The sequence below is a fragment of the Chiloscyllium plagiosum genome, unplaced genomic scaffold (genome assembly GCF_037043375.1).
Source record: "Chiloscyllium plagiosum isolate Xiang-an unplaced genomic scaffold, Cpla_swu_hap1 HiC_scaffold_11, whole genome shotgun sequence".
Taxonomy (NCBI): domain Eukaryota; kingdom Metazoa; phylum Chordata; class Chondrichthyes; order Orectolobiformes; family Hemiscylliidae; genus Chiloscyllium; species Chiloscyllium plagiosum.
Window position 1 is genome coordinate 48,845,112 of NW_028270149.1, and position 288,358 is coordinate 49,133,469.

Sequence of the window (288,358 nt, forward strand, 5' to 3'; positions counted from 1 at the left end):
TAAATTGGTCCATGCATAAAGCATTAATGGATGAGTTATATAATCTGTCAATGTTGCTGCAAAAGCTAAATGAAAAAGAGGAGTCTCATAGTCGGGTCAATAAATGCTTAATTTGCCAATATATCCAACTAAAGGTAGAGTAGCAATTAAAAAGAAAATTTGAAATAATTACATAAAATAGAAGCATTAAAAGCAGAAGCAGCTGTTAACTTTAAAATATTCTCAGCCCATGTCAAGTACAGCGCCTGTTTTTGTTTGCCAAGATACAATGTTGACATTTAAGGTCCAGAGACAATGGAGAGAAATCAAAATCATGATTTATCTGTAACACAACCTATCTTTGCCTCTAATCCCTTAATAATTTTGGGTAACAAAAATCTATCAAACACAGATTTAAATTTAACAAGTGTCCCAGCTCCAATTACTGTTTATGGGAGAGAGTTCTGAACCTCAATCACCCTTGGGATGTTTGTATATTTTCATTATTGAAAGGCCAGACTATTTTTTTTGAAACTGTGACCTAGAGTCTTGAAATACAGAAATAATTCCTCTCTCTCTACTCAATCTGCTCCTTAATATCTTGTAAAGGTGATCAATCTAGTTAGAAAAATGTAAACACAGTATAATACCCAAAATTATATTTCAGTTAAGACAAGCAAATTTAAGCTTATTAAAAGCAAACAATACCTACATCAGTTATGTTTATAAAAATATTAATATGTCCAGAATGTTTTGAAAATATAAAAATGAACATTTTGCAGAAGGGATGACCATTTATTCCTTTGAGCCTTCTGTACCAATCACTGAGATCATGACTTAACTTCTATCTCAATTCTACTTTCCAATAATATTCAGAGACCTTTAAAACCCTCAGTACACAAATACTCAACTGAGCCTTGAATGTACACAACAACTGAGGATTTCCCTTCGGTTGACAATTCCAGATATTCACAACTGTTTGAATGAGAATGTTTTATCACTTCAGTCATAAGTTGTTGTTGCCCTTTGGTCTGAGACGATGTCTCCTAGATCCAAGCACTCCAGCCAGGCAAAACATTCTCCTAGCATCTATCCAGTCAAACTTTCTAAGCAGTTTCCACATTTCAATTAAGAAGAGCACTTATTCATCTAAAATTTAGAGAAAATAGGCTTTGACGTATGGGGAAAAATTAAGTAGACTATCAGTTCATCTTTGCAGTCAGTCTAGTGAATGTTTGTTACAACCTCTTCTAAGGCAAATACATTCTTCTTTAGGTAAGGAGACCAAAACTGCACAAAGTACGCCAAGTGTGGCCTCAAGGCTCTATGTAACTGCAGTAAGAATTTTTTAAAATGTTTAATTCTAACACCTTTATTATAAAGGCCAACATGCTGTCCTAATTCTTGCTGAATCGCAAGTTAACTTTGTGACTTGTGTACAAAATCACTGACTTTCATCTGATTACCAATACTAAAAATATATTCTGCTTTTCTGTTTTCCCACCAAAGTGAATAATTTCTCACTTCTCTGCATTATATTCCATTTGCTTTGTTGTTCTCCATCTCACTTAATATATTTATACCCCCTTGCAAATTTTTAATCCTCTTCCAACCTTTATATTATGCTCAATTCCCTGATTATTTCTATATAATCTGTCCAACACTGCAAATTTAATTACCACTTACACTCGTTTTTTGACCTTTATTGTTTTAATTTTACACCTAAATTGATTTTAGGTTTTGATTTTTCAAGATCCTTTCTCTCCACTGCAGTTTACCCCCTCTGTTTATTATTAGGGGTAACCCTCCACCTTTCCATTTTGCCTAACTCTTGCAAAAGTCATGACTCCTGAACTATACAGTTGCCAACTTTGGTAACTTTATAGTCAGATCTTACTATGTCAAAACAATTTATTCATATCTAATTGAAAGTACATGGTTAGGAAGTACATGGTTAGGGTGTACATTTATCAGATGCACTAATGGTATCCAGTCCACAAACCTTCTTTATTATTACATTGAGGAATTGGGAAAAACAGAACATTTTCAATACTTTCTAATTGAAATTATAACTGTTAGTGCATGAATGAAAAGCTATATCAAAGGTCCTAACCATATGAAAGCAAAGTAGTATGGTTGCTGCAGATCCGAAATAAAAACAGAAAATGTTGGAGAAAATTAGCAGGGCTGGCAAGACCTTTGGAGAGAGAGAGAGAAAGATTCAACCTCCCAACTTCCTACCAAGATGTTTGCATGATAGATTGTTGCAATCTTGGAAAACATTTTGAAATTCCTTTGAATTTCAAACTTGGTTATGCACTTTCCAAAGTCTTTATTCTTTGATTCTTCATTTCGATTTCTATTCATGTTGTCTTGTATGCCTATGAAATTATTGTTTGTTATTACATTGTTATTTTGCCTGAATCACTTCTTTTGGAATCACAACATTGAGTATTACTGGTGCAACCATCTGATACACTGTAAATCAGCATAACACTCTAAATTCAAAGCACTTTTTAGTTAATTATATCCAGGTAGAGGTAGATTCTGACCATCTTTTGCCTCAAAGAATGTGTAAGAGAGTGTGATTGTGTCTACTCGTGCCATTCCTGGATCTTCTGCAAATTCAGGGTCAATATAAAAAAAAACTGGCATATCCACTTCTTCATGAGGATTCAGTCGTTGCTCTTCAAAACAGAAACACTGAAAGAAAGAGGCATTGTAAATGAAAGTTAGTAGATCTTTTACCAACACATATTAGATCAAGCATATAGAAGGGATAAAGGATTCTACTACCATTATATCTCCACCTCTTAAGTTCACAACGTCATTCTCAATCAATTTTAGCTCCTGCTTTGGTAAGAATACTGAAGCAGGGAATGAAGAGCGGCAAGTATTGTGAAATAGTATCACAAATTGTCATAATGGATGCTACTTGATGAATCACCTGAAAGACAGCATTGGTTTCTCTCTGTACATTTCCCTGATCAAACTACAACTTGATCATTGAGCCCAGTTCAGAATCACAGAGATGGAGAGACTTTCGAACTCTGGGGAATATGCAAAGATACAACATCAATTTTTAGTGCCAAAGGACTGACCTACAAGTTAGGTTTTTCAACCTCAATGGGAATTAACTGACAGGAACCTAAACATGCTAAAACAAAAGGTTAATCTATATATTTATGTCAAATTAAATCGTACAGTGTAATAATAATGGCAAGTTTAAATAAGAAAAGAAAACTGTAGACTAATTTCAGGAAGCTTGTCTTCAAATTAAGTGTGATCAATTTGTGGAAAATACTTCAAGGTCTGGTGGTCACAGTAATAAAATGAAAATTATTCACAAACATGAGATACTGCACTTTGGAAATATAAGGGATGATGGGAAAGGGCACTTTTTCTACATTGAAAGGGTGAGAGGCCTTCCTCATCCACGACTACCACATAAATTACAACAACGTAATCACATTTTAAAACTGAGTGGAGCTAATTGTAATGAAACCTTATCATTTCATTTGATTACACTTCAACAGTAATGTTCTGATGCTACAAAAACTAGAAGATCAGATTACAGGCTGTAATACATACAAATTATTGTTCAAAGAATAGTGAATTTTCTTTAATATTTTATTACTATTGTGTATCAGAAGAACGCAACATGTGATTTTTTTGTGCTCGAGATATTGCATGCATCACTCGATGTAATACATGAGCTGCAAAGCTTTTTTTTAAAAGTTGGAGTGTGATTTAAGGAAATAGAAAAGCATTACTTAAAACAAGACTGAAAAAAAATGCTGAATTACCATGCTGGGTGTCCTCACTTTTTGCTTACTCCAATGATGGCAGAGACTGGGAGGAGTCCTTGTGCTTAGGATGACTCAATTGATTGCAATGGATACAGTAATTGTAAACTTAATGAGAGCTGACCCAGCACCGCTTGGCCCTGGGAGAATGACATCTCAACTAAATTTGCAAAATGGCTAATGATTTGCAAACTGATGTACAGGGCCAGATGGTTGCAGACTTGCTCCCAGGCTAAACCATAGCTGTAAGATACTGTTGAAATTAATTAATACAAAGATACCCAGTAAGATGGGCAGTTTGTTTTGAATATTTGTTCCATAGACTTTACAATACCATATCTTGTTGAAACAAACTGACCAAACTGCAATTCTAGGTCTGAGGAGATGAGATGTGTAAGGCAAGAGCTTTAATAAAATATATAAACCACAAGAATTACTTGCATTTCTACAGTGTCTTTAATATTAAACACCGTTCTAAGACAAACAAGCGGTCCCTGGAAATGTGTCAGTATTTGCACAGGGTCTTTGAGTGTGCAGAAACCAAACCCACACAATGACATAAAAAGTACTGCCTTAGGAAAGTAAAATTGCATTTGTAGTCACAGTAGTTAAAATCAGAAGATTGCATGAAAGTTGGCAGGGCTTCCCACAACTGAGAAACACAGAATGGGCAACGGCTGCCCTTGGCTAGTGTGGCAGAACAAGGCTAACAGTAACATTTCTAGGTTGCTGAGTGTGCATAAAACATAGATAATAACATTTAACTCTTGATTCAGCTTACGCATAAGACATAGATAACAACATTAACAATAGCAACTCAAGGTTGCAGCTGATGCATCACAAGGATTCAAACGGTATTCATACAGTAAATACCACTTATCACTGCCTAGAGAAAATGAATACAGAGATTAGCAGACTTTGAAATGTGGACTGAATGAACACATTAAGACAACTTGTTAGCTAAAGAATTCTAACATTAGAATTCTAACAATCACCTAATCATGTAACTTTGTTGGAACTGATCAAAAATCAATATTCTTTTCTATTTCCTGTAATGAGAAATAATAGGCAAATACTGAATTAATTGGCAGTTAACATGGTATGGCTGGCAAATGTTCCTTGAATATAGTATCCATTGTGGAAAACCTCAGGAAAGAAGATAAGAATCTGGAAGACATCCTGAAAGACAAGCCTGTCCATTTCTTTGTTGTTTTGCTGAAGCAAGCTTAAATTGCTGTATTGGAGAGCCAATTATAGATGGATAACTCAACGCTGCTGACCAATAATAATCAAAGCGGGGGAGATGCACTCTCAGTGTATATTGTATAATTTAAGACATTCTGAAGCTTTTGGTTTGCCTTTTTTGCTGTATGTTGTAATTGAGCTATAAATCACAATAAGGGTCACCTGAATCTGCCCCACATCTGGAACTCTCACTGAAAATATGAAATTTAACAAAAGCATTTAAAAAATCTTTTACTTCTAGCATGTGACTAATTTTATTCATACCTGTATTTTATTGAAATACTGTCCTGCATCGAACGGTACAACATTGTAAGTAGAAATACCAATGACTGGTATGTCAGTAGGATTTTTCGCTTTATAGAATGCCAAAGCTGTTTCTCCAGGAACAACCTGGGATGAAATTAAAACAAAGATAACATTCTCACATAACATAACTCTCTTACTCATTAGTACTGCTGCACGAGTATTAATAATTAGAAGGCATGGAATTCAAGAAATCTATCAGCTATTCAAAAAAATTATGGTCCATATTATACAACAGTGCTACCTTGACAACATAACAGGAATTTCACAAACAGTGGCAAATGACAGTGTGTGTACAACATTTGCAGAAGATCCGTTTTTGCCCATGGATCTACAAATGGATTTATTAGTCTTACAATTTTGTTGATCTCATGTCTAGGGAATCAAGACATCCAGGCCTGGTCTGTTTCCTAGGTATAATTTATCTTGTTAATTTAAACACCGGAATATACATATAAACATGCATTCATGATTCCAGTATTAGTTCTTATGAATAGCGATTTGCTCATAATTAAATCCCATCTTTGCAGATAAATAGGCGCAAAAAAAAAGGGAAAACATGAAGTTGTTCACTTTGAAAGAATGAATACAAACTTACAGTATTACTAAATGGACAATTACTCTAGAATTTTGATGTGCACAGAGATCTAGATGTTCCAGCTCTTGAATCCCAAAAGGCTACCATATCGGTATGCAGGTAATTGAGAACGCTAATGGAATACTAGCCTTCATTATGACTTGAATTGAACTAAAGAAAGGATGTTATACAGAGCATTGATGAGACCAGATTTCGAATGATATATGAAGTTTTGGTCTTATTCTTTAAGGAAGCATGTAAATTGGACTGTTGGAGGCAGTTTAGAGGAGGTTTAATAGATTGATAAAAGTAAATGGTTTTACATATTTAAAAAAAGGTTGAACAAACTGGACTTGCTCCCAGTGACGTTTAGATGACTAGGGGTTTGGCAGGATTTGATTCACGTTAGAAAAATCTTGAACAGTCTTGGTAAGGTGAAAGGATGTTTCGTTTGCGGGTTAGTCCAGAATTAAGGTTCACTGTTTAAAAATCAGGGGCTGTTCTTTTAGGATAAAGATGAGAAACATTCTTTTTCTCTAAAATGGTTGTGAAATTTGATCTTTCTACCTCAGAATTCTTTCTGGGACAAAGGTAATGTAAGGAACTACATACATTTCCTTTTTGAACTATAAACTGGAATGAAAGTTGGAGACTGCTACATAACTGAAATGCTAGAAAAGTTTTGTGACTTGAAAAATCAAATGATGCACATTGTTAGCTATAAAAGACTTTGTTGCTCCAAGAGCAACAAGATGGTTAGAATCATTAACACAGAACATCACCAGGAATTTCTGAGTTAAGGAGAAGCTGCTTGACAACATTTGTCAAACTGCAGTTTGCTAAAGGCTTAAGAGAGCTGTACAACCAGAAAAATCCAGAACTTGCAAATGCAAAATATTTCTCTCCTTTCTCTGAGAGTGAAAAGACAAAAAAACATTAGAAGAAACAATTCTAGTGTAAAACAAGACCTCAGCCCATCTGATCATTCATATATTTGATAAATGACCACTGTTCTTTGGACAATAGCATGTCATCATTGCTAAAATCCAAAGAATTGAGAAACAATTTCCCCACCCTTGTCATCTGGACTTGGAGCTCTAGAAAATGATTTCCTGTCCATATTCTGCCACCCACAATATTTGTCTTAAATCCTTTCGATTTTGCCATTTGTCTATTTTATTTATGAATGTGTGTGTTTTGGAGCTTAAGAAAATACATTTTAAATTGCATTATTGTGACGTAGTAATCCTTTCCTTTTCTCTGTCATATATGCTATTCTGGCGGCATGGTGGCTCAGTGGTTAGCACTGTTGCCTCAGCATCAGGGACACAGGTTTGATTCCCGCCTTGGGCGACTGTCTGTGCACATTCTCCGTGTCTGCATGAGTTTTCTCTGGGTGCTTCGGTTTCCTCCCACAATCCAAAGATGTGCAGGGTAGGTGAATTAGCCATGCTAAATTGCCCATAGTGGTCAGGGATGTGCAGGTTAGGTGCATTCGTCAAGGGTAAATGTAGAGTAGTAGGGGAATGGGTCTGGGTGGGTTACTGTTCAGAGGGTCGTTGTGGACTTGTTGGGCCGAAGGGCCTGTTTCCACACTGTAGGGATTCTATGATTCTATATTAACGTTAATGTTTATTTACAATAAATAGATATTTCTTCTGTTAATGATAAAGTCTGCTGTGAATCATTTTTGTCCTGAGTAGTCAGGAAAATATATCATCATTGAACTTATTTGGTATCACTGCTCGTACTATAAGTTCACATCTATCAGAGCTCTACTTGTTTTAACTCACGTAGATTTCAGTTTGCTGGGGTCTAAAATTCCATTGCAGACTGGCATGGACATCTGCATTGAAAGTGACTTTAATGATTCGATCCTTCACAGGTTCCATGGTTTCTACTTGATCCACATTGTGACCAGCTACTGCAGTCCCTCCTAGTCCTGTAGCCTGAAAATAGACAATCAATGCTAAAATGTTTGACAGAAGAATACTTCTTAAAGTTTGGAAATTCTGATATTTAACATTTTATGCAGCACTGTTGACCAAACACTGATAGTTGATCTGTCGTGATAGTTTTTGAATTAGCATTTTTTGTTTTGGCACATAAAATGAAAATACATCACAGATAAATGTGTCTAAGCATTGCAACCTGTAAAACCACCTTGCCTCACTATTGCATTGTAACTGTTCCAATTATTTAACTTTTACTACACCAGTTTCACAAAGATTACTTTTAACAAAAATAAAACTTAACATCTACCTGCGATTTTCTATGACAAAAATTCCATGCTAACTTTTATTTTAAACACCGAGATGAGTTCACTTAACAATAGGTCAGCCAATTAACTTGTTTTGTTAACATTACTGGCAAAAGTTTTATGGGTTTGATTTGAGCAAGACCGAAAGATGTAATGTCCTACAAAAGGATTATCTCACAACAATCACTGCCATCACCATCTCTTTGTAAATATTCATTTCAAAAACATTATTGTCTTTAATGTAGTTTTTAACACATGAATGGCATCACCTTACAGAATTAAACCCAACTCTAAGAAGAAAGAAGCATTAATGGGAACAAATAACCTTGGCTATTTAGCTCCTTGAGTCTGTTTTCACAATTTAATTAGATTATGGTCAAACTTTGACCTAATTCCATACACTTACAACTGCCAAAATTCTTTGATACTTTTTCTTAATCAAAGATCTTCATCTCATAATTAAAAATAACAATTGACCCAGCAGTTATGCTATTAGCATGAACTGTAATGGGACTCCTTTATAATGTCAAATTAATATCACTGCTCCTTTCAGTTCTTCCATTTTTGTATTGTCATATTTATTAGTATAATTTAGGACCAAGAAGTACTGAGCATTGCATTCTAACATTATTTTTCTGATTTACTATTTTAGACTGCAATTCCTATTAGAAACTTACTTTAATTAGAATTATGGATTCTGCTGAACTCTTAAGGTCAACATATTAAATCATTTACATTTCATTATCCTTCACAAGTAATGATACTAAACTCCCATGAAGCAGACCATTTTGTTTCTCGTTCTAACAAAAGACAAACATCAATGCAGCATCTTGCATCACCACAACATCAGAAGGCTCTGCACGCAATAAATAACTTCAGGAATAATATTCTTTTTGGAGGTAAACACAACAACCACTCCATCTCATCATTACTGATGAAAAATGAGTAATTGGTGTTGGCTGCAGAAAGATGATGGCCACGTTTCCAGGAGAAAAGCTGCCGTGGAACCTGATTAGGGAGAAGTGATTTTTGTTTGTCATAAGTCTGTAAGAATTTACTCTCCCAGGAATTTTTCACCTTCTAGTTTTTACTTTCTCTATTTAGGAATGAAGTATAGCTAATTATATTTAAAGAAACAAAATAGATGCATCTATGTGCTGCAGTGGTTAGCACTGCTGCCTCACAGTGCCAGGGACCCGGGCTCGATTCCAGCCATGGCTGTGCCTGCTTGGGTTTCCTCCCACAGTCCAAAGATGTGCTTGTTAGGTGTATTGGCCATGCTAAATTGCCCATAGTGTCCAGTGATGTGCAAGCTAGATGGAGTAGTCATGGTAAATGCAGAATAACAGGGTTAGGATTGGGGGGTTAGATTTGGGCGGGATGCTCTTTGGAGGGTCAGTGTGGACTCAACGGCCTATTTCCACACTGTGGGGATTCTATGATTTCTATATTCTTTCTGTCTGAACTCTGTCCATGATCAACTCTGATGCACCTTATATCGTTTCTGCTAGCTCTCATGAGTCTCACATTTGAGACCTAGCATATGTGACCCCTCAATTATTTCCAGCGTTTGATTTATTTGGGGTGGGACAGGGAATTTCTCTGGTTGTTGTATTTGTATTAAAAAATATTTTACATGAGAATACAAGAACTAGGAGCAGGAGGAGGCAATTCAGGCTCTTGAATCCAGTACAATCATGTCTAATTTCATTTTAGCTTAAACTCCACTTCCCTGCCCACTCTCCACAACCATTTAACAAATTATTAATTAAAAATCTTTCAAACTCCTCCTTAAATTTATTCAATAACTCAGCATCCACCACACTCTGAGGTTGGAAATTCCACAGAATCACCCGAGGAGAGAAGTAATTCTTCCTCATGTCCATGTTAAATCTGCCAACCCTCAGCCAAAAACTATGGTCTCTTGTCCTAGTTTGCCTTACAAGAGGGAAAAAGTGAGGACTGCAGATACTGGAGATCAGAGCTGAAAATGTGTTGCTGGAAAAGCGCAGCAGGTCAGGCAGCATCCAAGGAGCAGGAGAATCGACATTTTGGGCATGAGCCCTTCTTCAGGACCTTTCCAAACCCCTTTATTGCTTTACGTACCTCAATTAGATTGCATCTTTCTGAACTCCAGTGAGCACAGGTCTTAGCTGCTCAATGTTCTAGACTTCATCTCGTGAGTCATTTAATACTAACAAGACTGTCTCACCATGAAGGAGTTTTGTAACAGTCAGTCAAGAGCAGTATTTAATATCAGTCCACGAGCTTCGACATGCCCAGTTAGCTGTTTGACGATTTTACTTTAAAAATAAGACAAGGGAGGCAATGGCTTTAGTGGTACGACGGTTTGACTATTTTCTAGAAATTCAGCTAAACTTCTGGAGAGATCTTCCTTGGCTTGAATCTCACCTTGGCAGATAGCGAAATTTTTCAATTGAGAACATCTGTAATTAAGGATCTACTGAAGATCATTAACAATTGTCAACTGTCAAAAAAAAATCCATCTGGCTCACAAAGGTCCTTCAGGAAGGAAATCTGTCATCCTCACTTGGACTGGCCTACATGTAACGCCAGACCCACGGAGATATGGTAGACTCTCAAATGCCCTCGGAAATAATCTAGCAAGCCACTATCAATTGCTACAAAATCTCAACAAAGAAATTAAATCGGAAGGACCACCTGGAATCGACGTAGACATCAGAAAAGAAACTGCAGAAATAGCCCAGTCAATTCTGTAAAGTCCTCCTAATGACTAAGGCTACTACCAAAATTGGGAAAACTGTCTCACAGATTAGTCAAGCAACAAGTCATAGAATTGTGCAGCATGGAAACAGACTCTTCGGTTCAACTCTTCAATGCCTACCAGACATCTTAATTTAATCTAGTCCCATTTGCCAGCATTTGGCTCATATGCCTCTAAAGCCTTCCTATTCATGCACCCATCCAGATGCCTTTTAAATGTTGCATTTGTACTTTCCTCCACTACTTTATTTGGCAGCTCATTCCATACATGAACCAACCTCTCTGTAAACAAATTCCCCCTCGGTCCCTTTTAAATCTTTCCCCTCTCACCTTAAACCTATGCTCTCTAGTTTTGAACTTCCCCCACCTGGGAAGAAAACCTTGGCTATTCAAGCTATCCATGCCCCTCATGATTTTATAAATCTCTAAGGTCACCCCTCAGCCTCCGACACTCCAGGGAAAACAGTCCCACTCTATTCAGCCTCTCCCTATTGCTCAAACCCTCAACTGTGGCAACATCCTTGTAAATCTTTACTGCATCTTTTAAAGTTTAACAACATCCTTCATGTAGCAGGGAAACAGAATTGAACACAGTATTCCAAAAGTGGCCTAATAAATGTCCTGTACAACTGCAACATGACATTCCATTATCCTACACTCAATGCATTGACCAGTAAAGGAAGTATACCAAATGTCTCTACATTACCCTACTATCTGTGATGTCACTTCCATGGAATTACGAAGCTGCAACCCAAGATCTCAGTTCGGCAACACTCCCCAGGACCCTATCATTAAGTGTATAAGTCTTGCCCCGATTTGCGTTAACAAATTGCAACACCTCACGTTTTTCAAAATTATACTCCATGTGCCACTCTTCAGCTTCATGGCCCATCTGATCAAGGTTACATTATACTCTGAGGTAACTTTCTTCACTGTCCACTACACCACCAATTTTGGTGTCATCTGCGAACTTATTAACTATTCCTCTGATATTCACATTAAATCATTTATATAAATGACAAAAAGCAGTGGACCCAGCATTGTTCCTTGCGGTACATTGCTGGTCACAAGTCTCCAGTCCAAAATACAACCCTGCATCACCATCCTGTCTCCTACCCTCAAACCAATTTTATATCCAAATGGCTAGTTCACCCTGGATTCCATGTGATCTAACCTTGCTAACAAGTCTACCACAAGGAACCTTATCAAATGCCTAGCTGAAGTCCATATAGACAATGTCCACTGCTCTGCTTTCGTTAATCTTCTCTGTCACTTCCTCAAAAAACTCAAATCAAGTTACTCATGGAATCATACCTTACAGACAATTTTCCAAACACCTTTCCTCGATATTTCCTGTCCTACCAGCAGTACAGATCCTGATATGGAGGGGTCAAGTGTTGGGCTGCGGTGGACAAAGTCAGAAATCACACACCAGGTTATAGTCCAACAGGTTTATTTGAAATCACAAGCTTTCGGAGAGTAGTCCCTTCATCTGGTGAAGTAAGAGAGAAGCACACAGAACACAATGTATGGGCAGAGAGATCAAAAGATCACATAAATGATGTGAGTGGAATGTAAAATAATAAGCCTCTGCAGGTGACCAAGAGTGGTAGATGGCATGAGTAAAGTGCAAACAGCTGAATAACAAGTGAAGAGATGACCTATAATCAGACTGGTCATTTAGTTTATCTCCAGCACCACCTCATTTTTAATTTTTTGTAATTATCTCTCTACCTCATTTAGTCAGATTATTGGTCATCCATTCGCTTGTTATTCAGCTGTTGACAGTTTACTCACACTGTCTAACACTCTTGGTCACCTGTAGATACTTTCTATTTGAAACTCCACTCTCAAAATTTGTATGATCTTTTGATCTCTCTCTGCCCATAAATTCTGTGTTCTGTGTGCTTCACTCTCACTTCACCAGATGAAAGGGCTATGCTCTGAAAGCTTATGATTTCAAATAAACCTGTTGGACTATAACCTGATTTCTGACTCAGTACAGATCCAGCAGAGGTGGAAGTACAGTGGTATACAATCGGGAGAGAGTTGCCCTGCAGTTCTCAACAATGACTCTGGACCCCTTGAAATCTCATGGGCAAGGAAACTCTTGCTGATTACCACGTACTGTCCTACCTCAGCTGATAAATCAGTACTCATTCATATTGAACAGCACTTGGAGGAAGCAATAAGGGTGGCAAGGGTACAAAATGCACTCTGGGTGGGAGATTACAATGCTCAGCATCAAGATTGACTCAGCAACAGCCTACTAATTGAGCTGGTCAGATCCTAAAGATACAGCTACTACATTGAGTCTGTGGCAGGTGGTGACGGAACCAACAAGTGGGAAAAACATACTTGACCTCATCCTTACCAATCTATCAGCTGCAGATGCACCTTTTCATGACAGTATCAATAAGAGTGACCACCGCATAGTCCTTGTGAAACCAAAGTCCTACCTTCACATTGAGAATAACTTCCATCCTGTTTTGTGGCACAATTACTGTGTTAAATGGGACACATTTTGAAACTTCAAATGCATCTAACAACTCACAACTAGGCATCCACGAGGTGCTGTTGGCTATCAATAGCAGCAGAATCCATCAATTGCAGCCACAATTTGCAACTTCATGGCCTGGCATATCCCCCACTAAACCATTGCTATCAAGCCAGGGATCAACCTTGTTTCAATGGAGAGTACAGTAGTACATGCCAGGAGCAGTACCAGGCAGGCTGAAAAATGAGCTACCAAAAGTACCACTTACATGCCAAACAGCATAAACAACAAATAATAAACAGAGCTAAGTGATCCCATAACTAACAGATCATATCTAAGCTCTGCAGTCCTGCCACATCCAGTTGGGAATGGTGGTGGAGAATGAAACAACTACTCTAGGAGACGGTTCCACATGTATCCTCAGCCACAATGATGGAAGAGCTTAATTCAATGCAAAAGATCGGGCTAAAGCATTTGCAGCAATCTTCAGCCAGAGGCATTAAGTGGATGATCCAATTCGGCCACCTCCAGTGGTCCCCAGCATTACTGATTTTAATCATCTGCCAAACTGATTCACTTCACATGACATCAAATAACAGTTGGAAGTACTGGACACTTGAACGGCTATGGGCCCTGACTATATTCCAGCAATAGCACTGAAAAGTTGTGCACCAGAACTTGCCACTCCACTAGCCAAGCTGGTATCTATCGGAGAAAATGGATAATTGCCCTGACATGTCCTGCACACAAAAAATAAAGGACAAATCCAACCCAGCCAATTATTGTCCCATCAGTCAACTCTCAATCTTCGTAAAGTGATGGAAGATGTCACCAACAATGCTATCAATCAGCACCTGCTCAGCAATAATTTGCTCAGTGATACCCAGTTTCGGTTCTGCCATGGCCACTCAGATCCTGACTCAATACAACCTTGATTCAAACATGGCCAAAAGAGCTGAATTCCAGAGGTGAGGTGACAGTGGCAGCCTTTGACATCGATGCCACATTTGACCAGTGTGGCACCAAGAAGTCTGAGCAAAATTGGAATCAATGGGTGTCAGAGGGCAAACTCTCTGCTGGTTGGAGTCATACTTGGCACAAAAGATGATGATCGTAGTTGTTGGAGGTCAGTCATTTCAGCTCCAGGACCTTTCTGCAGGATTTTCCCATGGTAATGTCCCCGAAGCCCAATTGTCTTCAACTGCTTTATCAATGACCTTTTGTCCATCATAAGGTCAGGAGTGGGGATGTTCGTTGATGACTGCATAATGTTCAGCATCATTTGGGATTCCTCAGATACTGAAATAGTTCATGTTCAAATGTAATAAGGACAAAATCCTAGCTTGGGTTGATGGCAAACAACATTCTTATCAAAGAAGTGACAACAAGAGCCAATCTAACCACCACTCGTTGACAGTTAATGGTGTTACCATCACTGAATCCCCCACAATCAAATTCCTTGGGGGTTATCATTGACTAGAAACTCAACTGGACCTGCCACATATACACAGTGGCTATAAGAGAAGGTCAGAATCTAGGAATACTGCAGTGAGTAACTCAGCTCCTGTCTCCCCAAAGCCTGTCCACCATTTACAAGGCATAAGTCAGGATGGAATATTCCCCACTTGTCTGGATGAGTGCAGCTCCAACAATGCTTAAGAAGTTTGACACCATTTAGGACAAAGGAGACTTCTTGATTGGCACCACATCCACAAGTACCCACACCTTCTGCTACTAATGCTCAGTCATAGAACATACTGTCTACAAGATGTACTGCAGAAATTCATCAAAATTCCTTAGATAGCACCTTGCAAACTCATAACCACCACCATCGAGAAGGACAAGAGCAGCAGATACATGGGAACACTATCACCTGTAAATTCCCTTCAAAGTCACTCACCATCCTGACTTGGAAATATATTGCCATTCCTTCACTGTTGCTGAGTCAAAATCCTGGAATTCCTTTCTTAAGGGTACTGGAGGTCAACATATAGCAGTAGCTCAAGAAGGTAGCTCATCACCACCTTTGTAACAACAATTACAGAAAGGCAATAATTTCTGGTCAGCCAGCAAAACATGCCCCACAAGTGAATTAATAAAACTAACTTAACAGCGTGAAAAACAAGTAATTTGCATTTGTTAATGTCTGAATATCCTATCAACTTAGTTATTAGGGACAAACACAAGATTTTACTGACCTGACAATAAAGTCTGTAGAGAGGTACAGCTGCATACGACATGCCAATCATTCCAATTGCTGTTGCCGCTATATATGTGAGCACAGTTTTATTCTTCTTCCTCCATGCTTCCTCCTGGCTCCGAGTAAAGGGATTTTGGTTCTTGATGCCTTGCATTGGCTGTTGCAAAGTCAGATAACTTGGTTTCCGAGAAGTATATCGATTAAATACTGAATACAGTCTTTGTGAGCCAGACTGTTGTAGTCTTCGTGCACAGGTATGACAAGAAGACATGACATACAGTCTTGAGATGCTTGTCCAACAGGACCACGTCATGCTGATTGTTAGTCAGACTGTTGTGTTAATATGTAATCTTTACTTCTTGGATGTTAATGGCAAACAGTAGTCTTCCTGCAATATCTGGAAATCAATATCAAAATGTTATCACATTTCCCTTTTTCGGTAAGTGCATTACACACGAATCATGGACTACAGTAATGCTATAATGCTTGCAAATTGAAATGCAGTCCACTTTTAATAAGACAGTCCCACAATACTAACAAGGCCAGAGTTCTCATCAATGTTATGTGTTAGTAGTAAACAAGGATGCAAAGCACACTAAAAAGGTATTTCATTTCATTAGTGAAGCCAAAAAATATTAAATTACACCTTAAACAATAATTCAAAGTCAAAGGATGAAGTTCTTTTTGGGCTCAAAACACTTGTTCAACATTGCATGGGTTAAGTTGGATAAAGTGTTTCCCCCCAAACAATTACCTTATAAAATGGCACTGGAAGGGTACAATATTGGGTATGGCATGGGTCACCATGGGTTAAACCCACATCAATTTATTTGCATAAGATTAATAAAATCTTAAAATGGGTTAAGCAATTATACAGAAAGAAGTAGGGAATTTAGATTAATGTTTAAATGAATAAGTTAGATTAATGAGTAAGATTCAGATATATAATTCAGTTATTCCTTTTCAAGTAAGTTCATTGAAGAGTGATATGAAACAAATTTAAAACATGCAGGCAAATTCAAAATGTTGATGCAGCAAGTACACACAATCCTGCAGATTAATGTTTCGGGTCATAGAATCATAGAGATGTACAGCATGGAAACAGACCTTTCGGTACAACCCGTCCATGCCAACCAGATATCCCAACCCAATCTAGTCCCACTTGCCAGCACCCGCCCACAAAAACCTTTCCGATTCATATAACCACCCAGATGAGTTTTAAATGTTGCAATTGTACTAGTCTCTACCACATTCTTTGGCAGCTCATTCCATACACGTATCACCCTCTGTTGCCCCCTTAGGTCTCTTTTATAATCTTTCCCCTCTCACCCTAAACCTTTGCCCTCTAGTTCTGGACTCCTTAACCGGAGGGAAAATACTTTATCTATTCATCCTAATCATACCCCTCATGATTTTAGAAACCTCTAAAAGGTCACCCCTCAGCCTCTGACACTCCAGGGAATACAGCCCCAATTTATTCAATCTCTCCCTATAGCTCAAATCCTCCAACCCTGGCAACATCCTTGTTAATGTTTTCTGAACCCTTTCAAGTTTCACAACATCCTTCTGATAGGAAGGAGACCAGAATTGTACAGAATATTCCAACAGTGGCCTAACTAATATCCTGTACAGCCACACCATGACCTCCTAACTCCTATACTTAATACTCTGACCAATAAAGGAGAGCATACCAAATGCCTTCTTTACCATCCTATCTACCTGTGACCCTATTTTCAAGGAGCTGTTAACCAAGGTCTCTTTGTTCAGCAACATTCCCTCAGACCTAACCATTAAGTGTATAAGTCTTACTAAGATTTGCTTTCCCAAAATACTGCACCTCGATTTTATCTGAATTAAACTCCATCTGCCATTCCTCAGCCCATTGGCCCATCTGATCAAGATCCCATTGTAATCTGAGGTAATCCTCTTTGCTGTCCACTACACCTCCAATTTTGGTGTCATCTGCAAACTTACGAACTATACCTCTTAAGCTCACATCCTAATCATTTATGTAAATGACAAAAAGTAGAAGACCCAGCACCGATCCTTGTGGCACTACACTGCTTACAAGCCTCCAGTCTGAAAAATAACCCTCCACCACCACCCTTTGAGCTAGTTCTGTATCCAAATGGCTAGTTCTCCCTGTATTCCATGAGATCTAAGCTGAAACTTTATTGCTGGAACAGCACAGCAGGTCAGGCAGCATCCAGGGAACAGGAGATTCGACGTTTCGGGCACAGGCCCTTCTTCAGGAATGATTCCTGAAGAAGGGCCTGTGCCCGAAACGTCGAATCTCCTGTTCCCTGGATGCTGCCTGACCTGCTGTGCTGTTCCAGCAATAAAGTTTCAGCTTTGATCTCCAGCGTCTGCAGACCTCACTTTCTCTTCCATGAGATCTAACCTTGCTAATCAGTGTCCCATGGGGAACCTTGTCGAACACCTTACTGAAGTCCATATAGATCACGTCCACCGCTCTGCCCTCATCAATCCTCTTTGTTACTTCTTCAAAAAGCTCAATCAAGTTTGAGAGACATGATTTCCCATGCACAAAACCATTTTGACTATCCCCAATCAGTCCTTGCCTTTCCAAATACATGTACATCCTGTCCCTCAGGATTCCCTCCAACAACTTGCCCACCACCACGTCAGGCTCACCAGTCTGTAGTTCCCTGGCTTGTCCTTACCACCTTTCTAAAACAGTGGCACCACGTTAGCCAACCTCCATTCTTTCGGCACCTCACCTGTGACTATTGATGATACAAATATCTCAGCAAGAGGCCCAGCAATCACTTCCCTACCTTCCCATAGAGTTCTAGGGTACACCTGATCAGGTCCTGGGAAGTTATCTACTTTTATGCTTTTCATGATATCCAGCATTTCCTCCTCCGTAATACGGGCATTTTTCAAGATGTTACCATCTAGTTCCCTAAATTCTATATTTCCATGTCCTTTTCCACAGTAAACACTGGTGCAAAACACTTGTTTAATATCTCCCCATCTGCTGCGGCTCCTTTGCTGATCTTTGAGGGGCCCTATTCTCTCCCTTTTCTCCTTTAATGTATTTGTAAAAACCTTTTGGATTCTCCCTAACCCTAGTTGCCCCTCCTTCCTTACCTCCCTTTCTGTCCTTCCAGTAGCATTTGTATACTGGAACATTAAGCTGCCAATCCTGTCCATCCCTGAGCCACATTTCTGTAATTGCTATGATATCCCATTCCCATGTTCCTAACCATGGCCTAAATTCATCTGCCTTCCTTGTTAAGCCTCTTGCATTGAAATAAATGTAAATTCTGAAGAATATTAACTCTGCTTTCTTCCAACAGATGCTGCTGGCCTACTGAGTTTCTCCATAGCAATTTATGTCATTGTACTTGCTTATAAAACTCTACTGTAAATGCTAGGATACCTCAAAGTGCTTTACTGCTAACAAAGTCATAGTGAAGAAGAGGCATTTTTGTTGAGTAGAAAACCCCACAACCAATCTGCACGAAGCAAGCTCCATAAAGTAATAATAAAGTGCTGGAGAAACTTACTAGATCTGGTAGTTGTGAGAGAAATAAAGTTCATATTTCGAGATCAACATGACTCTTCTACAGAAAAGCTGCTTTAGTAATGCAAAACTGGAGAATCTGTTTTTCTGGTCTTAACGGAGGGAGTAAGTATTAATTGATCAGGTTAGGAAGTAGAACTCCTTTTAAGTTTTCCAAAAAATAACTGCTTTAGGATTGTCTATATTCACTGAGAAGACCACAAGTCAGGCTCATTCCTCCCATTGACCAACCAGGTTATACCCTCTACCTGTGTTCACCTATTCCCCACCTCACCACCCTACTCCCCCACCCCCTTTATCTGCAGTTCCCCTTACACCCACTCCCAGTCCTGAGGAAGGGTTATGCCTGAAATGTTGACTTTTTCACCTCTTGATGCTGCCTGGCTTGCTGTGTTCTTCCAGCCACTTGCTTGTTTAATTGGATTCCAGAATCTGCAGTTTTTGCGTTTCTAATTTCACTGAGAAAGCTGTTTAATATCTCACCCAAAAATCATGAGGACATTGCAGTTGTATACCCAATTTGGAGATGGGCCTGATTAACTCGCTATTGGAACAAGGAAGAAATGCTCTCAGTGCCACTTGTGAAGTTCAAGATTTAATAAATTTTAACTTACTAGCAGCAGACAAGTAAGAATGACTGTACTTAATAAGGCCAATCTCCACGTTATGAATATTCCAAGCCGCTGCCCCACAACATTAAAATTCCCAGTGAGAACAGGTAGTCTGTACTAACCCACAAAACCCCGGCTACAAACTCCATCCATTCAATCTCACAGCTCTTCCTCATCACTCAGGTTGAGGAGCTTGATCTAAGGCCCAGGCCCAGAGACACACAAAAACGTTACACGCCCACTACCTCTGCCTAACTATTAAAAGGCCACAGCTTTGCAGACTGAACGTATGACTCAATGAGAAGTACATACAGAATAAAAACAAATACCCTGTTCTGACAGTCGAAGTTCACACAAAGCAAAATCTTTATAACTGTACATCAGCTTCCGGAACAGCCGCTGGTGATACTACATTACCCAGAATGCCAATCGGTCGCCGCGCATGTGCAGATCACGTGCACTCAGGCGGCTAATGGGACTACAATTCTCATGGGGGCTTGCGATAACCGGCGCATGCGTGGATCTGTGTGCCATTGTGTAAGTGAGAAAGATTCCAGAGAAGATGCGCAGGTAAGTGAGGGACAATAAGCAATCACAGTATCACTGGGTCTTATACATTACAGGCTTATTGGTAATGGGATGCGATCGGAATTTTTGGGCGATCAAAACTTGGTTATTAATTCCGTTCCCGCCTGATAAAGGTTGCTTTAATTGTTGGAAGTGGTCGAGGAACAGAGGGAGATGGCTGCCTTGAAAGTAGCCATAATGGAAAACAGAGAGTAACGCCATCATTAACAGTGGCATCTCACGCTTTTCAAAATATAAAATGAAACTTTTCGTTTAATGTTAACCTATGTATGTATCGAACGTAGAAAAATACCTTACCCTAGGGCGTTGCTTTCTTTTGTTTTTCTCGGGCGAATTCTGATGTCGTGTATCGCCATTTGCAATCTGTTATATTTTATTTAAACTTCAAGGTTTGTCGATTCACGGTCACGCTGAGTTAAGTTTTTATAACGCTGTTGTGCAGTTTTATTATCAAAACTGCTTTGTTTTCAACCGACCTCGATAATTCTGTTCCAAAAATTTTCCAGATTAGTCGTCTTAAGATAGTTAATCCCCCTTGTTTCTAGCACCTGGAAAATAAGATAAGGGAATGTGGTTGGGTATCTATTGTGCTAATGTTTGTCAAGTGTAAAGGAAGATGGGATTGTGAGTTAAATGTGGTTGTATTTTTAAGCCTCACGAAATGAAAAGAAGGGGGCTGGTTAGTTGATGTTATTCTGAGCCAGTTTTCTTTTAAAGTGAATTTGGGCCCTGCCTTCCTTGGTCGTGCTCCTTGAAGGAAGACCATGGTTAAACCATTACTGAGAAAAATCGCTCAGAAAATTTACGCAAAATGAAGCATCAACACATCATGAACCTTCTGTCTTTGGGCAGAGCACTCATCTTTGAAAGTGTAAAGAGTATTAATGTCTTTGTTTTAAAAGTGAAGGTAAAGTGTAACTACTGTAGACCCTATTCATTTAGTGAGTAACGTTTATAATAGCTCAAGTTGGAGTCAAACCTGGGACTATTAACTACGCATATTACTTGGTGATGGGAGTGCTAAAATGAACTTCAGTGAGGGGAGGCAATAGACTATTAATCCAGAAACTCGGCTAATGTGGTGGGGACACTGATTTGAATCCCACCAGAGCAGACAGTGGAGTTTGAATTTCAAGGGTGGATAAGGACAGGCGATAAATACCTGTCAATGCCAGCAATGCCCAAATTCAATGAGTAAATTAAAGAAAGATCCATTTCTGATCTCTAGAGTGATTCCTGCTGAGTGTAGTGTGTGGTTATTTGCTGAAGATGGAATTCACTTAGCAAAATGTTCTGTTTCTAATAGCTTGCATTTTTGATTAAGAATGAAATAACATGCATTGCTGTCTTTGAAAGGAGCGAATGATAAATAATTGATTATTTGTGACCAGAGCTAGATTAATACATCACTACAAAAAGACACAAATTACTAATGCAGTTAGGAAAATAATTCTGCTAGATTTATTAAAAGGATCAATCTTGTAAAATAGCTTTTCCTAATTCCTTTAGTGGTGTCAAAACCAGGGGAAATGTCTGTCTTGTATCTATCCTGTCTTACTATTCAAATATTTTGAGAGTTTTAATGAAATTGCCTCTTTTTCTTCAGAACTGTAGAGAATGTATGTCCCGTTTTTCCAGTCTCACTCTATTGGATAGTCTGCCTATCTCAGGAATGAGTCTGCTGAACCTTTGTTGCAGTCTTATCTCTGCAGTAATATCTTTTTAAATTGTAATAAAAGTAATCCTGTGTTGTAGCTTCACCAGGTTGAGACACTTTTTAGTTCTTCCTGATTCTTCCCGATGAAGGGCTTTTGCCCGATATGTCGATTTTACTGCTCCTCTGATGCTGCCTAAACTGCTGTGTTTTTCCAGCACCATTCTAATCTAGACTCTGGTTTCCAGCATCTGCAGTCATTGTTTTTACCTAGTTGATTTTAACCCTACTGCGAATCCTCTTGCAAGGATGCCTGCCTTGAAGTTTTCCTCCTCTCTCTACAAGAATCTCGGAGTCCCTCTCCCACTGCAACTCCCAAGTCATTTCCTCTGCCCTGAAGCTCTTCAACCATGTCCTGAAACAAACTTGCTACCACAGCCACATTTGCTTCCTCAGTGCCTGCCTCCGTAACCAACTCATCCCACACGGACTCTGGACCATCTTTAAACCAGCGGAGTTCGGAACCGAACAGGACAAACAGAACAGACTACAGATTCAAAAACACCAGCAACAGTTCTCCTTCAAGGTCCTACGCTCCACGCTTGCACCATTGTGCCAGCACCAAACCTCCTATATTCCTGATGAAGGGCTTTTGCCCGAAACGTCGATTTTACTGCTTCTCGGATGCTGCCTGAACCGCTATGCTTTTCCAGCACTACTATAATCTAGACTCTGGTTTTCAGCATCTGCAGTCGTTGTTTTTACCTATGAGAAGTCTGTTGTACAAAGAGAGATTGAACAGTTTAGGTCTATACTTACTGGAATTTAGAAGAATGAAGGGAGATCAAAGTGAGGTATTCAATGTGATAAAAGCTTTGGATAATATAGATGTGGAGTGGATGCTTCCTGTTATGGGGCATTCGAGGATGAGAGGTCATAGTCTTAGGACAAGGGGTAGCAAATTTAAAACAGAATTGAGGAGAAACTACTTTTTTTTGTAGATTATTTATAGTATGGAAGCAGGCCCTTCAGCTTAACAAGTCCACACTGACCCTCCGAAGAGCAACCCACCTAGACCCATTCCCCTATGTTTACCCCTTCACTGAACACCTACGGGCAATTTAGCATAGCCAATTCACCTAACCTGCAAATTTTTGGACTGTGGGAGGAAACCGGCGTACCTGGAGGAAACCCACACGCACACTGGGAGAATATGCAAACTCCACACACAGTTGGGAATTGAACCTGGGTCTCTGGCGCTGTGAGGCAGTGCTAACCACTGTGCCACCGTGCTGCCCACTCCTTCTCCCAAAGGATTGTGAATCTGTGGAATTTGCTACCCCAAAATGCAGTGGATGCTGGGACAGAGTAGATTTAAGAGTTAGATTTTTAATTGGCAATGGGTTGAAGGGATATGGCGAGAAGGCAGGAAAATGGGGGTGAGGAGCACATCAGCTACGATTGAATGGCAGAGCAGACTCGATGGGCTAAAATACCTAATTCTGCACCTATACCAATGAACTTATGAAAATAATATGCCAATGGCTGAAGGCAAGAGCGAGAGAGGTTTTAGTCAGCCATGTGATGGAAAGAAATTGGAGCCTGTACCACAATTATCCATAGCATCGGGTTCCAATGTAGATGTGGACTTCTCGGAAAGGCAGGGAGGGGATGGTGCTGGCTAAGTCTGGATTAGATTTCTACCAATAGCGTGGCAATCGATCTCTGTTCTACTTGTGGATTTGGGACCTGTCACCTTGCTGCCCCTGTTGTGATGCCATTAGTCACTTATCTTTGGCAAAGAACTCTGACAAGTAATAGTATTAAAACTTAATTCAGAACTCCTGACAGAATGTAATCTTTGGATATTAGCTCAAAAATACAATTGATCTTATTCACTTGATTCAAAATATCAACGTGAGAACTGCTAAGCAGAAAAATCAGATTGATTAATGCCTGTGTTACAGATTAAAGTGTGAATGTTTAGCATCTCTTAACTGTTAGTGAAATACATGCATATTGTACCCTGAAAATATTGATAGAAATGAAGGAAATTTAAGCCATTTGCTTTTTTTATTGTTAGAAGTATAGATGTGGCTTTTAACTGAGGTCCTGATAACAGCTGAAATAAGGACCTCACTATTTTGGTGAGCCAATGAGCATCGCAATGTCAAATTACAAAATATTCGTGACCTTTTTTGCATTTTAATCCTCATGTAATGTGAGCAGTTATATCTCTTTTTTCCTTTTTAAAATTTAGGGTTAGTAGTCGTATTTGTGGTGATGAGGATGTTGAGCCAGAGGAGCTGGAAACAGAAGGAGAAAGGCAGTTGCAAAATCTCTTGAAGCACCAGTTAGACACAACAGTAACACTTGAAGAGTGAGTATACTAACATTTCCTCAATGATGCTTTCGAATGAATAGAACCAAGGAAGAAATTAATGTTTGTGTACATCTTAATGCATTGTAGTACTTTCAAAATTATAACATAGAGAAAGCTGGAAAACTCAGGTCTATCAGCATTTGGAGAGAACATAGAATGTTTCTTTTGGAATCCCTTTATGCTGATTTATGTTCTGTGCATTTCTAGCATTTTCTGTTTTTACTTAGTACTCCCAGTTCTGAATTTTTTTTATTTCCACAGGTTTTTAAAGTCTTACCTTGTTTGTTTTTCAGTTTTTTCCAGGTTGCATAAGTATATCCCAATTTAAAATGAGATTTCAAATAAAGACCCAGTCAGATTATTTTAAATTTGTGTTGTTGAAGTCTTTTTTTCAAAGGTTTAAATGATGGAATCTTCATTAACATGGTAATTATGCATTTGGAAACAGAGCATTATGGCAGCTTTCTCAACCTGTACTGTCAAACAAATGATTTTTTTTTATCTGGAGGGTTAGTTGATTACCAAATTAAGCCTACAGGAAAATCCTCTATTCTAGATGACACTACAAAAATGTATGCCATTTCCTGTAGCATGGGCAAAAGCAGCTGACAATGTTACTTTTTAAGATTGTGAAATAATTGATCATTTAAACTTGCATACAAGTGCAACAAGATGGTTACAAATGGAAAGTTTGTTTTGTTAGTGTATCTTTGCTTTAGGGTAAAATGGGAGAATGAAGGGATTGTATGATTTATGAATCCTGCCTGACAAGAAACATGGGTCACTTTGTTGCCAAAGATTTAAGGAGAGGCTTAGGTTATTATTTGGAAGAAAGTGTAAAATGTGGTAAGGTCATTTGTACTAGCTGTGGGTATTTTGTTGGCTCCTAGTTTCACAAGGAGGTTTTCAGAATGCTAAGTTTTATAAACTGGTGTAGTAATTTCAAGTTGAAATGAGTTCAGTGATCTAAACAATAGCTAATCAAACCAGTCATTTTGCAGCAAACAGCTGAATAAGTGTTTACACTTGAACAAGATGCCCATATGATTCATGTTGCCATGGAGATGGGCTGTAGGAAGATAAGAACCATTGGAAGCTGTTGTAGGATCCGATGCAGGTTTTCCTAAGATGGTCCTGAACCCCTCCGACGCAATCAGTCTACAAAAATCTAGGAAAGAGCAGAGGGTTTGTTGCAGCCAATTTCTATTGTCTAACATGCAAAACGCTTGTATTGAAGAGATCAGATTTGAAAGGATTTAAATGAGACCGGAAAGTTCTAATGTAATATAAGCAGTACCTAGCTTTAGTTAGAAGGAGGAATGTCCAGGGTAAGACTCGTGATGAAAGTTGGTTTGGGGATTGGAGCTTAGCTAGAAAACAAGCATACCGTTGTGAGCTAAGAAAATGTTTCAACTGTGCTACTTAAGGAACAAATCAAAGTATAACAGTGACAGGGATTTTAGTCATTTTTAAAAGGTGAATAGTAAAAATTTAAAGTTTGCAGCTGAATACTATTAGAACAATTTTGCTGTTAGCTTGTTTGTTACAATAAAAATCTTAACCTGAAATCCTATGATCCTTCCATGGAGTTAATGGAACACCCACCACCAATAAAGGTTTTGTGATCAGAACCTTTCAACAACAGCTTTCAATTTTATTGACATTGGTTTTGATTTAGTTGAATCAACTTTTAGCTCAGGAACAAGAATGAACTCTTGTCAATCTTCATGAGGATTATTTCACAAGTACCAACATTGCTCTCACGAGAAATCCGAGCCTTGGATAAGTAAAAATGTGTTTTTTAAAATAAATTTTTGACTTATAACTGTAATCATTAATTAGTTCTTTGTTGCTTTACCATTTGTTGACCTCTTGCTGCTTTTCCTAATTTTAAGGTTTTTTTTTGTTTTGATAGATGCATTGCTAAGAAAAAATGCTTTGCCCCAAGTTCTTTATACAAGCCATTTGGGGAGCAGGCAGCAGGAGTGCTGAGTCTGTCGCAGTTTCAGACTCTGCAAGATGGAGAAGGGGAGGTTGCTGCCCTGAGAGAACTTGGACTAACTGACCGGGAAATCCAACTCTGGCAAGACAGGGAATCTCTCGTTAAGGTATGGTATAATTGGAAAGCTTTTGTAAACTTGCATCAGGATAAGTAACAATGTGCAAGGTTTGTATCCACGAAGGTATCATGTTCATGTGAGGTATTAGACTATTTAAAAGGGTTCATTCTGATTTTGTACCAACAACCTGAGAAATTCAATATCACTGTGTGAAACATTTGTACTTGTAATGTTGTACAGATTTCTCTATTTAAATTTAGTTATATGAATGCATCTCTGAAGCAAAGAAAAAATTTGAGAATTATTCATTATTACTTCAAATCTGGAAAGAATGAGCAAGCTTTTGAAATGTCACTTGTTCTATTCTAGTGTGGGTCTTGAGACAGTCCCTAAGATTTTTTTTTAACTTTTTAGAATGGTTACAGCACAAGAGACCACTCCGCCCATTTTGTCTGTGCTAATCCTCTGCGAGCAATTTATTCAGTCTCCTCCACTATCCCCTTTTTAAAAAAAAAAGTGAGAGAACAGATCTGGGATTCTCCAGTCTTTTAATTAAATCCCTAATCTGTGGAATCATTCTTTTTAAACTTCTTTCTGGTTATCGGTTTTATTAAGACTGACAAGTATTAGGTTGATGTTCAGTTTCATCCAAACTTTGGTGCTTAACAAAAAGTCAGTTCTTTCAGTGTTTAGAACAGTTCACAAGATAGGCGAAAGTCCGCACTGCAGATTCTGGAGATTAGAGTGGTGCTGGAAAAGCACAGCATGTCAGGCAGCATCCGAGGAGCAGTGAAATTGACATTTCGGGCAAAAGCCCATTCCTTATGTAGGGTTTTTGTCCGAAACACCAATGTCCCTGCTCCTCGGATGCTGCCTGACCTGCTGTGCTTTTCCAGCACCACTCTAATTCCGAGTTCACAAGATAGTTCAAGTTCACTTATGAGCTGATCTCAGTCAAGGACTAGTGACCAATAGACATGTTGTGTATTTGATCAATCTCTTCCATTGCTGGACTAGATGTTGTACTTGCAACATAAAGAGTACCACCAGCACTAGGAAAGCCTTTTGATGGTCCACCAACCCTCAAGTAAAGCTTTGTGATAATGGGATTGCAGATTTTTTCCAGCTTCTTCTATTGGTGCTCATGCTCAAATCTTTTCTGCACCCTTGCTAATGCTGACATATCCTTCCAAATGTTTGGTGCCCAAAATTCATCCTCCAATTGTGGCTGGACTGGTGTTTTGTAAAGGTTACCACATTTTATCTCATCATGAGATGTGAGCAGTGGCCGGCATTTAGTTGTTCATCCTTAATTGCCCTTGAAGTGAGCTACCTTTTTGAATCACTGCAGTCCACTTGAAGGTACCCACCCACAATGCTGTTGGCTTGCTCGAGGATTTTGACCCAGAAACACCGAAGAGACGGTGAGAGAATTCCAAATTAGGATGGTACATGATGAAAGGGGAATTGGCAGGTGGTGATTTTCCCATATGTGTGATGTCCTTGTCTTCCCAGTAAGTAGAGTTTGCAGGTGCTGTAGAAGGAACCTTGGTGAGTTACTGCAGTTCATCTTGCACTTGAGACTCTGACCAACTTCCACTGAAAAATACAGGTGAAGCAATGTATTCTGTGTCTGTTTATAAAGTCCAGGATTTTATGTGACTGATTAACAATTTCTCAATCTGTCCTGCACACTCAGTGATTTGTGCACATGCACCTTCAGATATAGTTCTAAAGAAGTGCAAAAGTATCCTTTTTTTAAAAAAAAACACAGCCTTTGTTTTTCCTGGTAATATGAAACATTCCACATTGTTAGATTTTGTCTGCCACATGTTTGTCCATTCCACCAATGACTGTTCGAAATTTCTTGTTATCCTTATCACAGTTCTTTCACAAAACTAAGTTTGTTTATTTATTTGCATATCTTGAAATTGTACCCAATATATCTAAGTTTAGGTAATTAGTGTAGAGCAAGATAAGCAGTTGTCCAAGTACCAACCTTTGAACCCCAGTTCATAGTTGGGAGCTGGGTACATATGGAAAGGAGATAACCAGTTGAGCACTAGATTTGCAATTTGTAGATTTATTGGACGGGAGAAGTTGGAATCTGACATGTAGTTGATTTAAGGAGAAGGTCTGGGCCTTGTATTGCTCTAAATGCAATTGGAAAATGGGGAGACAACAGCCTAGTGATATTATCACTGGGACCTAGGTTTGATTCTTGTCACAGTAGATAGGAAATTTTAAATTCATATAAAATCTAAAATTAAGAGTCGAATGATGACCATGAATCCATTGTCGACTGTTGGAAAAATCCATCTGGCTCACTATTATTTTTTAAGGAAACTGGTCTGACCTACAGGTGATCCAGACGGGCAATAAATGCTTACCTAGCCAGGGGTGCCTTGTCCTGTGAGTGAATGAGAAAAGATTAAGCAAATACTGGAATAGGCATAGACTTAACATGACTGTGTCATAGAAATTAAATCGACTTGACTCAATAATTAGCAAGAGCAAAGCAGGGGTCTTCTTTAAAAATCTTGCAAGATTTATTCATTACACTAAGTCAGATGCCTCAATGCAATGAGTACCTAAACATTTACAGAGTCGCCTGTTTTATAGCGTTCCTTATCACACTCTCAAGGGCAGAGACTGGGGAAACTCAAGTTGTTATCCTCTCATCCCCAGTCCTAGACATAACAGTTATTCAGCTTTCGCTGAGTTCATCTATCGCAAGGTCGAGTTGAATGCTGTAAGCATTCAAACAGAGATAAGCTAACTGCAAACCTTCATCAAAGTATTGTTTACAAAGCTCAGCACTGCATTGATTTAAACAAGCATTGTCTTTAAATTTCATAGTAAATGGATAATTTTCCATTACATTTTCCCCCTTTTTGTCCTTTTACGATAACAAGGACAACTACAGCAACAACAAAAAAAAGAGCCAGAATAGCTATACATCAGAAAATGTTTAGGAAACACCAGGCCTTTCCTCAGATATCACCTACCCAAAACACAGCTTTGTGGTGGTACCGTCACTTGCTCTGGTGTGCCCTGTACACAACCCATGTTCACATGTCACACTCGTCAAAGCCATGGTAGCGTGGGGTCTCCGCAGTGCCCCTGCCCTTACAAATAGTCCTACCAGGGTGCTTGCTAAAAGTGTGAGCTGGGGCAGCCCCATATTCGTATGAAGCTTCTAATCAGTACTTGCACTTAACTGGCTCCGGTGCTGTCCGATGTCTCCTCAGGCTCAGCTACATGCTTCCAATGGCTGGCGTGTATGCACGTGGCTCTTCCTGCTGTCTGTGTTGCAAGGAGCACTTGAAACGGTCCAAGTCGCCTCTTCGCCTTCTAGTTTTGCCTCCTGAAGTCTTTCACCACTATCCAGTCTCCCGGTTCTAGATCGTGCAGCTTCCCTCCTGCTGGTTGGGGTAGTGCTGCTTTCACTTGATTCTGTATTTGAGATAAAAGTGTAGAGAGTTTTATACAGTAACACAACATCTCATCATCACAGTGGCTTGTTATCTGTCTTACCTTAGGTCTTGGGCCAATTCCTGTATTGGGCGGCCTACCAAACAAAATCTCAAACGGGCTAAGATTAGTTCTTCCTCTCCTCCAAGATCTCATATACGTTAGCACAATCGGAAGTGCCTTTGTCCAAGTAACCCCTAGTTCCTCAACATTTTCTCAATTTATTTTTTAGGGTAGCATTTTCTCTTTCCACTGCCCCACCACTCGCTGGGTGATAGACACAGTGTTGTCTCATGTTTATTCCCAAGTAATCACTGATCTGCTGTAAGGCATTATTGACAAATGCTGTCCCATTGTCACTACTAAGCCTTTCAGGGATGCCCACATCTCTGAATTATCTCAGTTCGCAAAGCTTTGGCTACTGCACTGGCATCCTGTTTAGACGTGGGGAATGCTTCCACCCATTTAGAAAACATATCAACTATTACCAGATAATACCTTTTCCCTTCACTGGGCGTTAGTTCAATGAAATCCATCTGTAAATGTTCAAAAGGTTTTTGGGGTTGGGGGTGTGCTGCTTGACTCATCTGTATTCCCTATCCCACATGGGGATGGCACGGTGGCACAGTGGTTAGCACCGCTGCCTCACAGCACCAGAGACCCGGGTTCAATTCCCGCCTCAGGCGACTGACTGTGTGGATTTTGCACGTTCTCCCCGTGTCTGCGTGGGTTTCCTCCGGGTGCTCCGGTTTCCTCCCACAGTCCAAAGATGTGCAGGTCAGGTGAATTGGCCATGCTAAATTGTCCGTAGTGTTAGGTAAGGGGTAAATGTATGGGTGGGTTGCGCTTCGGCGGGGCGGTGTGGACTTGTTGGGCCGAAGGGCCTGTTTCCACACTGTAAGTAATCTAATCTAATTATTAGGGGCACAGATAACACACCGCTCACTATTTCTGGGAGTAATGAGTAAATCCCTTAGTGTACCAGTGTGCCGAAATACTGTCGTGTGGTCCTTACCATGTGTCAGTTTGGCATAGAATGGAAATAATGATTGTGGGTAGACAGGGTTTACCATTGGGACCACACCATACTCGTCCCCTCGCACACTGCATTCTGCGTTCGTCCACTCACGCTTTTCTTCTGGTGTGGCCTGTGACTGTAACTCCTGTATGTCTGCTGTTGGGGTACAAATTTTTGTCATACACATGTCAATCTGCTCACTATTGGCTGCTGTTTTTGCTGCTGAGTCTGCCTTTGCATTGCCTTGAGAAATAAAATCATTTTTTTTTTGTGTGGGCTTCACACTTACAGCGATTGACTTAGGCAACAGGACCGCTTCCAGGAGGTCAGAAATCAGGCCACGGTGTGTGATGGGCTTTCCGGTGGGGGTCAAGAAGCCCCTGTGTTTCCATAGGGTTCCAAAACCATGTACGACCCAGAATGCATATCTGCTTTCGTTGTCAATATTCACTGTCTTTCCCTCAGCCAATCAGCTCTGCTGCTTGCACTGCTAGATGAGAAGGGAGTGATCCCGCTTTGGTTATCTCATAGATAGTCACGACAGCATACCCAACACAACTCTGGCCTCTCCTTGCTCCTGAATGCTGACCCGTCCACAAAAAACTCCATATCTGGATTCTGAAGTGGTGAATCTTGCAAATCTGGTCTGGGGCTACAAATTTCATTAGTTACAGCGACACAATCATGTGGGTCTCCGTCTCCTTCTGTGGGGAGAAGGCTGGCAGGGTTAAGGACGTTGCATCGCTTTATTGTAATGTTAGGCATCTCCAATAACACAGTATTATATCTGACCCAACATGCTGCTGACATGTGTGCGGTCCTTTGCTTGGACAGCAGTAAGGACCGCACACGTGGGACCAGTAGGGTTAATTCACCGTAGCCAACTATATCCCTGGACGCTACAACAGCCTTTTCAGCTGCAGCCATGGCGCACAGGCATTTAGGCAATCCTGTCGCTACAGGGTCTAGTTTAGCTGAAAAATACTGGCCTCCATCTTTCCCCATGATCCTGCAATAGCACAGATGTCATGCAGCCACGCTTCTCATCTACCTTTTGTACAAAAGGCTTGTTTGCATTCGGAATCCCCAGCATAGGTGTAGGTTGGAGCGCCTTTTTTAATTCAACAAAGGCACTCTGTCTCTGCGGTCCACTGCAACGGACTCTGGTTCTGTAAACCTTTGCCATGGGCTATGTCACTTAGGGGCGCCTCAAGTGTTGTATAAAGTGGAATAAACATTCTACAGTAGGAGCATATGCCCAAAAAGGATAATAATTGTTTATTCATGTGAGGCTTTGGAATTTGCTGGATTGCTTGAACTCTGTCTTGACCAATAGCTTTCCCTTGTTTGGATATAGTATAGGAGTTAGGAACATTTGGGGCGCACGGGACAACAGCGCTATTGACTGCCTGCGGGTCTTTGGATAAATCTCCATTCCTCCGGTTCACCGCGAATGTTTGCCTTTTGACAGGAAATATGGGGGTTCTCACTATTGAGTTTTCACAGGGGATTATCACTCCAGCCTTTAGGAGGGATTCAAAGACTGGAGTAATTCCTTTTATAGCCACTGGTTTTAACGGGTATTGTGCTCTACAAGGTCGATACTCAGACTTCGGGGTTATCCTTATGGGCTCGAGCCCCGTATGAGCCCCACATCATGTTTGCCCTTTGCCCACAATTCAGTAGGGACCATTTCTAATCTTGGGTCTGAGACTTCTATCTTTGGGAAACGCCAGGCTATCCCCCTAGGCTTTTCAGGGCTCGCGGGGATCACCTGGACTGTCCTATTTGCCTGAGTTAGCCAATTTAGTTTCTTTTTATATGTTCGCATATCTGCATTGAACCAGACACCCACATCGTCCCTGAAGACCCAACCTTTCGTTCTTTGTGCCTTTGGTCCTAAATCCTGCCACCTGTCACCAGTCGCCTTTGCCACTTACACGTGAGGAGCGGAGCCTTCCACATCAAAAATATAGAATGTTTGCTGTTACAGATACCTTTAGATAAGTTCACACTGACTGCACATCTGTGATCACTTCAATAAAATTCGCACAATAACAACTGATCTGGTTTAACCAATCCTTCTCACACCGTGACGGCCCTGACAAACCATATATGTGCACTGTGCAGTGCAACATATCTCCAGCAAGAAAATCGATGTTAATAGGATTAACATGGTTGCTTGCTTCCAGGGTGAGTGAATCGTTAACTGCACTTATCGCTCTCTGGCCTAATCGCCACTCATAGACATGCATCGGGGGTCATGGGTCATATTTTACAGTCTGCACTGGTAAATCTTCCCTTTGAATTAACTGCAAGCCCGTTGGAATACTGAGCAAGTCCAGCCCCAGTCTCACTGAGATCCCTAGCCATCAGATTTAAAGGACAAAATTCCGCTAACAAGAAGGAGAATTGGAATGTTTCCCCGTTTAGTAGTTTTGCACAATAGGGGTATGGAAAATCTCTGCCCCACCACGACTCCTGATGCACCCATTGTGTTCAGGAACCTTTCACTTATCTTTGTGTCGATTGTCTAAACTGGCTTAATTTAAGGACTGAATATGTTGTCCCTGTATCTACCAAAAAGGTAACTGATGTACCTTCCACATATAACATAGAGGTGGGGCATTGACTTATACACCTCATTGTGATATTGGACATACTGTCCACACTTCACAATCTCAGCGCTCAGTGTAGCGGTGTGACATGTCTCCGTGTCCATACGGTTAGTAGAAGAGATTAGCATAAGCGAGTCTTCGTTGCCAAGCATAAAGGAAAAAGGCTTACCTGTAGCTTGTGGGCTGCCCACCTCCACCTCAGCCTTCCCCAGTCAATCACCCTGCTGTCCAGCCTCTAGGGCCGATTGAGGTTTTCTATGCAGGCACTGTCTCGCTCAGTGGTCTATTGCTCCGCAAACAAAGCACTTGCCGGATCTACCTCTGCCCGCGCCTCTTCCGCGACCTGCACCTCCCTCCAACTGCTGGGTGACCATTTGCATCATAGTAAGCTGAGCTTTGTGCATGCTGTTCTATCTTTAGTTTCCGCTTATACTTCTCTTGGGTAAGTAAGTTTTCAGCAAGGATCGCATGTTGTTCTATCAAATTCAGCTTTCCTGTGTCCCAGGTAATAAATGTATCTTTTACCTTTTTCGCCATTTCATCCTTCATTCCATTGATGAAGCTGTTCCTCAAGTGTGCCTCATACAGCATTATGGACTTCAGTGAGGCACGTAAGGTACTGGGACACGGTCTCATCATCTTGTTGTCTACACATTGCTATTTTGGTCATGTCCATTTGCACTGGGAATCCTCCCTACAGGCAGTTGCCAGCGCTGCAACAAAAGCATTAACATCTCCGTTCTCTTCTGCTTGCGGGTTGGCTACTCTGGCATGGACATTTACGGCTGGCCAGTTATACTTCTCTTGGCCACCTTGCTTTGATCTGTTGTGGGTAAGAAGTGCTATTGGTGATCCAGCAGGCCCTGAGCCAGTGGCTGCTGTCGGGGAACTTTCACCAGGTGGATCTTGTAGGGGGGGCTGCAGGTCTCAGAGGGCAGTCATCAAGGTCAGGATCTGAAACAGACTTAGGACACTGAACAGCTTCATTAGGTTGTTTTCCGCGTGTGTGCTGGTGTTTGCACGTGTATTTGATCTATCTTTTACTTTAGATTTTCTTTCTCGGATCTCAGCCTCAGCCTTCCACATGTTATAAGCACTCCAATTCACAGGTTCTATTTTGTCCTTCCTTTTCTTCTCTCTCTCTCTCTCTCTCTCTCTTTGTCCTTCCTTTTCCTCTCTCTGTCTCTCTCTCGCGCGCGCGCTCCTCCAACCTCAATTTCCAGCTGCCTTTTACTAAAACTTCCTCCCTCCGGAAAACCACATTCCTTAATCCACAATTCTAACTGCTTCACAGACTCTGGGTTGTAATTATTTAGCATATATATTGTATTTTTGGTTGGCCATTCCAAGTAGTGTGTGGACTCTCCCTTTGTTTGCTCTTGCTGGAGCCCATTTTTAGTGTAACTGGAAAAGTGTTCAGCGCTCTCTCTCTCGCTACCATTATCTTTTCCCTTTGACTTGCTTTTACCTCCGGAGGTCCCATCTCTCATTGGGCGCAACCGCCTCAATACCTTGGTTTTCGTAAACCAAGAAACCACGTACCCCGTATGTCTTAGGCGAGTCCAACTCAGCCAGTGGTGGTTCCAAGTCTAAAACCACTCTTAACCTAGTTGTCTCCTAAACACTCTTGAGACAGCAAGCCCCTTCCCTTGGGGTTTTACTCTAATGCCACGCAAGAGTTCACTGAACTCGTTTCCTGTTGTATTTATTCTCTTAGAATGAGTCTCTATGCTGGATCACTTAACCCACGACTCTTACCCTGACCTTATTTGATTCGAAACCCTGGCGCTAGGGTGATCCACAGATTCCCAGTCCTCTCTCGCAAAAGGGACAATTCAGTGCTCGAGATGAAGTGAAAGACCTTCAAGGCGCTGGCGCCTGCCCCTCCTGGGAGTCTTCAGAATCTCACCCAGTCGCGGGCTCCCGGATCGAGCCCCCATGTTTACTGTCGTAGAAATTAAATCGACTTGACTCAATAATTAGCAAGAGCAAAGCAAGGGTCTTCTTTAAAAATCTTGCAAGATTGACTCATTACACTAAGTCAGATGCCTCAATGCAATGAGTACCTAAACATTTATAGAGACGCCTGTCTTATAGCGTTCCTTATTACACTCTCAAGGGCAGAGACTGGGGAAACTCAAGTTGTTATCCTCTCATCCCCAGTCCTAGACATGACAATTATTCAGCTTTCGCTGAGTTTGTCTATCGCAAGGTCGAGTTGAATGCTGTAAGCATTCAAACAGAGATAAGCTAACTGCAAAGCATCGTTTACAGAACTCAGCACAGCATTGATTTAAACAAGCATTGTCTTTAAATTTCACAGTAAATGGATAATTTTCCATTACACTATGCAAGATAAATAATTTATGACCAGTTATGATGTCAATTTAAAGAAGGGTGGACACAGGGCATCACGCTCAAATATGAAGGATCTACAAATTCAAGTCAAACAGCACACAAATGGGTCCTCCTCCAACTCCTCCATTCCAACCAGGTTTTCTAAGCTGAACTAGCCCCATTTGGTCCATTTCCCTCTAAACCTTTCTTACCACATACCTGTCCAAATACCTGCATTTACCACTTCTTGCAACTTGTTCCATGTATGTGCTGCCCTCTGTGGCCCTCCAGTTCCTTTTAAACCTTAGCCCTCTCTCCAAGTTTTGGATTCCCCTAGTTAACTGCATTTGAATATGATCTTTGTTTTGGGGTATATGTCTCTCTCTCGTATGGTGCCCTTAAAGTTGTGCTTATAATATTGGGGCACAATTAATATGACATTTCTTGGTGAAATAAAGAGCAGCTTATAAAACTTAAATTACTGAATAATTTCAGAAAGTTGGAAGCAATATCAGAATGAAGTATTTTTTGACAAGGAAGATGAAAAATTCTTCTGTTTTGAATCATTAGGGACAAGCGGGGTTGGAAGTTCTTTGTAATCATAGTGGTGCTGTCACAGTTAAGTTAAATACAGTTTGCACTACAACCATCTAAAAGCACTATGTTAACCAGTTTTTAATTATTTGATTGGTTTCTCCTTTCTCCTAAGTTTCAGTGCATTACTCTTGAATGATGTCAGATATCTAATGAATTACTAGAAAGTGCGTACATACAACTCCATTCTGTTTGTCCTTGTATCTTAACTTCTTTTACACGTCCCCTTGTTTCATTAAAGCTGAAATCTGGCATTTAGTAGAGAATTAGTGACAGAATCCCATATTCTGAAAGTCAATTCTGTTTGTGTTTAAAGTTCTCAGGGCTTGGAGCAGATCCAGCAGCTGTACAACAAAGACTCCGAGCCATTGAAGAGAAAATTGAGGAGCGACAACGGCTTATGTCATTGCCACAGAGATTTTCAGGAAGCAAGCAGCTAAACAGGAGGGAGATGGAGATTGAAAATGCAATGTTCCAGGGAACTGACCGCTACACCTTTTTGAAAGCTCTTTATTACCAAGGTGTAGATTTTTGTTGTTAAGTGTTTATTTTTTTTCTTTTCACTTAATCATTCCCTAGGCAAAAGTGAAAGGAAGCAACCTGTTCCCAAGCTTCTGTTCAGGGAGAATAGCCTGGTATAAGTTGCCATAATTTTTCATTGAAAAGAAATAGCCAACTTCCAATTGATATGGGTGTGATGTGGAATTTGCCATATTGGAGTTTATTTATGTAATTCTAGTCTTGCTACACTGGTACAGCATATTGGAGTAATAGAAACTTTATGATCTGGCATTGTCATCTTTAGTTAAAGACATCAAAGCCTTTGCTTCAGTTTGGAGGACAGAAAACTGTCGTTTGTTCTCATTCTTTGACTTTAGCCACTTTTCTGGTCAAATGAATGATTCCTAGCCTGTGCTTTATGAAAATAAAATATTAACAAAGATATGTTCTATTAATTCATATGTTGCTGTAATTCGACTTTGTAATACTTATTGTTCTGTATCCTTGCAGACTATTTGTGACAAGTAACTGACAAATTCCAGAGTAGTGAACAGAGAACATGGTACTGTATGACCTTGTGCCAGTCATTGTCTGAATGCTGTTGGTTAATTGTACTTTTTGTTTGTAAATTTTCTTGTTTTCTCCAGTTTTTGTTCCCTGAAATTTCCTCAACATCACGCTACTGCCCCAGCTACAAGCACGGCCTGGAGACCTGCTTCAAGTGCTCTGCCAAAGTCACTCCATAACTTGTCACTGGAGGTGGGCAGACTGATTTCTGTTTTTTTTTCACTTCCCTGGTTACACCTTTTATGACAGCAGCATTGAGATTTGATATCCACCATCTGGGAAATTTGAAGGTATAAATTTATGCCCCACTACTTATAGTGTAGTACATTGTTGCTTCAAGCATTTGATTGCTTGTTTTTAATAACTGAGATTGGAAGGCTGTGAAGTTAAGACATCCTGTAGAAGATGTCAACAGAGGTGAGGCTGTTCCTCAGCAGGAGAGAAAACAAATTTGAGTTTGTCATGGTTGTGATTTTAAACATTGGTTTTAAAATGGCTTTGAGGAGACCTTGGAACAGGTTACTGGCTGAACTCCTGATTAGGGAATGATGTGTGGTGTGAAGGACATAAAATAGTTAGGCATAGAAAGCTCTGTCATGGTATAGTAGGAACTTCGGAGTTGGCTGTTTCTAAATAAGGCAGCTAGTGTTTTTCTTCAATTTCCTCACCTCAAATGTTTCTCTGCTTGCCACTAACATCTGGCTTAATATTGTTATGCTTTATCTCTGAATACTACTAGATTCCCTACCCGTTCAATGGGCTCTGATGTGGTTGATTCTCAACTATTTAAATAAAACTTCTTATTGTGGTCCAACTCTAGCTAGCATCCAGATGGATTTTGACCTCTTTATATTTTGGATTGTTTCTAACATTTATCACACTTTGGAACATCTCTTTTTACTCTGCTTTGCATTTATTATTATTCTAAATTCATTCAATCCTCAATTTTGGTTATTTTTAAACTGGATAAGTATTTGAATTATGTATGTTAGTATATATGTACAAATTAAATATACTTCCACTGTCTTTCTAATCTTTCACAGCTGTCAATTTCATCTGGATGTAGCAGAGTAATTAGAAATGTAGTCAATCAACAATGCAGTAATGGGCTGTGGTACGAAACAAATCTAAAATTGCTGTGATTCTAATGGTGTATTATTGCATTCTAATTCTGTTTGCAAGCCCAGAGTAGTTGAATTCTGAGATCCTTTTTGACTTCAGCTGCATTGAGGGTTGGAGTATCCTCCTTGGGCTAGTACATCTGTTGCATGTCATCTTGGTCACAGGATAGTCTTGCCTGAAGGAAATGAGGCATGCTACTGCCTGGGGTGGGGAATTGGGGTTTTGGAGTGAGGAAATGCTCTCATGAAAGTGTTCTCTTTGATAACATTTTATTTTACTTTTGTTGTCATTACTTCTTATTGAACATAATTTGCTTTTTTTGCACTTCAGATGAAAAGTCCGTAAAAGACCAGAATGACCCTATAAATCAATTAGAAATGATGTTACTAAAGTTTAAAAATGATCCAGTCGGAATGAGGGACACTCCGAAAACCAGACCAGAGTCATCTATGGAGATGCTTGCTACAGCAACAAGTAACGAAGGTACCTTTAAAGAAATGACTGGTGTATATATTCAACCACAGAGTCAGTTCAGTGCTACTGACCGTTATGAAAATCAAAGTACCAAAGGGCTTTCAATGAATGTTCCTATCAGAACCCTACCCAGCACTGGTACTCATGGTCCTCAGAAAATCACTCAGCAAGTGGAAGCTGTCCCCAAAGAAGAGATCTGGAAGAACAAACTTTCTGTGGAGGAAATCAGAATGATTCCAAGATTTTCAAATTATAATCCTGGACAACCAAGCAGGGTATGGTAAAATGTTTACTGTTGGAAAAGTATTATGAGCATAATAGCTGTGGAATAAAAATGCCCACCTCTCACTAAATGTCTGGGATGGAAGTGAAATGTAAGGCAGGTTACATTGATGTTCTGTAATATTGTTCAAAACCTATCATAACCAATTCCAATATCCAGTGATTCAACTGAAATAATCTGTGGCTGTATTCATCCTTCTTAAATATTTTCATGAAGGTATGTTGTTGCTTGCAATAATCTTTTTGCATCAGGGACCTAATCTAAGTTTTAAGATTTTCCATGTCAAGCATGGCTTGGGAAGATACAGGATAAATGTTCTTTCAAATAACAAGATTCTTTTAATTCTGATTGCAAAAACATTTACCATTGTATGATTGTGATATTTTCTACTTTTTCTATCAACCATTCTCTTCACCTGAATGGCATTCAAACTTCAAGTATATTATAGTCTTGCATTTTGTTGTTAGGTTGAAAAGGTTAGGACTGTCAATTATCATACTTGGAATACTCTCCATCTTCCCCATCATACAAACCAGCTTCGAGAGCCAATTATTAAATTTATCTTTTACACTTTTTTTTAGAAGTCCATTTTAAACATGTGCATTTGTGTCCCACACACTCAAGGTGCAGTGTGTCCAAAATATTTCATCAGTCACATCAACTTTTTCTCTTGATTATTCATTTCCATGGCTGAGGTGGGGCATGGGAGAAGAATTTCCAACCTATTTAATCAAGCTATTAAGGTACATTTTGGACAAGGAGCAGAACAAATATACCACTTACAAGTACATTTTATAGGTTGTAGGTCTGAATAAAATCATCTTTAATCAAATGTGGTGATATTAAAAGACCTGCAGCGTTTCAGATAAGATCATACGTCCTCAGTTCTTACAGATAAGTATTCATATCCATCTAGTAGCTGAATGATTCACATGAGCAGAAATGCATTGTGCTTTAGCTTGTCTTTAGGCTCCTTTTGGATTTTAAATTGAGATGACAAATTGCAAAGTAGATGAAAGGGATTATTTGACTTTCTATAACTACTTCCATATATTCCATTGGTTCCTTCTGTAAGACATAACCTGATTCTTGAATGATTCCAAGACTTTAAGGGATTACTTTCTTTTATTGCACTTAGTGTCCTTATGCCATTGTCTTGTGATTCTGGGGATCAGCCTTGGAGTCTTTCTGTGTACTGCTTCTATGGCTTGCCCATATTTATTATGCCTTAGCCACTGACTGAACACAACATTTCAAAGTGCATATTGACCAGAACATTTTTAGCCTTAGCCTTGAAATCCCTTGATTGGGGAGTAAGTGTAAATATCTAATATCTGAAAAGACACAGGGCTAATTGAAGGAAATCCAAATTATATATTAGGCTCTTGAGATTCTTAAATGAAATAAATTATCACTAAGTTTAATTCTAACGAGTGAAGATCCACAAATTTAACTTCCAACAAGATCATTCAATATCTTCCAGAATTGGGATCTTCCCTTCTGTTGCCTTCATTGGCCATGAATGCTTTGTCCAGTTAGTTAAATAGCCCATACTGTAGCCTTTGCTAGTAGTACATGTTTAAGATCAATCTCCAGTTCAAATGGAGGAAGTTGTTGGAGTGGCAATAAAATTCAGTCTGATCACTTGTAGATTTGACACTGCATTGTTGCAGGCTTTAAGTTTGCAGTTACCCATTTGTTTCACTTTCTCCACCTCTTCTTCCCACCCCCCCCCCCCTTTCTCCACCTCTTCTTTCCCCCCCCCCCCCCCTTTCTCCCCGCCCTCCTTCTCTTAGGTCTTGTACTTGAAGAACCTTAATCCAAAAGCTACACTGGAGGATCTATTTTCCTTATTTGTTTCTTTCCAACAAAAGGATGGTCCTCAGCTGATTTTCCGGTTATTGACAGGCCGAATGAAGGGACAAGCATTCATCACCTTCCCAAGTGTGTATTACTGTATGCTCAACACAGATGTTTTAGAAAAAATGTTTTAGCAGTATCAATGGGGGATGACACTAGATTAGTTGGAACTTTGTAACTTAATCAAGGTGAAAAACAGGTGATTGATTTATAACAGGTGACCAGAGTTTGAAACTAAGATCAAATTGTTTATATTTAAAAGTATAGCTAATAGCAAAAGTGCATGCTTGTCAGTTGCATTTACAATTATAAATCCATCTTTTATAATTTGAGATGCTGTTGGCAGTTTAGCAGGTGTTTGTAACAATACAAAAAGCTATGTTCTAAATAGTATAATGTTTTATATGTTAGCCAAAATGGCTGCTGCTCTGAGGCCTTTAAATACAAAGGAATGGCATCTGAGGTCAGGGGTCAGTGAGCCTCAGTGCATAAAGGCATTTCTTCAAACATATGTAATGGAAGGTACATTAATCAACACTTTGTGTAAAGCTCCCTCATGGATCAAATGCATAAAGACATTTACCTTTGTAGTGCCAAGCCATAATTTTTTGGTTTGTGATTAGACCAGTACCTGGATACCACCTAGACTGGGAGTGGAAAATTTAAGATCCAAATTCTTATTGCTCAGTGACCCTTACCCTTACCATTCATATGTATGAACATGGAGATCTGGATAAGGCTTGGTTGTGATTTACTCCATGATCAAGTAGCCTGCTGGCATTCACTAGCTGAGCTTTATACATATGTATGTGTGGAACTATATTCTGAATGAGAATACAATGGTTCAAGAAAAGGAAAGAAAATTGATTTGTGGGGAGGGAGCTGCAGATAACCATAAGTGAATTTCTTACATCTCACTTGAACAATGTTAGCATCTGCTTCTGAGTGTTTAGCTTCCTGAAAATTATGTTAATATTAGAAAACAGCTCTACATATTAAATATGCACTATGCTTTTAGGAGACAGAATTTGCATGCAGAACAAACTGAACATGTAAAACTCACTGTTTTTATTCAAAGAATTGTAAAATTTAAAAACTTGAGTAAAGTGATTTTTTAAATTCTGTGTAGTACTTAAAATGTTAAAATATCCTTAAGAGTTTTGTTTACTTTTTTTCTTGCTTATTACATTGTTTTTAGGTGTGGAGATGTCAACAGAAGCATTGAACACAGTGAATGGCTACAATCTGTTGGGCAAGCCAATAATCATAGAGTACGGACAGAACAGATTGGACCACTGACTTGTATTTGCAGAAGGAGGCTGATGAAAAGGAGTTTCAGCATAATGGGGCTGGTAAACCCTGGGATGATAGGCACAGTGAAATATTGGAAAGTCTGAATTTAATCTGTCCAGCCACTTACAGTGGATACATTTTCAACTCTGAACCAAAATTCATTACATTGGTATATGGATAAAACCCTCATCTGTATATAATGCATACAGGTCTCTTATTTCTTTAGAAAATCATTGTCGTGCTTTCCAGTGTTAAATGCACCAAGTAATGTAAAACTGAATGAGGAAAAACACAAGTTTATTCCCTAATACTGTGTGGAGGTTACATCTAGAGTACTGCAACCTATTACATTGTCTTTTTCTAACAATGAGGAAACAAGTTAGCCGATGTTGCTATAACACTTGTTTCTCCAATGTGAATTGGCTTGAAGACTATTAAGTAATTATTTATTTAGACCATTCTTTACAGAATGCAAACTTTCCTTACCTATATTGGCTATAATGCTATTCTGCCCCCATTAGTTTAAATGGTGCCTATTGTGCGATTTCCTTATGTACGATTGCACGAGAATGTAACTATCCTGTTATACAAGAACCAATTGTATTTTGTTTCAGGCTCATTATCCATTACTCAGTGTCTCCTGCAATGAAGCATTTCTGTTAAGGCTCCCCACTATTGAACAATCTAGTAACAATAACTTTCTAGATTCATAAATTACAAATGGCTTCAATCCAAGGTGCAAGTAGCTGTTGATAGTCAAAACTCAATAGCCACTGCTTCAAGAAAGGAGGAGAATAAAACAGGAGCAGTTTAAGAATATAAAGCTATTTTAACACATCTTAGTTCACATAATAAATTGTGGTTTATTTACCCTGCATTATAATCTCATGCTCGTGCAAGACTAGCAGTATTAACAATTTATATTTTCAGTTTCTCTAAATTAACTTGTGCCCAAATGTACATATCTGACATGGCATTCTTGTGAATTGTTTGTGTTCATAAATGAGATCAGGAAAGTAGAATTGCAACCAAATGATGTGAGCTTTCTTACTGAATTAGAATACAGTATTTGGAATTGCTTGATTTTAAATGGTTGAGGTTTGTCAGGCATTGAGACAGTTATTTGAAAGGCACCATTCTGCCATGAGAACAAAAATTGAACTGCTTAAAAATGGTTCTGTCAGTTATGTGCTTTCTCTTTTGTCAGTCTAGCCAGTGATCCAAACAGATAAGCTGATTTCCCACATGATTCATGGATTTTGATTTTAAATAGCTAAGGGATGTGAAAATAAATGTTTCAAAAGAAACCAATTTTAAAATTCCTACTTCCTTGGAGTTTTGTGTTGTCCACAGACTAACTAGAATTTATCTTTAAAACTAAGTAGACATTGTAGATAAGGAAAATTCATGTCAATGTTATTTGGGATTAAAATGTTTTTCCAAGTTTCAAAGAAATTGTTTGCTGTGGTTATTTCATGATTAAACATTTTGACTGTCTTGTTATGAGGGTGTGTTCCACCTTTTTTTGAGAGACTAGAAGCTGGCACAATGCTGAAAGAATTTAAAATGTAACTTTTGACTGTGAAACCATTCATGCAGCTGGGTTGCCATGGTAACAAATTTGAATTTGGCCAATCAGTTTAAATTATGGCCCAAGAACCAAAATCCAATTGAATTTGATTAGTGTTTTGATGACATCATCAAACCAATGAAATGATCTGATGTTTTGGAGTATAAATCCAGACCTTTTGAACATTTAGGGGGAGAACTGCCAAGAAAACCCCAAGTGTAGACTACTAGCCAAATTGCTCTCTGAAAGGTACCTGTCCAAAGGAAAGTTGTGCAGCAAATGACAGACGACCCAGGAAAACCCAGAGAACAATCTACAAAGGAGAATCGACATCTGGCTGGTTTTGAAACTTTTCTTTTTAAATAGTGATTGGGTTTTATTTTCAATCAGACCAGTATTGTAGAGTAGGAGGTAAAAGGTAAAGAAGTTGTAAATAGCTGTTGTTCTAACGTTTCTGGACTTGAAAATTAAAGAAAAAAAAATTGTTATTAGTGACCTCTGGGATAGTTCTTTGCCTCTTGAAATTTAACACAGTATGGCGCGACGTGAGCTTCTCTGTGCCTCTGTTTTAAATTTAGAGGGGTTCACCCCATTGCAACAGTTTGGGGGGCTTTCACATGTGATTTTGAACATGTTTAGACAGATTTGAATAGACTTTGGGTACGAAAAAGCTCAGTAAATTTAAACAATTGCCAGTTATGTCCTAGATTTTTAAATAAAACGTAGGTGAGACAACATAATTTGTGACTTGTTGCTTAAATTTAAGTGAGAAGTTTCTTAAAATTGTTAGAGGTTTGAGTTTGAAGATGATTTCCAAGTTTGCCAAGAAAGTTTAGAAAAAAAAGACCATATGCTCCAAATTAGCAAAGAGGTTAGAATTGGATTTAACCAAGAACAAAAGTAAAGCTGAATTTGTAAAGGAATTACTCAAACACTTGGGTGTGTCAGAAACCGATAAATGCAGTACAGTTAGAAACACTTAATTACAATTGAGGAAAACTGAGTTAGAAGATAGAGGGAGAGAGGAAAATAGAGCATGTTCTTAGCTGAGCAATAAAGAATTTGAACTTAGCAAAGTCAAGTTAAGTCACAACTTCAGCAGGATGGAGATTAAAAGAGAAAATATACATGAATATGTCAGAACTCAGCCACATTTTAAGATGTCAAAACCTTTTTCATTTGAGAAATTGGCTAGGCATAGGGAGTGGTCTGAGGATTTATGGGTATTGCTAGTTCATACTAAACTGGTAGGCAGAGCTAGTTAGGTATTTGCAGTGGTCAGATGAGGGGCCAAGAGATTGTGAAGAGGTCAAACAGGCTATTTTATGTGCTAATGAATTGGTACTAGAAACGTACAGACAGTGGCTCAGAAACAAAGAACCAGGTCAGACTTGAATAGAGTTTAAAAGGATTAAACAAATCATTTTGATTGGTCTTAGCATGCATCTGAGGTTCTGAGAGATTATTCTGCTAGAGGAGTTTACAAACTCACTTCCAGAGATAAGAATTCATGTGGAGCAACAAAGTTCCGGAAGTGAGAAGGACAGTAGAATTAGCAGATGAGTACATCTCGGTGCAAAAGACAAGCTTCCGGCCAGAATTTTGTCCTGTGAGGGATAGAAGTTGGGAGAAGGTGAGATCCTACTCTAAGTGTTTACAACATTTTTACCAAAAAAAAAGCCCAAGACAGTGAAAGGGCTCTGGTGTTTCCACTGTGGTAAAGTGGGACACAAAGTCACAGTGCTGGTTGCTAAAGAAAGGCACTGTGGAAAAATGTGGTAAAAGAAGCTAAGCCAGTGACATTAGTGAAAGTAGTAAAGGAAACTCCCCCCAAAAAAGCCAAGGAGAGTGCACAGCCTAGGCAGGGGCTGGGTATGGATTTAGAGATTAGGCACTAAAGAATTCACCTCTGGGTAAAGTTTAGTCAGAATAGTGGGAGAAGGACAAGTTTAATTTTGAGAGATACAGGATATAACCAGTCTTTAATAGTAAGAGATGAGCAAATTTGCACTCTTTCTGATCTATTACCTGAGAGTATGATAATTTGTGGATAGATGGACAGAAATTTAGCATTTCCCTATGTGAGATCAGATTGGAGTACCAACTCAAGACTGGGGATGTAACAGTGGGAGTGATTGACAGAGTCAGTTCTAGGAATTCAGTTTGTTCTTGGGTACGATTTAGCAGGGTCCAGGGTGGGACTGACACCCCTTGTTGGGGAGAAGCCCATGGAAGACCAAGAAACTGAGTTAAGAGAAAATTACCCTGGTATTTTCCCAGAATGTGTAGTAATAAGATCCTACTATCATAGGTCACAGCACGAAGCAAAAACTAAAGACCAATATGAAGGAGTTTAGGTTAGTTAGCAGACATCCTGTTTGACATTTATTGTCTAGGGAAAACCTGAACAGGCACAGGGTCAGACAGAAGTGTTTGGTCCTGGAAAGGCTAAGGGTCTTGCAATAGCAAGACAAGATGATAAAAGATATTTAACATATATATATGGAGGTAGAGAATATTCCTTAGGGTTATTATCTGGAAGTTAGAATCCTAAGACAGGAAATGGAGACCACAGCAGGTTAGTGCAAAGGAGAAATGGGCTGGAGCACCAGATTATGTTGCTGGTAGCATATAGACAGGAAGTGTCACAGGTAGCACATTAACTTCCTGTAGGCAGTCACCGAGGGGTATGAAAAACTCAGACTAGGGTACAAAAATGTTTTTACGAGCCTGGAATACACGAGGATGTGGTTAACTTTTGCTGTATGTGTTGTACATGCCAAATGGTAGGTAAGCCACAGGCGGTAATTGATGAGTCTACCAGATTTATGGAGGCAATTTCATTACGGAATATTAAAACAAAAAGAGTGGTAGAGGAGTTAGTAGCTTTCTTTTACATGGTATTGGCTACCCACAGATTCAGTTGGACCAAGGGTCTAAACTTATGGCTAGGCTGTTTAAGGAGATCATGGATAGTTTACATATACAGCACTTTAAATCAAGTGCGTATCATCTGGAATCCCAGCTTTAGGAAGGTGGCATCAGATAATGAAGACCATGTTGAAAGCATACTGTCAGGATAACCCAAATGATTGGGATAAAAGGTATCCCATTTGTGTTATTTGTTGTTGGAGATGCCCCAAACAAATCTACTCAGTTTACTCCCTTTGGTCATGAAATGAGGGGCCCTTTAATTAACTTCAAAGAGAAATTGACAGGACCAAATCTGGAGATTTCACACTTAGATTATGTATCTGAGGTGAGGGAGAGATTAAATCAGTAGGTGAGTTAACTAAACAGCACCTAAAGAGGGCACAACATAGAATGAAGCAGGTGGGGTGGCATGGTGGCTCAGTGGTTAGTACTGCTGCCTTATAGCCCCAGGGACCTGGTTTCGATTCCAGCCTCGGGTGATTGTCTGGGTGGAGTTTGCACATTCTGTGTCTGTGTGGCATTTCCTCTGGGTGCTCCAGTTGCCTCCCACAATCAGAGGTTATAGGTTAGGTGAATTGGCTAGAATGAAGCAGGTGGCAGATAAAAGCTCTTAGACTGATGTTTTCCCAGGGGGAATGACGTGTTCGTATTGTTACCAATGATAGGAGATCCCTTCAAAGCCAGATTTAGTGTCCCTATCAAATTGAGAAAAAGTTGAGTCAGGTGAACTATCTGAAAGATGCCATTTAGGAATAAAAAAGGTATCTGGTGTGTTATATGCACATGTTGAAACTATTATAGGAGAGAAAGAACTGGAGAAACAGGTGTTAGTTATTGCCCTGCAGAATGAGGAGTCAAATCCAGATGTGGATTTTGATGTGCCTCAAAATAGGTTTTAAAAAATGAAGTCATTGACAGGTGGGATAGGTCAGTAAACTATGTCTCAGGAGCAAAGAACACAGCTGAAAGGTTTGTTACTGTAGGATGAGGACATATGTAGCAATGAGATGAGGAGGACTAATGCTATTGTACATGATGTAGATGTAGGGAATACTGTTCTGATAAAACACCTACATTGGCTTAATCCTTTCAAAGCCAGACAGGTCCAGAAGGAGTTGGAGGCCATGCTCAATGAGGATATCATCAAACCAAGCCAGAGCAAATGGAGTTTGCTGGTCGTCTTAGTCCCCAAACCAGACAGGACTAAACTATTTTGCATGGATTATCGGAAGGTCATTACAAAATCAGACTCCCATCCAATTTCAAGGACTGTATCGAGAAAGTTGGACTTACGAAACAGTTATTGGCAGGTCCCTTTATCAGAGATGACAAAACAAATTTTTGTTTTTGTAACCCCAAATAAATCACTCATCTATATCAATTCAAAGTGATGCCCCTTGGAATGAAGAATGCACTCGCCACATTCCAAAGACTCTTGAACAGTTGTGGCAGGGTTAAGAAACCATGTAGTCTATTTGAATGATGTCGTGATCTTTAGAAAGTTCTGGAAAGATCACATGATACAGTTGGCAGAGCTCTTTGTACGAATGCAAGGGGCCTAAACAGGGAAGGCAGACATACTCAGGACAGTGTTAGGAATATGGGACTGAGATATCATAGCAATTACAGAAATATGGCTCAGGGATGTACCGGACTGGCAGCTTAATGTTCCAGGATACAAATGCTGTAGAAAGGGAAGCAAGAGGAGGGGAAGTAGAGTTTTTGATAAGGGATAGCATTACAATTGTACTGAGGGCGGATATTCATGGAAATACATTCATGGCAGTTATTTGGTTTACATGGAGAGGAATTTGTTAAGTATGTACAAGAACATTTTCTGATTCAGTATGTGGATGTACCTACTAGAGAAGGTACAAAACGTGCCTACTCTTGGGAAATAAGGCAGGGCAGATAACTGAGGTGTCAGTGGGGGAGCACTTTGGGGCCAGCAACCATAATTCTATTAGATTTAAAAGTAATGGAAAACGATAGACCAGATCTAAAAGATGAAGTTCTAAATTGGAGAGAGGAGAAAGTGAGGTCTGCAGATGCTAGAGATCAGAGCTGAAAATGTGTTGCTGGAGAAGCACAGCAGGTCAGGCAGCATCCAGGGAACAGGAGAATCGACATTTCGGGCATAAGCCCTTCTTCAGGAATGAGGAAAGTTTGTCCAGCAGGCTAAAAGGTAGGGAGGAGGGACTTGGGGGAGGGGCGTCAGAAATGTGATAGGTGGAAAGAGGTCAAGGTGGTGCTGAAAATGTGTTGCTGGAGAAGCGCAGCAGATCAGAGCTGAAAATGTGTTGCTGGAGAAGCGCAGCAGGTCAGAGCTGAAAATGTGTTGCCCCACCCCACCAATCTCCATGTACAGCGCATCATCCGCCGTCATTTCCGCCACCTCCAAACAGACCCCACCACCAAGGATATATTTCCCTCCCCTCCCCTATCAGCATTCCGTAAAGACCACTCCCTCCATGACTCCCTCGTCAGATCCACACCCCCCACCAACCCAACCTCCATTCCCGGCACCTTCCCCTGCAACCGCAGGAGGTGCAAGACTTGCACCCACACCTCCCCCCTCACCTCCCTCCAAGGCCCCAAAGGAAACTTCCATATCCGCCACAGATTCACCTGCACCTCCACACACATCATCTATTGCATCCTCTGCACCCGATGTGGCCTCCTCTATATTGGGGAGACAGGCCGGCTACTTGCAGAGCGTTTCAGAGAACACCTCTGGGACACCCGGACCAACCAACCCAACCACCCTGTGGCTCAACAGTTCAACTCCCCCTCACACTCCACCAAGGATATGCAGGTCTTTGGACTCCTCCATCGCCAGACCACAACAATACGACGGTTGGAGGAAGAGCGCCTCATCTTCCGCCTAGGAACCCTCCAACCACAAGGGATGAACTCGGATTTCACCAGTTTCCTCATTTCCCCTCCCCCCACCTTGTCTCAGTCAAATCCATCGAATTCAGCACCGCCTTCCTAACCTGCAATCTTCTTCCTGACTTCTCCACCCCCACCCCAGTCTGACCTATCACCCTCACCTTGACCTCTTTCCACCTATCACATTTCCGACACGCCTCCCCCAAGTCCCTCCTCCCTACCTTTTATCTTAGCCTGCTGGACAAACTTTCCTCATTCCTGAAGAAGGGCTTATGCCCGAAACGTCGATTCTCCTGTTCCCTGGATGCTGCCTGACCTGCTGCGTTTCTCCAGCAACACATTTTCAACTCTAAATTGGAGAGAGGCCAATTTTGACGGTATTAGGCAAGAACTTTCAAAAGCTGATTGGGGACAGATGTTCGCAGGTAACGGACAGCTGGAAAATGGGAAGCTTTCAGAAATGAGATAATTAGAGTATAGAGAAAGTATATTCCTGTTAGGGGGAAAGGAAAGGCTGGTAGGTATAGGGAATGCTGAATGATAAAGAAATTGAGGGTTTGGTTAAGAAAAAGAAGGAAGCATATGTCAGGTCTCGACAGGATAGATTGAGCGAATTCTTAGAAGAGTATAAAAGAAGTAGGAGTATACTTAAAAGAGAAGTCAGGAGGGCAAAAAGGGGACATGAGTCAGCTTTGACAAATAGAATTAAGGAGAATCCAAAGGGTTTTTACAAATACTGTAAGGACAAAAGGGTAACTGGGGAGAGAATAGGGCCCCTCAAAGATCAACAAGGCAGCCTTTGTGTGGAGCCGCAAAAAAATGGAGATACAAAACAAGTATTTTGCATCAGTATTTACTGTGGAAAGGTCATGAAAGATAGAGATTGTAGGGAAATAGATGGTGACATCTTGAAAAATGAGTATATTGTAGAGGAGGAAGTGCTGAATGTCTTGAAACGCATAAAAATGGATAAATCCCCAGGACCTGATCAGGTGTACCCTAGAACTCTGTGGGAAGCTAGGGAGGTGATTGCTGGGCCTCTCGCTGAGATATTTGTATCATCAATAGTAATAGGTGAGGTGCCGGAAGACTGGAGGTTGGCCACTGTTTAAGAAAGGTGGTAAGGATAAGCCAGAGAACTATAGACCAGTGAGGCTGACATTGGTGGTGGGCAAATTGTTAGAGGGAATACGGAGGGATATTACGTATATGTATTTGGAAAGGCATGGACTGATTAGGGATAGTCAACATGGCTTTGTGCATGGGAAATCATGACTCATAAACTTAATTGAAATTTTTGAAAAAGTAACAAAGAGGATTGATGAGGGCAGAGTGGTAGATGTGATGTCATGGAATACAGGTTAGATCTCATGGAATACAGGGAGAACTAACCATTTGGATACAGAACTGGCTCAAAAGCAGAAGACAGAGGGTGGTGGTGGAGGGTTGTTTTTCAGACTGGAGGCCTATGACCTGTGGAGTGCCACAAGGATCGGTGCTGGGTCCACTATTTTTCATAATTTATGTAAATGATTAGGATGTGAGCAAAAGAGGTGTAGTTAGTAAGTTTGCAGATGACATCAACATTGGAGGTGTAGTGGACATCGAAGAAGATTACAACAGGATCTTGACAAGATGGGCCAATGGGCTGAGAAGTGGCAGATGGGCTTTAATTCAGATAAATGCGAGGTGCTGCATTTTGGGAAAGCAAATCTTAGTAGGACTTATACACTTAATGGTTAGGTCCTAAGAAATGTTGCAGAACAAAGAGATGTTGGAGTGAGGTTCACAACTCCTTGAAAGTAAAGTCGCAGGTAGATAGGATAGTGAAGGCGGCGTTTGGTATGCTTTCTTTTATTGGTCAGAGTATGGAGTACAGGGCTGGGAGGTCATGTTGCGGCTGTACAGGACATCGGTTAGACGACTGTTGGAACATTGCATGCAATTCTGGTCTTCCTATCGGAAAAGATGTTGTGAAACTTGAAAGGGTTCAGAAAGGATTTACAACGATGTTGCCAGGATTGGAGGATTTGAGCTATGGGGAGAGTCTGAATAGGCTGGGGCTGTTTTCCCTGGAGCATCGGAGGTTGAGGGGTGACCTTATAGGGGTTTACAAAATTATGAGGGGCATGGATAGGATAAATAGACTAAGTCTTTTCCCTGGGGTGGGGGAGTCCAGAACTAGAGGACCTAGGTCTCTTTTATATCTTTCCCCTCTCACCCTAAATGGGCAACTTTTTCACACAGAGGGTGGCACATGTGTGGAATGAGCTGCCACAGAAGGTGGTGGAGGCTAGTACAATTGCAACATTTAAGAGGCATTTGGATGGGTATATGAATAGGAAGGGTTTGGAGGGATATGGGCAGGGTGCTGGTGGGTGGGACTAGATTGGGTTGGGATATCTGGTTGGCATCGATGGGTTGGACCAAAGGTCTGTTTCCGTGCTATATATTTCTATGACTACGAGAAGCAAAACTAGAAATAAACTTAAAACTGAATTTGCAAAAGCAGCAGTGATGTTCTTGGGACATAACATCGATCTTGGAAGGTTGACTCTATGGAACGCAAATACGAAGGCCATCGAGGAATTTCCACGACAAACTCAAAGAAAGAGGTGCTTTGATTCTTAGGACTTGGTGGATTCTATCGGATGTTTGTTCTGAACTTCAGCAGTGTAGTGGCACTGTTAACTGATTTGCTGACGAAGAACACAAAGTTTCGGTGGACAGAACAATGCCAGGAGGTAATAACAATGCCATTTGAAAGCAATATTAACCACTCCACCAATTTTAACTATATCAAACTTTTTGAAACCTTTTAAAGTTGCTATCCATGCTAGTGACATAGGAGTTGGAGCTGTACATGTTGTGGATCGTAAGATTAATTGCAGCTGTGTTATCATGGATTTAATTGAAAGTATAGATGAGATTGGTATCTATTCAATGTTATATGTGTGGGGGGATAAGTTAATATGAACTTAAAGTAATATGTATATCATGATAATGTGGTTAAGGAGTAGAAAAAAATCCATCTTTTCATTATGGTGGCTCATTTTTTCTTGGGGGGGGGGGGGGGGGGAGAGGTGTTATGAAGGTGTTACTGCGTACTGTACCTTTAAGAGAGACCAGAACCTGGCATGGACTTCTAGGCACAGAGTGTGCTGAAAGAATTTAATATATAACATTTGACTGTGAAACCAATAGTGCAGCTGAGCTTCCACGGTACACAAGTAATTTGAATTTGGTCAGTTTAAATTTGCCCCAAGATACCAAAGTCCAATCAAATTTGAATTTAGTGTTTTGATGATATCAAACCAATGAAATGATCTGATGTTTTAGGGTGTATAGCAGGAAATTTGAACGTTTAGGGGGAGAACTGCCAAGAAAACCAACAAGTATAGACTGACATTCAAATAGCTCTTTGAAAGGTACTTGTCCATAAGAAATGTTGTGCAGCAAAAGACGGAAGATGAGACAACCCAGGAAAACCCAGAGAAAAATCTACAGAATAAAATCTACAAAGGAGAATCGACAAATCTGGTGAGAAATTTTTTTTTGTATATCTTACATTGGGTTTTTTAAAACATTGGACCAGCATTGTAGAGTGGGACGTAAAAGATAGGTTTAGGAGAAAGGAATTGTAAATAGCTATTGTTTTAACATTCTCTGTTGGACATAAAGAATAAAATTGTTAATTTTCAAATAGTAACCTCTGGGATAATTCTTTGCCTCTCAAAATTTAACAGATTACAGCACGAGGTGAACTGGTGTGTGTCGGGTTTAAATTAACAAGAGGGATTTACCCCATGTCGCATCATTAGAAGTACATGGATGAAGCTTGTCCACTGGGTGCTTTGCTCAAACCACATCAAATTGGAATTCTTGAAGTTTGATGATTTAACCCTGTGGAGGTTTCCAGGAATACTGTCTTTTTGCAGAAATAGGTGCAGGAGTTGGCCATTTGGTTCTTCGTGCCTGCACCACCATTCAATATGATCATTGCTGATCATGCAATTTCTGTATTCCACTCCCATTTTTGTCCATCCCTCTTTTTCACTTGGGTACCTGTTGATTACTTTGTTTAGATGAATTATTGTTGTCTTCTTTAGATACCATAGAACTCCTACAGTGAGGAAAGAGGCCATTTGGCCCTTTGGGTTCACACTGACCCTCTCAACAGACAATAGGTGCAGGAGTAGGCCATTCTGCCCTTCGAGCCTGCACCACTATTCAATATGATCATGGCTGATCATCCTTAATCAGTATCCTGTTCCTGCCTTATCTCCATAACCCTTGATTATGGAGAGCTCTATCCTTGAGAGCTCTATCCAACTCTTTCTTAAATGAATCCAGAGACTGGGCCTCCACTGCCCTCTGGGGCAAAGCATTCCACACACCCACCACTCTCTAGGTGAAGAAATTTCTCCTCATCTCTGTCCAAAATGGTCTACCCCGTATTTTTAAGCTGTGTCCTACGGTTCAGCACTCACCCATCAGCGGAAACCTGTTTCCTGCCTTCAGATTGTCCAATCCTTTAATAATCTTATATGTCTCAATCAGATCCTCTCTCAGTCTTCCCATCCTGTCCCCATAATCCTGCATTTATCAGAGCTAAACCACCTGATTTTTTTAGTACTATATAACCTAGATCTTTATCTAGTATTATTGGAAGCTAACATAAGTATTATCTCAAGCATGATCTGGGTGTTCTTGTCCATGAAAAACAGTTAGCATTCAGGTGCAATGAATGAGTAAGATGACAAATGGTATTAAATTGGCGTTTTAAAACAGGGAAGCCAGGTTACAATTGTACAGGATCTTGGTAAGGTCTAACACGGAATACTATGTAAGATTTTGGTTTCTACATTATACAAGGAAATTCTAGAATTAGAGGCAGTTTAAAAGATATTCCCAAGTGAGAGTCCTGAGATGAAAGACTTGACTATTAAGAATTGTGAAACAGATTTGGCCTTCACTCATTAATTTAGAAGAACTTATTAAAACATTAAAGATTCTGAAGGGTCTTAACATGGTAGGTGTCAAGATGTTTTTACTAGAACTAGAATTCATTTCGTCACATGCTCAAATGAGTACAGTGAAAAGTTGATAGGTTGCCACTTACAGTGCCATGTTAGATACAAAGCTACCTAGATACAGCTTCTTCAGTTACAAGATTAGTTTGTATAACAATGTCACCAGCACACAGTGCCATCTTAGGTGTACAGTTGAGGTATAATCCTTAGTTACAGGATAGAGAAATGACAGAAAAAGTTTTACGTTATACACAATATAATCAATCCTAGGTCAGAAAAGAAACCAAGAAGCAAGTTTAAGAATGACAAACATCAAAGCCTTTCTCCAGATCAACGCAGGGGGCCTCCATGTGGTCTGACTGCTGGAGGCCGTCACGCTCCGCACTGGGCCGCTGGCATCCCTGCTCCAAGCAACTGGGGGTCGTTGGCAGAATCTCAAACTTGAGATAGTGTTACAGAATATGTATTGTCACTTTGTCCCTGAGTTCAGATTCCTGCATAGAATGTCAGGAATTCTCTGCCCTGGAGGTGTGAAGTCTGGAGCAGTATGTAGAAGAGGTAGATAATTGAAATAGAATTGAAAGCTAAACTCACCTGGCATAAAAAGAGGTGAAGCTTGGGCATATCAGCCATGACCTTTTTCAATGACAAGGCAGGCTCGAGAGGTCTCACATCGTGCTCCTATTTCTTATGATTAACCCGCTGAAGGTAAAGAAAGCTCACCACTACACCTATGGTGTTCATCAGGTCAGAACATATCTGGATTAACAAAGGTGTCTATTGATAAACAATTCCAATATTGTCATGGACAGATACATCTGTAATAGGTAGACTGATTTGGGTGAGGTCAAGTAGAATTTTTCCCTCTTACTAGTTCCTTCACCTTCTGCCCATTCTGGCAGCTATTTTAGGGATTTTGCTAGCTTAGTTGATAGTGATGCTACCAAGCATCTTGCTGATTCAGGATTCAGTGTGAGTATTTCCTGTGCCTTTTCTAAGTTTCGCACTTCCTCCTAGTACATGACTCCTAAGCACACTAAAAGAAACAACAGTCTTTGTACATCTAGTTTTGCAAAAGGCAATTTAGGATCATATACTTAAATAAAGACATCCCCCACTCTGAACTCCAGTAGAAATATTGAACCTTATATAAGATATACTTTACCCCAGGTATCAACTTAATAAATCTCTGAACTGCCTCCAATGCATTTATATCTTGACTAAATAAAGAAACCCATCTGTGCATATAAATGAAGCAGAATATTTCTACTTTTATGTTCAATTCCTTTCAAAAGATTGCATTCCATTAACTTTCTTGACTTAACACTTCTTGCATTTTTTTTGTCATAAATCACAAAATACCTGGATCCCTGTAAACCTCAAAATTCTGAAGTTATCCTCAGTTTAATACTTCCTGAGTAAGTAACATTTTCTTACATTATTCTATACCAGCCAGATTTTTGACAAATTATAACTATGTCCATCAGCATCCACTCAACATACTTTCCTCCCTATTTTTGCACCACTTGCGTTAATGCACAGTGCCTTTACTTCCCTCATTTAAGTCATTGACATAAATTAGAGGTCCCAGGGTCCCAGGTTTGATTCCACCCTCGGGCGACTGTGTGTGGAGTTTGCACGTTCTCACCGTTTCTGCGTGGGTTTCCTCCCACAGTCCAAAGATGTGCAGGTCAGGTGAATTGGCCATGCTAAATTGCCCATAGTGTTAGGTGCATTAGTCAGAGGGAAATGGGTCTGGGTGGGTTTCTCGTTGGAGGGTTGGTGTGGACTGTAGAGAATCTAATATTCATTACACATTGCCAAACAGAAGACTACCAATTTACATGCACGGTTTTCTGCTAACCAGCCAAATTAAAATGTTAACCCTTTTAATGGGCTCTGGCATTGCACAATAACCCTTTATGTAGGCACTTTATCAAATGCTTTCTAGAAATTTAAACAGTATATCAACAGTTTCACCCTCACACACATCACATTACTTAAACAAACCAGGGGTGGCCATTTGGGGTCCCTCAAGTCTGTTCTACTATTAAATGAGTATTGTCATATTCACAGTTCCTCCTCATACCTTTTGATGCATTTAACATTAAAAAAAATTTATTCTGAATATATTGTGATTTGCCCTGCAGCAAAATGCATAGCTCCTGAAATATGGCATAATGCTGCTGTTTCAGTCACTGTTTGCAGCAGCTCTCCAAATGAGCATCTCCGTGTTATTCTCCTGCCTTCTCCTTAAAATCATCCACATTGTTCCTTTTCAAATAAGCTTTCTTTTTTGAATACCCAGATTGAATCTGACACCAAAATTTCAGGCTGTTCATTCCATACACTCACCTTTCCTTCTGGTGGAAAAAAATCCTTAATGTCTCTTTTGCTTCTTTACCAATAACTTTAAGACCATAAGACATAGGATCAGAAATTAAGCCATCCAGCCTGCTCCGCCATTCAATCATGTCTGATAAGTTTCTTAACCCCATTCTCCCCATAACATTTTACAATCAAGAACCGATCTGCCTTCGTCTTAAATATACTCAATGACCTGGCCTGCACAGCCTTCTCTGGCAATGTCATAGATTCACCACTCTCTGGCTAAATATGTTTCTCTCTATCTCCATTCTAAAAGGTCTTCCCTTTACTCTAAGGCAAACACAGTACAGGAGACAGAATCGCCATTATAATAGAAACAAAGAACTGAGAATGGGGCCGTACAGTATACTTACGTCGCATTAATTAAGAAAAACTACCCTCAAAAGTATTTAAAACATACGAAATGTCAACATTAAGAAAACATGGGATCCAATATTCGACATTTATTTTTGTTACCATATATCGGAATTATGCCGTACAAATATCAGTATTTGTATATAATCGCTGAATTCAGAGATGGGAGGTGCCATGTACGGAAGTACCATGGCGTACGGCAATACTATTATCGGGAGGCGCCATCTTGTACGGCATCGCAAACGCCGTTGACAACGTTGCGCCCTCACCTGGGAAACGGAGAACTCTTGATCAAATATGGCGAAGCTGAGCGAGCATGGAATTCGCCTCAGTGCGGTAAGCTGACAAATAACAAAGCAACCGATCGGAATCAGACGGAGCTGGTTTGCACATCTACCAAATAACCGTGATGATGTTTTATTTTTGCTCTTCAGATGAGCCCTACCTACTTACACACGAACTCGACCAGTCATACCTGGCCTTTTAGCGCAATCGCCGAACTCATAGGTAAGGCACCGCGCTGGCTTGTCATTCTCATCTTACAATTGCATGTCCCTGTCAACGCAGCTTCTCCGCTGGTCGCGACCGGAATTTAACAGCCCTTACATTGTATATTTGATTATGTCCCAACTAGTCTAAAGTGCAGGGACAACCGAACTTGTATGGGGGGGGGGGGGAGAGAGGGGGGAAAGGGAGTGGATAAAGGGGAGGGGGAGGGCTGACTGGCTGATGGGGCCCTATGGAGGGCGGGCTCTGCCATAAGGGCATGTGACTGATGTTTGAATTCGGCCCATCAGAGGGCGGGGGGCGGCACCTAAGGACTCGATTGGCCAATTGCTTTGATTAGCGGCAGTGCGAACCAATTGACTATGGATTATCGATAACGCCCGCAAGGTCCCGCCCGGCGCAGAGCAAACCCTGGTGTGTGATTTTTAACTTTATATACATCCCAGTCCAACACAGGCGAATCCAAATCTTGTGCTCCCGTGTGAGTGAGAAATGGCAGGGAGAAGGTGGAAAGGATAAGCCGCGAGAGTCCGTGAATTCAGCAGTTGGAGGGGGGTATATGTTCCTAGTCACCTGAGCCTCCTGCCCGGAGATCAGATTGGCTCGCTGCTGCAACCAATCACAGAGCGCAACGGAATCATAACAAACAGCGCGTGATAGCGGGAGTGAACCTGAGACTTCCGGGTTGGGGGACGCGGGTCATCGGGATTGGCTAGTGGTGGTGGCAGGCTGTCATTGGTCGGTGCAGGGGTGTTTGCTTGCCACAGCGGAGATTGAGAAAGTGTAAATAGATAGGAAAGTGCTCCAAGCAGAAACGTCCCAAAATGCATGAGTTTGAGTAACCAGTTTATGGCTTGGAAGGATGGAAATTGACTTGCTGTTCCAACCTTTGATGAAGAGTTACCTAGACTCGAAACATTAGCTTGCTGCCTCTCTATGAATGCTGCCTGACGCGCTGTGATCCACAGCATTTTGTTTTCAAACCAACATGCAATTATTACGAAGTATTTATGACACAGAAATGGATATTTGGACCCAATGATAGATTGATCAACAACAAAAACAGAAACTGCTGGAAAATCTCAGCAGGTCTGGTAGCATCTGTGGAGAGAAATCAGTCAAAGTTTGGGTGAAGATTTGTAGCTCGGGTGCTCGTTGTTGTGGTTCTGTTCGCCGAGCTGGAAATTCTTGTTGCAAACGTTTCATCCCCTGTCGAGGTGACATCCTCAGTGCCGGAGGAAACACCACAGAGGCGCTTCACAGGAGGCTCCCAAGCACTGAGGATGTCACCGAGACAGGGGACGAAACGTTTGCAATAAAAATTTCCAGCTCGGCGAACAGAATCACAACAGAAATCAGTCAAGTTCTGAAGAAGTGTCACTGGACTAATTCTGATTTTTCTCCACTGATGTTGCGAGATCTGCTGAGATTTTCCAGCAATTTCTGTGTTTGTTTCTGATTTCCATCATCCGCAGTTCTTTTGGGTATTTTTTGTTTCGTGCTAGATTGATCAAATGTCCATTGCACAGAAACTAGCCACTTCTGTTCCTGTGGAGGTTGGTTAGTTCAGTTCACCTGGTTAGCTGGTTTACGGTACAGAATGATACCAACAATATGGGTTCAATTAATCAATAAAGTCCCACCTTCTCAATGTCTCCTCAGGTTTAATTCACTACCATCTCTCTCTAATGAGAGAGCAGCCCTTTGATTCCCTAGAACTATAGCAATTTTACCATACCTATCAAATAAATATCAGTGAGGTGGGTGCAATGCTTGCACTTGACTATCTTTATTTGGCAGAACACTGTCTTGTAGGTATATGTGGACTCAAATAAGCTTTCACTTTAAAAGCACAAGATGATAGGAGTGGGTAATTTTCATTGTTTACAAATCTTCAAAATTTTGTTATCCCTTGATCTGACTTTCAGCTCAATATCATTTTGCATTGTAATTATCTTCAATTCAATTTTGCAAATTTGTGGATCAAATGCCTGATGAAATCAACCCAGCAATGTCTACATGAAGGAATGGACTTGAGACAAATGTTGCAATTTGTTCCATCACATCTAGTTTATAAAATTGACTGTTGAATTCCTCTGCCAACATCCCCAGGTGTACATGGAAGCTTTCTGGGTTGAACCATTTTCCTTTGTCTTTGATTTTGTTTCGAGTATTTTCTCTCGACTGTGGAGGTGTTGCAGCATTTCATTATTTGATCGTGAAGATCGTAGACCCCAGTTTCAATTTAAATGCATTCACAGCACTGATCAAATGTGCTAAGTGTGCTATGCTTACCCTGCATTTCTCAGTTTAGCTCTTTCACTGTTGATGTTGATGTTTATAAGGAACCTTGCAATTTGCCTACCAATGAAACAGCTTCACAGCAGACAACATTTCCCCAGCCCTACGCTCATCCCTGAAATATTTGGATAATAACTATGTGAGGCTCCGAATTATCAACTACAGCTTCACTTTCAAAAATATAATCCCAACCAAGCTACTGTCAAAACTCTGAGATGTTGGCCTTTCCAACCCTCAGCTTCCTGACCCACAGACCTCAATCAGTAAAGATAGATAACAGCACCTCCTCGACGATAATCCTGAACACCAGCACCCTGCAAAGATGTGTACTCAGACCCCGACTATACTCCTTGTACACTCTCGACTATGTGGCCAAATTTCGTAGAAACGCTATCTACCAGTTTGCTGATGACAAGACTGTTGTAAGCCAGATATGAAACAATGAAGAGACAATACAGAAAGGAGATAGAATGCTTGGTGTCATGGTACAATGATAACAATCTGTCCCTCAATGTCAGCAATACTAAGGAACTGATCGTTGACTTCAGGAAGAAAGGAGAAGGATATGCCCCAAATCTACATCAATGGAGCTGAGGTTGAGAGGATTGAGAGCATCAAATTCCTAGGCATGATGATAATCAATAGTTTGTTCTGGACCTCCTACGTAGATGTGATGGTCAAGAAGGCACAACAATGCCTCTTCTTCCTCAGGAGGCTTAGGAAATTCGGCATATCCATAAGGACCCTCACCAACTTTTACAGATGTATCATAGAAAGCATTCTATCTGGGTGCATAACAGTTTAATATGACAACTGCTCTGCCCAGCACTGTAAGAAATACAAAAAGTTATGAACATAGCCTAGACCATCACGAAAGTCAGCCTCCCATCCATGTACTCCAACTGCACTTTTCTTGCAGCGGAAAGGTTGCCAAAGACCCCTCCCATCCCAGTAATATTCTCTTTGAACCTCTTCCATCAGGCAGATGATATAGAAACTTAAAAACAGGTTCAAGAACTGCTTCTTCTCTGCTGTTAGTAAACTGCTGAATGGACCTTTCTAATTTGAGATCTAATGTTGATCTTGCTTTTGTGCACCTGTAGCCATGTGTGCCTGGCTGTGTCTAAATACCCCATGATCTGTATGTCCTTGTATGCTATGATCTGCCTGTACTGTTCGCAAAACAAAACTTATCACAGTACTTAGATTCATGTGACAACACGTCAAATAAAGATTCCAAAATTGTGCAACCATGCAATGTCTGACAGCTTACTGAATAGCAAGTTTTGAGAAGATTTGTAGCTCAAGTTGCGGTTCTGAATATAGGTTTGCTTGCTGAGCTGGAAGGTTCATTTTCAAATGTTTCATCACCATATTAGCTAACATCTTCAGTGACCCTCTGGGTGAAGCACCGCTAGTGTTTCCTGCTTTCTGTTTATTTGTTTGGATTTCCTTGGGTTGGTGATGTCATTTCCTGTGGTGATGTCATTTCCTATGGTGATGTAATTTCCTGTTATTTTTCTCAGGGGGTGTTGAATGGGGTCCAAGTCAATGTGTTTGTTGATAGAGTTCTGATTGGAATGCCATGCTTCTAGGAATTCTCGTGCATGTCTCTGTTTGGCTTGTCCTAGGATGAATGTGTTGTCCCAATTAAAGTGGTGTTCTTTCTTATCTGTAGTAAGGATACTAGTGAGAGAGGGCCATGTCATTTTCTTGTTAGTTCATGTTCATGTATTACTAGAAGCATTGCATTCCAACCAGAACTCTATCAACAAACACATTGACTTGGAACCCATTCAACACCCTCTGAAAAAAAGAGCACGAAATGGCATCACAATAGGAAATGACATCACCACAGGAAATGACATCACCAACCCAAGGAAATCCAAACATATAAATAGAAAGCAGGAAACACCAGCAGTGCTTCATCTGGAGGCTCACTGAAGATGTTATCTAGTATGGTGACGAAACGTCTGAAAATGAACCTTCCAGTGCAGCGAGCAAACCTGCACCCAGAGCCTACTGAGTACTTAAGACCTTGATTTCAAAATATAGACAATTTAAGGTATCAGATCGAAAAATCTTTGCAGGACCTTCCCTTGTCTTAATCACCTCATATCAGTTTAGGATTAGTTCACTTTAGGTGACAATGAGTTTGTCAAGTAAGGATTTAAGTAAGGTCGTTGAAAGGTTCTTTCTGGAATTGAGTTTACAATCTTAACAAGTTTCATTTGATGAGAAAAATTGATATCTTTACTTGCTAATACGTTTTGGTGGGTTATGCAGTGGTAATTGCTGAAGGAGAAGAAATCAGAATGATTTCTGCAAAATACAACAATACCTGCATTTGAGCCAACCGTAGCTGTTGTGTTATCATCGTTGATGGAAACCAGTTTCTCGGGTAGAATGCTTTTCTCAAGTATTCAGCCTTTGCATTTATTGTAGATTTCCTCACTTCTTGTTCACTATTTTAAAGCAAGAAACGGGTGCCCTTCAGTTATGATCTTAAAAACTATGAGCACAAATACAATTAGTTTGGCTGTGTCAAATGTTGATAGATTCAATGAACTGCAGTAAGAAGGCCATTTAGGTCCTGCTTTAGTTTCTGAAAGATTCTGAAAGATTGGAGGGAGGTTGTACTTATCTTGCTACTGTGGAAGCACCAAGTAACGTGCCGTGGACTGCAATTGTTATTTCTTCTTCACTCTTAAAGTGTTTTGAGTGAAAAGTAAGCAGCTGAAGTTGTTGTTTCTGAAATTGCTTCACCTTTTGTGAATGATTTGTGGTGTTTTTCCAGAAGATGGCAAATGTAAAATCATACTTCAGTGTTGCTTGTTTCGAGAAAATGATTCGACTTTTCAAAACTGCCTTCAATATTCCATTCAAAAGCATGCTGTTGAAGAGAAGACTGTCTTGATTTTGCATTGTTGTGCGATTGCATTCCAAATTTCCCTTTTGCTTATCAATATACATTGGTGATATAAGAGACTTGTCTTTTGCAAACTTGAATGGAAATTGATTTTAATATTCCATGTGGAAGTTGTATATTTTTCATTTCTTTTTAGATGGATCAGATTCCTCACTTATCATTATTGTTTCACCCTGTAGTTTGTGACAATATCCTGTTACTGGCTATGCTGCAGGTTGGTCTTTGAATCTGCACCCCTGGAAAATCCAGATGTTGCTAGTTGCTTCCAAGTGTGGAGATTTGGGAGCTCACGTCTGTCGTCATGATTTGTTTTCAGGGCTACTGGTTATCCTGCATTGCTTGAATATTTAATGTGGGATGGGGTATCGTTCCCCATAATGTTCCTTCATTGCGCGCAGGCATTTTAGATAAGCAGCAGAAGAAAAATATCTGCAAGTCTACAGAGAATGGACATGTGTGTGCGACTATGTGAGCTTTTGAGAGAGTACACGTGATGGATTGAATAACCTCCTATGTTTCTAGTACTGTGATATGCTGGTTTCACACAACAAAATCAAAGTTTTCTCTTGCAACATGTTTAGAATCCTGAAGCTTTCATATTAACAACAAATTCAATACATTTACCATTGATTCAAACTCATCTTTATCCATTATTTTGGAATAAACTAGATGATTCGAAATGCTGGCATCCAGGTGAACCCTATTGGAGCTTTCAATTCCATCTACTCCATTGTTGTTGCCTCTGCAATAGCATATGACTCAGCCACTTCAGCTCATTAATGAATTCTCATTCATGTCTTTTGGTCAAGTCAACTTCAAACTTGACTATGCAATTACTTATTCTGACTACTTACATTTGTAATTGCTGGTTGGTCCAATACTCTTCTGCCCAAATCCCATTCAGTCACTTCTGGTTTATCTTTCAGCTCTGATCTTACTGGCCATATTGGTACTTCACCTATAAATTTAAAATTCTTATCAATGAGTTTAAATGTCTTCATAGCCTTTCCCTTCTCTCTATAAACGCCTACAGAATTAAAATTGCTCAGTCCGAGGCTTCTCATTGCCGCTGACTTTGGCTTATTATGCATTTCACCCATTAATGTTGACTGCACCATCAATCACTAAGCTGCAGACTCTAGTATTTCCTGCCTAAATCACTCATCCTCACTGTCACTCTTTTTCTCCTTTTGAGGCACTTCATAAAATCCATCTCTTTGAATAAGCTTATGTCAGCTATTCTTAAATCTCTTTCCTTAGCTAATCATCATTTTTTTGTTTCTGGAGCATTTTCCTTCATTAAATGTCTTCTTTAAATATAGCTTCCGTTTTAATGTCTGTCTCAAAGCTTATCTTCTCTACCAAATTTCAAGGCATCCTTTCAGTCTTCCTCCACAAATTGCCCTCTGTTTCCATAATTGTTTTCTGTCCACTTTGGGTGTGAAGTCTCTTGCACCCTTCTGAAGGCTGAAAAATAATCCAAGTCGCAATTATTGAGTGCTCCTATCTGGAACAATTTAGTGACTGGGGCTTATGCCTGAACAAAAAAAATGCTTTAAAAATAGTAAAATATTCTGAGATGTTTCAAATTACATTGTCAAGTAGGACTTGACACAAAGTCTCATAAGGAAATACAGTCAGTCCGCCTTATCCACGAGGGTTCTGTGCCTGAGAACTCCTGTGAATGATGAAATTTGCAAGTGTTACTGGCTATGCTGCAGGTTGGTCTTTGAATCTGCACCTCTGGAAAATCCAGGTGTTGCTGGCTGCTTCCAAGTGTGGAGATGTGGGAGGTTTAAGATCACGATTAAATGATTTTTGCACATGGATGTTGATTTTTCTTGTTAGTTATTTTTTTGGCACGGATATGTGAAATAGCAAGTTGTATTAGGGTTGTTGAGAAAAAAAAAAGTAGGTTTTAATAAATGCCTGCAAGAGTCTGGGTAGATTAAGGCATTTACCACAAATAATGTTATAAAGTGAAGGTTGACCCCGCTCTGAGAACTAAAACCAAAACACCCAAAAAGGATCGCCTTACCATGTAATCGATAACAAGAGTGTGTAAAGTAGTGTAACCTGCTCATCAGCAACTACTAGTTGTTAAGTAAAAATAAATCCCTGACACTCACTTTAAAATCAGAAGTAACAATTAATTTATTTAACTTTAACAGTGAACAAATTAACTAAACTATTAATAAACCGAATAAATCCCTTCTAACTGATAACTATTCCCAAATAAAGCAAGTTTCTAATGGTGTGCAATTCAAATAAATGCAAGTTCCACTCATTTACAAAAACACACAATTTAATCTCTCGAAATTGCAGCCAGGTTGTCTTCTGGAATGTTCTTTGCCTTCTCCTGTTGTTCTTCTGCCAGAAGCGCTTCTTCCGATTCTTCTGTCAGAAATGCCCTTTCCTGCAATTCTTTGTCATTGGTACTGTTATTATTTAGGTGGTACGTTCTTTAATACAGAGATGACTGTGAGAGACCATTTCTGTCTGAGAGTTGAGGACTCTCAACTCTGGCGAATGGCAGTTAACTCTAGGGTCTTTGTTCAACTGCCCTCTCCTTTTATACTCTTGATGACACATTAGTTTCTTACAACAAGATTGGTTCTATGTTACGAGGAGAAAGTGAGTCTGCAGATGCTGGCCGCCTACTTGCGGAGCGATTCAGGGAGCACCTCTGGGCCACCCGGACGAACCAACCCAACCAACCTGTGGCACAGCATTTCAACTCCCCCTCCCACTCCACCGAGGATATGCAGGTCATTGGACTCATCCACCGCCAAACCACAACAACCCGACGGTCGGAGGAGGAGCGTCTTATCTTCCGACTGGGAACCCTCCAACCGCAGGGGATGAACTTGGACTTCACCAGTTTCTTCATCCCCCCTCCCCCCACCTTGTCTCAGCCGGATCCTTCCAGCCCGGCACCGCCTTCCTGACCTGCAGTCTTCTTCTTGACCTCTCCGCCTCCACCCTACTCCGACCTATCACCCTCACCTTGACCTCTTTCCACCTATCACATTTCCAACTCCCCTCCTCCAAGTCCCTCCTCCCTACCTTTTATCTTCTCCTGCTGAACACTCTCTGCTCATTCCTGAAGAAGGGCCTGTGCCCGAAACGTCGAATCTCCTGTTCCCTGGATGCTGCCTGACCTGCTGTGCTGTTCCAGCAATAAAGTTTCAACCTGGTTCTATGTTACCAAAACCATCAGATTTAAATGTAATAGGTTTTTGATATCTAAATGCCTAGTTCAAATTGATTGGCTCAATTAAAAACCTGTTGTCTTCATAAAAACTGCTGCTTGGCCTGCTAACTGTACAGCCTTTCAATGCAAATGTTTCAGTTCAGGTGCTCTCTATTCCTGCAAACTTTAAAGCTGTTCACAGACATCCATTTTAACTCTGAACACTGAAAAAACACCATCTTTTACAGGGACCACGCAATGCTTTCCTAGCTTTTACAATTTTACTCACACCAAATTCTAACTTCCTGTCTCCCAATCTATAATTACTCTGCTGAGCTTCAGTAGTGAAACAAAAAAAATGGAATGCCCAAAATGCCAGAGTTGGATAGGTACAGAGATTGCTAAGTCTTACAGGGCTGGAGGGAGTTTTAGAGACAGGGAGAAGTGAGGCCATGTAGAAATTGAAAACATAAGAACATAATAACTAGGTGTAGGAGTAGGCCATCTGGCCCTTTGAGCCTGATCTGCTATTCAGTAAGATCATGGCTGATATTTTCGTGGCCTCAGCTCCACTCACCCACCGTCTCACCATAACCCTTAATTCCTTTACTGTTCAAAAAAATTCTTAGCTTTAAAAATATTTACTGAGGAAGCCTCAACCACTTCACTTGGCATGGAATTCCATACGTTCATAACCCTCTGGGTGAAGAAGTTCCTTCTCAATTCAGTCCTAAATTTGCTGTCCCTAAGTTTGAGGCTATGCCCTCTTGTCCTAGTTTCACCTGTTAGTGGAAACATCCTCTCTACTTCTATCTCATCTATTCCCTTTGTAATTGTATATGTTTCTGTAAGACTCCCCCTCATTCTTCTAAATTCCAATGAATATAATCCCAATCTACTCAGTCTGTCCTCATAAGCTAACCCCCTAAATTCTGGAATCAACCGAGCGAACCTCCTGTGTGACTCTTCTAGTGCCAGTACATCCTTTTTCAAGTAAGGAGACCAAATCTGCACGCAGTATCTTCAGTTGTGGCCTCAGCAGCACCTGAGACAGCTGCAACATAACATCTCCAATTTTAAACTCAATCCCTTTGGCAATGAAGGACAAAATTCTACTTGCCTTCTTAATTACCTGCTGCACCTGCAGAGCAACCTTCTGTGATTCATGGACAAGGACACCCAGGTCCCTCTGCACAGCAGAGTGCTGCAATTTCTTACCATTCTAGTAATAGTCCTTTTTACTGATATTCTTACCGAAATGGATGACTTCACATTTATTAATATTGTACTCCATTAGCCAAACTTTTGCCCACTCATTTGAACTATCAATGTCCCTTAGCAAAGTTTCACACTTTACTGTACCACTCATCTTAGTGTCATCCACAAACTTTGACAGACTACACATGGTCCCCAACTTCAAATCATCTGTGTAAATTTTGAATAATTGTGGTCCCGACACTGATCCCTGAGGCACTATTAGTCACTGATTGCCAACCAGAATAGCACTCATTTATTCCCGCTCTTTGCTTCCTGTTTATTAACTAATCCTCTATCCATGCTAATACATTGCCCGTAATGCCTTGCATCTCTATCTTATGCAGCAGCCTTTTGTGTGGAACCTTGTCGATTGCCTTTTGAAAATTTAGATACACCACATCTACTGGGTCCCTGTTGTCCACCGTGTTTGTAATATCTTCGTAGAATTCCAAAAAATTAGTTAAGCATGACCTGCCCTTCATGAACCCATGCTGCATCTGCTCAAAGGGGCAATTTCTATCTAGATGCCATGCTATTCTTCCATTGGTAATAGATTCAAGCATTTTCCTCACTACAGAAGTTAAGTTAACTAGTCTATAATTCCCCATTTTTTGTCTATCTCCCTTTTTGAACAGTGGCATCACACTTGCTGTTTTCCAATCTGCTAGAACTGCTCCAGAGCCCAATGAATTTGGAAACTTACCACAAATGCATTTGTTATTTCTCCAGCTAACTCTTTCAGCACCCTGGGGTGCGTTCCATCACGGCCCGGGGACTTGTCCACCCTTAGCTCCATTAACTTACCCAGCACTGCCTCTTTAATAATGATTGTTTCCAGGTCCTCACCCACCTTCGTCTCTTTGTCAGTTACTGGCATGTTATTAGGGTCCTCCACTGTGAAGACTAACACAAAATACCTGTTCAATGCCTCAGCCATTTTCTCATATTCCCATGACTAAATCCCCCTTCTCATCCTCTAAAGGACCAATGTTTACCTTAGCCACTCTTTTTGCTTTATATATTTATAGAAACTTTTGCTATCTGTGTTTATATTCTGAACTAGTTTTCTTTCTCACAATCTATCCTACTTTTCTTTATAACTTTCTGTTGACCTTGAAAGTTTTCCCAATCTTCTAGTTTCCTGCTGACCTTGGCCACTTTAATGCTGTCTCCTTTCATTTAGACATATTGGAGGCTGGAAGTACACAGCAAGCGAGACAGCATCAGGAGGTGGAGAAGTTGACGTTTCAGGTTTAACCCTTCTTCAGGACTGGGGGTGGGTGTAAGGGGAGCTGCAGATAAAGGGGGTGGTTGGGGTCAAGGTGGTGAGGTGGGGATAGGTGAACACAGGTAGAGGATACAAACTGGTTGGAATGAATCTGGTTGGTAGCTAGAAGGAACGGTCAATGAGAGGAGGGGAGGGAAGGGAGGGGAAGCAGCTGGAAATGGAGTTATTTGAAATTGGAAAACTCAATGTTGAGTCCTCCGGGCTGTAGGCTGCCCAGGCAGAAGGTGAGTTGTTGTTCCTCCAATTTGCGGTCTGATTCACTGTGGCAATGGAGGAGATCAAAGATGCTCGTGTCAGAAAGGGAGTGGGAAGGGAAATTAAAATGGGCAGTGATTGGGAGATCAGGTCAGCCCTTGCAGGCCCAGATGAAATGCTCGACAATACGTGCCCTTAGTTTACGTTTGGTCTCCTTGATGTAGAGAAGACCATATCGGGAGCACCAGATACAGTAAACTAGGTTGGAAGAGAGGCAGGTGAACCTCTGTCTCACCTGGAAGGATTGTTTGAAGCCCTAGATGGAGGTGAAGGGAGTGATGTGCTGGCAGGTTTTGCATCTTCTATGGTTGCAGGGGAAGGTACTGGGAGATCCGGGGGTGTTGGTGGGGGAGGAGTGGCGCGAGCCAAAGATTGGCGAAGGGAACAGTCCTTGCAGAAGGTGGAAAGGGGTGGGGAATGTAAGATGTTCTTGGTGGTGGGGTCTAGTTTGAATAGATAGCCTCCTTTATTTCCTTAGACACCCATGACAGATTACCCCCTTTCCTACAGTCCTTCCTTTTCGCTGGTATATACTTCTGCTGAGCGCTTTGAAATTCCTCCACCAACTGTCCCACCATAAAGTATTTGCTTCCAATCTACTTTAGCCAACACTTCCCTCATCCTATTCTAGTCTCCCTTGTTTAAGCACAGGATCCTGGTATTGGATTTTGACTTCTCACTTCCCACCTATATTCAACCACACTGTGATCGTTCCTTCCAAGAGGATCCCTAACTATGAGATCATTAATTATTCCTACCTCATTACACAGGACTAGATCTAGGATAGCTTGCTCCCTGTTCAGTTCCATTACATACTGTTCAAGAAATCTATCATGGATACATACAATGAACCACTCCTCAAGGCTACCCGGACCAAACTGGTTCGACTAATCGACATATAGATTAACATTCCCCATGATAATTGCCATACCATTTTTACAGGCATTAGCTCTTTCTTTGTTTATTGCCGACCCCAATGTGTTGTTATTATTTGGTGGCCTATAGACTATACCTATCAATTACTTTTTTCTTCATACAATTTCTAATTTCCACTCAAATGGATTCAATCTTATTCTCCATAGAACCTATATCATCTCTCATCACCGCTCTGATGCCATCCTTAAAAATGAGAGCTACACCACCTCCTTTACCTTCCTGTCTGTCCTTCCGAATAGTCTGAAACCCCTGGGTATTTAACTCCCAGTCGTGACTATCTTGCAACCATGTCTCTGCAATGACTACTAAATCATATTCATTCATGATGATTTGGACCGTTAACTGATCTACCTTGTTATGAATGCTACGAGCATTCAGGTAAAATATCCTTATGCTAATTTTCGTTGTGAATTCCAACGTCTCCAATAATATCTCCTGAATTATCCTTCCTTTTTACTTCTTTCATAGTCTTACATGTTATTAAACCTTCCAGCACACATGCTAACTTCTGCTTTCCTTCTTATTTACCACCATACTTCCTGTTGTTTTCCCCTTTCCTTCCACCCAACTCATTAGTTTAAACTCCTAGTGACCACCCTATTTATTCTTTTCGCTAGAACACTCTTTCCAGATTGGGACAGTCTCCACTTGAACCATCGGTACAGATCCCTCCTGTTCCCAAACTGATGCTAGTGTCCCATGAAATGGAATCCTCTTTCACACGACACTCCCTTAGCCTGTGTTTACTTCTATAATTTTTTTATCCACAAACCAATTTACATGTGACTCGGGTAGTAACCTGGAGATTAGCCTTGTTCCAACGTGGACCACAGCAACTGGATCCTCACTCTTCCACTCCAATATCTTTTCAAGCTGGTCAGAGCTGTCCTGAACCCTGGCAACAGGCAGGCACCACACCATGCAGGACTCACAATCCTGCTTACAAAGGATACTATCTATTCCCCTAATTATAGAGTCCACTACAACTACCACTTGTGTTTGCTTCCCCCTCTTGAATGGCCTCCTGCACCATGATGCCATGGTCAGCTGGCTCATCCTTCCGGCAACCCTTTTCCTCATCTAAACGGGAGCAAGTCCTTCATACCCGTTGTACAAGGTCAAGAGCTAAGCTCCTCCATTCCTGAGCTCAGGATCTCCCTACCTGTCTCACTTGCAGTCACACCCTGCTGTCCATAAAACAGAATGAGAATTCTAAATGTGGGTTATTGAAAATAATTCTTCAAGTACAGGGCAAATTGGCTCTGAACTTGGTGTGAGTTAGAGCAACATGTGTTGTGCAAATGCTGAAGTTTACACTGGATTTAAAGTGGGAGGCAAGCCAGAGGAAATTTGAATAATTGCTCGAGAAATTGGAGAGCATTGGAATATTTATTCATTTGAGAGATGCTGCAAAGCTGCAGGCCCACAAGTAGCCACAATGTAAGGTTGGAAATTCTCTTCCACCATTTTGTCTTGATACCAAAGATAATTTGACTGTAAAATGTATCACAGTGCAGCCCTTTTGGAATTACTCAAGTCCTTTGTGGTTTGTGATTGAGCCATTTTGGGATCAACCTCTTACTTAATATTAACAGAGTGCCGTCACAGAGGACGATGACTCTGGTAATAAAGTTAACAACTTTTTAAAAATAAGTTTTAAACAAAATATGAATCTGCTGCAGAAAACAAATATAACAACATTAATGGCTGTGGCTGGCTCCAAATGCAAAACTTGCAGGTTGCAAATTTAAAAGCACAATGTACAACCAACTTTAAAAGGAAACTTGTCATCTGTTTGCAGACAGTTTGTGATATTAGAAGCTAATGTGCAATGAACTCTGGCATCAGGCTGATCTTAGCCCACTGTAAATGTTGTAACTGCACTGCAAAACATTTTACAATTCTATCAGAATTTCACAGGGAATAAGAATACAATAGACTCTCAACTTTAACCCAAATATTGCTGCTCTTGGAGCTAAGTTTTGTTGTCTATGAATTCTCCAGTTTTTCATAAGGAATATTATCCAGTGGATGAAAGCAATTATAAGAAAATAATGTGAAGAGGCTGGGTTAGGATGGAGTGTTTGTGAACTGTGACACTGAAGCGTTTCTTATACTGAGCTGAAATAACTTCATCTAATCAGCCCCAGTCTTCAATCAAAAATGCTCCAATTAACAAACACTTAAATTGGCTCTGATGTGTACTGTATTTTTCCGTAGCTCTGAATATCAATTGATCTGCATTGATGTTATCACTACAGCATTATTGTAATACAGCACTGAATAGAAAATGGTATTTCTTTGCATATCAATGAGTGCACTGCATCCTTGCACAACTTTCATACAGATGAATTTACATAAAGTGTTCTTTGAGAAGGATCAGTTTAAAAAGAGACAAAAAAAAAATCCATGTTATGGCTTAGGAGATGGTGAAGTAGCCTGTTAAGAGTAGCAAACAAAGGGCTGCAATAAAAGACTGTTTTCCCATCTGAAGTGGACACCTTCACTCTGATCTGTGTTATGCTGCATCTGCCAGGCATTTGCCCACTCATTCAAATTATCTAAATTATGTTGAAACCTTTTTTGCATCTTCTTCAGCACTTTCACTCCTACCCAGTTTATGTTGTTAGCTGACATATGTTGTGAATAGCTAGAGCCAAGCACTGTTCCCTGTGAAAGCAAACTTGTCACAGCCTTGCTCATTTATATTCCCCCTTTCGGTTTCTTGTCTTCTCACCATTCACAGACCATGCTAGTATATTACCACCAATCCCATGTTATTAGACTTTACACAATAATCCTTTAAGTGGCACTTAATCAGAATTCAAATATACCACTTCCATTAGTTCTTCCTCATCTGTTTTGCTAGTTACACTCTTTTCAAAAACTCCCAACAGGTTTAGCAAACAGTTTCTTGTTTATAAATTTGTGTTGATTTTGTATAATTTCGTTGGTACTTTTTAGTTTAAAAGGCACCTGGGTGGGTATATGTATAGGAAGGATTTAGAGGGATATAGGCCAAGTGCTGGAAAATGGAACTAGATTAGGTTAGGATATCTGGTCAGCACGGATGAGTTGGATCAAAGGGCCTGTTTCCATGCTGTACATCTCTATGACTCTAAGTGTCTTGCTGTCACATTTTCTGGTGAATCTACTAAGAATGAACTTAATAGATGTCACCACCAGCTTCTCAGGAGGAATTGGGGTAGGCCCGTGCTGGAAGAATAAAAAACAAAGCTGAATACTTCGATATTTAGACAACTTTTGAAAAATGCTATCCTATAGGTTATTCTGCAAAATAGAATCCCATTAAAAGTGAGATCAAAGTTTTAGATTGGTATAAGAAGCAGCTACATTCATATCAATAGGAAAGAGATAATAAATGATTGTTGATCTACTTGAAGACCACAGATGTTCCATAATGTTCATTATTAGGATTGTTAAAACAAACAGTTTTCATCAATCACCTGAATGTAGACATTCAATGAATGATAGTTAATGAACACTGATTATTACTTTACTTACTTACAGTGTGGAAACAGGCCCTTCGGCCCAACAAGTCCACACCGCCCCGCCGAAGCGCAACCCACCCATACCCCTACATTTACCCCTTACCTAACACTACGGGCAATTTAGCATAGCCAATTTACCTGACCTGCACATCTTTGGACTGTGGGAGGAAACCGGAGCACCCGGAGGAAACCCATGCAGACACGGGGAGAACGTGCAAACTCCACACAGTCAGTCGCCTGAGGCGGGAATTGAACCCGGGTCTCTGGCGCTGTGAGGCAGCAGTGCTAACCACTGTGCCACCGTGCCGCCCCATGATGTAACATGGGGCAGAGCCAATGGATTATATTGCTACTAATGAGAGGGGAGTGTTGGCAGTCACAATGTGAAAGGCACTATGATTATATGGGGCCTGTTCAATTGCTGAGTTGGAATTCGAAGCACTTTGGACTGGACCTTTGTTCCCGGCAGAGAGGCTCAAAGACAGGACATTTGTCAATCTTGCAAATCTGACCTGGGAGAAAGTGCCCCGGATTTTCATTCTGTGTTGAGATCAGAGGCTGCTGGCTGTGGTGTAGTTTGGACACAAGGCCTGCCTCAATGCATTAGCATTGTACTGCACTTTAATTTTAAAAATCCAGAAATGTTCCTCATGCCCTCACACCCCTTTCCTTCTGCACATATTGTATGACTGATCCGTGCCACCATTTACCCTTCATAGCACCCTTCACCCTTCTATCAATCTCCATGACTCTCATATTTCCATGTCTGCCTATGATCTTGCACTCACACTGTGGCCCATTATAGCTCCTATGCCACCCTATGTTCCAGTTCCCAGCAACAAGACCCTGTAGTCCTATGTTAACTAAGTGACAACCAATGTCATGCCCCCTCCATCAAACACTGTCCATCTTCTCCATGCCAATATAGCCAATATTCACTCGGACCAAATTTCCCTATCCATGCTGACATAAAACAATCTTATATCTGTTCAATAATGTCATAATTCTGAAAAAATCCATTAATTAACAAAAATCAACAAATTAAATTTGTGACTAACCTATTCTTAAAACAAACATTTCTATTCAGATGCAAATATAGGTAGAAAAGTGAGTTGTGAAGAAGATATAAAAATCTACAAAGGGATATAGATAATTGAGTGGGTTAATATCTACAAATAGAGTACAATATGGGAAAGTGTGAAATTGTCTATTTTGACAAAAAGAAGCATATTATCTAAATGGTAAGAGGTTGCAGAGCTCTAAGATAGAGAGACATTGGTGTCCTAGTGCATGAATCAGAGAGTTAGAATGCAAGTACCGCAAGTAACCAGGAAAACTAAAATAATGTTATGGTTTATTGTGAGGGGAATTGAATGCAACAGTAGGGATATTATCTTTAGTTATACAGGGCATTGTGAAACCACATCTGGAGAATTAGTCACCATATTAGAAGAATGTCATGTATTGGAAGTAGTTCAGAGAAGATTTACTTGACTAATACATGGAATAAGTGGATTGCCTTGTGAGGAAATCCTCATTCCTGATGAAAGACATATGCCCGAAACGTTGATTCTCCTACTGCTTGGATTCTGCCAGACCTGCTGTGATTTTCCAGCACCACACTTTTTGACTCTGATCTCCAGCATCTGCAGTCCTTACGTTCTCCTTGTGAGGAAACGCTTGATAGGCTCAGCCTGTATTCACTGGAGTTTAGGAGATTCAGAGGTGACTTAATTGAAACATGTAAGATCCTGAGTGGACGTGACCATGTGGATGTTGAAAGAATTTTTTTTTATAGAAGAATCTAGAATTAAGGGTCATGGTTTAAAAAATAATGGGACACCTTACAAAACAGAGATGAGGAAACATTTTTCTCTCAGTAGGTTGTGAATCTTTGGAATTCATTTGCTCAAAAAGCAGTGAATGATGAATCTTTAAATTGCTTTGAGGTAGAGATAGACATCTTTTTGATTACCAAAGGGATGAAAGATAATCGGGGATATGTAGGAATATAGAGTTAATGTTAACATCAGATCAGCCATGAACTTATCGAATGGCAGAGCAGCATCACAAGAGGAAATTGTTTCTCTCTCTCTGCTCTGTTGAATCCTGTTAATACCTTAAATGGTGCTATTGCTCCCTGAAGTCTAAAATAATCACACTTTTATACACAAATAATAAAATGTACTCTAGGATTCATTGTTTTTGTACACTGCCTTTATGGCTGTGGTGAGTGATATGGAATTCTGCATACAGTATACATGTGCATGACAATATAGTTGTTTTGGAATAATATAAAGGATACAATTATGTCACACTTCAATATTTAATAGTTAAAAGGGGGGTTTGAGGTGGCAATCGTGTAGTTGGCTAGCTTGCTAATAGATACTGTCTTGTACATGATAAGTATGCATCTAGATGAGGTAACTATTGTATATTCTTGGTTTCTCAGGCTGAGACCTGTTAAAATAACACATACCTGTGACCAAACTCAAATTTTCCACAGTATTGCTCAGTAGTACATTGTGTCGTTCTTTTATCCATCAAGGCATTTGGGAAACTCCAAATGAGAGTTATAACTTTTGAAATCTTGCCATTTGCTCATTGGATGATACTGCTGCTTGATAATCATTAATTAGTGCCTATTTACATTGTGTTACAGTTCTATTTTTGATTCAGTTTTGACTTTGCAGCAACAACAGCTGCCTCTGTGATTAATCAGTTCTGCAATCTGAATGAATGTTGACACACACCAGTTAGGAGTCATAATTACAAAAAATGCATTGGTTTACTTGATTGTTGGAAAGCAATACGTTGGGAAGATCCTCTGAACAATTTTAGTAATAGCTTTAATCAGATAATCTATTTTTGATACAATTTGAATGTCAGATGACAAATATCTATAAGGAAACATTGAAACATAGCGATTAGGAACAAGATTAGGCCATTTATCCCAATCCTGCTTTCCCATTTCGCGATGCTTATGATTGATCGTCTATCTCAATGCCATACGTCTGCACTCTCCCCGTATCTTCTCATTCGTATCCAGATAGTCACCTCTTTTTTTTTGTTAAGTACTGTATATTCAGTGACTTTGCCTCCACAGCTTTCTTTGGTGGAGAATTCCATATGCTCAGCACCCTCTCAGTCCTAAATCACCAACCTGTATCCTGAGATCTTGACACCTTGTTCTAAATGCAAGTAAGGTTGGGCAATAAATTCTGGCACACTCTATGATGCCCGCATTCCATGAATGAATAAAACAAAAATCATGTCTGCATTATTGACAGGTTTTGTGACTGTATTCTTCACTGCAAAGATTTTCACCTGCATATAACGTATCTTCTTCCCCTCAGCCCAGTTTTAACATCCATACTTGATCACCTCAGTTTTTCCTGTCTTGCCTGCCATCCTTACAAGGATGTTGCCAGGATTGGAGGGTTTGAATTATAGGGAGAGGCTGAGTAGACTGTGGCTGTTTTCCCTGGAGCCTCCGAGGTTGAGGGGTGACCTTGTAGAGGTTTATAAAATCACGAGGGGCATTGGTAGGGTGAATAGTCAAGCTATTTTCCTTGGGGTAGGGGAGTCCAAAACTAGAGGGCATAGGTTTAAAGTGAGAGGGGAAAGATTTAAAAAAGGCCTAAGGGGCAATTTTTTCATGCAGAGGGTGGTGCGTGTATGGAATGAGCTACCAGAAGAAGTGGTGGAGGCCGGTACACATAGCATTTAAACGGTATCTGAATGGGTATATGACGAGGATGGGTTTGAGGGATATGGACCAAATGCGAGCAAATGGGACTAAATTACTTTCGGATATCTGGTTGGCATGGATGAGTTGGACTAAAGGGTCTGTTTCCATGCTGTATATCTCTATGACTGTACTATAAACTGAAGCTCATTGAAATTACTGTCTGGATTCTGTACCATTGCAGACACAATTCATTAATGTGAAATTCTCAGTCCCGTTATATTTTAACCTTCCCTGTTAAAAATCTCCTCCAGCATTATTCCCCCACTTGAAACAAAACTTATTATGACATTGGCCTTTCAGGAGTGAACCTTTGTTCATTGCTGAGGAATTCTCTGCCTAAATCTCCTTTACCTGTTTATCTTCCCTATTTTTAAGACTCTCCCTAAACGCATTTTTTTGATCCAGCCTTTGTCCTTAAAATCCCAAGCAGATCTATGCAGAGAGAAATTATAGCAGAGGATGACTTTCACTGAGACAATTTCACAAGTTTTTGAATCAGACATGTTTGCTGGTTCTGTTTGTTGAGCACAAGATGTTCCTACAATTAGAAAGAATTTGCTCAATACCAAAATCACCTCTGCTCAGAAACGTTTGATGTTTACAGTTTACTGAAATGTTTTGGCTGTATATTTCCCCTTCTGTAAAATACCAGCAGACTACCCTTTCCATCTGTCTGTAAACTTGACCCCAGTTTGTTTTCTGAGATCAGGTTATTTTCTATGCTTTCGTTCAGCTCACCTGAGAGTAGACAGGAAATTGTTGCAGTTGTCTATAGAACAGTCTTCTATCTAGCAGGGTTGGTTGAAAATATATATAACTTTACATTATCATCATCAGATTTTTAATAAGCACAGTTGTGATGTGTATAAAATATCCTTGCAAATGCATTGCAGGTCAAATGGTTTTTCTCAAATCTTTAAAATTATGGGAATATCTAAAATGTCATTGGTATCAAATGATAAATAAACCCCATCACAACATTTCTGTTTTGAGCATTAGAATTTGTTTAATATTTTATTTACATTAAAGATGTCTCTTATGTTGGTTTAAGATTATCAGATTTGGTCAGTTCCAGCAGCAGCAAGTCAGGGAAATTGATGTCTGTCTTAATAAAAGGGAGCATTTTTATATTGGATACAGTTACAGAACTGTGCCATTGTTAAACTGCTAAGTTCAGCAATATCGCAATTTTCCTACTGGTTTGTGATATTGACTCACTGTTGTTTCAACATTCATCTTGCATAACTTGTATTCTTTTCCTGTTACATCATATGCTTTGACCATCCCATGAAAGGATCAAAACCACAATAGTAAAAGTAGTATTAGTTTAAAAAAATTCTTCTGTCAATAAGAACTTGTTGAACTGTTGAGTGAAATACATGAAAACCCTATGCAATGTGTGGAAAACATTCCTATGGAATATGCAATACTAAATCTTGAAAACCGACATTGCATTTAAAAGTTGAGTTTTTTTAAAAGACGTTCGTAAAACATTTAGATCTTTAAAAATTGCCTACTGGATTTTAGTTTTAATTGGGATTATATAAAATTTTGGGATCTGCAACAGTTATTAGCTAAGCCTTTAGTGCAGGGCTGAATGTTTTTTTGGCTAAATGTGAGTTGTCCCAACGTTTTTAGAGGGATTCTTGCTACAAGGCCCAGTGAGAATTTTTACCATATCTTACCAAATGTTCTTCACTAATTATTCACCCAGTCTGAGAGTGTTCCTTAGCTTAATTCTGTTCCCCATCTTTTCACAATGTTCCCAGAACAATTCACCATTCAATAGATATTTGTTAAAAACTGGCATCCCTGTGTTTTACTACCTTTGAAAGGCTACTATGCTCCAAGGTGAGTGTTGATAAACTGGTGTTGCCTCTCACAGGCAGTGTAGAGGCAATCTCTGGGTTGTGAACAGGTTCCATTCTGGAGTCCATTTGCAAGTTGATTGTGTTGCGACTTGCATACAAATGTAGGACAATGTCAAAGCAGTCATTCGTATGTACGGTAAATGCTCACCTGTAGGGTCTTTAAAATTTCACCCCTTTATGGAATCGCTTTCAAAAATTCAAGTATACCTAAGTTAGATGTTCATAATTGAACCTCCTCCCCCACTCTACCACATTGTAGCTACATTGTAGCCACAAAGTCATGCTGCTCACTAATTGGCATGGCTGACGGTCCCTTGCACATAGACCTGCATGTTATCACCCTAATTACTTTGTAACTACAATGCTATACAGTATATCGTTCTGTGTAACATCTCATCTAAACATCATTTCTTAGTAAGAGCTGCTAAGTCCCAGTGGCTATTGGACACCTGCAGCTTCTCATTGTTCAGTAGGCGACTATCACAAACTGGCAAGGAATCAGACAATTCCAAACATCTTTTATTTATAACCATCAAAAGGGAACACAAAAACAAATCAAACACAGGCTGAAGTTCACCCCACAAGGCAAACCAAATGCTTTATGACAATTGTGACCAACGACTATTTAAAATTCCATGATAGTCTGCTGCACTCAGCTCTCATATAATGAAAGTGGTTGTCAACCAGTCCCTGTCTGTCTTGATGGGAAATCAAAAGCTTCTCTTGTTTCTGAGCCCCTTATCTCCCCACACCCTTAACCCTTCACAGCTTCTGTCAATCAGCTTTGCTTTAAGTTTTGGGTCCTATAGATTAGAATAGTGCACATAGAAGGTGGTACAGCACATCAAGTCTGCACTATTTTTATTCGTGAGAAATCCAGCCAGCCCTTTGATCTACCTCCTCCATTCACCCTGCCATTCTTATGCTTCCAAATTTTATCCAGTTAATTTTGGAACACTATTTGAGCCTGTATTCATCACAATATCTGAGAAGATGTAACCTGTGGTTCTTTTGTCACCTGATTTGTGCAATTCAGTCTAGGCCAGTTATTTATCAATCCTTCAACCAGTCAGTGGGCTTGAGCTGTTTTTTATAGATTCAAGGAAACATTTGCCTTTACACTCTCTGCAGTGATTAACCTGGCATTGTAGAGTAAACCCCTGATCATCAAGGTCCATGCGGAGGTCTTAGAGAACATTAACCACTTCCAATACCTCAGAAGTGCCCTGTAGGCCAAAGCAGTTATTGATGAAGAGATTCGGCATAGCTTCCAGTGTACCAACGCAGCCTTCAGCCATCTGAGGAAAAGACTGTTCAAGTACAATAACTTCACATCCAACACGAAGATCATGGTATACAGAGCTGTGGTAGTTCCTGCCCTCCTATATGGCTATGAGATGTGGACTGTCTATGGCTGGAGCAGTACCGCTAATGCTGCCTGCACAAGATCATGTGAATTCACTGGGAAGAAAGACACACTAACGCCAGAGTCTTTGACCAAGCAGTTACTACACTTTTAACTGTATCTAAGATCTCAATCTCAAATTTAAATTTAGCAATTGACACATTGTTTATTATAATAACATTCACTTCACTTTCTCATATACAGAGGAACCTCGATTATCTGGCATTCAATTATCGGAATATCAAATTATCTGGCAAGATCGCAATGTCCTGATGCTTGACTAAACTATGTTATCTGGCGTTCGATTATCTGGAATTTGATTTAACTGAACGAAATACTCCCCGCCCGTGTCCTTTGGATAATCAAGGTTCCTCTGTAGTTGCTATTATATGTAGAAGGCTTAAACTGGAGATTCCTTATTCATTTGTAAGGAATTTCTTACCTCATTAATTTCAAGTTTTCCTGGCTCCCAGTTATTGGAGTTTTTGTTTTAGCTGGCCATTTTGGTTTCTCTGCCTGATGAACCTGATAGCGTCTTCCCTTGCAGGCTCTTTCTTCCTACTACATGCCCAAACTTGCAGCCTCCTTCCTCCTGCTGTTCAAAATGCATTTCCATGCCCTTACTGGTCTCTTTCCTCCTCCCATTGCATTTCCACTTGCCCCTTGCAGCCTTCTGTCTTACCTCATACCCCCTTAACCACTTCCTTTTCCACTTCACTTGCAGCCTCTTCCTTTCTGGATCTCCCAGTTTGAGCCTTCTCTCTCCCGTCTCCCTTACATCCATTTTCAACTTGCTTCTCCGTTTGCCCTCATCCCAACCGAAGACGCCATCCCCAAGACCCACTGACAGTAAATCTGGATCCAGCTCCCAGGAACTTAGGCCTAGGTGCAGAAATTGCTCTTAGGTCTGTGTACCGGTGGCAATCCCCAGAGCTAAGGCCTGATCAAAGTAACCTCAACAACTGCTGCCTTCCCCTCCCAAAGCCCAGCTCCCAACAGCAATCCCTGAAACCTGGGCTGGGCACTCCTCTCAGGCTTCTGGCACCTGTTCCTGAGACCTGGTCAAAATACCTGGTGGCAATCCTGAATGCCTGGGCCTGACCAGCAGTAGCACTGCAGTGATTTCCCCAAGGCTCACCTCCCGGCTGCAATCCTTGAAGCCTGGGGCCAGCACTCGGTGACTATTCCCCTAAGTACTGGCTCCAATTGCCAAAGCTTGGGCCTAGCCAACAGTAACTCCAGTGAGTGCTACACCACAGAAAATTACCTTCCTAGCTGCTTCTTCAGTCACAAGTTGCTTTGCTGCTATGTTTGATCCTCATAGACTCACTATATGCTTGTGATGACGCCCTGTTATTCAAGCAGCAGCTGCAATTCTGTCTGTGTGAGGTTTGTGGATGACTTTGCTCTGCTGCTCAAACCTAGAGCCTCCAGAGAGCTTGACCCAATAGTACAGCATGCATCCTCTCCTGGGCCCTGGCCAAAACTGTGCAGTGCAACTTGGAGGAAGTCATTGCTTTCTGGTTATCTTACATCTTGATCAGTGTGTCCAGTTTGGTTTCTGAGATAAAAGGGGCATTCAAATGATGAAAGTAATACAAAGGGCTATAATGTTGATCATCAATTTTAGAGGTTTAAATTATGAGGAAAGAATGGAGAATATTCATCTTTTTATCTTTGAAAATTTATTTCTAAGAGAGATGTTGCTTAGAGATAATAACGTTTGTAAATGCAAGCTGAATTTGGCTAGGAGATCCGAGCAACAGAGTAAGAAGTTTGAATTGCTTTAAAAGATAATTAGGTAAATGACATCAGGAAATATTTCATTATTCAGAGATTCTTCACACAAAAAACAATGTAGCGGAGATGAGAACCCAGAATAATTTTTAAAAATGCATTGGATATTGTAGTGTTAGGATAACCTTCAGTGATATTCTGATGGATACACTAAGTTTGGCCAAGTTGTCAGTCTCACCTGTAGTTACCTCCGAATCATGATTTTCTTTTAAAATAAAGAATATAATACAGAAATCGAAGTTCCTTCATGGGATAGAGAAAATTAGCTCCCATAATACTTCATCTTCACCAGGGTTACAGAATAAGAATATTCTCTGTGGGAGAATGGAATAATAAAAGACAGAAAATATTTTTAGTAAAAGGTTGAAGAACATTTAGGACAGTTTTTTGGAACGAGTGGATAAGACCAGGATATGGAACTCATCTAAGAGACGGCTAGCCACTGCATTAGTTTAATATGGTAGAAATGTATTCTGGAGGAAAGATAAATGGGCAAATAACTTACTTTCTAGCAAGTGTGCTTTGTGAGGTGTCCTGACTCTTGTCATTGAGATGGAATTAGTGGCTTTTTTGGGAAATTGCAAAGAGGTGATAAACTGGTGAACAGCATTCTAAGATTGCCTCAGTAAGGCAATGAAAATACTTTAAAGAACAAAGTAGTATGAAAAAATTCTAATGAAAAATCAAAGGATTAAAAAAAATACATTTAATAGAAGACAAAGGGAAGAAAGTGCAGGATATGGCTAAGGCACCAAATTGTTGCAGTCAGCGTTCAGACCAGGGAACTATGAAACACTAACATTGTGTTCCTGAAGTTTGTATTGAACTTTATTGGAATAATATAGAAGGTTAATATCAAAATGCCCAAAATAATAATGGAGATGAAATTGAATTGACCAGGCTAATAGGTCAGGATAGTGGTTATAGTTGGACAGATGTTTCGTCTGCCATTGTATCCACAATGTAGATGCAATCACCCAGTGAGCAGCAAATACCTTTCCGTATTGGAGGAAGTACATGTAGATTGATGCTTCGCATGGATTATTTTAAACCTTGGCAAAAAATAAATGAGATATGCAACAGAATTGGCCCAGCCCTGAACACTGTATAATTGAGTCAGTTGGGACAATAGGAAGAAATTAGTAGAAATTAAATTCTTGACATCAAGACAAAGAAGTCCGATTCTGCAATCAGGTTTCAAATATTAAGATGGGAATATCACTAGTGTGTAGAAAAAGGCCTAGTTTCTTGCATAAGTATGCCATTAGTACCTTATCTCACCTCATTGATATGCAGCTTCCCATTCTCCCATCTATTGTCTTATATACATCAATTACATCTCCTCTCATTCTTCTAGACTCTAGAGAGTATAGGAGAAAGTGAGGGCTGCAGATGCTGGAGATCAGGGCCGGAAACGTCGATTCTCCTGTTCCTTGGATGCTGCCTGACCTGCTGCGCTTTTCCAGCAACACATTTTCAACTCTAGAGAGTATAGGCCTAAATTACTCAATCTCTCTTCATTAACCATCGACCTCATTAAATAACCAAGAAACTTGTCTTGATCAAAAACACGTTGCTGGAAAAGCTCAGGATGTGTGGCAGCATCTGTGAGGAGAAATCAAAGTTAACTTTGCAGGACCGGTGACCCTTCCTCAGAATTGATAGTAGCTAGGAAAATGTCAGTTTATATGCAGAAGATAGGATGGGGGGGAGTGGGTAAGGAGTAAAAGATAGGTAGGGATGGAGCCCAAAGAGAGAGAAGTACAATTGGACAGAGGAAGGAGTTGATAATGATCTGGCTGGTAGGAAGAACAGCTTTTAATGGAGACTATTAGTGGCTAACAATTGGTAGTGTTTGATAACAGCCTATGTAATAATAAGGCCTGGGGTGTGTAGTAGGGGGCTAAGACATGAGGGAATTGAGGTCCTAAAATTATTGATTTCAGTATTGTGTCCGGAGCGTTAAAGGGTCCCCATGCGGAACATGAGGTGCTGTCCTTCCAGCATGCACTGAGCTTTGCTGTAGCACTACAGCAAGCCTGAGACAGAGATGTTGGCCAGGGAATAGAGTGGTGTGTTAAAGTGGCAGGCAACTGGAAGCTTAGGATCTTTTTTGCCGGCAAAACATAGATGTTCTGCAAAGCAGTCACCCAGTCTACGCTTTGTTTCCTTTACTTGACATCTCTGTTTCCATTTCAGGCAATAGACTGGCCACTAATAACTACTATAAACCCACCGACTCCCACAGCTACCTGGACTATACATCCTTGCACCCTGTTTCCTGTAAAGACTCCATTCCATTCTCCCAGTTCCCTCTTCTCCATCGCATGTGTTCTCATGAGGCTAACTTTGACAAGGGAGTCTCTAAAATGTCCACCTTCTTCCTCAACTGAGGATTCCCCAGCACTGATGTCGACAGGGCCCTCAACTGAGTCTGACCCATCTTCTGCATTTCTGCTCTCACCCCCTGTCTTTCCTCCCACAACAGTGATAGGATTGCCCTTGTCCTTACCTAGCGTACTACCAGCATCCACATCCAGAAGATCATCAGCGCCATTTCCGTCATCTCCAGCAAGAAGCCACCACCAGACATGTACTTCTCTCCCATCCCTTGTCTGCCTTCCACAGGGACCGTTCCCTCCAGGACACCCTGATCCACTCTTCCTTCACTCCCAACACCCCCCTAAAACTCCACGGCACCTTCCCCTGCAACTGCTGAAGGTGTAAAACCTGCCCATGTACCTCCTCCGTCCTCAGTATCCAAGGGCCCAAACATACCTTCCAGGTGAAGCGGCACTTTACCTGCACTTCTCACAATCTAGTCTATTGTACTTTCTGCTCACAATGTGGTCTCCTCTACATTGGGGAAAAGAAGCACAGGTCAAGCATGGATCCAAATACTCCACACAATCATCACAAGAATTCCTGGACAACATCAAGAACATAAACTTAGACAAGGACGAAGCAATGGTCTCAATCATTGTAATGGCACTGTTCACTTCAATTAACAAAAAGCCAATCTCGACAAGCAGAACAGACAACACAGTGGGGAACCTGTCAACAAGCACTGCATGCTCAAACTACTAGACCTGTGTTTGATGACACACTTCAGGTTCAACAACCAAATATATGAATAGATCAATGGAACATCCATCTCCGGACTCCTAGCAGAAGCAGTGATGCAAAGACTGGAACAATCAGCCCTCCCACAAATCCAACCTAAACACTGGATCAGGTACATAGATGACACTTTTGTTATCATTAAGAGAATAGAAATTGAGAACACACACCGGATTATCAACACCATACTCGCAGTGGTCAGATTTACAGAAGAGGAGGAAACCAACAATCAACTCCCATTCCTGGATGTGATGATACAAAGAACACAGAGTGATGAATGCACCACAAAAGTGTACAGGAAAGCTACACATACCAACCAGGTCCTGAATCATAACAGTAACCACCCAAACAGCCACAAGAGAAGCTGCATTTGGACCCTGTCCAAAAGAGCTACAACACACTGCAGCACTCCCAATCTATGAAGGGAAGAAGACTCTGCGGAGTCTTCGCCAAGAACAGATACATCCACAACTTCATCCTCAGATGCCTAACAGACAAACAATGCGACGAGGACATGCCATGACTTAACTCACTGGGCACGCTACCTTACATAAAAAAAGTCTCAGAACTGACAGCCAGACTTCTCCGACCACTCTGGTTTATGACAGCCATAAACTGACAGCTACATTCTGACAACAACTCAACTGGACAAAAGACCCTATACCCATCATATGCAAGACTAAGGTAATTTACAGGATTCCATGCAAAGTCTGCATAAAACATTATAAAGGGCAAACAGGCAGACTACTAGCAATCCACATCCACGAACACCAACCAGCCACTAAATGCCACGGCCATCTGTCCCTTGTAGCCATATGCACAGATGGCAAGGACCACAAATTCGACTGGGACAACACAATAATAGGATAAACTAAACAGAGGACAGACAGAGAATTTCTAGAAGCATGGCACTCAGCTACGGACTCCATCAACAAGCACATTGACCTGGATCAATATACTGGCCACTACACTGAACAACCAGAATGGGCAACCAGAAGCAGCAGAAACGGAACCAAATAAATTCCAGAAAACACAGTACAGCAGCGCTTCACAGGAGGCTCCGACGCATTGAAGATGTCACCTTGACAGGGAACAAAACATCTGCAAATCAACTTCCCAGCTCGGTGAACATACCCACAACCACAACTGGCACCCAAGCTACAAATCTTGACACAAACCCTCTTCAGTAATGTCCAGTTTATGTTCCACCAGGACCACTCAATTCCTGACCTCATTACAAGCTTGTTCCAAACATGATCAAACAAGTTGAATTCCAGAGGTGAGGCAAGAGTGACTGCCCTTAGCATCAACCCTACGTTTGACTGAATGTGGCATCAAAAATTCCAAACAAAACCAGGGTCAATGTGCATCGCCGGTCAGAGTCATACCTGGAACATTGGAGAGCGGTTGTGGTTGTTGGAGGTCGATCATCTCAGCTTCAGGACATCTCTGCAATGGTTCCTCATGGTGGTGTCCTCGGCTCAACCATCTTCAGCTGCTTCATCCATCATAAGGTCAGAAGTGGGGGTGTCCAGTGTGGGGATTGCACAATGTTCAGTATCATTTGCAACTCTGCAGACACTGAAGCAGTCCTTATCTAAATGCAGCTAGATCTGGAGAATATTCTGCTGCTTTAGTCAGTAACGTTACAGCTTTATAACTTGGAGTCAAGTAACTCCAGTTCTGCAAGATGACTTGGAAAACATGTAGCAAAAAGCAAGAGTGAGTTAAACAATATTTTCTTTGTGCCAGCTACCATAGAACTGTGGGATTAACCAAGCTCTTGCTGTAGCACACGAACATATCTAAAGACATTAGTATCAAACAGGTGCCTACTCAAGCTATTGCCGAGTTTCCCTATATCATCAAGGCCACCAAATTTGAACTTAACTTTGGGTCTTGAGATGTCTGTTTTGGGCAGATAGAAAAGCACACCTGCAGGAAAATGTCTTTGTTCTTTCAGTGACAGATCTTTGCTGTGAAATCCTCTTGGGATTGAATTATCTGTTCACACTTGCTGTCCCAGAAAAGGCTACTTGTTTGACATCACCATGAAGCACAGGTCTCTGTAGAACTGCATCCAGCAAAATCCAGAGCCTTTGAGAGTTTGAGCAAAATTTATAGGACACAGGATGGAAGAACTGTTCATATAAGATGTAAGGCAATTTTGGTATCATTTAAGTTATAAGAAAGATCCTTTAAATATGAATCATACACATTTGTATAAATAAATTCCCTCCAAAATATCTGAAAGATATTAATTTAATATGAAGTTATGAAGTCTCTTGGTTTCCATTTCATGACGACTTATGAGAAATTGATAATGGGTTACAAATGTGAATGAGATGTTGGGTATTGTTTCAGTTTACTGCTGAATAACATTTTGTTTTTAGAAGCCAGTAACTGCTTTATTGATAAGTCCATTTCTGTTCCAGATAATGCCTGTGATCCAGGAGTCTGTGCCAAACAAATGTGGATTGACGTGACTAAGATTAAAAATGAGCTGTGTCTGACCTTCACTGATAATGGGAATGGAATGACTCCAATTAAACTACACAAAATGCTAAGGTAGTGTGCTCAATGATGAATAAAATGAATTGCAATTTTAAAAAAATGTTGTCAAAGGAAAAAAAGAGAAAGTAGACAAAATACACTTCAGAATTTATTCAGTAGGGTAAATACTGCTTAGAACAGTATATACAACAGGTAAATTATAGTTTTGAGCAGAACCATAATGTAACAAAATGATTTATGAACTTAGGTGCTGATTTAATCATTCAAATATCATCTTCTGAAAACTGTCATGCAGTATGAATAGGATAAATAAGGTAAGAGGACAGGCCACGGTAAAATCGGACGGAGTCAGCATGGATTTACGAAAGGGAAATCATGCTTGACAATCCAATTGTTTTGAGGATGTAATTTAGTCGAGTTGATAAAGAAAGCCAATGGATATGGTTTACTTGGTCCTTTTTAGAAGGCTTTCAGAAAGGTCCTACGTGAGAGATTAGTAAGTAAAGTTAAAAGTAAAGTTAAATAGATAAAGATCTGTATGGCCAACAGAAACAGTTGGAATAAACCAGTCTTTTTCTGAGTGACAGTGGTGACTAATGGGGTACTGTAGAGAGCAGTGTTCGGACCCCACCTATTTACAATATATATATAAATGATTTAGATGAAGGAGCTAAATATAATTTTTCCAAGTCTGCAGGCGACACAAATCTGAGTGGATGATGAGTTATGCGGAGTATGCAGAGATGTTTCACTGTGATTTGGACAAGTTACGTGAGAGGACAAATGTATGACAGATGAAGTATAATGTGGACAAATTTGTGGTTGTCCTCTTTGGTAGCAAAAACAGCAAGGCAGATTATTATATGAAAGACGGTACTCTGGGAAATGGGGAGTTGCAACCTGAGTGTTCACTAAAGGTAAGCATGCAGCTGCTGTAGGTGGTGAAGAAGGCAGATGGTATGTCAGCTATCATAGCAAAAGAATTTGAGTACAGAGGCAGGGATGTTTTGCTATAATTGTTCAGGGCCTTGATGAGACCACACCTGGAGTATTGTATGCAGTTTTGGTCTCCTTCATCCATCTAAGGAAGGAAAAGGTTTACCAGACTGTTTCCTGGAATGGCATAACATGTATGAAGAGAGACTGGATTGGTTACGACTATGTTTGGTGGAGTTACAAGGATACAGGGTGGGCACTTTAGAATGAGATGAGGGGAAATATTTCATCCAGAGAGTGGTGAGCTTGCCACAAAGTAGTTGGGGCCAAAATATTGAATGTTTTCAGAAGGAGTTAGATGTAGTTCTTAGAATTAAAGGGTTCAAAAGTCATGGGGGTAAAGCAGAAACAAGGTACTGTCTTGGATGATCAGTAACGATCATACTGAATGGTGGTGCAGACTTGAAGAGCCAAATGGCCTATCACTCCTCCTGTTTTATGTGTTTCTAATAACCAGTAACATACAAAAAAGGTTGTGAAAATACCAGTAGGTCGATACAGCCCAATGCATCTGCATGACGTTCTGACGTACACTTTCTGACTCCTGAAGCTTCACCATCACCATTAAGACATAAGCGGTGTGTGATCAGATGTGTGTATTCTCATTATCATAGTGTAGGCACAAGCTGTCGTCTTCATCTCATCATATCTGAACCAAGAAAGCATTAATCGCTTTTGCATTTTAAAAATATTGTAAAACATTTGCAAGTCCCATGAAACTGTTATACTCAGTGTTTCAGTGAAATAAGTTCAACATCATTTAATTAATCTAGTTGTTATAATCTGTATATAGTATGCCTATTGGAATGATTGTATGTTTCTGTGGTCTTTGATTGTGTTTGTTTATTTTGTGTTATTCTTGAGTCTGTTTGTAAGTGAATTTGCACACAAGCCAGAATACGATATAGAACAATATAAAATAGCTTTTCATAAGTACAGGAAATGTTTATATGTTGGATCTTTAAAATGATACATCTGGTTTGGATCACGGTCATAAGTACGAGCATCTGTAAATCTCATATTCATAAATTGGGGCCGCCCTGGATTGTCTTACATAACATCAAGTTTAGTCTGTTAGTCGTAATACAGTACATATTAGAGTGGTGCTGGAAAAGCACAGCAGGTCAGGTAGCATCCGAGCAGCAGGAAAATCGATGTTTTGGATGAAGGGCTTTTGCCCGAAACGTCAATTTTCCTGCTGCTCAGATGCTACCTGACCTGCTGTGCTTTTCCAGCACCAGTCTAATCTAGACTCTGGTTTCCAGCATCTGCAGTCCTTGTTTTTACGTAATGCAGTATATATGTTGTATTGTGAACCACATTGTTTGACTGTGCATTTTATTGTTCATACTTTCTGACAATTTATTTGTCCATGTCAAGCAGTGATTCAGATTCTTCATATCAAAATCTATTTACTAATAACTTTAGATTCTAGTGCACTACAAATATATCTAAAAATGTTACTATGAAATGATACGAATATATTACCAGATTGGGGCAGATCTCTAGTTCTAAAATTATGTTGGCATTGCTTTGAAATATTTATTTGATTTGTAGGGTATTTATAATTAATTTGAATGTGCAGATTATATCCAGAAAATATACATGGTAGATTTTGTAAAGAGTGAAGAATGTTTTCTTTTGTAATCAGAAAAAATTAATAAATAAATATCTTTCCTTCTAATATACTTCCATCAATAAAGTATTGCACCCATTTCAAGGTGGTAGCATGAAGCAGCTTCTCTCTGTTCCCAGCATCCTTCTCTCTTGTTTAAATACTTTGGATATATTTGCAGAAAATGTGTTGCATTTTGGGGCATGCAGTTTTCAGTTGAAGCATTAAACTGACATCCTGTACAGAAGTGAGATCCAAAGAAGGACCAGCAGCATTCCCTTGTAATCTAAACTGGACAGATATTTCATGTGTATATTTCTTCAATCTCTCCAAGACAGACCAAGTTAACAGTAAAACAAAGAAAGTTTGGTTCAAATCGTATGCACCTTTATTCCATATTAGCATAAAAATTGTGGGTCAATAGTTATAATATGAATCATTTAGTTCAGTTAGTACTGTGTTTGTGTAATGACGCACAAGGTGTACCCAACGCCATGGAGTACACTAACTTACATTTATATAGCATGTTTGACATAAGTAAAGAAGCTTTATATAAAAAAAAATCTGATATAGGCTGTTGTTTGGGTAACAGATGGTCCAGTAGCTAGGCAAAGGAGTTTGGAGTGGAGACCAAATGTTTTCAGTTTAATATTTAATTGCTGGAAATTTCTACTGAGCCAATACTGGATTTTGAATAAGTAACATGGTAATTTAGTAACAATGAAGGAGTCAAGAGAAATATTGGTGAGTTAGAACTGGGTCATATGTGTGAAAACTATAGCTGATGATTTCACCAAGGCACAGTATGTAGATGAGAAATAAGTGGGCCAGTGATAGCAGTGAGGGAGCATCAAAAGAACCATTACCAGTGATTCTCTTCCTATGATTAGACAATGAAGAATGGAACGTGATGAGAGAAGTCCCACCCTGCTGATAACAATAGTGAGGGATTAGAGGAAAACGGTGTGGTCGGCTATGTCACAAACTGTAGAAAAATGGGGAAGAAGAAGGAGGAATCATTTGTCTTTGTTATAATTGTTTAGGATATCTTTTGTGACTTTGAGATTGTTTCATTAATTTGGTAGGGTGAAAACTGTAGGAAGCATTAAAATATGGAATTTCAGGAAAGAAGGGAATGGATTTGGGAGGGGACAAAGTATTCATGGACTTTGGAGAATAGGAACGTTGAAGATGGCACCATTAATTTGCAAGGATGTTGGGATTAGGATTCAGTATTTGAGAAAAAGGTGATACTGACTTTTAAAGGCAAGGAACAGAGAACCATTTCCATATCAGCTAATATGGGAGCCAAGAGGAGAACTTTGATCATCAGTTTTGTGAGAATAAGGTCACAAGAAAAGGAGGGTTTTTAGAACATAGAACATAGAAGAATACAGCGCAGTACAGGCCCTTTGGCCCTCGATGTTGCGCCGATCCAAGCCCACCTAAACTATACTAACCCACTATCCTCCATATACCTATCCAATGCCCGCTTAAATGCCCATAAAGAGGGAGAGTCCACCACTGCTACTGGCAGGGCATTCCATGAACTTACGACTCGCTGAGTGAAGAACCTACCCCTAACTTCAGTCCTATATCTACCCCCCCTTAATTTAAAGCTATGCCCCCTTGTAATACCCGACTCCATACGTGGGAAAAGGTTCACACTGTCAACCCTATCTAACCCCCTAATCATCTTGTACACCTCAATCAAGTCACCCCTAAACCTTCTTTTCTCTAATGAAAACAGCCCCAAGTGTCTCAGTCTTTCCTCATACGATCTTCCTTCCATACCAGGCAACATCCTGGTAAACCTCCTCTGCACCCGTTCCAGTGCCTCCACATCCTTCCTATAGTATGGCGACCAAAACTGCACACAATATTCCAGATGCGGCCGCACCAGAGTCTTATACAACTGCATCATGACCTCAGGACTCCGGAACTCAATTCCTCTACCAATAAAAGCCAGTACGCCATATGCCTTCCTCACCGCACTATTTACCTGGGTGGCAACTTTCAGAGATCTGTGTACATGGACACCAAGATCCCTCTGCTCATCCACACTACCAAGTATCCGACCATTAGCCCAGTACCCCATCTTTTTGTTATTCTTCCCAAAGTGAATCACCTCACCCTTAGCTACATTGAATTCCATTTGCCACCTTTCTGCCCAGCTCTGCAGCTTCTCTATATCCTGCTGTAACCTGCCACATCCTTCCTCACTGTCAACAACTCCTCCGACTTTCGTATCATCCGCAAACTTGCTCACCCAACCTTCTAACCCCTCTTCCAGGTCATTTATAAAAATGACAAACAGCAATGGTCCCAAAACAGATCCTTGCAGAACACCGCTAGTGACGGCACTCCATGAAGAAACTTTGCCATCAACTACTACCCTCTGTCTTCTTCCATCCAGCCAATTCCTAATCCAAACCTCCAACTCACCCTCAATGCCATATCTCCGTATTTTCTGCAGTAGCCTACCATGGAGAACCTTATCAAATGCCTTACTAAAATCCATATATACCACATCTACCGCTTTCACCTCATCAACCTCCTTCGTCACCTTTTCAAAGAATTCAATAAGGTTTGTGAGGCACGACCTGCCCTTCACAAAACCATGCTGAATCATTTTGTTTCTGCACCCACCCCCACTGCTCTTTCCCAAGAGTTCTGAATTCCATGTTAGATCTGTTTTGTTGTATCTAGGATGCTCTTTGATATGCTCTGAGTGAAACTCTGTGCATACCAGGAAGCCCCACGAAAACTCAACCTGATAAACCAGGTTTTTTTTGTACGATTTGCATCTCTACAATGTGATATGTGGGATGTGTGTAGTAAATGTCACAAGCAAGGAGTGCCACTCTCCAAGACATGCAAAACAATCTTGAATAAAAGCCATTCCTTGATCTATTGTACAGGCAATCTCTTTGTAGCTGTCATGTATTTAATTTGCCTTTTGGACCAGTGGCCTAAAAGCTACAGGTCAGGTTGCTAACGTCATAACTGTTGCCAGCCTGTGTCTGCCCATAATGGAGGCAGACATCCTCTAGAATCTTAATGTGCAAAATGTTAATTTACACAAAATCCGTACAAAGGAAGTTAAAAATCACACAACACCAGGTTATAGTCCAACAGATCTAATTGGAAGCACACTAGCTTTCGGAGTGACGCTCCTTCATCAGGTGGTTGAGACAACCAGCTGATGAAGGAGTGGCACTCCAAAAGCTAGTGTACTTCCAATTAAACCTGTTGGACTATAACCTGGTGTTGTGAGATTTTTAACTTTGTGCACCCCAGTCCAACACCGGCATCTCCAAATCATGACTACTATCGTACAAAAGAAGGTTGTGACTGAGAATCATCTCTGGCAATTACATAACAAGAAAAAGAATGGCAAGACTTGCTATTCAATGCCAATTTGCCAGTGTTGATGCTTTTTTAAAGGTGTGGACAATTTAAATCAATATTTCTTAAATTAAGTCTATTGTGAGTGCATTCTGATTTTGTAAGAAATTTCATTTTGCGATGAAGAGTTTAATTTAGAGATCAAAAGAGCTTCTGAGATTCCATGTTTGGTGGTATGATGCTTGTTGATTTCAGTCAGGGTAGAGTGTGTGTGCTGCAATTGAACTGATTAGTTACGTTTTCTGTTTCTTACCACAGGGACAGTTTCCAATCATGATTCTTTGATTCTTGCTGAAAAAGCCTTGTTACATAGCAGGCGTGAATAGATTAGGTCATTGGCTTGCAATCAGCTACACTGTTCATACAGAGAGAATGATCATTGAGCAAGGATGCCCCATGTTTATGAAATTTGGAAGTTAATACATTCAAGAAGTGGAGAGGGGAGCAAAATTGACAAGAGTACATACTTGAATTTTGATTAGCTGCATTTCACATAGGTGAATTAACTTGTTGCTTAATGAGGATATCAACATATAATGTTTCTTTAAAACTACCTATTTATTTCCTTCATTCCCTATTTTTCTATTTTGTATATGGAGGTAAGAGGACAAATTGACCATCCACATGCAGGGCTGTGAATGTTTTTGCTGATAGTAAAAGGGGTGGCACGGTATCTCAATGGATAGCACTGCTGCCTCACAGTGCCAGGGTCCCAGGTTCGATTCCAGTCTCAGGCGACTGTCTGTGTGGAGTTTGCACATTCTCCCTGTGTCTGTCTGGGTTTCCTCTGGGTGCTCTGGTTTCCTCCCACAATCCAAAAGTGTGTAGGTCAGGTGAATTGGCTGTGCTAAATTGCCCATAATATTAGGTGCATTAGTCAGGGGTAAATATAGGGTTGGGGAATGGGTCTGAGTGGGTTACTCTTCGGAGGCCTGTTTCCATACTGTAGGGAATCTAATCTATCTAAAAAATGCAAATTGAGGAGATGAATTGCATTTTGCCTTTATAATGATAAATGAGCCTAAATTCTTTAGGAGTTTCTGTTCCCTGTAATAGGGAATAAAAACAATAACTGATCAGGTCACTTGCAGCTCACCCACTCTATCCTGACTATATCACTTGTTGTGTGTCACCCTTTCTTTTCCAAAAGTTGTTTAATGCTGCATTGCTAGAATTGGAAGAAACTTATGTTAATTTTGCAGCAATGGTCATTGATGTAAAGTGAACTTTATGTTTGCATGTCTTGTTTTGTAATTTTATCACTAAAAATTTAATTTTATTTTGCAGCTTTGGGTTCACGAATAAAACAGGGAATAAAAGCCACTTGCCAATTGGAGTGTATGGAAATGGATTTAAATCCGGCTCTATGAGATTGGGAAAAGATGCTCTTGTCTTCACCAAGAATGGCGGAGCTTTAAGCGTGGGCTTCCTATCGCAAACCTACCTGGAACAGATTAATGCCCAAGCGGTCATTATTCCTATTGTGCCTTTCAACCAGCAGAATAATATCCTTTAATGATATGGACTTTTCATATTTAATTACATTTTATCTCAATTTATTAGGCTTATACCCGTACTGGACTGTCTTTTCCACATGGTTTCCACTGCCTCCCCTTTGTTATGTGTTAAATTGCTTGTGCATGGTGCAATGTTATACAACTTCTGTGTAATGGGCGACTAATTCTAAATTTTTTAGTGCCTCTGTATCTTCTGTGTGATACAGGCTTTAGTTCTTAGTGATCCTTGAGATAATCTACACATTATTTTGAGCAAACGGGTTAATTTAGATGAATGGGCCACAATTTTAAAGTAATTGAAAAATCTTGCAAATTGAGTTAATTGGTTAGTGACTTCATTATTGTATAACTGTATCTGTTTGCTCCCAATAGTTTTTTTTCCAGCCGCCGATTTGCATATGTGAGGCATCAGGGAGATGAGTTCAATATGTATGGTGAGCCTTCATTTATATGACAGGAATTGTCATGGCTCACAGTTTAATTTTTTCTTATTGATCATATGCTGCATCTACAGAAGTGTTTGATTTCCAAACCAGTACTAAGGACAACATGAAAACTCTCAATGACCTAAGAAGTAAATGAACGTTGTGGGAAGTAAGGGAAGAAATTCGAGACCCCTTGCAGAAATATTTGCATCATCTATAACTATGGGGGAGGTGCATTATGACTGGAGGGTGGCTAATGTTGTACCTTTGTTCAAGAAATCTGGGAATTGAAGATATTGAGTCTGGCTTCGATTCCTGGTAAATTGTTGGAGATTATTATAAAAGATAGGATTTATGGACATTTGGAGAGAGAAAAATTGATTAGCGATAGTCAGCATGGTTTTGTGTGAGGAAAATCATGTCCCATAAACTTGATTGAGATTTTTGAGGAAGTTGGCAAAAAGGCAGAGCAGTAGATGTTGTTTTCTTGTACTTTAGAAAAGATTTTGACAATGTTCCGCAAGGTAGACGAATTAGTAAAGTTAGACCATGTGGAATTCAGGGAGAGCTTGCCAGTTGGATACTTGATTGGCCAAATAGCAGGAGACAGAGAATGATAGAGGAGGGTTGATAATGTGGTGCTGGAAAAGCACAGCAGGTCAGGCAGCATTCGAGGAGCAGGAGAATCGACGTTTCAGGCATAAGCCCTTCATCAGGAATGAGGCCAATCAGGAAGAAGTGATAGAGGAGGGTTGTTTTTTGGACTGGAGGCCTGTCACCACAGGGATTGGGTCTGGGTCCTCTTTTGTTTGTCTTTTGTATACATGATTTGGATGAGATTATAAAAGACTTAAAGGTTAGTAATTTTGCAGATGACACCAAAATTGGTTTTCTAAGAAGGTTTTCTAAGATCACAAAGGGATCTTGATCCAGTGGGTCAATGGGCTGAAAAATGGCAGATGGAGTTCATTCAGGGTAAATGCAAATTATTACATTTTGATACAACAAACAAGGGTAGAGCTTATACAATTAACAGTAGGTCCTTGGGTAGTGTTGTAGAACAGAGGGACCTAGGGGTGCAGGTACATATGTCTTTGAAGTTTGCATCACATATCAACAGGACGGTTAAAAAGGCATTTGGCATGCTTCTCTTCATTGCTCAGTCCTTTGAGTGTAAGAGTTGGCAAGACATGTTGAGGTTGTACAGGACATTGTTGAGGGCACTTCTAGAATACTGTATCCAGTACTGGTTGCCCAGTTATAGGAAGAATATTATCAAGCTGGAGAGAGTTCAGAAGAGATTTACCAGGATGTTGCTAGATATGGAAGGTTTGAGTTATAAAGAAAGGCTTGGATTTTTTTCACTGGAGCATAGGAGGTTGAGAGGCAACCTTATAGAAGTTTATAAAACAATGAGGGGTATACATAGAGTTAATGGTAGTTGTCTTTTTCCTAAGATGGGGGATTTCAAGACAAGGGGGCACACTTGAGAGGAGAAAAATTTTAAAAAGACAACAGGGGCAAATGTTTTACACAGAGGGCGGTTCACATGTGGAATGAACTTCCTGAGGAAGTGGTGTATGTGGATACAATTACAACATTTGAGGATATTTGATAAGTATATGAATAGCAAAGGTTTGGAGGGATATGGGCCAGGAGCAGGCAGGTGGGACTAATTTAGTTTGGGATTATGTTCGGCATGGACTGTTCGGACTGAAGGATCTGTTTCCATGCTATATGATTATGACTCTATGAATGTGACAGAGAAAAAGAAAAAAGAATTAACAAGAAGTACATAAACTTCCACTGCTCTGTCTTTGGCCTTTGCACTGTTCCAATACAGAAGAATAGAACCTTCAGGAACAGTATGAGATTGTTCTCTCAGACACCATGCGTCCCATTAGTCTAAACATTGACTCAATTAACTTTAGCTTAATCCACATTTTACTGATTAAACTAGATAGACTCTTAGACTGCTGGAGCTCGGCTCCTTTTAAAATGACACCAGATGTACTGCTGGTGTTAACAAAGCTATTAGCTACACAGCCCTGTTATGAGACTGTTGCTGCCTCAGTTATTCCAAGGTGTAAACATTTAAAATTTACTTTAGGGAAGGAAGTTGCACATATAGTTGTTTAGGCTAAGTAGGTTAGAGTTTAAAGTAAGGCAGGTGTTCGGTGACGTGAGAGAAGTTGTTGACCAAAGTAGGACAGGATGGAGGAGAGCGAGCAATGGGAACAATAAGGTTTCACTCAATGATGGAGTTTCCTGTTAAAAATGAAGTTCAGTAAACAACTCTTCACTTTTAGATGACCATTTTTGTTTATTTGTTCATGGGTTTTGAGATTTGCTGACAAGGCCAGCAGTTAATGCCCAAGTTGAATTACCTTTGAGAAGTGGAGGAATGAAGGTAGGCCAGAGTAGGTAAGTGCGTGACACAGAACAGAAGGATGATACATGGGTTGGATCAGGACATAATAGTTTCTTTAAGGAAATCTCATGGATAGGCACTACAAAGAGCTGGGGTTTATGATCTTATCCAAGTTATTACTGAAGGTAGCGGAGACCATTTAGTAATTATCTAGCACTTGAGAGTACGAATCAGTCATGATTTTTATGCAAAGAAAACTTTGGCACCTATGCTTGCCATGTGCATCAGTTCTGATTTCCCAAGCGTTGTTCACTTTGATGAAATCATAGCAAAGGAAGTATTCTATTATATATTTTTTTAAAATGCAAAGACATTTGTCAGAATAATTCGTTCTACAGTTGGGTTAACAATTTTTTTTCAGATACCACAGTCTCACATGTATGATCTAACACATATTCAGCTGTCTTGAATAGTTAATTTGAAGTATAAGAAAGTAAATTGTAAATTCTAGCTTTGTTGCATCAACTTCCACTTGATCTATATAGTTCCTTTGCTCTGTTGTCGAATACACTAGAGTATCATAGTTCACATATTATAATCTGCTTACTCTATGGAACTCTTTGATGATTTATTTACCATTGTTTGGCCTTCAGAGTTTCCATGTCTTGAATGACATGTTAACTTGATACATTCTTGAATATGAGAGTTCATTTAAGGCATCACTGATGTGATAATTAGGCATTAAAATTATTTGGTAAAAACAATGACTGCAGATGCTGGAAACCAGATTCTGGATTAGTGGTGCTGGAAAAGCACAGCAGTTCAGGCAGCATCCGAGGAGCAGTAAAATCGATGTTTCAGGCAAAAGCCCTTCACCAGGAATACAGCTGTATTCCTGATGAAGGGCTTTTGCCCGAAATGTCGATTTTACTGCTCCATTAAAATTATTTGGACTTTTCCATATTTAATATTTAAGTATCAAATTACCAATAGCCCTTGTTGCGTAAAATAGTGGTTTTAAAAGTGCCAATATTTATGTTACAGTGTCTTGATCCATTTTACTCAAGTTATACACAGTCTGGGGATGGAAGTGAAGGTTTCTGCTTCAACTTTTGGAGGGAGTAGATTTATCTGTACCAGTTTTGTAAGGTCCTAATAATAATGACTGACCAAATGTAGTTGTACTTACCGCTGACATATAATTAATCCTATGTTATCTACGAACAGTTTCTCTCTGTACATACCATTCAGTATCTCCCTGAAAAATGGGAAGTGAATCTCCTAGGTAGCGTTTCTTGACCAATCCTAATTGCCATTGAATGGCCTACCAGTCCATTTCAGAGGGCAGTTAAGATTCAAACGTATCACTTGGGATCTGAATGACATAAAAGTATTAATTGTATTAATTGAATTTAAATTCCATGTTCTAGCATGAAGAGATTTGAACCCATATGCTCAAGAGCATTGCTAATCCACTGACATTTCACTGTGATACCTTCTCTCCACATTCCTTTTCCATAGTGAGATGGTGAATCTTGAGATTCAGATAATTATTCTGCCATTTTCTTTAAAAGAGAGCATTTAATCCAAGGCTGTACTTTGCCATTCTCTTATTTACATTAAGAAATATTATGTTTGCAAAGAATTGAAAATGTTCATTTCAGACAAATTGATCACTATAGTAAAAGGTTCAAATACCAAAGAAACCTTATTTTGTAAGGTAGGTCGATAGTTTTACAGAGGGGGTTATTGAATTATGAAATAACTTTCCATGGAAAGTAATTCAAGTGGACAATATGAATAAGACCTTATAAATACTACTTAACTGATTGAAGTACAGAACCTCATAGTTACTGAAGACTCAGTGCCAAGTCTGGAGGCCATCTTGAAATATTCCATCTTCAATACAGAGAAGGAACTGCTGACAGAATTTGATACAATCATCAGCAAAAAAGGAACCCGGATTATTATTTGGAATATCAGAAGGTAGGTAGACAGTCTAGTATTGTAAGCAGTAATCATTTAGTAAATTATTTAAAGAACTGACTGTTTTGCTGCTTAACCAATTCTCTGCTTATTTGCTGTTTCTGCTCATTCGTTCTTCTTGCTCCTGCTTCCTATTACAGCCATTCCAACCTGAACATCGTACCAATTCTAAATGTTTGTGACTCTACACTTCCTGTGATACAAAGTCTACTTTGTAGAACAGCTCCCTGAAATATTGTATGTATTATATAAAATAAATGATTAACTCCTGTGACCAAATGCCACACTTTGAAAAAAGTGTCTTGATTGGTTGTTGCAAACTGGTTTGCATAATCATTGATTTTATCACTGTGTAACTCAGCTCAGTTGCTCTTAAAAAGATATTTTTCCAGCCACCTGTTTTCACATCAATGTGTCAAAGAGATGATGAACCTTCAGTAAAGTTACAGGAATGTATTCCACTTCTCAAGGACATCTTCTTCCATAAGTGTCTCTCTCTGTCTTCTTTCACATTCTCTGTCTTTCTTCACCCTACACCTGAGTTCGCCAACCAGCTGCCAGACCCTTAGTAGACTCTGTGAATACCACGAAATGCATACCAACCTTGTAATGTAGAGTATTTGGCAGTATCACTGAGCTAGATTCTTATGTCTGGCAGCAGACTGGGAAGTAATTTAGAGGGCCAAGTTCCCCAAGCTGTGTTCTGTAGTGATTTGGAAGTTCCTGCTCCATTCTTGGAGAATCATAGACATTTGAAAGTGTTAGCACCCAAGCAATGATACTTCTATGATAAAGCAGACTGCCATTCTACAGTTTTCAGAATCAGATGAAAATATCAACAACATTGTGTGAGATATTGAAAGGTGTTCTGTATCCATGAAACTACATTTGTGTAAGAAGCCACCATTTTGGGGGTGCAGTGATAGCTGCACGCAGGAAACAAATTGGCAGAGTTTCTAAGTCTCATAAACATCTAAGGGAAAAGGATTCTCCTCAACTCTGTCCTAAAAAGGCCATCCCTAATTTTAAAGTTTACCTTAGTTCTGACTGACAGAAGCAGAAAACTGGGACAGGTTTGATGAAATGTTTCTTTTTGTGCCTATTTTATATGTGCAAGGCAGAAATCATGAAACAGAAGTTCTAAGGGGTGGCTACATTTGACTGTTCTAAAATATTAGTTATGTTTAATGTTGCTGAGGAACAAAGGCGGTTTTCTTGTGAGATTTTCAAAAGATCGCTCAGAACAGCTCAATGCTTATTGGTCAGTTTTAGAGTTGTACAGAAACAGTCAGAAAAGAAGGTTTCCAGCTTCAGACTGTTGGTCAGTCAGGCACTTAAGGGTAGGGAGAAGAGACTTAATCACAAAAAGGTGCTGTTACAGCGGCTCCATGGAGTTACAAAAGACTTGGAACTTAGGAGGTTCGGCTAAGTGTTGGGATTACCCGACACGATAATTCCTGGGATCTGTGGGAGTTTGGAAGCTGCTGGTTGCCATTAAGGAAACCAAAACCTTTGTGCAACTGAGAAACACTGGACTGAATCCTGACCCTCATTAACTACATACTCCATCCTGTGGAATCCCTCCTGTTCAATTCTAGCCCCACTTGCATTGCCAGAACAACTTGCCATTGTTGGGATATCCCAGAATGGACCAAAATCCCTGGTACCAAGGCCATTATGCACCCACAGAAGCATTGTTAGTGTAGAGTTGCGCTACACGATTCCTGACATTTGCTCTCAAACGTAGTGTAGAAGGAAAATTGGTGCCTTTTTTTCAGACAGATGCCTAGAGGTCCTGGTGGATGAGGTGGCACAGAGGTGCCAAGTCCTTGTTCCTCAGGACCAACTGAGGAAGCCATGACACAAGATCATGCAAGTCTGGTCCAAGATTGCCACTTGGGTAAGTGTAGTTTCAACCATCTGAAGGAATGCACAGCAATGTAGGAAATGCACCAAAGATCAAAACATAATGTGTCACCCACTTTCATCTCCCTTAATACCTGCCTCTCTTTCACTTCCAGAAAGAAACCAGCCCACAATAAGGCAGAAAGAGTCCAGATGGGTGGTGAGCTGCCTGAAATTCAGCTCTTCACCTCCTAATGTGGAGACACTCCTGACTCTGAATGCCTTAAGCGGCTGACTGACCATGTCCAGTGCTGTGGACTGGTCTCTAAGGCTGCCATTGAGTTACTTTGCCAGGACCCCTGAGTGAAGGTTATCTCCCTTGACTTGACTGAAGACTGCTGACAACTATGACAAGCTTCCTGGCTTTGTGACTACACTTAACGGCAAGGCAATGCAATAGTATGTGGGCCTAATATCTTTGGCCGAGAGGCAATGTGCAAGAAAGCAAGGCAGCTATGTTGTGAGCATCCAGCTAGGCTCAAGTCGCTGAATGAAAATTGACCTTGCTGACTTTTTACAATAATAGGTGTCTTGCATCCCAAATTGAAACATGAGATGCAGACAAATACTGAAAATGGAACAGAAATTTGCCATGAGGGCTTTTAGAGGCAGGCACATTCAGATAGCACTGTTTGTGTATCTGAAGTGGATGTAGCCGGTGCTTATGGAGTGTCCGCTGGGATGTTGGTGCCTGGTGTCCCACATAAAGGTCCTTTGGAACAAGTGGCAAACTGAAGATGCCTGGTACCTAATCAGACTTCCATGTTGAAATTCTCAGCATTCAGTTTGCTCACAGCGGGTGGTATGATTGAAGACTTTTAATTTATTAATGGATGAGATGTGCAGTTAATAAGGTCATTGACCAGCAAAAATCCCTCTTAACAGACAGTTTACCTCTGCCCTGTGAGAATCTCACCTTGATGCTGGGATGTTAGTTGGAAGAAGCAGCAAGAGATAGGCTTCGAATCATGTCATTGTAGGATCCATGCAGTGCAGGAAGTGGCCATTCGGTCCATCAAGTCTGCATCAATCCTCTGAAGAGAATTCCACCCAGACCCACCACTCCCATTGGATGTTTATCATAGCTAACCCAAGCTATGGGACAATTTTTTCTTAAACATGGCAAATCCACCGAATCTGCATATATTTGGACTGTGGACGGAAACCCACACAGACTCGGGGAGAATGTGTAAACTCTACAAAGACAGTCGCCCAAGGCTGGAATCAAACCCAGATCCCTGGCACTTTGAGGTAGCCGTGCTAACCACTGAGTCACCATGCCGGCTTCGCTGGACTTCTTGTGTGATTCTGTCACATTTTTCACCATAGCCCATGTCATTCAGGCCCCTGTTAGATTTAAACATTGGAGAAGAGGAATGTCGGTAGCAGCTTGAAGCTAGCTTTCTGAAAAGTAGCTGGAATTTTGCTTGTGTGATGATGCAGGAGTGTGTTTAAAGAATCCAGGAGAATGTAGTCCTAGGAAAGGAATGTGAAGTGCCAGAATATGGGCATTTGTTAAGGTAGTCTGTGACTGAGTGGTTTCTGAGGGAGTTCCAAAGCTAAGTCTTTCAAAGAGAAGATTTGTAATCACTTGTAAGATTTAAAGATGTTTGGTGACCCGCAGTGTCACAAACGCCAGGGTAGGGTTGGGAGATGCTGAAGAATCTGTGGAATCTGACTTGATCTCTTTTGTTATTTAATGTGATCTTTGGGGTATTTGACCACATTGTGTTGGTTACCTATATTTGCTTCACATTAATTTGGCGTGACAGAATATAAATGATATCGATCTTAGCTTACTGTTCTAGCTTTGTATAATAAAGCTAGTTGTTGTTTGTTCAAAACAGTAAAATCTTGTGACTTTTTTTTGGTGAGTACCTGAAATCTCACACCTTACCTACTTTTCAAAAAAAGTTACTGATCCTAGCAGATCATAAAATAGATTTAGTAGTTTGGTCTGGAATCATGATAATTGTGCGATTGTGATTTTTGGAATCTTCAAATCACATTATCCTCTCTCGCAGTCATCTGCTGGTGTTAGAAACAATTTTGTATCTTTGCTTTAGAAGTGGTGTCAAGCAAGTTTCCTTTCAGCACCTTTGCTCCCACTGTTCCATCAGTAGAGACAGATGACACTGCCAGTCCGCGAGGCGGCCAGGTCTGTCAATCAAAAGTTGGCGTGGAGACAGAGTAGAAGAGTCGGACATCGCACAGAGCCGTGGTAATAGGGGACTCCATAGTGAGAGGAACTGACTGGGGTTTTTGTGGCAGCAGGCGGGACTTAAGGATGGTGTATTGCCTTCCTGGTGGCAGGGTTAAAGACATCACAGACAGAGTGCAGGAAATTCTCAAGGACGAAGGTGAAGAGCCAGAGGTGGTGGTACATGTCGGCACAAATGATGTCGGGAAGAAGAGGAGGAACATACTACAGCGGGACTTCGGAGAACGAGGAAGAAGGCTGAAAAGCAGGACGTCCAGGGTGGTTATCTCCGGTTTGCTTCCAGTTCGTCGGGCTGGTGAGGCCAGGAACAGGGAGATAATGGACTTGAATGTGTGGCTGGGGAACTGGTGCAGGAAGCAAGGATTTAAATTCTTGGATCACTGGGGTATGTTTTGTGGTAAGCATAAATTATACAAGAGAGACGGTTTGCACCTTAATAGGTTGGGGACCAGCATTCTGGCAGGCAGGTTTGCTGCTGCAACGCAGCTACGTTTAAACTAAGTAGCGGGAGGGAGGGGACAAACTGGATGTATAAGAAGGAAATTGAAGGGAAAGTTAGAAAAAGGGAAGTCAAGAAAGACAACTGTATCAATGAAGCAGAAAACTCAAAAAGGGATCATGCTGTAAGGTTGAGTGAAATAGAAGTTGATGGGAAGGGTGAGGGCAGTAACAAATTAAAAATACTATACATGAATGCACGAAGCATTAGAAATAAGATGGATGAGCTTGAGGCTCTTTTGGAAATTGGCAGATACGATATTGTGGGGATAACTGAGACGTGGCTTCAAGTGGACAGGGCCTGGGAAATGAATATTCAAGGCTACACGTGCTATCGTAAGGACAGACTGACGGGCAGAGGGGGTGGGGTGGCCATGTTGGTAAGGGATGATATTCAGTCCCTTGCCTGGGGAGACCTAGAATCAGGGGATGTAGAGTCAGTATGGATAGAGCTGACAAATTCTAAGGGTAAAAAGACCCTCTTGGGAGTTATCTACAGGCCCCCAAACAGTAGTCTGGATGTAAGTTGAATCAGGAGCTGAAATTGGCCTGTCGCAAAGATGTTACAACAATTCTTATGGGGATTTCAACGTGCAGGTAGACTGGGAGAATCAGGATGGTATTGGACCTCAAGAAAGAGACTTTGTGGAGTGCTTCTGAGATGGATTCTTAGAACAGCTGGTGCTGGAGCCTACCAGGGAGAAGGCAATTCTGGATCTGGTATTGTGCAACGAACCAGAATTGATCAGGGACCTCGAAGTGAAGGAGCCATTGGGAAGTAGTGACCATAATACAATAAGCTTCGATCTGCAATTTGAGAGGGAGAGGGTACAATTGGAAGTGACAATATTTCAGTTGAATAAAGGGAACTATGGAGCTATGAGGGAGGAGCTGGCCAAAGTTCAATGGTGCAATACCTTAGCAGGGATGACAGTGGAGGAACAATGGCAGATATTTCTGTGTATAATGCAGAAGATGCAGGATCAGTTCATTCCAAAAAGGAAGAAGGATCCTACGAGGAGGCATGGGTGGCTGTGGCTGACGAGGGAAGTTAAGAAACATATAAAGTTAAAAGAGAAAAAGTATAACATAGCAACGATAAGTGGGAAAACGGAGGACTGGGAAGCTTTTAAAGAACAACAGAGGATTACTGAGAAGGAAATACGCAGAGAAGAAATGAGGTATGAAGGTAAACTGGCCAAAAATATAAAGGAGGATAGTGAAAGCTTTTTTAGGTATGTGAAAGGCAAAAAAATGGTGAAGACTAAAATTGGGCCCTTGAAGACAGAAACACGGGAATATATTATGGGGAACAAAGAAATGGCAAAAGAATTGAATTGGTACTTCAGATCTGTGTTCACTGGGGAAGACACAAGCAATCTCCCAGAGGTAACAGTGGCTGAAGGACCTGAACTTAAGGGAATTTATATTTGCCAGGAATTGGTGTTGGAGAGACTGTTAGGTCTGAAGGTTGATAAGTCCCCGGGGCCTGATGGTCTACATCCCAGGGTACTGAAGGAGGTGGCTCGAGAAATCGTGGATGCGTTGGTGATTATTTTCCAGAGTTCGATAGATTCTGGATCAGTTCCTGCGGATTGGAGGGTGGCTAATGTTGTACCACTTTTTAAGAAAGGTGGGAGAGAGAAAGCAGGAAATTATAGACCAGTTAGTCTGACCTCAGTGGTGGGAAAGATGCTGGAGTCTATTATAAAGGATGAAATTACGACACATCTGAATAGTAACAGGATAGGTCAGAGTCAGCATGGATTTATGAAGGGGAAATCATGCTTGACTAATCTTCTGGAATTTTTTGAGGATGTCACTCTGAAGATGGACGAGGGAGATCAGTAGATGTAGTGTACCTGGACTTTCAGAAAGCTTTTGATAAAGTCCCACATAGGAGGTTAGTGAGCAAAATTAGGGTGCATAGTATTGGTGGCAAAGTACTAACTTGGATTGAAAGTTGGTTGGCTGACAGGAAACAAAGAGTAGTGATAAACGGCTCCATTTCGGAATGGCAGGCAGTGACCAGTGGGGTACCGCTGGGACTGCAGCTTTTTACAATATATATTAATGGTATAGAAGATGGTATTAGTAATAACATTAGCAAATTTGCTGGTGATACTAAGCTGGGTGGAAGGTGAAATGTGAGGAGGATGTTAGGAGATTACAGGGTGACCTGGACAGGTTAGGTGAGTGGTCAGATGCATGGCAGATGCAGTTTAATGTGGATAAATGTATGGTTATCCACTTTTGGTGGCAAGAACAGGAAGGCGGATTACTACCTAAATGGAATCAATTTAAGTAAAGGGGCAGTACAAAGAGATCTGGGTGTTCTTGTACACCAGTCACTGAAGGTAAGCATGCAGGTACAGCAGGTAGTGAAGGCGGCTAATAGCATGCTGGCCTTCATAATAAGAGGGATTGAGTATAGAAGCAAAGAGGTTCTTCTGCAGCTGTACAGGGCCCTGGTGAGACCACACCTGGAGTACTGTGTGCAGTTCTGGTCTCCAAATTTGAGGAAAGACATTCTGGCTATTGAGGGAGTGCAGCGTAGGTTCAGGAGGTCAATTCCTGGAATGGCGGGACTACCTTATGCTGAAAGAGTGGAGCGACTGGGCTTGTATACCCTTGAGTTTAGAAGACTGAGAGGGGATCTGATTGAGACATATAAGATTATTAAAGGATTGGACACTCTGGAGGCAGGAAACATGTTTCCGCTTATGGGTGAATGCTGAACCAGAGGACACAGCTTAAAAATACGGGATAGACCATTTAGGACAGAGATGAGGAGAAACTTCTTCACCCAGAGAGTGGTGGGTGTGTGAAATGCTCTGCCCCAGAGGGCAGTGGAGGCCCAGTCTCTGGATTCATTTAAGAAAGAGTTGGATAGAGCTCTCAATGATAGTGGAATCAAGGGTTATAGAGATAAGGCAGGAACAGGATACTGATTAAGGATGATCAGCCATGATCATATTGAATGGTGGTGCAGGCTCGAAGGGCAGAATGGCCTACTCCTGCACCTATTGTCTATTGTCCATGTGCGTTAAGTATCTCGGCATTAGGGAAAGTTAGTGATGTAAGCTCTCTTCAATAAAGCATCTTTGAAGAACACAGAACAAGTGTAGATCATTTAGCTCTTTATACCTGTTTTGCCATTCAGCGAGATTGTGTCTGATTTGTCACCTGGCTGCAAATACCAGTTCCCAAGCTCCTGTGGGGCTTCGCCTGACAAAAATCTATCACACTCCATTTTAAAATTAATAATTGTTCAAATATCAGTTGCTGTGAATGGGAAAAAAAGTTCCAAAGTTGTCTGAAACAGGAGTGCCTAACATCATTCTGAAAAATACGTTAATGGATGTTTTATACACAGATAATGAGCTTAGAAAAGACAAATAAAATTTTAGAATGTCTAATAAAATAATAAAATACTACACCTGTTTAAAATCTGAAATAATAACACAAACATTGCAACTAATCTGCTGTTCATGGCTACATTTGTGAGAGGAGTGAGAGAGAAAGCGAGACAAGCAACAAACAGGCTGGTTGACTGTCTGTTAGGGCACTATGACATTGGTGGTGGCATCTGATCCTGCCACGATTTTAAGAGTGTCAGGTTAGATGGGCCATCTGATATTGACCTAATTAAGGTCCTTAAATGGGCAATTATTTAAGGGTTAATCAATTAACAGTTTAAACCCATTCTTAGCCAGAAGGCTTGGGTTCAAGTCCCACCTGCTCCAGAGGCGTGTAATAACAATTCTGAGCAAGTTGATAAGAAAATATAGAATCCCATTGTGGCTTTGATTTTACAGATGGTTGGGGATGAGTAGCCTGGAACTGTAGCTTGATTTTAGCCCTATTGACTGATAGTCAGCAAAACAGGGAGGTACTATTTCCTTGATTCCTTATGCTAGTCAGATGCCCCATAGTTTTTCACCCTCACAACCATCTCTCTTCCCCCAGTTCATATGCCCACCAACTCCATCGATGATACCAGCCAGTCTGGCCCTTGCAATATCATGGATTTACCAGAGTTTGAGTCATCCATTGTTTCTTTTCCTTTAAGGTCGCTAGCAGTGACTGCCAATCCTGGTATGGCAGAGAGCTGCTGGTCTCCAGTTGGCTGGCAACTCAAAAAATTGAAACAAAAACAGAATGCTGGAGATTCACAGCAGGTCTAACAGCATCTGTTTTGAGAAAAACTGATACACGATCCTCGGACATGATATGTTAATTCTGTTTTTCTTTAAACAGAAGCTACCAGACATGATGCATTTCTTCAGCATGCTGTATTTGGTTTAGATTTTCAGCATCTGCAGTTCTTCCAATAAAATGGGAGTTCTTCCTGGTGATGAATAGAGTCCCATCTCATGCTTGTTAAAGGGTAGTTCAAAATATTAAAATTTGTGTGTGCTAGCATAGCTGAGACAGATTTGTCCTTAAATGTATGTTGGGAGGAAGGAATGTGTCCTTAAGAATCAGTGTATCCCTAGGTTTGAAGTTACTGACTTTTCATCAGCTTATTTATTTGCTGCTCATGCAAAACTATTTACCCTTCAAATGATGTTTCTGTGGTCCAGGGTGGCCTAGGAATAATTGAATAATTCATACATTATTACCTGTCTCAATCCTCATAATTCTTATTTATGTTATAAGCCAGATATCCATAATCAATTCTTTGAATTTTACTTTCAAATGATGGTAGCCATCATCTAATGTAGTCAGCTAATTTTATTAATTAATTTTCAAAGAACATGTTATTGTTGATGAATTACCTTACTGTTGACCTGGAGAGATATTTATGAAAGATGCATTTAGTAGAATTAGTTCCAACCTTTCCATGCTTCTTGGTTAATGGGTTTTGTATCATTCAGAAACAAAGATGAGAAACCTGAACTGGATTTTGAAACAGACCCATTAGACATCCGGATCCCAGATATCAACTCTGAAGATGGTGCAGGAAAAAAGAAGACTTACAGACGACCAGAGAGGGAGGATCAGCACATTCCTGAAAGTGACTACTCACTAAGGGTCAGTATCTATTTGTTTGTGTTTTGTTTGGCAACATTAAAGAAAAGGCTGACTTGAGTTAGTAGACAAATCATTGCGTTAGGGTATTTATCATTATGTTTAAGATATTCTTGAAGATTTGATACTCATAATGCATTCACATGACATGATAATGTGGTATTTGATCTCTGTTTGCGAAAATTATTGTATTTATCTGAGTGGAGTAACTTAATGTATCACCAATCCTGAAGTAAAATATTATTGTTTTTGGTGACATCTATAAAAATTTATAAAGCAAAGAAAGAACACAGTAATTTAAAATTAAGTAATGTTTAAGCAAATATGATTTCCCATATGTTTCTACAGCATTGGACACAATGAGAGTCATCAATTATGTTCCATTAACTCTATGGGAGAATTATTAATGTAAATAACTTTTAATATAAATATTGTCGATTTACAGTAAAAAAAATCAAATTCCATAAATAAAAATAAAATCCAAACAATTCTAACCTAATTTAACTTCCTGACCTCCACAATCCCCCTTGGAAATGCAGCTTCAAGGAGATGAATCATGTCAGACTCATAACGTTAACTTTGTTTCTCTTCACACATGCTGTAAGACCTGCTGAGTTTTTCCAGCACTTTGTGTTTTTATGTCAGAGAGGTGAGAATCAGTCCTCACAGAGAAGTTCCAAAGCTGCCAGGCTAATCTTAAAAGCACATTATAAACAGAGCACATCACGGGGTGACATAAACTCTTTCATGTTCGAATTGTTCAGAACACTTGCCGTTATGAGACTTGAGAACTTGCAGGTGATTTTTATTTCCCCTCCATGAAATTGTCCTTGCAACTGGCAGTGATGCTGAATCTTCATATAATGAGGAGGCCGACCGTTCTCAATCAACACAGACCAACTGCAAATCAACACAATCCGAGTAACTGTGCTTATGTGAACTGTCCATAAGAGGAACATTTTTCCCTAGTCACTGGCAGCAGTGTTTGAGACCAATCACTAAAGTGGGCTCCTATCCAAAGTGGAGTGGTGTTGTAAATTTGATTTTCCATCTAATAACCCCTTGAATATGATACAACTTTGCAGAATTCTGGTCATTTACTACAGTTGACAGTATATAATGTTGATCAGCTACAGCCTACAGGGTAGGAAAGAACGTAACGTTTTGTTTAGTACCCAAGTTTCATTACAAGTGGGCATCCATCCATGAACTCCAACTCATGTGGTGGCTACATTAATAATGTGAACATACAAAGATAGCAGGTAGGAATGATCAATCGGTCCAACAAACTTGCCCCATACTCTCAACATTTGAAAATCATACTCAAAATTTCCTTCTTACCATAGTCACGAAATCTCTTGAGAGTCAAGAATTCAAAAACAGTATCATAGGGACAACAAAGAGCAACAAAATCTACACATTTCTTCTCTGATTTTGTCAGATGATTAAAATCGTTCAGGGATCATTTGACCATAATGTTTGATAACTGTTAATCCATTACCTTTTATATCTTTTTCTAGTCAAAAACTTATTTAACTCCCCTGGGAATTGACTTGATTGGTTCAGTCATCTTTGTGCAAAGAACCACTCAACATCTGGCTTATTCCTATTCTTGCATGATTTAAATGTGAGAATCCTGGTCTTCTCCAATATGCTCAACTGAAATAATTATCCAACATTTCATCACTTCAGTTTCCATCACTGACTGGATTCTTATCAAGTTCCTGTTGCTTTAAAATATCACTAGTTTCTGTTACTTGGCGGGACATGAGACAACAGGTACACTTGCACTTCTCAGAGAAGTTTCCACTTTAAATTAAACCCTTTCTTATCTGCACGAACGATATCACCGTGCTGACTATCTCCCATAATTGAAGTTCCATTGTGTAAACTTGACTGTACTGAAATTTGACTTTGGAGTCTGCAGTTTGATAAAACAGTTCATTCAGAGATGCTTTCTAAGTTAATAGGAACCAGTGCTTTATTTCAAGAAGTCATGAGAATATTTAACAAAGGTAAGGACTGCAACTTTAAAACGAGCTACTAATGTTCTTTATGTTGTGATAGGCATATTGTAGCATTTTGTACCTGAAACCTCGCATGCAGATCATCCTGCGTAAGAAGAAAGTCAAAGCACAACTTATCACAAAGAGCCTGGCTCACATTGAATATGATGTTTACAGACCTAATTTTAATGTATCCTTTTTGAATGAGCTGTTGGTAGTGTACTCATTTTGACATTATGATTACTATATGCTGTTGATATTTTCTTAATTTCCAGCTCCTCACAGTTAAGGGAGACAAAAGAATTATCTTTTCTTTGCGTAGAGCTAAACTTAACAATAGTGATCATTACAGTTATGAATACTTAGATGAGATAGGAGACGCTTATGGGTTTTATGGAGAACCATTTATTAGGTTTTATCAAGGTTGAATCCAGCAAAGATCTTCATGACCCATGAAATTTTGGCACCTTGTAACAACTGGCATAAATCTCTCACAACACAATTTTCACAACTTTCTGTACAGGACCAATGCTGCCAAAACCTGCTGACTTTCTCCAGCACTTTCTGTTTGATTTCAGATTTTCAGGATCCAAACTATTTAGCTTTTATCCAATGGTATGGTGGGTGAGTGGGTGCAGACATTGGCAGTATGCCTACCATCGGGAAATAACTAATTAAAGATTTATTGAGCTTGGGAGAAGGTTGGAAGACCCCAATGTTTTCCTCTCATGTCATTGTATGGGTGGAAGTGGGCAGTCTTTAAAGGTGCAGGAAGGAAGGGTTATCACTATCTTTGGATGATACACACACACACGCGCTTTAGTGCTCCTTTCCTTCTTCTCCACATGGGCAGCAAAACCATCCTCTCAGTAGTGTTGCCAGACCCTGCCCGCCAAATGGCCTTTATATACCTTAGTCTGGGGATCCATACAACTGGTTGCAGTCCAGGTAATGACCATTAGACAGCTTTGGTGCTATTGGGTTGCTGTTTTACCAGTCAGTCAGATTGGCTGACAGGTCAAGAGGAAGCAACTTCATCCCACTAAGGGTTTGATATTCCATTACCAGTCTTCACTGTATCATGGCTGCAGGGCTGATTTATTTTCAGTTTGTAGGCTGGCCACCAACATCCTCTCCATTATATTTTACCAAGTACTGATCATACTACCCTCCTTGTTTCTATTTTATCATTGTTAATTGCACCTCTGTTTTGACAAGTCTTCTTCCTAAAATCAATTGTGCTGTTTGCCTCTCCCCTGAAAAGCATTATTTGAATGGTGATACTATCCATTTTCTCTTGCTCTCAATCATTCCTTCAAAGGACTCGAATATTTCTGAACTTCTTAACTCCCTTATGTACCATGTGTATTATGCACTGACTAATCAAGACATCTTCTACCACTTAGCAGTTCTGTCGGAGGACTTACACCAGAGGAGAAGTGGTATTGTAGTGGTAATGTCATTTGACAAATAATCCATAATCCCAGAATAATTTTCTAGGAACATGTGTTTGAGTCAGTGGCAGATGGTGAAATTTGAATTCAATTTAAAAAAAACTGGAATAAAGAGCTGGTCTAATGCTGACCACTGTCAATTGTCACAAAAGACCATCTGATCTAATGTGTGTTAGGGAAGAAAATCTACTGTATTTGCCTGGTCTGACATACATGTCAGTCCAGACCTACAGCAATGTGGTTGACTTATGGGTGGACTTAGAATCCAATTAGGGATGGGCTTTCAATGCTGGCCCAGCCAGGTCTAACCATATACTGTGAATGAATTTTTAAAAACCTAGAAAAAAAGGGCAGCAGACTGTAGGAATACTAATGCCTAGAAGTTTTCCTCCAGGCAACAAATCATCCAGACTTGGAAATATATCGCCAGAACTTCACTGTCGATCAAAATCTTGAATCTCCCTTCCTATTAGTTCTGTAGGTGAACCTACAGTAAATGAACAGGTGTAGTCTAAGAAAATTACTCACTACCATTTTTTTAAATACAATTTCCAAAAGACCAATTCCACATAAGAATTTTTTTTTAAATGCTTCATTTTAAAGAGTACATTTTTTAACATAAAACTGAAAGAATTGTGGATGCTGTAAATCAGAAGCAAAAACAGAAGTTGCTAAAAAAGCTCAACAGATCAGGCAGCATCTCTGAAGAGAAATCAGAATTAATGTTTCGAGTCCAGTAACCCTTCTTCAGAACTGAGACCCAAAACGTTAACTCTGATTTCTTTTCACAGATGTTGCCAAACCTTCTGACTTTTTCGAGCAACTTCTGTTTTTGATACAATTTTTTTACATGTCAGGTTTATCATCTAAACTTGTCTACTTATGTTTTCTCTTACTCACTGCTTTCAGCCTTGGTGATGTCTTGCTCTGTAGCCTTGGTACTTAATTTGAAGTTTCTTAATTTTAAATAAAATTTTTCCCATCTGAATACTTGCTTGATCCAATTAAATAAGTGAAGATAAAAGAAACAAAATGCTTATTTTGTTATTTTTACCAGTTTATTAAATACTGGGATACAAATATTGCTTCCAATTTTACTTCCATCTGAGGATATGTCAAGTATGTCACACTGAAGGCTGCAAGCCTTCAAATCCATAATGCAAATGTACTTTTCCTGATTATTTTCCCTTTGATTGCAAATACCCAATTATGATTATTATACTTGTGAATTACAGAACTCAAAGTAGGTGAGAGGTAGATAATCATGGAATTAAATTTGTTTAAGAAATTATGCTTTCTCTTCTCTTGAATTTTCTCTTCAGCTGCTAACCCCTTTGATGTGTCTTCCTTTGAGTTATCTCCAACATTTCAGTCTCCAGGTTGCTTAACTCTTCATTCTGTGTACCTGTGTAGCCTATTCAATAATTAATTTGCTTCTGCGACATTATTCTTAGATTCCTCACTCTGCAACAGCCATTTAATCCCACACCACTGAAGTGGACAAATGTGTAGCTGTAATACTGGCATTGACCAGGTGATAGCCTAAGGAACAGAAACACAGATGGATTGAGAGAACTGGGCAGAATGAAAGCCAGAAGTTGATGGAATAATTATCACTCCAGTTAACTGAGGCTTTAAGAGTGTATAACCAAGGCTTTAAGATTGTACAACGAGGGCTTAAAGATTCTACAATATTATCTAGATGCTGGCCTATTTGTTCACGTACACCTCTGCAAGGTGCATTTTATCCATGCCATTGCATTCTACTATTAAGTTCTAGCAAACATGCTGTCATTGTCAATAGACTTTTGTGTTCTGTATATTTCAGCTGAGGATGTTAATTTCAATATTATAACTACAGCAGAACAAAGTACACCCTACCATAAAATAGTAATCTGTACTAACCTTGTGCTTGTGAACTTTGGATGTATGTTTAAAATACTGTTCTTTCAGCATTAATAAACAACCATTTACATGTCCCTTTTCTTCACCACCAAACATGGAAAAATAGTTCTCCCTTATATTTAACAGATCTACCAATTTCGGTCAAACAAGAGACCTTTGTAGCTCTCTTATACCTGCTAACAGATCAGGATCTGTCGACCAAAACCTATGTGCATCATAGTTACTGTTTAACAATTTTCCATGGCTGTCATTGATGCCTTGTTTGAGAAATGCTACATAATGTCCCAATGGAATGCTGAGACAATGGTCAACAGATGTTAAAACAATCAAATTTATATGGTGACTTTATGCTCTCTAACATTGAATCCCTCCATTCAAATTTCCTCCCTGCCACAGAACAAAAACAGTACTTGTTAAAACCAAATGGTATCTTACATGTCTGTGACAAAAGTAGACTTCTGCTTTTTTCTCAAGTCTTTCTCAACTTGTTTACAGTCTTTGATATGATTGATCACACTGTCTTCCTCCAATGCCTTTCCACTATTGTCCAGCTGGGTGGACTCCTCTCATGTGCTTCCATTATGATCTACGTAATTGTAATCAGAGCTTCCCTATTGGCTTCTCATCCTACTCCTGCACGATTCCCATTATCCCCATGGAGCTCTTCATGGCTCTTTCCTGTTTCTCATCTACACATTGCTATTTAGTTACATTATCTGAAAGCCTTGCTTTCACATTGCTTCTAGTCCCTGCTCCAAACTCTGTTCTCGTTACGAACTATATCTCTCTTGTTGATAACAGTCTCATCAAAATTATCCATTCACAGCCTTAATTTCACATTTGATCCAGAGATAAACTTTTGATCTCATTTTTGTGCCATCATTAAGACCAACTATTTCACCTCCATAACTTATGTACTGTCTCAACTCATCTACTGCTAAACCCTTCATTCATGTCATAGATACCCCTTAGACTAACTATTCTATTGCACTCCTCTTTGGTCTCGTGCATTATATCCTTCATAAACTTGAGGTTATCCAAAACTGTTCTGCCCGAGCCTGAACTTCACCTCTTGTCTGTTCAATCATTCCAGTGTTCACAGACTTAGCTCCCAATCAAACAGCACATTGAATTTCAAGTTCTCAACCTTGTTTTCAAATCCCTCCATGGCCTCCCTCCTCCATGGCTTTTGTAATCTTTCATCCAACCCTCCAAAATATTTATGTTCCTCTAATTCTGGGCACCTTCGCTTCCTCAATTTTAATTGCTTCACTGTTGGTGATTGTGGCTTCAGTTGCTTAAGGCAGTAAATTATGGAGTGTTCTCCCCATACCTGTACCTGTTTGGCTGTCTATCTTGTTTTTCTTGTTTAAGATGCATTAAGCTTTTGATCATTTGACTTAATAATGAATATGGCTACGTGTCATATTGAGTTTTACAATGTTTCCGTAAAATGCCTTGGGATGTTTTATTAAGTTAAAGGCACTATAAAAAGTTGTTAGTATAATAAAACAATCCATTCCTAGTTTAAGTAAATAAAACAGTTAATTTCAGCAAGGGAAATAACCAACTGCCAGTTCTGTTCCATTGAATTGCACCAATTGACAATAATAATATGATTGCTGATGATTAGCAAAAAAGGCAGAAAATACCTATTAAGTTTTTTATCTTTATAAGTTTATTTTTACATTTCTCACTTAAAACGTACTGCAAACTTGAAACAATATTACAATAAAATTCTGAAAATAACTTATCGATATAATTTACTTTGCAAATGCAGCAGATATATGGCACTGACAGTTAGATGTTCAAGCTCCTGTTTTATACCATGCCTGATATGTTATTTACCTTAATCATTTGATTAGAATAAGCGTGTTAAAATAACCTTTGGTTTTAACTGTAAAAACAAAGAGCAGTATGGAATAATGATGTACAACAAAAATCGGCTTATTAAATCTTATGAGAAGGTTGGATGCCAGATAAAGGTAAGGATTTTGAATTCATGTAGTTTGGTATTAAAATCAATTAAATATGTTTCTTGCCTGATAAAACTGTTAATTTTTTAACTAGCTTTCTCTCATGAGTGTTTGCGCTGGGCAGAAGAACTTTTCAATTGATGCAGTTAATATTTTAATAACTAGGCATTATACTATTTGGGGCTACAAATTTAATGTTAGCAGACCATTCAAAATTTGGGACCTTGTCTTGTTCTTGACCAACACTACACTATACATTTGGATTTTATTCTTTCTATACCTGAATCTCTTAAGATCAATTATTGCATCATACTTGCTGCATAGTTGAAGATAGCTAATTCAAGCCGAGAATCAAACTTGCAACTTTGCAGTCAGTGTAGATTTATACTTTTTCCAACATCAATCGCGACCAAATCTCTGCACCTCGTAGACCATCTGCACACCTTCATATCCTTACATTAGAGAAGTATGGTTTTCAAATTGACATAAAGCTATCAATATGTTCTAATCAAAGTGTGTGGACCTGGGGAACCACGAAGCTTGTGAGATTTATGAGAAGAGCTGTCAGGAAAGGGATTTGGATGTTTGGGTGCTCATCAAGAAGTACACGTTCTGGCTGGAAGCCACTGGTTACTGAAGGCTCACTGTCACCTTCCATTGTTTTGGAAATCTCAAATGTGCAATGAAAAAGAAAATGATAGTGACCACACTCAGAATAGGTAGTGTAATTGTCTCAACCAGTGAAGAGGGGGGGGGGGGCACAAGATCCAATGATATAAGGGTGTTTAAAGGAAAACAACATTGTATGTAGACCCATGTACTGTGCAGGACACAGACCAATGGAGTTCCCAATCACAGACCACAATGATGTATCCGCCCCATGTTTGTACCTCCCTGCCCGAGACATCACTGACCCAACTCATTCATACCAGCACATTGCGTGCTGTCACAGTGAAGTCATCAGCAGATTATGTTCCCACACTTTCTAAGCTTGGTGCTTTCATTGATGCAAGTGATAGCCTTGCTAGTGCTTTCTCTGAGGCCTCCATATTCTCGTCCTCAGAGCTTGAGGAGTTGGGTTTGGGGGGAGTGGCTTTTACATATAGGTGGTGAAGATTCTGGCTGTACCTGTAAGACAAAAGTAGCAGAAGCCATCAGAAGGCATTAGAATTGGTATGCAGTCAGTGAGACTGACATTATGATTACCATGAGTTGTAGTGGAAAGAAGAGTGGTATTCACTTGGACATTTCAGCATCCTCACAGCAGCACTCCCAGTTTTCTCATTCAACACCAGGGATTCTGTTCTTGTAGGCGTGAGGAGTTTAATGTTGGGAATTCCTCCACCTATGCTAACTCTCCCTGATCTTTTTGGGCTACTTTCTCTTCTAATGAAAGAGTGGGTGGAGTTGAGTGAGATGGAAGTGGATAAAGCCATAAGAAATAGGAAAGCCTACTCCACCATTCAATAGGATTGTGACTTATTCACCTTTCTCCCCATAACCCATGATTCCCGTACTGATCAGGACTGTATGTATCTCAGCTTTAGATATGCACATAGATTCTGTCCCCACAACTGTCTGGAAAGGAGTTTCAAAGACTCAGAACTTCCTGAGAAAATTCATTCTTATCTCAGTCTTAAATTGATGCCCCTTTATTCTGAGACTGTGCCTTCTGACTCTTTCATGCAAATCCTATTGGTTTCATGAGATCACGTCTCATTCTTCTAAATTCTAATAAGTAGAGTCACACTCTGTTTAGCCTTTTCTCATAAATCCCTCTGAACCTGGGAGTGAACCTAGTGAACCTTCTTTACCATCCTCCAATGAATCAATATCTTTCCTTAAGTAAGGGGAACAACATTGCTCACAGTATTCCAGATGTAGTCTTACCAACACATTGTACAGTAGCAGTAAGACTTTCCTACTCCTACTCAACCTCTTCAAATAACGGCCAACATTCCACAAGCTTTATCTTCTGCACCTGTATGCTAGCCTTTTGTATTTCATGCACAAATACCGTTAAGTTCCTGTGTATTGTAGATTTCTGCAGCTTTTCTTCATTTAAAGAACACCTTGTTCTTTTGTGTGTTTTTCCAGAAAGAACATTTTCCCACGTTATAGTTGTTTAGTCCTGGTGCAAGTGGGAGAAGGGTGAAAAGGTAGTCCTGAGGAAAATGAGTAGACTGTGCCAAGGGCTTGCTGGGTTCTGGGCTGGGAGGATGGGGGTAGACAGAGGGGATGAGGCAAATTGTTGCAAGCAATAGTGAGAGTGGCTGAGCATAAGCCTTGGTGGGGGCTAAGTGCAGTAGCAGAGGTAGGAATTGCAAGGTGGCAGAGAGCAGTGTGTAGTACTTACTCTGCACTGCTGGCCATTGTTCTGCACAGACCTGGTGACAACCTCAGACTGGGCTGCAGTGTCTAGTGTCAGGACCTCCTCTGCAGTTCCTTCAGGAAGAGGATTCCTTTCCTTTCCTTTGCACCACCCCATCCAACTTCAGCTCCCTATTGGAGAATCATGGTGCTATCTTCCACGTCTGCAACATCTGGAAACATCCTTGACCAAGCAGTGCAACTTTGGAATGCCAGTCCTTGTCCAAGTCCACAGTTGTCTTTTATGTAAGGCTCAGATGCAAGGGATGCTGGTCTTTTAACAAATATCTGGTGAGAGGCGAGTTCCAGGAGTGCTGCTTGGTAAGCTGGGGCTGGAATCGGACTGAGGGATGCTGTAGGGCAGGATAGGTAGATCCCAAAGGGCTTTAGTGAGAAATCTGGTAGGCCTTGTGGTGGAAATCACTCCAAAAATATCAAGTCATACCTCACCAAAAAAATCATAACATTTGGCTCAAAGTAATTAATGAGGATGAAATGAAAAAAAATGTCTATTTTCATTTATCGTAACTCTGAATTGTAATTTTTTCAGGTATCATGTTCTGCAGAATAGCAGACTAAGTCCTCATAATTTACTTACCAATTAACATTTTTGGTGGTTACAATTCACCTGAAAAACAATAACTGCATAAAACAATGAAGCAATTATTTTGCTTGCATTTTTTTCTCCAGTCAACCAGCAGAGGATGTGGAGTTGGTGTAATTGGAATTATTGAATGCAATTTTCTCAAGCCAGCACATAATAAACAAGATTTTGAATATACTAAAGAATACAGGTAAGAACGGACAAGCACTAACAAAGGCAATATTTAAGATTTAGAACCTAATGGAAAGACAGATTCACAACAGACAGGACATAATCACCATCTGGTAGTCAAAAGCTTGCCTGAGGCACACATTTCAACTTGAAACTTTTACGTAGCTTTAAACTCTGAAACCAAAATGGAAAACATGATAAATACACAGCAAAGATATCAATGTCTGAAAAGAAAGGTTGGATGTTGATTCAATTCTTTCATTTCAGTTGGAAATGAAAACTGTAGAATTAATCAGCTCTTTCATTGAGCTGAATAAAATCAAGATATTGGGAATTAACTGATTTAATGGTTTGAAAATATTGCCGTTGCAAAACAGGAATGTAGTAAGTCAATGGATAATAAGTATACAAAGATCAACTCAGGTAGTGTTGGAGTGTTAAAAGAACAGAATTTGAAAAGACTAAATCAGCCATTGAAAAGGATTGGCTTTAACCATATGTTACATAAAATAAAACACTGGCATTTGATGCGAGAAAATGCGTCAGCAAGGTTGCATTGAGTTTAAATTAACACATTGTAGAAATGGAAGTGATAAGCTACAGAGAGAATAATTTCAAATAGTGTGGATGACACAAATTCTGGCAATGCAGTAAATAGTACAATAGTAGCAGACTTCAGGGTTGGAAGCTCAGCTGGAGTCAGAGAGGATGTGCAAGTTGCAGCACAGCCTGTCTGGAATTCAGTGTGCTAAAATTCCCCCTAGGAAGAGAAATCAGATATGTTTTTTGGGTTTTGAACCCGTTGTCTCTGATTTTCCTGGGTAACCAGTTAATGGCCAACTAATTAACGAAACTGTAGTACTGACGGTGCGAGAACTGGCAGTAATGTCATGGGTTGAATGGCCTTTTACTGTGATATAATTTTTCTGTCCTGGCTTTGTGTCCTGAGCTCTCAAAGTTGTCATGCCAATCAGAGGGCCTCCACCTTGATAAGTGCAACTGACTGTAACTTAAGATTCGTAGGAGAGGGGCCACTTCAATATAGATGTGTTCTCTTCAGAGTTCTAATGAAAAAATAACTCTTGCAGCCAGGACATTACTGTGAGCAGCTCACAGGAGGGTAACTTGTGGCTGTGTTATACTGAGCCACGCAGTGTGGATCTTTAGGCTGATCTGAGCACTGCCCAAATCCCCCTTGCCAGCTGCTATGTCTTCCTCCAGTCATTTAAACCAGCCACCTCTGTGTGCCAGAACCTGAAGGCCAATTGACAAAGTTGTAATTGAACTCAATTAACTTTATATTGAACCTGATTGGGTAGCAATCAGAGATGTATGCATTAGTTCTACCACCTCGATCGTAGTCTGTTCAAACAGCATGGAGGTGGAATGGAGACAGAACTGTCACATGGGCTAGCTATATTATTGAACTAGGGGCTATAAATACTGCCCTGTAAAAGCCAAAAGACCATTCAACATGGGAACAGGAGTAAGCTGTTTGGCCCCTGAAGCATACACCTCAATAGGACCGTTGCTGATCTGACCTTCCTCATATCCACCTTTTGTATTTTCCCATAACTCTGTGTCCTGAGCTCTCAAAGTTGTCATGCCAATCAGAGGGCCTCCACCTTGATAAGTGCAACTGACTGTAACTTAAGATTAGTGGGTGGCACGGTGGCACAGTGGTTAGCACTGCTGCCTCACAGCGCCAGAGACCCGGGTTCAATTCCCGCCTCAGGCGACTGACTGTGTGGAGTTTGCACGTTCTCTCCGTGTCTGCGTGGGTTTCCTCCGGGTGCTCCGGTTTCCTCCCACATCACAAAGATGTGCAGGGTCAGGTGAATTGGCCATACTAAATTGCCCGTAGTGTTAGGTAAGGGGTAAATGTAGGGGTATGGGTGGGTTTCGCTTCGGCGGGTCGGTGTGGACTTGTTGGGCCGAAGGGCCTGTTTCTACACTGTAATCTAATCTAATCTTGATTCTCCATCCTCCATCTGATCAAGAACCCATCTATCTCAGCTTCAAAGATGCAGAAGCCTCAGCTGTCTGTGATAAGGAGTTCCAAAGACTGTCATCAATCTGAGAGAAGAAATTCCTCCCTATCTCGGTGTTAAATTGAGACTGTGCCCTCTGGTCCTAGATTCTTCCATGAGGGGAAACATCCTGTTAGCATTCACCCTGTCAAGCTGCTTTCCTGATGAAGGGCTTATGCCTGAAACATCGATTCTCCTTCTCCTCGGATGCTGCCTGACCTGCTGTGCTTTTCCAGCACCACACTCTCAATTGTGATCTCCAGCATCTGCAGTCCTCACTTTCTTCACCTCTCAATCTTTCAAACTCCAGTGAGTAGAATCCCAACTTGTTTAACCTTTGCTTATAAGACAGTCCCTCCATACCAAGGATCATCATCATGAATCTTCTCTGAGCAGCCTCCAATGAATTAATAAATTTCGTTATATAAGGGGACCAAATTGCTTACAGTATTCCAGATGTTCTCACCAGCACCTTGTCTAGTTGCAGTGAGATTTCTTTACTTTTACACTCTCAACGCCTTGAATTAAGGGTTAACATTCCATTAGCATTCATGATTACCTGCTCTATCTGTGCACTTGTTTTCTGCGTTTCATGCACAAGTAATCCAAAGTCCCTTTGTGTTGCAGCTTTCTGCAGTTTTTCTCCATTTGAATAAATTTCTGTTCTTTTGTCTTCCCTTCCAAAATGAACAACTTCACATTTCTCCACATTAAGCTACATTTGCCAATTTTTTTCCCATTTAGATAACCTACTAGGGAGAGAATAGGGCCCCTCAAAGATCAGGAAGGCGGCCTTTGTGTGGAGCTACAGAAAATGGGGGAGATACTAAATGAATATTTTGTGTCAGTATTTATTGTGGAAAAGGGTATGGAAGATATAGACTGTAGGGAAATAGATGGTGATATCTTGCAAAATGTCCACATTACAGAAGAGGAAGTGCTGGATGTCTTGAAACGGTTAAAGGTGGATACATCCCCAGGATCTGATCAGGTGTACCCGAGAACTCTGTGGGAAACTAGAGAAGTGATTGCTGGGCCTCTTGCTGAGATATTTGTATCATCGATAGTCACAGGTGAGGTGTCGGAAGACTGGAGGTTGGCAAACGTGCCACTGTTTAAGAAGGGAAGTAAAGACAAGCAAGGGAACTATAGACCGGTGGGCCTGACCTCAGTGGTGGGCAAGTTGTTGGAGGGAATCCTGAGGAACAGGATGTACATGTATTTGGAAAGGCAAGGACTGATTAGGGATAGTCAACTTGGCTTTGTGCATGGGAAATCATGTCTCACAAACTTAATTGAGTTTTTTGAAGAAGTAACAAAGAAGATTGATGAGGGCAGAGCAGTAGATGTGATCTATATGAACTTCAGTAAGGCATTCGACAAGGTTCCCCATGGGAGACTGATTAGCAAGGTTAGATCTCACAGAATACAGGGAGAACTAGCCATTTGGATACAGAACTGGCTCAAAGGTAGAAGACAGAGGGTGGTGGTGGAGGGTTGTTTTTCAGACTGAAGGTCTGTGACCAGTGGAGTGCCATAAGGATCGGTGCTAGGTCCTCTACTTTTTGTCATTTACATAAATGATTTGGATGCGAGCATAAGAGGTACAGTAAGTAAGTTTGCAGATGACACCAAAATTGGAGGTGCAGTGGACAGCGAAGAGGGTTACCTCAGATTACAACAGGATCTTGACCAGATGGGCCAATGGGCTGAGAAGTGGCAGATGGAGTTTAATTCAGATAAATGGGAGGTGCTGCATTTTGGGAAAGCAAATCTTAGCAGGACTTATACACTTAATGGTAAGGACCTAGGGAGTATTGCTGAACAGAGAGACCTTGGAGTGCAGGTTCATAGCTCCTTGAAAGTAGAGTCGCAGGTAGAAAGGATTGTGAAGAAGGCGTTTGGTATGCTTTCCTTTATTGGTCAGAGTACTGAGTACAGGAGTTGGGAGGTCATGTTGCGGCTGTACAGGACATTGGTTAGGCCACTGTTAGAATATTGCATGCAATTCTGATCTCCTTCCTATCGGAAAAATGTTGTGAAACTTGAAAGGGTTCAGAAAAGATTTACAAGGATGTTGCCGGGGCTGGAGGATTTGAGCTATAGGGAGAGGCTGAACAGGCTGGAGCTGTTTTCCCTGTAACGTCGTAGGCTGAGGCGTGACCTTATAGAGGTTTACAAATTATGAGGGGCATGGATAGGGTAAATAGACAAAGTCTTTTCCCTGGGGTCGGGGAACTAGAGGGCATAGGTTTAGGGTGAGAGGGGAAAGATATAAAAGATACCTGCGGGGCAACTTTTTCACGCAGAGGGTGGTACGTGTATGGAATGAGCTGTCAGAGGATGTGGTGGAGGCTGATACAATTGCAACATTTCAGAGGCATTTGGATGGGTATATGAATAGGAAGGTTTCGGAGGGATATGGGCCGGGTGCTGGCAGATGGGACTAGATTGGGTTGGGATATCTGGTTGGCATGGACAGGTTGGACCGAAGGGTCTGTTTCCATGCTGTACATCTCTATGACTCTACCAATATGTCTCTGTAAGCTGTTTGTAAGCCTCTCACAACCTGTCTTTCCATCTACTTTTCTGTTGTCTGCAAATTTGGCTTCCTTCCAAGTCATTAACACGCATTGTAAACAGTTGCTGTCCTAGCATTGATCCTGTGGCACCCCACTGATTACAGGTCACCAATCTGAAAAAGAACCCCTTATCCCTATTTGCTGTGTCCTGCCCATTAGCCAAGTCTCTATCCATGCAAATTTACTACCTCCAACACAGTGGACTCTTATGACTTAACTATTGTGAGGTACTTTGTCAAAGGCCTTCTGGACGTCCAAATACAATACATCTACTGGTTCCTACTCTATCCTCTCTGGTTGAGACTTCCTCAAGAAACTCTCATAGGTTCATCAGACATGACTTTCCTTTCATGAAGTCATGTTGACTCTGCTTGATTAGATTATAATTTTCTGAATGTTCTGCTATTACTTCATTCGTAATCGGTTCCGATACTTTTTCCAACAATGGATGTTTGGCTTGTAGTTACATGCTGTTTGCCTCTCTCCCATTTTGAATAAGAGTGTCACATTGGCAGTTTTCCAATCCTCTGATACTTTTCCAGATTCCAAGGAATTTTGGAAAATTAAAGCCAAAGCATCCACTACCCATCTAACTAACTCTTTTGGGATCCTAGGATGCAAGTCATTTGGACCAGGGGGCTTATCTGCCTTTGCCCCATTAGTTTGTAGGATACTACTTCTCTAGCAATGGTGATGGTACTGAATTCTTTCCCGTATTCTTTTGTATTAATGGGATGTTCAAAGTATCTTCCATTATAAAGACTGATACAAAATATCTGTTTAAACCTACTGCTTTTTCTTTGTTCCCCATAACCATCTTCCCAGATTCACTTTCTAAGTGGCCAATTTCACATTATATCTCTTTTCCTTTCTATACATTTAAAGAAGTACCTATTGTTCTTTTTATACCCATTGTTGTTTATTTCTCTGTCATTATAATCATTTTAGTCCTTCCTTGCTGGACCCTGAATTCATTCCAGTCTTCTCCACTGGTGTTGGTTTCCCTATATGCGTTTCCTTACAACTTAGTCCTCTTCTTAAGTGCTTTGGTGAGCCCTGATTGGTTTATCCCTCTCTTAGAATTTTCGCTCCTTACTGGGATATATTTTGCCGAGAGACATGGATTGTGTCCTAAAATGTCTACCACTGCTTACTTACTTTCACTCCTGCTAATCTATCTGCTCCATTTACTCTCGCCAATTCCATCCTCTGAGAAAGGTTCGGAATCACTGACAGAGTCAGGAGTCATGGCAACTGAAGTTAACCAAGAATGTATGTTCCAATAACGGGCATCACAACATAGACAATGAAGGCATGAACTGAGATATTAGCAGGATACAATGGGGATCATTACCATCATACATGTGGAAGCTGATTCATGTCTGCAAATTATGCGTAAGAGGTATATTTCTTTAAAATTAAATCACCATCAAATCACTCATGTTTCCAATTAATCAGTGAATATTTAACAAACACTAACCACCGAGTCGGTGCAGTATTAACAAAAATAGATGAGGGTAAGAAGAGACGGAGGGGATATGAGATACTGTGCTTATTGCTAACAGTTATTAGAACTCAGGTGAGGGCAGTCAGACTGAACAGGACTGTGGAGGAGAAACGTTCAGGAGAATAGTAAACTTAACTATTAATTAAAAGGGGTTCTACGCCATGCTGAAGTCATACAGAGAATGTCAACTTCTCATGGGCTAATTTTCTTATGTGCTGCTCTGATTTGCAGAACTAAAGCAATGGAAGAGGTAGTCAGCTCGAGTGGAATTGATTTCTATTGGATACTTACTAATTTAGAATCCTATTTTATTTTCTGGTTGAACTTGTGAATGGTGTTTCAAGCCCTTCTCTGGACAGGTTTAAATCATTACAGGTGATGAAGTTGTGAATGACTTAAATGTTTTTCTTGTTTAATCGCAGTCACACTTCTGATTTGTTATTGACTGTAAATTAGCTGAAGTATGCCCTACGTAACAGAAGTCCCATCACTGCATTTTAATCATAGCATCTTACAGCATGGAACAAGAAAATTAATCTCTTTGTGTCTTTAAAAAAGCTGTCTAATTGGTCTAATTTCTCATTCACCCCATAGGTCTGTAAATGTTTCCATTTCAGGTGTTTAGTTTGCTTTTCAAAGTTGTCATTGAATTTACTTCAACCAGTGCAGTCCAAAGCACACCATATAGCCACATGCTCTTAGTTTACGTGCATGCAGTCTTGAATTCTCCATTTGACCAGTCATCTCAACAGATTTGTAACCTGCTTTGAATATACTTGTTTTTGATTGGAATGTTTTTGTGATTATTGGTATTAATGCTAAAGTAAAAATCACACAACACCAGGTTATAGTCCAACAGGTTTAATTGGAAGCACACTAGCTTTCGGAGCGACGCTCTTTCATCAGGTGATAGTGGAGGGCTCGATCGTAACACAGAATTTATAGCAAAAATTTGCAGTGTGATGTAACTGAAATTATACATTGAAAAATTGATTGTCTGTTAAGCCTTTCATCTGTTAGAATACAGTGATAGTTTCACTTCTTTCATGTGTAAATCACAAAACCTTTTTTTTAAGTTGCATTCTCAGGTTAGCTGTTAACAATGGTGATAGCTAGACAATATGTTGAAGGTGTTAGCCCCCTGTGTTCTCTGTCTATGACCTGATGTTTAGATTGATTCTAATCTAAAAAGTGAGATAACAGAGTTTTACGTAAATTCATGCAGTTTTTGAGCTCAGAGTTCTACATGAATGTATGCAGTTTTTGAGCAAAGTGCAATGTAACTCTGCAAGTACAAATTCACCTCACAAAATATATGTGTGCATGTGGGTCTTTTTCTGTCTGTGTGTGTGTGTCTGTCTGGGGTGGGGGTTGTGAGTGTGTGCGTGTGGTGAGTGCAGAGTGTCTTAAGTCTGTGAGGGGGTGCATGTGTGAGTGTGGGAGTGTGTGTGTCTATAAGGGTGTGTGTGGTGTCTGTGTGCACGTCTGTGTGTACCTGTGTCCGTGTGTATGTGAGAGTGTGTGTGTGTAGGAATATCTGTGTGTGTGTGTGTCGTGCAATGGTGATCACCTGTAATGTGACATGAACCCAAGGTCCCGGTTGAGGCCCTCCCTATGGGTACCGAACTTAGCTATTAGCCTCTGCTCGGCCACTTTCCTCTGCTGCCTGTCCCGAAGTCCACCTTGGACAGGCTTAACAGACAATCAATTTTTCAATGTATAATTTCAGTTACATCACACTGCAAATTTTTGCTATAAATTCTGTGTTACGATCGAGTCCTCCACTATCACCTGATGAAGGAGTCCCGCTCCGAAAGCTAGTGTGCTTCCAATTAAACCTGTTGAACTATAACCTGGTGTTGTGTGATTTTTAACTTTGTGCACTCCAGTCCAACCCCGGCATCTCCAAATCAATGCTAAAGTAGACTTCTTCCAAAGGCAATAAAAGTAGCTAAGCCACATAAGCCAGAGAGTTCCCTGATTCAATTCCTCATCCAGAGAATTAGCTGTTTTTATTTTGTAATAGAAATTAATATCAGCAGCAATCAATCAGGCTTTTCATTTAAGATTTCCAAGTTGTGATGCCTGTTTGAATCTGGATGTTGCTTAAGGCTATTTTAATCTATCCCTTCTGTTAATGACATTCACTATTTAAATGCAAACATAGAAAGGCACTGGGACACTGAAACCATGAAACCGTAGTTAAGTCAGTTTCGTCTGACGATTAATGGAGAAAACTGAAAGAAATAAGCATAAGTATATATGCAAAATTATACTGGTATGTATGGTGTAAGAAACTCTGTTTCTGCATTGTATCACTTCTTGAAGTTTTTGCATTTAAGTGGATTGACTGCTTGAAGTGTAACTTCCTTGTTGCAATCAAATTGAACGCCCTGTGAGCAAAAGAGGATGTGTTAACATTGTGCAGCACATCTGGCCCAACTATGTATGGGCATAGTGGGGGAGGGGAAGGATTCATTGTGGTGAAGCTTGCAGTTTGCTTTTCTGAACTGATTATGGAAAGATGGCATTATGGCTCCTATACTATCTGTGAAACTATCAGGGACCTAATAACAAAAGAGCATCTACAACACCTGTAGCAACAGACTGATTTCTTTTTGCCAAAGAAATTTATCAAAATATCTTTTAAGTTGATGAACATGATCCACAAGTTATTTTGCTAATAGTTGATCATTAACGGGTTTCTCTTAAATCTGTAATGACTAATTTTCTATTTTGCTGGTGCAGCTCTTTAAGGAAGCATTTACTTCCTGTTATATGTCACTTAAACTTTTAGTGAGAAATACATCACTCATCACAAGTGTCTCTGAAAATAGTATTCATTCCTGATGATGGTGTCTTGACACAATAACCGCTCAGTTTTCTTTTTGCTTGCATTGATGTTTAAAAATGTTCAATTTTAGATGCAAAGCGGGATTTTCATTCACTGGTATTTAAGGTACAAAGAGGCATATTTAGTCTTGTCTGAAAAATGTGTTGCTGGAAAAGCGCAGCAGGTCAGGCAGCATCCAAGAAGCAGGAGAATTGACGTTTTGGGCATAAGCCCTTCTTCAGGAATCCTGAAGAATCCTGATTCCTGAAGAAGGGCTTATGCCTGAAACGTCGATTCTCCTGCTCCTTGGATGCTGCCTGACCTGCTGCGCTTTTCCTGCAACACATTTTTCAGCTCTGATCTCCAGCATCTGCAGTCCTCGCTTTCTCCATGTTTAGTCTTGTGCAAGCTTTCACTTAAGAAAAGGAAAATTATTATTATTTGTTAAGAATCTATGGTCTGGAATTCCTTGTCTGAAACTTTGCATCTCTATATTCATGTTTAGAGCACCTAAGCTTTTGGTCAAGCTGTAATATCTACTTATGATGCTTATGTGGGGAGCAAATTGAGGCAGAAAATCAGCCAAGATCACATTGAATGGTAAAGCAGTTTAAGGGCTCATTGGTTTATTTCTGTTTCTCTTTCTTACATTTATGTCAAATATTGTGTGATATCATTTCTGTTAGGTGCCTTTATGACGCTCTGCTGTGTTGAAGGTAATATTACAAATATAATTTGTTGTTTGAAAGTGTTGCGTTTTTACATTAAAGCAGAAATCCCCATGTTTTGTTTTAATTTTCTTCTTGAAATATCGGTAAAATCAAGGCAATCGACAAGTGACGGATCCAGGTTACATAGTGTAAGTTGGGCTGACATGAATGTTAGACCAGCCAAGGATAAAATTGGTGGTATTTTTATGATTGTTTAAACCTTTCACTGTTATTTTATCTGGTGTCAGCCAGGATGATTTCAAGTGTATTCAGTTTTCTAATTTTTAGGTTGTACCTCATTTTCATGTAGCAATTCAGTGAACTGGCAACTTGCCCTACTGTCATGATAAATAGCATGATACTTCGGTCAAATGCATGTTGGGTTCTGTGTCCAGTTTTACTCTAACAAGATAATTTTTTACAATTTAGGTATAAACGTTTAGTTCTAGACATTTGAACATTTGAGTTGGAATTTCAGGCTGCAAATATTCAGAGTATGCTTCATTTTAAAAATTTAGATAGAAACTTGACACTTAAAACTGAAAGAAGCTTCAGGAATTGACCACCGACTTTGTGTTTTGTGCTTAATCAGACTTCACAGAATGGCTTTTAAGTCAATGATGATGTTGAAACAATCTGACACCAGCATTCACCTCTCCCAAATGCAAACTTTGATAGGCAATGTCAGTAATGTATTCAAGAATCATAATATGTTGAGATCATGTATTTCTTGACTTATGTTTCAACACTCTGAGTCTATTTTTAATCCTTGAAACTGAACTTCCACTGTGTGGCCACAGTTGTGAGATTTTTCTTAAATGTAACTGTGTGTTGTTTACACTTTAACTCGGTTTTTTAAATAATTTATTGTAAGATCAGATAAAATTCTGCAAGTCAGACTCGTCTTTTTCTGTGATACAGTACAACAGTTTGGAGAGATCCTCTTTTAACATCTTAAAGTTTAGAAGTATTATAACTCCAATGTAGTTTTCATACAGATTTATGATCAGAAAATCCTTATTCAGAAGGAATTTTTATGCTGTTATGATCATGTATACTGATGTGATTAATAGTGTAATACATGCATGCTTGTGTGGTACTGTTGGAATTGTTATATATTTTTCCTTCATTATTCTCACTTACTGTGTGTGGCTGAAACGAACATGACAGCACATGTGATACAAGATTACATAGAGATATATTGCAGCAAGTGTTTGTATTAAAATGGTTATGCATGTTGTTCACGAGAAGTTTAATGCTTTTAGGTAGAGTTGAGGCATACACTTTCTGGTAGACATTTATTTCAACCAACCACACCATAAAACCACCTCTCTTTTGGCTGATTTGTTTGTCTTGATACCTTTAACTCCTAGGTATGTAGCATCCCATTAACAGAATTAAATAGGGACAAATTCCCCTCTTTAGTGAACAAAATTATTCCTAACAAAACATATTAATGATAATACATTGAATATTGCATTATTATACAGTCTTTAATAAAATCAACCTCCTGGGACATTTCTATCATTTTAACAGGCTTACCTTTTCACATCTCTGTTATCGTTGAGAAAGCAGATCAGAATTGGTGAATCTCAAAAATGACTTGTGCCACACGTTTTGAACCAGACAAATGCCAGGCAATGACTAAATTGATAGACAATGTAACCACTGTTCCTTGACATTCAGTGGTATTACCATGTCTGAATCCCCCACTATCAACATAATTGGGGTTACGCTTGATCTGAAACTCAACGAGACTTGCCACATGAACAAAAGCAGGTCAGAGGCTAAGAGTACTACGGCAAGTAACTGATCTGACTTCCTACAGCCTGTCCACATCAACAAGTCATAAATCAGGAATGTGTTGGAATACGCCTCACTTGCCTAAATGAGGGCGGCTCCACCATCCAGAACAAAGAAGCTTGCTTGAGTGACACCACTTGCACAGCATCCACTCCCTCCACCACCAATGCTCAGTATCATCAGCATGCACTATCCACAAGATACACTGCTGGAGTTCACCAAAGATCCTTAGACAGCATCTTCCAAACCCACGGCCACTTACATCTAGAAGGATAAGGGCAGCAGATCCATAGAAACAACAACACCTGCAGATGCCCCTCTCCAAACCAATCACTAACCTGACTTGGAAATATATTGTCAGTCCTTTACTGTTGCTAGGTCAAAATCCTGGAATCCCTCCCTAAGGGAACTATATATCAACCTACAGCACATGGACTGCAGCAGTTCAAGAAGGCAACTCACTATCACCTTCTCAAGGGCAATTAGGAGTGGCCAATAAATACTAGCCAGCCAGTAACGCTGACGTCCCACCAGTGAACAAATAAAAAAATCTCATTCTATAATATGTGGGTCAAGTTGGAAGAGACTATTGATCAGCTATTCACATAATGAATGGTGGAGTAGACTCAAAGGGGCAAATGGCCTTCTTGTGCCTCCATTTTTCTTTCTCTTTTCTAAAAGCCAAGATAAAATTCACTCTTGCTGTTGTTGAAAAAATATAAATTGCGTAGGTTGCATTTCTGACACCACTTTCCTGTATTTTCCCTAGAACTCTTGATGATAACAATTCAACATCTCACCCTTTAATATACTTTGTGGTCCAGCCTGTACAGCACCCAACTGTGAAGACTTTCACAGATTCACTATCCTCTAAAAGAAAAAAAAATTATCTCATGTCAGTCGTAAATAGGTAACCCTTATTCTGAGATTATGTCCTCAGGTCCCAGACTCTTCAACAAAGGAAACAACCTTTTATCATCTATGCTGTTAAGTACTTAAGATTCTTGTATTTTTCAATAAAATTATCTTTCTTTCTTCTAGACTGCAGTGAGTACATGCCCAGCCTATTCAACATCTCCACATTTGGCATTCCCCCCCATTCGTGGAATTAGGGTAGTGAACCCTCTCTGGACTGCATTCAATGCCAGTATATCTTTCTTTAGATAAGGGGCCCATTGTTCACACTATTCCAGCTGTGACACGATAAATGCCTTGTATAATTTTAGCAAACCTAACTTGCATTATACACAGCCATTTAGGCAAGATATTAAATAGAAAATATTCATCAATTCCAAATATTATTCTAATAGTCTGGTGCTTAAGTGTGTATTTAACTAGGTCACTGTACAAAATACCCCAGCTCTAAATCCCTTGGAAACACAATTTCAGTAGTCAGCCTCCGATTAGGCTCAGCAGCATTGACCCTGCCAGGGTTTTGGAGATAAATAGGGCAGAAGTTCGTTTGCATGGGTAGATAGACTCAAAATCATGATAAGTACATCTCCAGGGCCAATTGTTTAAAAGCAGTGGGGTGCCTTGGGGCCAACATTCTCTGATTTGTAGGCCAGTGTGCTGAAGGATAGTTCCACAAATTGGCATTTTAAGGTATCTTGAGCCCTGAATGAGTGTAGAGAACAAAGCAGTTGCTATATGGTAAAAGACTATGATCCATTTAATTTGCTGTGTACCATCTTGACCAGCTGAGCTTTTCCAGCAATTTCTGTTCATGTTTCTTAAATACTTCTGCCCTGTCTCCTCAACTTTCACCTCTGACAGTAAATACATAGGGGTTCTGAATTTCTTTGTTGGTAGCATTGAAACCATCTGATTAGCTGCATCTGCCACTGTACTAAAACAGCTGTTGTCAAAGTCCCAAGCTACATTCTGTGTGATGATGACAAAGACAAATTATCCTTAATTGTTTTTCTCAATCTGTCTGCAAAGTTTTACATGGTTGACCACGCAAGACTCCTCCAGTGCTTTTCCACTATTGCCTCATTAGGCAAGACTACACTTAGGAGAAAGTGAGCACTGCAGATGCTGGAGATCAGAGTCAAAGTGTGTGGTGCTGGTGAAGCACAGCTGGTCAGGCAGCATCCGATGAGCAGGAGAGTGATGAAGAGCTTATGCTCGAAACGTTGATTCCCCTGCTGCTCAATACTGCCTGACCGGCTTTGCTTTTCCAGCACCACACTCTTAGTTGATTCCAGCTTACCTGAGCTGTAACTAGATAGTTATCATCTGCAATGGCTTCCTGCTCCTGCAACCTCATCTATGTTATCCCCCAAGAATCTATACTGTTTCTTGCGTATTCAGTGAAATAATCCAAAAAAAATCCATCAAGTTTTACCTGTACACTCACTAAACCCAGTTCTACTTTACCACCAACTCTCTTGGCTCTTGCACTGTTGTTAACTTATCAGACTCTTTATCTGCTATCCAGTACTGAATTAACCAACATTTTCTTCAAGTAAGTATTGAGAAGACTAAAGCCATTATCTTTAATCCCTGCTAGAAGCTCAGTTCCTGGATTCAATACTTTATGCATCTCCCTGGCAACTATCTAAGGCAGAAACTGACAGTTTGCAACCTTGGTTCATCTATTCATGCCTTGGCTCATTTGCAGTGGAAGCCCTTTATTCAAGGTGGGCAAGGTAATTTATTATCTCTTTATTATCTCTTGCCTTGACTATTCTTATGCATACAAAATGTGTTCACATTCTGCACTCAGTAAATATAAAAAAATTGTTTACAATTTTGCTGTGTGAATCTGAGTGGCCAAATTCAAATTCAAATTTAAATCTGCTAATTTGAATCTGTGCTAAATTGAATCTTGTTAATTTATTGGATACAAACTATTAATTGCTTATAACTTGCATAAGCAGAGATACAAAAACAAATAAAAACTTTAAAAAATTCAAAACTAAATAAATGAAATAAGGATGGAGGGTCAGATCATGTGCTGTTTCTGCATGATGCGGGAGCTGGTGGACCCCATTGTGGTTCCCAGTGTCGATGTTGTAGTAAATATTGGTTGCTGGAAGAACTCTGGCTCAGAGTCAATGAGCTGGAGTCTGAGATTCAAACATTGCAACACATCGGGGAGTGGGAGAGCTATCTGGACGCTGTGTATCAGGAAGCAGTCACATCCGTTAGACTAATTAACTCAAATTCGGCTAGTGGTCAGGATCAACAGGTTGTGGCTATGAGTGAGGCAGGTAGAGGGATCCAGGATGTAGAGTTGCAGGAACCTCAACCCTTATCCTTGTCCAACAGGTTCAAGAGTATTGCTTCCTGTGTGGACAGGAACGGGGATTGCAGGGAGGATTAGCCGGCGGACTGCAGCATCGTGATGCAGGGAGCCATTCGAGGAGGGGGAGAGTAGAGAAATGTTGTAATTGGGAATAGTATAGTTAGGGACATAGACACTGTTCTTTGTAATCAGGATCAAGAGCCCTGAACATTGTGTTGCCTGCCTGGCTCTCGGATTCAGAGTATCTCATCTGGGTTGCAGAAGAACTTGAAGTGGGAGGGTAAAGATCCAGTGGCAGTGGTGCATATAGGTTTCAACGACATAGATAAAACTAGGGCAAAGGTTCTGCTAAGTGTGTATGAACAGCTAGGAGCTAAATTAAAAATCAGAGCCAGAAAGGTAATAATCTCTGGATTAGTTTCTGAGCCATGAGCTAATTGAATCAGGCTCGATAAGATTAAGCAGGTAAAAGGCTTAAAAATTGGTGTGGAAGAAATGGATTCAAATTCGTGGGACATTGGCACCAGTACTAGGGAAGAAGGGATCCGTTCCGATGGGATGGTCTTCATCTGAACTATGCTGGAACCAGAGTCCTAGCAAATTGCATAACTGGGGCTGTAGACCGGGCTTTCAACTAAATAGGTGGGTGGGGTTTCAGTTATAAGGAAAGTTAGAAGACCCGAATTAAAGAGGAGGTAAGAGTGCAGAACTCAGAAGAAGTTATTCAAATCTCCAGCACAAACACAAGTAGGACAGAGTATCTGGAAAAGGTTAGCAATCAAACTTCAAGTACACTAGACAAACGAATGACAATGAGAAGAGGGACGATCAATACAGGACTGAAGGTGTTATATCTGAACACACACAGTACAAGAAATAAGGTAAATGAGCTTGTGGCGCAGATTGAAGCTGGCAGGTATGATGTAGTGGGCATCATCGAGATGTGGCTGCAAGTGAATTAAGATTGGGAGCTGAATGTTCAAAAAGATAGGCAGGTGGACAGAGAGGGTGGGGTTGCCCTATTAGTAAATTAAATTAAATCACTTGTAAGAAATGAAGTAGGCTCAGATGGTATAGAATCTGTGTGATAGAATTGAGGAACCGCAAAGGTCAAAAAACAATATACCTGTAGTTGGAGTCATGTTTAGGCCTCCAAACAGCAGTCAGGAGCTGGGGCGCAAGGTACACCAGGAGATGGAAAAGATGTGTAGGAAAGGCAAAGTTATGGTGATACTGAGAGATTTCAGTGTACAGGTGGACTGGAAAATCAGGTTGGTAGTGGTTTATAAGAAAAGGAATCTGGAATATTTGCAAGATGGCTTTTTGGAGCAGCTTGTGATGGAGCCCACTAGGGAACAAGCAATACTGGATTTAGTGTTGTGCAATGAGGCAGACTTGATAAGGGAGCTTAAGGTGAAAGAACCCTTGCTGGGCAGTGATCATATTATGATTGAATTTACTCTGCAATTTGAGAGAGAGAAAATAGAATCAGAGTTAATGGTATTTCAGCTGAATAAAGGCAACTACAGTAGCATGAGGGAGGAGCTGGGTAGAATTGACTGGGAGAGGAGCCTAGCAGGAAAGACAGTGGAACAGCAATGGCAGGGATTTCTGGGAGTAATCCAGGAGACACAGCAGAGATTCATCCTGTGGAAAAAAAAGCATGGTACAGGGAGGATGAGGTAACCATGGCTGACGAGGGAAGCATAAAAACTAAAGAGAAAGCATATAACGTATTGAAGAACAGTGGGAAACCAGAGGATTGGGAAGCTTACAAAGATCAAAAGAAGCAACAAAAAAAGAAATAAGCCGGGAGAAGATTAAATATGTGAGTCAGCTATCCAGTAATGTAAAGGAAGTCTGTAAGAGTTTCTTTAGATATATCAAGATAAAAGGAGGCAGAAGTGGACATTGGGCCACTGGAAAATGACACTAGAGAAATAGTATTGGAGAACAAGGAAATAGCTGAGGAACTGAATAGTTACTTCACGTCAGTCTTCACAATGGAAGACATGAGTAATTTACCAAAACATTCAAGAGGATGAGGCAGCAGAGCTCAGTATTCTGGCCATTACCAAGGAGAAGGTGCTAGAAAAACTGAATGACCTGTATGTGGGTAAATCACCTGGACAACACCCCAGAGCTCTAAGGGAGATAGCTGAAGAGATATTGGAGGTGTTAGTGGTAATCTTTCAGGAATCACTAGGCCCAAGGAGGGTCCCAGAGGACCAGAAAATCACTTACGTAACACCCCGTTTAAGAAAGGAGTAAGGCAGAAGATGGAAAATTCAGACCAATTAGCATAATCACAATCATGGGTAAGATCCAGGAATCCATTGTGAAGGATGAGAGTTCTGAATACATGGAAGTGTATGGTAAAATAGGGCAGAGTCAGCATGGTTTCATCAAGGGGAGGTCATGCTGATAAATCTGCTGGAATGCTTTGAGGAAGTAACAAGCAGATTAAACCAAGGGGAACCAATGGTCATTATCTACCTGGGCTTCAAGAAGGCTTTTGACAGGGTGCCACACAGGAGGTTACTGAGTAAGATAAGGGTCCATGGTATTAGAAGCAAGGTGCTAGCATGGATAAAAGCTTGGCTATCTGACAGGAAGCGGAAAGTGGAGATAAAAGGGTCTTTCTCTGGGTGACTGTTGGTGACAAGTGATGTTCTGCAAGGCTCAATGTTGGAACCACAACTTTTCACTTTATACATTAACGATCCAGATGAAGGAACTGAGGGCATTCTGGCTAAGTTTACAGATGATACAAGGATAGGTAGAGGGACAGGTAGCATTGAGGAATCAGGGAGGCTGCAGAAGGATTTTGACAGGTTGGGAGAGTGGGTGGAGAAGTGGCAGATGGAATACAACATGGAAAAGTGTGAAGTCATGCATCTTGGTAGGAAAAATAGAGGCATGGACTATTTTCTAAATGGGGAGAAAATACAGAAGTCTGAAGTGCAAAGAGACTTGGGGTTTCTTGTCCAGGATTCTCTCAAGGTAAACTTGCAGGTTGAGTCAGTAGTTAGGAAGGCAAATGCAATGATAGCATTTATTTTGAGAAAACTTGAATATAAATGCAGAATGCACTTCTGAGGCTCTGTAAGGCTCTGGTCAGACCACATTTGGGAGTATTGTGCGCAGCTTTGGACCCCATCTTGCAGAAGGATGTACTGGCCCTGGAGCATGTTCAGAGGAGATTCACGAGAATGGTCCCAGGAATGAACAGCTCAACATATGAGGAATGTTTGAGGACCTGAGTCTATTCTCTATGGAGTTTAGAAGGTTGAGGGGATATAATTGAAACTTAGAGAATACTGAATGACCTGGACAGAGTGAATGTTGGGAAGATGTTTCCATTGGTTGGAGAGACTATGACCTGAGGGCACAGACTTAGAGTAAAGGGAAGACTTTTTAGAATGGAGATAAGGAGAAACTTTTTCAGCCAGCGAATGGTGACTCTATGGAATTTATCACCACAGAAGGCTGTGGAAGCGAGCTCATTGAGTATATTTAAGACTGAGATAGATAGCTTTTTGATTATAAAGGGAATCAAGGGTTATAGGGGGAAAGCAGGAGAATGGGATTAACAAACCTATCAGCCATGATTGAATGGTGGAGCAACTTAGGCTGAACAGCCAAATTTTTGCTATTATGTCTTATGGCCTTAAATCACCCATGAACCTGTCTTCAATGTCCTAAGCTGGCCATTGATGAAGAAACAGCTCAGTTTTAAAATTCTCATTTCCTGAACTCACTGTGACTTTGTCCCCTTCCCATCTGTATAGTCTCCTCCAACCCTACCACCATTCTTCATATCTATGCTCATCTAATTTTAGCCTCTTAAGCATCACTGATTTTAATTGTTGCTTCATTGCCTAGACCCTGTGGAATTCCCTCCTTACAACTCATTATCTATCACCTGTCCACTCATTTTTGTGGTCGATATTAATATCACTTCATCTAGCTTAATATATGGATTTACATTATGTCATATCTCCAGTGCAGCATGAAATGTACAGTTCCATTTGAGGTAATGTTGAAACTTTTGCTTTATTGCTGGAATTTCTGCTTATTCCGTATTGGATATCAGATAGGCAATGTGACAATTCACAGATTGTTGAGGGATCCAAGCTGTGGTGAAATAAAGCTGAGTACCATTGAGACACATGAAGAATTGTTTTTGGGTGATTTTTCCAAGGGTAGCATGTGGTTGAGAAGATAAGACTTTTGGATATCTCCAGAGTTGACAACTCAATCTCATCACCCATGATCTTGCTGAATAGCAAAACAGGCACACTGTTTCTAAGTCCAGTTTGCCTGGATAAGTGCAGCTCCAACAACACTCAAAAAGGTTGATATCATCCAGGATTAAGCAGTCTATTGGATTGGCACCACATCCACAAATCTCCACTCCCTCCACCAGTGATGCTCAGTAGCAGCAGTGTGTGTTGCTTACAAGATGCACAGCAGAAATTCACCAAAAATCTTTAAACAGTACCTTCCAAACCCAAACCACTTCCATCTGGAAGGACAAGAGCATAGATCCAGGGAACATTACAAACTGCATGTTCTCCAAGTCACTCATCATCCTAACTTGGAAATATTTAATTGTTCCTTCACTGTCACTGGGTCACAATCTTAGAACTCCGTCACTCATGGCATTGTGAGTCAACCTACAGCACATGGACTGCAACAGTTCAAGCAGGCACCTCACCACCACCTTCTCAAGGGCAATTAGGGACCAGTACAAAATGCTGGTCCAGCTAGCAACACCCACATCCCATGAATAAATGAAAACATATTCTCTTGAATAAGATGTTCAAAAAGGCAAGACAGGAGATGGATTGAGAGTCGAGAGTGTGGTGCTGGAAAACTGGTCAGGCAGCATCCGAGGAGCAGGGAAGTCGACGTTTCGAGCATAGGCTCTTCATCAGGAAGCTTCCAAGGATGCCCATCTTGAAGAAGTTCTCCTCTCTCTACAAGGATCTCAGTGAGTCTCTCTCTCTCTCTCTCTCTCTCTCTCTCACTGCACCCCCAGCAGCACATTTTCAGCTCTGATCTCCAGCATCTGCAGTCCTCACTTTCTCCTGTCTACTGTACTGGGCAATTCTGTTAGCAATTCAACAATAACTTTTATAATACCTTTAATGTAATAAAGAGCAGCTCAAGAGAACATGGTATCAGATAATAAAAAACTTGTTCAAAGATGTATGTTTTAAGAAGTGCCTTTAAGGGGGAAACCAAGATAAAATGATGGAGAGGTGTAGGGAGGGAATTTAGAACTTGGGAAGCTGTTTAGACAACTTAAAATATGATGGCCACCACCTCAGAGCATTACATTTGAGGTTAGGTTTGGAGAAACACAGGTCTCTTGGAATGTTGCAGTCTAAAGGTAACAAGGTGGGACACATTTGTTCAGAGTGCTGGAAGTTGAAAGGGAAACTCACAAGACTTTTGGAGTTCCCAACAATGAAGCCAATAAGGACACTGAGAAGAAAAAGGCCACTGATCAGATTAAAGCTTTAACTAAAACTAAGAGATCGGAGGTAAATATTGCTGTTAGTACAGGAGAAGTACAAAGGATAAATGAAAGATATGAGGGGTTTTTACCTAAAGGGAAGAAAACTCCTCTTTCTTCAGAAGATGCAGAGAAGCCCATAACTATGCTATGGAATACAGGGACTACGCAAACTCTCTTGCAGGACAAGGATTTAGTTTTCCCTCCAGACATTTAAATAACAAGCTGGAGAGTTGGTAAATGGGATAGGTGGAGAGTATATCCCAGTTTCATTTTACAAGTTCCAATTGGAATGTGATTTGAAGTCTGGGCTCATTGAGATAGTTATAAAAATTACATGGAAATAGAGTTGATTTACTTCTAGGGAATCATTAGATGGGAGTGAAAGTTACATATTCACAAAGTACAGTTGAAGCTAAAGGGATGGAACAATTGCAGGAACAGATCCAACTTTTTCACACAGATGGTGGTGCGGGTATGGAATGAGCTGCCAGAGGAAGTGGTGGAGGTTGGTACAGTTGCAACATTTAAGAGGCATTTGGATGGGTATATGAATAGGAAGGGTTTGGAGGGATATGGGCCGGGTGCTGGCAGGTGGGATTAGATTGGGTTGGGATATCTGGTCGGCATGGACGGGTTGGACCGAAGGGTCTGCTTCCATGCTGTACATCTCTATGACACTATGAGATCCAGGTATTTTTCCATTTTGTTTGGTGACCAGAGCAATGGCTGAAAAAATCTGACACCAGAGGTCACAGAAATACCACAAGCAGATGTCAATTTAAGAATAAGGATAGTTCAAAATAAGTGTTTGGCATGTCTTCATTAATTGAGGCTCTGGATTCAGATCCAGATTTAAGCAGGTTAACATAGACAGCTGAGGCTGAAGGAGTTCCAGCATTTTATTTTATTCAAAACTGAGGTTTGATGAGGAATTGAACATATCCTCATAGTCCTGTGCATGTAGTTTGTTTATTAAATAATGGTATCTATCCTATGTACTTCTTCGATACTAACAGCAGTATTTATCTCCGATCTCTTAGTTGTAAGGTCAATCTCTGTAAGCAAACCTAAGTGGTCCATATAGTTACGAGAGTTAGTAAATTGACTTATCTAAAAATTACTCTTGAACGTGCTGAAACAGTATCATTTGTAGTGGAGATGATAAGGAGGAACAAGTGCGTTAGGTGGTAAGAGTTATGGAAGATGATAGAGATAGTAAGAGTAAGGTCGAAGAAGAAGTAAGCAGTTCTCAAAGCAAAGCTCTTACAATTCAGCTAGCTAACACAAATATTGAGCCAGTTATACATTGTGTTACCATATTTAGAACAATGACAATGGGAGGATCTGGTAAAACTACTGAGACTGTATGAGGTTATCTGCACTGATACAACTAGATGTATTAAATTAGCTAGACATAATGTGAACATGGGAGAGCCAGGATTGATAAAATCGCATCTTTATTGGTTGAGCCCAGAAAAACAAGCTTAGGTGGAAATGGAAATTCAGTACATGCTAGAGAACCAGGTGGTTAAACCTAGTCAACATATCTGCAGCTTATCAATCGTGTTCATTCCTAAACCAGAGGGATCAACTATACCTCGCAATAATTATAGAAAGGTGAATATGGTCACGAGGACAGATTCATGCCCAATTCCACTCTTGAAAGACTGCATTGATTGGGTTGGCAGTGCCTCATTCCTTTCTAGGATTGGTCTATAGATGGGGTATTGGCAAGTGCCATTAATATGAAGCTAATGAGTCAGCGATACAGAAGCCAGTGTCATAAGTGGTCTACACTGAAAAAAGAGACTTTTGAGATTGTTGTTGACATTTCAACACTTTGAAGTCTATGTCTAATACAGTAACAAGGAAACACAAATTTACACTGATCATAATCCGTTTAAAACTTGGGAGTGAGCCTATTCAAATAGAGACCTTTGCTGCAACCTCTTAATGTAAAGATTATTCACATTGCTGGAGAGGATAATTTATTTGCTGATGCATTGTCCTAGGTATAAAATTTTGGAATAAGTTAAAGGTTTAAGAAGTGCTGATACAGTATTGTATAAGGGAGAGGAAGAATGAATGGCTTTAAGCGTTGTGTTATGTTGTTTGTTTATCATGTATTTTTTATGAACTGCATTTTTTTTTTAAATGGCCTTTCCTTTTTATAAGAGTAAAGTCATGTAATTATGGACTGAAATGGAATAAGGCAAAAGTGAGGACTGTAAATGCTGGCGGTCAGAGTCAAGATTAAAGTGGTGCTGGAAAAGCATAGTAGGTCAGGCAGCATCCGAGGAGCAGGAAAATCGACGTTTCAGGCAGGAGCCCTTCATTTCTTTCACCCAGCAATTGGTTCGGTTCTGGAATGCACTGCCTGGAACTGTGTACCATTCCTGATGAAGGGCTCCTGCCCGAAACGTCGATTTTCCTGCTCCTCGGTTGCTGCCTGAGCTGCTGTGCTTTTCTAGCACCACTTTAATCTTGACTGAAATGGAATAAGAACTGCTTTAAAAAAAGACAAGTTTGGCGGGAGAATTTCTGCATGTTTTGAAAGCAAATAACCTGATGCTCGTGAACATCGTTTACACATCTGCTTGTTAAAGCAATAATTGGAGTTTGCAACAAACTAGAACCAAAAGGTTGTGTTTAGATGGAGCTTTGGTTGGGACCAAATAGCAGATTGGTCTGTGGGCGAGTGACCAATTACTGATGTCTAAGGTCTTTTCAACAATGTTTTTCCTGTCTTTGTGTGTCAGCGGAGTTTATAAGGGGATTTGAGGTTTAATTTGTAAAAGTATGTACTAACCCGAGAATATTTATTTGATATCTCTACAATGGCAGCTTACTCTTAATTTATTATTAGATTTAGATTAGATTAGATTAGATTAGATTACTTACAGTGTGGAAACAGGCCCTTCGGCCCAACAAGTCCACACCGCCCCGCCGAAGCGCAACCCACCCATAGCCCTACATTTACCCCTTACCTAACACTACGGGCAAGTTAGCATGGCCAATTCACCTGACCTGCACATCTTTGGACTGTGGGAGGAAACCGGAGCACCTGGAGGAAACCCACGCAGACACAGGGAGAACGTGCAAACTCCACACAGTCAGTCGCCTGAGGCGGGAATTTAACCCGGGTCTCTGGCGCTGTGAGGCAGCAGTGCTAACCACTGTGCCACCGTGCTGCCCATGGTGATTGGTAGTGAAAGTTGCTGGGAGCTGGACATAGCTTAAGAGAGGATGCTTGTGTCTGCGGTCTTTGCAAAATTACTTTTTAATTCACCATTCTATGACCTATTCACATACTTAAACTAAGGACGATGTATACACAATAGCATCTCTTTCCAGAGTCTGTGATGTGATCTCACATCGCTACTGATTTGGTTTACTATTTACATGTTTGTTCGTTAATCCTTTACACATTATATTCTGATAATACTGCTAGGCTGTCATATTTGGGGAATTCAGTCACACTAATGCAAATTTTGAGCTATATCAAGCGGTCTAATTTTATTACAGACTGTGCTGTGCAGTTGCTCTTGCTCTTGAAACTAATCCTGTATAACAAATGGAGCAACTTGTATACGAACGGCAAGCTTTTATTTAATTATTTTATTTAACTGGAGAAAATGCAAAAGGGGTTTACAAGAATGGTTCAGGGGTGAGAAAATTCAGCTAAGAGGATTGACTGGAAAAGTCAAGACTGTTTTCCTTGAAGAGAAGAAGGCTGAAAAGCGATTTGATAGATGTTTTCAAAATCATGAGAGTTCTGATGAGAATAGCAAGGGAGAAACAGTTTCTACTTGTAATGGAATCAAGAGACAGAGGGTACAGATTAAAGTGTTTTGCAAAAGAAGCAAATGCGACGTGAGAAAAAGAATTTCTTTCACCCAGCAGTTGGTTCGGTTCTGGAATGCACTGCCTGGAACTGTGTACAGACAGCTTCAGTTGAACTATTGAAGAGGGCATTTGATGACAGTTCCTATTTAAATAGTGTGCAGGATTACAAGGAAAGGACAAGAGATTTTCAGTAAGCCAAAATGCTCAGGGTCTTTGCAGATACAATAGGCCACATAGTTTCCTTTTGCAGCATAACAGTTGTGTGATTGTATGATCTTACTGCTGGCTTCAGAATTCTAGCAATAAAATGGAGGTGCTGAGAGCATGCTTGCCAGAAGTGGGACTTGTTCAGCAGTTGGCTCCTCATTGTCACTATCAAGCTTCTCAGAAATTAAGGAGAACAAGCTGTGTTCCCATGTTGCTGGTCCAATCATAGACCTGCAACTTGAGAGTCTAATTAGCCTCTTGGGGAGAGATGGGTGCAAATGAAGCAACTCTGAAATTGAGAGGGTAAGTAAAATAAAAATCAAAGAGGACAAGCAGACAGTCCCTTCAGATGGCTCTCTGCCTGTGTCTCTTTGGAGCATGGTCTTTACAGATCCTGTGGCTCCACCTAACAGCCCCAGGGGGATCATGTCCATGCCTCTTCATGCAGTAGTGGATTGGGGAAAGCCTTTCCACTACTGACAGCCTGAAGAATCAACTCTAATAAATTCTTAAGTATTTAAAGCAGAATACTGCACATGGTGGAAATCTGGAACAAATAGTTGTGAAGAGTCGTACCGAACTCGAAGCATTCACTACATTTCTCCCTCTGCAGATACTGCCAGACCTGCTGAGTTTCTCCCGCATTCCCTCTGTTTATTCCTTGAGTATTTAAGTTTTCTTCTCACCAAACAGTAACTTTGCAAACCTCACAGTGAAGTCTTGGATTTTGCATAGGTTTTTATATATTGGGAATGGAAGATGATTAACTTATTGGAAGAATTGTTCTTGAAGTTATTTTCTGCATCCAGCTTGGCCATCCTTGAGGTGGGAAAATCCTGGCCATAGTCTTCAATGCTTCATAGAACAGAGGATATTTTCCTCTGAATTTTGCAGGTGGCCAAATCTTATTTTATTGCTGCTTGCAAGTTAAATGTTATTTCTTCTATATGCACAGAAAAGTCATTCTGGATCTTTTAATACTTCTCTTTATTCATTCATGGGATGAGGACATTGCTGATTAGGCAGCATTTATTGCCCATCCCTAATTGCCTAAAGGGCAATTGAGAGTCAGCCACATTGCTGTGGGTTTGGAGTCACATGTAGGCCAGACCGAGTAAGCATGGTAGTTTCCTCCTTAAAGGACATTAGTGAACCAGATGGGTTTTTCCAACAATTGGCAATGGTTTTAAAGTAGTCATTAGATTCTTAATTCCAGATATTTATTGAATTCAAATTCCATCATCCAGTTTCGCGGGATTCGAACCTGGGTCCCCAGAACTGACTGATTGTATGGAGTTTGCACATTCTTCCCTTCGGGTGCTCTGGTTTCCTCCCACAGTCCAAAGATGTGCAGTTTAGGTGAATTGGCCGTTAGTGTTCAGGGATGTATAAGTTAGGCGCATTAGTCAGGGGGCAAATATAGAGTAAATGAACAGGGGAATAGATCTGGGTGGGTTACTCTTTGGAGGGTCAGTGTGGACTTGTTGGGCTGAATGGCCTGTTTCCACACTGTAGGGATTCTACGATTAATTCTATGAGAATGTTATCTGGGTCTCTGGATTAACAATCCTGCGATAATACCAATAGGCCATTGACTGCCCAATATCTTCACTGAAAATTTTAAAACTTGGAAAATGGGACTATTAAGATGGAGTCTTTTGTTGCAATCACTCAGTGTAAAGGTTAGTGATTAATGTAAAGATTATTAATGTGGAACATGTAATGTGTAAAAGAATTTGTTGGCTTGTGGGTACAAAGTTAAACTTAGGGGTAAAAAAGGACATAATCTGCTGGAACTGTCAGTTTTCTTGAGGTTAAGTAAACTGCATATGGAAATCCTGTTAAGGTTATGTTGTAAGGTTCTTGTTGGACAAAAAAGTTGATCTTTGCAGTTGAAACATTGCAAACTATTTGACTATAAGGTAGTTGTAGAAACATCATAAGTTCATTCACTTAAATATAACTACAGTGTCACCTGAAAAGGTAATACAATAATTGTGTTGTTTAATCCATAGTTCAAGGAAGTTGCCAAAATAGTCAATTTTTAAAATAGCTTCTGCTACAGAGCAACTTCAAGTGACTTCTACTGGAAAGTGCATGTATGTAAATGTAAATGTCACATGAAATAAGCGTTGGACTTAATTTGTTATATCCTTGTTAAGTAGCCACCTGACACTCATTATCTGGGTTTGCAAAAGATAAATGAGCAAAGTTTATGTTGCCATGAGTAGCTATCTTCATGAAGGGAGAATCATAGAATCCCTACAGTGTGGAAGCAGGCCATTCTGCCCATCAAATCGACAGCATCAAGTCTGAAGAGCATCCCACCCAGACCCGCCCCCATCCCTGTAACTCTGCATTTCCCATGGCTAATCCACCTAACCTGCACATCTTTGGACTGTGGAAGGAAACTGGAGGATCCAGATGAAATCCACACTGACAAGGGGAGAATGTACAAACTCCGTACAGACAGTAATCCAAAGCAGGAATGAACCCGTGTCCCTGGTGTTGTTAGGCAGCAATGCTAACCACTGAGTCCACTTTGGAGGAGAAAGCAAAGAAAAACTAGCTTTGAGATATTGGGTAAAAAAAGTGTCAAATATTTTTGAAGAATTTGTCGAAGAAAATCAAAAGAAGTGAACAAAACAATTGAATAAAGATTTCATCATTGGAGTTCTGATAAAATTTAAAACATGCGTTTTTATTTATTTTTCTTTTTTTTGTTTTGGAATGATTTTAGAAGGTTTGTGTTATTATTCGTGCATTGAATAATCTTTCACATTTGTCCAAATGGTTCTAGTGATGACCTTTGTCTGTCAATTTATATCAAATGGCATGGCTCAAAAAAAATCTTAAAGTCATGAGTTTGAAAAACAGGAATGTGAATTGTTGGTGTGCTTGTTGGTCAGGGACTTTAGCAATAGGGGATATTCTGTTCTTGGTGTCCTCAAGTGTTGCTTTTTTGTGCCAATCGAGAAATTTACCAAACACTTCAAACATCTGCCAAGTTAACCTTGAACATATCTTAGACACTGAGCAAATCCTTGTGATCATTTTATGAATAAACTTTGTATTATTGGGATCAGGTGAAATGTAGAGCAGGAGAAGTTAGTATGGTTTAAGATGAGATACCCCAAATTGTTAACTGGTGGCACACTGGCTCCCCTTCTTTATTCACCTGGCCCACATTTCATTGCAAGAAGGTTAATTTACAAAAGATCTCCTCCTTTGTGGATACCTATTTCCAGACTAAATAAATTTATGTTTTATAAAGATCTAATTTAATCAGGCTTTCTTAAAATAAGAAAATAATTAATTTATTAATTATGAAAGTTGATGCAAATTAATAGCATAGACACACAGATTTAAAGTGAGAAATTAGTCCAAACAATGTTAAAGGATGTATGAATCAATCTCTATGGGTCATTTTTGAAGAGTAATTGTGAAATGTTGATAATTGACTAGTTGTGTAGTTGAATCTGAGATTCTTGGTATTGCACATTAATTGAACTTATTTTGTTCTGTTTCCTTTCAACATGACTGGCTAGCAGCACTCACAGCAAGAAAGTCTTTTACCTGAAATGCAGATGTGACTAGAAAGTAACTCATCAACAGTGACTTTTACAGCACTCTAACATTCTAACTTGGGCTAATACACATCAATACCTCAATCCCCTGGCATACATCAGTACTTCAGTTCATTAGCAAATACCTTCTTTCTCTAGCACACACCGACCAGGTTTGATTTAGTTTCTAAGCACTTTTCTTGTGTGTTCTTTAAAGGGGAAGACAAACAACTTGTTTCTTGCCCAAACAGCTGTGATTTCTGCCATCTTGTTCCAATTCTGAGATGAATGCCAGGAGAATATGTTTGTTTGTAGTGCATTTTTCCCCTTTGTAGCTTCCTTGACACTGCGTCAAGTGTAACTTTTCAGAGTCTCTGTGTATCTCTCTCTCTCTCCAGACAGCCACTGTATTTATATCCACAGTAATTTGTTTGACTGTAGAAGTCCCTTTTTTAAAAAAAAAGATATGTTGGCAAAACAGGTTTGATATGTCCACGGGTAACCTGGAATATAATCAATGGCTGTGCCAGTATCACACAAGAATAACTGCAACATTTACTAATTATGTAAAATACTTGTGCGGTTATCACAAATACCTTGCTGTATTGTGTTGATGCTTCTTAAATAAATTTTTATTTGCAAGTTTTTATTTAAAAGAACTAAAAGTCACAAGGGCGCATTGTTAAATAATTTCCTTTAAATTATAAATTCAGTTGTCCCTAATATTCAATGACTTAACTGTCTAGTATGGAAATAATAATGTGGAAATAGTGTGGAATTATTCAGAACTGGAAGCACTGTATTTCTATTCTTATGTTATTCATAAATTGTTCCTGGTAGGTGCCAAAAATTACCTTGTCAATTTGTGGCGTCCTAGTTTGATTACAATTAATATTCCATATTACCTGGAACAATCATTTCTGTTTCTATAAAATTTTCTTTGAGATTGTTTAGTCACACATAAGTGAGTAATTCATTTGGGTTACATATTGCATGAGGCAACTGCCAGGTAAGTCGTGTTATCTTTGGTGATTGGAGTGGGGGCTGGTTGGGCACTTTTTAACCAATGAAGGTGCCTTCCGGAATTAATGGCCACCTTCACTGGAACAGCATCAGCTGTCCTCAGCTGAACTCCAGAGAATACAGTCTCCACTTGTCATAGGAGAGTCCCACCATCTTTGGAATCAATCTAGTGAACTGTATTTGCTGTATGGCAAGAATATGCCTTCTTAGGAAATAGGACCAGAATTGCACCCAGTAATTCAGATTCAGTCTCACTCATATTCTATGTTGTTTAACAAAGAATTCTTCGCTCCTATATTTAAACCCTCTTGTAAGAAGGCTAATGTATTGTGTGTATTTTGAATTCCTTACTGGACCTGCATACTAAATTTCAATGACTTATGAATTAGAGCACCTAAGGATTCTTTGGATATCAGAATTTGCCAATTGCACCATTTAGGACATATTCTGCACTTCTGTTTCTCCAAAAAAAAATAATCTGCAACCTACATTCTATTCCATCTACCACACTCTTTTCCACTCACTCAGCCTGCCTAAATTCCCTTGAAGCTCTTTGTATCCTCCTCAACTCTCATTCCTACCACAAACATGGAAATATTACAATTGATCCTCACATCCAAATCATTGAAATAAATAGATTGTGAACAAATAAGCTGGGGCTATTTTTGCTGGAGCATAATAGACTAAGCGGTGAACTTATAGAAGTTTATAAAGTAATGAGGAGCATGGATAGAGTGAATAGACAAGGTATTTTCCTCAGAAAGGGGAGTCCACAACTAGAGGGCATGAGTTTCAGGTGAGAGGGGAAAGATTTAAAAGGGACCTAAAGGGCACCTTTTTCACATAGAGGGTGATGTGTGTATGGAATAAACTGCCAGAGGAACTGGTGGAGGCTGGTACAATTACAGCATTTAAAAGGCATCTGGATGGATAAATGAATAGGAAGGGTTTAGGGGGATATGGGACAAATGTTGGAAAATGGGACTAGATTAATTTATGATATCTGATCAGCTTGGATGAGGTGGACTGAAGAGTCTGTTTCCACGCCATACATCTCTAAGACTCCATGTAACTGCAGAACATTTTGAAAATAATGATACCACTGGGCAGAGGCAACATGGATTCATGAAGGGTATACCAGGTTTGAAATGGAGAACCAGTGGACATGGTTTATTTGTTTTTTTTCAGGAGGTTTTTAATAGATTTATGCACAAGAGGGTATGAGACAAAATTAAATTTACTAGTATGGATTAAGGTAGGTAGGCTGTGACCAGTAGGGTGTCAAAGGATTAATGCTTAGGTCTCACTAATAGAATCATAGAGATGTATAGCATGGAAACAGACCCTTTGGTCCAACTCATCCATGCTGACCAGATATCCTAAATTAATCTAGTCCCATTTGCCAGCATTTGGCCCATATCCCTGTAATCCCTTCCTATTCATTCATCTACCAATCCAGTTCCTTGCATCCTATTCATATATACATACATCCTGACATTTTCTCTCCTACTGATATCAGCCAGATTTGTAGATTCCTGTTTTCTTTTTCCCTCCTTTCCTGACCAGTGATGTTATATTTGCAACTTTCCATTTTGCAGATACCATTGTTGAATTGGTAGAATTTTGAAAGATGATCAACTGTGCATCCATATCTCTGTAGCTATCTCTTTCAGCACTCTTGTGTGAATATCATCATGCCACACGGATTTGACAACTTTCAGTCCTGTAATTTTTCCAATACTATATTTTTATCATGACTAAATTCTTTCAGTTCCTCACTGCCACTGAATACTTGGATCTTAGCTATTTCAGGAAGACTTTTGGTATCTTCCTCTGTGAAGCCACCCTAAGTAGCTTCTGTACCATTTTTTCGATTTCGCATCATATATTCTCTACTCTCTGCCTACAAAAGAATGAAACTTGTCTTTGCTAGTCCTTTCCTTTTTGTAGATAGCTATTGAAGCTTTCACAATTCATGTTTATGGTTCTTTCTGGTTTATATGCATCTTCCATTCTGTGTCTCTTTATCAATTTGTGTTCTGTTTTGTTTTGCATTTCATAAATTGCAACCTTGCAATGCCCTCCACTGTGGCATTGCCATTTATTGTTGTTTCTCAGTTCTGAAAGGTTTATGAGGACTTTTCGAAGCTAAACATAGATCAACAGGAAAATAATTAAAATGTAGTAGGATTTGTGATTTCTAACTAGCATTCTAGTAATTGAACATTAGAAGTAACTTCTTTGTGTCATTTAATTTTCAATATTCTGATTTAGTCACATGGGAATACAGAATTCAGGATCATTGAAAAGAGTCACATGTCAAAGTTTTTTATCTTGCACTCATCAAATACAAGAGTGGCAATTTTCAAAGCAAACAGAACTTTTACAGCCTGTGAAAAGGATGCTGATTGAGTCCTTCGACATGGATCTTAACTCTTAATCTTGTTTCTTATTCAGAAAATCATAAAATTCAAACTGGGATTGAGAACAGCATTCACACTTTTTTTTGTTCTCTGTGGACCTCTGTGGTCTGTTCACATGAGCAACTTCCAGCAATACTGTGAATGGCATCGCCATGCAGATTGCAGTGCACAAATCCTTGGAGCACAGACAGCTTGATGAAGAACATCAATAGTTAAATAATGCTTGTTTTAATTGTATTGCATCCTAAAAGCTGAAGTTGATTGTGTTTCAGATTGACAATGCAAGCATTGGGGCAGAAACTGAATGATTACTGGAAGGAAAAGAAAACTAAGAAAAGCCAGGAGGAAGCAGATAGTACAGACATGGTAGAAGAACCACGGTGAGACTTTACTAGCTGCACTTCTGTTTCGAACCCTACCAGTGTGCCATCCAATCCTGTGTGATTCCTCACCACCCCAACTCATACAAATAACAACATTGTCAAAGACCCAGTCTGCGAATATTTCCTTCATATTGTTCCTTTATATTGTCCTGGATTGCATTCCAACTTGTGTACAAATTGACTTGTGAACAGACTCAGAAACAGAACTCATTCACAGTCCAGGGACTGCCTGTACTACAAGGATATCGTATAATCCAAACTAGATTTTCTTTCATGGTTTTCTGGCTGAGATTTTCTACTCAAGTGATTTCATAGACTGTTGGCCTATGAAGTGCATAAAAAAATGTGTAGTCTCAGCTCAGGACAAGCACAGTTCTGAAACGTGTTTTTAAGATCTATCAGTTTGAAGCTGATCACAGACCAGCAGGAAAACAAATTAAGGATACGGTAAGATTTGTCATTTCTAGCTAGCATTTTAGTAATTAAACAGTAGAACTAACTAACTTTGTTATTTACTTTGTGAGTCCCTGCCATTAATCATTTGGGAATACAAAACTTGGGTCATGGATATTGTTGTCTGGTCAGCATTTTTTGCCCAGCCTTTGTTGCCCTTCAGAAGGTGATGCTGAGCTACATTCTTGAACCATGGAGGTCCATGTCCAGGTCGTAGACCCACATTGCCATTAGGGAGAGAATACAGATGAAAGTGTGGCTGGAAATATGGTGCAGGAGGGAGGGCTTTAGATTTTTGGGACGCTGGGACTGGCTGTGCAGGAGATGGCACCTGTGCAAACTGAACAAGTTGCATTTGAACAGAGCTGGGATTGAGAGTATGAAATTAAATAATTAAGATATTGTTAATAGAAGATGTTTTGAAACACACTTTGGTAATCTTTAACATTTTATTAGGCACCATCAGGCAGAAATCAGTATAATTAAACTTGCTACTTCAATTTATTTTTAATGTGCACCATCAGATATTAAATACACTGAAATAAATTATTAGTAAGCCATTGCATTGAGGATTGTTAAAACAAAATATTTGATTATAGAAACTTTAGCCATTCACTTTGAGCATTCTAATGTAGTCACAGCTACTCCTGGAACACTTGGGGTAACAATTTTTCATCCCATTTATATTCAGTATCTGTAAACTATGTTTAAGAATAGTTTGAAAAAGCGCATTTATTTTATTTTTGTGTTGCTTTCCCAATCAGAACTGTCCCTGATCAAGTTTGGGCTCAATGTGACACATGCATGAAATGGCGGAAGTTACCACCAGAAATTGACCCAGATTCACTACCAGAAAACTGGTATTGTAACATGAATCCTGACCCCAAGTTCAGGTAAGAAGGTCTAAGAATTCAGTGTTGGGGCCACAGCTGTTCACGTTATATATTAATGATCTGGATGAAGGGACTGGGGGCATTCTAGCGAAGTTTGCTGATGATACGAAGATAGGTGGACAGGCAGGTAGTACTGAGGAAGTGGGGAGGCTGCAGAAGGATCTAGACAGTTTGGGAGAGTGGTCCAGGAAATGGCTGATGAAGTTCAATGTGAGCAAATGCGAGGTCTTGCACTTTGGAAAAAAGAATACAAGCATGGACTACTTTCTGAACGGTGAGAAAATTCATAAAGCCAAAGTACAAAGGGATCTGGGAGTGCTAGTCGAGGATTCTCTAAAGGTAAACATGCAGGTTGAATCCGTGATTAAGAAAGCGAATGCAATGTTGTCATTTATCTCAAGAGGGTTAGAATATAAAAGCAGCAATGTGCTACTGAGACTTTATAAAGCTCTGGTTAGGCCCCATTTGGAGTACTGTGTCCAGTTTTGGGCCCCACACCTCAGGAGGGGCATACTGGCACTGGAATGTGTCCAGCGGAGATTCAAACAGATGATCCCTGGAATGGTAGGTCTAACATACGAGGAATGGCTGAGGATCCTGGGATTGTACTCCTTGGAGCTTAGAAGGTTAAGGGGAGATCTAATAGAAAGTTACAAGATAATACATGGCTTGGAAAGGATGGACGCTAAGAAATTGTTTCCGTTAGGCGAGGAGACTAGGATCCGTGGACACAGCCTTAGAATTAAAGGGGATCAATTCAGAACAGAAATGCGGAGACATTTCTTCAGCCAGAGAGTGGTGTACCTATGGAATTCATTGCTGCGGAGTGCAGTGGAGGCCGGGACGCTAAATGTCTTCAAGGCAGAGATTGATAAATTCTTGATGTCACAAGGAATTAAGGGCTACGGGGAGAATGCGGGTAAGTGGAGTTGAAATGCCCATCAGCCATAATTAAATGGCGGAGTGGGCTCGATGGGCCGAATGGCCTTACTTCCACTCCTATGTCTTGTGGTCTTATATTTGCAAGTGGACATGAATCTAATTAGTAAAATTATTACTTTTATAAATAAGATGGGATGAGATGAAATCATAGAATAATCCTTTAGCTCTTACTCAAGTCACTGAGATCAATTTTTACTTGTGGAAACCAGCACTCGTTAGATAGTTGCACCAGTGCTCTGGTGAAGTCATGCAAGAGCCAATTACTAGATGGGTTCAGGCTGTAGTTCTGGTTTAATATGTAAAATGAGGTTGTATGATATAGATAGGATCCAGATTGCCATTTCAAGACAGAACTGATCCAAACTGTTTTACTGTTGATACAGTCAGAAAGGTGCCAAAATTTTCCATTTTAAAGGGACTTTTCAATGCCAGAATATATGGAATCACCGTGGGCTCCTTCTCTAGTTGTGACCATCTCTCCACTGTCAGACTTGCAGCCAGCAGGTCACCCATTATTGTACTAATCTGAAGATAGTAAACTGCGTCAGGAGTCTGGTATCAAAATGACTCTGAGCACTTCACTGTTTAATTGAGGGACAATTAATATGTAACCTTAGTTCTCTAATTAGAAGTTAAAAGAATCAAAGAATTGTTACGGTCCAGAAGGACACTATGTAGGCCATTGTGTCTGCAGCCTCTCTTTAAGTATTTTGACTTAGTGCCAAATTCCTACTTTTCCATATAACCTTGTACATTGGACAGTTACTTAAATAGAAACTATGCCTTCTTGAAAGTCTAAGTTGAACTCTTCACCGCATCTCAAGGCAATGCATTCTAAACTCAAACCACTCCCTGTGTGAAATATACTTTCTCACCTCACATTTGCTTCTTTTGCAAAACATTTAAAAGTTGTGCTGTCTAGTCTTTGGTCCTTTTACAAATGGTCATCCTTTCTCCCTGCCTACAATGTTCAGACCCCTCATAATTTTAAAATCTTCTATCAGATCTCTCCTCAGTCCTCTCCTCAACTTCCCTAATCTATCCTCATAACGGAAGTTTCTTATCACTTCAGAACAACATACATTATTATATACAGTCATTCCATTCTCTTTGTACCAAAGTGTATCCCGCCACAGTTCTCAGTTTGAATCTAATCTGCTGCTTATCGGCCCACCTCACCAACTTGTAAACATCTTTATCTTTTGAAGTTCTACACTGCCCACTTCACAGTTTACAGTGCTGCCAAGTTTTGTGTTGTCTGCAAACTTTGTCTCCTTCACACAAAGATCTATATCAGGAAAAACAAATGCCCCAATACTAACCCCGCAGGGAACTCCACTACAGTCAGAAAACTACCTATTAACCGTTATTCTGTGTCTCCTATCAGCCAGTTTCATATCCATGCTGTTATTGTCATTTTTATTCCACAACCTATCACTTTCCTCACAGGTCTTTTGCATAGCCCTGTGTTGAATGAGTTTTGGAAGTTAATTTATACTACATCAATAGCTTTACCCTCTTAACTCTCTCTGCTATCTCTTCAAAAATAACAGTAACTAAATTTTCTCTTAACACCATGCTGATATTTTTTGCTTGTGACTATTAATTCTATCCTGAACAATTATTTATAGATGTTTCCTCACCATTGAAGTTAAACTGACTGATCTGTAATTGCTAAAGTGTTGCTACAACTTTTTTGAATAAGAGTAATATTTGTATTTCTCCAGTTCTCTGGTACCACGCCGATTCTAGGGAGGATAGAAAATGTATTCACAATGCAATTTTCACTTCCATCAGTAATCAACTTTAACTGACCCAACACTTTGTCCTCATTTTAATCCTTTTTAGTGACTGACTTTTCCCCTCTCTAGGAGAAAGTGAGGGCTGCAGATGCTGGAGCCCTCACATTCCTGAAGAAGGGCTTATGCCCGAAACGTCGATTCTCCTGTTCCTTGGATGCTGCCTGACCTGCTGCGCTTTTCCAGCAACACATTTTCAGCTCTTTTCCCCTCTCTACCCTTGAGCTGAGCAGAATTTGCTTTGATGGTAAAGACAGAAGCAAAGTATGAATTTAGTGCATTAGCAATACGTCTTACCTGTACACGTAAGCCTCTATTTTGGTCCCTATTCAGCTCTATTCCTTTTACCACTCTTTTACTATTGATATGCTATAGAGAAAGACAGGGATTTCCCATAATGCGAATGTTCCTTGCTTTTCTTATTGTTTATTCGCCTTCCTTCTGAACCTTCTGTATTCAACTTGGCTCTCAATTGTATGTACGACCTAACAACTGTCATAAGCAGACTTTACCTTTTTTTTCTCAATTGCTACTGAGGCACTCTGGATTTGTTTATTCTGTCTTTCCCACTTGAAAAAATATATCTTGACTGCCTGACGGTTCAGTGAATTTTTCCTGCTAATTTTTAGTTTTAATCTACCTAGCCCAGTTCCATTCTTGCCCCATTGCAGTCAGCTCTCCATTAATTGATTATTATTATTATTCCAGATTGACTAAAGTCAGTTTTCACTGTCAAGTTAAACCTTTATGGTACAAAAATCACTGTTCTGAAAATGCACCCCCACTGTCACTTGATATACTTTGCCAACTTCATTCCTCAGAACAAGGTCTAGCAGTTTCTCCTTTTTTGTTGGACCTGACACATAATTCTGCAGTAAATTTTCCTGAACACAGTCTAGGAATACCTACCCCTGTCTTCACTTTGCACTACCACGATCTCCGTGTGTATCGGGGTAATTAAAGTCCCTCTTCTGACTACTTTATGATATTTACAATTCTTTGTAATTTCCTTGCCAATTTGTTTCTCTATATATTTCCCTCTAGTTGTAGGTCTATATGTTTCAACAAGTAACATTAATATTGAGAGAGTTTTAAACTAATTGTTGGAGGTGGTGGGGAGAGGACAAATGTAGCTGAAAATGTGTTGCTGGAAAAGCGCAGCAGGTCAGGCAGCATCCAAAGAGCAGGAGAATTGATGCTTCGGGCATGAGCCCTTCTTCAGCATCTGCAGTCCTCACTTTCTCCTAGAGGACAAATGTAGGTTTACAAGGCAAGAGGATATGGGGAGGGTTAAACTAACTGAACAGGGGTGTAGGAACCAGGAGAAAATATTAGAAAGTAATGCTAGGGTGGACAAAATGCTGAGAGAGGCAGATAGCACTAGAATGGAAAATAGTGAAGTTGGAGTAAGAGAGAAAGTAATAAAGTCCAAATTGGTCTTACTTGGCATACGTTGTATGTATGTGAATGCACAGAGTATAGTTAATATGTTTGGAGAATTACAGGCACAGCTTTCCATGTGGGATTATGATGATAATAGAGACGTAACTTTTTTGTCATGACTCTTAATTTCCTTATTGATTTCAAAATGTCTATTTGGGTTTTGAAGATGCTTAACAACATAGTCTCTACAGCCCTCTCTTGTTACAGAATTCTGCATGCCCAGCAAGGAACTCAGTTTCAGCTCTGTTCAGATGTAACATATCTGACTTGTACAGGTGCCATCTTGCACAAATCCAGTTCCCCTGTCCCAGAAAACTAAAGCCCTCCCTCTTGCACCATCTTTTCAACCTCTCGTTCACCTGTTTTATCTTTTTGTTTCTGCATCACTTGCACATAGCATTGGGAGTATTCTGAGAGTACTAGTTTAGAGATTTTGCTTGCTAGTTGTCAGCCTAGCTGTCTAACCTCTGATTGCCTGACCAACCTGTGATATGTATAGCCATGTAAAACATATTAACATTTGGATTTTCTTTTTTAATTTTAGGGACTGCTCTATTCCTGAGGAACCTGAGCAAAGTGATGATGAGATGACACCCAGTTATGAAAAAACATCTAAAAAACAGTTAAGTATCTTTGCTGGCACTGGCCCATTTACAAAACAGGAACAGTTCACTTTAATATTTACCCACAATGTGAGCAATAATGTTATAACCATTTTCCAGACCTATTTGCCTTTATATTCCTCTCCTACAATAAGCTCCATTCCTTCAATCACTTATTCAAACCTGTGCTACAGTCATTGACTCCAGTGGTGTATTCCACAGTCTCATCAATATAACCTCTGTATAAAAAATGCTTTTCCTGTTCTCTGTCCTAAACCTCATTTAATTTTATATCTACATACTTTCATTCCAGACCCTCAATCACTGACAACAGTCTGTTTCTCTTTACTCCATCCCATCTCTTCATACTTTTGAACTAACTCACCCTGTAATCTCTGTTGTAATGACAATGGCATTGATTTTTCACATATAACCAGACACTGCTTCACCATTGGAAGACAGCTGCATGGTTTCAGAATAGCAGGAAAGATTTTGTAAGGACATCAAATGATGTGAATCTTCCAACTCCTGTGATATAAGCCTGAACATTATTTCTCCTGAAGCTTGACAAAAATTAAGTAACCATATGGATGTTTCCATTAAGTACTTTCTTATATATTATCCTGCATATGCTTTGTTCTTTCTTAGTGATCAAAGTCTGGAGAGAAAGAGGTGGAAGTCTTTGGAACAGGAGAAACGCATGGTGAGGAAATGTACAGATTATAAAGTAACCTCCAGTCCACTGTGTTCGTACCTTTAAGTTGTTTTCATATGTCATGCCCAAACTAAATATACATGAGAAGAAAATATTTAAGACGTCATATATGCCATGCTCTAACTTAACCCTTTACTTAACAAAGTATGGCCTATTTGCAAAACAATGCAGCACACAGCTCTTGGTGTAAATAATTGAGAAAACACGAACAGTTTTCAGAAAAGAATCAAATCTAGTATGAAATATCCAGGTGTGGTTGACTGTTTTTATAATGCTACCCTGTTTAGAATGATTAACGTTACAGTTATTCCTTGTTTAGCACTTCACCGAGACAGTATAAGGCATGTAGTGCCTCCTTCAGATTAATGAAGTAAGTTTAAGCAACTCAAAGAAAATATAATTGTTTCTCAGGGCATTCTCTTAGCTGGTTGGAAATTAACAAATATGTTTATTAAATTCTCTTGTTCATAGTCTCTTATTATCGTCACATTTCAGCAGGGGTCATTATATTGCAATAAAAGGCTTTGTAGCTCTGCAGAGGCTTAGTCGATAAATTCAAATGAACTGTTCTGCACTGATTGAAAAGAATCCTGATTGTTAAACTTCTGACAACTAGTTGGTGAATAACAAGAGCAGAAGTCAATCTTTAATGTTCTTTAAAATCAGCAGCAGTGAATGTGCAAAGCAATTATAGACAGGACAAATGGGGAAAACAATATTGGTTGGAACAAAATAAGAGAAAATGTGAACTTGTCCATTTTGGCATGAAGAGATTGCAGAACACATCGATACACATTTAACAGATGGATATCTATACACAGCAAATATTTTGTGATTTACAACGATTTTGTTTTAGTTTACAGCTTACAAAAAAAGGTGCTATGATTACAGATGGCCATGTTCAATACCTGACTTGAATGTGTCTGAGATCTTGAAGCCAGACTTCTAACATTCCTACAAATGGTCTTGGAGGTTTGGCCTGGTGTTATATAGCAATGACTTATATCCTGTACCAGCACAGAGGTATTGGTCTAGGGGGGATCATCCTTTGTAAATGAGCACTGAGGTTCAGGAGGAATACACGTGGAGCTGTGAGGGAGTTATGGCACCTACTTAGCCTACTAGATCAACACTAGTGATTAATTGGTGATAAATATCACATCCAGGACATCTTTGCACTAAATAACTCAGCTCTTTTTGCTTAGGTGACTCATTGCCCAATCACATTATAAGAAGCCAGCCTCTTATATTTTTAATGCCACATCTCTGGAGCAGGTGAGGCCTGAACCCAGGCATCCTGGCCCACAGGTAAGCATACTACCACTGCCCCACAAGCGCCTAATAATTATGAGCATGGTGCTGAAATGTATCCAAACGAACAACAGGTTTCTAAAGTAATTCTAAAAAGGCTTTCGTCTCACAAAACTTGATAGAGATCTGGAAGATTCCCTCCACAGGGGACCCCTGCTGCCCAGCTTAAAACCAAACACCAAGGCAAGTCTGGGCAGCAGATGAAGGAGAAGAAGTGGATAGTGTGCAGCAGCAACCCGTTTTGGAATCTCCTCCATGACGGAAGGCATTTCCATGAGGCAGCTCAGATTGCAGGGTGTGAGCTCCTAATAGAGGTTCTGGAACCAGGGCAGATGGGGTTTCCATCTGAGCAGGGGTACTCACAGATCACCACACACCGGAGCATCTGAGCTCCACTATTGTCAGGTGATAGATGGTATTGGCTGTGAGCTAGATATTGCCCCCACCCTGCTAAGCTCTTTTATTTTATGTCAACCTGTTCAGACCTGTTCCAATTTGAACCTGGACTTTTTGGCCCAAGAATCCAGTACTTGTTTTGATACCTGCCACCAAATCATCTGTTTGGCAAATTAAATAATTATTAAGCACTGCCCATTCAGGCAGTATAACAACAGAACAGGGAAGGACAGGAAGTAGGGAAGGGAACTCGGTTAAAGTGGAGTTGGGGGGGAATAATACACATCAGAATATTGTCAAGTGACTTTCATATTTAAGTTCTTGCACTGTCTACTCAAAAGTAGAACATCAAACAATAGTCATTCCCATCACCCTATGACTATTTTCTGCCAAACCAATAACCTTTGAGTCATTGATCTTGAGGAAGTAAAGAAATGTAATTTATGCTCATCTAGCTATGATCACTGCACATGTTGTGGTGGTGCTTTGGTTTTATCAAAAATGCAAAACAAATAGTTACATGATGTAGTGCCAACTTTCAAGCTCCACACTTCACATGACACAAAGTGACCAACCTTGATAAGTGTACAGATCTAAACGTAAAATAGATGTGGCATATTTAGAGCTCTGTGTTCCAAGGGAAAAATGTCCCTTGTAAGAAGAGGCTGGTTTTGGATGTGTTCAAGAGATTTTGTTCTCTGAAAGTGACATTTGAATATTTAAATATGGAACCTGCATAGGCAGCTATGAAGGCAAGTGGGAGACACTATACTGTTGTTGAGTAAGATATTTAAATACCACCACCATGAAATAACCATGGTTGCCAGTGACTTTCAAGGCATGTGTTACTGATAGGATCTCCTCTTGCTCTTTGCCTCTTCCTTTGTTCTCTTCACCTACGAGGAGAGGATGCAAAAATTTGGTAAGGGTTTGCAGGACAATACATATCACAGAGGATAGCTCTTTGAGGCATGGATGATAGCGGTCAGTAGGATAATGGTGAGTGGAGTGTTGCCTATTCGGATAGGAACATGAAAAGGTGCCTGGAGAGAGCAATGAATGGAGCTGCAAGTTTTTTTCCCCCTGAGAAGTGCTGTGCAGGAGTCTGCTGGGAATGTCAGAGTATGGGTGTTGGCACCAGAAATAATTATGCACTGACCTTAAGTGCCATCCTACGTTCCTAGTTCCTTGTGGCTCACTGGATATATTTGGAGAGCAGAACTTCTGTTACTGACTTTCTTGGACACTTGTATGTATTCTAATTCTTGTTCGAGTTCTGTTAGTTAGAAATTTTTCCTTTGACAAAATCAACACGATCCTGCTCACCTTCTCTGATTGGTCAAGGAACCTGCCGAGGTAGTGCTAATGCTTTAGCTTATGTTAAGAAATTTGGCGAAGTCTGCTTTAATTGTCAGTAGCTTCCCAACCTACTAAGGGCACTGCTGTTTTAGCACTAAGTTTGGAAAATTCCATTCTTCAATTTTGATTTTCGTTCCAAAAAAAGACCTGTTTTTTCTTTTCGTGATTTTTCATCAGTTCTTTTCATGTAGTATCCTCTGAGGTAAATCTATTAGTTCTAATCATTTTAATTGGATTTCATATGTAATAATGTTTCTAGGTAATCAAAAACTCAAGTTATCTTTTCCTCTGCTTCAATCTGTTGTTGAGATGTAAATTAATACTTGATTTTTGAACAGTTTAGCTGAGTTGTTATTACTTTCTTCTGTAACTCAGAGGGCTGCAGCATGTCCATTTGTGTTGTTGCCATCTGACACTCCTAGAAAACTGCATATTTGGAGCTATATATTAATCCAAGATGTCACCTACTTGTTTATGTTTCAGGTAGAGGAAGCGTTTCTATGGCACAATTCAAAGAATAGAAGCGACACATAAACTCGTCAAAATTTCCCCCTTAACCAATGTCACCGAAACTAGATTAACTGTTAATCTCCTCATTTGCTGCTGCACAGCCTTGCTTGTATAAAATACCTGCTGAATTTGGCTACACCGCGCTTTAGGACATCTTTTGCATGTCATGAGATCTTTGTAATATTCACATATTGGTATTTACAAAGAACAGGATGGTGGTGATAGAGATATAGAAGCTCGGAGCAGTGTAGACCATTCAGCCCTTCAAGTCTGTTCCAGCATTCAATATAATCATAGCTGATCCTCTTATGGTCAATGCCATATTCCTGCTTTCTCCCCATACCTCCTGCTACTTTTAAATTCTAAAAATGTATCTATCTTTTCTTGAATATATTCAGTGCCTGGGTGTCCACAACCTTCTGTGGTAGCAAATTCCACAGGTTTATTACTTTGAATGAAGAAATTTTTCCTTGTGTCAGTCTCAAATGGTCGACAGTCTATCCTGAAACTCTACCCCTGGCCCTAGACTCGCCATACAGAGAAGACATTCTCCCTATATCTGGTTTGTCAAGCCCTTTTAACATTTTATATGTTTCTGTCAGATCCCCTCCCATTCACCTAAACTCCAGTGAATACAGGCCCAGTCAAACAGGTAGGGAGACCATGACTGCATGCAGTACTCCCAAATGTGGTCTAACAAGGAACCTGTATAACTGGTGTGAGAGGTCACCACTCCTGAACTCAAATAAAATGAGCATTACCTGTTTAACTACTAGGAATATATTTTATATCCACTTTCAAAAGTTTTACTTTTATGCTGACAATAGATCTGTGTGATGCAAATAGTTTATTTTTGTTCTTGAGATGTGGACAGCATTGGGGACATCCTATTTATTATCCATTCCTAGTTGACCTGTTGTGAGATGGAACCTGCTTGAACTGCTGTAACACTGGAAAATGATGATGTTCCTGGAGAGGTGTTGTTTCAAACCTTGCATGAGTTTAACCCAGTTCATTTGGAGGAACAGTAATTTATGAGCAAGTCACGATGAATTGTGGCTGCAGAGAACATAGAGATTATGGCAATCCCGTAACATTGTTACTGTTGTCCATTTTGATTCTGGTTAGGAGGTTCTGCTGGAGCATCTCTAGTAAACTGCTGCAATGTATGCTTCAAATAGTGCATATAATAGCAACTGTATGCTAGAGAAGACTGAGTTAAATATAGACTCCAATGATAAGGGCGCTAATTAAGTTAACTGCTCTGTGTTAGTTTGTGTCAAGTGTCAGTTTTATTAACTGGACACTAATATCTATGACACTCAGATCCTCAAAAAGAGGCTGAGCAGTATGCACTCAGCATTTATGGATGAAAATACCAATAAACCTTTAAATTTGTCTTTTGCACTTCTGCAGGACTCCATCAAGACTAAAGATAAAGATACTTATAGAACAATTCTGTTGGGTTTCTTGGCAGTGTCAGATTTTGTGGCACTGTTTATAGCACACTACTCTTGGTGTTTAGCATGTTCACTAGGTTATCACTTCATTTGAAGATACTATCCTGGACACATTCTTCTACACTCCCCATTGAATCTAAGTTTATCTTCCTGGCTTGTTGGTAATAATTATAGTTTCATTGATACACAATGTTTGTCTGCCAGTGCCATATAATAGCTTGTAGAATTCTGTTTTCAATTTTTTGCATCTATCCTTAGTCTTGATGTGCTCTGCAATGCTATATGATCTTTATCATTGATATGCAGGGATTGGTCCTATCAGTATTATTCTAGACAAGCAGGTTAATGTTTGATCTTGTTGATTGCTTTACCATTGACAGAGGCTCATAATAATAGTTAGGTCAACTAACATTCAACCTCCACTGTCCATGCCTAATCCGGATCAACTAATATCTTTCATACTCTCAATGGCAATCTATGCTCTCTACCTACTCAAGTTCCTTTATGGCCTCTATGACCACCGTGCCGTGGGCGGCACGGTGGTATAGTGGGCGGCACGGTGGTACAGTGGTTAGCACTGCTGCCTCGCAGCGCCAGAGACCCGGGTTCAATTCCCGCCTCAGGCGACTGACTGTGTGGAGTTTGCACGTTCTCCCCGTGTCTGTGTGGGTTTCCTCCAGGTGCTCCGGTTTCCTCCCACAGTCCAAAGATGTGCAGGTCAGGTGAATTGGCCATGCTAAATTGCCCGTAATGTTAGGTAAGGGGTAAATGTAGGGGTATGGGTGGGTTACGCTTCGGCGGGTCGGTGTGGACTTGTTGGGCTGAAGGGCCTGTTTCCACACTGTAAGTAATCTAATCTAACTCATATTAATGGCCTCTACCTCCAACCTTTGCTTCTACACCCTCCATGCCAATTCATCCAGTAATTACTATGGGCAGACTTCAAGAACCATGGTGAGATTAAATGAAATAAAGTTCTAATTATCTATAATACAGTATATAAAAACAATTTGTTGATAGAAGTACATTGAGTATATTTAAATCCCTCAAGTGTTTAGACTCTTATAAAAACAAATATTTGTATTATAACCCCACAGCAATAACAGCGAATCTTTTGGAACAGTGAATTAAACTGAACTTACAGAATCCTTCCCCCTATCTATTGTGATGAATCACTATGGAAACAGTAATGAAACTATTACCTATTATGTTATCCCTCAGGCTTATATCAGCAAGTAGCTATTGAAATTGCACTTTATTTCAGAGTCACAATAGGCTGTTTCAATTTTAAACAGCAGAGTATTTAAGTCACTCAACACCTCGATTAGTTCCACAGACCTTATCCACCCTTTACTCATCTGCATCTTCTCTTAAATCATAAGTAACATACTCGAGTAAAAACCTCTCTCCGATAAAAAATCAAGTCTATTTGAACTGAGCAATGAATTCAAGTGATCCTGCTGGGTTTGCGTTTCCCCCATGAATGAATCACATCTTGCCCTTTTGCCAGACCAACAAAAATAGCATCTATTGCAAATAGTGGTGTGTCCTGGCACATCTTGGTAAAGCAACACATTTATATGCCCCCCTGAAAAGTAGAGCTTCATTCTCGCAGAAACTCCTTCAGGGTTTGATTAGCTTGATGATGCTGTTCAACCACTCTGGGTGTGCAGGGTGGTGTGGAGATGATAGTATGTAACCAGTTACAAAATGTGGCTTGTGGCTTCTGTTATTGAATTCATTAGATATGTAATTTGTGGTAATGTTCAGATTGTCATTGAAATCTTAGTTCATTTAGCAAAGGTGATTTGCTAACCCTACTCAGTCTTGTGTTATGTTTCCAGTAACCATTACAAACTTGACTTTACATAGTTTAACAAGACATGTATTGCATAAATAATCTATGAAATTCAAATCATTCAGAAAATATGTTGCATCAACTATTGTTGATGACCAGCTGTTCTATCATATCAACAGTCAGTGCAATGTTATTTCTCCAACAAGAGGAAACTGTTCTGCTAAATTAAGGAAGATGCTCCATAGATTAGTCAAGGAACAACTTGGCCTCATGATACTCACTGATGCCTATCAGCCAACATCCTAGATTGCTCCATCACTCTTTGTAATTATGGCTTGCCTTAATTGAAATGGCTTCCTACTAGAAAATCAGTAGCGTGGGTGGTGATGGCCCTGGACAACTTTAACATAACTTTGGCATCATACTTTCAGCTTACATAATATCAAGGCGCCTCCTCTTGATCACTTATCTCTCATCCCTGCAAATGGACCTGTTGGTGTTATTCCATGTTGAGCACTGCCACTTGAAGGAAGCACTGAAAGGAATAAAGACATATATTTAAGTTGGAGTTGCCATTTTATTTCAGCATGGCAATAGATTTTACAAATGTTTCCAATACCAGTGTTGCACACTATGTCACACACATAATATGTCAGGCTATTTGTTACAAACTAATCTATTCTTGAAGCAGCTGTGGATACAATGACAAAACATTTTATTACCTAGCTTTGGGTTCGTATGGCTCAGTACAGGTGTGCCTACCTCTGGGTCAGGAGGCCTGAGTTCGAGTTCCACCAGCTCTGGAAGGGTGTAATAACATTTCTGAATGGATAGATGAGAAAATATGTTATCCAGGTTCATCACACAGCCCTTGTGGTGCAGTGACAGTGTCCTGACTTCTCAGCCAGGAGGCCCACGTTCAAGTCTCACTTGCTCCAGAGTGTTAAATAGCATGTCCGCACAGGTTGATTTAGAAAATATTTTATCATCTATCGTCAAAGGGCACTTTTGGTGCAGTAGTGATGTCTCTACCTCAGGGCCAAGAGGCCTGGGTTTAAGTGCCACTAGCTACAGAAGTTTATCATATCATCCCTAAACAGGCTGATCATAATTACCTAACTTTTGTGCATCGTATCATTACTTGAATTTCCTCCCAAAAGCTTTTTGCCTTTGCAGTTTTCTCTCCTTTAAGTCCTTCCTTCAAGCTTGCCTCAAATGATTTTATTTTGGTGGTGTATCAATTTTTGTCTGATTACGTTTTTGTGAAGTGCCTTGTGATGTTTTCCCACATTAATGGTGGTCTTTGAACAAAAGTTGATCCTGTTATCATTGAATTATAAAAGGAATCTATATGTAAAATGAAGAGATATTTAAGGACAGGGTCAATATCGAGAAGTTAAAACTTTCAGAATTCTCAAGTAGCTTTGTTTTACCCAGATTAGTATGGCTTCTGAAGGATAGTACTAGCAGCCTCATGTTTCTTAACGTGGTCCACGTTGGGACTAACAACATAGGCAAAGCTAGGGTGGAGGACCTGTTTGGGGATTATCAAGCACTAGGAAGGAAATTGAAGTACAGGTCTTCAAGGGTCATAATTCTGGATTACTGCCCGAGCCACGTGCCAATTGGCATTGGGATAAGAAAATTAGGGAAGTAAACACATGGCTAAGGGATTGGTTTGGGAAAGAGGGATTCCATTTCATGGGGCATTGGCATCAGTTTTGGAACCGGGAGTATCTGTACCGTTGGGACGGTCTCCACATGAACCGATCTGGTACCAATGTTCTAGCGAAGAGGATAAATAGGGTGGTCAGTAGGAATTTAAACTTCTGAGTTGGGGGGAAGGGAAAGTGAAAGTGACAGGGAGTATGGAGTTAAATGGAGAGATAAGCAGGAGGATAGCATGTATGCAGGTGGATTTAACCTTTAGACAGATTAGGAGTGCAACAAAAAGGAAGGATAATTTAGGACATCTTATAACTTCCAATATCTCTAATGATAAGAATGTTAGCATTAAGGCACTTTACCTGAATGCTCGTAGCATTCGTAACAAAGTAGATGAACTAATGGCACAGATCATCGTGAATGATTACGATGTGGTAAGCATCACAGAGACATGGTTGCAGGGGGTTCAGGACTGGCAGTTAAATATCCAAGGATTTACAATTTATCGAAAAGACAGGGAGGTGGGCAGAGGGGGCGGAGTGGCTTTGTTAGTTAAGAACAAAATTAAATCTATGGCACTGAATGACATAGGGTCGGATGATGTGGAGTCTGTGTGGGTGGAATTGAGGAACCACAAAGGCAAAAAAACCATAATGGAAGTTATGTACAGACCTCCTAACAGTGGTCAGGACCAGAGGCGCAACATGTACCGGGAAGTAGAAAAGGCATGTCAGAAAGGCAAGGTCACGGTGATCACGGGGGACTTCAATATGCAGGTGGACTGGGTAAATTGTTACCGGTGGATCCAAAGAAAGGGAATTCTTGGAATGCTTACAGGATGGCTTTTTGGAACAGCTTGTCATGAAGCCCACAAGGGAGCAGGCTATTTTGGACCTAGAGCTATGTAATGAACCAGACTTTATAAAAGATCTTAAAGTAAGGGAACACTTAGGAAGCAGCGATCATAATATGGTAGAGTTCAGTCTGCAGTTTGAAAGAGAGAAGGCACAATTGGATGTAATGGTGTTACAGTTAAACAAAGATAATTATGAGGGCATGAGAGAGGAACTGACGAAAATCGACTGGAAGCAGAGCCTAGCAGGGAAGACAGTAGAGCAAAAATGGCAGAATTTTGTGGGCTTAATTGAGGACACAGTACAGAGGTTCATCCCCAAGAAAAGAAAGATTATCCGGGGAGGGATTAGACAGCCATGGCTGACAAAGGAAGTCAGGAAATGTATCAAAGAAAAAGAGAGAACCTATAAAGTGGCCAAGAGCACTGGGAAATCAGAAGATTGGGAAGGCTACAAAAACAAACAGAGGATAACAAAGAGAGAAATAAGGAAGGAGAGGATCAAATATGAAGGTAGGCTAGCCAGTAATATTAGAAATGATAGTAAAAGTTTCTTTCAATACATAAGAAACAAACGACAGGCAAAAGTAGACATTGGGCCACTTCAAACTGATGCTGGAAGGCTAGTGATGGGAGGTAAGGAAATAGCTGGAGAACTTAATAAGTATATTGTGTCAATCTTCACAGTGGAAGACATGAGTAATATCCCAACAATTAAAGGGAATTTGTTGAGGCTGAGTTGAGTATGGTTTCCATTACAAAAGAGATAGTGCTAGAAAAGCTAAAAGGTCTTAAAATTGACAAATCTCCTGGCCCCGATGGGCTACATCCTAGAGTGCTGAGGGAATAGCGGAGGCGTTGGTTGAGATCTTTCAAAAGTCACTGGAGTCAGGGAAAGTCCCGAATGATTGGAAGACCGCTGTTGTAACCCCATTGTTCAAGAAAGGATCAAGACAAAAGAAGGAAAATTATAGGCCAATTAGCCTCACCTCGGTTGTTGGTAAAATTCTAGAATCCATCGTTAAAGTTGAGGTTTCTAAATTCTTGGAAGAGCAGGGTCGGATTAGAACAAGTCAACATGGATTTAGTAAGGGGAGGTCGTGCCTGACAAACCTGTTAGAATTTTTTGAAGAGGTGACAAGTAGGTTAGACCAGGGAAACCCAGTGGATGTGGTCTATCTAGACTTCCAAAAGATCTTTGATAAGGTGCCACAGGCTGCTGAGTAAGGTGAGGGCCCATGGTGTTCGAGGTGAGCTACTGGCATGGATTGAGCTGTCTGACAGAAGGCACAGAGTTGGGATAAGAGGTTCTTTTTCAGAATGACAGCCAGTGACAAGCGGTGTCCCACAGGGTTCAGTGTTGGAGCCGCAGATGTTCACGTTATATATTAATGATCTGGATGAAGGGACTGGGGGCATTCTAGCGAAGTTTGCCGATGATACGAAGATAGGTGGACAGGCAGGTAGTATTGAGGAAATGGGGAGGCTGCAGAAGGATCTATGAAGGGCTTTTGCCCGAAACGTCGATTTCGAAGCTCCTTGGATGCTGCCTGAACTGCTGTGCTCTTCCAGCACCACTAATCCAGAATGCAGAAGGATCTACACAGTGTGGGAGAGTGGTCCAGGAAATGGCTGATGAAGTTCAATGTGAGCAAATGCAAGGTCTTGCACTTTGGAAAAAAGAATACAAGCATGGACTACTTTCTGAACGGTGAGAAAATTCATAAAGCCAAAGTACAAAGGGATCTGGGAGTGCTAGTCGAGGATTCTCTAAAGGTAAACATGCAGGTTGAATCCGTGATTAAGAAAGCGAATGCAATGTTGTCATTTATCTCAAGAGGGTTGGAATATAAAAGCAGCGATGTGCTACTGAGACTTTATAAAGCTCTGGTTAGGCCCCATTTGGAGTACTGTGTCCAGTTTTGGGCCCCACACCTCAGGAGGGGCATACTGGCACTGGAACGTGTCCAGCGGAGATTCACACGGATGATCCCTGGAATGGTAGGTCTAACATACGAGGAACGGCTGAGGATCCTGGGATTGTACTCCTTGGAGTTTAGAAGGTTAAGGGGAAATCTAATAGAAAGTTACAAGATAATACATGGCTTGGAAAGGATGGACGTTAAGAAATTGTTTCCGTTAGGCGAGGAGACTAGGACCTGTGGGCACAGCCTTAGAATTAGAGGGGGTCAATTCAGAACAGAAATACGGAGACATTTCTTCAGCCAGAGAGTGGTGGACCTGTGGAATTCATTGCCGCGGAGTGCAGTGGAGGCCGGGACGCTAAATGTCTTCAAGGCAGAGATTGATAAATTCTTGATGTCACAAGGAATTAAGGGCTACGGGGAGAATGCGGGTAAGTGGAGTTGAAATGCTCATCAGCCATAATTAAATGGCGGAGTGGACTCGATGGGCCGAATGGCCTTACTTCCACTTCTACGTCTTATGGTCTTACTTCACAAACATTGTACAGCTCATACTAAAGTTAAAAGAACCTGCATTATGGTATATATTTCTTTCTCACTTGTTTTTACTTTTAAAGAACTGTTTGTGTTATAATTTTGTGTATAATTCGCTCAGCCTTTGAGGACTATGCAGTGGCAACTTTTGAACTCCTTCTGTTATGAACTGACAAAAAAGAAATTTCCTAATTAAAATCAACAACTTCAGTACAATAGATAATTATACGTTTTTTTATGGTTCACTTTTGAATAATTGCTGTGAGTTCCTCAAATACTAAGTGGCTTCTCCTCTGCTGTATATTTTATCTTTTTCTTTTTACCTTTATTGTTTCCATTTATTCTTGTGACATGCTCTTCCTTTTGTAAAATTGTGTTTATCCCTGTATTTCTCCTTCTCAATTTTATCTCCATTTTGTTTTATTGTGTTCTGTGTATTTCCTCTGTCTTGCACTCTCATTCATTTGTCATTGTTCATCTAAATTCCTGTGATTTCTCCTTTTTACTTGTTAAACCCCAGCATTTTGAATTTACAGGCAATGCTAGAGAGGTGTCCTGCCCCTTTCCTCCCGTTTGGAGTTTTCAGCCCAGTTTTCGCTCAAGATGCTATGCCATTTAAAAGGTCTGCTTTCAGTTCTGAACTTCAAGTCCACACTCTGCACTGTGAATCACTATCTGTGGACAATGGTGATGTTAATCTCTTCAGAATGGTTCTGTTATTCCTCTGTTAATCTCCTTTACTCACTTACACCATTAACAATCCCTGGCTATGCTACTGCACCTTGCATGTTTAGACAGAATCCTACCCCACTGTCAGATATACCTGATAATTGTGGCATGCCTAATGATGTCTTTGTATTAAGAAGATTACCACATTTTACAAAGAGCTTTTTTACAGTCTCCCACTAGCTAAGATATGAATGAACTATTAGAAAAATAATTTAATGTAATATGTTCATTCCACCACTGAGCGGTTGCTGGTGTTTGCTGCTTCCCTGTAGAACTACAAAAAAGATTTTACAAAGGCAATGTTCTGGTGGATTACAATTTAATTCTGGTTTGACCTTTGCTTGAATTCCAATATTAAGCTTTCATTAATACATTTAAGGCATTATGATAGATTTTTAAATACACATTGATTATCCTTTAGATAGTAATTTAGAATGAATCAGAATCAATATCAATTACGTTATAATTGCATTATCAGTTAGTGCAAACGGAATAATAAAGTTTAGTGACCCCAGTGACTTAAGGGTATTACTCAGTTTAGTACTGAATCATGTAGATCAGAATATCCTACCTTCAATCTCTGTTCTGTAAGGAGTTAGCTGATCTATGCCAAAAAGCAAGCAATGTTTTCAATACTGTTTGATCTGAGTTGAAAACAGATCAGGTATGGTCCGCTATCTTGTAGTACCTTTGCTTAGAACAGTGCATATATTTATATGTGAAGCTGTTCATTGGTTACAAGAATGAGGTTGGGTCTGATGCTCAGTTACATAGCTTGCTGTTATTGTCTTTGCACATAGATAAAGAATAACTAGTCGGGTAAGGTAGTTGAGGTCTCCCATATTCTAGAAAGGGGCACTGTTTTGGGACTGTAATTATCATATAATGCATTATTTGTGTATAATCAGCAAAGACATCCATTCCTAACTTGGGTCAGTCTGAATGTATATGGAGTGGACAGGATCCAAATGGGATTTTTTTAATTCTCTTGTGGCATTTGGACATCATTGGCAAGGCCAGCAATTTCTTACTAAGCCATTTCAGAGGGCAGATAAGAGTCAACGTGGAGGCTAGACAAATGGAACTGGCAGAGTTTCTCCCCAAAGGACATCAAAGAACCAAATTGATTTTTAAAATCAGTAGTAGTTTACTCAGACTAGTTTTCAATTACAAAATTATTGAATTATACTGTTTATTGATTACTTTCAAATTTCACCAGCTACCATTATGGTTTTTGAATATGTGTCCCCAAAGCATTTTACCAGTGACTTTAGAACCATGTGCCTATTTCCCCATATGGTGCCTCAAATACCTGTGAAAAGACATTTACTTTATGCTGATGGACAAATGTTCTTTTTTTGTAGATGACAGCTAGATTATAATTACATTATATCCCAAATCTACTGGATTTTTGGGGGTGTTAAAATTATAATAATAGCTGTGAAACCATTACCCATCTGCACTTCTACCCTTCTTGTGCACTCCTCTCCCCCACCCCCAACAATCTCCAACCAGTGACAACTAATGATTTTCATCCGTAAAACATATCAATGGTTAAATCTTTAGGTTGCATTGTTTTATGAAAGAAATTAAATATGACAAGTATTATTGTGACCAACTAACCCTGTGAAAGCTAATAAAATCAAGTGAATTTTACGTCAAGCTGATCTTGCACTCCTTTGTAGTCAACAAAAGGTAAAGTTGATGAGGATATAAAGCCAGCACTTGCTGCAAACTGATTAGTTTTCCACAGGGTTGAGCAGGTTAAAATGACTTATGGGATGTTATGATCACTGACCACTTGTCAACTAAAGTAGGGAGATATTAATTGCATTAAAATTATAGTTGGGTTGAAATGAAGTGGAGGCTCATTGCTCCCTGAACTTTGCATTGAGTTGAATCCCACAGTCATTGCCTTTGGTTAACCTTTGTAGTATAGTGTTTGAAAGAAATTCTGTGATTGATTGAATGCTTGTTCTCTTCTCTAATAACGTCTTAGTGCCTCAGTTAAAGGCTGTTGTTCATCACAGGTAGGTAAATACATGAATTCTGAAATTCTTTACATTTTTATTTTTACGTTGCTGCAGGTTAACAGACTGAAGAAGAGAATAAATATATTGTTATTTTGGACAGAGCAATTGTTGGTTGAAGTATAGTAAATATCCTTTTATTCTTAAATAAAAACAAAGAACTGCTGATGCTGGAAATCTGAAATTATTATGCGGATGCAAGATCGAGAGCAATTCCAACTGAGATTCCTATTTTAAAATACATTGAAAAGTTTAATTTCCTGACATTTCTCTTTGATTTTTAAACCCCTCTCATTGCACTGTTTACAGATTAACAACTATGTTAAAATAACATATTTTGGAAGTGTGTTAAGCAGTGACCTACCAAAGGAAATTAAATTCCATTATTTTAAATGAACCTTTAAGGACAATGGAATTTGCACCCTGTGCATAAAAGAATACAGATTGGAATGTTATTGCTGTTTTCTTAAAATTACTGAGCTAGATCATTGTCTGGAATTACACTTTGCTGTTGTTTAATTTCCTTGTCTGTCATACTGCAACATATTTTTAAAAATTACATTTAAACAAAACAAAAATACTATTTTTGTTTCTCCCTCCCCCCCACTGCCCCAATTCTATGAAAGAATAGTTTTCAAAGTATTATAGGAAATTCCATTCTTTCACAGATCTTTCTGTCTGTATAGCTTAAATAGATAAGGGCACCACGTAAGATGGAGCTGATCTGTGCAGAACTGAAAGATCTCGGGTTCAGTTAATATTTTGTACTAATCTCACAATGAGTAATGTTGTGATGATATGTTTGGTCTCAGCATTATACCCTTTTTAAAAAGAAAAAATGACAGTCTGTTCCTGATCACTTGTGCTTAAAAATGCATGAGAGAACTTGTGGACAAAACAGACCAAACTGTAATCTTTTCTCAACTGGAGCCAGGAAAAGAAATAAGCGAGTTCTGTGCTGTGCTTTTTGGAATGTCAGATGAATAGTTTACTATATCCAATTAAATAGTTTTGAAGAAAGACATTAAAACTTTCTGAACTAATGAGGGCAGTTATTACTGATGAGCAATTAGACTTCAGTAAACTAAAAGCTTTAGAGCCAACTTTTTGTTCACAAATGGTTCTTAACGGACTCACAGGGAAGAATTGCTCTGATTATGAGTTGATCCAGAAGAAATATATCATTTGATTTATTTTGGCTCATAGATTTTAAATAAAATTGTAAACTCTTTTGAATGAGTTTTACAATTTCCTGGGAGTACTATGCAGTTTTTTTTAAGTATCATTGTCTATTGGAGTCAGAATTTGTTATTCTTTGAAATACCTTTTTTATTTGGCGATCTCTAGAAGGTTCTAAAGCTGGGGTAACTGCCTATAGCACACTTGGTTAGCTTTGAAATTGTCTTTTACACAAATTTTTAAATTTTGGTTTGCTTTGTATATTTTTTCTTTTGGTTACCTGAGCAGCAACATTCCCAGTTGGCATCTATAACACAGAGAAAAGATCATTCTGAAACAGGAGAAAGCGAGGAGGAGAGAGAGGAAGAAGTCGGCTATAGAACAAGATCATGCTCTGCCAGTCTCAGCACAGCATCAGGATGTTCAGACAATATGAATGAAGAACGTGTTGTATCATCCAGCCTAGGACTGAACAGGTTGATGATTAGTATTGCAGCTGTTTCTGACATTTTTTTTGCATAAAGTGTAATAACCAGTTCAGATGTTTTGGTTGTCTTTTTTTTAATGGAATTAATTGCACTGAACAAATTATTTTGAAAAATATTTGAGGCTTCTTGATGGTAATGGTGGTGAAAGCAAGCTAAGCCACTCTGAGTGAACTCCCTGCTGTTGGTATGGAAACATCAGAAAAATGGTATTATTGATTGTTGTATCATTTTTACAATGTTTCAACATTTATGCCAAAAGTACCACAGATAAGCTGGAAAATCCCAATGGAGATTCAGCCCTTGTGTCTCGCGTCATCAATGACAAATGATTGTTGTTCAATGTATCAGAATGCTGTATATAACTGGACAACAACATGAGTCAGCAGTTATAAGAGAGAACTTGAAACAACAAAAAAAACCATTGGCACATAGGTATAATATCCTGTGAAAACCAACGGACAGCAATAATGCTGATCTTTCCAATGACAGCCTCATCCCATAAATGAACAAAAAAAAGTCTGTAGAAAAATTCTAACAAATTTAAAACTTGAGTAAACAATAACTAGCATATGAACCATTGTGAAATAACTTTTGTGAACAATTTCCTCCCCGTAGTATCAAGCGAAAACAGAGTCTGAAAAATCAGAGCTGGAATAAAAAGCGTTTCAAAGAAAGAGCAGAAGTGTTAGCCGTTCCAAGTAGTCCTGACGCAGCCCAATCAATGGAATATGGCACAGTGAATTCTACTATGGAAGGACAAAGCAACAGCAGCGATGACGACCTCATTATCATAGATGATGGAGCTACAGAAGGATCTAAAGGCAGTATTACTCTTCAAAACCCCAAGCAGGAAGAAACAAAAACAGTGGATTTCCCAAATCTCAGTTGTATCAATAACGTAACTGAAGAGAATAGTTTAAACAGTAATGGAACAGTTTATCATGCTACTGCAGAAAAGGTACTTATTTCTGAAGGAACGCAGACCAATAAACTTGCTGTTATAAAGAAAATTGAGACAAGTTCCAGTGGCACCAGGGAGCCCGCTGACTCCCATTCTAGCATGACATCTCAAGAAAATATTTTTACACAAAAAGCTAATGAGATTGATCCAAATGCAACAACAAAGTGTACTGCAGCCACCATACACTTTCTGGAGAAACAACTGGACCAAGCAAGGAACTTGCTAGATGAGAGAACCACAGAAAGAGATTGTTTCAGAAAAGAAAACGAAGAACAGACCATTACAATAGAGCAAATAACAAAACAACTGATGGAGTACCAAGAAAACGCTATACAGCAAGTACAAGCTACAACGAGAGCAAGTCTAATGGAAAATATAAATGTTGTTGGACCTGAAAGCTGGAGCCTTGAGGAAATTAAGGCATATTATAAAAACATAGTGCAAGAACGTGATGACTTGGCCCAGCAGTTAGAAAATGCAGTAAAGAAGATGGAAAACTGTTCATCAGAAAGTAAACAGTTGAAAGAACAAGTACGTTCCTGTTTGATTTGAGAGCAAAAAAACTGAAATGGAATAGCTGATAGATGAACTGTGTTTTTATTTTAACTTTTTTCCTTATTCTGCTTTGAAATCCCCACCTCCTCTAGTGCTGTGAAACATCAGTTAAGAAGCCAAGCTGGAAATATGTTCCCAGGTCTCTTGTGCTGACACAGTCCAAAGGAGATGCACGAGTGTGGCTCTTACTCACACTGTGAAGAGGTTTCAACCTCTGGTTCTCCACTTTAAATCTCAGTTTAAATGCCATGTTTAAGTCAAGATCTCACTATGCTAGAAATTGCAGAGAAAATCCACCTTGCGGATTCTGTAACATCAGACCTAAGGGCCTTATTGTGCAGTGGTAGTATCCTTACACCTCAGCTAGGAGCTTAGATTCAAGTCCCACCTGCCCCAGATATGTGTTGTAACATGTCCAAGCCAGTTGATTAAAATAACTAGTCACTTCAATGTGGAACAAGATTCCAAAAGAATCAAGCAAAGAAAAATATTTGTACTATCAGATTTCAGAGCTCCCAAACACATCAGGGAAGAACATTCCACCTGATTCAAAACAAATACATGGGAGCAGGGTGGCTCAGTGGTTAGCACTGCTGCCTCACAGCACCAAGGTCCCAGGTTCAATTCCAGCCTCTGGCAACTGTGTGGAGTTTGCACATTCTCCCCGTGTCTGCGTGGGTTTTCTCTGGGTGCTCCGGTTTCTTCCCCCAATTCAAAGATGTGTAGTTTAGATGAATTTGCCATGCTAAGTTGCCCATAGTGTTCAGGGATGTGTGGGTTAGTTGCACTAATTAGGGGTAAATGTAAAATAATAGGGTAAGGGAATAGGTCTGGGTGGGTTACTCTTCAGAGGGTCGGTGTGGAGTTGTTGGGCCTGTTTCCACACTGTAGAGACGCCTAATATTCTGTAGGCAGTATGTGCCTACCAGCTGTTTATTTGGTTTGGCTCACCTGTGACTCTAGAACTGCCCTCATGAATGGCCTACAAAGCCACTTCGTTCAAAGATAATGAGGGATGAGCAAGAAATGATGGCTGTGCAACTCACACACACATCCTATGAAAGTACAGAGCAAAAACAAAACTCCCCAAAAACTTCCTCTTCATACTCCCAATGAGTAAAAGAGATGATGATCAGTAAGAAACTTAAGGAGATTTAGTTAAAATATTATGTGTCCTGCCAAGTTTTTTTTTTACCAAATCAGAACAAGATCCAGGAGAAGTGTGGAAAATCTTAACATCTCTTTCTAGACTTGGATCCTTGTATTTAGCCGGATCAAAAATTAGTTTATCAACTCAGTTCTGTATCTTTTCATATATGACACAAGAACATTTTTGTTGCTAGGTCGTGTTCTGAATGCTGCCTAACTATGTAGCTGGGCAGATCTACAAATCTAATGACAAAAGAAAGGGAGACACCAGATTCAGACACAGAAATAAGAAGTGCTAACTATTCCACATCACAGTGATCTGTGCAGGAGAGTTCCATGCAGCAGATAAATCCACCAAGAGTGAATGAAGAATGTCTTTCATAGACACTTAATATATTTGACTCTCAAATAAACTCATAAACCTGTATGAACAGGAATCCAAAATGTTTGTGTATCCACCTGAGATATCAAGATATCAATAGGGCTCAATCTGTATTCTGAAGGATCCTTCTTATTTGGCATGTTTGCTTCTAACTTGTATAAAATAAGCTTTAAGCTAAAGAAAGGCTAAACAAAGTGTTCAATTTGTGCATACCTAGCTGTTATTTTTATGCATTATATTCAGCAGGTTGACTTGTTTTGACCCTTGCATTTAAAACACAGGTATTTAGATTTAATTGTTAAAGACAGCTATTGAAAATTAATGTATTTCCAACTGGTATAACACCTTGATAACTAGTGAGAGCACAATCTCAGAACGTTGTCTGGTCAAAATTCAGCAATTAAGACTCATAAGTGCAAGTGTTAGAATAAAACTATCTGAGTTTTCCTATTAGCATGTTCTTAAAACACAAAAGAGTTTGTTAAATTTCTTATTGTGCTAGAGATAGCTTGTTAAAATCAGCTTATAGCCATTGAGTCTATGACTGAGGCTGCTTTTGACCAGCAGCTATTGAAACATTCTGCTGTGTTAACTCAAATAAGGTCTTTTTGGAAGTGGTTTACATGTGTAATTTGCATAAAAATGTGTTGCTGGAAAAGTGCAGCAGGTCAGGCAGCATCAAAGGAACAGGAGAATCGACATTTTCAGGCATAAGCTGCCTGATCTGCTGCGCTTTTCCAGCAACACATTTTTAAGCTCTGATCTCCAGCATCTGCAGTCCTCACTTTCTCCATGTGTAATCTGCATGCCAAATTAGAATTTTCAACTTTCTTACCACAAATAATGCGTTTATACTAATGCAAGGACATCAGAGAAACAAGTCAGGCAAAAGTTACTGATTAAATATGTAGTAGAAAACCAATTGAGTTAACGATTTTGATTTCTCATCCCGAAGTGCAAAGTCACATAGACCTAAGGGCACAACTTGCTTTAGCAAGAGGCTGGAATGGACAGAAACCGATGCATGCTGAGAAGAGCAAACCCCATTGCATAAAATCTAATGGGATAAGATTTTCTATTCAATTTACTGCAAATCCATAAATATGTAAAACATATAATTTTGCTAAATAATAGCATTTCAAAAATCTGTGCCTGTTGTTATTAAGTTGCCTTTTTGAAACAAGAATCCTCAATATTCTATACCATTTACTTGTTTAAATAAAGAAACTGAGGTTCAGGTATAGCTATTTTGAATAACACTCAGGTGGAGAGAAACCATATGGAGCAATTACAAAATATATTAAAATATATTCATTTTTGTCTGTTTGTTTACCATATAATTAAAATATTTCATTTGAAAATGGGGAATGCAAACTTTGAAAAAACATAAAATGCCTTTTGAGTTATTAATACATTATAATGGATGTGAGAGTTAATGGACTTAAAGTAGAAGAAGTAAATTGCTTCTGTTCCTACAGCTTGGAAAAGTACAGCAAGAAAGAGACCAATTCAAGTTGGAATATGAGAAAATGAAACACAATTTGAAAGCTAGCACAAACAAAGGCGATGATTTTTACTGGACCAAAAAGTCAGCTGCTGCATACAGATACTCAGAGCTGGAGCTAATGCGGTCAGAGGTTGAAAAATTAAAGGGACAGAAGGTAGAGCTGGAGGAGAAATTGGAAGAGGCCCTGAGGTGTAATGCTTTATGCAAAGAAGCATGGGATCCTTCCACTAGCCAAGAAGTTGCCCAAACCAACAGGTAATGAAACACATGCATGGTAGGTAAAGAGAAAGTCTTGCTGATTGAAAACCTTTTTAAATGCAACTTCCAACTGTTATGATCTATGGTTTAACCCTTTTAGCTTAAATCCATTTACTTGAAAACACTTTAGGAGCTTCTGTTATTTTTGTTTGATTGTTTTTAAAGATTGATGTACCAGCATTTCTTTTACACAAGGTCTGTGTAATATATCCTGTGAGACTGCAGAAAGAAACTTATTTGAATGTCATAATCCAGTGATTTACTGATATGTACAAAGAACATGCCCTCTGGAACCATGTGATTTGCATAATTCAGGCAAACTGCAGTTGTTAGAATTTTTTCTAACTAAGTGCTCCTTCATTTAGACCAGGAAATGACAACTGCTGTAGGCTGTAGCCACAGAGGTTTAAAAGGCAGACTTCCTCAGAAAACTTCCTGTTGCATGGAATCTACATTGCATGGAAATCCAAGATACAAATATGGAAGACATGCAGTTTGAAGCCAGAGAAAGAAGAGAACTGTGGGAGCAGGGGCAGGTCTGGGAGTACAGTCAGGATAAAGGACCAATAGAGAAAATGGGAGAGCTGTATGAGAACAGTGGGATTTTTATAAGCACAATGTGGATAAAACAGCAACAGAGACAAAGACCACTTTGTGAACAGTGAAATTTCAGACATCATAGCGAAGATAAAGGAGTGGGCTGGGAAAGGAAACACTGTGTAAATAGCAGGGAGCCAGAGCACAGTTATGCTAAAGTGGACCCAGTACAAGATAGAGAAAGAGGGAAGCCACAGAGAGAATAAATCAATTAAAAAAAATTAAGGAGTGATGTCAAAGAACAATATATGATTTGTTGGTGAGAGTAATATTTTAATTCTGTTAAAGTTAGACTGTGGTTTGAACTGGGATTGGGAGACATTAGAGTATTATTAAGTTTATGGCTTAACTATTTAATGAAGCTGCAAACAAGTAAAACTTCTAAGTTAACTCCTTATCAAACAAAGTGATGTTAGCACAAAGAAAGTGCTGATTTGTGATAATATTATGAGCTTATTTTGGTTAACCCTATTAGTTTACGTCACAACATGGGATTGTATCTCAATTATAGGAATGTCTAACCTATTTAAATTGGGAACTTTAAGATGCTTTTTGCAGATGCTACAAATGTATTGTGACCTATACAGAGGCTGGAACTCAGTGCTAAAATCTGTGAGTACTAAGAAAATAAGCTAAGAACCATAAGATGATTGTGTCCATCTCAAAAGTATCTGAGTGTAGGTGAATGAGATTTGTAGTTATATATACATACAGAGTGACCTAGTAGAAATATACAAGTCGTTTGTGTCTGTCAGCTCTGACGTAAAGTGTTGAAAATGTGAGATTATCTATATTTAATGAAAGATTTTTAACTATTTGTATATTCGCTGAAATGAAATGGGTTTTACCATGCGATTTCTTTAAAATTAACCTAACATTTAATGTGGGGAGTAGGGTGCTGGAAAAGCACAGCATGTCAGGCAGCATCTGAGGAGCAGGAGAATCGACATTTTGGGCAAGAGCTCTTCATCAAGAATGAGGCTTGTGAGCCTTGGGGGTGGAGAGATAAATGGGACGGGGGGGTGAGGCTGGGGACAAGGTATCTGAGAGTGCAATAGGTAGACAGAGGTGGGGATAATGGTGATAGGTCTGAGAGAAGGGCAGAACGGATAGGTGGGAATGAAGATGGACAGGTAGGACAGGTCATGAGGGCGGTGCTAGTTGGAACTAGGATACGGTGGGGGGAGGGGAAATGAGGAAACTGGTGAAATCCACATTGATGCCGTGTGGTTGGAGGGTCTCTCGGCACAAGATGAGACGTTCTTCCTCCAGGTGTCGGGTGGTTAGGGTGTGGTGATGGAGGAGGCCTGGGACCTGTATGTCCTTGGCAGAGTTGAAGTGTTTGGCAATGGGGCAGTGGAGTTGGTTGGTGTGAGTGTCCTGGAGATGTTCTCTAAAGCACTCTGCAAGTAGGTGTCCTTTCTCTCCCCAATGTAGAGTAGACTGCATCGGGAGCACCGAATACGACTCCCGGGTCCTTCCCCTGCCACTGCAAGAATTACAAAACCTGCGCCCACTCTTTCCCCCTTACCTCCATCCAAGGCCCCAAAGGAGCCTTCCACATCCATCAGAATTTTACCTGCACTTCGACACATGTCATTTACTGTATCCGTTGCTCCCGAGACACCCGCACCAACCAACTGCACCACCCTGTGGCTGAACACTTCAACTCTTCCTCCCACTCCGCCAAGGACATGCAGATCCTGGGCCTCGTCCATCGCCACACCCTAACCACGATGCCTGGAAGAAGAATGCCTCATCTTCCACCTTTGCACCCTCCAACCACACAGCATCAATGTGGATTTCACCAGTTTCCTCATTTCCCCTCTCCCACCTTACCCCAGTTCCAGCTTTCCAACTTAGCACCACCCTTACGACTGTCCTAACTGTCCATCTTCCTTCTTACCTATCCGCTCTGCCCTCCTCTCTGACCTATCACCTTTACCCCCACCTCTGTCTACCTATCGCACTCTCAGTTACCTTCCACACAGCCCCAACCCCTTCTCCACCCCCCTCATCTCACAAGCCTCATTCCTGATAAAGGGCTCTTGCCCAAAACGTTGATTCACCTGCTCCTCGGATGCTGCCTGACCTGTGTGCTTTTCTAGCACCACACTCGACTCTGATCTCCAGCATCTGCAGTCCTCACTTTCTCCTAACGTTTAATATGTGCTGTTGGTTAAATGTTTTTCAACTAGAAATCAATTGGAGAAACAGCTAAACAAAGCTTTCAAAAGGATATGAGATGGGGTTTATTGCCTAAATTAATACAAAAATCTTGCTTGGAGAGAAATAGGGGCCATGTATGCTAATGGTTACCTAGCATTCCTCTAAATATTTTCATAGAATCCATACAGTGTAGAAACAGGAAATTCTTAAGACCATAGACATAAGAGCAGAAGTGAGGCCATTCAGCCCATTGAGTCTGTTACGACATAAAATCATGGCTGATAAGTTTCTCAACCCCATTCTCCCACTTTCTTCCCATAACTCTTGATTCTCTTTACGATCAAGAGCCTATCTATTTCCATCTTAAATATACGCAGTGACCTGGCCTCCACAGCCTTCTGTGGTAATGAATTCCGTAGATTCACCATTCTCTGGCTGAAGAAGTTTCTCCTTATCTCCGTTTTAGAAGGTATTCCCTTTACTCTAATCTTCCCAACATCCATTCTGTCCAGGCCATTCAGTATCATACTCTAATCTTCCCCACATCCATTCTGTCCAGGCCATCCATTCAGTCCAGGCCCATTTCAATTAGATGCCTCCTCATCCTTCTAAACTCCATCAAGTATAGACCCAGAGACCTCAAACATTCCACATATGTTAAGTTGTTCATTCCTGAGACCATTCTTGTGAATCTCCTGTGAATACACTCCAGGGCCAGTACATCCTTTCTCAGGTATGGTTCTCAAACCTGCACACAATACTCCAAATGTGGCTTGACCAGAGCTTTGTAGAGCCTCGGACGTACATCCCTGCTTTTATATTCAAGTCCTCTTGAAATAAATGACATCATTGCATTTACCTTCCTAACTCAACCTGCAAGTTTGCCTTGAGAGAATCATGGAATGTTGTTTGCACTTCAAACGTTTGAATTTTCTCCCCATTTAGAAAATAATCAATGCCTTTATTCTTTCTACCAAGGTACATGACCTCACACTTTTCCACATTGTATTCCATATGGCACTTCTTTGCCCACTCTCTGAACCTGTCCAAATCCTTCTGCAGCCTCCACACCTCCTCAATGCTATCTGTCCCTCTACTTACCTTTGTATCATCTGTAAACTTAGCCAGAATGCTCTCAGTTCCTTCATCTAAATGTATGAAGTGAAAAGTTGTGGTCCCAACACTGGAGCATTGCAGAACACCACTTGTCACCGGCTGCCACTCTGAGAAGGATCTTTCTATCCCACTCTCTGCTTTCTGCCAGACAGCCAAGCTTCTATCCATGCTAGTACCTTGCCTCTAACACCATGGGCCTTTATCTTACTCAGTAGCTTCCTGTGTGGCACCTTGTCAAAGGCCTTCTTGAAGCCCAGGTAACTTAGTCCATCATGTCCACTCCAACCCTCTGAGGAGCATCCTACTCAGACCCAGTCCTCTCTGCATTTCTCATAGCAAATCCGCCTAAGCCTGGTCCCTGGACACTTTGGGCAATTTAGCTTGGCCAATTCACCTAACCTGCACATCATTGGACTGTGGGAGGAAACTTATGCAGACTTGGGGAGAACATGAAAACTCCACACAGCGTGAACTGGAATTGAACCCGGTGCTGTGAGATGGTATTATTAACCACTGAGCCACTGTGCTGCCCTATTTTCTAATAAATTTGTTGGAAGATATTATGGCAGATTTCTGGAACAGGTGGAACTTGAACCCAGGCCTCCGAGACCAAAGGTAGGGATATTATCACTGCATCACAAGAGCCCAGCAGTCCTTTCTAGACTTAGACTTCAGTCCTCTGGGGTTGGGCTCAAAGTAAAGAAGACACTTTGAAACTGTACAACTCTTTTCAGAAACTCTACTTCTGAGAATAAATTCCTGGGAAGCTAATAGAGTTTCCAAATACCAGCTTTTCTGTCAATTGATAAGATCTGAAGTAGTGAATTATGCCCAATTCTCAAAAAAATCAAATCCAAAGTTATTGAACCAGGATTGGACGTCTTTTATCAAACTACAGCTATAAGTAATTTACGTTTTGTCTAGAGGGAATTCAGCAGATGTGAGCAGTCTTCACATTTTATCCTTTGTTTCCAGACCCTTAACCCACAAGGTTTTCCTTCCCTTTGTTTTTTTTTTGGAAAGCACATCACCTCTGCATGGATTTGTCTCTTTGTATTGTGTGGTTGGCTGTGTGGGATATTTATGGATAAAGTTTTAGCTTAGGTTTTAGCCAGCATATGCTATTGCTTTAAAAAAGGTTTTGTCCCAAATAGATGAATGATTTGAGTTTATTAAAGAATTTTCATGTGAGTTCCTTTTATTTTTGATTGCAATGCCAAAGAGAGATAATTGAACATTTCGGTAATTGAATTTACACTAATAGTATGACTGATAGAGTAGTGGGGCTTGATTCTTAGCACATTCCTCCCATCAGAGAAATGATGGTTCTGGGTAATCCAAGATGGAGGACGGGAACAAGTTGTGGCTGTGTGAGCTACACCTTTTTGAGTATTTTAGATGTTGGAGGTGATTCCTCGCATTCTAGGAGCAGCAATTACTATTTCATATGCTGTTGCGTTGTTTTTGAACTTTGGGGAAAAAAGATCAAAACAATGGCACTTTTAAAAGGAGGAAGACAGACCAAAGGCAGCGACCACATGGTCAGTGAGGGAGAGAGAGAGAAAGAAACATACACTACTAACTGACACAGCAATGAATCTACACAGGTACTGCCTTTGCTGTTTGAGTTCATGTATGTCTGGACATCGGAGTGTGTCTAGGAAAAATTAAGAAACAGTGAAATTCACAGCTGACCTTGGAGGAACTGGTGTGGGTGAGTTCACAGCACAGGAACAGATAAGTGCACAGTTTTTAATGTGTAACCTTGGTGTAAGTCTACAGTAGTGAGTAGAGGGGTTCTTTCTTGATTATGTGTTTTATTGAGGTCTGTCTCTTGGTTAAATTTTAAAATTATAAACCATAAGTATTAAGTTATACTGGAGCACTTTTTTAGGGCAAAAAGATGGTGCTATTTTCTGGGTCAGTAGATAGGGAAGGAGCAAAAATGACCTTTAGGGGAGTGATATGCTGTTGCTGTCGGATATGGGAGTTTAGGGAGAAATTCCATGTTACTGACGATTATTTCTGCAGGAATTGGCTTTGGTTGCGAATCCGATCATATTGCATAGATCGGTTGGAGTGGGAGTTGGAGGCAATGAGGAATTTACAGGAGCTAGAAGATGTGATGGATGGTAGCTGTAGGAAGGGAAAAAAGCTGCAGATACAGTCAGGTAGATGAGTTAACTCCAGGCAAGGTAGGAGGGGTAGGCAGGTAGTGCAGGAGTCTTCTGTGGCTATCCCCATTTCAAACAAGTATCCTGTTTTGGAAAGTGTAGGGGGTGATGGATTTTCAGGGGTACGTAGCACGAACAACGAAGTTTCTGGTATCGAGACTGGCTCTCATGTATGTTGGGTTCGAAGCAATTGATTCTGACAGGGGACTCTCTGGTGCCAGGTTCAAGGATATCTCAGAGAGGGTGCAGAATGTTCACAAAGGGGGAGAGGGTCCAGCCGGAGTAATTGTACACATTGAAACTAACAACGTAGGAAGAGGAGAGGATTGAATTCTGAAGGGAGAATGTATAAAGTTAGGCAGGAATTTAAAAAGGAGGTCCTCGAGAGTAGTAATATCTGGATTACTCCCGGTGCTACAAACTAGTGAGGGTAGGAATAAAAGGAGAGAGCAAATGAGTGTATGGCTGAGGAGCTGGTGCAGGGGAGAAGGATTCACATTTTTGGATCATTGGAATCTTTTCTGGGGTAGACGTGACGTGTACAAGAAGGACAGATTACACCTGAATTGGAAGGGGACTAATATACTGGCAGGGAGATTTGCCAGAGCTGCTTGGGAGGATTTAGTGGGAAATAGTGAGGAAAGAGATCAATCTGAGACTGGTACAGTTGGGAAAAGGAGCGAGTCAAACAGTCAGGAACAAAGCAGAGAACAAGGTAGGGCTGATAAATTAAACTGCATTTACTTCAATGCAAGAGGCCTAACACGGAAGGCGGATGAACCTAGGGCATGGTTCAGATCATGGGACTGGGATATCATAGCAGTTACAGAAATGTGGCTCAGGGATGGACAGGATAATGTTCCAGGATACAAATGCTACAGGAAGGAGAGAAAGGCAGACAAGAGAGGAGGGGCGTGGCATTTTTGATAAGAATAGTATTACTGCAGTACTTAGGGACGATATGCTGGTAATAAATCCAGGCAAGTTATTTGGGTGCAACTGAGAAATAAGAAAGGGATGATCACCTTATTGGGATTGTATTACAGACACCCTAATAGTCAGCAGGAAATTGAGAAGCAAAATTGTAAGGAGATTTCAGTTATCTATAAGAGTAATAGGGGTTGTGGTAGGTGATTTTAACTTTCCAAACATAGACTGGGACTGCTATAGTGTTAAGGGTTTAGATGGAGAGGAACTTGTAAAGTGTGTACAAGAAAATTTTCTGATTCAGTATATGGATTACCTACTAGAGAAGGTGCAAAACGTGACCCACTCTTAGGAAATAAGGCAGGGCAGGTGACTGAGGTGTCTGTGGGGGAGCACTTTGGGGCCAGTGACCATCATTCTATTAGTTTTAAAATAGTGATGGAAAAGGAATAGACCGGATCTAAAAGTTGAAGCTTTAAATTGGAGTAGACTAATTCTGATGGTATTAGGCAAGAACTTTCAAAAGCTGATTGGAGGCAGATGTTCACAGGTAAAGAGATGGTAGGAAAGTGGGAAGCCTTCAGAAATGAGATAACTAGAGTCCAGAGACAGTATATTCTTGTTCGGGTGAAATGAAAGGTTGGTAGGTATAGGGAAAGCTGGGTGACTAGAGAAATTGAGATTTGGTTAAGAAAAAGAAGGAAGCATATGTCAGGTATAGACAGGAGAGATCAAGTGAATCCTTGGAAGAGTATAAAGGCAGTAGGAGTATACTCAGGAGGGAAATCACAGGGCAAAAAGGGGATAGATAGATAGCTTTGACAAATAGAGTTAAGGAGAATCCAAAGGGATTTTATAAATACAATAAGGACAAAAGTGTAACTGGGGAGAAACTAGGGCCTCTCAAAGATCAGCAAGGCAGTCTATGTGTGGAGCTGCAGGATTTGGGGAAATACTAAACAAATATTTTGCATCAGTGATTATTGTAGAGAAGGACATGGGAGATATAGAATCTGGGGACATAAATGGAGATATCTTGAAAATGTCTATATTACAGAGGAGGAGGTGCTGGATATCTTGAAATGCATAAAAATGGATAAATCCCCAGGACCAGATCAGATATACCCTAGAACCCTGTGGGAAGCTGGGGAAGTGATTACTGGGCCCCTTGCTGAGATATTTGTATGATCAATAGACACAGCTAAGGTTCCAAAAGACTGGAGGTTGGCTAACATGATGCCATTATTTAAGAAAGATGGTAAGGACAAGCCAGGAAACTATAGACCAGTAAGCCTGCTATTAATGATTGGCAAGTTGTTGGAAGGAATCCTGAGGGACAGGATTTACAAGTATTTGGAAAGGCAAGAGCTGATTAGCAATAGTCAGCATGGCTTTGTGTGTGGGAAATCATGTCTCAATAACATGAATTTTTTGAAGAAGTAGCAAAGAGGATTGATGAGGGCAGAGCAGTGCATGTAACCTATATGGACTTCAGTAAGGCATTCAACAAGGTTCCCCATGGGAGACTGGTTAGCAAGGTTACATCCCTGAATACAGGGAGAACTAGCCATCTGGATACAGAACTGGCTCGGAAGATCGAAGTGGTGGAGGAGCGTTGCTTTTCAGACTGGAGGCCTGTGACCAGTGGAGTGCCACAAGGATCAGTGTTGGGTCCACTGCTTTTTGTCATTTATATAAATGATTTGAATGTGAACCTAGGAAGTATAGTTAATAAGTTTGCAGATGACACCAAAATTGGAAGTGTAGTGGACAGCGAAGAAGGTGACCTGAGAGTACAACGGCAGCTTGGTCAGGTGGGCGGATGGGGCTGAGGTGGAGTTTAATTTGGATAAATGTGAGGTGCTGCATTTATCCAAATTTGGAAAAGCAAATATGAACAGGATTTATATACTTAATGGTCAGATCCTGGGGAGTGTTGCTGAACAAAGAGACCTTAGAATGTAGGTTCATAGTTCATTGAAAGTAGTCATAGGTAGATAGAACTGTAAAGAAGGCATTTGGTATGCTTTCCTTTATTGGTCAGAGTGTTGAGTATACTAGTTGGGAGGTCATGTTGTGGCTCTGGTTGGGCCACTTTTGGAATATTACTTGCAATTCTAGTCGGAATGGTCTTGTGAAACTTGAAAGGATTCAGAAAAGACTTACAAGGATGTTTCCAGGATTGGAGGATGTGAGCTATAGGGAGAGGCTGAGCAGGCTGGGGCTGTTTTCCCTGGCACGTTGGAGGCTGAGAGGTAACCTTATAGAGGTTTATAAAATCATGAGGGGCCTGGATATGATAAATGGACAAGGTCTTTTCCCTGGGGTGGGGAAGTCCAGTAGTAGAGGGCATAGGTGAGAGGGGAAAGATATAAAAGGGACCTAAAGGGCAACTATTGCACGCAGAGGGTGGTACGTGTATGGAATGAGCTGCCAGAGGAAGTTGTGGAGGCTGGTTCAAATACAGCATTTAAAAGGCATCTGGATGGGTATATGAATAGGAAGGGTTTGGAGGGATATGGACCAAGTGCATGCAAATGGGACTGGATTAGTTTAGGATATCTGGTCGGCATGGATGAGTTGGACGGAAGGGTCTGTTTCTGTGCTGTACATCTCTCTATCTCTATGACTCTAATTGGTCCAGAAGTAGGCAGGATGTGATTAGATTAGATTACATTACAGTGTGGAAACAGGCCCTTCGGCCCAAAAAGTCCACACCTACCCGCCGAAGCCCAACCCACCCATTCCCCTACATTTACCCCTTCACCTAACACTATGGGCAATTTAGCATGGCCAATTCACCTGACCTGCACATCTTTGGACTGTGGGAGGAAACCGGAGCACCCGGAGGAAACCCACGCAGGCACGGGGAGAATGTGCAAACTCCACACAGTCAGTCGCCTGAGTCGGGAATTGAACCCGGGTCTCAGGCGCTGTGAGGCAGCAGTGCTAACCACTGTGCCACCGTGCCGCCATGATGATTTTCTGATACCCATTGGCTTTGATGAAGTGTCAAAGAGCATGGTCACCATGGAACCTTTTGGGACATTGTGCAGATGAAGCAATGGCATGATGACTGTCAGGTTTTTGTGCAATCTAATTTCTTGGTGGAGAAGAGGAGAATTGGAGGTGGGATGTAATTGTGGTGAATTGAGACTTTTATTGAGATACAACATAGTCATCACTCAATGTCAAGATTCTAAAGTTGCTATGTAAAGCATGAGGGTGAATTTGGGAAATGGCTGTTGGGCATTTTGACTTTTTTTACCCCATTTTCATTGTTACTTTTGCACACAAGGGGGGGAAATTCCACCCATAACTTATATTACTGTTTGAAATGTGAGTCTCTGAAAATATTGAGGAATTGCCTGTATAGTCTGAATGTATTATCATTATCTCATCAGAAAATTAGAAATAGTTCCATCATCTAGACATTTTGTCAGAAAATCAGCTGCAGGCTAAGCTGAACAAGTATTACTCAAGAAAAACTGAACAAACTTCTGGAAATCAGAAACAAAAGCAGAAGTTGTTGGAAAAGCTCAGCAGGTCTGTCAGCATCTGTGGAGAGAAATCAGAATTAACATTTTGGGTCCAGTGACTTTCCTTCAGAAGTACTGTATTATTACTGATCCACATTCTAAATCCTGTCTCTGCTTTCCTTATTGTCAGATAGAACACACCAAGAAATATAATCAATTACTTTGTAATACCTAAGGAAAACAATAAGAGAAAACTCTTAACTATCCTGATATATAAGTACACAGAAAATGTGAACAGAAACTGAATGTAAATGTGAAAATAATGTTACGACATGAGGTAAACCCCTCTGCTAATTTGAAACCCACAACACAGAAAAGATTTATCTCGTAGTAATCTGTGAAAATTCGAGAGGCAAAGCACTATTTAAAGTAAAAATTAACAACTTTATTTCTTAAAATATAACAGAGAATCATTAAGTAACAACTATTTGCAAGTCCTTCCTCTAGCCTATCTTTTACCTACCTTTCTACAATACTTGTCCGATAAAACTCCCAAGTAAGATTTACAAAACAAAACTTTTTATCGCAAAACCAGACAGATTAGATTAGATTCCCTTCGGCCCAACCAGTCCACACCGACCCTCCGAAGAGTAACCCACCCAGACCCATTTCCTCTCTGATTAATGCTAACACTATGGGCAATTTAGATTAGATTGGACTACAGTGTGGAAACAGGCCCTTCGGCCCAACAAGTCCACACTGACCCTCCGAAGAGTAACCCACCCAGACTTATTTCCGTCTGACTAATGCACCCAACACTACGGTCAATTTAGCATGGCCAATCCACCTGACCTGCACATCTTTGGACTGTGAGAGGAAACCAGAGCACCTGGAGAAAACCCACGCAGACACAGGGAGAATGTGCAAACTCCACACAGACAGTCGCTCAAGGCTGGAATCGAACCTGGGACCCTGGTGCTGTCAGGCAGCAGTGCTAACCACTGAGTCACCGTGCTGCTCCAGCTTTCAGTCTTCTCTGTATTCCTGTCTTCTTTTCTTCTTCTTGGGGATTCTGCTTCTCAGCTTACTGATCGCTAAATGTATGCTTTAAGGGAGCTATTTTTCAGTCAGTCCTTACATGCTGGTAGCTTGACAGTTCTCCTCTCAACTGTTCAAATATCCCCAGTCTTACACCCCCAATGCATCAGATCATGTCATTGGCTTTTAAGATTGTCAATGTACTAAATTCAAACTGGATTGGAGATTGTTTTTTTTCAGTGTATGACTTAAACTGATTGGCCTCATTCAAGTCTGTTTTGTCATTTCCAGGCAACCGGCTACCCTAGCTACCCGAGTAGCTGGCGCACATGTTACATTGTATCTTTTTTCAGAACACTTGGTGCTGTCAGGTAGTTTTTGCTAGCTTTTAACTCTCTTAAAGGTACAGTACACCCACATCTTCATAACAATAAGACATCACTTTGCACTAAAGAAAACAAAGTGAAATGTTTGATTTGTATTTTTCAATGCTGTTGTATTTTGAATCATCTTTCCAAAGGTTATTTCAGTGTTTCACTACAAAACATTTATAAATAATTAGAAAGTTCTACTGTTCTCAAAGCTGTCTTGTTCGATAAGGGGACTGGATGTAGAATTTTGTCTTGGACGTATTTTTAATCCAGTCCAGACTTACAGGATGAAAATCTGTCTGTAAAGCATTCTAAATGTTCATGCACTCTCAATGCTGTTCCTGTTACATTCTTTTCCCGTCAGTTCTAATTTGGCACTCGGACTCAAATAGGCCATAGGATTGTTAGTAAGATGGGAATATCTTGTAATTTTCTTGTTGGTATGACTTTTGTCTGTTACGTCATTAATAAGTACAAGACTACAAAGTATTTGATATGTTTACTAGATTCATTAACCTGTATTTTGTTTCAACAGTGTACTGACCAAGTTGAAGTCATTACGGGTAAAGGTTGGACATCTGTTGGGTTCTGTTCTGCCACACTTGGACTTAAAGGACATCAGTTATGAAACAGACATAATCGATGAAATTCTAGAAAAGGTGATAGAAGCCAATAAACTTTGAGCCAAATCTTCCACTTTATAATATGCTATGAAAGAGACAACAAACCTTTGATGAATGCATTTTAGCAGCTCGTGTGTTATTTTAAAAGAGCATATCCCAGAAAAAGAGAACGAGAGATAGTGATTTAAAGGAAGCATTTGCACACCTCACAAGTTCTACTGCTAAAAATATCAAAAATTGTTTTGATTAGCATGCATCTGATCAAAATGTCCACTTGTAATGAAATTTATCAGATCTGCTGTAAGATTACATAAACTGATGCTTTCTGTTTCTTTTTAGTCTCTTTGTTTGTGACTACTACAATACAAAAGCAGTAAAATATATTTCTGTTTACATAAGCTTAATCTATTGATATTGAAAGTGTGAAACCAAGGATATAGCATAGCCTTAAGCTAACCTTACATATTGTATTTGCAAAATCAATTGTCTGATGCATTCAGAATGCCACAAAGGCAGCTTCTTAAAATTTATTCATGGCGTCATTTGCAATGTCAGCATTTATTGCTCATCCATACATACTTTTGAGAACGTGATGGTGCTCTTAGAGTACTGTTAGGTAGTTCCATTATATTGACCCAGTGGTGATAAAGGACGAGTGATATACTTACACATGGTGGTATCCCTATGTCTACTGCCATTATCCTTCTAGGTGGCAGAGATCACAGAGTTAGAAGGTGCTGATGAAAGGGATGTGACTGGGTGTTGCAGTGGAACTTATAGATGGTACACTCTACAGCCATGTTGCACAAGTGATGAAGGGAATGAATGTTGAAGATGGTGGAGGGGCTATCAATCAATCAGACTGGTGTAATTTGAATGTTATTGGAGTGGCATTTATTCTGGAAAGTGGAAAGTGTTGTATCACATTTCTAACACGTTGATGCTAGACAGGCTTTGAGGAGTTAGATGGTAGATGTGTCACTCACCACAGATTTTTCAATCTCTGAACTAGCCTTGCAGCTTCAATATTTATGTGGCTGGTCCAGTTAAGTTTCAGGAAAGGGACCCCTTCTCCTTTGGGATGTTGATTTTGCGGGAATTCAGCAATAGTGATGCTGCTCGATATTAAAGGGAGATGTTTCAGTTCTCTCTAATAGAAGTTAGCCATTGGTTGAGACTTATGTGACAGTGTTACCCACCATTTATCATCCCAACCCTAAATGCTTTCTGAAGCTATTGAGAATAACAAATTAAGTGGGTAAGAAATTATAATTTTAGTACTTTTCAGACCGTGCCATATTATTTAATCTCTAATTGTCGGAGAAGAAAATCAACAAAGTTTTTCTTTGTCTTTTAGTAGCAGGTAGGTCAGATGAATACCTGATTTGTGCTACTGCAGTAGAGTAATAGTTGTACAAACTTAGAAAATGTATGTAAAAATGTGTTCCCAATTCTCCAAAGGGTCATTGAAAGAGAAACAGGAGTAGTAAGATTCAGCCTTGTAAATGTCCACTTTTGACTGATGTTTATCAATTTTGCCATGGCTAATAACATGAAATGAATCTTAATCATGATGAATAGGTCATGATTCAATGAAATCAGTGAAGTACAAAAGATTATTTCACCAAATGTGGGTATGGAAATATTAATATCCTCAAGATTGGCTATTAACCCTGCAAGGCACTAACAGACCAGGAAAGATAGAGGTCCTATAATCAGTTCTTCGATGTATGGCCTTTATTTTGTTAAAAAAAAGTTACCTTTGCTACTTAGCTCTTGCAGTCTCCTGACTGAAACAAAAATGAATGCAAATTTGTATTATTTTTAGAAAATGTAAATGCGGTTGCTTGGTAATAGCTGGTTCTAACTGTTAAATTATTCTACATTAAGAGTCTAGGTTTGGAAAGCATACAGTGCCCCCTAACATTTGGGATTTGCATTCTAATAAATAAAACTGATTAGATTGGAGATTCTAATTTGACCATTTTGAAAGTTCTAAATTAATGAATTGAAGGTAGCTTTAATCGACTTTCTTATTGGTTCAGGCCCATATTGCAAACATTTCCTTAGTTTGTCTCAAAAATGGCAGCCCTATTTGAAGCAATAAGGATGGCTGCTCAGGGAAATTGACATCTCTTACTGATGCAGCAGTTATTAATCCTACATTTCTATGATACTTATTGATTTGTAACAGAGGTTGAAATATTCAGCAATTATGCAAGACCTCGCAGAATGAAATTACAAAGAAAGCTTTCATCTGCATAAATTTAACCTGTTGCAATCTAATGGCAACACTGAACACAAAAACAGGTTTTCACAGTATTATTGATATATCATCTCCCACTACGAACATTGTAAAAGCTATCTCTTATTATTAAATGTTGAATCCTTAGGTGGAGATGGGAGTAAGATCGACGGATAATAGCAGTCTGCCAAATATTGGTGAAATTTCTTGATTTGTTTTTCCTTGATAGGAAAATAATCTGGACTGATCTTTGTGGTAAAAGGTAGTGGGTGTATAAACTTACTGTTCTGTGTGAAATAATTTTGGGCATTGTCAATTCACTTGAAACTACAAAACAAATCTGCTCTTCTGTCAAATTGTTGAGAGAAAAGATGAATTCATTTCTGATTGATCAAGTTCTTAACACGACCACAAGAGCTTTACAACTAATTTAATCAATTTTATATAGTTTTACTACTATTAGCTGGATAAACTGAGCAGCCAATTAGTGCACAGTGATGCTGTACAGATAGTAAATGAGATGATGACCAGTACTTCTTTGATTGGCAGTGTTTTGTTGTGTTGACTGAGGACAAACATGAGGCAAGAAGCAAGCAGAACTGAGTGCCCTTAGCTGAATAATGTTGTGGAATCTTTCATGTCCCTTTGAACATAATGGTGTTCTTAATTTAATGTATCATCAAAAGTATAGCACTACTTCAATTCTGCACTCCAACTAGATCTTGTGCCAAACACCTGGATTCACCTAATGTTTCAACACAGAAGCAAGATATTTAAGAGTATGGTTGGTACTGCCATAACTATTGTATTAGCATGCCAGAGATTGTGAATTCAAATAACACATCAAGTTGTAAGATAAATAACCATAAAAGTTTTTTTTCTAACTTTAAAATTTGAGTTGGTTCACCAATATCTTTTAGAGAAAGGAATATTACATCCACATTATGCCAAACATTTCCTCTGACAAATGAAGTCTGGTCCTACACTACATGCTTTATTTTTAAAATTGACCCGTCCCCATAGCATTCAGACCCCTTATGTAACTCTTCCAAATTCACATAGTCCCTTTGCCAACTTTGTGCCTTTTCCAACCATTTTTACGTTCACCAACCATACCAACTCACTTTGTATCTATGCACAAGTACCCATGCACTCAAGAGAAAAAAGAAGGTTCTGTTTCATAATAGAGGGTAGTGTATTATATAGAACATTAAGAAAAACAGTCTCATTCACAAAAGCAAATTTTGACAATTCTTGTCAAATTGGACTGTTCCTTTTATGCACAATCTACAATACAATTTTAATAATCCCAAAGGGATTTAGTCATGTTCCATGTGATTTAGGATTCCGGCTCCCCAAAATAAAAGTGTTCCAGCTCCCAGTACTAAAATACCTGATTTTATTGTGAAAAAATTATAACTAAAATTCCCAGGCTGATTTAGCTAAATGCAGATTGATCTCAATTCATTGCAGTTGCATGATTTTGATTTTACAAATGTACCTTACATATTTCCCAGTTATTTAATTTTGCTAAATTAAGGCCAATTTGTAGTTCACAATTTTGCTTCAAATTTGAATTTATAGGTTTATTTCATTATTGGAACATTAAATAAACAGGATTTATGTTGCGATCCCAGTTACAACCGCAAAAATACTACTAACATTTGAGTAACAGTCATAGAATAATTTATACACTAATGCTAGTGTGTACTTAAACTGTAACCTAAAATCATTTTCTGTCTTTTCCAATCAATTTTGTTCTGAATTGTGATATGAAAACTAAGAAATTAATAGTTTTATTTTGTTATCCAGCCTTGGAGTCATAGAGGTGTACAGCATGGCAACAAAATCTTTGTTCCAGCGTGTCCATGCCAACCAGATATCCGAAATAAATCAAGTCTTATCTGCCAGCATTTGGCCCATATCCCTCTAAACCCTTCCTAGTCATGTGCCTATCCAGATGCTTTTTAAATGTTGTACCAGCCTCCACCACTCTGGCAGTCCATTTCATACACGCACCACCCTCTATGTGAAAACGTTTCCCCTCAGGCCCCTTTTAAATCTTGCCCCTCTCACTTTAAATCTATGCTGTTTAGTTTTGGACTTCATCATCTTAAGGAAAAGACCTTGTCTATTCAGCCTATCCACGCCACTCATGATTTCATAAACTTCTATACCGTCACCACACTCCAGCCTCTGACACTCCAGGGAAAGTAGCCCCAGTCTATTCAGTCTCTCCCTATAGCGTTGGGGGCTGGGGAAGCGGTATGTGGAACAGTCTCCTCCATGATTTTCGCTTCCCCGGCCCCCAACGCCTTATCTTCACCATGGATATCCAGTCCCAAAAACCTCCATCCCCCATCACGAAGGCCTCAAAGCCCTCCGCTTCTTCCTTTCCCACCGTACCAACCAGTACCCTTCCACTGATACCTTCCTTCGACTGACTGAACTGGTCCTCACTCTGAACAACTTCTATTTCCAATCCTCCCACTTCCTCCAAACCAAAGGTGTAGCCATGGGCACCCGCATGGGCCCCAGCTATGCCTGCCTCTTCGTCGGATATGTGGAACAGTCCATCTTCCGCAGCTACACTGGCACCACCCCCCCCACCTTTTCCTCCGCTGCATCGATGACTGTATCGGCGCTACCTCGTGCTCCCACGAGGAGGTTGAACAGTTCATCCACTTTACTAACACCTTCCACTCCGACCTCAAATTTACCTGGACCGTCTCAGATCCTCCCTCCCCTTCCTAGACCTCTCCATTTCTATCTTGGGCGACCGACTCAACATGGACATTTACTATAAACCGACCGACTCCCACACCTACCTAGATTACACCTCCTCCCACCCTGCCCCCTGTAAAAACGCCATCCCATATTCCCAATTCCTTCGCCTCCACCGCATCTGCTCCCAGGAGGACCAATTCCAATACCGAACAATCTAGATGGCCTCCTTCTTCAAAGACCACAATTTCCCCTCAGACGTGGTTGACAATGCTCTCCACCGCATCTACTCCACTTCCCGCTCCTCTGCCCTTGAACCCCGCCCCTCCAACCGCCACCAGGACAGAACCCCACTGGTCTTCACGTACCACCCCACCAATCTCCAGATACATTGTATCATCCTTCGGTCATTTCCCCCACCTCCAAATAGACCCCACTACCAAGGATATATTTCCCTCCCCTCCCCTATCAGCGTTCCGGAAAGACCACTCCCTCCGCGACTCCCTCGTCAGGTCCACACCCCCCACCAACCCAACTTCCACTCCCGGCACCTTCCCCTGCAAACGCAAGAAATGCAAAACTTGCGCCCACACCTCCCCCCTCACTTCCCTCCAAGGCCCCAAGGGATCCTTCCATATCTGTCACAAATTCACCTGCACCTCCACACATATCATTTACTGCATCCGCTGCACCCGATGTGGCCTCCTCTACATTGGGGAGACAGGCCGCCTACTTGCGGAACGTTTCAGAGAACACCTCTGAGACACCCGCACCAACCAACCCAACCGCCCCGTGGCTGAACACTTTAACTCCCCCTTCCCACTCTGCCAAGGACATGCAGGTCCTTGGCCTTCTCCATCGCCAGACCATGGCAACACGATGCCTGGAGGAAGAGCGCCTCATCTTCCGCCTAGGAACCCTCCAACCACAAGGGATGAATGCAGATTTCTCCAGCTTCCTCATTTCCCCTCCCCCCACCTTATCTCAGTCCCAATTCTCGGACTCAGCACTGCCTTCTTGACCTGCAATCTTCCTCCCAACCTCTCCACCCCCACCCCTTCTCCGGCCTATCACCCTCACCTTGACCTCCTTCCACGTCAATTCTCCTGCTCCTTGGATGCTGCCTGACCTGTTGCGCTTTTCCAGCAACACATTTTTCAGCTCTGATCTCCAGCATCTGCAGTCCTCACTTTCTCCTAATGTGAGCATTGAGACAGCAAATGATCTGAATATTACACCGTATTACTTGGAGATTTTCTCACGTTTTAAAAAAATGGAACGTCGAATTGTAGCTCTCATTAGATGGAGAAAACATGATAGGAAAAAGCTGCATGTACCTGCCCTCCAAAGTAGGTGAAGTCTCCCCACCCTCCTCACAACATTCACTGACATATATTCATGGGGAAGTGATGGCCTAGTGCTATTATCACCAGACTATTTATCCAAACACCCAGGTAATGTTCTGAGGATCTAGGTTTGAATGTTGACATGGCAGATTGTGCACCTTGGATTAAAAGAAAATCTGGAATTAAAAGGCTAATGACCTAGAAACTATTGTCAATTGTTGGGAAAAGCCATCTACGTCACTGGAAAGAAAGGATAGAAACTGCCATCTTTCCTTTCCTAGGCATATATGTTGACTTTTAACTCACCTCCCATAAAAGAATAATAAAACATAGGTCCTCATCTAGAATCTAACAGAATTAGAAAGCCTCACTCATGTAACAAATTCAAATTTAAAGAATATTATGAAATTTAATACCTGATTCTGTTTGATTCGCGTTTAGAACTTTCATGTTTGTTTAAACACTGTCTGCCATTGAAACAGCCTTACACATTCAGGTCACATCAGTCTTCCTTATCACCAGAAATGCAATTTCTATGCAGTTCTTTCCTCTTAAGTATTTAAACGCATGAAAAGAAATGAATGAAATAAAATGTTTATTAAGTTGCTGTTAAATTAATATTTATTCCTTGAAATTTACAGAGGGCTTTATTGGGTTCTGCATGGTTTATACAGCAGTCTGTTTCTAAATGAAATGTTAGTTTCAGAATTATCTTGTATTGAGAGTTTATACAGGAGGTTGGAGAGTATCTATGGTGTAATTAGTCAATGTTTTACATTCATGTTTGTTCATCACTGAGCTAAAGAAACAGCTCTTTAAACAGACACTGTACTGGTAAAAACATGTTTGGGAATCTTATTCCTCACAGTCAGCACAAAAACTCTCATATGTAGTAAAAATCCTGATTCTCTTGTGCTAGATCACATAGACCTCCTATTTATTTTCAACTGGTAGCATTATTTGTACTCTCTCCAACACTAGAAACTGCTATGATTTAAATTTCCTTATTTTGTTCTTCAGTTGCACATGTTTAATAATGCACCTCAGTCAAGAATGATTCCAGCAAAGAATTTTTTTTCATGTTAAATATGTAATATAAATAAAGAGGAATTAAACAATCTGGCGTAAGGAGCATTCTTACCATCCACCATTCTTACCATGGTAGACTAATTAGTAAAGTTAAATTCAAGGTGAGCTTGCCAATTGGATACAAAATTGGCTTAGTGCCAGGAGACAGACAGTGATGTTTGAGGCCTGTTACCAATGATGTTCCACAGGGATTGGTGCTGGGTCCATTTTTGTTTCTCATTTATCTAAATGATTTCAATAATAATTCAGAAGGCTTGGTTCGCAGGTTTGTAGCTGACACCAAAATTGGTGGGATAGTAGGCAGTGAAGAAGGTTGTCTAAGATTACAAAGAGATCTTGATTAATTGGGCTGAGGAATGGCAGATGGAATTTAATTTAGATAAATTCGAAGTAAAACAAACAAAAGGGGGGGGGGGAGAGGATTTAGACAGTTAAAAATAGGGCCTTGAGTAGTGTTGTCAAACAGAGAGACCTAGGGGTTCAGTTATATAATTATTTGAAGTTTGCATCATATGTTGACAGGGTGATTAAGAAGACATTTAGCATACTTGCCTGCACTGTCCAGGCCTTTGAATATAGGATTTGGGACATCATGTTGAGGTTGTACAGGATGTTGGTGAGGCCTCTTCTGGAGTACTGTGTCCAGTTCTGGCCACATTGTTCTAGGAAGGATATTATTAAGCTGGATTTACCAGGATGTTGCTGAGAATGGAGGGTTTGAATTATAAGGAGAGGCTGGTTAATCTGGGATCTTTTTCACTAGAGTATAGAAGGTTAAGGGGTGACATTATAGTGGTTCATAAAATCATGAGGAGTATACATAACTTGAATGCAAGGTGTCTTTTCCCAGGATCAGGAAATTCAAGAGAAGGGGGCATATTTTTAAGGTGAGTGGATTTTTTTTTCAAAATGAGGTGCATTTGTTTTCATACAGTGAGTGGCTTGTGTATGGAGTAAACTTCCAGAGGATGTGATGGATGTGGGTACAGTTACAATGTTTAAAAGACATTCAGATAGATAGACAAATAAAAATATTTGGACAGATTTAGGCAAAGCACAGGCAGGTGGGATTAGTTCCGTTTGGGATTATTGTCGGCATGGACTGGGGCTTGGATCAAAAGGTCTGTTTCTGTATGACTGTATCATTCTACCTGTGTATAGGAGTGGAAAAATATTTTTACACACACACTGGCAGCACCACAACACTTCAGATCTCTTGGAGAGAATGGTAATTGTACCCTGTTAGTAGAAGGAGAACTACTACTAACCTCTTGTATGTGTGATCATACATTACAAACTCAGTGCTATGAGACTGATTTTGGGGCATTAGGAATGGAACTGTTTGGATTTCTGGAATCTGCAGTGTTAAGGTTTTTCTGTGTTTGAAATGTATATTTTTAAAAGTTATGTATTTTAATCATCTGACTAGCCACAGCAGAAATATCAGAGCTTATTAGTCAATATCATATAAGCTTTTAGTCTCTAATATCAGCGTTATCAGGAACAAGCTCTATTAAAGTATCAAGGAGCACAGAACTGAGGCAGAACAGTGGACTGATCAGATTCTTCTGGTCTATTTCTAACCACTCCCAATAAGGTTGTTTCTTTGAAGGGTCTCTCACTTGTGCATAACTTTTTTTGCAAAATCACCTGTTGGGATATATTCCGATATGACATCCAATTCTACTTTTCCACTACCCTGCACTGCATTTGTGTTGTTACATTGTTTGACTTGCAACTTTAGGCAAACACAGTTACAGCTTACTCAAGATTGGACCAAAAGCATTGAGATTGAGCCTTTGTGCAAACACCATGCAGAGCCACTGAATCTATATCCATCCCCAATCACTTCCTGTGCTGAACAAGATTGTTGCCACCTTGAGATCCAATTCAACATCTTCTCCATAGCAAAGACAACCTACTTTGACTTCTGTAACATTATCTTGCCACCGCCTCAACTTCATCCTATTGTTCACTGTTGCGCTCATTCAGATATATTTATCCATGCTTCTATCATCTTCAGACTATTCTAATACTCTCCTGGCAGGACTTTCAGCCTATATCGACTTCAGATCACCAAAATCTCGATTCTACTTGAGTTCAAATTCTTCAACCCTACTTAATTCTAAAGCTTTGTCCATCCCTGTATTCTTTGCACATCTGTCCCCCACCTGTATGCCTTGATGGGTCAAATATTTGATCCCATCTTTTTATAAATTCATTATTGCCATCTATACAATGCACTGAAATTTCTTCACTAAACCTATTTGTCACTCCACTTCCCTCTCTTCCTTTAAGACAGTCTTTAAAACCATCAACACAAGTTGAGTGTAAAATTTTGAGCATGAGTAGAAATAAGATTTCAGAGTCCCTATGTATTCCTGTCTTGGATCATGGGGTGTATCTAAATGGTCCTTTTGGATTCGGTTATAAATAGTTAAGAGAAGACTGAACAACAGCGATTTGCTTAAATGTGGGTGTTTATTAAGTGATAATAAGAGTAATAAATGTAAAAGGAGAAAAAACAACAAGTTTCACGCCCTTCTGTCCTTCAGGGAGTCCTCAGCCGATGGCTGGGGACTTAGGTTCATTTCTGGCACCATTTGTGACTCCAGCCTAAAGCGAACTCCAAATCTCAGAATGAAACTCTCTCCTCTTATACAATGCAACAAACAGTACAGAAACAGCTACATAAAAACAAGCTGCTGGTGCCATCTTCAGCCTGTAAAGGAATCTTCACAGGACTCATTCAAGGGCATGTAGTTGTGGAATATCATCATTAACTTTCCCAGCCTATACAATGCCACACCCCAAATCGTAGTCAGGTATAAGAAAAATCTAAAAGCCTGATGAAATTTTAGCTTTTCCAAATAAAAGGCTGGTGAATAAAAGATAAAGTTTTGCAGCAGCAATACATGTCCCTGATTAGATAAAGGTAGGGGTATGTGAACTATTTTGGGTACAATACCTTAGAATGGATATATTTAATTTTGAAAGAGCATAACAAAGATTCATCAGAATGTTCTCATATACAAAGCCTGGAATCAATGAGAGATTACATAAATAAGACTTGCATTCCCTTAAAATTTATGGGTGACTTTCTAAGATTTATGGGATTTTAGGTTGACGTGGTGAAGATTCATGATGTATTATTGGAAACTTAGGTCAAAAAGTGAAAGATTCATATAGTTTGATCATTGTCCCTAGATTGTATGCATTATAGGGGAGATGTAGTGTCTGATTATATTTTTGATGTTTTCTGTTGACAGAGTGTCAGGACTTTGTTTGCATGCATTTTAAGGCGGTGGTTAAACTCTTGAGGTGAACCTTTTATTAAATTCATTGGATGTGGGTGTCACTGGCTGGGCCATCATTTTTTTGCCCAGTACTTATTTTCCTTTGAGAAGGTGATGATGAACTACCTTGAATTTCTGCAGTCTATTGAGGGTAGATTTTCCAGCTGTGCTGTTTGGGAGCAAGTTCTAAGATTTTGAACTAGTGACGCTGAAGGAACAATGATGCACTTTGAATTCAGGAAGGTGTGCGTGTTCATGTTTATCTACTACCCTTGACCTTGCAGATAGAAGTGCTCATAGGTTTGGAGGGTGCTGTCTGAGGAGCCATATTGAAATTCTGCAGAGCATCTTATAGATAATACATAGTGAACATTGGTGGGGGGAGTGAATGCTTGTGGATATGGTGCCAATCAAGCAGGATGCATTTTTCCTGGAGGGAGTCAAGTTCTTGAGGTGCGTTTGGAGCTGCATACCTAGGAGTGGTTAGGTTCCGTCAGGGCCACTCAGCTACTGACAGTTTCCCTGTTATATGAAGGATATTATTAAGTTGGAGAGAGTTCAGAAAAGACTTACCAGGATGTTGCCAGAAATAGAGGGTTTGAATTATAAGGAGAGGCTGGATTGTTTTTCACTGGGGAATAAGAAGTTAAAGGATGTCCTTATAGAGGTTTATAAAATCACGAGGGGTATAGGTAAGGTGAATGGCAGGTGTCTTTTCCCTAGGATGGGGGAATTTCAAGACTAGTCATGTTTTTAAGGTGAGAGGATAAAGATTTTAAAGTACAGCCTTGCTTCAAACATGGGCAAAAGAGTTAATTCCAGAGATGAGGCAAGAGTGGCAGCCCCAGACATCAAGGCTCCATTTGACCATGTGGGGTTGTAAGATAGAACAAAATCCCTAATATTAAAACATACAGACCAAATTCTGGAATTTTGGGCAGAACCCTGAACTTCCAAAACTTTTAAAGGAAAAGGGACAGCTGGACTGAGTCGACGGGAAAATACCAATTAGCAAGCTTGAGAATGCAGATCGCTGTCCTGGACAATTCAGCCTGAAATCCCAATTTATACCTCCTCTCTAAAAGTACAGTCAATCAAAACCAACAGACCCTAGCCAGAGACAGTTTTTATACCTCAGACTCAACAGCGGAGATAGTGCAGGGCCCACGGAGATACTTGACATTCAATCTCGATCAAAACCCATTCACACATACTCTAACTATCCGAAAGCCAATTAACTTTAGAAAAGAACATCAAGAGTTTTGGTGCAAAAATTGATGAAAGAGCTGAATTCTAGAGATGAGGTGGGAACGACTGCTTTGACAATAAGGCTACATTTGGCTCAGTGCATGGCATTAAAATGCTTCAGTCACATTGAAGTCAAATCTCTCCCACAGTTAGTCATATGTGGCGATTGGTGGCCAGTCATTTCAAACCCAGGACATCATTGCAGGATTTCCTTAGGACAGTATACAAGGCCCAACCATCTTCACCTCCATCATCACCTTCTCACCATTGTAAGCTCAAATATTGGGACATTCTCCTCCAAAGCTCCCTCAATACTGAAGCAACATTCATGCTGCACAAATGGCACACGATGATTATCTCCAATACGAGAGAATATAACTGTCTCATCTTGATCCCAAAAAAGAGAAAATGCTGGAAAATCTCAGCAAGTCTGGCAGCATCTGTAAAGAGAAAAAAGGACTGACGTTTCGAGTCTAACTGACCCTTTGTCAAAGCTGAAAATGTGTTGCTGGAAAAGCGCAGCAGATCAGGCAGCATCCAAGGAGCAGGAGAATCGACGTTTCGGGCATGAGCCCTTCTTTCGGCCAACTTTTTACACAGAGGGTGGTTCACATGTGAATTGAACTTCATTGATAAAGCAGCTGAAGGTGGTTGCACTCCTGCAGAGATGTCCTGGAACTGAGATAACTAACCTCCAATGACACAATCATCTTCCTTTGTGCCAGGTATAATTTAACATATGGAGAGTTTTCTCCAAATTCCTATTGATTCCAGTTTTGCTAGGGCTCCTGATGTCACACAAAGTCAAGTGTAGTCTTGGTCTTATGGGCTGTCACTCTCACCTCACCTCTGAAATTAGCTCTTTTGGTTATGTTTGAAGCAAGGCTGTCTGATGTCAGGAGCTGTGTGGCTTTGGAGGATCCAAAACTAGGTCTCACTGAGTAGGTTATTGCATAGCAAGTGCTGCTAGGTAGCACTGTTGATGACATCTATTACTTTACTGATAGTCAAGAGTATGGCCAAAATTGATTGCATTGCATTCATCTTGCTTTTTTGCACAGCATATACCTGTCAATTTTCCACATTATTGGATAAATGCTGTAATTCTAACTTGTCTAGGGGGCCAGCAAGTTTTGGAGCACCTTTCTTGTATACTATTGTCAGAGTATTATCAGGGCTCACAGTCTTTGCAAGATCCAGTACTTCCAAATGTTTCTTGATTGTATGTGGAGTGAATTCGATTGGCTGAAGACTAGCGTCTGTGGTGCTGGAAACCTCTGGAGAGGGCCAAGTTAGGTCAACCACTTGGTAATTCTGGCTGAAGATTGTTCATAGAATCATACAGTAGGGAAAAAGCCCTTCGGCCCATCAAGACTGAACTACCAAAGGTGCACTAAATCTACATGAGTCCATTTTCCGGCTCTAGGCTTATAGCCTTGAATGTATTGACATTTCAAGTGCTTATCTGGGAAATTTTTAACGTTGAGCATTTTCTTACCTCAACTACTTGTGACAATGCTGTAGCTTTGAGGTTATATTGCTTTTTTTTAAAGAGAGGTTGTAAGGCAAAGGTGCCAAACTGGCTATTAAGACTGCTTGAGTAAATAGCTTGGCATGAGTGAATCTGTGTCTGAATTTTCCTTTATTGTCAAGGGATGTGTTTAAGGGATGCCTTTATATTGGAACAGTTCATTAATAATAGGTACTGTATCTATTATTTTGTTAAGTTTTCCAATGGAGTTAAGTTATTCTAAATTCCTCTTTCTTTGGTTGTATTTTAACTGCAATGTTTAAATAAACTGTTTTGCGAAATGTTGGGTAGTATGACCCACCTCATTGCATCTGGACCAGACACCTAATATTTTCCTTTAAAATAAGAAAAAATTAGGGTAAGCATACCTTCTTAAAGTATTTTGAGGGGATATGGTCTGATCCATAACACACTCTCCCAGACAGTGCATGACCACTGACTTACAAACATTCAGACTTATGAACTCAGTCCCATACAGGGGTGTAATTTTAAAGACCTGATATACAAACATTTCCTATACTTACGAATGGCCAGTTTACATGGTGCTGCATTATATTTTGACTTCAGTACAATCAACTTGTGAACAGACTCCAGAATGGAACCCGTTCACAACCCAGGGACTGCCTGTACATAGATTCACAGTGTGCTCTCAACAGCAAAACAAAAGACACAGGCTGATCCAACATCATTGCAGTTAGCTCTCTATTTACCCTCTGTTTCTCAATTGCTCATTCACATTGCAACCTCGGGTCAAATGGCCTTTTCTTGGAATTTTATGATGTCATAATTAGGAGTCAATTGAGCATTTTTCCCAATGTTAATCACCAGTGGAGCCGAAACTGTAGATCACCACTTGGTGGAATGGAGTTGGAGGAAAAATGGTGGAAAAAGTAGTCAAATTAATAAAGAAAAATACAAGATGCAATCTTACAGGGGTATAAGCAATGTGGGCTAAATTGGAGAAAGGCTAATTTTGACAATATTAGGCAAGAACTTTCAACAGCTGATTGGGCACAGATGTTCACAGGTGAAGAGATAGCTGGAAAATGGGAAGCCTTCAGAAATGAGATACCGAGACTCCAGAGAAAGTATATTCCTGTTAGGGTGAAAGTAAAGGCTGGTAGTTATAGGGAATGCTGGATGATAAAGAAATTGAGGGTTTAGTTAAGAAAAAGAAGGAAGCTTATGTAAAGTATAGACAGGATAGATCGAGTGAATCCTTAGAAGAGTATAAAGGCAGTAGGAGTATACTTAAGAGGGAAATCAGGAGGGCAAAAAGGGGACATGGGATAGCTTTGGCAAATAACATTAAGGAGAATCCAAACGGTTGTTGCAAATACATTAAGGACAAAAGGATAACTAGGGAGAGAATAGGGCCCCTCAAAGATCAGCAAGGCGGCCTTTGTGTGGAGCCACAGGGGATTGGACAGATACTAAAACAAGTATTTTGCATCAATATTTACTGTGGAAAAGGACATGGACGATATAGAATATAGGGAAATAGATGGTGACATCTTGCAAAATGTCCACATGACAGAGGAGGAAGTGCTGGATATCTTGAAATGCATAAAAGTGGATAAATCCCCAGGACCTGATCAGGTGTACCCCAGAAATATATGGGAAACTAAGGAAGTGATTGTGGGTTCTCTTACTGAGATATTTGTATCATCAATAGTCACAGGTGAGGTGCTGGAAGACTGGAGGTTGGCTAAAGTGGTGCCAGTGTTTAAGAAAGGTGATAAGGACAAGCCAGGGAACTACAGACCAGTGAGCCTGATGACGGTGGTGGGCAAGTTGTTGGAGGGAATCCTGAGGGACAGGATGTACATGTATTTGGAAAGGCAAGGACTGATTCGGGATAGTCAACATGGCTTTGTGCGTGGGAAATCATGTCTCACAAACTTGATTGGGTTTTTTGATGAAGTAACAAAGAGGATTGATGAGGACAGAGCGGTAGATTTAATCTATATGGACTTCAGTAAGGCATTTGACAAGGTTCCCCATGGGAGATTGGTGAGCAACATTAGATCTCATGGAATACAGGGAGAACTAGCCATTTGGATACAGAACTGGCTCAAAGGTAGAAGACAGAGGGTGGTGGTGGAGGGTTGTTTTTCAGACTGGAGGCCTGTGACCAGTGGAGTGCCACAAGGATCGGTGCTGGGTCCACTAATTATCATCATTTATATAAATAATTTGGATGCGAGCATAAGAAGTATAGTTAGTAAGTTTGCTGATGACACCAAAATTGGACAACGAAGAGGGTTACCTCAGATTACAACATTAGCCCATCATGATCAGATGGGCTAATGGGCTGAGAAGTGGCAGATGGAGTTTAATTCAGATAAATGTGAGGTGCTACATTTTGGGAAAGCAAATCTTAGCAGGACTTATACACTTAATGGTAAGGTCCAAGGGAGTATTGCTAAACAAAGAGACTTTGGAGTGCAGGTTCATAGCTCTTTGAAAGTGGAGTCGCAGGTAGATAGGATAGTGAAGGCGGTGTTTGGTATGCTTTCCTTTATTGGTCAGAGTATTGAGTACAGGAGTTGGGACGTCATGCTGTGGCTGTACAGGACATTGGTTAGGCCACTGTTGGAATATTGCTTGCAATTCTGGTCTCCTTCCTATCGGAAAGATGTTGTGAAACTTGAAAGGGTTCAGAAAAGATTTACAAGGATGTTGCCAGAGTTGGAGGATTTGAGCTATAGGGAGAGGCTGAACAGGCTGGGGCTGTTTCCCTGGAGCGTCGTAGGCTGAGGGGTGACCTTATAGAGGTTTACAAAATCATGAGGGGCATGGATAGGATAAATAGACAAAGTTTTTGCCCTGGGGTGGGGGAGTCCAAAACTAGAGGGCATAGGTTTAGGGTGAAAGGGGATAGATATAAAAGAGACCTAAGGGGCAACTTTTTCACTCAGAGGGTGGTACATGTATGGAATGAGCTGCCGGAGGATGTGGTGGAGGCTGGTACAATTGCAACATTTAAAAGGCATCTGGATGGATATATGAAAAGGAAGGATTTGGAAGGATATGGGCCGGGTGCTGGCAGGTGGGACTAGATTGGGTTGGGATATCTGGTCGGCATGGACGAGTTGGATCGAAGGGTATGTTTCTGTGCTGTACATCTCTATGACATGCTGTGGGCTATACCAGAGGCAGGCAGAGTCTCCTCAGTGTGAGTCAGAGGCTGGTAGACAGGATGGAAGTGGAAGTACCTGCTACCTCTGTAATATTGTGTGAAAACTCCAAGGAGCCTGTGTGTGGATCCCCCTCCAGATACAGCTTCTTGGCACTGCCCTGTCTCCATGTAAGGAGGGACCTGGACCAGAGGGCAGGGTTCCCCATCCCATTGTTGCCATGCCTTTGGTCCTGAGGTCAAATGGCTGGGCCAATGGAGTGCTGGTCTGTGATCCTCTCCATCAGCCCTGGAGGGAGCTTGGCCTTGCTCTCTATGCCCGTCCATGGAGGTAGCAGATGGTCCCATGACTCACAGCATTGCTTCAGCCTCTGGGTTGTGAGGGCCATTGCCTCCCACATTCCTGGCTGCCACTGCTGCTCCTCCCTGTGTTTAGGAATGAAGTCTCTGATGACTGACACCACAGGAGCCTCTCCTGTCTGGAGCTGAGAAGCTGCCTGGTCTCCTGCAGTTCTCCAAGCTGGTGGCATACCTTCCTCAATCTACTGCAGAGCTGTCACAGGGTGAAGTGGTCACAAAATTAGACTTCAAGAGTGTTGGAGCACTACGTACCCACTGAGGTGCCACTGCCTGAACTAGTGGGAGTTGCAATTGGTAACATTAAAATAAATTGGGAAACAACAGTCTGAAACTGTAGGATGTGCTGGGGAAATCAGCATCTGTGGACATAGAAAAACAGAGTTAACCTTTTGAGTCTAATGTGACTTTTCATTGGAACTGATTTCCAGCATCTGCAGTATTTTGCTTTAATTTAGGCAATGATTCTGGCAGACAAAGTAAATAATGTAGAAAAATATTCAAAATGGTGCTCAATGTGGTGCTGGAAAATATACCTGCTGAATAAATTAAACACTACCGAGACTGCAAGGAAAGACAAAGTGAACAATTGAGAGTGAGAAAAGGGGCGTATATTAAGTGCATGCACAGTGGAGGACTGCATAAGTCCGAACACAAATAAGGAGAGACATAAATAAAAGGAAAAGGGAACTTTAATAAAATGTTTGGGAAAAATAAAATAGAGAAATAAACAAAAAAAATTGAGTGTTAAAAGTGCTCAGCAATCCAGTTCATGAAAGGTCAGTAATCTGAAATGCAAACCTTGTTTGTCCCCATAGATACAGTGCAACCTGTTGAGTTATTTCAGCACTTTTAGTTTTGAATTTCTAGTACTCACAATGTTTTGTTTTTGATACAATAATGAAATATATTATAACCTTGCCATCACTGAAAAAGGAAGCTTGTGATAGGAGAAAGACCATTAAGGGATTGATTGGATAATACTCCAGGTAATAATAGAGAACTGGCAGAAATATTGAATAATTATTTTGCTTCAGTGCTTACCAAGCAAGCAAAATGGAAAGTTATGACATTCAACGATGAAATAAGCAATGAGATAAATACATTTGAAATGAAAACAGGAGTTTTTGAATAAATTAATAAAACACAAAGTTGATAATATTTCTGCTCCAGATGAATCATATTGTGTATTTGAAATAAATCTATAGAAGAGATTGCAAAGGTATTGCTCCTCATATTTAATAATTTGTTAGAAAACCATCTTCTGTTGTTCCAGAAGATGGACAAATAGCTAATGAAGTTCTGAGAATTTGGAAAGTAGAACAGAACATTGTCAAGGAATTATAAAATAATCAAATGATCAATAATGGAATCTTTATGAAAGGAAAGAGTAGAAGAACACCTCAAACTTAGAAAGACAATAATGAAAAATCAACATAGACTTCAAAAGGGAATATCTTAATTAACCAAGTATAGAGTCATAGAGTCATAGAGCGGGACAGCGTGGAAATAGATCCTTCGGCCCAACTATTGAATTATTTGTGGAAGCATCAAAATGTATAAACAATTGTAACTAATTTAACTGGATTTTTCACAAGATATGTCACAATGAACTAAGGAATATGGCTAGGATACATAAGGTTAATAATATTATTCAGAGTGGTGCCCACAAGGATAAGTTTTGGGACCACTGTCATTCCCAATTCACATTAATAATTTAAAATTTAGAAATTTGCATTAGTTGGACCGGAGTTGAGTAAAGAACATTTTTGCTCTTCGTGCCTGTTCTCCGCACCAGGCCACCATACTGATTTCAGAACTATGACCCTAGACTTGGAAATACCTAAATTTTCCTGCTACTCCACAATATGCACTCAATCCTAGTCTGAGACTCTTGCTTCACTTCAAGAGCCAGACACCTTATAAAATGATAACTGAGATGTGAGAATTCCCACTGATTGAAGCCTGACTTGGAAACAATGCAGTCAATTCTTCACAAGAAAACCGTGGAACAAACTATCATCTTTCTGAAGGTGGGATTCTGATGTGTGGATCGGTGGAGTGGGAGAAGTTGTAGGGAAGGCTAGCAGTACAGATCAGACAGGCCAATTTGCGTAATGCTTGCCTACTGTACTCTGCACAACTGGAGCAGGCAAAGACGGGATCTGATGGATGTTGAAGAGCTGGGAGAGTAGTAGCAATCTTCCGAGGAGGATGATGAGGTCATTAAGAAGGAGGAACAAGAACTTCAGTATGATTGAACAATGTTGCACTGGACACAATAAGTCAGACTGTATTTAATTGACACCAGTTTCCAATAGATGTGAGCTAGGTACAGTCGCACTTATTGAGTCTAAATTTGTTGTTGCTTGAAAGGCAAACAGTTCCTGTTTATTCTTAAATAAAATGCAGCTTTTTCTTGGCTTTCCTTGTTATTGATTAGAAGTTAATGTTTTCTACCTTTAGAAGGTTTTCTAACATGTGCTAAGACATTATTCTATGCTGGTCATTATTGAAGTAGTAGACAGGGTTCTGAAACATCATGGCGTTAAGGATGGGTAGCCTGTGCAGCTCCATTCTTGAGGCTGCAGTTACACTGTCAGTCAGACATGTGCTGATGTAAAGCTGCAATACATTTATGAATATAAACTTCTGTTTCCATTGCAAAGTCACCCAGGCCACTTCTGTACTGTCAGAATCTGTTGTTTTTCTCCCCCTTCCACCACATGAACTGTGAAGGGCTATTCGTGACTGACAGAGGTTAATGTGGTTCACAGCTGAACTTTAAATATGGCACTCGTGGTAGGATCCCAGAAACTCCTTATATTGTGTCAAGTATTTCTGTTGCTTTTGAGGGCAAGATAGTGTGAGCGGGGCACAAGCAAGATTTGGTGTGTACTGCAACTGCAGAAACTTGTGTGAGACAAGTCAATAAAGCTCACAGAGAGAAACCCTCCATCAAAATCCTAAAATGGACAGTCAGCAAAGCTTTGTTCGAATTCAGCACTATGGGTTTGATTCTTTGTTCAAGTTCAAGTCCAGAGACCTGAGCACAAAGGTCTAGGTAAATACTCCAATTGCAGTACTGAAGGAGTATTCACTGACTGAGAGAGTGTCTTTTTGATGTGACATTAAGACAACTGTTCTCCTAGATAGGTGTGAAAGAGCATTATTTGAAGGAAGAGCAAGAGAGCTTTGTCTGGTATCCTGGTCAATATTTATCCTTCAATCAGTGTCTCCAAAACAAGCTGGTTATATCTGATCATTATCATATGGCTCTTTGTGAAAGCGTGCTCTGCGCGAATTGGCTTTCATATGTAGTACACTGCCAGAGCAACCACACTTAAAAATAATTAATTCGCTGCAAAGGACTTTGGAATTCTGTGAAGTTAGAGGAAGTACTACATAAATTTCTTACAGTCTTTTCTCCAGAGCCAGGTAATCTCCTAGTTCGTATGGTCAAGTAGTGCTTGTCATCAGTAATTGTGTATTTTTAGGTGATTTACTTATTAAGTCACATTATTAAAACAACCAACAATAAGCTTAAACTGTGTGCTATTGTTGTAGTGTTGCATTTTGTACACCAAGTGGTGCTGTTGTCTTGTAACTTTTCCTCACGTTAATTCACTCAAACTTGAGTATGTATTATAATTATCCCATTTATCCATTTCACCAAGGCTCATAGGCATCTTTCTTTGTTCATTGCAATTCTGGGCACTGCCTTCCCATGTCCACTTTCTGATGTTCTCCCATCCATTTTTCTCCTTATTAAAAGAGGTCTAATTTGTTCCTAAAACATACCCTGTTTAGTTATGTTATCATGGAATTTCCCATAGAAATGTTCGGATCCAGAATACAATTTCCAGTGTTCACTAGAGTGTTACAATAGCCTGACTGATATCAGTTTGTTCGTTGTTGTAATGTACCAAAAGTACTGAAGCAATTATCACATGACTGATAAGAGAGGTCAAAGGTAAAAATCACACAACACTAGCTTATAGTCCAACAGGTTTAATTGGAAGCACACTAGCTTTCGGAAAGCTAGTGTGCTTCCAATTAAACCTGTTGGACTATAACCTGGTGTTGTGTGATTTTTAACTTTGTACACCCCAGTCCAACACCGGCATCTCCAAATCAAGAAAGGTCAAAATTTACGAGAGTGGGGCCCAACAGTTAGATTTTTTCCTCACTGAACAGCTTGAAAGAAAATTCCTTGTAAGTTGCTGGCTAAGCAAGCAAAGAACAGAACATCTGATATCTTGGTGCATAACATGACCAGCGGTCTATTTCCTTCATCAATGAAATCTAAGGATTAATTTTAAAAAAGAAATGGCAGAGAAAAATATAGAATGAATTTGCTACCATTTTGATGCAGAAAGAGATGGAAAGAAAACATTAATTGAGAGAGGAAGAAAAGACAGAAAGGAAAAGTAAGATTTGAAAACCTAAATTTCAATAGTTTTTAACTACACTTTACAACTTGTATTTCAATTACTTGTGCTTTCTTTCAATGTCTTGTTCCAATTGTTTTCCAAAACCTTTTGCCTCCAGCTGTTAATTCCCTGTCCATCTACCCAATATATTCTATTTTTGTTCCTATTTTTTGCCTTTCAGCTATTGTTAGGACAAGGAAGAGAATAGTCAGATGATTTCTCTTTTATTTCCACTGCTCATCTGACTGAATCATAGAATCCTTACATTGTGGAATCAGGCCAGTTGGCCCAGTGAGTCCATGCTGACTCTTCAAAGAGCATCCCACCCAGCCCCAATCTCCTACCCTCTCCCTGTAATCCTACAATCCACATAGCCTGCACATCTTTGGACTGTGGGAGGAAACCAGAGCACCCAGAGAAAACCCACAGAGACAACAAGGGCAATGTGCAAACTCCACCTAGGGTGGAGTTGAACTCAGGTCCTGGTGCTGTGAGGCAGCAGTGCTAACTACTGAGTCACCGTGCCACTCATGTGAGGACAAATGAGTTCTTAAAAAGAATGAAGTAGTGTTTTAACTTCCTGAGTAAATGTTAAGAATAGACAAATGGCATGCTTTCTTGTTTGTTTTAAAAATGATGATTATTTGTTCCTCAATACCTGAAATGTATTTATGATCAAACAAAATCATTCAAACAGACATAAATAGATATACACACACATGAATACGCAACCACTTTCTTGAAATGTTGCAAATCTGTGATTTGCTTTTGGGCCACTGAAGGAACAGAGTCTAGAGGTTGTTGTCTGTGGGAGCAGGTTTCTCTTGCCTCATTTTGGTTAAGACACAATTGAATTTTCATAGTGGAAACCTTGCTTGATTCTTCAAACGACTAGGAAAGCTCCAGCCCAAATTCTCAGACTTCTTATTGATTTTGTACAGAGTTCTGTCCCTCTTCTTGTCTGGAACATTCTGACTGATCTGTTGCTCCAGAGTCTTATTAAATGTCTCTTATCATGTTATCATTCTGTCATGTGACTATAGTATCTCACAAACAATCTTTGATATGTTTGTAATTGGAAAAAAATGGGATTTGAATTGTACCCACTCACATATTATTGTGCTAGAATAAGTTGACTTCTTTGGAAGTTCACTCCAAGGCCATAGCATCCTTCAGGAGAGCCAGTGGATGTAGTGTACCTGGACTTTCAGAAAGCCTTTGATAAGGTCCCACATAGGAGATTAGTGAGCAAAATTAGGGCACATGTTATTGGGGGCAAGGTACTAACTTGGATTGAAAATAGGCTGACTGACAGGAAGCAAAGAGTACTGATAAACAGGTCCCTTTTGGAATGGCAGGCAGTGACCAGTGGGGTACCATAAGATTTGGTGCTGGGACTGCAGCTGTTTACAATATACATCAATGATATAGATGAAGGCATTAAAAGTAATATTAGCAAACTTGCTGATGACACAAAGCTGGTTGGCAGGGTGAAATGTGAGGAGGATGCTATGAGGGTGACTAGGACAAGCTAGGTAAGTGGACGAATGCATGGCAGATGCAGTTTAATGTGGATAAATGTGTGGTTATCCACTTTGGTGGCAAGAACAGGAAGGCAGATTACGATCTAAATGGAGTCAGGTTAGGTAAAGGGGAAGTACAATGAGAACTAGGTGTTCTTGTACACCAATGAAAGCAAGCATGCAGGTACAGCAGGCAGTAAAGAAAGCTAATGGCATGCTGGCCTTCATAACACGAGGAATTGAATAAAGGAGCAAAGAGGTCCTTCGCAGCTATACAGGGCCCTGGTGAGACAGCACCTGGAATATTGTGTGCAGTTTTGGTCTCCAAATATGAGGAAGAACATTCTGGCTTTTGACGGATAGGTTCACAAGGTCAATTCCCGGAACAGTGGGACAATCATATGTTAAAAGATTGGAGTGACTGGGCTTGTATACACTTGAGTTTAGAAGGATGAGCGGGGATCTGATTGAGATGTATAAGGTTATTAAAGGATTGGATACTGTGGAGGCAGGAAGCATGTTTCCGCTGATGGGTAAGTCCCGAACCAGAGGACACAGTTTATAGATAAGGGAAAGGCCATTTAGAACAGAGTTGAGGAAAAACTTCTTCACCCAGAGAGTGGTGGATATGTGGAATGCTCTGCCTCAGAAGGCAGTGGAGGCCAAGTCTCTGGATACTTTCAAGAAAGCGATGGATAGAACTCTTAACAATAGTGGAATCAAGGGTTATGGGGATAGGGCAGGAACAGGATACTGATTGAGGATGATCAGCCATGATCATAATGAATGGTGATGCTGGCTTGAAGGGCTGAATGACCTACTCCTGCACCTATTGTCTATTAGGTAAAAACAAGGACTGCAGATGCTGGAAACCAGATTCTAGATTGCAGGTCAGGCAGCATCCGAGGAGCAGGAAAATCGACATTTCGGGCAAAAGCCTTTCATCAGGAATAGAGGCCTATTGTCTATTGTGTATTTATAATAGACTAGTTTTTGTTAGTCTAAAGTGTTGGATAAAGGGTAGAGATTAAGAAGAATGATTAATGCAAATTTCTTACTGGAAATGTTCTGAAAGTTTATTTTCATTATAATGTCTTGTCCAGACATGTTCCATGGATTTGTAGAAGTACATATGTATTAAAGGAAATGTCAACTGACCCTTCAACTCTTTTTTGCTTCAAAAGTTAAATTATTCAGAAATACGTATTTTAAAAAAGAACAAAATGTCTCATCTTCATAAATCGATGAGTCTACGTTCCATGAGTGTGACACTACACAATCCATTTCCCTTTCTTTCCTGATGATTCCATTGCTGCTTACACTTAGTTCTTGATTCATTCTCTTTTTTTCAAGGCAATGGCCAGAAGTTTACTTGTTTACCTGATAAAGGCTTATTTACATTCAGAATTCAAATTTTTTGAGGAACGAGATATAATAGAATGAGAGAGGTGGGGAAACTATCATTTTCTCTCTGACCTTTTAATGATTATTAGAGAATAAAATCTCTGTCTCATGGGGAGAAGTGATTAACACAGACCTTATCTGTCAAATGAGGATAACTGGGTGGTATCAAAATGCAACTACTATCATTTTTAAATGAAGACAATAGCACATGAAGGCATTTTGGTCTTCATTTAAAATACTTGTTAAAGGTTTATAAACAATAAAAGTGCAAAAAAGATTGTATCAGCTACTTCACCCATTTATTTTCTCACTTAGTAACACACTGATCCTGGCTTTTACAAATATAAATGACTCAGTATAAAAAATACTTCACTAAAGCTTATGAAATTTGACTTGTTCAAAATTATTTGAAGAAAGGTCAGAATGCTGAACAAAAATGTGGCAGTAGTGAAGCTGATTGCTGATGTATCCCAGAAAATTGGATACACAGCTCAAATTCAAAGTTCAATACCAAATTCAGCTCAGAAGATCACGGTCCCAGGAGTTCATCACATTTAAACTTAAGCTTGTTGGAGATGTTGGGGCCTTTCAAGTAACAGTAAAGATACAACAAGACAATTAATTTAAGGACGTTAGAATTATTTATTTTCTATTAACCCTCATGACAGACAATGGATGTTCTAGTAGTTGAGAAAAAAAGATAACTGAATAATTTCTGGCATCAGGAAGCATGATTTGTTATATTGCACACATTACAGAGTAATGTATTTTTACTATAAAATCACAATTCCTGTGTATCTCACATCATGCCACTATTCAATTAGATTACTAACCATGGAGACAGCAATAGGACTATTGGGGTTTTTCCACAATTCAACTGGATCATGGGTGTTCTACGCAGCTTGGCCCCATAAATAATTTGCCTGCCGAACAAAAAATTATTAGTCTTACTTTTGATTCACTTAGCTTCAACAGATTTCTAAATTCCCACAATTCTTTCTGACATCCTTTCTGAATGGTAAACTTAGCACTACCTTTAGATATTGCAAGGCAACGATCACAAGTTCATTATAAAAGTTATACTATATTTGAATATACTTAATAGATTATCTGAGCAGTTTACTAATTACCTTAAAGGTACATTTTCTCTATCCTTTTCTCACCAATATTGCTTATTGAAACTTATTTGTATCATAAATATCTTTTCATCTTTACCTCCCACTTGTGGATTGCAGGGTTTCCTTAATCGGTGGACATTTCATTTGTTTATTCACTGAAACAAGAACATTAACTTTCAGTTTTATTTACACTTTAATGAAAATTATCTTCTCTTATTTGTCCTCATGAGTTTGCAATTCTTATTGAAATTGTAATTGATGTAGTGTTATTTTTCATTATGTAATCTTAGTCACAAACTTGAAACTTTTTCTCCTTGATCTGAATTGGTAAGCAATACATTCTAAATATTTTAATTTTCACAAATGTGCAGCACACTTGTCAACAGTAAGTATGGGTGGCATCTTATAGGGTCGTAAATGATGTGAGAATTGTTGGAGAATTCTATGTGAAGCCCAGCAAGGCCTATCTTGATATTGTATTTGACTTGTATTTTCCAACTAGGTTTTGGACACTGAGATGAGAATCTCTTTCGATAGCAGTGAGATGTCTTCAGTGGGGTATTATTACTAGTGTCAACCTCATAAACTGCATGCCTTGCTTCATTATTGTGTAGCTTCCTATCCTAGGAATCTGGACAATGAGAATCCCCAATATGGGAGGCAGACTGGGTACTTGGCAACTCCAGTTTGTTGCTTGCGTCTTGAGACCACCACCTTGGATACCCAGCAACAATGTCTCAGAGCATGCTTAATGGCCATTGGCCATACTCACTTTCCATTCACAGATGCTGGCAATTGACACCTGCCAACTCCAATTTCTTAGATTTCTTAAGGCCCCTCTCTAATCCATTTTTGGGACAATTCTGGACACTAAGAAGCATGGAGTGGCAATGACCTGGTATTATTATTGCTAACCTGTTGTCCAGGGACCAAGGTAATGTTCTGTATTCAAATCCCATTATGGCAGATGGTGAAGTTTGAATTCAATGCAAAAAAGAAAATCTGGAATTAAGAGTCCAGCAATGACCGTGATATCATTGTCATTTGTTAGGAAAAAACAAACATCTGGTTCATTAGTGTCCTTTCAGGAAAGAAACTGCAGTTCTTGCCTGTCTGGCCTATATCTAACTCCAGACCCACTGCATTATGGTTGACTCTCTTGGTAACTGCTCTCTTGACAAATAGGCATAAACAATAAATGTTGGATTAGCCACACCAGTGAATAAATAAAGAAACTCCATCTCAGTTCCCTTGCTCTCTTTGCAGTCACCCACCTTGAGCCTATGTGGATGCTAACAGCATCTCTGTCTTGTCTTGCTGTTTAGTACAGACACAAAGCCCAGGAAGCTTGTCATGGTTGTCAGCATGCCTCAGTTAAATCAATGGAGACAGCCTTCAGTCCTTGGTCCCAGCACGGTACCATTAGGGCAATTTTTCATATCAGTCCAGAGGCTTGGGCATGGGCAGTCAGTCAGTCAAAGCTGTCAGGGTCAGGATTCTCTCCTTATAGAGGGTCAGAATTTGAATATTGGACTGCTTTTCCTACTGTGGGATGTTTTACTCCTGGAATGAGGGTAGAAGTTTTAAGGGAGATGAAAGTAGATGGCACAATTGTTAGTGGTAATGCTGATGGGGGAAGGTGGTGATGTCTCCCAAGTGAATATGTAGGCAGCAGAGAGCTCGGATGCTATGGGGATTGGGTGGGTATAGGGTGTGAGGGGAGATGTTACAGACAATAATGAGAGAGGTAGAGCATGAGCCTTCCTGGATCAGATAGTAAGTATGAGATAGCACAGTTAAGATGATGCCACTTACCATAGCTGACTGGAGTGAAGTTTTTTGCTTCACTGCTGGGTATTCCTTAAGACAGTTGAGACTGCAATGATCTGGGTGAAAACCTCAGACTGGACTGGCAGGGTCTAATGTCATGGCCACCTCTGCCAGTCCGAGGGGAAGAGATATCTCTTCTCTGCATCACCCTGTCCACCAGGATCTCCAGTTGCCTGTCTGCAAAGCAGGGCAGTATCTCAAAATATTCAGAGCAGTTCCGTACTGTACATGCCCTGGGGATTAATGGCCTTTTGAAAGATAGCACAGTGCCAGGGATGTTGGTCTATTCTGGGATAACCAGGCAGTGGTGATTTCGTCTGGCATGGTGAGTAGTAGAATCAAGCTCTTATTCAATGTGGGGAGGTGCCGGAAGACTGGAGGTTGGCAAACGTGGTGCCACTGTTTAAGAAGGGTGGTAAGGACAAGCCAGGGAACTATAGACCAGTGAGCCTGACCTCGGTGGTGGGCAAGTTGTTGGAGGGAATCCTGAGGGACAGGAAGTACATGTATTTGGAAAGGCAAGGACTGATTAGGGATAGTCAACATGGCTTTTGTGCATGGGAAATCATGTCTCACAAACTTGATGGGGTTTTTTGATGAAGTAACAAAGAGGATTGAATAGGGCAGAGCAGTAGATGTGATCTATATGGACTTCAGTAAGGCGTTCGACAAGGTTCCCCTTGGGAGACTGGTTAGCAAGGTTAGATCTCATGGAATACAGGGAGAACTAGCCATTTGGATACAGAACTGGTTCAAAGGTAGAAGACAGAGGGTGGTGTTGGAGGATTGTTTTTCAGACTGGAGGCCTGTGACCAGTGGAGTGCCACAAGGATCGGTGCTGGGCCCTCTACTTTTTGTTATTCACATAAATGATTTGGATGCGAGCATAAGAGGTACAGTTAGTAAGTTTGCAGATGACACCAAAATTGGATGTGTAGTGGACAGCGAAGAGGATTACCTCAGATTACTACAGGATCTTGACCAGATGGGCCAATGGGCTAAGAAGTGGCCGATGGAGTTTCATTCAGATAAATGTGAGGTGCTGCATTTTGGGAAAGCAAATCTTAGCAGGACTTATACACTTAATGGTAAGGTCCTAGGGAGTGTTGATGAACAAAGAGACCTTGGAGTGCAGGTTCATAGGTCCTTGAAAGTGGAGTTGCAGGTAGATAGAATAGTGAAGAAGGCGTTTGGTATGCTTTCCTTTATTGGTCAGAGTATTGAATACAGGAGTTGGGAGGTCATGTTGTGGCTGTACAGGACATTGGTTAGGCCACTGTTGGAATATTGCTTGCAATTCTGGTCTCCTTCCTATCGGAAAGATGTTGTGAAACTTGAAAGGGTTCAGAAAAGATTTACAAGGATGTTGCCAGGGTTGGAGGATCTGAGCTCTAGGGAGAGGCTGAACAGACTGGGGCTGTTTTCCCTGGAGCGTCGGAGACTGAGGGGTGACCTTATAGAGGTTTATAAAATTATGAGGGGCATGGATAGGATAAATAGGCAAAGTCTTTTCCCTGGGGTTGGGGAGTCCAAAACTAGAGGGCATAGGTTTAGGGTGAGAGGGGAAAGATATAAAAGAGACCTAAGGGGCAACTTTTTCACTCAGAGGGTGGTACGTATATGGAATGAGCTGCCAGAGGATGTGGTGGAGGCTGGTACAATTGCAACATTTAAGAGGCATTTGGATGGGTATATGAATAGGAAGGGTTTGGAGGGATATAAGCCGGGTGCTGGCAGGTGGGACTAGATTGGGTTGGGATATCTGGTCGGCATGGACGGGTTGGACCGAAGGGTCTGTTTCCATGCTGTACATCTCTATGACTCTATTACTCTATGCCATGGGGCAGGGTAGGCAGTTAATGAGATGAGTTTGGGACATTTTCTAAGCAAAACAAAAAGAAACCCTTCCTGAAACTCGATAAAATTAACAAAAGCAACTTAAGATTCAGCCCCACAACTCCTTTAAGACTCAGATACAAGAAACCTTTTGGCCTTGTCGGTATCTGACATTGGGTATCTTGGTAAAATGTAGTTATGTCATTGTATGGGTGAAAACCATAATTCCAAAAATGCATCCTTCTCATAAAGACAAGAAATGGCAGTAATTTGAATTTCACTTCAGTTAACAAATCAGAATCAAAGCCCAGATTCAGTTAACAGGCTATTTAAGAAAATTCTGTGGAAGTATTTAAAATATCCAATGACTAACAGTGGTTGTATTTCATGTTTTAGTTCGTAACAGTGCAATTCTTATAATGTGCAGAAATTGTTCCAGGGCAGTGTCGAAGAAACTTAGACAACTTTATTTTTTATCCATCATCTTCACACCCGAGTGTCCCTAATTTCATTTCTCTAGGTATTTATTTGGCAGCAAGAAAGAAATAAAATGTTCGATCAAAGGGTCTGAACAAACCTGTCTGAAGAATTTCATTTGGCTTCGTCTAACACTGAAATGGTAATTCAGAAAATTGAGCAATGTGATTACAGTACTTGACCTCACAGGTGTTGATTGACAACTATTCCCATCTGTAAAATGAATGAACCTGCTTTCAATCAACACAATGTCTCATTGACTAAATCAGGACAAATCAACTGATTTCCATTTCTTTGCTTGGCAGGTGTGACACAGAGGAAAGATATTTATTTTTAGAATGAAGGCTGCATTAAAATTGTGCCATTGATATGTTCTTGGAATTTGTTAACAGTCACAAGCTACTTTAACTTCTATGCAAATAATCTCAAAATGGTTTACAGAGTATTTCCAGATTACTAGCCCAGTGCAATCCCATCCATGTTGTAACAGTAGACACTTAGCATTTTTGGGCAAGTTTTCCTTTTTCACACCAAAATTCCCATCTGTCCATGAACAACAGATATTATCTCAGATATGGTTTTCAAGAATTTTCGCTCGAGAACAATAATTCCAAACAATATTTTGATTGACAACTCAATTTTAATCATCCCATCCCAGTAATTCGATGTGCGTCGATTTGTGACTTTCTACACTGCGTGCTCTTAATTTCAATCAGGTCTCCACGGTAATTTCATAAACAGGGGAAAAGTAAAGCTATAATTTCAATAATTGTTATTCATTGAAAAGTTGGGACAATATACCTCCTCATCATATCCTTTAGCCACCTTTGGTTAGAGAATATGAGAATGAGAGCTAAATCTTAGATCAGTGAACATTCCATAGGAAACTGACTATGAACAGGGCTACATGAAGCAGCAATTTCGCTGAAAGCAACAGGTTTAGTGCAGATAAGCCACAAATGAACTTGATTTTGAGTTCGAGTGAGTTACACTACAAAAATAAATCTATTTAGTAATTTGAGAATTGCAGCAATATCATTAGTAGTGCACAATTAAACCAGGTGTTAAGTGTGTAAAAATATAAGCCAGCTTCCCTTTGTCCCACTGGGCTTAAAACTACTGTTGACACATTGTGTGAACCAAAGTGCGCCTGTAGTAATCCTCATCTGCTTCTAATATTGCTCATACAGTGGTGAGACTATTGCTGAATCCGATTTTGATGCAGCTCATGATACTGGGGGAAATATTTTAAAATACTTCAAATTTTATTTAAATACTTAAAGAAGCTTTATTAGACATGGCAGTTCCCTGAAGAGCAGCAATCTGCAGATGAGAATATATATGACAATCCAGCTCCAAAACATTGGACTTGATATGCACACTTAGGTTCAGTTCTGACATGGCTGGTGACTCTTGGCTTTTCGTGAATTAAATTATTGAAATGAATGTTTCTGACCAGACAACAAGAAACAGCCTGATGGGAAAGTCTGATTAATTCCTGCCGATAGCGAAGCTTTGAACTTGGACTCATACTGTTTGCGTTTCAAACTTGAGGCCAGCTTTCAACAGAAAACTTGTGTAATGTTTGCCCTGGCTGAATTCCAATGTAGAGTTGAAGGATTTGCATACTCCCATTTCAGATTCTAAGTCTAGAGATGTAGTTGGTAAAAGCTATGCAATTACCTAAAATACATTTCTCAGAAACAAGCGAAAAGAGCAACAAACTCAAAATCATTGATTAAACTTGTACCAGGTTTACCAGAGTGGCAGTTTATTTTATTTTGTTTATATTTAATTTAAACCCACACAGAGAAATGATGGCCAATGGGAGATGAAAACATAGTATCTCACAAAGATAATTTTGTTAAACGTGACAATGGTGTGCCATTCTTAATGAGAAAGGGAAGGGTAAAATAAGAAAAGGGAAAAGACAGAAATAATAGAGATAGGCAATAATGAAAAGGTAACAAAAAATAGCTGCTCTTGACCATTGATTTCGAATTAACAGATTAATAATTACCTGATTAGGTAAGTGGGAAAAGTGGCAGGGAGTTAGAGCCATTTTTAGCATCAAGTTAACAAGGGCAAATCTGTGGCTGACAGAAAATGGGTGATTTTTTTTAAGAGCTGAAAATGTGTTGCTGGAAAAGCGCAGCAGGTCAGGCAGCATCCAAGGAACAGGAGAATCGACGTTTCGGGCATAAACCCTTCTTCAGGAATGATTTTTTTAAGAGACAGTCAATGCTCGCACAAAACAGGCTGATTGCCAAATTCTGTGTAGTGCACAATTCAGCAAAATTGATGAATAGCCTGAAAGTAGACACACAGCGAGGTCTCAAAAATCATTCTATTATCTGGTACGTATCATAATTAGATCAAATGCAATAACACAAATGGGTAAACTTCAAAAGGACATATTTTGGTGATTTAAGAAGAGCTCGAGGGAAGATTAAGTGAGAACAGTCTTAAAAAAACAAGACAAATCAAGAAAATGCAATGTCTCAAAGGATATGAAAAGGAAATAGGTTCCTAAGAGAAAACAGAGAAACAACAAGACTCCTAGCTGAACAGCTGAATAAAGAAATCCAAAAAAGACCTCAGAGCATAGCAGAAATATGCCAAAACAAAGATAGAATACAAAAAAAAAGTAATGAAGACTGAGAAAACATAGTTATGGAAACTAAGGCATATTTAGAGGGATATGACAGCATTAGAAAAATGAACTATTGACAAAATGAAGAATCTAATATAACTGGGATAGTGCACTGGAAATCCTGAAGAAGGGCTTATGCCCGAAACGTCGATTCTCCTGCTCCTTGGATGCTGCCTGACCTGCTGCGCTTTTCCAGCAACACATTTTTCAGCTCTGGAAACCAAGACCTGGTATTCCTGGAATTGTCACAAAAAAGGTTTTCTACATGATGATCAGCATGCTGATCCTTCATTCTCCTTCTCCAGGTATTTTCACTTGCTTTCAAGAGGTGCTGGGTGACTGGTTCACACTCAGAAAGGTCTCTGACTTAGTCATTAAAAGTCACAGCTTACAGCAATTGGAAAACATAAATGAATAGCCATCTTCAGATTTGTTTTGTGCTACAGATAAAAAACAGCTTCTTCCAGAGATCTGATAGCTTCTGCCCTGAACGTTCACATCCACAAGCTGTTCAGCTATCTGGGAGCCAATCACATAGGAAGTGGCAATCAGAAGGCCTTTGTCACTGATAACCAGTCACCATTTCACTGATGAAGCAGCTACTTGTTATCAGTCAAATCAGCTTTCATACACATTTTTTGGCTCCAGCTCATCGGCAGCCAGACATCATCCCTTACTGTTGCCACAAAGAGTTGTATAACCAACACTTATAATGAATGGCAGGCTACTTGCTTTTAAGAAATTCACCAATCTCCCAACAGTCCTTACCTTTTAAATTAGCCCCTTTTCCCATTTCTGTCCACTATCAAAAACACAGAAATATAAAAAACAGACATGACCTTTATTCCAAAGTTTTTATTACTTTAGCGAGAAGTGAATTCAGTCATGTAGATCTCATCATAATGTAGACTACTTTGTGATAGTAAATGTTCCCTAGTTAAGGCTGGATGCAAATACTGGGCATAAACTAAACCCAGCTTGACCAGGATACGGACATACTTCAAAGGATCTACACCATGAGAATTCCAAGAGGAATCTGTTGACTCAAACGAATACTTCTACAGAAGAAGTTAAATGAGTAATGACACTAAATTTGCTGAAGAAGATTTGGACAAAACATATGTTACAAAAGAACAAAATTTATTCAAAACAGCAAGAATAGGGGAAAGAAAAATTCCATGTGGTGTACATTGGTTATAAAAAGCATCAAGTGATCCTGAACATGATGCTTGTATTAGTTTACTGAACCTGTTTTAAGTAAACTGGTGAGTTGTGTCTGGCCCCTGGTCGCATTCTCTGCATGAGCTGTACAGGTCCCCCTAGAGCCCCATACCCTAATCATTGGGCCATGAAGTACATTCTGTCCTAGCCCCTGTATACTGGGTCAGGATAAACACAGAAACATAAAAACAAATGCAGGAATAGGCGATTGGAACCATGAAGCTGATTCTCTATCTCAATGTCATACTCTCACTCTCTTTGCATACCATTTGACACCTTTAACTTCTAGAAATTTATTTATTTCTTAAATATATTCAGTGATTTGGCCTCTATGGGCTTCTGTAGCAGAGAATTCAACAGGTTCACCACCCACTGAGTAAAGTTATTCTCCTCATCACAGGCTGAGATGGTCTACCCTGTAACCTCAGATTCTGACCCCTGGTTCTGAACACCTAGGGAAACATCCTGAATCAAGTCTGTTCAGCCCTATCAGAATTTTATTTCTTTCTTGATGTCCCCTCTCATATTTCAAAACTTCAGTGAATCCAGGCTCAGTCACGAAGTCAATGGGCTACTTCTTTTTTGGTTAAGTTTTAGTTTTGTTGAGATGCATGGAATGTTTCTCTCTGCAAGACCTAATAAGTGCTGTCATTGCATCTTATTATACTCACCTCATCAACTACACCTTGCCCATTTGGCACTCATCTCTACCAATCATTCTATCACTGGCTGTACTCAGAACAGCTCACCACTTCCAGAATGAATCATCATCCCTAGCACTTATGCCATCTTTAAAAGGAAGATGTGCACCCAGACAAGCACAGTCAGTCCAGAGGTGCCCAGTATGGTTCCCCAGATATGGCAGAGAAGAGAAATTGGTGCCCTGTGTTGCATGCAAGGACCTGAAGGGCCTGTTACATTGGATGGTGCAGAGATGGGATAACCCTTTCCCTCAAGAGCAGCAGAGGACACCATGAGGTTGGACTGTGCCAGCCTGGTCTGAGGTTGCAGATCTGAAGGAATGCCCAACACCTTAGGAAGAAGATCAATGATATTCTCCACTCCACCAGCATAAGTGATTCTGATTCTCGCATTCATTCTCACTCTTTTGCTGCATTCATCCTCAGCAAGGCTCATACTTGATTACTTCCACTGATGCTCACAGTATCTTTCCTCACCTGTTGTCACCCATCCCAGTCCCAGCTGAACTTGCATGCCTTCTGTGCTGCCTGCTCACTATCCATTCCTACACCAAAAGTAACAGCTGCTTCACCACATTCTTCTCTATTAATATCTCTCTCCCTCTCTCCGTCTCACTCAGTTAAGAGGAAAATGGCCCAAACCAGGGCAGAATTAGTCAAGATGGGTGGTGTGTTGCCTGCCTTTCAGATCCTTATCCTTTACGAGGAAAGACCCCAGATTTGACTGTTTCAGTGGCTGATTGACTATCCAAGCTCCTTGACTGGTATTGGAGGCTGCCCTTGACTCACAGTGCTGGGACCTCCATGCTCTTTTACTGAATGAAGGCTAACAAACCATTTCTAAAGATAGGTATCCTTTTCTAAGGATATTAATGAATCAGATTGAAATGAATCATCTTAAACTTAGAGTAGCTTCAATCCCAGATAGATTAATTGATTGAATTTGAATTCTACCAGTTGTTAATGAGGATTTGAGACCCCAGGCCAAGCCCACTAGATTATTAGTCATGCGACTGGCAATAGCCCACTCACTAATGCTTAGTTTGCATTTGACCAGGGCCACTTGGCTCCTGATTTTATTGCTGTCTTGAACCAAACATGAGGAAAAATAGCTGAAGTCCAGAGGTGAAGTGACTGCCCTTTACATCAAGGCTGCATATGTCAGAATAACACATCAATGTGCTCTAAAATACTGGAATCAATGGAAATTGGTTGGGCGGAGGTGGTGGGATGGGGTGGAAAAGCTCTCTGTTGGTTGGAGTCTTAACCAAAACAAAAGAAGATAGTTATGGTTATTGGAAGCTATCATCTCCATTTCAAAACATTTCTACAGGAATTTATCAAGGTAATGCTCCAAACCCAGACAGCTTTAACTGTTTCATCAACAACTTTCCCTCACTGTTTCAGTCAGAAATGAGGATATTCGCTGATGTTCATCATCATTCATGGCCTCTCACACAGGAACGGTTTGTCCATGTTAATCAGTCTTAATTTGAATTAAAAGCTGGGCAAAACTTAGGCTTGGGCTAATAAGTAACATTCACACCACACAAATTGACCCTCTCAAGCAGGAGAGAATCCAAGTATCTTCTCTTGACATTCAGTAGCACTACCATCACTGAATCCCCCATTATCAACATCCTGGGAATTACTATAGACCATAAATCAACTGGGATAGCCATATAAATACATTGGCTGCAGAAGCAATGAATCCTGCAGCAAGTAACTTGTCTCCAGTCTTTGCAAAGATTATCCATCATCAACAAGCCACACGTCATACAGTCATATGGACATACAAACATACAAGTTAGGAACAAGAATAGACCCCATTGCCCCTCCATCCTGCTGCACCATTCAATAAGTTCATGCCTGATCTGATTACTTCGCCTTCCTACCAATTCCAATAACCGTTTCTAATCTTGCTTCTCAAGAATCTATTCACTTGTGCCTTAACACTATTCAAAACCTGCTTCCACTGCTTTTTGCAGAAGGTTGCTAAGAATTATGGCCCTTTATGAGATACATTTCTCCATATCTTTGTCTTACTTGGCAACTCCTTATTTTCAAACAGTTACGCACAGTTGTAGATTATCTCACAATAATAAACATCCCTTTTCATATGAACCCGGTTAAGACCCCTCAGAATTTTATATGTTTCAATTAAGTAATCTCAAAATCTTTTGAAATCCTGCTGACATAAGCTTCGGGCCTGTTCAATCTTCCCACAAAAGACAACCCACTCTTTCCAGTAAGACAAGAGTGTGATGCGTGGATGGGTGCATCTCCAACTACACTCAAGAAGCTCCACACAATTCAGGACAAATTAATCCACTTCATTGACACCTCATTTAACATTACTCACTGCTCCATTGAAACACACCTAGAAGCACATATTCTTTGACAACAGCTTCTAAACCTTCAACTCTGCCAATGTGAATGACAAGGCGGCAGATATATGGGAGCACTACAACCTGCAAATTCCCCTCAAAGCCATACACTACCCTGATTTGTAGTGATACCGCCATTTGTTCACTGTGGGCATCCTTACATCCCAAAGACTGCAATGATTCAAGAAGAGAACTCACCGCAAATAAGCAATGAATGCTGGCATTGCCAGCAATGCCCACATCCTGTGTACAAGTGAAACAAAACATTGCCATTATGTAACTATTCCCCTTTGTATGAAATGTATTTGCTTTTAAATTAAAATTATGATTTCAGAACCAAAGACATGAGTCTACAATTGACAGACTTCAAGTAACTACAGTTTAACCGAGTTTTGTTCTCCCCGGCTGTTGAATATGTGCAATAAATCTCCAGCAAGTGCGGTTATGTACATTGATTAACTCCTTTACTGTTAGGAATGCAGTTTAATATTTTACTAATAAGTATGCACATAAATGTTTTACTACCAAATTGAATGCAATAATTGTTGTGCTGCTGGGGCTATGCAAATGTCATTTGTGGAATACTGCAAAGTTGTGCAGTGTAGGTTATAATAGTCAATTAATACTTTAGAGTTTCGCTTAATTACTTCTGGTATATTCGGAAAGTTATCTTCTCAAATGAATTATCTCTATTATTAACATTTTTCACAAAATTAAATGCAATGAGTAGATGTATATTCAACATTGAACTCTAGCCTCCAGTTGAGAAGTTTCTGAGTTCAAGATCCATTTCTGAATCTGAGTACAGTATATATAATATATATGACAATCCAGTATAGTACTGATGGGGTGCTGTAAGATTGGAGGTGCTGACATTTGGATGATATGTTGGTCTAAAGCCCTGTCTGGCTTCTCAAGTGGATGCAAAAGAGTCTATAGTTTTAATTTGCAGACAAGCCAGGGATTTTTCTTTGTGTCCCTGTCAATAGTTATTTCACAATCCCCACCACAAGAACAGACAAATCTGATCACAGCAGCTTGCTGTGCATCAAGTGGCTGGTATATTTCTTACATTACAGCAGTGACTATACTTCAAAAGTACGTAATTAGCTGTAAATTACCTTCGGGTATCTGGTGATCATGAAAGGTACTATTGAAATGCAAGTATTTCTTTCTTCTTTTTTTCAGCAACGTGTCTTGAATATAAGATGTGGAGAAACTTGTGCAAAGAGCAAATGCAATATTTGTTCCCTCTACTTTTGTGCTTGTCATATAACACTGTAGTAATATGTTTTAAAATTGTAGACAGTGATTTGTGCAGACACTGACTTCACTAGCCTGGTGAATACCCTACTGCTAACAAGTCCTTTTAGAAATTCCAAAGACCTAACCTGAAGAAAAGGAAGCTCTGTTAGCTTGGAGTGATTTGTACTGGCATGAGGAGCAGTTTCAAACAAATCCCTCCATTAATATACAGCTAAAAGATACTGTGGGCAGTCAATGTGACAGGTCTGGAGAGAATGCTGCCTTTCTGGAGAGAAGTTTATCCTTGTGAAGCCCCAGAGACAACTCAGTTCAAAAAGTGACCAGATGAAGTTAAGTGACCCTCAAACAGATGGTTTAATTATTACACTTGCACCTGAGGAAAGCTTTGTATTTGTTTGTATTTACCATTTCGTATGTACTCTTCTCTGCAATTCATATTTGACTCCATTCACTAAGTATTTCTGAGCACTATAATGGCTAAAACAATCCATTTGGTCAACACCTCAGCCACTAGCCCAAATATTCAAATAGTGACAAATGAGGATTGCAGTAAGTCTGACCTTGGCATCACATCAAACACTTTCAACAGCATTTCCCAAACCCAAGATTCCACTGTGTAGAGAACACTGTCACCTGGAACTTCCCTGAATTATAATTTCTATGCTTATTACTTTTCCTTCAGCAACACCAGATCCATCCCTGGAATTTTTTACATAACATTAAAATGTAGGTGCAATGTGGCTATCAGTCTAAAAATCCTTGATGGTTTTGTCAGTGATGTCCAAGTGTCAGAAATTAGTATTTTTAACAATTGATCTAATCAACAGACAGACGAACATTTTATCCACTGTAATGACAACCGAAGAGTAACAGTAAAAAAACATGATTAAACTTACCAAATGAACCCCAAATGAAAAAATTATCAACAATACCTTAGCTTTGTAACTTATATTTTAATATGAATAAATGCAAATTAAAAAACAATTAACAGGCAAATAATTTTCAAATGTAAATGTAAATTTGAATTTGACTAATCTATAGGGTGAAGAGATGTTTTACACAACCACAAGCAATCTTTTATTCATGTATGACATTCGTTATTCATTAGGCCAGGAGTTTGATGATCATTAACAAGGCACACTTTCATGAACTCTCTTGCCATCAGGTCATGACAGTCAGAATATTGTCGCTCTCCAGAGTTTCTTTTCCATCACCCAACCAATGACACACTGGTCGACAGTTTGGCCATTTCTAGAAAAACACTAAATTAATTAGCATTGCTAAGCTTTTTTTTGGTATATTGTGGGACATGGCATTGCTGGTTGGCCACCATTTATTGCCTGTCCCGAGTAGCTCTTTGGAAGATGGTGGTGAGCTGTCTTCTTGAATTGTCGCAGTTCATGTAGGCCAGGTTGACCCACAATGCCATGAAGGAGGGATTTCTAGGATTTTGACCCAGTGACAGTTTAGGAACAATATATTTCCAAGTCAGTTTGGTGAGTGGCTTGGAGGGGAACTTGCAGGTAGTAGTGTTCCCATGTACCTGCTGCCCATGTCCTTCCAGGTAGAGGTGATTGTGTGTTTTAAAGGTGCTTCTAACATCTTTGGTGATTTTCTGCAGTGCATCTTAATTATAGTACACTGCTACTAGTGCTGCTACTGAGTGTTGGTGGTGGAAGGAATGGATGCTTGTGGATGTAGTGCCAATCAAGTGGGTCCTTTGTCCTGGATGGTGTCAAGCATCCTGTGTGTTTTTTGAATTGCCCTTATTTAGGCAAGTGGGGGTTATTCCATTGCAGTTCTGACATGTACCTTGTAGATGGTGGATGGGCTTTGGAGAGTCAGAAAGTGAGTTACTAGCTGTGGTATTCCTTGTCTCTGACCTGTTCTTTAAGCTATTGTATTTACATATCCAGTCTGATTAAGTTTCTGGTTAATGATAAGCCCCAGGATGTTGACAGTGGGGGATTCAGTTATGGTAACACCATTGAATGCCAAGGGGCAGTGATTAGATTAGCTGTTATTAGAGATGGTCATTGCCTTGCACTTCTGTGGTGCGATCATTACTTGCCACTTGTCAGCTCAAGCCTGGATATTGTCAAAATCTTATTGCATTTGAAAATGCACTGTTCAGTATCTGAGGAGTTGCAAATGACACTGAACATTGTGCAAACATCAGTGAACATCCCCACTTCTGACCTTAAGATGGACCAAAAGTTGTTGATGAATTTGCTGAAATGGTTAGGCTAGAACCCAAGGAACCCTGAGGAACTCCTGTAGAAATGTGCTGGAGCTGAAATGACTAACTTCATCAACCAAAACCATCTTCCTATGTGCCAGCTATGACTCCAGCAGTGAAGAGTTTGCTCCCAGATTGCTACTGATTCCATTTTGCTTGGGCTCCTTAATGTTATACTTGGTCAAATGCGGTCTTGACGTCAAGGGCTGTCACTCTCACGTCACCTCTGGAATTCAGGTCTTTTGTCTATGTTTGAACCAAGGAGGTCAGGAACTGAGTGAGCCTGGCAGAACCCAAACTGGGTGTCACTGAGCAGGTTATTGCTAAGCAGGTGCTGCTTGATAACACTGTTGTTGACACCTTCCATCACTTGACTGATGATTGAGAGTCAACTGATGGGCTGTTAATTGTCAGGTTGGATTTGTCCTGCTTTTTGTGTATAGGACATACCTGGGCAATTTTCCACATTGTTGGATAGATGCCAGTGGTGTAGCTGTATTGGATCGGCTTTGGAAGGGGGATCGGCAAGTTCTGGAGCACAACTCTTCAGAATATTGTCAGGACCTGTAGCCTTTGCAGTATCCAATGTCTCCAACCATTTCTTCATATCACATGGACTAAAGTGAGTTGGTTAAAGATACTGGGAATACTGGAGGAGACCAGTATGGATCAATTACCTTTACTTCTGGCTGAAGATTGTTGGGAATGTTTCAGCATGACTGTGCCCTGGTGAGCTGGGCTTTTTCATTATTGAGGATGTGGATTTTGTCGACCCTCCTCCTCCAGTGAGTTGTTTAATTAACTACCATTCATAAATGCACTATTTACACATCTTCCTTGCTTCTAGAAATTTTGAACCCATTTGCAAATTAATTCCAAGAGTTCCTGCATCTGTGAGCTAAGCAGTTCTTCTTTGTGTGTTAACTTTCTTCCCATCAATACTGCTTACAGATCAAGAGTTGACCAGTCACATTGACCAGTATTTCTCATTGTTCAAGAAAATTAAAGTCAATCATTCTAGTATTAATACAAACCTTAAAAGTCCCTTTCAAACGTTTTTAAAAATAATAAACTAGAGGCATTTTTTTAAATTCCAGATTTTTTCTCACGGTACTATTTCCTGGTTAAAGGTCGTCAGATCACCATTCGAACATTAGAAACTAGTGCAAGAGCAGGTACCCTATCTACTGGCAGTTCATAACTTTTACAAGATGGTAAAAGTTTTATTTTCGGGTTTTTGCATATTTCCATGTGCAAGTATTACTGGAACAGATTGGACTTTAACAGCATTTTATAATATCTAACTCGCAAGTTACATTTTATGTCTTAAATTTGGATGGAAAGCAAGTATCACATGCTTTAAACCATATTTTTGTGGTTGGGAGAAGGAAGGAGAATTGATCAGTGGCCTCTGGTCTTTTAGATTTGAAAGTACAGTTGACATTTTATGTTGTCAAGATCCCATAAATGTCTGAACTGTATCCATATTCATGATACATTTGCTGGAATCTGGTTTACACTAATATTGGTTCACAACTCACAAATAAAGTCATTTGGGCAAGAACTAGTTGTAGTTATGTTCCGAGCAAAAACATAACAAATGTACGTTTGCGAGCCTGGAACAATATACTTAGACTGGATTTTTCCAAAAGCCAGTCATTTCCATCACTAGGACAGAAAATAAATTCCGATTTTTCCCACCTTGTCATAATATTAACTCCATTGCTGCACTAAACATAAACACGAGATATTTAAAAAACACATTTTTATTTTTCTAGCTCTGGAAAAGTTGTGCGACATGTTCATTTTGGATTTCACTAGATTAAAGTAGAATATGTATTTATGTTGTACTTATTATTTATGTAACTTCAGGAATGAGTGTACACATTTCTAACTGATTTATTTAATCAGGTGATTGTTATTGCTAAGGTCAATTCGTGGTAAAGATGTCTGAACATTTGTCAGATCCTAGGATAGGCCATGCATTGAAGTGTTAGTCCTTTGTTTTAATGTAGAGGGAAATAATTTAGGGCAGTGATACCAAAGGTGAATGACTTTAAACAAATTATTGTATTTCAGTGGTCAGTTGTGCTCTGAAGCAGTATTACCAAAAACATATCGGGGGAAAAAAAACAAACTATTTGATCCATGCCAATGTTTATAGGACATAGAACATTACAGCGCAGTACAGGCCCTTCAGCCCTGGATGTTGTGCTGACCTGTAGAACCAATCTGAAGCCTATCTATCCTACAGTATTCCATTTTCATCCATATGTTTATCCAATAACCATATAAACGCCCTTAAAGTTGGTGAGTCCACTACTGATATAGGCAGGGCATTCCATGCGCCAATTACTCTCTGAGTAAAGGAACTACCTCTGACATCTGTCCGATATCTATCACCCCATCAATTTAAAGGTTTGTCCCCTCGTGCTAACCATCACCATCCAAGGAAAAAAGCCCTGTCTGTCCACCCTATCTAACCTATCTAAGAAAAAATGTCAAAACTAGCTCATTGTTTTGTAGGTGAGGCACTCAAACATCCCCACTTCAACGAGTGATTTCTAACCGAAGTGATTGATCTTGGGATTGAACACCTCAGCTAATTATTTTCATGCAATTTTGCTGATCAAGTAAAAATAGTTAAAAAAAAAGTATCTGTAAGAATAATAGGATGGTTATGGTAGGAGATTTTAACTTTCCAAACATAGTCTGGGACTGCCATAGTATTAAGGGTTTAGATGGAGAGGAATTTGTTAAGTGTGTACAAGAATCTTTTCTGAGTCAGTATGTCTATGTACCTACTAGAGAAGGTGCAAAATTTGACCTACTCTTGGGAAATAAGGCAGGGCAGGTGACTGAGGTGTCAGTGGGGGAGCACTTTGGGGCCAGCGACCATAATTCTATTAGTTTTAAAATAGTGACGCAAAAGCATAGACCAGATCTAACAGTTGAAGTTCTAAATTGGAAGAAGGCTAATTTTGATGATATTAGGTAAGATTTTTCAAAAGCTGATGGGGGCAGATGTTCACAGGTAAAGGGACAGCTGGAAAATGGGAAGCCTTCAGAAATGAGATAACGAGAATCCAGAGACAATATATTCCTGTTTGGGTGAAAGGGAAGGCTGGTAGGTATAGGTAATGCTGGATGACTAAAGAAATTGATGGTTTGGTTAAGAAAAAGAAGGAAACATATGTCAGGTATAGACAGGATAGATCGAGTGAATCCTTAGAAGAGTATAAAGGAAGTAGGAGTATACTTAAAAGGGAAATCAGGAGGGAAAAAAGGGGACATGAGATAGCTTTGGCAAATAGGATTAAGGAGAATCCAAAGGGTTTTTACAAATACATTACGGATGAGGGAGAGAATAGGGCCCCTCAAAGATCAGCAAGGCAGCCTTTGTGTGGAGCCACAGGACGTGGGGGAGATACTAAATGAGTATTTTGCATCAGTATTTACTTTGGAGAAGGACATGGAAGATATAGAATGTAGGGAAATAGATGGTGGCATCTTAAAAAATGTCCAGATTACAGAGGAGGAAGTGCTGGGTGTTTTGAAATGCATAAAGGTGGATAAATTCCCAGGACCTGATCAGGTGTACCCGAACACTCTGTGGAAAGCTAGAGAAGTGATTGCTGGGCCTCTTGCTGAGATATTTGTATCATCCATAGTCACAGGTGAGGTGACAGAAGACTGGAGGTTGGCAAATGTGGTGCCACTGTTTATGAAGAGTGGTAAGGACAAACCAGGGAACTATAGAGCAGTGAGCAAGGATTGATTAGGGATAGTCAACATGGCTTATCTGTCGGAAATCATGTCTCACAAACTTGATTGAGTTTTTTGAAGGAGTAACAAAGAAGATTGATGAGGGCAGAGCAGTAGATGTGATCTATATGGACTTCAGTAAGGCATTCGACAAGGTTCCCCATGGGAGACTGGTTAGCATGGAATCTCATGGAATACAGGGAGAATTAGCCATTTGGATACAAAACTGACTCAAAGGTAGAAGACAGAGGGTGGTGGTGGAGGGTTGTTTTTCAGACTGGAGGCCTGTGACCAGTGGAGTGCCACAAGGATTGGTGCTGGGTCCACAATTTTTCGTTGTTTATACAAATGATTTGGATGTGAGCATAAGAGGTTATAGTTAGTAAGTTTGCTGAAGACATGAAAATTGGAGGTGTAGTGGACAGCGAAAAAGGTTACCTCAGATTTCAACAGGATCTTGATCAGATGGATCAATTGGCTGAGGAGTTGCAGATGGAGTTTAATTTCGATAAATGAGAGGTGCTGCATTTTGGGGACACACATCAGAGTAGGATTTATACACTTAATGGTAAGTTCCGAGGGAGTGTTGCTGAACAAAGACTTTGGAGTGCAGGTTCACTGCTCCTTGAAAGTGGAGTCACAGGTAGATAGGGTAGTGAAGAAGGTGTTTGGTATGCTTTCCTTTATTGGTCAGAGCATTGAGTATAGGAGTTAGGAGATCATTTGCAGCCATACAGAACATTGGTTAGGCCACTTTTGGAATATTATGTGCAATTCTGGGGTCCTTCCTATTGGAAGGATGCTGTGAAACTTGGAAAGGTTCAGAAAAGATGTCCAAGGATGTTGCCAGGGTTGGAGGATTTGAGCTACAGGGAGAGGCTGAACAGGTTGGGGCTGCTTTCCCTGCAGTGTTGGAGGCTGAGGGCTGACCTCATAGAGGTTTATAAAATCATGAGGGGCATGGATCAGATAAATAGACAAGGTCATTTCCCTGGGGTGGGGATGTCGAGAACTAGAAGGCATAGGTTTAGGGTGAGAGGGGAAAGATATAAAAGGGACCAATAGGGCAACTTTTTCACACAGAGGGTTGGTGCCTGTATGGAATGAATTGCCAGAGGAAGTGGTGGAGGCTGGTAAAATTGCATCATTTAAAAGGCATCTGGATGAGTATATGAATAGGAAGGGTTTAGAGGGATATGGGCCAAATGCTGGAAAATGGGACTAGATTGGGTTGGGATATCTGGTCAGCATGAACAAGTTGGACTGAAGGATCTGTTTCCATGCTGTACATCTCTATGAATCTATGACTCTAATGATCTGATCTCAGACAGGATGAAATTACAGCTGGGTACTGTGCAATTGAAGAATCAGCATGTTACACTCTTCAGGTTATTCTTTTGTTGCACTAATGAAGTATTTCCTTGTAAGTATTAGCTAGGATGCAGTCTGACGCAACCTCCACTATGTCACAATTAAATTGAATCATTCTCTCCACATAGAGAGTAACTACTTGAATATTCTATTGTAATGCTGCAATCTGAGTCATTACCTTCAGGAGAGGAGGAGAAACAACAAGTGAGAGAATAGCTGAGTAAACCGAGCACCACGTAAGAGTTTAAAAACCCATAACCACAAAATATATGAAGATGTGATTGCGTTAATTAAAGTTTTGCTCTCAGCAATTGCATATCTCTTTAGAATATGCTCTTTACATAAAAAGGCATGAATATTTCAAAGCTTTTCATTCAAATTGGTGGTGAATTATGTACCACCAAGACAAAAGAATAAACAAAATGGTTAGATGATTCGTCCATGAAATGGAGCTTTAATTTTTATACCTCTGCAATAAAACATTCTAGTTTGTCACAAATTTGAGGAAAGTGATAAACCAATCTTCAGAAAAGGTAAAATTTCATTGGTGTGATTAAGTCACGATTGGAGTTTCGTATTTCTTCCATTTCACTGGCGTTTTTTCCTGTAGCTGTTAATATGAAAAGAAAACATAAGTTCACATGACCAAAATAAAAGTTTCCAGAACTGCATCAAAAGTTGCGCATTTCAGAAGTTTCTGATGCCTTCATCTCAGTCTCAAAACCCTAGAATCATGCAGCCTTGAGGGAGACCATCAGTGAGCCTTACCTTTGTTGGTTCTGCGGTAGAACTTTCCCACTGATCCCATTCGCCTACTCTTCCTACCAAACCCAGCATCTCACCAGTTCCCTTTTGGTAATTACTATTGCATGTACTTCCACAGACCTTACAGACAAAACAAATCACATCAGCAGTACTCAATTAATTGAATGATTCCTTTCAAATGGATCAATAATCCCATCTAACCTCCTCAGTTATAATAGCATATAACACAAACTGCAAATGGGCTGCATATGAACAGCATGTCATGCTGTTATGCTTTTATTCGTCAGATCTGTGCACCTGCTTTTCACTGCAGAATCTATCTATGCTTGCACTATCCCCTCCACAATATAATAACCAGTCTACTGCATATGAGACAACCCTTGTTCCCTGTAGTTTGTGAACCACTATTGTAGATCCTAACAACTCAGTGTGCAAATCATATTCTCCTGATTGCCTTTCTGATCCTTTAGCCAATCATGTTTTTGTGCCTTTTAATTACCAGCTTCCTGCCAGTGGTATCAGTTAGTCCTTATTTAATCCATCAAACCTTTAATAATTTAAAATCATTCGATTAAATTCCCCTTTAACCTACATGGCTTAATGAAAAGTGATCCCCGTCTTTTAACCTAACTGAAGTCTTTCATCCCTGATACCATCCTAACAAATCTTCTTTGATATTTTTCCATTGTTTCCAAAATGTGATGCCTCGGATTGGACACATCACTTCACCTGAGGTCTAACATTGATTCTGCAATATTTTCCTGCACTACAGCAGTGATTACACTTCAAAACAGCTTCATTAGCTATAAAGTGCTTTGAACCAATGGTTGTGAAAATCACTGTATAAATGCAAAGCTTCCCATATTTCTTCTTTCCATAACCTCCTTTCTTCATGTATCCCATTCTACAAAAAGCCAAGGATTCCATATGCTGTATTATCAGTCTTATCAACAAGATTTGTGTATCTAGACAATGAGTGTCTGTGTTTCTGCACCTCCTGCGACAATGCGGCTCCTTTAACAAGGTTAGGTTGTCCTTGGGTTTGTTCCAGGCGGGTCATAAATGCACAGATTCTGATGTGTTTGGTTTTTAGGGCCAATTTTATTGCAACTAAGGGATACTGCCTCAGGAAAAAAAGGCTTTCAAATAAAAAAAAACACTTGTACAATGAAAGGGGAGTGGCCAGTTCTCCCAGCTCAGCTTTTCTCTAGTTTGATTTGGTTTAATTTTAGCCATCAGTCGGTTTTTGAGGCTGTTGGTCAAGGAAACAGCTCTATGCTGATCCTTGCTCTCTCTGACATCACTCCTGTAAGAACCTGTGTAGGGGGTGTTTATGGGAATGTGGCAAGTATTTGGAACAGCATAATTAAGTTGCTATAGAGTAACTGGGTTTTTGAAAATAGTTATTCTAAATTCAGTTTTCTTTTGTTCATGTGTAAATAAATACTGTTTTGTTTAAAACTGAGTGATTGAGCCAGCTGCATCCCTCCTGGAATATCATTTTACACTTTCTTAAAACAACTGGCAAAGTTAGAGTCTTGGCTACCTTCTTGAAATGTTTTGAGGGAGTCTGGCCTGATCCATAACACTCCGTTAAAAGGGTATCATTTAGTTTATATTGTCACTTGTTACACTTCTTACCAAAATGCATGTCAGACTTTTGTGCAGTAATGGTTACCCCACTAATGGCAAAATCTGCTCCCAATAGTTTCCTTTCAATAAGAAATTGTTTGTCTAAATTTTTTTATGTACTGAAGATATATTTTCACTCACAAAGTATTCGATGGGTTAAAAGGATATCACTTAAGGGGTTCTGAGTAGTTTTAATTTGTTTTTTACGAATTCATTTGACACAATAAAGGCCCACACCTTCTAGTTTCGACTGGTTGTACAAAGAGTTCCTATAAAATTTCAACATGTCCTCTGTGTTTCTCTGCGGACTGAACTTTAAATCAAATAAATTTATTTATGCTTTCTGCTCCTATTACTCCAATGGTCTACATTGTAATTTTTAACAACTACTCAGATTACAAATTCTTGGCTTTGATTTGTTAACCTCAGTTGGGGAATAACTGTCAATAAAATTGGTATCAGAATTGATATTTAATTAAGTCAGATGGAATTTGACTACAATGTCCAATTTGATTATTTGTTATCTGATGTATAGGACTAAAACCAATGAAAGACGAAAGCTTGTACCACTAGATTTACATCAGTCTCTCAGAGAGTGAGTGCTGGTTGTAAAATCAGATTTTTATGAACTCATGCACAGATTTGCAGTGCTCTCCATTTGGTCACTGGTGTGAGACTTGCATCTGAATATATCAAAGGATTCCTGTCTTCGGAAACTTCAATTCCAACTTTCATCTGCGTCTCCTTGATCTGCACCCATGTGAATTAAGGACTCATCATCCTGTGGTGTGTAGTGAAACATAACATGAAGTTTCATGGACAACACATCTGTCCACATTATGGTAGAACACTTTTGCCACATGTGTAATTCTTCTATGTACATACATTAGGAAAATGACAACCAAGTTGTTTCCAACCTATAACACTACCATTGCAATTTTTATGGAAAATAGAACATAAAACATGTAGCTTTCACTGAGTTCAACTTTCACTTAAATCCAATGAATCTCTGTAGGCATCAAGACTCATTATTTTAATGTATTAACCTTTATAACTGTTGATGGACAATCAAAGTTGTCAGGGCTGTTAGTGATCTGTCAACAAACTGTCAAACAACTCAGAATATACATCTTTATTTCTATTAGAGATTAGATGAAGGAATTCCACCATATTTAATTGATTTGAAGATTTTCTAAAGTTAGCTAAGCCATCAATAGGTGCATAATTATATCAACATGGCTCCTGAAGATTGACCATGGTGAATGCTAGGTGAGTTAGCATGAAGTGGGAGGTGAATAGTACTTGTCAGGCATGAGCAGGCACTAATTTGTTATTAGTGTTATATATGGCCAGATGATGGATATGTGATTCATCGAGGTATGAGGGACTGTGGTTGTTGCTTGAGTAGGGGGGATTAAAATGTTAGAAAAGTTATGAAGAGCCAAAAAGATGTCTAAAGGATGAGAGGGACGCATTGTGAAAATGAGGTGAAAGAATATGGCATGGGGAGTTTCGCAGGTACAGGATATATGTGGGAAAAAGGGATGTGTGTGGAGTGTATGATGTCTGTTGGGGAGTTAGGGAATGTATGTGGAGGGAAAGGGGATGTGTGTGGAAGGAAAGGGGATGTGTGTGGAAGAAAAGGGGATGTGTGTGGGGAAAGGGAATGTGTGTGAGGAAAGGGAATGTGTGTGGGGAAAGGGGATGTATGGCAGGGAAGGGGATGTGTATGGGAAAAGGGGATGTGAATGGGGGAAAGGGTTTGTGTGGAGAGAAGGGGATGTATGTGGGGAAAGGGGGTGTGTATGGGAGGGAAGGGGATGTGTATGGGAAAAGGGGATGTGTATGGGGAAAAGGGTTTGTGTGGAGAGAAGGGGATGTGTGTGGGGAAAGAGGGTGTCTGTGGAGAAAGGGGATATGTGTGGGGAAAGGGGATGTGTGTGGGGAAAGGGGAAGAGTGTGGAGAAAGGGGATGTGTGTGGGGGAAGGGGATGAGTGTGGGGGAAGGGGATGAGTGTGGGGGAAGAGGATGTGTGTGGGAATGGAGATGTGTGTGGGGGAAGGGGCTGTGTGTGTGGATGAAGGGGATGTGTTGGGGGGGAAGGGGATGTGTGTGAGAGAAGGGGATGTGAGTGGGGCAGGAAGGGGGTGTGTGTGGGGAAAGGGGATATGTGTGGGGAAAGGGGATGTGCGTGGAGGGAAGGGGCAGAGTGTGGGGGAAGGAGATGTGTTTGGGAAAAGGGGGTGTGTGTAGGGGAAGGGGATGCATGGGGCGGGAAGGGGCTGTGTGGGGCGGGAAGAGGATGTATGGAGCGGGAAGGGGATGTGTGTGGTGAAAGGGGATGTGTGTTGGGAAAGGGGAGGTGTGGGAGGGAAGGGATGTGTATGGGAAAAGGGGTTGTGTATGGGTGAAATGGTTTGTGTGGAGAAAAGGGGATGTGTGTGGGAAAAGGGGATGTGTATGGGGAACGGGGGTGTGCGTGGAGAAGGGGGTTGTGTGTGGAGAAAGGGGATGTGTGTGGGGAAAAGGGATGTGTGTGGGGGAAGGGGATGTGTGGGGGGAAAGGGGATGTGTGTGGGGAAAGGGGATGTGTGTGGGGAAAGGGGATGTGTGAGGTGGGAAGGGGATGGGTGTGGGGGAAGGGGATGTGTGTGGGGAAAGGGGATGTGTGTGGAGAAAGGGTGTGTGTGTGGCGGGAAGGGGATGAGTGTGGGGAAGGGGATATGTGTGGGGAAAGGTGATGTTTGTGGAGGAAGGGGATGTGTGTGGGGAAAAGGGATGTGTATGGGGAAAAGGGTTTGTGTGGAGAGAAGGGGGATGTGTGTGGAGAAGGGGGATGTGTGTGGAGAAAGGGGTTGTGTGTGGGGAAAGGGATTGTGTATGGGGGAAGGGGATATGTGTGGGGAAAGGGGATGTGTGTGGTGGGAAAGGGATGAGTGTGGGGAAAGGGATGTGTTTGGGGAAAGGGGATGTTTGTGGGGGAAGGGGATGTGTGTGGGGAAAGGGGATGTGTGTGGGGAAAGGGGATGTGTGTGGGGAAAGGGGATGTGTGTGGTGGGAAGGGGATGAGTGTGGGGGAAGGGGATGAGTGTGGGGGAAGGGGATGTGTGTGGGGAAAGGGGATTTTTGTGGAGGAAGGGGATGTGTGTGGGGAAAGGGGATGTGTATGGGGAAAAGGGTTTGTGTGGAGAGAAGGGGTATGTGTGTGGAGAAAGGGGTTGTGTGTGGGGAAAGGGATTGTGTGTGGGGAAAGGGGATGTGTGTGGAGAAAGGGGATGTGTGTGGCGGGAAGGGGATGAGTGTGGGGGAAGGAGATGTGTATGGGGAAAGGGGATGTTTGTGGATGAAGGGGATGTGTGTGGGGAAAGGGGATGTGTATGGGGAAAAGGGTTTGTGTGGAGAGAAGGGGGATGTGTGTGGAGAAAGGGGTTGTGTGTGGGGGAAGGGGATGTGTGTGGGGGAAGGGGATGTGTGTGGGGAAGAGGATGTGTGTGGGGAAAGGGGATGTGTGTGGGGGATTAGGATGTGTCTGGAGGGAAGGGGATGTGTGGGGCGAAAGGGGATGTGTGTGGAGGGAAGGGGATCTGTGTGGAGAAAGGAGATGTGTGTGGCGGGAAGGGGATGAGTGTGGGGGAAGGGGATGTGTGTGGGGAAAACATAGAACATAGAACAATACAGCACAGAACAGGCCCTTCGCCCACGATGTTGTGCCGAACATTTGTCCTAGCTTAAGCACCTATCCATGTACCTATCCAATTGCCGCTTAAAGGTCACCAATGATTCCGACTCTACCACTCCTACAGGCAGCGCATTCCATGCCCCCACCACTCTCTGGGTAAAGAACCTACCCCTGACATCCCTCCTATATCTTCCACCCTTCACCTTAAATTTATGTCCCCTTGTAACACTATGTTGTACCCGGGGAAAAAGTCTTTGACTCTATCTATTCCCCTGATCATCTTATAAACCTCTATCAAGTCACCCCTCATCCTTCGCCGTTCCAATGAGAAAAGGCCTAGAACTTTCAACCTATCCTCGTACGACCTATTCTCCATTCCAGGCAACATCCTGGTAAATCTCCTCTGCACCCTCTCCAAAGCTTCCACATCTTTCCTAAAGTGAGGCGACCAGAACTGCACGCAGTACTCCAAATGTGGCCTTACCAAGGTCCTATACAGCTGCAACATCACCTCACGACTCTTGAATTCAATCCCTCTGCTAATGAACCCTAATACACCATAGGCCTTCTTAGAAGCTCTATCCACCTGAGTGGCAACTTTCAAAGAGCTATGAACATAGACCCCAAGATCCCTCTGCTCCTCCACCTTACTAAGAACCTTACCGTTAACCCTGTATTCCGCATTCTTATTTGTCCTTCCAAAATGGACAACCTCACACTTGACAGGGTTGAACTCCATCTGCCACTCCTCAGCCCAGCTCTGCATCATATCTAAGTCCCTTTGCAGCGGACAACAGCCCTCCTCACTATCCACAACTCCACCAATCTTCGTATCGTCTGCAAATTTACTGACCCACCCTTCGACTCCCTCTTCCAAGTCATTAATAAAAATTACAAACAACAGTGGACCCAGAACTGATCCCTGTGGAACTCCACTTGTAACTGGGCTCCAGGCTGAATATTTACCATCTACCACCACTCTCTGACTTCGACCGGTTAGCCAGTTCTCTATCCAACTGGCCAAATTTCCCACTATCCCCTGCCTCCTGACTTTCCGCATAAGCCTACCATGGGGAACCTTATCAAATGCCTTACTAAAATCCATGTACACTACATCCATTGTTCTACCCTCATCCACATGCTTGGTCACCTCCTCAAAGAATTCAATAAGACTTGTAAGGCAAGACCTACCCTTCACAACTCCGTGCTGGCTGTCCCTAATCAAGCAGTGTCTTTCCAGATATTCATAAATCCTATCCCTCAGTACCCTTTCCATTACTTTGCCTACTACTGAAGTAAGACTAACTGGCCTGTAATTCCCGGGGTTATCCCTATTCCCTTTTTTGAACAGGGGCACAACATTCGCCACTCTCCAGTCCCCTGGCAACACCCCCATTGACAGTGAAGATGAAAAGATCATTGCCAACGGTTCTGCAATTTCCTCTCTTGCTTCCCACATAATCCTAGGATATATCCCGTCAGGCCCGGGGGACTTGTCTATGCTCAAGTCTTTCAAAATGCCCAACACATCTTCCTTCCTAACAAGTATCTCTTCTAGCTTACCAATCCGTTTCACACTCTCCTCTTCAACAATACGGTCCCTCTCATTTGTAAATACTGAAGAAAAGTACTCATTCAAGACCTCTCCTATCTCTTCCGACTCAATACACAGTCTCCCACTACTGTCCTTGATCGGGCCTACCCTCGTTCTCGTCATTCTCATGTTTCTCACATACACATAAAATGCCTTGGGGTTATCCTTGATCCTACCCGCCAAAGATTTTTCATGCCCTCTCTTAGCTCTCCTAATCCCTTTCTTCAGTTCCCTCCTGGCTATCCTGTATTCCTCCAATGCTCTGTCTGAACCTTGTTTCCTCAACCTTATGAAAGCCTCCTTCTTCCTCCTTACAAGACATTCAACCTCCCTCGTCAACCAAGGTTCCCTCACACGACCAAGGGGATGTGTATGGGGAAAAGGGTTTGTGTGGAGAGAAGGGGGATGTGTGTCGAGAAAGGGGATGTGTGTGGAGAAAGGGGTTGTGTGTGGGGAAAGGGATTGTGTGAGGGGGAAGGGGATGTTTTTGGGGGAAGGGGATGTGTGTGGGGAAAGGGGATGTGTGTGGGGAAAGGGGATGTGTGTGGGGAAGGGGATGTGTGTGGGGAAAGGGGATGTGTGTGGGGAAAGGGGATGTGTGTGGCGGGAAGGGGATGAGTGTGGGGGAAGGGGATGTGTGTGGGGGAAGGGGATGTGTGTGGAGAAAGGGGGTGAATGTGACGGGAAGGGGATGAGTGTGGGGGAAGGGGATGTTTGTGGAGGAAGGGTGTGAGTTTGGAGGGAATGGGATGTGTGTGGAGAAAGGGGATGTGTGGAGAGAAGGGGATGTGTGTGGGGATAGGGTGAGTGTATGGGAGGGAAGGTGATGTGTATGGGAAAAGATGATGTGTATGAGAAAAGGGGATGTGTATGGGGAAAGGGGAGGTGAATGGGAAAAGAGGATGTGTATGCGGAAAAGGGTTTGTGAGGACAGAAGGGGACGTGTGTGGAGAAAGGGTGTGTGTGTAGAGAAAGGGGATGTGTGTGGAGAAAGAGGTTGTGTATTGGGAAAGGGATTGTGTCTGGGGATAGGGGATGTGTGTGGGGAAGGGGATGTGTGTGGCGGGAAGGGGACGTGTGTGTGGAAAGGGGTTGTGTGTGGGGGGAGGGGATGAGTGTGGGGGAAGGTGGTGTGTGTGGGGAAAGCGGATGTGCATGGGGGAAGGGGAAGTGTGTGGGGAAAGGGGATGTGTGTGGCGGGAAAGGGGATGTGTGAGGGGAAAGGGGATGTTTGTGGGGGAAGGGGATGTGTGTGGCGGGGAGGGGATGTGTGTGGGGAAAGGGGTTGTGTGTGGGGAAAGGGGATGTGTGTGGAGGAAAGGGGATCAGTGTGGGGTAAGGGGATGTGTGTGGGGGAAAGGCGATGTGTGTGGGGGAAGGGGTTGTGCATCGGGGAAGGGGCTGTGCATGTGGAAAGGGGTTGTGTGTGGAGGGGAGGGGATGTGTGTGGAGGGAAGGGGATGAATTTGGGGAAAGGGAGGTGTGTGGGGAAAGGGGATGTATGTGGGGGAAGGAGATGTGTGTGGGGAAAGGGGTTGTGTGTGGAGGGGAGGCGATGTGTGTGTATGGAAGGGGATGAATTTGGGGAAGGCGATGTGTGTGGGGAAAGGGGATGTTTGTGGGGTAGAGGATGTGTGTGGAGAAAGGGGATGTGTGTGGAGTGGAGGGGATGTGTGTGGGGGAAGGGGATGTGTGTCGGGGAAGGGGATCTGTGTGTGGAAAGGGTTTGTGTGTGGGTGAAGGGGATGTGTGTTGGGGAAGGGGATGTGTGTGGGGGAAGAGGATGTGCGTGGCGGAAGGGGATGTACGTGGGGAAAGGGGATATGTGTGGGGGAAGGGGATGTTTGTGGGGGAAGGGAATGTGTGTGGGGAAAGGGGATGTGTATGGGGAAAGGGGATGTGTGTGGAGGGAAGGAGATGTGTGTGGGGAAAGGGGATGAGTGTGGGGGAAGGGGATGTGTGTGGGGAAAACATAGAACATAGAACAATACAGCACAGAACAGGCCCTTCGCCCACGATGTTGTGCCGAACATTTGTCCTAGCTTAAGCACCTATCCATGTACCTATCCAATTGCTGCTTAAAGGTCACCAATGATTCCGACTCTACCACTCCCACAGGCAGTGCATTCCATGCCCCCACCACTCTCTGGGTAAAGAACCTACCCCTGACATCCCTCCTATATCTTCCACCCTTCACCTTAAATTTATGTCCCCTTGTAGCACTATGTTGTACCCGGGGAAAAAGTCTTTGACTCTATCTATTCCCCTGATCATCTTATAAACCTCTATCAAGTCACCCCTCATCCTTCGCCGTTCCAATGAGAAAAGGCCTAGAACTTTCAACCTATCCTCGTACGACCTATTCTCCATTCCAGGCAACATCCTGGTAAATCTCCTCTGCACCCTCTCCAAAGCTTCCACATCTTTCCTAAAGTGAGGCGACCAGAACTGCACGCAGTACTCCAAATGTGGCCTTACCAAGGTCCTATACAGCTGCAACATCACCTCACGACTCTTGAATTCAATCCCTCTGCTAATGAACCCTAATACACCATAGGCCTTCTTAGAAGCTCTATCCACCTGAGTGGCAACTTTCAAAGAGCTATGAACATAGACCCCAAGATCCCTCTGCTCCTCCACCTTACTAAGAACCTTACCGTTAACCCTGTAATCCGCATTCTTATTTGTCCTTCCAAAATGGACAACCTCACACTTGACAGGGTTGAACTCCATCTGCCACTCCTCAGCCCAGCTCTGCATCATATCTAAGTCCCTTTGCAGCGGACAACAGCCCTCCTCACTATCCACAACTCCACCAATCTTCGTATCGTCTGCAAATTTACTGACCCACCCTTCGACTCCCTCTTCCAAGTCATTAATAAAAATTACAAACAACAGTGGACCCAGAACTGATCCCTGCGGAACTCCACTTGTAACTGGGCTCCAGGCTGAATATTTACCATCTACCACCACTCTCTGACTTCGACCGGTTAGCCAGTTCTCTATCCAACTGGCCAAATTTCCCACTATCCCCTGCCTCCTGACTTTCCGCATAAGCCTACCATGGGGAACCTTATCAAATGCCTTACTAAAATCCATGTACACTACATCCATTGTTCTACCCTCATCCACATGCTTGGTCACCTCCTCAAAGAATTCAATAAGACTTGTAAGGCAAGACCTACCCTTCACAACTCCGTGCTGGCTGTCCCTAATCAAGCAGTGTCTTTCCAGATATTCATAAATCCTATCCCTCAGTACCCTTTCCATTACTTTGCCTACTACTGAAGTAAGACTAACTGGCCTGTAATTCCCGGGGTTATCCCTATTCCTTTTTTTGAACAGGGGCACAACATTCGCCACTCTCCAGTCCCCTGGCAACACCCCCATTGACAGTGAAGATGAAAAGATCATTGCCAACGGTTCTGCAATTTCCTCTCTTGCTTCCCACATAATCCTAGGATATATCCCGTCAGGCCCGGGGGACTTGTCTATGCTCAAGTCTTTCAAAATGCCCAACACATCTTCCTTCCTAACAAGTATCTCTTCTAGCTTACCAGTCCGTTTCACACTCTCCTCTTCAACAATACGGTCCCTCTCATTTGTAAATACTGAAGAAAAGTACTCATTCAAGACCTCTCCTATCTCTTCCGACTCAATACACAGTCTCCCACTACTGTCCTTGATCGGGCCTACCCTCGTTCTCGTCATTCTCATGTTTCTCACATACGCATAAAATGCCTTGGGGTTATCCTTGATCCTACCCGCCAAAGATTTTTCATGCCCTCTCTTAGCTCTCCTAATCCCTTTCTTCAGTTCCCTCCTGGCTATTCTGTATTCCTCCAACGCTCTGTCTGAACCTTGTTTCCTCAACCTTATGAAAGCCTCCTTCTTCCTCCTTACAAGACATTCAACCTCCCTCGTCAACCAAGGTTCCCTCACACGACCAAGGGGATGTGTATGGGGAAAAGGGTTTGTGTGGAGAGAAGGGGGATGTGTGTCGAGAAAGGGGATGTGTGTGGAGAAAGGGGTTGTGTGTGGGGAAAGGGATTGTGTGAGGGGGAAGGGGATGTTTTTAGGGGAAGGGGATGTGTGTGGGGAAAGGGGATGTGTGTGGGGAAAGGGGATGTGTGTGGCGGGAAGGGGATGAGTGTGGGGGAAGGGGATGTGTGTGGGGGAAGGGGATGTGTGTGGAGAAAGGGGGTGAATGTGACGGGAAGGGGATGAGTGTGGGGGAAGGGGATGTTTGTGGAGGAAGGGTGTGAGTTTGGAGGGAATGGGATGTGTGTGGAGAAAGGGGATGTGTGGAGAGAAGGGGATGTGTGTGGGGATAGGGTGAGTGTATGGGAGGGAAGGTGATGTGTATGGGAAAAGATGATGTGTATGGGAAAAGGGGATGTGTATGGGGAAAGGGGAGGTGTATGGGAAAAGAGGATGTGTATGCGGAAAAGGGTTTGTGAGGACAGAAGGGGACGTGTGTGGAGAAAGGGTGTGTGTGTAGAGAAAGGGGATGTGTGTGGAGAAAGAGGTTGTGTATTGGGAAAGGGATTGTGTCTGGGGGTAGGGGATGTGTGTGGGGAAGGGGATGTGTGTGGCGGGAAGGGGACGTGTGTGTGGAAAGGAGTTGTGTGTGGGGGGAGGGGATGAGTGTGGGGGAAGGTGGTGTGTGTGGGGAAAGCGGATGTGCATGGGGGAAGAGGATGTGTGTGGGGAAAGGGGATGTGTGTGGCAGGAAAGGGGATGTGTGAGGGGAAAGGGGATGTTTGTGGGGGAAGGGGATGTGTGTGGCGGGGAGGGGATGTGTGTGGGGAAAGGGGTTGTGTGTGGGGAAAGGGGATGTGTGTGGAGGAAAGGGGATCAGTGTGGGGTAAGGGGATGTGTGTGGGGGAAAGGCGATGTGTGTGGGGGAAGGGGTTGTGCATCGGGGAAGGGGCTGTGCATGTGGAAAGGGATTGTGTGTAGAGGGGAGGGGATGTGTGTGGAGGGAAGGGGATGAATTTGGGGAAAGGGAGGTGTGTGGGGAAAGGGGATGTATGTGGGGGAAGGAGATGTGTGTGGGGAAAGGGGTTGTGTGTGGAGGGGAGGCGATGTGTGTGTGTATGGAAGGGGATGAATTTGGGGAAGGCGATGTGTGTGGGGAAAGGGGATGTGTGTGGGGAAAGGGGATGTGTGTGGCGGGAAAGGGGATGTGTGAGGGGAAAGGGGATGTTTGTGGGGGAAGGGGATGTGTGTGGCGGGGAGGGGATGTGTGTGGGGAAAGGGGTTGTGTGTGGGGAAAGGGGATGTGTGTGGAGGAAAGGGGATCAGTGTGGGGTAAGGGGATGTGTGTGGGGGGAAAGGCGATGTGTGTGGGGGAAGGGGTTGTGCATCGGGGAAGGGGCTGTGCATGTGGAAAGGGGTTGTGTGTGGAGGGGAGGGGATGTGTGTGGAGGGAAGGGGATGAATTTGGGGAAAGGGAGGTGTGTGGGGAAAGGGGATGTATGTGGGGGAAGGAGATGTGTGTGGGGAAAGGGGTTGTGTGTGGAGGGGAGGCGATGTGTGTGTATGGAAGGGGATGAATTTGGGGAAGGCGATGTGTGTGGGGAAAGGGGATGTTTGTGGGGTAGAGGATGTGTGTGGAGAAAGGGGATGTGTGTGGAGTGGAGGGGATGTGTGTGGGGGAAGGGGATGTGTGTCGGGGAAGGGGATCTGTGTGTGGAAAGGGTTTGTGTGTGGGTGAAGGGGATGTGTGTTGGGGAAGGGGATGTGTGTGGGGGAAGAGGATGTGCGTGGCGGAAGGGGATGTACGTGGGGAAAGGGGATATGTGTGGGGGAAGGGGATGTTTGTGGGGGAAGGGAATGTGTGTGGGGAAAGGGGATGTGTATGGGGAAAGGGGATGTGTGTGGAGGGAAGGAGATGTGTGTGGGGAAAGGGGATGAGTGTGTGGAAAATGGATGTGTGTGGGCGAAGGGGATATATGTGGTGGAAGGGGATGTGTGTGTGGAAAGGGGTTGTGTGTTGGGGGAGGGGATGAGTGTGGGGGAAGGGGGTGTGTGGGGGGGAAGGGGGTGTGTGTGAGGAAAGCGGATGTGCATGGGGGAAGGGGATGTATGTGGCGAAAGGGGTTGTATGTGGGGGATGGGGATGTACGTGGGGAAAGGGGATGTGTGTGGGGTAGGGGACGTGTGTGGGGGAAGGGGATGTGTGTGGGGGAAGGGGATGTGCGTGGGAAAAGGGGATGTATGTGTGGGAAGGGGATGTATGTGGGGGAAGGGGTTGTGAGTCATGGAAGGGGATGTGCGTGGCGAAGTGAATGTGTGTGGGGAAAGGGGATATGTGTGGGGAAAGGGAAGGTGTGTGGGGAAGGGGTTGTGTGGGGTGGGAAGGAGATGTTTCAAGCGGGACGAGGAAGTGTGAGTGGAAAAGGGATGTGTGTGGAGAAAGGGGATGTGTGTGGGGGAAGGGGATATGTGTGGGGAAAGGGGTTGTGTGTGGGGAAAGAGGATGTGTGTGGAGGAAAGGGAATGAGTGTGGGGTAAGGGGATGTATGTGGGGGAAAGGGGATGAATTTGGGGAAAGGGATGTATGTGGGGGAGGGGATGTGTGTGCGAAAGGGGTTGGGTGTGGAGGGGAGGCGATGTGTGTGTACAGAAGGGGATGAATTTGGGGAAGGGGATGTGTGTGGGGAAAGGGGATGTTTGTGGGGTAGCGGACGTGTGTGGGGACAGGGGATGTGTGTGGAGTGGAGGGGATGTGTGTGAGGGTAGGGGATGTGTGTCTGGGAAGGGAATGTGTGTCGGGGAAGGGGATGTGCGTGTGGAAAGGGGTTGTGTATGGGTGAAGGGGATGTGCGTGGGGGAAGGGGATGTGTGGAGAAAGAGGATGTGCGTGGGGGAAGGGGATGTACGAGGGGAAAGGGGATGTGTGTGGGGGAAGGGGATGTTTGTGGGGGAAGGGGATGTGTGTGGGGAAAGGGGAAGTGTGTGGGGAAAGGGAAAGTGAGTGGGGGAAGGGGATGTGTGTGGGGAAAGGGGATGTGTGTGGGCGATGGGGATGTGTGTGGGGGAAGGGTATGTGTGTCGGGGAAGTGGATGTGTGTGTGGAAAGGGGTTGTGTGTGGGGGGAGGGGATGTGTGTGGGGAAGGGGTTGTGTGTGGGGAAAGGGTATGTGTGTGGGGAAAGGGTATGCGTGTGAGGAAAGGGGATGTGTGTGGGGGAAGGAGTTGTGTGTGGGGAAAGGGGTTGTGTGTGGTGGAAGGGGATGCGTTTGGGGAAAGGGAATGTGTGTGGGGGAAGGGGTTGTGTGTGGGGAAAGGGGATGTGTGTGAGGAAAGGGGTTGTGTGGGGGGAAGGGGATGTGTGTGGGGAAAGGGGATGTGTGTGAGGAAAGGGGATGTGTGTGGGGAAAGGGGATGTGTGTGGAGAAAGGGGATGTGTGTGGGGAAACGGGTTGTGTGTGGGGAAAGGTGATGTGTGTGAGGAAAGGGGTTGTGTGGGGGGAAGGGGATGTCTGTGGAGGGAGAGATGTGTGAAGGGAAAGGGTGTGTGTGTGGGGAAAGGGGATGTGTGTGGGGAAAGGGGATGTGTGGAGGGAAAGGGGTTGTGTGGGGGAAGGGGATGTGTGTGGGGAAAGGGGTTGTGTGTGGTGGAAGGGGATGTGTGTGGGGTAAGGGGATGTGTGTGGGGAAAGGGGTTGTGTGTGGGTAAACGGGTTGTGTGTGGTGGAAGGGGATGTGTGTGAGGAAATGGATTGTTTGTGGGGTAAGGGGAAGTGGGTCGGGGAAGGAGATGTGCGTGGGGAAAGGTGATGTGTGTGGGGCAAGGGGATGTGTGTGGGGGAAGGGGATGTGTGTGGGGAATGGGGATGTGTGTGGGAAAAGGGGATGTGTGTGGGGAAAGGGCAAATGTGTGGTGATAGGGATGTGCGTGGGGGAAGGGGATGAGTCTGGATGGAAGGGGATGTGTCGAGGGGAAGGGGATATGTGTGGAGGGAAGGGGTTGTGTGTGGGGAAAGGGGATGTGTGTGGGGGAAGAGAAGTGTGTCAGGAAAGGGGATGTTTGTGGGGGAATGGGATGTCTGTGGGGAAAGGGGTTATGTGTGGAGTGGAGGGGATGTGTCTGGAGGGAAGGGGAAGAATTTGGGGAAAGGGATGTGTGTGGGGAAAGGGGATGTTTGTGGTGAAAGGGGATATGTGTGGGGAAAGGGGATGTGGTGTGTGGAGGGGAGGGGATGTTTGTGGATAGAAGGGGATGTGTGTGGGGAAAGGGGATGTGTGTGGGGGAAGGGGATGTGTGTAGGGAAAGGGGTTGTGTGTCGGGGAAGGGGATGTGTGTGTGGAAAGGGGTTGTGTATGGGTGAAGGGGATGTGTGTGGGGGAAGGGGATGTGTGGAGAAAGAGGATGTGCGTGGGGAAGGGGATGTACGTGGGGAAAGGGGATGTGTGTGAGGAAAGTGGATGTGTGTGGGCAAAGGGGATGTGTGTGGGGGAAGGGTATGTGTGTCGGGAAAGTGGATGTGTGTGTGGAAAGGGGTTGTGTGTGGGGGGAGGGGATGTGTGTTGGGAAAGGGGATGTGTGTGGGGGAAGTGGTTGTGAGTCATGGGAGGGGATGTGCATGGGGAAGTGGATGTGTGTGGGGAAGGGGTTGTCTGTGGGGAAAGGGTATGTGTGTGAGGAAAGTGGTTGTGTGTGAGGAAAGGGGATGTGTGTGGGGGAAGGAGTTGTGTGTGGGAAAAGGGGTTGTGTGTGGTGGAAGGGGATGTGTTTGGGGAAAGGGATGTCTGTGGGAAAAGGGGATGTATGTGGGGGAAGGGGATGTGTGTGGGGAAAGGGGTTGTGTATGGAGGACAGGCGATGTGTGTGTATGGAAGGGGATGAATTTGGGGAAAGGGATGTGTGTTGGGAAAAGGGATGTTTGTGGGGGAAGGGGATGTGTGTGGGGAAAGGGGATTTGTGTGAAGTGAAGGGGATGTGTATGGGAGAAGTGGATGTGTGTGTGGGCAAAGAGGATGTGCATGGGGGAAGGGGATGTATGTGGGGAAAGGGGATGTGTGTGGGGGAAGGCGATGTGTGTGGGGGAAGGGGATGTGTGTGGGGAATGGGGATGTGTGTGGGAAAAGGGGATGTGTGTGGGGAAAGGGGATGTGTGTGAGGAAAGGGGTTGTGTGGGGGGAATGGGATTTGTGTGGGGAAAGGGGATGTGTGTGAGGAAAGGGGTTGTGTGGGGGGAAGGGGATGTGTGTGAGGAAAGGGGTTGTGTGGGGGGAAGGGGATGTGTGTGGGGAAAAGGGATGTGTTCATGAAAAGGGGTGTGTGTGGAGGGAGGCGGATGTGTTTGGGGGAAGGGGATGTGTGTGGGGGAAGGGGATGTGTGTCGGGGAAGGGGATATGTGTGTGGAAAGGGGTTGTGTGTGGGGGAAGGGGATGTGTGTGGGGGAAGGGGGTGTGTATCGGGGAAGGGGATGTGTGTGTGGAAAGGGGTTGTGTGTGGGGGAAGGGGATGTGTGTGGGAAAAGGGGATGTGTGTGGAGGGAAGGGCATGTGTTCATGGAAAGGGGTGTTTGTGGAGGGAAGGGGATGTGTGTGGGGGAAGGGGATGTGTGTTGGGAAAGGGGATGTGTGTGAGGAAAGGGGTTGTGTGGGGGGAAGGGGATGTGTGTGAGGAAAGGGATTGTTTGTGGGGTAAGGGGAAGTGGGTCGGGGAAGGTGATGTGCATAGGGAAAGGGGATGTGTGTGGGGAAAGGGCAAATGTGTGGTGATAGAGGATGTGTGTGGGGGAAGGTGTTGAGTCTGGATGGAAGTCGATGTGTCAGGGGGAAGGGGATATGTGTGGAGGGAAGGGGTTGTGTGTGGGGAAAGGGGATTTGTCTGGAGGGAAGTTGTTGTGTGGGGGGTAAGGGGATATGTGTGGAGGGAAGGAGATGTGTGTGGGGAAAAGGGATGTGTGTGTGGGAAGAGAAGTGTGTCAGGAAAGGGGATGTTTGTGGGGGAATGGGATGTGTGTGGGGAAAAGGGTTGTGTGTGGAGGGGAGGGGATGTGCCTGGAGGGAAGGGGAAGAATTTGGGGAAAGGGATGTGTTTGGGGAAATGGGATGTTTGTGGGGAAAGGGGATATGTGTGGGGAAAGGGGATGTGGTCTGTGGAGGGGAGGGGATGTTTGTGGGGGAAGGGGATGTGTGTGGGGAAAGGGGATGTGTGTCGAGGAAGGGGACGTGTGTGGTGAAAGGGGAATGTGTGTGGGGAAAGGGGATGTGTGTGGGGAAAGGGGATGTGTGTGGGGGAAGGGGATGTGTGTGGGGGAAGGGGATGTGTGTGGGGAAAGGGAACGTGTGTGGGGAAAGGGGATGTGCATGGGGGAAAGGGATGTATGTGGGGAAAGGTGTTGTGTGTGGGGAAAGGGAATGTGTGTGAGGGAAGGGAATGTGTGTGGGGAATGGGGACATCTGTGAGGAATGGTGTTGTGTGTGGGGAAAGGGGATGTGTGTAGGGGAAGGGGTTGTTTGTGGGGAAAGGGGTTGTGTGTGGTGGAAGGCGATGGGTGTGGGGAAAGGGGATGTGTGTGGGGGAAGGGGTTGTGTGTTGGGAAAGGGGATGTGTATGGGGAAAGGGGTTGTGTGGGAGGAAGGGGATGTGTATGGGGAAAGGGGATATGTGTGAGGAAAGGGGTTGTATCTGGGGAAAGGGGATGTGTGTGGGGAAAGGGGATGTGTGGAGGGAAAGGGGTTGTATGGGGAAAGGGGTTGTGTGTGGGGAAAGGGGATGTGTGTGGGGGAAGGGTTTGTGTGTGGGGAAAGGGAATGTGTGTGAGGAAAGGGGTTGTGTGTGGGGGAAGGTGATGCGTGTGGGTGGAAGGGGATGTGAGTGGGGGAAGGGGATGTGTGTGGGGAAAGGGGATGTGTGTGGGGGAAGGGGATGTGTGGAGGGAAAGGGGTTGTGTGGGGGGAAGGGGATGTGCATGTGTGAATGGGATGTGTGTGGGGAAAGGCGAAGTGTGTGGGGAAGGGTATGCTTGTGGGGAAAGGGATTTTGTGTGGTGGAAGAGATGTGTGTGGGGAAAGGGTTTGTGTATGGTGGAAGGGGATGTGTGTGCGGAAGGGGATGTGTGTGGGGAAAGGGGATGTGTGTGAGGAAAGGTGTTGTGTGTAGGGGAAGGTGATGCGTGTGGGGGGAAGGGGTTGTGATTTGTGGAAAGTGGTTATGTGTGGGGGGAGGGGATGTGTGTGGGGAAGGGGGCTGTATGTGGGGAAAGGGGATGTCTGTGAAGAAAAGGGTTGTGTGTGGGAAAAGGGGTTGTGTCGGGGGAATGGGGATGTGTGTGGGGAAAGGGGATGTGTGGAGAGAAAGGGGTTGTGTGGGAGGAAGGGAATGTGTGTGGGGAAAGGGGATGGGTGTGGTGGAAGGGGATGTGTGTGCGGAAGGGGACGTGTGTGGGGAAAGGGGATGTGTGTGGGGGAAGGGGTTGTGTGTGGGGGAACGGGTTGTGTGTGGGGAAAGGGGATGTGTGTGAGGAAAGGGGTTGTGTGGGGCAAATGGGATGTGTGTGGGGAAAGGGGATGTGTGTGTGGAAAGGGAATGTGTGTGGGGAAAGGGGATATGTGTGGGGAAAGGGGATGTGGTGTGTGGAGGGGAGGGGATGTTTGTGGATGGAAGGGGATGTGTGTGGGGAAAGGGGATGTGTGTGGGGGAAGGGGATGTGTGTGGGGAAAGGGGATGTGTGTGGGAAAAGGGGATGTGTGTGGGGAAAGGGGATGTGTGTGGGGGAAAGGGATGTGTGCGGGGGAAGGGGATGTGTGTGGTGAAAGGGGAATGTGTGTGGGGAAAGGGGATGTGTGTGGGGAAAGGGGATGTGTGGGGTGGGAAAGGGATGTCTGGGGCGGGACGAGGAAGTGTGAGCGGAAAAGAGATATGTGTGGAGAAAGGTGATGTGTGTGGGGGAAGGGGATGTGTGTGGGGAACGGGGATGTGTGTGGGGAACGGGGATGTATGTGGGGAAAGGGGATGTGTGTGGGCGATGGGGATGTGTATGGGGAAAGGGGTTAAGTGGGGGGCGAGGGGATGTGTGTGGAGGGAAGAGGATGAGTGTGGGTAAGGGAATGTGCGTGGGGAAAGGAGAGGTGTAGGGCGGGAAGGGGATGTCTATAGGGAAAGAGAATGTGTGTGGAGGGAAGAGGATGTGTGTGGTGGGTAGGGGATGTTTGTGGGGAAAGAGGATGTGTTTGGGGAAAGGGGTTGTGTGGGTTGAAGGGGATGTGCATGTGGGAAGGGGATGTGTGTGGGGGAAGAGGATGTGTGTGGGGAAAGAGGATGTGTGTGGGGAAAAGGTATGTGTGTGGGGAAAGGTGTTGTGTATGGGGGAAGGGGATGTGTGTGGTGAAAGGGAAATGTGTGTGGTGGAAGTGGACATGTGTGTGGAAAGGGGATGTGTGTGGGGGAAGGGGATGTGTGTGGGGAAATGTGGTGTGTGTGGGAGAAGGGGCTGTGTGTGGGGAAAGGGGATGTGTGTGAGGGAAGGGGTTGTGTTTGAGGGAAGGAGATGTGTGTGGCGGAAGGGAATGTGTGTGGGGATAGATACTGTGTGTGGGGTAAGGGGCTGTTTGTGGGGAAAGGCGATGTGTGTGAGGAAAGGGGATGTGTGTGGGGAAAGGGGTTGTGTTTGGGGGAAGGAGATGTGTGTGGGGGAAGGGGATGCATGTGGGGAAAGGGAATGTGTGCGTGGAAAGGGAATGTGTGTGGTGGAAGGAGATGTGTTTGGGGAAAGGGGTTGTGTGTGGGTGAAGGGGATGTGTGTGTGGAAAGGGAGTAAGTGTGGAGGATAAGGGATGGGTGTGGGGATAGGTAGTGTGTGTGGGGTAAGGGGCTGTTTGTGGGGAAAGGGTGTGTGTGTGGGGAAAGGGGATGTGTGTGGGGAAAGGGGATGAGTGTGGGGAAAGGGGATGTGTGTGGGGAAAGGGGATGAGTGCGGGGAAAGGGGATCTGTGTGGGGAAAGGGGATGTTTGTGGGGAAAGGTGGTGTGTGTGGGGGAAGGGGCTGTTTGTGGGGAAAGGGGATGTGTGTGGGGAAAGGAGTTGTGTGTGGCGAAAGGGGCTGTGTGTGGGGGAAGGGGATTTGAGTGGGGGAAGGGGATGTGTGTGGGGAAAGGGGATGTGTGTGGGGGAAGGAGATGTAATTGGGGAAAGGGGATGTGTGTGGGGGAAGGGGATGTGTATGTGGAAAGGGGATGTGTGTGGGGAAGGGGATGTGTGTGGAGGATAAGGGATGTCTGTGGGGAAAAGGAATGTGCGTGGAGGGAAGAGGATGTGTGTGGGGAAAGGGAATGTGTGTGGTGGAAGGGCATGTTTTTGGGGAAAGGGGTTGTGTGTGGTGTAAGGGAATGTGTGTAGGGAAAGGGGTTGTGTGGTGGGGAAGGGGGGGATGTGTGTGGGGGAAGGGGATGTGTGTGTGGAAAGGGGATAAGTGTGGAGGATAAGGGATGGGTGTGGGGAAAGGGGTTGTGTGTGGGGAAAGGGGTTGTGTGTGGGGAAAGGGGACGTGTGTGGGGAAAGGGATTGTGTTTGGGGGAAGGAGATGTGGAAGGCGGGAAGGGGATGTGTACAGGGAAAGCGAATGTGTGTGGAGGGAAGAGGATGTGTGTGCTGGGTAGGGGATGTGTGTGGGGAAAGAGGATGTGTTTGGGGAAAGGGGTTGTGTGGGGTGAAGGGCATGTGCATGTGGGAAGGGGATGTGTGTGGGGGAAGAGGATGTGTGTGGGGAAAGAGGATGTGAGTGGGGAAAGAGGATGTGTGTGGGGAAAAGGGATGTGTGTGGGAAAAGGGGATGTGTATGGAGGAAGGGGATGTGTGTGGTGAAAGGGGAATGTGTGTGGTGGAAGTGGACATGTGTGTGGAAAGGGGATGTGTGTGGGGGAAGGGGATGTGTGTGGGGAAATGTGGTGTGTGTGGGAGAAGGAGCTGTGTGTGGGGAAAGGGGATGTGTGTGGGGAAGGGGATGTGTATGGGGGAAGGGGTTGTGTTTGCGGGAAGGAGATGTGTGTGGGGGAAGGGAATGTGTGTGGGGATCAGTACTGTGTATGGGGTAAGGGGCTGTTTGTGGGGAAAATGGGATGTGTGTGGGGAAAGGAGATGTGTGTGGGGGAAGGGGATGAGTGTGGGAAAAGGGGATGTGTGTGGGGAAAGGGGTTGTGTTTGGGGGAAGGAGATGTGTTTGGGGAAAGGGGATGTGTGTGGGGGGAGGACATGTGTGTGGGGGAAGGGAATGTGTGTGGGGAAAGGTGGTGTGTGTGGGGGAAGGGCCTGTATGTGGGGAAAGGGGATGTGTGTGGGGAAAGGGGTTGTGAGTGGCGAAAGGTGATGTGTGTGGGGGAAGGGGATTTGAATGGGGGAAGGGGTTGTGTTTGAGGGAAGGAGATGTGTGTGGGGGAAGGGGATGTGTGTGGTGAAAGGGGAATGTGTGTGGTGGAAGTGGACATGTGCGTGGAAAGGGGATGTGTGTGGTGTATGGGGATGTTTGTAGGGAAAGGGGTTGTGTGGTGGGGAAGGCGTTATGTGTGGGGGAAGCGGTGTGTGTGGGGAAAGAGGTTGTGTTTGGGGGAAGGAGATGTGTGTGGGGGAAGGGGATGTGTGTGGGGAAAGGGGATCTGTGTGGGGAAAGGGGATGTTTGTGGGGAAAGGTGGTGTGTGTGGGGGAAGGGGCTGTTTGTGGGGAAAGGGGATGTGTGTGGGGAAAGGAGTTGTGTGTGGCGAAAGGGGCTGTGTGTGGAGGAAGGGGATTTGAGTGGGGGAAGGGGATGTGTGTGGGGAAAGGGGATGTGTGTGGGGGAAGGAGATGTAATTGGGGAAAGGGGATGTGTGTGGGGGAAGGGGATGTGTATGTGGAAAGGGGATGTGTGTGGGGAAGGGGATGTGTGTGGAGGATACGGGATGTCTGTGGGGAAAAGGAATGTGCGTGGAGGGAAGAGGATGTGTGTGGGGAAAGGGAATGTGTGTGGTGGAAGGGCATGTTTTTGGGGAAAGGGGTTGTGTGTGGTGTAAGGGAATGTGTGTAGGGAAAGGGGTTGTGTGGTGGGGAAGGGGATGTGTGTGGGGGAAGGGGATGTGTGTGTGGAAAGGGGATAAGTGTGGAGGATAAGGGATGGGTGTGGGGAAAGGGGTTGTGTGTGGGGAAAGGGGTTATGTGTGGGGAAAGGGGACGTGTGTGGGGAAAGGGATTGTGTTTGGGGGAAGGAGATGTGGAAGGCGGGAAGGGGATGTGTATAGGGAAAGCGAATGTGTGTGGAGGGAAGAGGATGTGTGTGCTGGGTAGGGGATGTGTGTGGGGAAAGAGGATGTGTGTGGGGAAAGAGGATGTGTGTGGGGAAAGAGGATGTGTGTGGGGAAAAGGGATGTGTGTGGGGAAAAGGGATGTGTGTGGGGAAAAGGGGATGTGTATGGAGGAAGGGGATGTGTGTGGTGAAAGGGGAATGTGTGTGGTGGAAGTGGACATGTGTGTGGAAAGGGGATGTGTGTGGGGGAAGGGGATGTGTGTGGGGAAATGTGGTGTGTGTGGGAGAAGGAGCTGTGTGTGGGGAAAGGGGATGTGTGTGGGGAAGGGGATGTGTATGGGGGAAGGGGTTGTGTTTGCGGGAAGGAGATGTGTGTGGGGGAAGGGAATGTGTGTGGGGATCAGTACTGTGTATGGGGTAAGGGGCTGTTTGTGGGGAAAATGGGATGTGTGTGGGGAACGGAGATGTGTGTGGGGGAAGGGGATGTGTGTGGGGAAAGGGGATGTGTATGGAGGAAGGGGATGTGTGTGGTGAAAGGGGAATGTGTGTGGTGGAAGTGGACATGTGTGTGGAAAGGGGATGTGTGTGGGGGAAGGGGATGTGTGTGGGGAAATGTGGTGTGTGTGGGAGAAGGAGCTGTGTGTGGGGAAAGGGGATGTGTGTGGGGAAGGGGATGTGTATGGGGAAAGGGGTGGTGTTTGCGGGAAGGAGATGTGTGTGGGGGAAGGGAATGTGTGTGGGGATCAGTACTGTGTATGGGGTAAGGGGCTGTTTGTGGGGAAAATGGGATGTGTGTGGGGAAAGGAGATGTGTGTGGGGGAAGGGGATGAGTGTGGGAAAAGGGGATGTGTGTGGGGAAAGGGGTTGTGTTTGGGGGAAGGAGATGTGTGTGGGGGAAGGGGATGCGTGTGGGGAAAGGGAATGTGTGTGGGTAAGAGGATGCGTGTGGGGAAAGGTTTTGTAGGGAAAGGGGTTGTGTGGTGGGGAAGGCGTTATGTGTGGGGGAAGCGGTGTGTGTGGGGAAAGAGGTTGTGTTTGGGGGAAGGAGATGTGTGTGGGGGAAGGGGATGTGTGTGGGGAAAGGGGATCTGTGTGGGGAAAGGGGATGTTTGTGGGGAAAGGTGGTGTGTGTGGGGGAAGGGGCTGTTTGTGGGGAAAGGGGATGTGTGTGGGGAAAGGAGTTGTGTGTGGCGAAAGGGGCTGTGTGTGGAGGAAGGGGATTTGAGTGGGGGAAGGGGATGTGTGTGGGGAAAGGGGATGTGTGTGGGGGAAGGAGATGTAATTGGGGAAAGGGGATGTGTGTGGGGGAAGGGGATGTGTATGTGGAAAGGGGATGTGTGTGGGGAAGGGGATGTGTGTGGAGGATACGGGATGTCTGTGGGGAAAAGGAATGTGCGTGGAGGGAAGAGGATGTGTGTGGGGAAAGGGAATGTGTGTGGTGGAAGGGCATGTTTTTGGGGAAAGGGGTTGTGTGTGGTGTAAGGGAATGTGTGTAGGGAAAGGGGTTGTGTGGTGGGGAAGGGGATGTGTGTGGGGGAAGGGGATGTGTGTGTGGAAAGGGGATAAGTGTGGAGGATAAGGGATGGGTGTGGGGAAAGGGGTTGTGTGTGGGGAAAGGGGTTGTGTGTGGGGAAAGGGGACGTGTGTGGGGAAAGGGATTGTGTTTGGGGGAAGGAGATGTGGAAGGCGGGAAGGGGATGTGTATAGGGAAAGCGAATGTGTGTGGAGGGAAGAGGATGTGTGTGCTGGGTAGGGGATGTGTGTGGGGAAAGAGGATGTGTGTGGGGAAAGAGGATGTGTGTGGGGAAAGAGGATGTGTGTGGGGAAAAGGGATGTGTGTGGGGAAAAGGGATGTGTGTGGGGAAAAGGGATGTGTGTGGGGAAAAGGGGATGTGTATGGAGGAAGGGGATGTGTGTGGTGAAAGGGGAATGTGTGTGGTGGAAGTGGACATGTGTGTGGAAAGGGGATGTGTGTGGGGGAAGGGGATGTGTGTGGGGAAATGTGGTGTGTGTGGGAGAAGGAGCTGTGTGTGGGGAAAGGGGATGTGTGTGGGGAAGGGGATGTGTATGGGGGAAGGGGTTGTGTTTGCGGGAAGGAGATGTGTGTGGGGGAAGGGAATGTGTGTGGGGATCAGTACTGTGTATGGGGTAAGGGGCTGTTTGTGGGGAAAATGGGATGTGTGTGGGGAAAGGAGATGTGTGTGGGGGAAGGGGATGAGTGTGGGAAAAGGGGATGTGTGTGGGGAAAGGGGTTGTGTTTGGGGGAAGGAGATGTGTGTGGGGGAAGGGGATGCGTGTGGGGAAAGGGAATGTGTGTGGGTAAGAGGATGCGTGTGGGGAAAGGTTATGTGTGCGTGGAAAGGGGTTGTGTGTGGTGGAAGGAGATGTGTGTAGTGGAAGGAGATGTGTTTGGGGAAAGGGGATGTGTGTGGGGGGAGGACATGTGTGTGGGGGAAGGGAATGTGTGTGGGGAAAGGTGGTGTGTGGGGGGGAAGGGCCTGTATGTGGGGAAAGGGGATGTGTGTGGGGAAAGGGGTTGTGTGTGGCGAAAGGTGATGTGTGTGGGGGAAGGGGATTTGAATGGGGGAAGGGGTTGTGTTTGAGGGAAGGAGATGTGTGTGGGGGAAGGGGATGTGTGTGGTGAAAGGGGAATGTGTGTGGTGGAAGTGGACATGTGCGTGGAAAGGGGATGTGTGTGGTGTATGGGGATGTTTGTAGGGAAAGGGGTTGTGTGGTGGGGAAGGCGTTATGTGTGGGGGAAGCGGTGTGTGTGGGGAAAGAGGTTGTGTTTGGGGGAAGGAGATGTGTGTGGGGGAAGGGGATGTGTGTGGGGAAAGGGGATCTGTGTGGGGAAAGGGGATGTTTGTGGGGAAAGGTGGTGTGTGTGGGGGAAGGGGCTGTTTGTGAGGAAAGGGGATGTGTGTGGGGAAAGGAGTTGTGTGTGGCGAAAGGGGCTGTGTGTGGGGGAAGGGGATTTGAGTGGGGGAAGGGAATGTGTGTGGGGAAAGGGGATGTGTGTGGGGGAAGGAGATGTAATTGGGGAAAGGGGATGTGTGTGGGGGAAGGGGATGTGTATGTGGAAAGGGGATGTGTGTGGGGAAGGGGATGTGTGTGGAGGATACGGGATGTCTGTGGGGAAAAGGAATGTGCGTGGAGGGAAGAGGATGTGTGTGGGGAAAGGGAATGTGTGTGGTGGAAGGGCATGTTTTTGGGGAAAGGGGTTGTGTGTGGTGTAAGGGAATGTGTGTAGGGAAAGGGGTTGTGTGGTGGGGAAGGGGATGTGTGTGGGGGAAGGGGATGTGTGTGTGGAAAGGGGATAAGTGTGGAGGATAAGGGATGGGTGTGGGGAAAGGGGTTGTGTGTGGGGAAAGGGGTTGTGTGTGGGGAAAGGGGACGTGTGTGGGGAAAGGGATTGTGTTTGGGGGAAGGAGATGTGGAAGACGGGAAGGGGATGTGTATAGGGAAAGCGAATGTGTGTGGAGGGAAGAGGATGTGTGTGCTGGGTAGGGGATGTGTGTGGGGAAAGAGGATGTGTGTGGGGAAAGAGGATGTGTGTGGGGAAAGAGGATGTGTGTGGGGAAAAGGGATGTGTGTGGGAAAAGGGGATGTGTATGGAGGAAGGGGATGTGTGTGGTGAAAGGGGAATGTGTGTGGTGGAAGTGGACATCTTTTACAAGATGATTAGGGGGTTAGATAGGGTAGACAGTATGAACCTTTTCCCGCGTATGGAGTCGGGTATTACAAGGGGGCATAGCTTTAAATTAAGGGGGGGTAGATATAGGACTGATGTTAGGGGTAGGTTCTTCACTCAGCGAGTCGTTAGTTCATGGAATGCCCTGCCAGTAACTCTCCCTCTTTATGGGCATTTAAGAGGGCATTGGATAGGTATATGGAGGATAGTGGGTTAGTGTAGTTTAGGTGGGCTTGGATCGGCGCAACATCGAGGGCCCAAGGGCCTGTACTGCGCTGTATTCTTCTATGTTCTATCTATGTTCTATGTTCTATGTGTGTGGAAAGGGGATGTGTGTGGGTGAAGGGGATGTGTGTGGGGAAATGTGGTGTGTGTGGGAGAAGGAGCTGTGTGTGGGGAAAGGGGATGTGTGTGGGGAAGGGGATGTGTATGGGGGAAGGGGTTGTGTTTGCGGGAAGGAGATGTGTGTGGGGGAAGGGAATGTGTGTGGGGATCAGTACTGTGTATGGGGTAAGGGGCTGTTTGTGGGGAAAATGGGATGTGTGTGGGGAAAGGAGATGTGTGTGGGGGAAGGGGATGAGTGTGGGAAAAGGGGATGTGTGTGGGGAAAGGGGTTGTGTTTGGGGGAAGGAGATGTGTGTGGGGGAAGGGGATGCGTGTGGGGAAAGGGAATGTGTGTGGGTAAGAGGATGCGTGTGGGGAAAGGTTATGTGTGCGTGGAAAGGGGTTGTGTGTGGTGGAAGGAGATGTGTGTAGTGGAAGGAGATGTGTTTGGGGAAAGGGGATGTGTGTGGGGGGAGGACATGTGTGTGGGGGAAGGGAATGTGTGTGGGGAAAGGTGGTGTGTGGGGGGGAAGGGCCTGTATGTGGGGAAAGGGGATGTGTGTGGGGAAAGGGGTTGTGTGTGGCGAAAGGTGATGTGTGTGGGGGAAGGGGATTTGAATGGGGGAAGGGGTTGTGTTTGAGGGAAGGAGATGTGTGTGGGGGAAGGGGATGTGTGTGGTGAAAGGGGAATGTGTGTGGTGGAAGTGGACATGTGCGTGGAAAGGGGATGTGTGTGGTGTATGGGGATGTTTGTAGGGAAAGGGGTTGTGTGGTGGGGAAGGCGTTATGTGTGGGGGAAGCGGTGTGTGTGGGGAAAGAGGTTGTGTTTGGGGGAAGGAGATGTGTGTGGGGGAAGGGGATGTGTGTGGGGAAAGGTGGTGTGTGGGGGGGAAGGGGCTGTTTGACGGGAAAGGAGATGTGTGAGGGGAAAGGGGATGTGTGTGGTGGAAGGGGATGTGTCTGGGGAAAGGGTGTGTGTGTGGGGAAAGGGGTTGTGTTTGTGGGAAGGGGATGTGTGTTGCGAAAGGGGATGTGTGTGGGGAAAAAGGGATGTGTGTGGGGAAAGGAGATGTGTGTGGGGGAAGGGGATGTGTCAGGGGAAGGGGATGTGTGTGGGGGAAGGGGATGTGTGTGCAGGATAAGGGATGGGTGTGGTGAAAGGGGTTGTGTGAGGGGAAGGGGATGTGTGTGGGGAAAGGGAATGCGTATGGAGGGAAGAGGATGTGTGTGGTATAAGGGGATGTGTGTCGGGAAAGGAGTTGTGTGGTGGGGAAGGGGATGTGTGTTGGGGAAGAGGGTGTGTGTGTGGAAAGGGGATGTGTGTGGGGGAAGAGGATGTGTGTGGGGAAATGTGGTGTGTGTGGGAGAAGGGGCTGTGTGTGGGGAAAGGGGATGTGTGTGGGGAAAGGAGATGTGTGTGGAGGAAAGGGGATAAGTGTGGGGTAAGGGGATTTGTGTGGGGAAAGGCGATGTGTGTGGAGGGAAGGGGATGTTTTCATGGAAAGTGGTGTGTGTGGAGGGAAGGGGATGTGTGTGGGGGAAGGGGATGTGTTTCAGGGAAGGGGATGTGTTTCAGGGAAGGGGATGTGTGTGTGAAAAGGGGTTGGGTGTCGGGGAAGGGGATGTGTGTGGGGGAAGGGGATGTGTGTGGGGAAAGGGAATGTGTGTGGGGAAAGGGGATGTGCATGGGGGAAAGGGATGTACGTGGGAAAGGTGTTGTGTGTGAGGAAAGGGAATGTGTGTGGGGGAAGGGGTTGTGTGTGGGGAAAGGGGATGTGTGTGAGGAAAGGTGTTGTGTGTGGGGGAAGATGATGCGTGTGGGTGGAAGGGGATGTGAGTGGGGGAAGGAGATGTGTGTGGGGAAAGGGGATGTGTGTGGGGAAAGGGGATGTGTGGAGGGAAAGGGGTTGTGTGGGGGGAAGGGGATGTGCATATGTGAATGGGATGTGTGTGAGGAAAGGCGAAGTGTGTGGGGAAGGGTATGCTTCTGGGGAAAGGGGTTGTGTGTGGTGGAAGAGATGTGTGTGGGGAAAGGGTTTGTGTATGGTGGAAGGGGATGTGTGTGCGGAAGGGGATGTATGTGGGGAAAGGGAATGTGTGTGAGGAAAGGTGTTGTGTGTAGGGGAAGGTGATGCATGTGGGGGGAAGGGGTTGTGATTTGTGGAAAGTGGTTGTGTGTGGGGGGAGGGGATGTGTGTGGGGAAGGGGGCTGTGTGTGGGGAAAGGGGATGTCTGTGAAGAAAAGGGTTGTGTGTGGGAAAAGGGGTTGTGTGTGAGGAAAGGGGTTGTGTCGGGGGAAAGGGGATGTGTGTGGGGAAAGGGGATGTGTGGAGAGAAAGGAGTTGTGTGGGAGGAAGGGGATGTGTGTGGGGAAAGGGGTTGTGTGTGGTGGAAGGGGATGTGTGTGCGGAAGGGGACGTGTGTGGGGAAAGGGGATGTGAGTGGGGGAAGGGGTTGTGTGTGGGGAAAGGGGATGTGTGTGAGGAAAGGGGTTGTGTGGGGCAAATGGGATGTGTGTGGGGAAAGGGGATGTGTGTGTGGAAAGGGAATGTGTGTGGGGAAAGGGGATGTGTGTGGGGAAAGGGGATGTGTGTGTGGAAAGGGGTTGTGTAGGGGGAAGGGGATGTTCATGTGGGAAGGGGATGTGTGTGGGGAAAGGGGATGTGTGTGAGGAAAGAGGTTGTGTGGGGTGAAGGGGATGTGTGTGGGGAAAGGGGATGTGTGTGTGGGAAGGGGGATGTGTGTGGGGGGAAGGGGATGTGTGTGGGGAAAGGGGATCTGTGTGGGGTAACGGGATGTGTGGAGGGAAAGGGTTTGTGTAGGGGTAAATGGATGTGCATGTGGGAAGGGGATCTGTGTGTGGGGAAAGGTGATGTGTGTGGGGAAAGGGTGTGCATGTGGGGAAACGGGTTGTGTGTGGTGGAAGGGGATGTGTTTGGAGAAGGGGATGTGTGTCCGGAAAGGGGATGTGTGAGGGTAAACGGGTTGTGTGTGGTGGAAGGGGATGTGTGTGGTGAAAGGGGAATGTGTATGGGGAAAGGGGATGTGTGTGGGGAAAGGGGATGTGTGTGGGGAATGGGGATGTGTGTGGGGAAAGGGGATGTGTGTGGGGGATGGGGATGGGTGTGGGGAAAGGGGTTATGTGGGAGGCGAGGGGATGTGTGCGGAGGGAAGAGGATGAGTGTGGGGAAAGGGGATGTGTGTGGGGAAAGGGGATGTGTGGGGCAGGAAGGAGATGTGTAGGGCGGGAAGGGGATGTGTAGAGAAAAATGGAATGTGTGTGGAGGGAAGAGGATGTGTGTGGTGGGTAGGGGATGTGTGTGGGGAAAGAGGACGTGTTTGGGGAAAGGGGTTGTGTGGGGTGAAGGGGATGTGCATGTGGGAAGGGGATGTGTGTGGGGAAAGGGGATGTGTGTGGGGAAAGAGGATGTGTGTGGGGAAATTGGATGTGTGTGGGGGAAGGGGAGGTGTGTGGGGGAAGGGGATATGTGTGGGGAAAGAGGATGTGTGTGGGTGAAGGGGATGTGTGTGTGGTGGAAGTGGACATGTGTGTGGAAAGGGGATGTGTGTGGGGGAAGGGGATGTGTGTGGGGAAATGTGGTGTGTGTGGGAGAAGAGGCTGTGTGTGGGGAAAGAGGATGTGTGTGGGGAAAGGGGATGTGTATCGAGGAAAGGGGATGAGGGTGGGGTAAAGGGATTTGTGTGGGGAAAGGCGATGTGTGTGGAGGGAAGGGGATGTTTTCATGGAAAGTGTTGTGTGTGGAGGAAAGGGGATGTGTGTGGGGGAAGGGGATGTGTGTGGGGGAAGGGGATGTGTTTCGGGGAAGGGGATGTGTTTCGGGGAAGGGGATGTGTGTGTGAAAAGGGGTTGGGTGTGGGGGAAGGGGATGTGTGTGGGGAAAGGGGATGTGTGTGGGGAATGGGGATGTGCATGGGGGAAAGGGATGTACATGGGGAAAGGTGTTGTGTGTGGGGGAAGGGAATGTGTGTGAGGGAAGGGAATGTGTGTCGGGAAAGGGGATGTCTGTGAGGAATGGTGTTGTGTGTGGGGAACGGGGATGTGTGTGGGGGAAGGGGTTGTGTGTGGGGAAAGGGGTTGTGTGTGGTGGAAGGGGATGGGTGTGGGGAAAGGGGATGTGTGTGGGGGAAGGGGTTGAGTGTTGGGAAAGGGGATGTGTGTGAGGAAAGGGGTTGTGTGTGGGGGAAGGTGATGCGTGTGGGTGGAAGGGGATGTGAGTGGGGGAAGGGGATGTGTGTGGGGAAAGGTAATGTGTGTGGGGAAAGGGGATCTGTGGAGGGAAAGGGGTTGTGTGGGGGGAAGGGGATGTGCATGTGGGAAGGGAATGTGTGTGGGGAAAGGGGAAGTGTGTGGGGAAGGGAATGCTTGTGGGGAAAGGGGTTGTGTGTGGTGGAAGAGATGTGTGTGGGGAAAGGGTTTGTGTGTGGTGGAAGGGGATGTGTGCGGAAGGGGATGTGTGTGGGGAAAGGGGATGTGTGTGAGGGAAGGGGTTGCGTGTGGGGAAAGGGGATGTGTGTGAGGAAAGGTGTTGTGTGGGGGAAGGTGATGCATGAGGGGGGAAGGGGTTGTGATTTGTGGAAAGTGGTTGTGTGTGGGGGGAGGGGATGTGTGTGTGGGGAAGGGGGCTGTGTGTGGGGAAAGAGGATGTCTGTGAAGAAAAGGGTTGTGTGTGGGAAAAGGGGTTGTGTGTGAGGAAAGGGGTTGTGTCGGGGGAAAGGGGATGTGTGTGGGGAAAGGGGTTGCGTGTGGTGGAAGGGGATGTGTGTGCGGAAGGGGACGTGTGTGGGGAAAGGGGATGTGTGTGGGGAAAGGGGTTGCGTGTGGTGGAAGGGGATGTGTGTGCGGAAGGGGACGTGTGTGGGGATAGGGGATGTGTGTGGGAGAAGGGGCTGTTTGTGCGGAAAGGGGATGTGTGTGGGGAAGGGAATGTGTATGGGGGAAGGGTTGTGTTTGAGGGAAGGAGATGTGTGTGGGGGAAGGGAATCTGTGTGGGGATAGGTACTGTGTGTGGTGTAAGGGGCTGTTTGTGGGGAAAGGGGATGTGTGTGGGGAAAGGGGATGCATGTAGGGGAAGGGGATGTGTGTGGGGAAAGGGGGTGTGTGTGGGGAAATGTCGTGTGTGTGGGAGAAGGGGCTGTTTGTGGGGAAAGGGGATGTGTGTGGGGAAAGGGGCTGTTTGTGGGGAAAAGGGATGTGTGTGGGGGAAGGGGATGTGTGTGGGGAAGGGGATGTGTATGGGGGAAGGGGTTGTGTTTGAGGGAAGGAAATGTGTATGGGAGAAGGGAATGTGTGTGGGGATAGGTACTGTGTGTGGGGTAAGGGGCTGTTTGTGGGGAAAGGGGATGTGTGTGGGGAAAGGGGATGTGTGTGGGGGAAGGGGATGTGTGGGGGAAAGGGGGTGTGTGTGGGGAAAGGGGGTGTGTGTGGGGAAAGGGGTAGTGTGTGGGGAAAGGGGATGTGTGTGAGGAAAGGTGTTGTGTGGGGGAAGGTGATGCATGAGGGGGGAAGGGGTTGTGATTTGTGGAAAGTGGTTGTGTGTGGGGGGAGGGGATGTGTGTGTGGGGAAGGGGGCTGTGTGTGGGGAAAGGGGATGTATGTGAAGAAAAGGGTTGTGTGTGGGAAAAGGGGTTGTGCGTGAGGAAAGGGGTTGTGTCGGGGGAAAGGGGATGTGTGTGGGGAAAGGGGATGTGTGGAGAGAAAGGAGTTGTGTGGGAGGAAGGGAATGTGTGTGGGGAAAGGGGTTGCGTGTGGTGGAAGGGGATGTGTGTGCGGAAGGGGACGTGTGTGGGGAAAGGGGATGTGTGTGGGAGAATGGGCTGTTTGTGCGGAAAGGGGATGTGTGTGGGGAAGGGAATGTGTATGGGGGAAGGGGTTGTGTTTGAGGGAAGGAGATGTGTGTGGGGGAAGGGAATCTGTGTGGGGATAGGTACTGTGTGTGGTGTAAGGGGCTGTTTGTGGGGAAAGGGGATGTGTGTGGGGAAAGGGGATGTGTGTGGGGGAAGGGGATGTGTGTGGGGAAAGGGGATGTGTGTGGGGAAAGGGGCTGTTTGTGGGGAAAGGGGATGTGTGTGGGGGAAGGGGATGTGTGTGGGGGAAGGGGATGTGTGGGGGAAAGGGGGTGTGTGTGGGGAAAGGGGATGAGTGTGGGGAAAGGGGATGTGTGTGGGGAAAGGGGTTGTGTTTGGGGGAAGGAGATGTGTGCGGGGGAAGGGGATGCGTGTGGGGAAAGGGAATGTGTGTGGGTTAGAGGATGCGTGTGGGGAAAGGTTATGTGTGCGTGGAAAGGGAATGTGTGTGGTGGAAGGAGATGTGTTTGGGGAAAGGGGTTGTGTGTGGTCTAAGGGGATGTGTGTAGGGAAAGGGGTTGTGTGGTGGGGAAGGGGATGTGTGTGGGTGAAGGGGATGTGTGTGTGGAAAGGGGGTAAGTGTGGAGGATAAGGGATGGGTGTGGGGATAGGTAGTGTGTGTGGGGTAAGGGGCTGTTTGTGGGGAAAGGGTGTGTGTGTGGGGAAAGTGGATGTGTGTGGGGAAAGGGGATGAGTGTGGGGAAAGGGGATGTGTGTGGGGAAAGGGGATGTTTGTGGGGAAAGGAGTTGTGTGTGGCGAAAGGGGATGTGTGTGGGGGAAGGGGATTTGAGTGGGGGAAGGGGATGTGTGTGGGGAAAGGGGATGTGTGTGCGGGAAGGAGATGTAATTGGGGAAAGGGGATGTGTGTGGGGGAAGGGGATGTGTGTGTGGAAAGGGGATGTGTGTGGGGAAGGGGATGTGTGTGGAGGATAAGGGATGTCTGTGGGGAAAAGGAATGTGCGTGGAGGGAAGAGGATGTGTGTGGGGAAAGGGAATGTGTGTGGTGGAAGGGCATGTTTTTGGGGAAAGGGGTTGTGTGTGGTGTAAGGGGATGTGTGTAGGGAAAGGGGTTGTGTGGTGGGGAAGGGGATTTGTGTGGGGGAAGGGGATGTGTGTGTGGAAAGGGGATAAGTGTGGAGGATAAGGGATGGGTGTGGGGAAAGGGGTTGTGTGTGGGGAAAGGGGTTGTGTGTGGGGAAAGGGGACGTGTGTTGGGGAAGGGGATGTGTGTGGAGAAAGGTGGTGTGTATGGGGGATGGGGCTGTTTGTGGGGGAAGGGGCTGTTTGTGGGGAAAGGGGATGTGTGTGGGGAAAGGGGATGTTTGTGGGGAACGGGTATGTGTGTGGTGAAAGGTGATAAGTGTGAGGAAAGGGAATGAGTGTGGGGAAAAGGGATGTGTGTTGGTGAAGGGGATGTGTGTGGGGAAAGGGATGTGTTTGGGGAAAGGGAATGTGTGTGGGAGAAGAGGATGTGTGTGGGGAAAGGGTATGTGTGTTTGGAAAGGGGATGTGTGTGGTGGAATGGGATGTGTGTGGGGAAAGGGGATGTGTGTGGCGAAAGGGGATGTGTGTGGGGAAGGGGACGTATGTGGGGAATGGGGATGTGTGTGGAGGATAAGTGATGGTTGTGGGGAAAGGGGTTGTGTGTGGGTAAAGGGGATGTGTGTAATAGGAAGTGGATGTGTGTGGAGGATAAGGGATGTGTGCGGGGAAAGGGGATGTGTGTGGTGAAAGGGGATGTGTGTGGGGAAAGAGGATCTGTGTGGGGTACGGGGATATGTTTCGGGAAATGGGATGTGTGTGAAGGATAGTAGATGTGTGTGGAGGGAAGTAAATGTGGTTGGTGAGGCCTGGAGAGACATGTTTGGTATTTTTGTTTTTTGTGAGGGTGGTGGTTTGAGGCGGGTAGGCCTTGTTTCACGCTCACATTGCTGGCAATCGGCATGTGCTCTCATTCAGTCGCAGATGCCAAGCCTGCCTCAGGAGGAAACCTGCCACATCCGAATGAAGATTCAACTCTCTGGATCACTTTTTTCCCAGGGTGGGATTTGTGGAATTACTAAAGATTCCGTCTTTCCATTCCTGGCACAGTAGCAACAATTGGGGTCATTGTTTCTCTTTGGACTAACCTGCATTCATGGCTGCTTATGCCACCAAAAAAACTGTTAACAGCGGAAGAGCATCTTGACCTGATATCTCAGCATTTGTCCTTCATTGCCACTTTCAACGAGATTGCTCACAGTTCGATCTTCAAAGTATTTCCCAAACAGTTATGATGTGTTCAGAGCCACTGCTCCACCTTCCCCCCACCAGTGTGAGGCATGACCCATCGTAAACCCAGGCCTCAGGAGCATTCTGCTGGCAAGCTGCAGGAGTGGAGCTTTTACCCCACTGTAGTCCATGATGCCAATAAGATGGGAAATTGGCTAGGAGATCAGGTCTGGAAAGCCACAGAGGTAACCTGGAGAGTGAGAGGGGAGGAAGGCAATGTGGCAGAGAGTTTAACTTAGAAACAAGAGGAGAATTGTTATTTCTGTTGTCTTCACCAAAATAAATTTGTAATGTACCTGCGTCTGGTTATGAGTGGCTTTTGGTATTGTCTTTTAATACAGTCTCACGTGGCTGTTTGCACCAATGTTCCTGATCTACTATGTGGGTGAGTGGCTCCAAAGCAGCCTGCAGGCTTTGCTCTAATGACTGTGCTAAAAGTTTGAAGCCAGTGTACACTATAAAACCCAGACTTAATTAAATTGTAAAGAAAATATTGTGCACTCTGATGAAAATGCGAAGAAGTGCAGAAGTGGTTTGAAAATCTGTATTTGAAAATGAGAAACTATTTCCAGAATACTACAAGAAACCTTTCATTTTGATCCATTGCCAAATGAGTCATTTGTCCTCCATGTGAAGATATCACTGTATTACAATATGTTTCATTTGGGCATTGAGCGCATAGGATGCAGAGTAAATCTTAAACATCAGTGTCAAATAATGTTCAGGGCTGATGGCTCATTGGCCAGTAATTTAGATGGCTCTCTCTCTGCCTGATTACCAGCGTTCACAGAATCTGAGTGAGGTAAGTCACCCACAATTTGACTCAGGCTGGGCAAAATGTAATCAGTTAAGTCAATCACCCATTGGGCTCAATCCTCCGTTATTGAGTCTAGGTTCAATGTTGAGCGTATAAATACAGCACTTGGGGGTGGTTCAATTTCTCATGCACAATTACATGGTGTGCACCTTATTGTTAATGCCTGTGTGAATAGCTTGGCAAATCTTGTGGTGGGGCAGGCAAGAAGTTCCTGCCCTGTGTGTGTCTTCACAGGTCAAAGATCATATTTTACGCTTTGTCCAAGCACACTTTGACAGCACTTCTCTCTGCAAGCAGACACCTCTAACCTTCAACTCCCACCCCCAAAGATAGCAAAGTAAGTGTTCCATGGTTCAGCATATTCTTCTCCATGCTGCCTATGAAGGCACAATGCCCTCTTTCCCAGGGACGTCAGCTGCAGGCTTTTGTGTCAGACCAGGATGGCATATGCTGAGGGCTTAAGAAAATTGGCTCCGTGTTCCTGGAGTTCAGAAGAATAAAAGTTATAATATTGTGAGGAGACTTGAGAGGGTTGGTACAATGAGGCTGTTTCTCCTGATTTAGGGAGTCTAGGACATGGGACATAGTCCCAAGATAAGGGGTCAATCATTTTAGACTTAAATACAAAGGAACTTCCTCACCCAAAAGGCTTGTGGATCTTTGCTATCGTCTACCTCAAGAAGCTTGTGGATGTTTCATTGTTGAATGTACTAAAAGGAAAGAAGGGCAAGTGTTTGGTTTCTCAATGAATCAAACTTTATGGGAAGTAGGTAGAAAAGTGAAGTTGCTACCAAAGATCAGCAATGGTCACATTGAATAGTGGAGCAGGTTCAACAGGCTGAATGTTCTACTTCTCCTCCCATACTTATGTTCTTTTATATCTCTGAAGAATTGCTTATGGGTACTTCAGTATTCTGAACTGAAATTATTGTCCACAAGCCTGTAAATAAATATTCACAGAATCCTTACAGTGCAGAGTGAGGTCATTTGGTTGTGTGTGTGCGTGTCTGTGCGTGTGTGTGTGTGTTTGTGTGTGTAATAATCATTAATGTCTGCACTGATCCTCCAAAGAGCATCCTACACACACCTAGCCCTATCCCCAAAACACTGCATTTCCCATTGCCAATCCACTTAAGCTGCACTTCTTTGCGACTGTGGGAGGAAACCCACACAGACACAGGAACAATGTGCAAACTCCACACAGACAGTTATCCAAGACTGGAATTGGACACAGGTCCTTGGTGCTCAGTGCCAACCACTAAGCCACCATGCATAGCTGCACTTCTTTTCTTGTCTGTGCTTGTCAAAAACCGTTCAGAAAGTGCACACATGGTTTAGTTTTCCATGAGTACCACACAGAACAGAACATCTCAACATCCCAAACTGCAAAACTCTGAAATTTTGCGGTGGCACATTCTTGGCAATGTGATTACTTTATATTTACTACTGGAATGTATCATGATGGCTTCATACCTAAAACTTATTGTGTGCTTAAGTTTGAAAGATTGTGCAAATATTTTTTTAAAAAGGTCAATGAAAAGATATTGGAAAATTAATTTTAACAAGTCATTTTCTGGTAGTCACATATCTTATGCTTACTGCTTGTTTATTGCAAAGCCCCATCTGGATTTATGATTTTCAGGTCATCGCTTCTGTTTTGGACATTGTTTGCATTATTCAGTTGGTGGCTGGCTTAGCAAAGGTAAAGAGCTTCCCAACCCAGCTCTCCTGTTTCTGAATTATAATTCTAGTACCTGGAACCCTGGCTCAATCTGAATCCTCATTGAGCACCTGAAGGGCTACTGGAAGGATCCTTGATACTGTGTGTTTCCTCAACAAGCTGTGTCGGTGAGGTAACCAGAGCCATCTGATTGTATTTGGTGATACACACCAACACATGCACAAATATCAGAGGAACCACCATCTGAACATTTCAATTTTTATTCATTTTGCTTTAAACAACAAAGATTTGTTGGACAAATAATTGTCTTCCCAAAGTATATTATCTGCAAGGAGAAATTAGTTCTGTATCTGTGTGTGTGTAAGTGTGTATGTGTGTATACGTGTGTGTGTGTGTGTGTGTGTGTATGTGTGTGTGTGTGTGTATGTGTGTGTGTGCGCATGCAGTAACAAACCTCCTTTTATCTGCCAGCTCCCTGATTAGACCAGATTAACAGCCCCAATCAAGGAACTCATTCCATGAGGTCACCCGACTGACGTCATTCCAATCACTATACTTCCTATCATAACAAATATTATCAAACAAATGCATATTTAAGTACTTCTGTGTTGTGTAAGAACTTTATATAATCTCCAAATCAGATTCAACTACAATATTCTGTATTTGTTTCAAAGTTTGTAGCAGATTTCATTGAAGAGAACAGTTTAATTGCCAAGGTGGTATTGGTTGAATAGCCAACTCATGTCACGCTGACATGAAAATTCCTGTGAATCTAATGTGATGCAGGTTTTCATTATGGAATGCACATACCATGATTGGTGCCGTGGAACTTTATATGTTGCCTTTGATGCTATTTGTCACCACAAAGCAAAAGCAAAGATTGGGAGATTTATGGGCTCAAGTCTTATGATTAGTGTCTGAACAGTTTGGACTGAAGTTAATTACAGGAAAAATTATATGTTTTACCTGCCAATATGTTTTTCAGGCAAGACACCCAGTTCAGAGAGTGAGAAACAGCATAGAGAAAGGTGGACTTACTAAGCTAAAACAGTGGGACAACAAAGAGCAGCTTCTGAGTGAAAAACAGTGCAGAGAGAAGATGTAGCCAAGAGGAGTCCCATTGGGGAGAAGTGAACATGGGAGACAAAGGCAGGCTTTGTAGGAAGGGCTGGACTTGGTGAGGAAACCTGGAACCAGCAGGGAGAGGTGAAACTGGTGGAGGGAGGGACACCTGTCAAAGAGGCGAACCACATCAAAAGGTAGAAAAACATAGGACCTGTGACACTTTCAGGAATCAAGGCACGTGTCAAGTTTCTTAAAAAATCAAATGGCAACATCACAAGAAAGCCAAAAGTTGATTACTGGTAAGTAACTGCGATTAAGGAGGGGGTGTAAAGTGTTGGAATTGAAAACAGCATTTTTTGACATTTTTAAAATAGTCCCTATTTATCACCAACAGATAGGTAGTAAGAAAGTAATGACTCCATTGCTTGTTTTACTTTTAGTTGGTAAGATTTATTGGATTATCAATTGTTAGTGAGAAAAAGCACTAATTCTAACTGTTTAAAAACCTTACTTCAGGCGTCGGGGCCTCCATTTATTGAGAGGTGCGAGGGAGAAGCAAAGGACTTCTGGGAAGTCATATATTTGTGTGGTTGCGTTACCTGAAACACTATTCGGTTACTGTCTCCCACCCATCCTCCTCCTCTAACCAAAAAAAAGATTCTGTGCGCCAGATTGGTAAGGTAACGAGTTTATTTTTTATTCCTTATTTTTCAACAGTCTCTTTGGGAATTTAGAATAGTGGGAATGGAGGTGAGGGCAGTTGAGTGTTCCTTCTGTAGAATGTGGGAGGTAAGGGTCACCACTAGTGTCCCTGCTGACTACATCTGCGGGCAGTGCACCCAACTCCAGTTCCTCGAAAACCGCGTTAGGGAACTGGAGCTAGAGCTGGATGACCTTCGGATCATTCGGGAGGCAGAGGGGGTTATTGAGAGGAGTTACAGGGAAGTAGTCACTCCTCAGGTACAAGAAAAAGGCAAATGGGTTACAGTCATGGGACAGGAAGGGAACCGGCAGGCAGCACAGGGATACCCTGTGGCCATTCCCCTCAACAATAAGTATACTGTTTTGGATACTGTTAGAGGGGGTCGACTTATCAAGGGAAAGCAGTGGGGCACAAGGCTCTGGCACAGAGTCTGTCCCTGCTGCTCAGAAGGGAAGGGGAAGAGGAGCAGAGCAGGAGTCATTGGGGACTCCATAGTTAGGGGGACAGATAGGAGGTTCTGTGGGGACAAGAGAGACTCACAGTTGGTGTGTTGCCTCCCAGGTGCCAGGGTTCGTGATGTCTCTGATCGTGTTTTTAGGATCCTTAAGGGGGAGGGGGGACAGCCTCAAGTCGTGGTCCACATAGGCACCAATGACATAGGTAGGAAGAGAGATGGGGATTTAAGGCAGAAATTCAGAGAGCTAGGATGGAAGCTTCAAGCTGGGATAAACAGTGTTGTTGTCTCTGGTTTGTTGCCCGTGCCACGTGCTAGTGAGGTGAGGAATAGGGAGAGAGAGGAGTTGAACACGTGGCTACAGGGATGGTGCAGGATGGAGGGTTTTGGATTCTTGGATAATTGGGGCTATTTCAGGGGTAGGTGAGACCTCTGCAAGGATAGTCTTCATCTGAACCAGAGGGGTACCAATATCCTGGGGGGGGGGAATTCGCTAAGGCTATTGGGGTGGGTTTAAACTAATCCAGCAGGGGGTTGAGAACCAAAATTGTAGTTCGAGTATAGAAAAGGTTGAGTAGGGAGGTCAGGGATGCAAGATGGCACCGGCAAGCAAGAAGTTGGCTTGAAATGTGTCTACTTCAACGCCAGGAGCATCCGGAATAAGGTCGGTGAATTTGCAGCATGGGTTGGTACCTGGGACTTCGATGTTGTGGCCATTTCGGAGACATGGATAGAGCAGGGACAGGAATGGTTGTTGCAGGTTCCAGGATTTAGATGTTTCAGTAAGAACAGAGAAGATGGTAAAAGAGGGGGAGGTGTGGCATTGTTGGTCAAGGACAGTATTACAGTTGCAGAAAGGATGTTTGGGGACTCGTCAACTGAGGTAGTATGGGCTGAGGTTAGAAACAGGAAAGGAGAGGTCACCCTGTTGGGAGTTTTCTATAGGCCTCCGAATAGTTCCAGAGATGTAGAGGAAAGGATAGCAAAGATGATTCTCGATAGGAGTGAGAGAGACAGGGTAGTTGTCATGGGGGACTTCAACTTTCCAAATATTGACTGGGAACACTATAGTATGAGTACTATAGATGGGTCAGTTTTTGTCCAGTGTGTGCAGGAGGGCTTCCTGACACAGTATGTCGACAAGCCAAAAAGGGGCGAGGCCACATTAGATTTGACACTGGGTAATGAGCCCGGCCAAGTGTTAGACTTGGAAGTAGGTGAGCACTTTGGTGATAGCGATCACAATTCTGTTATGTTTACTTTAGTGATAGAAAGAGATAGGTGTATACCACTGGGCAAGAGTTACAGCTGGGGGAAAGGCAATTACGATGTGATTAGGCAAAATTTAGGAAGCATAGGATGGGGAACGAAACTGCAGGGAATGGGCACATTAGAAATGTGTGTCCTAGATAAGTATGTATCTGTCAGGCAGGGAGGAAGCTGTAGAGCACGGGAGCCTTGGTTTACGAAGGAAGTGTAATCTCTGGTCAAGAGGAAGAAGAAGACTCATGTTAGGGTGAGATGTGAAGGCTCAGTTAGGGCGCTTGAGGGTTACAAGGTAGCCAGGAAAGACCAAAAGAGAGAGCTCAGAAGAGCCAGGAGGAGACATGAGAAGTTGTTGGTGGATAGGATCAGGGTAAACCCTAAGGCTTTCTATAGGTATTTAAGGAATAAAAGAATAATGAGAGTAAGATTAGGGCCAATCAAGGAAAGTAGTGAGAAGTTGTGTGTGGAGTCAGAGGAGATAGGGGAAGCACTAAATGAATATTTTTCGACAGTATACACTCTAGAAAACGACAATGTTGTCGAGGAGAATACTGAGATACAGGCTACTAGACTGGGTGTGATTGAGGTTCACAAGGAAGAGGTATTAGAAATCCTGCATAGTGTGAAAATAGATAAGTCCCCTGGGCCGGATGGAATTTATCCTAGGATCCTCTGGGAAGCCAGGGAGGAGATTGCCGAGCCTTTGGCATAGATCTTTAAATCGTCATTGTCTACAGGAATAGTGCCAGAAGACTGGAGGATAGCAAATGTTTCTCTCCTGTTCAAGGAGGGGAGTAGAGACAATCCTGGTAATTATAGACCAGTGAGCCTTACTTCAGTTGTTGGTAAAGTGCTGGAAAAGGTTATAAGAGATAGGATTTATAATCATCTAGAAAAGAATAATTTGATTAGGGATAGTCAGCATGGTTTTGTGAAGGGTAGGTCGTGCATCACAAACCTTATTGATTTCTTTAAGAAGATGACTAGACAGGTAGATGAGAGTAAATCGGTTGATGTGGTGTATATGGATTTCAGTAAGGCATTCGATAAGGTTCCCCACAGTAGACTATTGTACAAAATGCGGAGGAATGGGACTGTGGGAAATATAGCAGTTTGGATCTGTCATTGGCTTGCTGAAAGATGACAGAGGGTGGTGGTTGATGGGAAATGTTCATCCTGGAGCCCAGTTACTAGTGGTGTACCGCAAGGGTTGGTGTTGGGTCCACTGCTGTTTGTCATTTTTATAAATAACCTGGATGAGGGCGTAGAAGTGTGGGTTAGTAAATTTGCAGATGACACTAAGGTCAGTGGAGTTGTGGATAGTGACGAAGGATATTGTAGATTGTAGAGAGACATAGATAAGCTGCAGAGCTGGGCTGAGAGGTGGTAAATGGAGTTTAATGCGGACAAGTGTGAGGTGATTCACTTTGGTCGGAGTAACCGGAATGCAAAATACTGGGCTAATGATAAGATTCTTGGTAGTGTAGATGAGCAGAGAGATCTCGGTGTCCAGGTACACAGATCCTTGAAAGTTGCCACCCAGGTTAACAGGGTTGTTAAGAAGGCATACAGTGTTTTAGCTTTTATTAATAGAGGGATCGAGTTCCAGAACCATGATGTTACGCTGCAGCTGTACAAAACTCTGGTGCGGCCGCACTTGGAGTATTGTGTACAGTTCTGGTCACCGCATTATAAGAAGGATGTGGAAATTTTGGAAAGGGTGCAGAGGAGATTTACCAGGATGTTGCCGGGTATGGAGGGAAGGTCTTATGAGGAAAGGCTGAGGGACTTGAGGCAGTTTTCGTTGGAGAGAAGAAGGTTGAGAGGTGATTTAATAGAGACATATAAGATAATCAGAGGGTTAGATAGGGTGGACAGGGAGAGCCTTTTTCCAAGTATGGTGATGGCGAGCATGAGGGGGCATAGCTTTAAATTGAGGGGTGATAGATATAGGACAGATGTCAGAGGTAGTTTCTTTACTCAGAGAGTAGTAAGGGTATGGAATGCTTTGCCTGCAACGGTAGTAGATTCGCCAACTTTAAGTACATTTAAGTCGTCATTGGACAAGCATATGGACGTACATGGAATAGTGTAGGTTAGATGGGCTTCAGATTGGTATGACAGGTCGGTGCAACATCGAGGGCCGAATGGCCTGTACTGCGCTGTAATGTTCTATATTCTATTTAATTTAATCATTAATTATGAAATAATAACGATGGCTCAGCAGGAGCTGTTTTGCAAGTATACAATGTGGGAACTCCTGGACACCAGTCTGATCCAGGGTAAATACATCTGCAATGAGTATTTGTGACTCAAGGTGTTTTAGCTCCAAATTTATGAGGCGGAGGCAGAATTTTAGAGTACAACACAACAATGAGATGCAGAGTTACCGATGCACTTTGATCTCTGCCTGATCACTTTGGTCAGTAGTCAGGGAAAGAGGGGTGTGATGTTAGTGAAACAGGTATAGTGACCCAGTATGGAGAAGGGCAGGAGCATCAGCCTTTGTAATGGTCCAACACTTTCAAGAATCTTGGCAGCCATTATGGATAAAAGCGATCTAATCGTGACACCATATTGCATTCAATAAGTTAATAAGAATATCATGTTAGTCAGGGAATGGCATAGTCAAAGGATTGACATAGTTCTCTGCAGCTGAGCACAAGCATCCAGATGACAGGGTTGTTTGCCCTGTACCAAGTTTGGGACATCTGCTGTGGATCATGGGGCATTTGCAATGGAAGAGGGAAGAATCAATAGTCATAGGAAACCAATATGTAAAGAGGGTATAAGGAATCTGCAAAGGGTTAAAGGAGTAACACATATTTATAACAGAGGAAAATATGAGATTGTCTGTTTTGGTAGGGTAACAGAAAAGTAGCATATTATTTAAATAGAGAAAATTGCAGAACTTTGAGGTACAGTGGGCTCTGGGTGTCCTGGTTCATGAGTCAGGTGAAGTTAGCATTAGGTACAGAAAGTGATTGAGAAGGCAAATAAAATGTTATTTATTGCAAAAGAAATGGAATACAAGGTAGGGACGTTTTACTACAATTGTACAGGGTGGCATTGAGACTACATCTGAAATACTGAGTCCAGTTTTAGTCTTGTTACTTAAGAAAGGATACGTTGGCTCAGTGGTTGGCACTGCTGCCTCACAGCACCAGGGTCCCAGGTTTGATTCCAGTCCCAGGTGACTGTCTGTGTGGAGTTTAGACATTCTCCCCGTGTCTGCGTGGGTTTCCTCCGTGTGCTCTGGTTTCCTCTCATAGTCCACAGATGTGCAGATCAGGTGAATTGACCATGCTAAATTGCCCATAGTGTTAGGTGCATTAGTCAGACGGGAATGGTTCTGGGTGGGTTACTCTTCAGAGGGTCGGTGTGGGCTTGTTGAGCCGAAGGCCGGTTTCCACACTGTAGGGAATCTAATCTTTAAAAAAATCACAGAAGGTTGGGGGTGAGAGGTTATTTTTATGAGGTAAAGTTAGACAGGCTGAGCCTATGTCAATCAATGTTTAAAATAATAAGACATGATTTTATTGAGATGTGCAAAATCCTGACTGGTCCTAACAGGGCGGATTCTAAAATGATGTTTCCTCTTGTGGGAGAGAATAGAACTATGGGACATAGTTCAAAAATAGGTGGTCTCCATCTGAGAGATGAGGATTTCCTTTTGCTTTCAGGTGCTTGTGAGTTTTGGAATTCTCTCTTGCAGAAAGTGATAGAGCCAGAGTTATTGAATATTTTTAAGGCAGAGTTAGATACATTTTGTTTTGCAATAAGGAACTCAGAGATTTTTGGGGATGGGTGTGCTGTGAAGTTGAGGGTGCAAGCAGCTTAGCTATGATCTTATGATAGACCTGAATGGCTTACTCCTGCTCCGAATATCTTTGCTTGTATTTTCCGATGCTGGTTGCTCCGGGCAACTTCCACAATAGAAACCTGGTCAGAACAATGCAGAGCATAGGAGAGGCCAAACCACACATCATTGTTACAGCCCTGGCTGTTGTTTGCTGGTAAGTAAGGGTTAAATGTCATATAACCTTGCATTATGTTAATATGAGTGAATGAATGAATGTGTATTTCTGTATGTAGGCTGGGTGAGATTCGTGAGCATACAGGGATGATTGCCCAATCAGCCTGTCCGTAAAGTGACAGGCTTATTGGGCAATAAGTTACCAGATGGGTAAAGTGGCAACATGGTAGGGTGCAAGCTGGGCAAGGTGGTGGGATTGTAAGGGCAGGGTACCAACTGGGCAGCATTGGGAGGGTTAGGTGTCTAAAGTGATAGGGTGTTAGAGTGATCCTGTGGCAGGACAGCAGGTTGCTAGATGGGTAGAGTGCATGCTGTGAAGAATGCTAACTGGGTAGAAGGACTGCTGGATAGGATGAACACCTGGTGACAGCAGCATGAGGTCAGTGTGGGGGCTATTGAAGTTCAGTGGGAGGAAGGTGGCTTTGGAACATCTAGGGGGAAGTCAAGAGAGGAATTCCGGTCTAAACTGTTGTAAGGGTATAGAATAGTAAGGGTATGGAATGCTTTGCCTGCAACGGTAGTAGATTCGCCAAGTTTAAGTGCATTTAAGTCGTCATTGGACAGGCATATGGACATATATGGAATAGTGTAGGTGGGATGGGCTTCAAATTAGTATGACAGGGTGGCGCAACATCGAGGGCCTGTACGGTGCTGTAATGTTCTATGTTCTATGTTCTAATGTGTCTACATTCCCTGGCTAATTATTTATTCAAATAAGTCAGAAGTCACAAAAATCTTTGAATTTAACTAATATTTGGAAACTGTTACAGAGGTACACAGACACCTTGGCACATTCCAACCTGATCATCATATCAGGATTTCTGAGCAGTCCTGATCTGTATCTTGATGGCTGTGTCTGATCTCTAACCACTTGGAGACTAGAAGATCTGGATCATGGTGTTTCATCCAAATCAATGGGCACATTATTGCCACAATAATTAAACCTACAGATTAGATTAACTGCTTAATAAAAATGCAAACATATGTGTCAAGTATTACCTGTTCTTCCATGAAGGCTTCAAGCTGGTACCACAGCTGGTGTAGAAGTTAATTAAGGCAGAAACCCTCCAATATTTCATGCACACATGATTACTTTTCATAAACGCTGCAAAGCAGTGAATACTGCCAAATCAAACAACTAGGACAGACATCACAGGCAGAATATAGGTGGAATCAAAACAGAAAGTGCTGGAGAAGCTCAGTAGCTCTGCGCGACACCAGTAAGGAGAGAAAGAGTTAATGTTTCAAATGTACATGGATTTTAGCAAAGCGGTTGATGAGATTCCCCATGGTAGGCTCATTCAGAAAGTAAGGAGGCATGCGATACAAGGATACCTGTCTGACTGGATACAGAATTGGCTGGCCCATTGAAGACAGAGGGTGCTAAAAGATGGAAAGTATTCAGCCTAGAGCTCAGTGACCAGTGGTCTGTTCTGGGACCTCTGCTCTTGGTGATTTTTGTAACTGACTTGGAAGAGGAAGTGGAAGGGTAGGTTAGTACATTTGCTGATGACATAAAGATGGTGGAGTGTTGGATAGTGTGGAGGGTTGCTGTAGGTTGCAATGGGACATTGCTGATAAGTGGCAGAAGGAATTCAACCAGAAAAAGTGTGAAGTGATTCATTTTGGAAGGTCGAATTTGAATGAAGAATACAGGGTTAAATGCAGGATTCTTGGCAATGTGGAGGAACAGAGGGATTTTGGGGTCCACGTCGATAGACCCCTCAAAGTTGCCACCCAAGTTGAAAGGGTAGTTAAGAGGACATATGGTGTGTTGGCTTTCATTTGCAGGGGGATTGAGGTTAAGAGTCTTGAGGTTATGCTGCAGCTCTAAAGAGCCCTGGTTAGACCACATTTGGAATATTGTGTTCAGTTATTGTCACCTCATTATGGAAAGGATGTGGAAGCTTTAGACAGGGTGCAGAGGAGATTAACTAGGTTGCTGCCTGGACCAGAGGTCATGTCTTATGAAGAAAGGTTAAGGGAGCTAAGGCTTTTCTCACTGGAGCTAAAAAGGATGGAGGTATACAAAATGATTCACATTGATCGAGCGAATAGTCAGAGAATTTTTCCCAGGGCAGAAATGGCTATCACAAGTGGGCATAATTTTAAGGTGTTGGAGGAGGGTTTAGGGGAGATGTCAGAGGTTAGTTCTTTTTACACAGAGAGGGGTAGGTACATGGAATGCACTGCCAGTGGTGGTTGTAGAGTTAGATACATTAGGGACATATAAGCGACTCTTGCATAGGCACCTGGATGATAGTAAAATGAAGGGTATGTAGGTTAGTTTGATCTTAGCATAGGATCAAAGGTTGGCACAACATTGAGGGCCGAAGTGCCTGTACTGTGCTGCATAGTGTTCTATGTTCTATGTTCTGGTATGACTTTTTCTTCAGAATGTTTCTAGAGTCATACTGGACTTGAAATATGTGGCAAACTTTGATCAGTTCAAAATTAAATAAGTTTATTTATTCTCACTTTCTCCAAATTAATGCATTACAACACATTTTTGCAAATTACTGTTTATTTAATCTCTTAATAATGATCTCTCCCTTATGGCAGGCCTATAGTTTGTTGAAGGGATTCTGTGATCCAAAGTTGAAGTGACAGCCTTGTAAAGTCAAAGACTCACAGCAGGTTGTGAGGCAGATTGATGACTTGTAGCTAGACCAGGGTCTGGTTCTCAAAGAGATGTCAACCGATACCATCAAACCCATCTGCAAGCAGTTCTTAACTAATCTTTCAGGCAGACAAAAAAATGGCTGTTTCATGATGTGCCTTTTCACAAATTTAAGGTCTTTTTCAAATTGATTTCATATTGATTCTACGTCTTGTGTTATGGATGAAACTTCAGAGGCTCATCCAGTCCAGCTTGGATGGGACAAGCCATTGTGATACAATAGAAAGTTGATCATGGCTATTCACTTCTATCTGCTTAAATTGAGCTTTGATTTTCCTTTTATTCCAGAATGAAACATACAATCTAGAAATCCCATTTTTTTTTGTCATATTTTCAAGAAAGAGATATATGAATTCCACAGATGATTAAGAAGTACTCTCATGTTTATCTATACTTAATTAAGTATTCGCTGGATACTTGACACTGTCCATCACAAAAAGTCACATGACTTATAGCATCCATCTTGTCTCCTATGTACAAGTTTTTAAGAAGCATTGTCTGAAATTTCATAATATTTATATGAGGACTTTATGTTTAATAATTTGTCTGAACTTGAGATTGAAGGATTGTGGAAATATCTGTTATTTCTTTAAAGATCAATGAAAAGACCTATTAGGACTTACTTTGCATGGCATTTCTTGGACACCACATAGTTTCTGGTAGTTTCTGTTCTCTGTTGTTTGAACTCTTTTGAGGGAATATGCCTGATTGTGTTTATGACAGGAACCTGTATACGTATGTTGTGGCCTATCATGTAACAGAACAAGAGACAGATAATGCATAAGAGTGAAGCTTCAAGAGGGTCTAATGCTGACAACATATATTTGAAATTAGAAAACTAATAATTGGAAAAGGAAACAAAGGAAAGACACTGTTTTCTCTGTATTGTTAATTAACATGGTTTTGGCAGTTGCTCAGGTATTTTTGGAAATGAAAAGTCTATAGCTGAGTAAAATGCAAACAATGACCAAGGCTAAACTATTAGAATTGGCGTACAAATTAGAGTTTGAATTAACAAGTCGCAACACAAGACAGGCAGCCATGATTGCTCAGAAACTCAAACCCATTCTCCTTTAGCCCTCACAAACCTGAGAAAAATAGCAAATGGGAGGGAAAGCAAGGAGCCATGATTGAGAAAGGACTGTAGTAAAATCCCCATGATCTCCACCTCAGGATAGAAAGGAGGGTACTGATGGTCGAATTGATATCTGAACCCTCAGTGTTTGCATTGTCACGATGTGGGTCACCTTTATGTGGATTACTGGAAGTTGCAAATTAAAGGTATGGGATTTATCATGACATATTAGGCCAAATAAAGAAGAGAGCGCCCTGACTCAGGCTGAGTTGTAGCTCTGATCAAGTATAAGCACTGCAGTGAGTGAGTGAAAGAAACAAAGGACCTGAAGGCTACAGGGCATTCTTGTTGAGAGGAAAAAGCAATTTTGTATTTCTTAACAGTGGCAAATAAACCTATAGTTATACTTAGGGCTACTGGAGCCACTCAAACTGTTTCACTGTAGTAAGACAGTAGAAAGTGCATGGGTATGGGCAGTTAGATGAATGGGCCAAAACTTGGCAAATGAAGTTTAATTTTGATAAGAATGAGATTATTAATTTTGGTCAGAAGAATAGAAAAGCAACTTATTGAACTTCAGAGTACAGAGGAGTCTGAGTGTTCTGGGTGCATGAATCTAGAAAACTAGTATATATGATAGTGGCTAATAAGGAAGGCAATGGCTTTTTGGCATTTATTGCTACAGAAATAGAGTATAAATGTAGGGAAGTGTTGTTGCAACTATACAAGCATCAGTGAGACTGAACCTGGAGTATTGCATATAGTTTTTCTCCCTTTACTTGAGAAGGGATGTCATTAGTTGTAGCATTGGAGGTAGTTCAAAGGAGGATCACTAGATTAGTTTGAAAGATGAAGGGCTTATCTGATGAAGAACAGTTGAGCAGTTTAGGCTGATATTCTATGGAGTTTAAAACAATAAGAGGAGATTGTATATAAGATGCTAAAGGGAATTGACAAAGTAGATAGAGAGGATGTTTCCTCTTGTTACCTGATGAAGGACCAGTGCTTCAAAAGCTAGTGCTTCCAAATAAACCTTTTGGACTATAACCTGGTGTTGTGTGATTTCTAACTTTGTACACCCCAGTCCAACACCAGCATCTCCAAATCAACCTAGAATGAGAGGTCATAGTTTTAGGATAAGGGAGTAGACGGTTTAAAACAGAGATAACGAGAAATTATTTCACTGCAAGGGTTGCAAATATGTTGAATTCACTACCCCAGAATAAGGTGGATGCTAGAGCACTGAGTAAATTTAAGGAGGAGATAGGTAATTAGTACTGAGTTGAAAAGTTATGGGGTGTCAGCAGGAAAATGGAGGTGAGTCTGAGATGAGATCAGACATCGTCACATTAAATGACAGAGCAGGCTCA

General features: G+C 41.7%; 3 protein-coding genes across 10 annotated transcripts; 2 read left to right on the forward strand and 1 right to left on the reverse strand.

The window, feature by feature from the left end:
• Positions 1 to 1,967: 1,967 nt before the first annotated feature.
• cox11 (cytochrome c oxidase assembly homolog 11 (yeast)) lies at positions 1,968 to 20,192 on the reverse strand. 5 transcript variants are annotated; one of them, XM_043704731.2, is made up of 6 exons: positions 20,103 to 20,150; positions 19,146 to 19,254; positions 15,611 to 16,009; positions 7,704 to 7,859; positions 5,295 to 5,420; positions 1,968 to 2,682 (listed from the first exon to the last, which is right to left on the reverse strand). In XM_043704731.2, exons 3-6 carry the CDS (start codon positions 15,923 to 15,925, stop codon positions 2,500 to 2,502), a joined length of 780 nt encoding a protein of 259 aa, XP_043560666.1. In that variant the 5' UTR covers positions 15,926 to 16,009; positions 19,146 to 19,254; positions 20,103 to 20,150; the 3' UTR covers positions 1,968 to 2,499. The 5 variants fall into 5 exon arrangements, with proteins under 5 accessions (XP_043560666.1, XP_043560665.1, XP_043560667.1 ...); XM_043704730.2 differs by lacking the exon at positions 19,146 to 19,254 and having other exon boundaries at positions 20,103 to 20,192; XM_043704732.2 differs by lacking the exon at positions 19,146 to 19,254 and having other exon boundaries at positions 20,086 to 20,183.
• Positions 20,193 to 20,298: 106 nt separating this feature from the next.
• On the forward strand, positions 20,299 to 44,100 carry rbm41 (RNA binding motif protein 41). Of its 3 annotated transcripts, none has more exons than XM_087992037.1 (7): positions 20,299 to 20,343; positions 24,276 to 24,395; positions 26,314 to 26,506; positions 36,816 to 37,020; positions 39,020 to 39,438; positions 41,258 to 41,390; positions 42,505 to 44,100. In XM_087992037.1, the coding sequence occupies exons 1-7, from the start codon at positions 20,336 to 20,338 to the stop codon at positions 42,603 to 42,605; spliced, it is 1,179 nt and encodes a 392-aa protein (XP_087848163.1). In that variant the 5' UTR covers positions 20,299 to 20,335; the 3' UTR covers positions 42,606 to 44,100. The 3 variants fall into 3 exon arrangements, with proteins under 3 accessions (XP_087848163.1, XP_043560661.2, XP_043560662.1); XM_043704726.2 differs by having other exon boundaries at positions 20,303 to 20,343; positions 41,243 to 41,390; XM_043704727.2 differs by lacking the exon at positions 20,299 to 20,343 and adding an exon at positions 20,610 to 20,628 and having other exon boundaries at positions 41,243 to 41,390.
• Positions 44,101 to 58,049: 13,949 nt separating this feature from the next.
• LOC122557551 (MORC family CW-type zinc finger protein 3) lies at positions 58,050 to 193,281 on the forward strand. 2 transcript variants are annotated; one of them, XM_087992036.1, is made up of 19 exons: positions 58,050 to 58,106; positions 58,205 to 58,277; positions 88,328 to 88,460; positions 95,713 to 95,935; positions 100,582 to 100,724; positions 110,229 to 110,385; positions 112,450 to 112,578; positions 117,613 to 117,732; positions 120,784 to 120,887; positions 152,451 to 152,558; positions 153,779 to 153,907; positions 158,636 to 158,713; positions 159,342 to 159,396; positions 171,756 to 171,841; positions 173,948 to 173,978; positions 175,443 to 175,633; positions 176,261 to 177,137; positions 180,171 to 180,454; positions 192,864 to 193,281. In XM_087992036.1, exons 1-19 carry the CDS (start codon positions 58,068 to 58,070, stop codon positions 193,009 to 193,011), a joined length of 3,108 nt encoding a protein of 1,035 aa, XP_087848162.1. In that variant the 5' UTR covers positions 58,050 to 58,067; the 3' UTR covers positions 193,012 to 193,281. The 2 variants fall into 2 exon arrangements, with proteins under 2 accessions (XP_087848162.1, XP_087848161.1); XM_087992035.1 differs by lacking the exons at positions 171,756 to 171,841; positions 173,948 to 173,978 and having other exon boundaries at positions 175,446 to 175,633.
• Positions 193,282 to 288,358: the final 95,077 nt, after the last annotated feature.

Coding starts and splice junctions, on each gene's coding strand:
- LOC122557551 (XM_087992036.1), top strand. CDS start 58,068: ATGGCGAAGCTGAGCGAGCATGGAATTCGCCTCAGTGCG. Junction 100,725..110,228: donor ATTATTTGGAATATCAGAAG/GTAGGTAGACAG, acceptor TGTATCATTCAG/AAACAAAGATGAGAAACCTG. Junction 159,397..171,755: donor TGGAACAGGAGAAACGCATG/GTGAGGAAATGT, acceptor TTGAATTTACAG/GCAATGCTAGAGAGGTGTCC.
- cox11 (XM_043704730.2), bottom strand. CDS start 15,925: ATGACGTGGTCCTGTTGGACAAGCATCTCAAGACTGTATGTCATGTCT. Junction 7,860..15,610: donor TCTACAGACTTTATTGTCAG/GTCAGTAAAATC, acceptor GTCTATTTTCAG/GCTACAGGACTAGGAGGGAC. Junction 2,683..5,294: donor AGTATTTCAATAAAATACAG/GTATGAATAAAA, acceptor TCTTTCTTTCAG/TGTTTCTGTTTTGAAGAGCA.
- rbm41 (XM_043704726.2), top strand. Junction 24,396..26,313: donor ACAACAGTAACACTTGAAGA/GTGAGTATACTA, acceptor TTGTTTTGATAG/ATGCATTGCTAAGAAAAAAT. Junction 41,391..42,504: donor AGCATTCATCACCTTCCCAA/GTGTGTATTACT, acceptor CATTGTTTTTAG/GTGTGGAGATGTCAACAGAA.